Here is a 288,358-nt window from a genome sequence, read left to right as displayed (position 1 = left end):
CAAACTGGCCGGGGCTTGCTGCTTACAAAAAGCTTGGGGTGGGCTTTCTTTTGGTGGGTGCTTCAGGGTATGTAGAGAAACAAAGTCCAGGCAAACAAGATGGCAGTTGATGGACCAAAACTGCCCAGGGTGAAGTTCCCGTACCCATGGGGGATGGGGGATGACCAATGAAAGGCCATACCGAAGAGGCACTCCCATGGCAGGTGCTCTCTGGCCTAACACACAGCCCCTCTTTCTCTGCTTCCTAGTGTTGACCAAAAAAAAAAAAAAAAAAAAAAAAACCTAATTCTATAGAGAATTCTATAAGTTTATTTGAGTAAAACTCATGACATATGCTGGAGAACAGTATGTCTAGTGCTCCAGAGAATAATGGTTTTGCGGCTTCTTTTAGGCATTTGGAATTAAAAAGGAATATAAGAAAGACTACATGAAGGTGATATAAAACACAGTGGGGAGTAAATTACAGGATGAATTGATTAATAAGAGCATGTACTCTTCTGGGGGTGGTTTTGCTTATTTCAAAAGTTTGTTAAACTAGAAGCAGAGAAAGAATGGATTGGGCTTTAAGTGTCCATCAGTAGATGAATGGATTAAAAAAGCTGTGGTATTCTAGGAATATACCCTAAGAAGCCTGAAACACCAATCAGAAAGAATATATGTACCCCCATGTTCATAGCAGCACTATTTACAATAGATAACATTTGGAAACAACCCAAGTGTCCATCAGTAGATGAGTGGATTAAAAAGCTGTGGTACATGTCACAATGGAATACTATGCAGCTGTAAGAAAGAAAGATCTCTTATCCTTTGAGATGGCATGAAAGGATTTGGAGAGTATTATGCTAAGCAAAACAAGCCAAGCAGAGAAAGACAAATATCACATGATCTCACTTATTTGTGGACTATAATGAACTAAACAAACTGCTGAACAAAATTAACCCAGATACATATAGGTGGGGTACAGACTGACAAGCCTCAGAGGAGGCGGGGTTTGTAGGGGAAGAGATAAACCACAGAACTTACATGCATGTATGCATGACCAATGAACGCAGACAACAAAGCTGGGGATGGAGCTGGGGGGAAGGGGAGGATAGTGTCAATGGGGGAAAAAATGAGAAACATCTGTAACAAAAACAAATTGATAAATAAATAAAAATGTTAAATGCCAAAGGAAAAAATAATAATAAAATAGCACTTTAAAAAAAAAAAAAAAGCTGTGGTACATATACACAATGGAGTACTATGCAGCTGTAAGAAAGAAAGATCTCTTATCCTTTAAGATGACATGGAGGGACCTGGAAAGTATTATCCTAAGCGAAACAAGCCAAGCAGAAAAAGACAAATACCACATGATCTCACTTATTTGTGGAATATAATGAACATAACAGTATGAGAAACAGGGTAGACTCAGAGACATGGAAGTAGGGTACACACTGACAATCCTCAGAAGAGGGGGGCGGTGGAGATAAACCACAGAACTTATATGCATGTACGCATAACAAATAGACATGGACAACAAAGCTGGGATCAGGGCAGGGAGTGATGAGAAGGAGGGTGTCAATGGGTGAAAAAGGAGAAACATCTGTAACAACAATAAATTAATAAAAAATAAAGAAAGAATGGCTTGGGCTTGTTTAAGGCAAAGATAAACCTTTTTATTATGCTCTGGCAAGTTTTGCTCCATGGTTAGAGCATCAGCCTGTAGACCAAAGGGTCTTGGGTTTGATTCCCAGTCAAGGGAATGTACCTGGCCTGCAAGTTCAATCCCTGGCCCTGGTCACAATCATGTGGAGGCAGCCAATTGATGTGTCTCTCTCATATTGATGTTTCTCTCTCTCGCTCCCTTCCCTCTACTCTATCTAAGAATTAATAAAAAAATATTCTCGGGTGAGGATTAACACAAAAAAAAGTTATATTTCTGCAATGTAACTACCCACCATGACCTGCCCACTTAGGAATATATGATCAGATCACTCTGTGAGGTTACTTTCCATAACTTCCCCCCTTTTTTTGATCCACACTCATCCTTCTTTCTTACTTCTTGATGGCTTTGTTGCCAGTGGAAGTGGGGTCCTTGCAATGCTATGAAGAAAAGCATTTTTGGAGACCCACAAGGTAGGATGAGGTCTGGTTAGGTAAGTTTTATTTGGGTAAAAATAGAAGGCTTTCCCCAGGTTCCAAATGTCTCATCTCCAAGCATCCTGTCTGCATCTTGTCTTCATCAAGCCTAAACAAAAACCAGTATCCAAAAGTTTTGAGCCATTGGTGCAGCATTGGTAGTCTCAGTTCTGTCCAGGTAGTATAGCACTGTTTTTGGCTGCCATCCATTGCTATGCTACTATACCCAGGCTCCCACTTGGAGCCTGCATTTGGAGTTTATGTGACTGCTGGCTGTGCTCCTGCTAGAGCTACATGGTTGCTATGGAGAGAAAATGTGCCAACAAATGGAGTAAGTGCATTTTACTGGAACAGAGAGAGAGCTTTTTTGTTAAACTGAGATTATATTATTTTGGGTTTGGGAAGGACCAGGCCCTTCTTTAAATTAACCAATCAAGCCTGGCTGGTGTGTCTCAGTGGATTGAGTGTTGTCCCATGGACTGAGAGGTCCCAGTTCAATTCCAGGTCAGGGCATATGCCCAGGTTTTGGGCTCCATCCCCAGTAGAGGGTGTGCAAGAGGCAGCTGATGAGTTTCTCTCTCACATCAATGTTTATATCTCTCTCTCCCTTCCTCATATTTTCAAAAATAAATTAATGAATTGAATAGCATAAACTAACCAATCAACTTTTCAAGATTTTATGACTTGTGCTGGGTCCACCCCCTCACCAATCTATTTCCTAGATCTTTGGTAGTTGCATCTCTTATTCAGCCCAATCCTTTTCCCAGGCTAGCCAGACACAACTCTAGGGTCATCACCTTGCTTTTGTTGCGAATATGCTTATCCCTCCCTTTATTGTTCTATCCCTCCCTCCAGTAATCTGTGGGGAATGGACCAGTGGTTCCCTGGGAAGAGAGTGAAACTGTAACTTCTTAGGGAAGCAAGCAGGCTTATGCTCTCTGATTTATTATGCTTAATAATGTCTGGTTCCCCTTGCCCTCTTCCTTTATTAATATTTAGCTACCTACATTAACAGCTTTACATTGTTCTCTATTTACAATTCATCTAAATTCCTAGTGTTTCCTCTCTATTTTATCACCATTCCTACCTAATCTTCCTATCCATTTATATTCTAAGCTCTACTCACCATCTTGACTAAATCTTAAAAATGTATGCATTTCTTCATCACTTTGATTTCTGTGTGTAAGACAAGCAAGATGCTTTTTATTCCAAGATAAAAGACAAGAAACAAAAAAAAGTCTACAAAACACATAGATATACTTAGTAAATTATAGTTTTTAAAATTATTTATACATGCATACACTGACTTCACAAGATAATAAGAAAATCTTTAAGAAACTAAACAAATAATACGTTGAAAACTAAGAAGAGAGCTCTGGCCGGTTTGGCTCAGCGGTTAGAGCATCGGCCTGCGGTCCAGAGAGACCTGGGTTCAGTTCCCGCTAAGGGCATGTACCTCGGTTGCAGTTTGTCCCCGGCCCTGGTTGGGTCATGTGGGTGGCAACCACTCGATATGTCCCTTTCACATCGATGCTTCTCTCTCTCTCTCCCTTCCACTCTATCTGAACTAAATATCGAAAAAAAATGTCCTCGGGTGAGGATAAAAAAATAAATAAATAAGAAGAGAAATAGAAACTAACACTTGGGCTTACCAGAACATTACTATGATTTGGTTTCCAAGGGCTATGGCTACAGTAGCCACATAGGTAAGAGGTTAAAGTCTTGAGACCACCCACAAAAAGATGCAAGGTAGATATGAGACTTTCTACTACACTTTGGGTGAACGTAGACCAGGAAAAAATTCATCCAAGGGGGGGGCAAATTTTTACCATCCAAAATGGTTTTTTTGGATATTGATTTTAAGTTGGTTATTAAGAAACAAAACACTTAGAATTTTTGACACTTTTTCTTTCCTGCCAAAGGAAAGTCAGATAGAAAGGGCTACTTCAGAGAAAAGAAAATCTTAGCATATTTACTTTAGAATTTTCAGTTTAGCCTAATTTGAATTAAGTATGGTAGTCAGAAAGCTTCCATGGAAACACCTGTTCTGGCCCAGCCAGTGTGGCTCAGTGGTTGAGTGTCGACCCATGCACCAAGAGGTAGCCAGTTCAATTCCAGGTCAGGGCACATGCCCAGGTTATGGGCCAAATCTTCAGTGGGGGTCATGCAGGAGGTTGCCAATCGATGTTCTCTCTCATCGACTTCCGGTCAAGATGGCGGCGTAGGTAAATGCGGTATCGCGTCCTCCCACAACCACATCAAAGTTACAACTAAACTACAGAACAAGCATTATTCAAAACCGCCTGAAATCAAGCTGAATGGAAGTCCTACAACTACGGAATTAAAAAAGCAGCTACATCCAGACTGGTAGGAGGGGCGGCGGTGCGAGGGGCAGCGGCGGTGCAAGGGCGGCGCAACGGGCTGGTCCCACACTCACGTGTGGCGGATAAAAATCAGGAGGCTCCCGCAGCTGGGAAGGTCCTTCCTGAGGACTGAGGGGGTCCCCATCTCACACCAGGTACCCCGCTCAGGGTTCCAGTGCCAGGAAGAGAAGTCCCCATAACTTCTGGCTGGAAAAACCAGCGGAAACTGAGGCTCAGGGAAGATGAAGTGGCTGGAGCCCCAGGCGGTTCCTTAAAGGGCCCGCGCACGAATTGATCGGACTCTTTCCCTCTAAGCTTGGAGGGGAGGCAGCTCAGGGGCACCAGAGACATACAGGGAAGAACTGAGCTGTTTGGCACTGGAGCGAGGGCTGGAGAGGGGGCTTTCTCAGGGACAAACGTGCTGTAAGAGGCCTTTGTTCCTTTGGTGAGCCCTTCCCGGGGGCGGCAGACAGTCTCCATATCTGGGACTCCAGCAACGTGGCTCACACTGGTAGCCCTGCCCTGCTGACTTCCTGAGGCCCCACCCCACCCCACCCAACTTTCAAGCCCACCCAAGCTGTTGCCACTTGCTTAACCATAGGATTGGCCGGTCTTGGATCCTGCTTCAGGTTTTTCCTAAATTCTTTCAAACAAGCAGCATCTGGTTTCAGCAAGCCCCATACCTCTCATTAAGTAATACACTGAAACAAACACAGGGAGGCAGCCAAAATGAGGAGACAAAGAAACAAGTCCCAAATGAAAGAACAGAACAAAACCCCAAGAAAAGAACTAAGCGAAAGGGAGATGAGCAACCTAACAGATACTGAGTTCAAAATACTGCTTATAAGGATGCTCAATGAACGTAGTGAGAACCTCAGTGAACTTAGGGAGGGCCTCAAGAGCATAAAAAAGGACCAGTTAGAAATCATGGATACACAGTTAGAATTGAAGGAGGCATTAACTGAAACAAAGAATAATTTACACAGCTTCAATAATAGAGTATGTAAATCCAAGGAGCAAACCATCGATTTGGAATATAAGGAAGCAAAAAATCCCCAATCAGAACAGCAAAAAGAAAAAAGAATCCAAAAAAAAATGAGGATAGTGTAAGGAGCCTCTGGGACAACTTCAAGCGTGCCAACATTCGCATCTTGGGGGTGCCAGAAGGAGAAGAGCGAGAACAAGAAATCGAAAACCTGTTTGAAACAATAATGTCAGAAAACTTTCCTAACTTGGTGAAGGAAACAGACATACAAGTCCAGGAAGCACAGAGAGTCCCAAACAAGATGAACCCCAAGAGGCCCACACCAAGACACATCATCATCAAAATGCAAAAGGTTCAAGACAAAGACAGAATCTTAAAAGCAGCAAGAGAAAGGCAGCTAGTTACTTACAAGGGAGTTCCCATTAGGCTGTCAGCTGATTTCTCAAAAGAAACTTTGCAGGCCAGAAGGGAGTGGCAAGAAATATTTAGAGTGATGAAAACCAAGAACCTACAACTAAAATTACTCTATCCTGCAAAGCTGTCATTTAGAATCGATGGCCATATAAAAACTTTCCCATACAAGAAAAAGTTGGAGGAGTTCATCACTACCAAACCGTTATTATATGAAATGATGAAGGGTCTTTTTGAAGAAAAAGATAAAATGTATGAACAAACAAAATGGCAATGAATACATATCTATCAACAATGGAATCTACAAACAAAGTGAACAGGTAGAACAGAAACATTCTCATAGATACAGAGAACATTTTGTTGGTTGCCAGTTGGGAGGGGGGTTGGGGGAATGGGTGAAAAAGGTGAAGGGATTAAGAAGCACAAATTCATTGCTAGACTGACAAACCTCAAAGGGAAAGGGGTTGGGGGGGGGAGAGAAATAAACCAGAGAACTTATATGCATGACCAATGGACACAGACAATAGTGTGGGAAAAGGTGGGAGGGGGGCGGGAGTGGGGAGGAGGGGGTCATTGGGGGGAAAATGTGGAACATCTGTAATACATTTTACATCCAACAATAAAGATTTGAAAAAATTTTAAAAATAAAAGGCTAGCACAAACAAAAAAATTCTCTCTCATCAATATTTCTATCTTTCTCTCCCTCTCCCTTCCTCTCTCTCTAAAATCAATAAGACAAAAAAAAGAGAATAAACACCTGTTCTGCTGGATTTTCTCCTCTGTCCCATTGTTTGTGGGATGCCTAGCATGCATTAGTTCTTAAAGTGTTTCACTCTTTCTTGTATACTTGTGAATTACCTATTTCAGCCTTGAAATCCCAGATCTATCCCCTTCGCACAATTTCTCCTTTGTCAAAAATGGCATATAAACCTCAACCTCTCAATGCCTCTTATTATTGCACACCAATATATACACATATAATAAACTCTGTACATTTTCTCCTATAAATATGCCTGTGCTAACTTTATTATTAGCCCAGATAGAACACAGAAGAACTTAGAAGGTTGGGGGGGACATATATATATATATAAAAAAATTGTGTGGTTATCTTACATTCTGGTTAGAACTTTTTAAATTATTCTCATAAAAATTCTTAATAACAGCTTTGCCCTCACATGAGTTTGACATTAAAAGACACTATTTAATTTGGAATGTCCATTCCAAGAAATTAATGTGAAAAAGTAGTTTCAGGAGGGGAGAAATGAATGGGTGAAGTACAGACAACATTTATAACAGTGAAAATAGTCTGTATAATATTATAATAATAGATATATGTCATTATACATTTTTCCTCATAGTGGCCACCCTCAAGAGAAAAGAGTTTTAACTATCTTATAATTCTATTTCCACCTTGCTTTCTCCTATCTTCAAGTAATCTTCCTTTTGTTCACATCTTAATTTCAAATGCATAAAAAATACCTGTAAAACTGTTATTATTGGAAACATTCAAGTCTTGCTCCCTGACATATGCTGTCAGTTTGGCTCAAAAAAAAAATCCCACAAAAATTATCTACAGGTGAGGGATTCCAAAATGGCAGCAGAGTGAATGGAAGCTACACAGACCACCTCCCAGGACCAAACTAAAATTACAAATAAAATAAAGACAAATCATCAGGAAAAAGCAACAGAAAAGCAGCTGGAAAGGACCTATATAACCAGAGATCAAAAAAGGACACTAAATAAAGCCTGGTAGGAACTTTGAAGGTGTGAGAGGGTGGGCTGGGAGCCCACAAACAGCAGCTGTTTTATCTGTGAACAGCTCCCTCAGGGTTAACATCCCAAGCTGTCTCCACAGTGCAGAGGGCCTGGGCAGAGCACTAAATTAGCTACAGCCACTCACCTTGGAAGGTGGACTGGACTAGAACTGTTTGGAGACTTGGAAGCTTGGAGCTGGGAGGGCTATGGGAGTTTTTTGCCGAATCACTCCCTCACAGGACAGTAGCCATATTACACCAAGAGCCCCTTCCAAGAGCCCCAGGGAGAAGCAACAGCTCCTCCCTCAGGAATTTAACACCACTGGGCCAGGCCAGAGAAATGCAAACTGAGGCTCATTAACAGCCAGCAAACATCTGCCCCAACCTCTGAAAATCCTCTTATCACTGAACACCTGAGGGATTTTCTCCGTCAGTTGAGGGCTACAACCCAAGGCTCATCAAGTAACCAAAACTAATAGCTTCCAGGCAAAAAGCTAGAGGATGACTAAACCTTTCCTGGGCTTGCAAATGTACCCAGGAAAGTGAGATTTGACAGTGGTGTTTAACATGGGCCCTCCCATACTCATCCAAACCCAGCAAAGAAAGCCACAATCAGTGGAACACCAACTCCCACAGGGAAAATTTGACAGGCTCCAAAACTCACTGAAACAGCCAAAATGGTGAAACAAAGAAACAAATCCCAAATGAAAGAACAAGAAAATTCTACCAAAGAAGAGATAAATGAAATGCAGTTAAGCAAGTCATCAGAGGTAGAGTTCAGAATGATGATAATAAGGACAAACAACAGTAAGAGTAAAGAGCTCAACAGCATAAGTAAAGATAGAAAAACATTGACAATCAACCAATTGAAAATGAAAAACCACCAAGCAGAAATGAATGACATAGCAGAAAAAAGAACATATTGAAAGGAATAGCCAGCAGAGTAGAGGAAGCTGAGGACCAGATCAGTGAATTAGAAGACAGGGTAGAAAAAATCACCCAATCAGAAAACCAAAAAGAAAGAAACAATTAAAAAACAGGAAGTTAGATTAGGCACCTGTGAGAAAATATGAAACATAACAACATTTGCATCATAGAAGTTACAGAAAAAGAAGAAAATGAGCAAGGGTTAGAGAATATATTTGAAGAAATGGTGACAGAAAAGTTTCCTAACTTGGTGAAGAAAAAGTCACACTAGTTCAAGAAGCACAGAGAGCCCCAAGTAAGAAGAATCCAAACAGGCCCACACCAAGACACATAATAATTAAAATGCCAAAAATTAAAGACCAAGAGAGAATCCTAAAGGCAGCAAGAGATAAGCAACAGGTTACCTACAAAGGAACCCCCATAAAGCCATTAGCTGACTTCTCAACAAAAATACTACAGGTTAGAAGGAAACAGCATGAAGTGATCAAAGAAATAAAAAAACAACGATCTGAATCCAAGACTATTCTATCCAGCAAGGCTATCATACAAAATAGAAGGTGAAATAAAGAGGTTCACAGACAAAAAAAAAATATATTATCACTAAACCAGCACTGCAAGAAATGTTCAAAGGACTGTTGTAATTAGTAGAAAAAATAGAAAGAAAAATATAATCACAATAAACAAAAATGGCAATAAATAAGTACATATCAATAATAACCTTAAATGTAAAAAGATTGAATGCGCTGATCAAAAGACACAGAGTATTTGTTTGGATAAGAAAGCATGACTCATATATATATTGTTTACAAGAGACCCACCTCACAACAAAACACTCACATAGGTTAAAAGTGAAGGGATGAAAAAATAATCTTCCAAGCAAATAGAAAGAAAAAAATGCTGGGGTAGCAATACTCATATCCATTAAAATAAACTTCAAAATAAAGGTCATAACTTGAGACAAAGACCACTACATAATATTGAAAGGATCTATCCAACAAGAAGCTATAACCTTGATAAACATATATGTACCCAATATAGGAGCACCAAAATATATTTTAAAACTTCTGGAGGACTTCAAAGGAGAAATCGACAGCAATACAATCATAGCAGGAGAATTCAACACCCCACTAACATCACTGGATAGATCCTCTAGACAAAAAAATCAACAAGGAAGCAGAGACTCTAAATAATGCACTAGATCAAATGTATTTAATAGATATCTACAAAGAATTACACTCCAAAACTGCAGAATTCACATTCTTCTCCAGTGGACATGGGACATTCACAAAGATAGACCATATGTTAGGACAACACGAAGTCTCTAAAAGTTCAAGAAGATTGAAATAATATTAAGCATCTTCTCAGATCACAATGGCATGAAACTAGAAATCAATTACAACGAAAACATTCAAACACAGGTCCGGACTGCTTCACAGGGGAGTTTTACTGAACATTCCAAGAAGATATAACACCCATTCTCCTCAAACTATTCTAAAAAGTCCAAGAAGATAGAAGTCTTCCAAACTCATTGTATGAGGAGAGCATAATCCTAATTCCAAAACTGAATAAAGACACTACAAAGAAAGAAAACTACAGGCTAATATCCCTGATGAACACAAATGCCAAAATCCTTAACAAAATACTAGCAAATTGAATCCAGCAATACATCAAAAAAAATTACTCATCATGACCAAGTGAGAGTCATCCCAGGGATGCAAGGATTGTACAACATTCACAAATCAATAAATGTGATACAATACATAAACAAAATTAAAGATAAAAACCATATAATCTTATCAATAGATGCAGAAAAAGCATTAGACAAAACCCAGAACCCATTTCTGATGAAAAAGCTCATCAATGTGGGAATAAAGAAATTATATCTTGACATAGTAAAGGCTATATATGAAAAACATATAGCCAACATCATATTCAATGGGTAAAAACTAAAAGCATTTCCCTTAAAAACAGGAACAAGACAGGAATGCCCACTTTTGCCACACTTATTTAACATAGTACTGGAAGTCTTAGCCACATGAAGAAAAAATAAAAGGGATTCAAACTGAAAAAGAGGAAGTAAAACTGTCACTATTTACAGATGATATCATGTTGTACATAGAAAACTCTAAAGACTCCATCAAAAATTGACTAGATTTAAAAAACAAATTTGGCAAAGTAGCAGCCTACAAGGTTAATGTCAATAAATTGACAGCATTCTTATACACCAATAATGAACTCACAGAAAAAGAAACTAAACAAAAAAAATCCCATTTACCATTGCAGCAAAAAAATTAAGATACCTAGGAAAAACTTAACCAAAGAAGTAAAAGACCTCTTCCCAGAAAACTACAGGACATTGAAAAAGAATGTAGAGAAAAATATTAAAAAGTGGAAGCATATACCCTGTTCATGAATTTGAAGAATTAACATCATTGAAATGTCCAAACTACCCAAAGCAATCTATAGATTCAATGCAATCCCCATCAAAATATCAATGAAATACTCCACAGAACTAGAGCAAATACTTCAAAAGTTCGTATGGAACAAAAAAGACCCCAAATAGCCACAGCAATCTTGAAAGAGAAAAACAAAGTAGGCAGGATCACAATACCAGATATCAGATTGTACTACAAAGCTACTGTAATCAAAACAGCCTGGTACTGGCACAAGAACAGGCATATAGACCAGTGGAATAGAACAGAGGACACAGAAATGGACCCAAGACATTATGCTCAATTAATATTTGACAAAGAGGGCAAGAGCATACAATGGAGTAAAGACAGCCTCTTTAACAAATGGTGCTGGGAAAATTGGAGAGCTACATGCAAAAAAATGAAACTAGACCATCAACTTACACCATACACAAAAATAAACTCAAAATGGATAAAAGACTTAAATGTGACCTGTGAATCCATAAAAATCCTAGAAGAAAATGTAGGCAACAAAATTTCAGACATTATACGCAGCAGATTTTTCACTGATATATCACCTAAGGCAATAGCACCAAAAGAGAAAATGAACACATGGGACTACATCACACTAAAAAGCTTCTGCACAGCAAAAGAAACAACCACCAAAATGGAAAGGCAACCCACTTTGTGGGAGAGCATAATTGCCAATGATACATCAGATAATGGGTTAATTTCCAAGATATATAGAGTACTCATAAAACTCAACAAAAAGATGACAAAGAACCCAATTAAAAAATGGGCAAAGGAGCTGAATAGACACCTCTCCAAACAGGACATACAAATGGCTAAGAGACATATAAAGAAATGCTCAATATCTCTAATCATCAGAGAGATGCAAATTAAAACAACATTGAGGTATCACCTCACACTTATCAGAAGGGCCACCATCAACAAATCATCAAACAAGTGTTGGCAAGGGTGTGGAGAAAAGGGGACTCTAGTACACTATTGGTGGGAATGCAGACTGGTGCAGCCACTATGGAAAACAATATGGTGTTACCTCAAAAAATTAAAAATAGAACTTCTATTTGACCCAGTGATCCCACTTCTAGGAATATACCCTAAGAAGCCTGAAAAACCAATCAGAAAGAATATATGTACCCCCATGTTCATAGCAGCACTATTTACAATAGCTAACATCTGGAAACAGCCCAAGTGTCCATCAGTAGATGAATGGATAAAAAAAGTTTGGTACATATACACAATGGAGTACTATGCAGCTTTAAGAAAGAAAGATCTCTTATCCTTAGAGATGACATGGAGGGATCTGGAAAGTATTATCTTAAGCACAAGCCAGGCAGAAAGACAAATACCACATGATCTCACTTATTTGTGGAATATAATGAACATAACAGTCTGAGGAATAGGGTAGACCCAGAGACATGGAAGTAGGGTACAGACTGAAAACCCTCAGAAGAGGGGGTAGTGGGGAGAGGGAAGAGATAAACCACAGAACTTATATGCATGTACACATAACCAAAGGACATGGACAACAAAGCTGGGGATGCAGTGGGGTGCTGGGGAGGAGGGTGTCAATGGGGTAAAAAAGGAGAAACATCTGTAACAAAAATAAAATTTTAAAAAATAAATAAATTTTCAAAAAAACTGAAAGCATTTCCCTTAAGAACAGGAACAAGACAGGAATGCCCACTTTTGCCACACTTATTTAACATAGTACTGGAAGTCTTAGCCACATGAAGAAAAAATAAAAGGGATTCAAACTGAAAAGGAGGAAGTGAAACTGTAACTATTTACAGATGACATCATATTGTACATAGAAAACTCTAAAGACTCCATCAAAAATTGACTAGATTTAAAAAACAAATTTGACAAAGTAGCAGCATACAAGGTTAATGTCAATAAATTGACAGCATTCTTATATACCAATAATGAACTCACAGAAAAAGAAACTAAACAAAAAAATCCCATTAACCATTGCAGCAAAAAAATTAAGATACCTAGGAAAAAACTTAACCAAAGAAGTAAAGGACCTCTTCCCAGAAAACTACAGGTCATTGAAAAAGGATATAGAGAAAGATATAAAAAAGTGGAAGCATATACCTTGTTCATGAATTGGAAAAATTAACATCATTAAAATGTCCATACTACTCAAAGCAATCTATAGATTCACTGCAATCCCCATCAAAATACCAATGACATATTTCACAGAACTAGGACAAATACTCCAAAAGTGTATGTGGAACCAAGAAAAGACCCCCAAATAGCCACAGCAATCTTGAAAAAGAAAAACAAAGTAGGAGGTATCACAATACCGAATATCAAATTATACTACAAAGCCATTGTAATCAAAACAGCCTGGTACAGGTATACAAACAGGCATATAGCTCAATGGAACAGAACAGAAAACCCAGAAACTGACTCAAATCATTATGCACAATTAATATTTGACAAAGGTGGCAAGAGCATACAATAAAGTAAAGACAACCACTTTTTGTGTGTGTGTGTGTGTGGTACGTGCCCCTACAGGAACCGAACCCAGGACTCTCTGGTCCACAGGCCAACACTCAACTGCTGAACCAAACTGGCCAGGGTAAGACAAACTCTTTAATAAATAGTATTGGGAAAATTGGACAGCTCCATGCAAAAAAAAAAATGAAACTAGACCACCAATTTACACATATGCAAGAATAAACTCAAAATGGATAAAAGACTTGAATGTGACTCATGAATCCATAAAAATCCTAGAAGAAAATGTAGGCGACAAAATTTCAGACATCATAGACAGCAGAATTTTCACTGATGCAATACCTAAGGCCAGATACATAAAGGAAAAAATGAACACATGGAATTACATCAAACTAAAAAGCTTCTGCACAGCAAAAGAAATAATCATCAAAATGGAAAGGGAACCCACTATATGGGACAGCATAATTGCCAATGATACATCGAATAAGGAGTTAATTTCCCAACTATATAGATACCCATTCAACTCAACAAAAGGAAGACAAGAAACTCAATTAAAAAATGGGCAGAGGAGATGAATAGACACCTCTCCAAACAGGACAAATAAATGACCAAGAGACATATGAAGAAATGTTCGACATCACTAATCATCAGAGAGATACTAATTAAAACAACGAGGTATCACCTCACACCTGTCAGAAGGGCCGCCACCAACAAATCATCAAACAACAAGTGTTGGTGAGGGTGTGGAGAAAAGGGAACTCTAGTACACTGCTGGTGGGAATGCAGACTGGTGCAGCCACTATGGAAAACACTATGGTGTTACCTCAAAAAATTTAAAATTGAACTGCCATTTGACTCAGTAACGTACTTCTAGGAATATACCCTAAGAAGCCTGAAGTGCCAATCAGAAAGAATATATGCACCCCTATGTTCATAGCAGCACTATGTACAATTGCTAAGATCTGGAAACAGCCCAAGTGTTCATCAGTAAATGAGTAAATAAAAAAGCAGTGGTACATATACACAATGGAGTACTATGCAGCTATAAGAAAGCAAGATCTCCTATCCTTTGAGACAACATGGAGGGACCTGGAGAGTATTACCCTAAGCAAAACAAGCCAATCAGAGAAAGACAAATATCACATAATCTCACTTATTTGTGGAATATAATGAACAAAATAAGTTGATGAACAAAATGGACCCAGACACATAAAGGTAGGGTACAGACTGACAAACCTCAAAAGAAGGGATCTGGGGGAGAGAAGAGATAAACCACAGAACTTATATGCATTTATGCATAACCATAGACATAGATAACAAGGCTGGGGGCAGGATTGGGAGGAGGGTATCAATGTGGGGAAAAGGAAAAACATCTGTAACAAAAATAAACTAATAAAAAATAAATTTAAAAAACAAGAATTAAAAATGTATGTTTATACAAACACTTGTACATTCATGTTCACAGTAGTGTTATTCATAAATAAATAAATAAAATGTCCATACTAGGGCCACTCAGCAGAATTCGAGGCAGGCAGAGGTATCTGACTATTACACCCCAAAGAGAGTCAGATGGACACTTTATTATCTGGAAGAACTTTTCACAGAGAACAGGACAGAAGCTGGAAAGTGTGGCCCAGGTAAAAGGATTGGTCCTATGCACCTTGAGCGCTGGGGAGGTGCCCCTTTCACCACCTGCTAAACAGCTGGCTCTGCCCCACTTTTCTGCAACCCAAAGCAAGGGGGAACAGCTCTGATCTGGAAATCTATACCTGTGTTGCTGGGTCTGGTGGCACTGGAAACTCAGACATTTGGCCAAATCAGAGCCTGGATAAAGGACCCACTCAACAGGAGCTGGCAACACTGAAAGATTGGAGTGCCAAGCAGGGCTGATTTTAAAAATGTTTTATCATCTCCTGCTTGGAGTGGCAGCAAGGAGGAGCCACCAAGCTAGGCAGAGCTGAGTCATTCATTGGAAGGATAGGAAGTGCCCACCCCTCCTCCTACAAGATATGGGAAACACCTCCAAAGTGAGTCTGTTTAAACCATCTTGACTAGGACACAGACAGATACCCCTATGGAGCCCAGTTCCATGGGGGAAGGAGGAGAAGTTCAGAACAGGGGCATTCAAGATGCAAAACCCAGGGCTGACCCAGCCTCTGGGCTATGGAGGCCCTGTCAATCAAACTACTTGGGGCTCCATACTGCTCTGCTTTAGTCAGGTTGCCCAGGCCCAGGCAGGGACAGCAACTCCATTGGCTTGCACCAGAGAACCTCCCAGGAGGCCTGGAACTGAACCGACAAGGGGCAAGATTAAACAACATTGGAGCAAAAAATTCCAGCAAACTCCACAAATAGCAAATCCAAAGGACTTTTTGTTTCCTCCTTTTTTTTTTTTTTCATATCTCTTATTTCTCTGTTTTGTTGTTGTTGTTAGAATGTCTTTATTAAATTTTATTTTTCTCTCTTTGCTTTTATTCTATTATTTTTTCTTATTTTTACTTTTATTTTTAATTTATTTTATTATGTTATTTTCTCTTTTGTTTTCCCATTTTACTTTTCCTATTCTATATTTTATTATATTTATTATTATTAATTTTTTAAATTATTTTTATTTCATTTATTTTTTTTTGTTACAGATGTTTCTCCTTTTTCCCCCATTGACACCCTTCTCCCCCACCCGCCCCGCCCTGTCCCCAGCTTAGTTGTCCATGTTCATTCTTCATGCACATATGCATATAAGTTCTGTGGTTTATTCCTCCCCCTCCACCCTCTCTTCTGGGGATTGTCAGTCTGTACCCTACTTCCACGCCTCTGGGACTACCCTGTTCTTCAGACTGTTATGTTGATTATATTCTACAAATAAGTGAGATCATATGATACTTGTCTTTCTCTGCTGGCTTGTTTTGCTTAGGATAATACTTTCTAGGTCCCTCCATGTCGTCTCAAAGGATAAGAGATCTTTCTTTCTTATAGCTGCATAGTACTCCATTGTGTATATGTACCACTGCTTTTTTATCCGTTCATCTAATGATGGACATTTGGGCTGTTTCCAGATCTTAGCTATTGTAAATAGTGCTGCTATGAACATGGGGGTACATATATTCATTCTGATTGGTGCTTCAGGCTTCTTAGCGTATATTCCTAGAAGTGGAATTACTAGATCAAATGGCAATTCAATTATTTATTTTTTGAGGAAACACCATAGTGTTTTCCATAGTGGCAGCACCAGTCTGCATTCCTACCAGCAGTGTACTAGAGTCCCCTTTTCTCCACACCCTCACCAACACTTGTTTGATGATTTGTTGATGGCGGCCCTCTGACAGGTGTGAGGTGATACCTCATTGTTGTTTTAATTTGCATCTCTCTGATGATTAGTGATGTTGAGCATTTCTTCATATGTCTCTTGGCCATTTGTATATCCTGCTTGAAGAGACGTCTATTTAGTTCCTCTGCCCACTTTTTTAATTGGGTTCTTTGTCTTCCTTTTGTTGAGCTGTATGAGTAGTCTATATATTTTGGAAATTAACCCCTTATCTGATGTATCATTGGCAATTATGCTCTCCCACAAAGTGGGTTGCCTTTACATTTTGGTGGTTGTTTCTTTTGCTGTGCAGAAACTTTTTAGTGTGATGTAGTCCCATGTGTTCATTTTCTCTTTTGTTTCTGTTGCCTTAGGTGATGTATCAGTGAACATTCTGCTGCATGTGATGTCTGAAATTTTGTTGCCTACATTTTATTCTAGAATTTTTATGGATTCATGTGTCACATTTAAGTCTTTTATCTATTCTGAGTTTATTCTTGTGTATGGTGTAAGTTGATGATCTAGTTTTAATTTTTTTTTTTTTTTTTGCATGTAGCTGTCCAATTTTTCCAACACCATTTATTAAAGAGGCTGTCTTTACTCCATTGTGTGCTCTTGCCTCCTTTTTCAAATATTAATTGAGCATAATGTCTTGGGTCCATTTCTGGGTTCTCTGTTCTATTCCACTGGTCTATATGCTGTTCTTGTGCCAGTACCAGGCTGTTTTGATTACAGTAGCTTTGTAGTATAACCTGATATCCGTATTGTGATCTTGCCTACTTTGTTTATCTTTTTCAAGATTGCTGTGGCTATTTGGGGTCTTTTTTGGTTCCATATGAACTTTTGAAGTATTTGCTCTAGTTCTGTGGAGTATTTCATTGATATTTTGATGGGGATTGCATTGAATCTATAGATTGCTTTGGGTAGTATGGACATTTTAATGATGTTAATTCTTCCAATTCATGAAAAAGGTATATGCTTCCCCCTTTTTATATTTTCCTCTATTTCTTTCTCTTTTTTTTGTGTGGTATGTGCCCCTAGCAAGAACCGAACCCAGGACTCTCTGGTCCGCAGGGTGACGCTCAACCGCTGAGCCAAACTAGCCAGGGCTCTATTTCTTTTTTCAATGTCCTGTAATTTTCTGCAAATAGGTCCTTTACTTCTTTGGTTAAGTTTATTCCTAGGCATCTTAATTTTTTTTGCTGTGATGGTAAATGAAATTGTTTTCTTAGTTTCTCTTTCTGTGAGTTCATCATTGGTGTATAAGAATGCTGTGGAGTTTTTGACATTAATTTTGTATCCTGCTATTTGCCAAATTTATTAAGTCTAGTAGATTTTTGATAGAGTTTTCAGGGTTTTCTATGTATAAAATCATGTCATCTGCAAATAATGACAGTTTCACTTTCTCCTTTCCAATTTGGATCCCTTTTATTTTTTCTTCCCGTCTGATTGATGTGGCTAAGACTTCCAGTACTATGTTAAATAGGAGTGGTGAGAGTGGGCATCCCTGTCTTGTTCCTGTTCTTAAGGGAAATGCTTTAAGTTTTTGCCTATTGAGTATGATGTTGGCTGTAGGTCTTTCATATATGGCCTTTATTATGTCGAGATATGATCCCTCTATTCCTACATTGCGGAGCATTTTTATCAGAAGTGGGTGCTGGATTTTGTCAAATGCTTTTTCAGCGTCTATTGATATGATCATGTGTTCTTTATTCTTCATTTTGTTTTATGTGGTGTATCACATTTATTGATTTGCGAATATTGTACCAGCCTTGCATCCCTGGGATGAATCCCACTTGGTCATGGTGAATAATTTTTTTGATGTATTGCTGGATGTGATTTGCTAGTATTTTATTCAGGATTTTGACATCTATGTTCATCAGGGATATTGGCCTGTAGTTTTTTTTCCTTGTAGTGTCTTTTTCTGATTTGGAAATTAGAATTATGCTGTTCTCTTAATACAAGTTTGGAAGTCTTCCTTCTTTTTTAATTTTTTGAAATAGTTTGAGGAGAATGAGTATTATTTCTTCTTTGAATGTTTGGTAAAACTCCCCCGTGAAGCTGTCTGAGCCTGGGCTTTTGTTTGCTGGGAGAGTCTTGATTACATCTTCAATTTCCTTTGTTGTTATTGGTCTGTTCAAGTTTTTTATCTCTTCCCGGTTCAGTTTTGGGAGACTGTGTTTCTAGAAATTTGTCCATTTCACGTAGATTGTTGAATTTTTGCCATATAATTGTTCATAATATTTTTTAACAATCCTTTGCGTTTCTGTGGTGTCAGTTATTATTTCTCCTCTTTCGCTTCTGATTTTGTGTATTTGGGTTCTTTCTCTTTGTTTTCTTGGTGAGTCTATGGTCCCTTAATCTTGTTTATCTTTTCAAAGAACCAAGTCTTTGTTTCACTGATCCTTTGAATTGTTTTTTTGGTCTCCGTGTCATTTATTTCTGCTCTGATATTTACTATTTCCTTCCTTCTACTTGCTCTGGGGTTTTCTTTTTGTTTGCATTCTAGTTCTTTAAGTTGTGACATTAGAGAGTCCATTAGAAATTTTTCTTGTTTCTTGAGGTAGGTCTGTAGTGCTATGAACTTCCCTCTCGGAACTGCTTTCACTGCATCCCATAGATTTTGTGTCGTTGTGTGTTCATTTTCATTGATGTCCAGGAAGTTTCTAATTTCTTCCTTGATCTCCATGGTAACCCATCATTGTTCAATAACATGCTATTTAGCCTCCATGTGTTCAAATGTCTTTGTATGTTCTTGTTGCAATTGATTTCTACTTTCATGCCATTGTGATCTGAGAAGATGCTTGATATGATTTCAATCTTCTTGAACTTATAGAGACTTAGTTTGTGCCCTAACATGTGGTCTATCTTTGAGAATGTCCCATGTGCACTTGAGAAGAATGTGAATTCTGTAGTTTTGGGGTGTAATCCATTTGATCTAGCGCTTCATTTAGAGTCTGTGTTTCCTTGTTAATTTTTTGTCCAGATGATCTATCCAGTGATGTCAGCGGGGTGTTGAGTCCCCTGCTATGATTGTATTGCTGTCGATTACTCCTCTGAAGTCCTCTATAAGTTTTTTAATATATTTTGGTGCTTCTATATTGTGTGCATATATGTTTACCAAGGTTATATCTTCCTGTTGGATAGATCCTTTCAGTATTATGTAGTGGCCTTCTTTGACTCTACTTATGGCCTTCATTTTGAAATCTATTTTATCAGATATGAGTATTGCCACCCCAGCTTTCTTTCCTTTCCATTTGCTTGAAAGATTTTTTTCCATCCCTTCACTTTCAACCTATGTGAGTGTTTTGTTGTGAGGTGGGTCTCTTGTAAACAACATATGTGTGAGTCATACTTTCTTATCCAGTCAGCTACTCTGTGTCTTTTTATCGAAGCATTCAAACCATTTACATTTAAGATGATTATTGATATGTACTTATTGATTGCCATTTTTGTTTAGTGTGGTTATATTTTTCTTCCTGTTTCTTCTACTAATTACAGCAGCCTTTTTAGCATAGTGCTAGTATATTATCTTAGCCTTTTTTTTTTTTTTTTTTTTGGTCTGGGAAGCTATTTATTTGACGTTCTATTTTTAATAATAGCCTTGATGGATAGAGTAGTCTTGGATTCAGATCCTTGTTTTTCATGACCTTGATTACTTCATGCCATTCCCTTCTGGCCTGTAGTGTTTCTGTTGAGAAGTCAGATGATAACATTATGAGGGTTGCTTTGTAGGGAACCTGTTGCTTATCTTTTGCTGTCTTTAGGACTCTCTCTCTGTCTTTAATTTTTGGCATTTTAATTATGATGTGTCTTGGTGTGGGCCTGTTTGGGTTTTTCTTACTTCGGGCTCTCTGTGCTTCTTGAACTTGAATGCCTTCCTTTTTCACCAAGTTAGGAAAGTTTTCTGTCACTATTTCTTTAAATATATTCTCTAACCATTGCCCATTTTCTTCTTCTTTGGGGACTCCTATGATGTGAATGTTATTACATTTCCAGTTGTCCCACAGTTCTCTTAAGCTATCTTCCTGTTTTTTAATTGTTTTTTTTCCTTTTGGTTTTCTGATTGGTTGATTTTTTTTCTGTCTTCTAATTCACTGTTCCAGTCCTCAGCTTCCTCTACTTTGCTGGTTAGTCCTTCCAATGTGTTCTTTATTTCTGCTATGTCATTCTTCATTTCCACTTGGTTGGCTTTTAATGTTTTTATATCTTTACTCATGATGCTGATGTCCTTACTTATGCTGTTGAGCTTCCTCAAGACTATGGCTCTGAACTCTACCTCTGATAATCTTCTTGACTGCATTTCATTTATCTCATCTTCGATAGAGTTCTCTTGTTCTTTCATTTGGGATTTGTTTCTTTGTTTCACCATTTTGGCTATTTCAGTGGGTTTTGGAGCCTGCCAAATTTTACTTGTGGGTGTTGGTGTTCTGCTGTTTGTGGCTCCCTCTACTGGGTTTGGATGAACGTGGGTGGGCCCATGTTAAACACTACTGTCAAGTCTTACTTTCCTTGGTAGATTTGCAAGCCCAGGAAAGTTTGTTTTTTGCCTGGAGGGTATAAGTTTCAGTTACTCAGGGCCTTGGAATGTAGCCCTAGTGTTCTGCATAAGAGGATTTCCAGAGGGTGGGACAGATGCTGGTGTTAATGAGCCTCAATTTGCATTTCTTTGCCCCACCTAAAAGGGGCTGAATCTCTGAGAGAGGGGCTGCTGGTTTTCCCCACAACTCTGGGAAGGAGTAAGCTGGCCACAGCCCTTTGTGGCTGCAACTCAGCAAAAACTCTGAGTGTCCTCCAACTCTCAGGTGTCCCCACAGAGTTCCAGTCCAGTCTGCCCTCCCTCTGCCGGAGCCTCAGGTGAGTGGCTATAGCCAATCCAGTGCTCTGTTCCAGCCCTCTGCACTGTGGAGCAGGCTTAGCCTTTTATCCCTGAGGGCACTGCTGACAGCTAAGATTGCTGCTCTCCGTGGGCTCCCAGCCCACCACCTTCTCATGCCTCCACAGATCCTACCAATGTCCCTGGTTTTATGGTCCTGTCCCGCTGCTTTCCTGTTGCTTTTTTCTGATGATTTGTCTTTATTTTAGTTGTAATTCCTGTTTGATTGTGGCAGATCATCTGTGCAGCTTCCATTCACTCCGTCACCATTTTTGTATTCCCAGTTTATCCTTTATTGACTGTCTAGTTTGAATCTTTGTTCTTTTTAGTGGATGGGAAGGTCCATCCTGTGCCTTCTTCTATTTTTATTTCTTTTTTGTACTTATTCTGTTTGCTGTCTCTTCCTTCTTTTCTTTCCTATTCTTTTTTTCAGTTCATTTTTTTTTCCTACTCATTATTTTGGTCTGGTGTCTTTTAGTATTCAGTTTTAAGTCTTATTTTGTTATCATTTATGTTTTTGTTGGTGGTGAGTTTTTAGTGTGTTGTTTTGGGATTGGTCTGTTTTGTATTGTTCTATCACCACCAATATAACAGTTGGCATGACATGATTATGTTTAAGCTTTACAATCAGTAAGCCTGAGGACTGAGCCCACACACAAAAGAAACAGCAGCAATGAAGTACCAAATACAATAGGAAGGCCCACATAACTCACACAAAAAAAACATTCCTAGAGCACCCAACTCAGAAAATCAAGGAGACTATACAACTGGGTCCCACAAGAAGGCCACCCCACCAAGACTGGGAGGCATACCAATCTTATCCAATACACACACACAAAAAAAAAAAAAGAAACAGAAAAAAAATGAGCAATCAAAGAAACAGGCCCCAAATGAAAGAAGAGGTGGAATCTCCAGAAAAATAGCTAAATAATATGGAAGTAGGCAATTTAGCAGAAATAGTGTATAGAGTAATGAATCTTAGAATGCTCAACAGCATTTTAAAAAAGAAAAAAAGAAACCATGAAAACAACCAATGGGAAATGAAGGACATACCTGAAATAAAGTGTACACTGAAGGATTTAACAACAGGTTATAAGAAGCAGACGACTGAATCAGAAAATTAGAAGACAAGGTAGAAAAAAAATCACTCAATCAGAGCAGCATAAAAAATAAATACTTTAAAAGCATGAGAACAGTTTGAGGGAATTTTGGGACAATGCGAAACAAAACAACATCTGCATCACAAGGTATCAAAGAGAGAAGAAAGGAATACAGAACCTGTTTGAGAAAATAATGACAGAAAACTTCCCTAACCTGGTTAAGGAAAAAGTCACACAACTTCGGGAAGCACAAAAAGTCCCAATCAAGATGAACCCAAAGAGACCCACACCAAGACATCATAATTAAAATGTTAATTGTTACAGACAAAGACAGAGTTCTCTTAAGGGCAGCAAGAGAGCGACAGTCAATTAACTACAAGGGAACTCACATAAGGCTGTCAGTTGATTTGTCAACAGAAACACTACAGCACAGAAGGGAATTGCATGAAGTATTGAAAGTAATAAAAAGCAAGAAAATGAGAGACTTCCACTCAGGATGGTGGCATAGGTAAACATGGTACTCGCCTTCTCCCACAACCACATCAAAATTACAACTAAACTACAGAAAAACCATCATTCAGAACTGCCTGACATTTAACTGAACAGAAGTCCTACAACTACAAAATTAAAGAAGCTACATTGAGACCACTAGGAGAGGAGGAGGCATGAATAGGCTGGTCCCATACCCACGTATGACAGATAACAACCAGGATGATACCTCAGCTGTGAAAGCCTTCTCTGAAGAGTGAGGGGTCCCCATCTCACACCAGGCTCCCAGTTCAGGGTTCCAGTGCCAAGAAGAGAAGTCCTCATGACTTCTGGCTATAAAAACCAGAGGCAACTGAGGCTGAGGGAGGCTGAGGCCTCTGGAGTCCCAGGCTGTTCCTCTTAAAGGGCCCATAAACAGACTTACTTGGACTTGCTCTTTCTGGGCTTCAGTGTTGGGGTGGCAGCTTGAAAGTCACTAGAGAACTCAATATGGAGAAGAACTGAATTGTTTGGCATTTGGGTGAGAGCTGGAGGGGCAGCTTTCCTCTGACAGAGTTGCTGTGAGAGGCTATTGTTCCTTTGGTGAGCCCTTCCCTGGGACAGCAGATGGCCGCCACATCTGGGACTTCAGAAACCTGGCTCAAACTGTTTGCCCCACCCTGGTTATTCCCTGAGGCCCTTCCCCATCCAACCTTTGGATCCACCCAAAATGTTTCCAGTGGCTTTACCATAGAATTGGCCTGTCTTGAATCCTGCTTCAGATTTTCCTAAAATCTTCAAACAAGCAGCATCTGGTCTCAGCAAGCCCCATACCTCTCACTAAGTGGCCACAAGCCTGGCACTAGAAGCAGCCAGCCTTGGTTCAAAACTTGGCTTTTCCTGGGCACCTCAAAGTCCAGCACAAGAGAAGCCATTTGAAGATCACTTTGTAGCTTATGCTGAATGGCCCCGGGTAGAACACAGGCAGAGGCTGACCTTGCCCCAGAACAAGCACACCCAGTGGACAGCTTCAGACCATATCAAAGCACCACTACCCAACCACCTCCACAAGTGACACACTCAACAAGTGGACTCAGTGGGTACCAGAGCCCTGCTGAAGTAAGTCTTCATCTGTGTAGTGGAAATAGAGAAAAATATTAAAAAGTGGAAGCATATACCTTGTTCATGGATTGGAAGAATTAACATCCATGAACTCCTCCAAGCGAATCAGAGGCCAGTGGTCAGTGGGCAGCCAGTCCTTGCAGCTGATCAGCCTAAGTAAATCCCTCCCATTGATGGGCCAACAGCAATCACACTCAATTACAAGAAAAGGGTGTACAGTCCACACTAGGGGTGCACCTCAAGGGCCTAGCTGGGGTGATCAGGGAGGTTGTGCCACTGGACTCTACAGGACACCTACAACAGTAGGCCAACCTACAAAGCCTAGGAGACATAGCAACTCTACCTAATACACAGAAACAAATACAGGAAAGCAGCCAAAATGAGAATACAAAGAAATATGTCCCAAGTGAAAGAACAGAACAAAATTACAGGAAAAGAACTAAACAAAATGGAGATAAGCAATCAATCAGATGCAGAATTCAAAACACTGGTTATAAGGGTACTCAAGGAACATAGTGAGACCTTCAAAGAACTTAAGGAGAACTTAGTGAGAACATCAACAACATAAAAAAGAACCAGTCAGAAATGAAGAATGCACTAACTGAAATAAAGAATAATTTACAGAGAATCAATAGTAAAGTAGGTGAAGCCAAGAAGCAAACTATTGTATTGGAATATAAGAAAGCAAAAAACACCCAATCAGAACAGCAAAATGAAAAAATAATCCAAAAATATGAGGATAGTGTAAGGAGCCTCTGGGACAACTTCAAGCATACCATCATTCATGTCATGGGGGTGTCAAAAGGAGAAGAGAGAGAGCAAGAAATTGAAAACCTATTTGAAAAAACAATGACAGAAAACTTCCCTAACTTGGTGAAGGAAACAGACATATCAGTCCAGGAAGCACAGAGAGTCCCAACCAAGGAGAACTCAAAGAGGTCCACACCAAGACACATACATCATCATCAAAATGCCAAAGGTTAAAGACAAAGACAGAATCTTAAAAGAAGCAAGAAAAAAGCAGTTACCTACAAAGGTGCTTCCATAAGACTGTCAATCAATTTGTCAAAAGAAACTTTGCAGGCCAGAAAGGAGTGGCAAGATGATGAAAATCAATGACCTACAACCAAGATTACTCTATCCTGCAAAGCTATCATTTAGAATTAATAGACATATAAAGAGTTTTCCAGACAAGAAAAAGCTAAAGGAGTTCATCACCACCAAACCAATATTATATGTTGAACAGTCTTCTTGAAGGAGAAAAGAACAAAAATATGAACAATAAAATAGTAATACATATCTATCAACAATGGAATCTACAAACAAAATGAGCAAGCAGAACAGAAACAGACTCATCGATACAGAGAACTTTTTGTTGCTTTCCAGTTGGGAGAGTGCAGGGGAGATGGGTGAAGAAATGAAGGAATTAAGGAGTACAAACTGTTTGTCAGACTGATGAACCTCAGAGAAAAGGGGGGAGGGAGGGCAGGAAGAGATAAACCAAATAACTTTTATGCATATATGCATAACCAATGGACACAAACAATAGTGTGGGGAAGGCAGGAGGGGATTTGGATTGGGGAGGAGGGGGTCAATGGGGGGAAAAAGGAGTGACATCTGTAATACATTCAAAATAAAAATAAGTTTAAAAAATAAATAAATAAACTGAAATGAACACTACTCTCTCCAGCAAGGCTAGCATTCAAAATTGAAGGTGAAATAAAGAGCTTCCAAGACAAAAAAAAAAAAAAGCTAAATGTGTTTATTACCACCAAAATAGCATTGTGAGAAATGTTAAAGGGACTGCTATAGTGAGAAAGAGAAAAAAAATAGAGAGAGAGCCCTGGCCGGTTTTGCTCAGTGGTTAGAGCGTTGGCCTGCGGTCTGGAGAGACCCGGGTTCAGTTCCCGCTAAGGGCACGTACCTTGGTTGCAGTTTGTCCCTGGCCCTGGTTGGGTCATGCAGGTGGCAGCCACTCGATGTGTCCCTTTAACGTCAATGTTTCTCTCTCTCTCTTTTCCACTCCCTCCCACTCTGTCTGAACAAAAAATGGAAAAATGTCCTCAGGTGAGGATAAAAAATAATAATAAAATAAAAATAGAGAGAGAGAGAACATAGGCATAAAGAATAAAATTGTACTGAATAACTATCTATCAATAATTACCTTAAATGTAAAGAAATTAAATGCTCCAATCAAAAGACATGGGGTAGCTGAATGGATAAAAAAAGTATGACCCATATATGTGTTGTCTACAAGAGACCCAGCTCAGAACAAAAGATTCACACAAGATGAAAGTGATGGAATATAAAAATATATATATTCCAAGAAAATGGAAATTTTAAAAAGCTGGGGTGACAATACTCATATCTGACAAAATAGACTTCAAAATAAAGGCCATAAAAAGAGACAATAAAGGCCACTTCATAATACTAAAATAATTGATTCAAAAAAGGATTTAATCCTGGTAAACATATATGAACCAAATACAGGAGCACCTAAATATTGGAGGAATTTAAGGGAGGTAGACAGCAATACAATCTTAGTAGGGGACTTTAACATCCCACTGACATCACTGGGTAGATTTTCCAGACAAAAATTAACAAGGAAACAGTGATCCTAAATGACACAATAGATCTGATGGATTTAATTGATATTTACAGAACATTTTAACCCAAAGATGTGGAATACAAATTCTTCTAAAGTCAATATGGAACATTCTCAAAGATAGAGCACATATTAGGACACAAAATATATCTTAACAAAGTTGAGATTAAAACCATATTAAGCATCTTCTCCAATCACAATGGCATAAAACTATAAATCAACTACAATAAAAAAAATGCAAAAACATACAAACACTTGGAGGCTAAATAGCACGTTATTAAATAATAAATTGGTTACTAATGAAATTTTTTAAAATCAAAAACTTTTCACCAATTTTATTCAACATAGTACTAGAAGTCCTAGCCACAGCAATCGAAACAAAACGAAACGAAAAGAAAAGAGGAAGGGAGGGAGGGAGGAAAAAAAGGCAAGAGAAACAAAGGAAAAAATAAACAAATGAGACTACATTAAATGAAAAAACTTCTGCAAAGCAAAAGAAACCAGCATCAAAATGAAAAGGAAACCCAATGTATGGGACAAAATATTCGCTAATGATACAGCTGATAATGGGTTTATTTCCAAAATATATAAAGAACTCATAAACTTAACAAAAGGAAGAAAAACAACCCAATTTAAAAATAGGCAAAGGACCTGAATAGATATTTCTCCAAAGAGGACATACAGATTGCCAATACACATATGAAAAAATGTTCATTACTAATCATCAGAAAGATGCAAATTAAAACTACAATGAGGTATCACCTCACACCTGCCAGAATGGCTACCCTCAATAAATCAATAAGTGCTGGCAAGGGGGAGAAAAGGAAACCCTAGCATTAACAGACAGAAGAGGGTTTCATCTTTCCTGGTAGCTAGTGAGAATGGAATTTTTGCGATATCCCAAGAAAATAATTTTCTGACATTCACATGGAAAAATGAATGATTTTTATTTGCATTTAATTAAATGACTGAGTTTCCAAAGTCTCATTTCTCTTAGTCCAGTCATAGAAGAAGTATAGCTGGGGCTTCAATAGAGCTAAAATCAGAACCAGTGTCCAGTTTTCTTTCCATGTTGAAACCAAGTTCAGTCCAGCATCAGGCTAACTTAGCTTCTATTTCTCACTGTGGTCTATTAGTCTGTTGTGTGTGTGAGGTCCTCATGGCCAAGAGCCATACAGGAAAATGCAAAGAAGCAGGAGCAAAAGAGACACACAAGCCAAGAGTCATGAGCCAAGAGAGAGAATTCTTTGTTTAGGAGATTATGTACCACCAAATTATCACTTTCTGTGGCCATGCCCATACTGGCCAATAATCATTATTCCCAGGTGTAACTGACAGGCAAGTACCTTCCCTATGTCACTCCAACTTTATTGGGCATGTGCCTATCTTCCCTTTGTCCAGTCCCCTTTCCCCAGTGTTTTGCAGGGAATGGACCAGTGATTCCCTGGGGAGTGCAAAGTTACTGTTTTCTGGTGAGGTTACCCAAATGGCATGCCTATAATGCCTCACTCCCCCCCTTTGCTCCTTTCCTATTATTAATAACTAGCTAATTACAACAATATCAATTCCCCTCTTTGAGAGAGAATGAACCTCTTTGTAACCTTACAAAGGATAAATGGACAAAAGTCTCCATCTTCTTGTAACTGCTTCAGGTTGTCAATGGGCATAGACTTGCCTATACCAAGGCTCAGAAGTTCTCTTCTATCTGATAAATGGAGCAGCAAAAGGGAAGGGGAGTCTTAATGCAGGGAAGGAGTTTGTAAAATCCAGGTCCGTCTGGTGTCCCTAGGAGGTGACATAGGTGATATCCAGGAAGATGGCATGTTAGACAAGCTGGCATCCTTGTTGTATTCTAGAAATGACAAACTTGACAAGAAAGTTGAAAGGCTAAATTCAAAAGTGAGGAGATTTATAGCAATTAAAGGTCTGGTGAGAGTTAAAAACCCATGTGCCAAAGGAATGATTAATTTTATAGTGTCTCAGGCTAGGTTGGAAGAGTGGCTTCCACGGAGGCAGGTATGTTGCACTAGTCTGAAACCCTTCTGTCCACCACCCTTAACTCAATGAAGCCAAGGGAAATATTCTAGTATTTCCCACTTGAGAAACTGTGGGCCTTTTCTGTCTGAATCATTTGGGCAGAAAAGGGAAAGAAATTTCAAGGGAAGCCAATAGAATGTTCTGTACTTCATTGAATCTACCATAAATCCAAACTTTTGAGTTTAATTTCAGGAGATGGTGATGCAGATGGCTTCTAAAGTGAGACCTGTATTGAGTGAACAAGCAATCGGGAAAATAAGGACCCGGGAGTACTTTCTATGAAAATAGAATCACACAAAACACAAAGGTTAATGCACAGCAAATCATAAACCAGTTGAGAAGACTTCCAGATGCCAGGTTTTTGCTGGAATGAAATCAAGCAGTGACAGTCTGATGGATTGTCTGTAGTTACAATATCTCTAGTGATGTCATCAGGTGCTGAGTTCTGGTTGGCATCCAGATATACCCTTAAAAACAAAACTTTAAAGACAGTTAACTGCACTGGAGTCCAATATTTATAATTAAACTTTGTGATTTTTCCACTGAACATAATATTTCTCCCTAAGATTACCCTCATGTTCCAAAAGATTGCATCAAGTTCCATTTTAGTTTGGCTATTTGCATAATACAAAAAGAATAGTAACTGATCAAGTAGATCACACAGGCTCTTTCAAATAGTCTTTCCTAGAATTTTCACAAGGAATCTTTAGATTGAGCTTTAGTGAGCAGTCAGCCCCCTGAGGATAGAGAAGCCAGAGTTGCCATCAGGCTTTGCCTGCAATACCTGTAGGTTTGGGTCAAATCCTCAAGGACCTGAGGTCACCAAAGATGTCTTGAGGTTCCTTCCTTGCCACCTTTCAGGAAAGCAACCTTCATTTCTTACCTAGAAAGACTGCCATGAACCACATGACCAAGCAGGGTATCAGGTCATTCCTGCAATGGGCTTTTGATTGGCTTTGGAAAGTCCATCTCAATTCCTTGAGGATTTCTGGTGACATCCAGAATCCAGGCACGTCTCTCTTAGATCTGGCATTCCAGTCAAAGTCTTAGTTAATAGACCACACAATTTGAAACTGGTTTCATTGAATTTATGCAAAGAAATATATTGCCATGACTCACTCATTCAGAACTGCCAAATTCTGGAGGGATCAGGTAAGGAGATAAAGCTAAAAGTAAATAATTAGCACCTTCAAGATATGCAGCCCAGCTAGTGTGGCTCAGGAGTTGAGCATCAACCCATGCATCAAACCCATGCCAGTTTGATCCCCAGTCAGGGGACCTTCCCAGGTTGTGGGCCAGATCCCCAGTGGAGGTGTGCAGGAGGCAGCCAACTGATGTGCTCTCTCATCGATATTTCTGTCTCTCTCTCTTCCTCTCCCTTCCTCTCTCTCTAAAATGAATAAAGAAAAAAAAAATATGCAAACATATTTCATAACTTTAAAAGACATACTTTCCTAGAGACAGGCATTATATAGCAAAACACAGTGATTTAGCAAATAACAGGTAAACAGAGTTCAACAAATTGGCTCAGATAACGTATGCTTGGATAAGATCTATGTCTCAGAATCTGCATTCTAGCAGGTGGCTCAGATAAGAGTTCTTTGAGACCAGGTTTTAGCATTTTAGAGGCAGACAGTCTTTTCTTTGTAAAACTCAGAATAAAATTCCTTGCCAGAGTAGGCATTCACAAGGCACTGTGAATAGAGACTGTACTACTTACTGACTTTGAAGAGAAAAACCTGAAAAAAACAACAAAAAAAAACCTTTCATCCTCTGGATTAGAGGAAGATTTGACAGCTGAGGGAGGGGCATAAATTTCTTCTATGCTCCCTAGCCTCCTGTCACAGACCAGAATTCAGAGTGGCCTGTGACCCCTTGCTGGTCACTAAGCATGGTTATTAGATTATTTATTCTTTGAAAATTCCCTCATACAAACACACTGCAGTGACTCCAATAAGATCATTTAGAGTAGACTTGGGAAAGAAAAAATTTCCCAATTGACAGTTCAAAAATATATATCTTAATTAATCAAAAATATATCTTAATTATATCTTAATTAATTACAAAAGAAATTATAGGCAGCAAAATCCTAGACATCTCACATAGCAGAATTTTCACAGATACATCTCCTAGGGCAAGAAAAACAAAGGAAAAAATAAACAATTGGGACTACATCAAACTAAAAAGCTTCTTCACAGCAAAAGAAACCAGCATCAAAATGTAAGGGGAACCCACTGTATGGAAGAACATACTTTCCAATGATATACTGGATAAGGGGATAATTTCCAAAATATATAAAGAACTCATACAGCTCAACAAAAGGAAGACAAACGATCCAATTTAAAAAAATAGGCAAAGGGCCTAAATAGACAATTCTCCAAAGAGGACATACAAATGGCTAAGAGACATATGAAAAAGTGTTCAAGGTCACTAATCATCAGAGAGATGGAAATTAAAACTAGAATGAGGTATCATCTCACACCTGCCAGAATAGCTACCATCAGTAAATCAACAAACAAGTGCTGGTGAGAATGTGGAGAAAGGGGAGCCCTAGTACACTGCTGGTGGGAATATAGAATGGTGCTGCCACTATGAAAAACGGTATAGAGTTTCCTCAAAAAATTAAAAATGGAATTGCCATTTGAATCAGTGATCCTTTCTGGGACTATATTCTAAAAATCCAGAAACACCCATCAGAAAGAATATATGCACCTCTATGTTCATAGCAGCACTATTTACAATAGCTAAAATCTGGAAACAGCCCAAGTGCCCATCAGTAGATAAGTGGATAAAAAAGGCTGTGGTACATTTACACAATGGAATACTATGAGTTGTTTTAAAAAAAAGATGGGGGTGGCGGTGGTCTCTTATCCTTTGAGACAGCATGGAGGGACCTGGAGATAATTATGCTATGTGAAATAAGCCAGTCAGAGAAAGACAAATAGCACATGACCTCATTTATATGTGGGCTCTAAAGAACAAAATAAACTGATGAACAAAATAGGTCCAGCGGCATGGAAGCATGGCATAGACTGATGGAACTCAGAGGGAATGGGGGCGGAGGGACAGGAAGACATTAACCAAAGAACTTATATGCATATATACATAGCCCATGGACACAGACAATAGTGTGGTGAAGGCCTGGGGGAGTGGGTACCATCATACAGGATCCTACTTCTCACCACATATTAATGGGTCGTTCTTGAGATTAACTTCTCAAACCTCAGATTCCTAACACCACTAAACAGGCAGCAAATAAATTAAGTCAATTTGGGCTGCATGGCATTCCATAATTCTGGAGCATGGAGCATGGAGCATGAAAGATTTGCAAGTGATTCTAGTACAAGCAATGTGCACAAATGCTGAGAGAATGCAGAGCTCTGGAATGAGAAGATTAATAGACGTTTCTCACATAAAGGTGAAGGTCAAGCATGGCGAATTCTATTTCTAAATCCCCTATCAACGTGGTTGTCAGAGTGAGAAAGCAAGAAACAGCTTGGGCCAGAACAAGGAGAAAAAGGAGATTGAGAGTGGGAAGAAGAGCGTGGAACAGAGGGAAATGGCAAATGGCAAAAAAAACTTTGGAATGAGCTGGAGGGAAAGGGGGAATGAGCAGAGGAGCCACGGGAAGCCTGAGGCCATCCTGCACTGTTGCTTACCTGTATGTCTGTCCTCACTGATTGGGCCCCCAGTGTCTGGATGGTTTGGGGCTAGTGTAAATGGTTTGAGTAAAGTGGCGGAGAAAAAAACCTAAGACTAATTGAAGCCAGCTGGGAAGAATAAAGAAAGGTCTGTAAGTGACAAGGGGTTTCATACAACGGGGAATCTAAGGCATGGAACAAAACGAAGGTCTTTGAAAGCGAGACACAAAGAGCGAGGTCTCACCCGAAACAGAAATAGCAAAACAAAGCCACACCCACGCAGCTGCTTCACACCCCATTCTCCTCTGCAAGCAACTTCTCCGCGCCGTCTGGGACCGACTGGCCCCAAGCTTGGTCTCCAAGGCTGGACCGCAGACGCGGAACCACAACACCCACAGTGCCCCGGGAGCAGGCAGAGGCACCGCCCATCTCCACTAGCCAATGAGCTTCGCCAATTCCCTCTGTCCGGGGAAGGCCTCGGAGGGTGGGAGCTTCCGATCCGGGACTCATTTCAGTTTGCCATCGGGACTCCAGAGGTGTGGTTCTCACTGCGAGATGCTGAGGCAGCCGTCCCGCTGCTGAGGACCGGATCTTCACAGCATAGGTTCTACTAACGAAAGGTGGACTGGTTAGGCGGATGGAGAGCCAACCCACCGCAGTCAGCCCTTTTCCTCTGCTTTTGCGTGGCCGGACCTGTGGCGCGTGCGCACTGCCCTTCCCCGCCCCCTCCGGTGGGCCTGGGACTGTGCGTGTAAATGCACTTCCCCTCCTTTGGGGTGGGCTCGCATCCAGCACTTTCCCACATTTTTCAGGTGGGCCTCTGACGTGGGACACGTGCCCACCTTGAGAAGGACCCAGTCAGCTGGTCACCGGGCTCTAGTCTACATTGCTACGTTCAAGGCATTGTATTTTGGGTAATGTTCTTTTAGCAAACAGCTGTGGGAGGTTGGGCAAGTCACAAGCATCAGGAGCTGGGTCTCCCCCTCTGTGAAAATGGGATGACCCCTGGGGTGCAGCCTGCCTCCTCAAGCTGTTGGGAACTGAAACGGTACTGCTGATACCCACAGGGGGGCAGCAGCCTTTCTCAGCACCGACACCCGGACACCCAAAAGGCTGACCTGAGCATTGGACCAGCACCTACTGAGCTGGGAGCGGGAAGTGGAAACAGGACAGCATTTCTGGGGTCAGCTGGAAAGAACAGCTTTTTTGGCCTTTTCCTCTATCAGCAATTCCTGGTAGTTCTCTTCCTGAATATCTTCCAGTCTGACCACTTTTCTCCATTCCTGCTGCCATTTGCAGGTCATCATCTCTTGTTTAAGTGGTTTCCGTCTCTAGTCTCCATCTCACCCACCCCCTTAGATAATTCTAAAATGCAACTTTGATTATTAAATTATATGGCTTCCCCTTGCCCCCCAGAAAGGCTTCTACCACGTGGCCTCTTCCCACTCCTCCTACCTTCTCTCACTCTGTATTCCAGCCATCTTCAAATACTATCAGTTCCTTTACCACACCAGCCCACCTCTTACCTCAAGGGCTTTTTACAGATGGGAACAACTTAGTGCACATTCTAAACTCTGCTCAACACAGTCTAGACATGGTTTCAACCGGCGTCTTCCACTATACCAGTCAGCTCTCCCTTTCTATGTCTGACAGATTCCGTGGCTTCCTGTTCATTTAGTTATTAAAAGTGTAGACTGGTGTCAGCTGCAGGTCACTGGCATCAATTAAACACCAACAGGAATCCCCAGTTTGGGGTGTGATGAAAAAGGAAACTTCTTTCCGTGCGAACTGTGACACAGCACATGGAAATAGCATGGCTGTGGAACATCCCAGTTGTGATACAGCACACCTGTGAAAATAGCACTGCGGTTAGGAGGCCCAGGGGCCAGGTGCTCCTGGGGCCAGGCTACTTCTCCAGCTAGACAGATTCGCTCTGCTCTTTATTGGTCTGTTCTGCTCTTCTCCATGCTAGTCTAGTCAGCTCTGGAGAGACATCTTCAGTGTTATATCTTCGGTATTTTAGTTCTAGTCAGGGAAATGCAGTCTTCAGTCTATAGTGGGAAAGGAAAGTGCCTTTTAGAGCTAGAAGGGAGCTGACTTATATAGACTGAAGTCTCTGCCCACATTGGTCCCTGATTGGTCTATCCTCAGTAAGAACTCCAAATCCTTGCAGCTTGATTGGTCCAAAAGACACTGTCCTAATTGGTCAGAGTGGAGCTGCTCTGATTTGTCAGTGAAGAAGCTGATAACTGCACAACTTCAGTTGAATGGAGAAAGCCTCCGACGTATTGGTTAAAATAGGATTCCAGGAACTGTTTAATAAGGGCTGGCTCAGATGGCAGAAACATGGTATAGGCAGGTAGTTCAGTGCAGGCTTTTCCCTGATGTGCAGTTTACATGAGAGGTCCCTATGTAGAAATAGCTGCTAGATTCTGGTTTTTTTGTTTCTGGTGTTAGATTTTTTTTTTTTTTTTTATTCTAATTTGAGCTTAGTTAAGCCACCAGGAGCCCAACTTGGTAGGTATCTTTCTCAGGGTCCACACTAGTATAGTCCACTTTAACACTTCAATCTCACATCATTTTAAGGTCCTCCCTTCCCCTCAGCACCAGCCAGGCTTCAGCAGTGGAACTTTGGGAAACTGGTGCATTCTGTCCTTTCATAGAAAGAACTCACTCTTTCCCTAATTTAAACTACTTCTTGTGTTGGGACCTGGAGGAAGGATTGAGGAGGATGGAGGAAGATGGGCAAAAACTCCTTTCACTAACTGGTCATGTCATTGCAGTTCTGTTGGTTGTGTGCCTCTCAGGCTAGGACCAACTGGTCATGGATACCTTCTGTTTTGAAGGTGCCCAAATGTTAGCTTGTAGGGGCACCTGGGTTAGTGTCCTTGGAGCTCTCCCATTGCTGTCCTTGGATAGAAACTCTGCTCCAGCTTAACTACTTCAGCAAGCCCTTAGGTCCTTCCCTTGGCAGTTTATCTAGGCTCCCCTGATTGCAGTTTTCTTTTCATCTTTATTGAGAGTATTAAAGATGTTTGCATTTTTTATCCTCCATTGCCTCCCTCTACCTGGTTCCCACTCCTCCTCAGGCCTTAATGACCCTATTGTCTGTGTCCATGGGCAATGCATATATGCATATAACTTCTTTGGTTAATCTCTTCCCACCCTCTTCCCACTGACATTTGTCAGTCTGTTCCATGTCTCCATGCTTCTGGTTCTATTTTATTCACCAATTTGTTTTGCTCATTAGGTTCCATATATGTGAGATCATGTGATATTTGTCTTTGTCTGACTGGCTTATTTCACTTAGCACAATCATCTTCAGGTCCTTCCATGCTGTTTCAAAGGGTAAGATAACCTTCCTTTTTACAGCTGCATAGTATTCCATTGGGTAAATATATCATAGTATTTTATCTACTGATCTAGTGATGGGTACTTGGGCTATTTCCAGATCTTAGCTATTGTAAATAATGCAGCTATGAACATAGGGGTGCATATATTCTTTCTGGTTGGTGTTTTAGGATTCTTAGGATATATTCCTAGAAATAGAATCACTGGGTCAAATGGCAGTTCCATTTTTAATTTTTTGAGGAAACTCCACAATGTTTTTCTTAGTGGCTGCACCATTCTGCATTCCCACTATCAATGTACTAAGGTTCCTTTTTCTCCACATCCTCACAGCACTTGTCTGTTGATTAACTGATGGTAGCCCAATCTGGCAGGTGTGAGGTGTTTTAATTTGCATCTCTCTGATGATTGTTGACTTTGAGCATTTTTTCATATCTCCCTTGGCCACCTGTATGTCCTCTTTGGAGAAGTCTCTATTCAGGCCCTTTGCCCATTTTTTAATTAGGTTGTTTGTCTCTCTTTTGTTGAGTTGTATGAGTATGTCATATATTTTGGAAATTAACCCCTTATCCAGTGTATCACTGGAAAATGTGTTCTCCCATACAATGTGTTCCCTTTGCATTTTGATGCTGGTTTTTTTTGCTGTGCTGAAGCTTTTTGGTTTGATGTAGTCTCATTTGTTTCTTTCTTTTTTTTTCTTCATTTCTCCTGCCTAGGTGAAGGATTGATGAAAATTCTGCCGCCTGTGTTTTCATCTAGGTCTTTTTATGGTTTCACCACTTACTTAAGTCTTTTATCCATTTTGAATTTCTTCTTGTGTATGGTGTACATTGGTGGTCTACTTTCATTTTTTTTTGCATGTACCTGTCCAATTTTCCCAACACCATTTATTGAAGAGACTGTCTTCACTCTACTTCGTGTGCTCTTGCCAAAAATTAATTGAACGCGGTGTCTTGGATTCATTTCTAGGTTCTCTGTTCTGTTCCATTGATCTATATGCCTGTTCTTCTGCCAGTACCAGGCTGTTTTGATTATAGTGGCTTTGTAGTGTAACTTGATATCCAGTATTGTGATCCCTCCAACTTTGTTTTTCTTTCTCAAGATTGCTGTGACTATTCAGGGTCTTTTTTTGGTTCCATATCAACTTTTGGAGTATTTATACTAAAGCTGTGAAATATGCCATTGGTATTTTAATAGGAATTACATTGAAGCTATAGATTGCTTTGGGTAGTATGGACATTTTAATGATGTTAATTCTTCCAATTCATAAACATGGTATATGCTTCCACTTTTTTATATCTTCCTCTCTCTCTCTTTTTTCAATGTCCTGTAGCTTTCTGAGTATAGGTCTTTTACTTCCTTGGTTAAATTTATTCCTAATAATCTTAATTGTTTTGTTGCAATGGTAAATGGGATCAGTTCTTTTAGTTTCTCTTTTTAATAGTTCATTATTGGTATATAAAAATGCCATCAATTTCTAGGTGTTAATTTTGTATACTGCTACATTGCCAAATTCATTTATTAAATCTAATAGTTTTTTGGTGAAGTCTTTAGGGTTTTCCATGTACAATATCATGTCATCTGCAAATAATAGCAGTTTTACTTCCTCCTTTCCAATTTGGATGCCTTATTAAAAATATAAAGTGTTACTCAGTGTGGCTCAGTGGTTGAGTGTTGACCCATGCACCAAGAGGTCAGCAGTTCAATTCCCAGTCAGGGCACATGCCCAGGTTGTGGGCCCAATCCCCAGTGGGGGGCATGCAGGAGGTGGAGGTGGCCAATCAATGTTCTCTCTCATCGATGTTTCTATCTCTCTCTCTCTCTAAAATATATATATATATTATACACACACACACACACACACATATATATATTTCAAAATGAAAGTAAAAAACATAAAAGAGTATTGAAGGGGCATCTTCACAGGGTAGCAGTTTCTGGACTGGAACCTTCCATTCAGACCCTAGCCTCACCTTTAAGTAACATCATAAAGCCCCAGAAGTCCCACCTAGCACCCAGCAGTTTTGTCTCAGGACTATGTTTTCATTGGAAACAGTTGTTCAACCTTGCTGAACAAAGTTCTCTGCCTGGTTGTTTGGGCAGTCTGCTTACACCACATATCTCAGTTCTCTTTGAGAAACATGTCTTCCCCACAACTTCCAGCCTGCCTATGGGACAAGGGTACACTCATCACTGCCATATCTGATCCTGCTTACTATAAAAGTTCTCTTCTTTACACTCCTGGTGATTCTGGTCACTGGACTCATTCTGGTCTGTAAGGTAACCAAAGACAAAGGCAACAAGAACAGAGAGCAAGACCCAAGAGGGGAACAAACACTACTGGCATGAAAGTTTACAGTTCTTTTTTTTTTTTATCCTCACCCGAGGACATTTTTTTCATTTTTTGCTCAGATAGAATGGGAGGGAGAGAGGAAGAGAGCGAGAGAGAAACATCGATGTGAAAGGTACACATCGAGTGGCTGCCACCCGCACGACCCAACCAGGGGTGGGGACAAACTTCAACCGTGATATATGCCCTTAGTGGGAACCGAACCCGGGTCTCTCTGGACCGCAGGCCGACACTCTAACCGCGGAGCCAAACCGGCCAGGGCGAAAGTTTACAGTTCTTGGTGGAGACACATTGAGGTGAAGACCTGGAGACCCAAGAGGGAGGGCCATCTTGGAGCCATCTTAGAGCCTAGAGTCTGGGAAGGAAGAGCAGCTTTAGCCACCAATTCCCCCAATGCCAGGTGCTTCCCCAAGGCCTCGTTTGTCTTCTCAAGCACCTCCTCCAGGACCATTCACACTCATCCTGCTGTTCTTTGACTTGTCCAGGCTCCTTGAGTTTGAATGTCTTTTCTCTGTGGGTCTTCTACAGTGAAATTAAGACTTGATTTCTGCTTTAAAAGAGGAAAGGAACAAACACATGGAGGATTAAAAATTGATTACAAAGCTCAAATATTTTTTTAATTAGGCATGTGTTGACTCTGGGATGTTGAAATTATTAGGAGCTCACATTATCTCAAACCATAACAAAGCTATATTAAAAGGTCAGTTTCAGAAGATTCTGGAAATGGAACAGCTCAACTATTCTGAATTCTAGGTTATAAAAAAAAAAAATCTCCTTCCTGTTGAGCATTACATCTCCAAAAATGATTTAAAGTGCCAACTTTGTAGGTTGGCAAATTTTTTTAATGTATTCTAAAATCATAAATATTTTATTTTTTCTGAGTTTGTAACAAGTTAGCTAGCTCCCTTTTGCAATAAAATTCAAATTAAAGAAGACAATGGTTTGAAAATTCATACTCTCTTCCAGTGAGGTTTGGGTTACCCTAAGGAGCATTTGACCATTTGCCTGGAAGAAGTTAATTTTTTCCTAGGAGAAAAACCTCTATAACCAACCCCATTGTTAACTCTTCCTCCTAGAAACATCCTATCAGGTGTCCCTTTGTATCCCTCCCACCCCATGCACTTACTCTGGAGTCTCAGGCCAAGAGCCCCTACCTCAAAACATTTCCCATGGTTTAGAATCGGACAGTGTTCAGCCTCTCTGAGAATAAGCTCCCCAACCCCAGCCCCAGTATAGGGCTGTGTACTCTGCATTTCAACACAGGGGTCTTTCATTCTACTTTAACCCATAGAGACTGGGAGTTTGGTCACTTGGTGCTGAGGAGAGAGCAGGGTTGCTACCAGACTCAGAGGGAAGCTATCTCCCCTTCACCTGTGCCTGGTGGTGGTGGTGTTTGTGTTTATGGTTGACCAGCTTCAGCAGAGACAGATCACAGGTGCCTGGCAATGGGACTGACAGCCTCAGGGCCAAAGAAGATGCATTCCTCTCTCCTCTGGCGATGCGGACCCCCTTTCTCCAAGAATGGCAGGCTAGCATTTCTCTTGAGCTGGCTATGACACCCCTTCTCAGTCCAGTATACCTGCTTGAAAAGTAGGCAGTGGGGTGAGGTGGAGTGGGGAACAGTGGTGTATTGACATGAGTGAGTGTGGTTTCATAGCATCTTTTTTTGTTGAGTTCCACAAAAGACCTGTGTATGCCTCAGAGTTGGCTGAAAGATCCTGGGAACTTCTAACACTCTCCAGATCTCCAGATCTTTCTCTCCTATCCTGCAAGTGCCTCTATTCATCCAACGTGTTTACTGAGCTCTTGCTATGTAGCAGGCTCTGTCCTTGGTGCTGGAGACACTAGAGAAAGGGGCCCATCTTCTCTCTCCTAGAACCTATATAGCATAGTGAGAGATAGATGTTAAATAACATCACAAAAATGAATGCAGAAAAGGGCTCTGAAAAAAAAAATTGGCTTTATTAGTGTATGTATACCGACCTAGACTGAAGAAGACTTACCTGGGGAAGTCATGCTTGAGCTGAGAGTTGAGGATCTAGTAGAAGTTAAACAGGTGAGGGTTGGGGACAGAAGGGCCGGCATTCTAGACTGAGATTAGTATGTGCAGAGGCTTGTAATGAAAGGAATTTGTAGTATTAATGGGATAGAAAGACGGTGGTCCTGGAGCACAGAACATGAGTCCAAGAGTGGAATAACATGAAGCTGCAGACATAGGTGGGACCGGATCTCACAGACCCTGGTGGACAAGACTAATTGGAGAGGTGATGGAGGTGGGGTGGGGGCAGTCTCCAAGGTGCCTCTCAGCTAGGGCAATCCTTTGTTTAACAGCTATGTGCATGTGTTCTAAGACTCTGGGCCTGCTGGTTCCATGCTTCCCAGGGACACTTAAGTCACTCCTATTTTCTTTTATTCTGCAGGATCTCCCCACTCCCCGGACTCCTCACACACCCCAAATCTACATTTTATCCTTATTTGGAACTTACTGATGAAGCAGCCAGACTGCATTGTTAGCTTATGGCCACCTGATGGTAGCAGAGGGTCAGCAAACTTAGTCCCTGTCGTGACTGCAAGGCAAAGGAATTCTTCACTCCCCTACACTCTTGAGAGCTGGATAGTTCATCCATAAAGGGCTATAATTGTGTTATCCAGAATAATGAGAATCTCATCCAGAAGATCTCCTGGGCTAGAAATTTCATAATTTTTAAAGTATGTACTTTATCAATCATATGCTGGCTCTTAACATACAGCATCTCTATTCTAAGTACCCTATGAAAAAAAAACTATTCCTCCTACAGTTGGGAAGTTGAGGCTTAAAGGCTCAGAGAGAGACTGAGTATCTGCCCAAAGTCTCACAGCAGAGCCAGCTTATCTCTTCCCCTCCATGTACCTACGGCATTTGTTGTGGGATGACACATCCCTTGCTTTGAGACAGCTCTTCTTTCCCTATCAGACATCTCTTCACTCTAAATGTCACTAGCATGAGTCTGTGTTCTCTCGTGACTGGGGTGACTCTGTTGCCTCCTCCTCTGGCTTCTCCCGGCATCTTCAGAGAGATATGTCTACAGCTCCAAGTCCTGCACCTCTATCCAACCAACCAGTACCAATCACCATAATCCACCCCGTGTGTAATGGAGACCAGAGGAAGAAGGCAGAGAAAGGGGATGATAGTGCTCCCCCCTTCTGGGGGCTTCTGGCTCAGATGTGGCTGAGGGTTTTCCTTGGGCCAATAACAATGCCAGGTTGTTTCTGGAAAAGGTCAAGGATGAAGGATATTTTGAAGCATGAGGGGCCCCTCTGGGCTGCATTAATTTGGGAGGGCTTCCTGAAGCAGGTGAGATGTTAGAAACCGACAGCCTAGATTTAGGACTGAAGTGAGCATGTCTAAGGCATGACAAGGGACAGTGAGCCAGCCACAGGATGCATGGAGGGGAACAGCGAGAAATCAGGCTAAGAAAGGAGCACCAGCCAGTGGTAAAGGGCCTTGAGTGCCAGACCATGGTGTTCTATTTCAACAAAGAAGAACCAGGGGAGGTTTTTGACAAGGGGAGTAAGACGTGAATAAACATTCAAAGTTAATATGGCACAGTCAGTGTGTAAGAGAAATGGGAGTAGGGAGAGACTAGTCAAGAAGAGCAGTTGAAGTGCTAGTCGAATAACAAAACTTTCCTAAATTCCTGGTACTTTTCTGTTCCAGTGTCTTTGCCTATTCTATCTTCCTCCTGAAATACCCTTTTATAAATATTTCTCTGCTCAATAGTTATTTAAGGGTGTATGTGAGGAGGAAAGAAAAGTGGAATTTAGAGGCGTCCATCCTCAGGACTTGGTCGGAAAGCAGGCAGTAGGAATGGGGACCTGTGCCCATTCCCATTCTCCTGGCCCAAGGGCAGAGTGCTGTTGAAATGGGTATGCCACGAGTTGGGGGTGAGGTGGGACACTTTACTTTCTCTCTCTTTTTTTTAAATCCTCACCCAAGGACATTTTTCCATTTTTTTTGTTCAGATAGAGCGAGAAGGAGGGAGAGAGAGAGAGAGAGAGAGAGAGAGAGAGAAACATCGATGTGAAAGGGACACATCGAGTGGCTGCCACCCACACAACCCAACCAGGGCTGGGACAAACTGCAACCGAGGTACATGCCCTTAGCGGGAACCGAACCTGGGTCTCTCTGGACCACAGGCCAACGCTCTAACCGCTGAGCCAAACCGGCCAGGGCTGGGACACTTTACTTTCTTTTTTAACTCCTTCATTTTAGAGAGAGTGAGGAAGGGAGAGAGAGAGAGACAGAGACAGAGACAGAGAGGAACATCAATTTGTTCCTTATTTATGCAGTCATTGGTTGATACCTGTATGTGTCCTGACCAGGGAATCAAACCCACAACCTTGGCGTATCAAGATGACGCTCTAACCAACTGAGCTACTCCGCTAGGGTGGGACACTTCTTTTTTTGACAGCTGTCTTCTCAAGAGGATATGAGAACAGGAGAAGACCCCCTTCGTCTTTTTCCATTCCTTTAGATGCTCTAACTGCTCCAGCCTCCTGAAACTCAAACATCACGGGTTCCCTAAGCCGGCAGCAGCCAAAGAACAGGCTGCCCAGAGCTGCCACCATCCAGACAGAATCATCAAGTGAGAGCCAAAAGGGCCTTCGACCACCCAGAATTCCACTCTCGTCTCACAGGACGGAGGCCCCTGCTGCCCGGCAAAGGTAAGCGAGGGAGGTGTTGAGTGTGGAACAGTGTTCAAGGACGGACCGTGAGGTCGGACAGGCCTGGCGTGGAAACCCAGCTTCTCCACTTCACACTGGCTGTGCACCCACGGGCAACTTGTGTAAGCCAGTGGTTCTCAAAGCACGGTCCTGGGACCCCGGGCGCCTTCAGGTGACCCGTGAGGTTGAAACTCTTTGCATAAAAACACACTAAGATTTTATTTTCTTTTGCACTCTCATTCTGTCATGAGTGTACAATGGAGTTTTTGAGAGGCTGTATTATGTCTTCTAATTAAGCCAGCGCTAAAGAGATTTGAAAAATATAAAATCAATGCCATATTTTCTCTCTAGAAGTGCTATTTACATTAACACATGATACTACATTATTGTTATTTTTATGTGAATTAATAAGTACTTTTTAAAGTTTAATGTTACCCAGGCCAGTTTGGCTCAGTGGTTAGAGTGCTGGCCCGTGGACCCGAGAGTCCTGGGTTCGGTTTCTGCTAAGGGCACGTACCTCGGTTGCAGTTTGTCCTCCGTCCCAATTGGGGTCGTGTGGGTGGCAACCACTCGATGTGTCTCTTACATCGATGTTTCTTTCTCTCTCTTCCTCTCTCCCTCCCACTCTATCTGAAGATAAATGCAAAAATGTCCTCGGATGAGGATAAAAATAAAAAAATAAATAAAGTTTAATGTTAATTTCTATATGGTAAATATATGTGTTTACATTTAACCCACATAAACAAAAGCCCGTTGGGTACTCCATGTAATTTTTAAGAGTGTAAAAGGACAATGGAACTTAAAAGTTTGAGAACCACCGATTTAAACTATGTCTCCATTTCCTTATCTGCAAAATGGTCACAATACTTATCTCACAGGATAGTTGGAGACTTTAAAAAGGTACCTCAGATAAGATGTAAAATCCTGCTTGTGGTTTCACAGTAAGTTAGTGACTGAGTTCATTAAGATCAGGTTTTGTGTTTCTTGACCCAGCAGCTCTTTCCAACATTACCTCAGGGCTGTTCTTGGCTTTCTCTGGGGGCTGGGACAGCTGAGTCTGAGGTCTGGGGAATAAAGCATTGCACTGTATGAAAATGCTTTGCTGCTCAAAGTAGGGAAAGGAGGGACATAATAAATAAATATATATATAAAGTATTAAAAAATAAAACATCATTTAATCTAAAAAAAGAAAAGAAAATGCTTTGTTGCTGGAAGCCAATGTCTGTGTGCACCACGTCCCCATCTGTGCCTGGGCAGATCCCTATGATACAGTCACCATATGCTGAGTAACAATCCTACTAAATTACCAGGTGCCACTTCTAAGATGCCTGTTGATAACAGGTGAGAGCCCAGAAATATGTGTGCACCTGTAGTTTACCTCTCCGGCCACCTCAGGACAGCAGAGAGGGTTCGGGACAAATAATAATATTATTAATAGTAATAAGTTTGTGGCGCTTCCAGAACAGGTAAAGTCACTTCAGATGAAGTCTCCCTGAGCCTCTGTTTTAGGTGATGTAACATTTCCCAACCACAAGTAAGGGCACAGGCATGATAAACCAAGAATCAGGAAATCACTCCTGGAGTCCATTACCAGTTTTCCTTCAAGTAAGCAGGATTTCAATATTATAGTACTTCCCCGGGTCCTTTTCATCACAGCTGCTTCACCCCACCAAAAGGTCGGTCTCAACTCTAATGAAAATAAACTGGAAGGGGTCAGAGGATGACCCCTGGACCCACATCACCACTAATTCTCTGTACAGTGGAACCTGGATTCTGAAACTTAATTCATTCGGAAAGGCTGTTCAAGATGCAATTTTTTAGAAACCTGAATCATTTTTTCCCATTAGAAATAATGCAAATAGAGTTGATCTGTTCCGGATCTCCCAAAGGATCCCCTCTTTTAACCTTTCTTATATACAGTACATGTCTGATGTACTGTTTCATCTATGAACAAACACTTCTTTTCTTGAATGTGTTGAACCAGCCCCGACCAGCCCTGAACGAATCAGTTTCAGCAGTGTTCCGGGGATGTCCTTCAGGAAGTCAGCATGCGGCACCTTGGCTTGTCACAGGCCACTGCTCCGAAATGCTGCCCCAGCTGAGTGCTTTTCTTCCTTTATCCAGATCAACAGCAGTTTTTCTGCCTCTTCGATGGCCTGCGATCATTATTTCCTTCACACCCTTAGCAATATTAGAACTCTTTTTAAAAAAAAAATGTTTTTTATTAATCTTTTAGAGAGAGAGAGAGATAGAAACATCAATCAGATGCCTCCTGCACGCCCCCTACTGGGGCTCGAGCCTGAAACCTGGGCATGTGCCCTGACCGGGAATCGAACCAGGACCTCTCAGTCCATGGGACATGCTCAGTCCACTGAGCCACACTGGCTGGGTGACATTAGCACTCTTGATGGACTATTTATGTTTTAAAATTGTGCTAATTGTCCTTTTGTCAGCAGCAAAAACAAAATAACACACATAAACACTCAAGCGGGGTTTAGAGGTAAACTGACTGGCCTTCTCTCCTTTGTTTGTGGCCTAAGAGTGTTTTCGTCTTGCTGATGTATCGGCATGAAAGGGTTTGAGGTTGAGAACCAAAATCTGGTTCAACAACTGAGACAGACATTCATTCCATGAACAACTCGATTGTTCGAGGTGGGTGACATTCTAAAACCAAGGTTTGACTGTCTAAGTGAGCTCAGCTTCCTCTTCTGTAAAGTGGGGAAGATATCCATCTCATAGGATTGAGAGGATCGAAGGGGAGAGAGAGAGAGAGAGAGAGAGAGAGAGAGAGAGAGAGAGAGAGAGAGAGAGAGAAAGGTCATTTGTGAAGTCTGTGGTGCTATAAGTCCTTTAAGAATCTAATACATTAGGCAGGAAAAGCCAAAGTAGGTTAACCCTTATACACATATCTTCATTAGTCTCATTAACGTATACCGGAAAATATGTATGTCTGGCTTGGGTCAGAAATGAGCAGTGATCGAACAAGATCAAGTTCCTTGGTGTTTGTGGGTCTCCAGATTTAATTAAAGCTCAATCCAAATAAGATGACTATAGAAGAGAACCATACAAATGTGCCCTGGGGAAAAAAGTGTGCTTTTCTGTTAGTACTAATGAACACCTATATAACATTTTAGAGCTTAAAAAGCCATTTTTCCCACATCACCCCCTGATTCCTCCTAAGAACGGGTAAGACTCCTTTATGAGTCTTCTTTAACAGTTCAGAAAACGGGCTCAAAGGAGTGAAGGCCACTGCTCAAGGTCTCAAAGCAAGTCAGGGGTACAGAGGCCCTGAGTCTCAGGCTTGCATTCTTTCAGCTATGTGACTGCAGAAGACTAGGACAGTGACGAATTTCCTGCCCATCAACTCCCAGGGACATCACAGGGCAGCTCCATTGCCAAAGGCTTTGCATGGCCATTCACCCAGCCTGCTGAAGGAGAGCCTGGAGGGCTTCTGGACCCCCTGCCTCATACCCGGTAAATGCCAGCAGCTTTTTCTTGTCCCACCCGAATGGCATGGCGAGAACCAGCCTCCCTCTTCAGCTTGAAGGGGCTGCCACCATTTCTCCAAGCCTGGCTGCCTCCTCCCACCCAGACAAACCCTCCCAGGCAAAGTGTGTTTCCTCACGAATGTGCAGCAGGGAGCCACACAGCCACCACGGGGGCTAAGAGCACAGCACAGTGCGAGGGGTGGAGGAGCAGAGCTCAACGGGAGAGGCTGTATTCACCTCAACCACCAAGGGCAGGTGAAATGCTCACACCGTGAGGTGGAAACAACCTAGGACCAGAATCAGGGGCCTTGAAGAGTTTGAGCTTACTTCTGCTTATTTCTTAGAACTCTCAGGCAGGTCACTTAACTGCCTCATTTGTTTAAAAAAAAAAAAAAAAAAAAAATCCTTGATATGTATTCCAGAAAGTCCTGGGCAGACCCAAGCAAACAGAAAGCCCGTGTACTGTCAAACCTATTCTCTCTGAAGGACAGCTTTATTCTACTGCCCCAGTTGTCACCTCTAAATAGCACTTTTTAATTCATATTAACATTTTTTAGCGAATTTCTTCTACTCTTAACCTGGGATTCGTGGATAGATTTGGGGGGGGGGGGGTCTGAGAACTGTGAATTAGCATTTCTCTCTTACAAGCCCCAACAGCAATACCTGTGCTTTTGTCACTAATAGAAATCAAGATGCTTTCATATTCTATTAGTTTCTGCAGGTCTACTGAAATATCATTTACAGTCGTCCTAACTGTGTGACAGGGGACAAGTCAACTTCCCTGTCTTCGAGTCCTCTTCTCTACAGTGAGGAGTAAAACACCCATTCAGTGGCGTTTTATTGAGAGGATCAATGAAAAGAGTCTGTGAAAAACTTAGCATGGCACCTAGAGCCACCGGCTGCATCTTTTTCTTTTTTTAAAAAATATGTTTTTATTGATTTTTTTTAGAGAGAGAGATAGAAACAACGATGAGAGAGAGAAACATCGATCGTCTGCCTCCTGCACGCACCCTACTGGGGATCGAGCTCACAACCTGGACATGTGCTCTGACCAGGAATCGAATCAGGACCTCTCAGTCCATGGAACAATGTTCCATCCACTGAGCCACACCAGCCAGGCCCACTGGCTATATCTTAAAAAGTAACTGGCGTCACTATCATAGGACATTGCATTTGTAGTTGCATTGCAGTCTATTTTCGAAATCACAGGCAACACCCAGACCTCTTTCCCGCTGCCAATTCCTCTCATCAGAAATGGCCAAGAAAAGAAAAAAAAATTTTTTAATAAAAATAAATGACCAAGAAATTTGTTTTTATTTCTTTCTCAGCCTCCATGATTTCATGGAGGCCAAAATGGACCTCCCCACTCCTCCCCAGCGAGGACCTCGGCTGGCAAGGGAGAGCACCAGTGTCAGGGCCAAAGGAGAGGAGGGGGTGGCTGACAGGGCAGCCCCGGGCTCGCCTGAGCAGAGCTGTTCTTCCCCGAGCTGAGCCTGCCGGGGGCGGAGGGCAAGATCGTGCCATCTGTAGCTCTGTGCGCATGTGTGTAATTTATTTTCTTGCATGGCTCGGGGGAGGTGTCTGGGGTTTCACAAGCTGTACCTGACAGATAATTACATAAAGATAAATTGGGCAACCTCCAGATTCTGTGTAAGGAGAAGAGGGGGAGGGTGGAAGGCTGCGGGGTGCAGAACATCTGGAGGGGGAGGAATTGGGCAAGGCTGACCCATTACTCATCTACAAGCTGGGGTGGACAATGGAGCCAGGAAGAAGTGGGGTGGGCTCTGGGTGAAGCGTGCTTTTCTGGACTGGGCACTGGCTCTCTTAAAAGATGACAGATGCAGAGAGTCAGTGCCCTGCGCGTGCCTGGTCCATACCCAGTTGCTCTATGAGAGGGCAGAAGCCAGACCTCCAGGGACTGCGCTGACCAGACACAGAATTTTCTACTATGCCCCCTGGAGAAGCTGCCCAGAGCCCCCAGCAGCCCCAACTGGCACCCTGGTTCTGATCTGGGAGCTGATGGGAATTCCAATTTCTCAAGGGGGTTCCTCCTCATCTCCCAGATTCCTGACCCCACTCTCTCCACTCCCACTATCTTCTCCTTTTTCCTTCCCCTTCCAATAAAAAGGTTTTCTATTGCATAACAAGATATTTTTAATGTTCCCAGGAGAAAACGTGGAAGACATATAGCCTACGAACCTCCTGCACATTTTTTTCAATTAAAATGGTAGCAATTTCACTGTAATCTTGAATGTATAATTACTTTATGTTGGCCAGAATGGAGGCTAATAAAAATAAACCAAACTATAGATATATTAAGCTTTTTTAAAAATAAAAATAAAAACACAGACTGCCTAAGCCCAGGGATTCTAAGACTTTAGTATTATTTTCCCCCCTTTATTTAATAGGCAATACTAGTCTCAAAAATCTTTCTCTTCATCAGATGTTTGATCCCCTTGCAACATTTTGGGTCTCTGAGCTTGAACATGGAGTTTTACTCCATCAATAACATGACTGTCTTGTTGTAGTGCATTCTGAAGTTCCTCTGAAGAAGAAAATTGAATCCAACTCGTACCTCTGTGAAAGCCAGTCTCCTTGTCAAAAGGTACAGTGCACTTTCGTACACGGCCAAACTGTGAAAAGTGTTCTCTCAGCTCACGGTCCAGGGAATTTTTCTGACAAAAGCAACAGGCCGGCCAGCATTTGCCCGCAGAGCCATAGCGAAGACTTTAGTATTAAATCCTCCCAAAGCTGAACACGAGCCTCCATCCCTCATCAATAAAATGGAAAACATATTGTCTTCCACAGAGAGTGATCACTTGGTGCTAGGTATACTGCCTCATTGAGTTATGCATTCCCAGATCTTTACTGAGAACCAATAGGATGTCTGCCACTGGATGTGACATAGTTCGGTCCATATCATCAAAGAAAAGAGCAGAATGTGTACAGGTCTGTGGGGCAACTCACTGAGGCAGCGGCGATGGACGTCCTCCACTGAGGAGTCAGTGAGGTGACTTTGAGATCAGTGGTTCTCTCTTGGGCCGTGTTCTTTAGCACAGAGTTTCACTCCTTGGTCCCTCAAAACAGACTGCTACCGGCCACCCTCTCTCACTATGTCTATATAGTGCACCTCAGCCTCTTCTCTGAACACACAGGTGAGATTAGTCCCTGCCCCTTCATCTTGGTTCCCAGAGCCCCAGAGCCCCATACACTGACTTTTATCTCACAGTGAAATTACCTGTAACTGTATCTGCTTCCCTACCACAAGGGCTGGCACCACCACTTTCTTCCCCAGCCACAGGCCCCACAGAAGAGGTTTACACCATTATTGAGCTGAATAGGCCTCTCCTTCCTGGATCAATCTCTGTCTGGCTCTGTCATTCTGCTTTTTCTCCCTCCTCCATTCTCCTTCTCCGTTTGGCTTCTGCTCACCCTCCTCTCTCTTTATCTGCAGGGACTCCTCCCTTCTCCTTTGTTCTCTTTCATAAGAACTGTAACTGAGGAAGGTTTTCTCCTCCTTGCCAAGCCCATTTATTCTCCTCTGCCACACAGCCTAGGTGGCTCTGTTTGTATCACACCTCTCCCTGTGGTTCTCTGTCTTCATTTGACTCCTCCTCTTTCCTCTGAGATTTCACTGAGCTCTGGCAGGTGCTCCTACATCCCGTACAGCTTAAGCTGCAACTCTGTTCCTGCATAGAACCCCACCATATTTTCCCATCCAGGCATACGTCAGTCCACACCCACATCCCCACCCCCTACACAGACTTGACTGTGCACACACGAGCCCCCACACAAACATTCACACACCAGGGATCCTCCAGCCTTTCAGTGAGGAGCACTTTCTTTTCCTGAGAAGGAGCAGGTGATACCTTGAGCATTAACCCACAAGTTTTTTGGAAGAAGTGTTCCTTCCCACACTATTGGAAAATTTAGCAAACCTTGGGGGACAGGATCCTTAGTTGATAGCAGGCTTGGAGGAAATTCAGTAAGGAAGGTTCAGGTCCCCCACAACAGAGCTCCTCTTCACACTCCAAGCCATATGTCCTTGCATCTCCTGGAACACAGTCCCTGCTGAAGTCCTGAACTGGACCCTCTTCCTTCCAGCCTGCTTGGCCTTCCTTCTAGTTCCTTGCTCCCTGAGAGCCTTTCAACCTCCTGTATACTAAGATGCCCTGCAACTCTCGACTTCAACCCCCACCCCCTTTGCTCTCTAACCATCCCAGTCTCCACATGCTCTTCTTGTGGCTACACTCCCAGCCCAGCCCCTCTTCCCCTGCTCCTTCATCACTACCTGCCCCACATCGCTCTCTCCCCAGCCTACTTTACCACTCTCTTCCACTCCTTCAGATTACAACTGGGCTCCCCTTGTACAGGGAAACTTCCTGAATCGATGAGCACACAGGACACTGCCCTGCCTAGTAAATTCTGGGTTACTCTCTACTCTTAACACAAAGACATAGATTAACATAGTTTATAGGGCCTCAGAGTTCATCCAACACAACCTCCTCATTTTACACAAGAGAACTGAGACTGGAGAGAGGAGGTAAGTTACCAAGAGCACACAAGAGAATATGAATGTAACCAAAACACAGGTTCAGCCGCCTGCCTCAATGAAAGCCAAACTTGCAAGACAGGTGCTGGTGCAAAATAAAAAAAGGTTTATTCAGGTACTGTGACCTGGGAGAAGGATAGACTCCCATTTCAAAGACCATCCCCTGCCCTGGCCGGTTTGGTTCAGCGGTTAGAGCGTTGGCCTGCGGTCCTGAGAGACCCGGGTTCGGTTCCCGCTAAGGGCACGTACCTCAGTTGCAGTTTGTCCCCGGCCCTGGCTGGTTGTGCGGGTGGCAGCCACTCGATGTGTCCCTTTCACATCGATGTTTCTCTCTCGCTCTCCCTTCCTCTCTCTCCCTCCCACTCTACCTGAACAAAAAATGGAAAAATGTCCTCGGGTGAGGATAAAAAAATAAAAAAAATAAAAAATAAAAAACAAAGACCATCCCCTCCTCCTGCTCAAGCCAGCAGTTCTTGTAGGGATAGGGAAGGGAGGGTTTTTTTTTTTTTTTATCCAACTATCTTGCTAGCTTTTTGCATACTCATGCCCTTTCCATTCATCTTTCTAGCTTTTGACACACTCAGTGTGCCACCAGATGCCCATGCTCTGACTGACTGTCTATGGTAACATGAATAGAATGCATTTACTCTTTGCACAGTGCTCATGAAGATGTCTTCATGGACACAAGTTTCACTGCCTGACATGATGGCAATGGTGAGGGTGTGAGAGTATGAGAGCTGGGAACAACTCTGCATGGGGACCACAGGGACTGGCAACTTTGTGGGGGAAGACCAAACTTTCCTCTTCCTCCAAGTTCTAATAATCAAATAGACATGAGACAGATTAACAAGAAAAAAAATAAACAAATTTAATACATACATATGTATGAGAACCTTGCATAAATGAGAGTCAGAGACCCCCACATGCAGGAGAGGTTCAGAGATAGAAAGTATGATTGAGGTTCATAAGACTTCCCGAGCTAAGGATGAGGAAATGCACATTGGGGGCTTTGAAGGGTCCTTGTAGGATGATAAGAAACACAGACATTTAGTAAATGGAAGTTTGCCCTGGCCTACAAATAGGTCAAAAGAAGTTATCTCTGATAATAGATTATTATAGGCAAGGCCCCTAATTCAAGTTTTTCTAAGAAGTTAGAGAGAGGGGAAGAACTTTCTCTTGAGCCTTTAGCTAAAATTGCCTTTCCCTCAGAGTAATCTGCATACCCCTGGGGCACATCTTGAGGATCTATTTCCAAACCCCCACAGATTCCAGCTTCTTTCTTAGCCATCTGGAGGGACCTTACAGCTGAGGAAGTGGTCAACTGGCAGATACAGTCACCCTTCACCCGGAAAGATAGATGCTTATTCTTGGGATCAGTCTCAAATGTTATCACCTGGAGATGGTGGTAGGGGTGCTGTGAGCACAGGGACAAAAGTCAGAGAATAGATAATGAGGAAGCTAGAGGGAAAAAAGAGAGACAGGGGTGACATAAAATGAGAAGGGAATGAGTCAAGTGTTCCTGGAAGGCTGAGTTCCAAAGAGAGAGCTGACTGAGTAGTTCCTGTGTCTCTCCTGCACTCTCCCCTGGCCCCAGCACACAGAGGAGGGTGATGGGGCAGGAGAGAAAGAGGGAGAGTGTGGGAAACACTAAGACTCAATTATTATAAAGCAGAAAGACAGAGGTAATTGGGAAAAATAGAGGAAGACACATGAAGCACAGGGCAGCAGAGAGCAAGGCTGGAGAAATGGAGGAGCCAGCCTCTGCCCTGTGCTGCCTCGGGCTCCAGAAGTGCCTTGCCTGCCCTCCCAAATCTGTGCTTGCACCTGGACTGCCACCCTGCCCTGGCAGCCATCACGGAGAACAAGCTGCCTCTCCTCTGAGATGGGTTTCCAGGGTGAAAGGTAAATTACCTGCCTGGTGCATAATAAACCAGGCATGCAGAGCCTCACAGAGAGGGCTGAGGCCACCCCAGGCAAAAGCAACCCAGCTTGGCCACCTGCTGGCAGTGCTGGTGGGACAGGCCCGTGAGCCAGGACAAGTGGAATAGGGAAACCGAGACAGACAGCTGAACACACTGGCAGAGCAGTTTACTGCAGATACAGAAGGTCACCTCCCCAGAGATAACATCTAGGCCTCAGTTATATTTCAGCTCCAGACCCAGAAACACCAGGACCAGCTGCAGTGACTGATGACACCCTGCCCTGACGCTAACCAATCAGTAAAGACCATGACCCTAAAGGAGCACGCCTAGAAAACTGATTAATATTCTGCTGAAACCCTCCCCTGAGACCTCCCCTAAGATTCCCACCTGCAAGAGACGTAAAAGTATCAAGACAAAGGACCCAGCACACACTCTCCCTCTGGGGAGCAGCCCCCTGACATTCTCTCCCCCTCTTCTTTCTTCTCTTCCGTCCCCCACAGGTTTCCATCTCCTAAACTCTAAACTACAAAAGGCTTACAACTAGGGAAGCAATGGGCAGTGGTAGTTCATCCCAGCTAATCCCTGAATCTGTCCCAAGGCACCCTTTTCTCTGACTTCCCAGAGAGCTAAAGCAGACCAGCCTGGGCTCTCCTGTAGCTTCTCCTATGCTAAGCCCTTTCCTATTTTAGTGTCCCTAGCTTTAATAAACATTCCCTCATAGTCACCTGGACTTGTGTTGTGAAATTTTTTTTGCACATAATAAAGAACCCACATACTACCAGCTGGCCCTAGGCAGGCTACTCAGGGCCAAGACTACTGGTACCCGACTCCTGCAGCCCCTGCCCAGAGTGTGGATGGCCACACTAGGGAGGACAGAAGTCTAAGAAGTTCAAAAACACTTTAAGCAGCGGGTTGCTCCCTAATGCCCATCCCTGCACCCAGTCCACAGACAAGTTTGTGACTGTTGGCTTATCCCAGGAAAACCACCCTAAGCGCTTGATGCCTATGTTGCTAAACTCAGAGGGTTCTCCAACTGGGGTGTTCTATTCAAGAATGAGACTGTGGCCACTGCAAGGTAGTTTTATTTACTTGCTGCAAGTAAAGGAGATGGGATTCACATCAAGCTGAATTCTGTTTGCAGAGCTGTTTCCCCAGGGGAGGCTTAAGCATTGTTTATATACACTATTTGGTCATTACACCATGACTTCTTCTTTGCAGGTGGCTACACTTAACTAGTTAAGTTCCTATCAAGCTCATTCTGTTTACAGCTACATCTGAAAAAAATACTGTGCTACCTTTTAACATTTATCAAGAGTAGCATTTAGTAAGAACTGCCCAGACCTTAAGACCCTTGTCCTATCTAACACCTTGGCTGGGCCAGCTACCTCTCTACCTGGAATGCCTTTCTTCCCTGTGAAAAGTAGGCCCTTACTCATCCTTCTAGTTCCTCCTCACAGGTTACACTCTCTTTGCTGTGAACTCTCAACAGTTGCAAGTATTGGCTTTTTCTTCCTGCTATGGCAGCAGCGATGTGTTCAGATTCCTAGTATTCAGTGATTCTATCACGATATAGTTATTTGCATACAGGTCTATCCCTGCTATTGGACTGCACATTTCTAAAGGACAGAAATCATAAATTACTTATTTCTATACCCTGGAGACTTTGCACAGTGTCCAGTACTGACTCACTGAATAAGTGAGTTTAGAAGATGAAACTAGAAGTCAGGAACACCAATCCATGTCAGGTTCTTTTTCCCCACTCACTACTGGCTTTCTGTATTCCTATACTCCCCTACCTGAGATTCTATATAGGGGTAAGAGGTTATAACATACAGAGTGAGGCAAAAGTAGGTTTATAGTTGTAAGTATGTGAAACATAAAGTTTATTCTTATTTATTAACTATTGTATTATTTTCCATACCAACAACTGTAAACCTACTTTTGCCCCATATGTTGGACAATACCTCCTCCGGAGAGAATAGCCAGAATTGTGTAGGAAGAGGACACTGAGGCAGGAAAGGGGCCTACTGAGCCCAGTCTCTGCCTGCAGACAGCTGCCATCTCATGAGAAAACCATGAAAATAAACAATGATAACCCAGTATACAAGTGCACAGAAAGAGAAAAACCACAGCTTTTCCTTTGATGCGCCTTCAGTCACAAATTTGTGACTCTGGGTGGAGGGATGGGGGTATTTAGGAGAATCCCCTAATCCAGACAGGGGCAGGAGGTGGGAAAATCTCCAGGAAGGAGGCAAAGCCCTGTATAGGTTGTGTAGGATGACCAAGAGCTAGCTAGAGAAAGGTAAAAAGAAGGATGGACAGTGTTTGAAGAAGAGAACCACCCATTCCAAACAGGCAAAATATGGCACAGGAATCCTCAATTTGGGGTGCGATGAAGAAGGAAAATGTATTTGGTGCAAAACAGCTTGATTGTGAAACAGCAGGGCTGTGGGGCACCCCTAGGTCCAGTCCCTCTCCAGCTAGACAGCTCTGCTGTGCTCTGGTCTGTTCGGTTCTGTGCCACTGTTCTCTGGCCTTAGCTTATCTGCTCCACTCTGCTCCTACACTCTGCTTCAGTGTCTCAGCTCAGCCAGAGAACCAGAATCCTCAGACTTCAGTGGAAAGGATAAGTGCCCTCAGAGAAGCCAAGGAAAGCTGGCTTATATAGTCATAAATCCCATCTCTGTTTCCTGATTGGTCCATCCTCATGCAAATGAGGACTCCAAAGCCTGGCAGTTTGATTGGCCCAAGCGGCACTTTCCTGACTGGTCAGTGATTACGCTAGCTGCTCAGCTCCAGCTGAATGTGGAAAGCCTCAGTCCCACTGGTTGAAACAGGATTCCAGGGAACTCCTCTATAAGGCCTGACCCATGGGGCAGAAACATAAAGGCAGGCAGGCAGTTCAGTGCAGGCCTCTCCCTGAAGTGCAGTTTGTATAAAAGCCCCTGTGCAGAAATGGCTGCTAGTATCTACTAACAAGGGCTCCTGGTGGCCAACTGGGCTCAACTTAAAAACAAACAAATTTAAAAAACCCACAAAGAAACAGAGCCTAGCAGCCATGTCTACGCAGCCGCCTTAGGGTGCGGCTGAAGAGAGGGCTTGGTTCATGGAATCCCTCAACCACCTTGTTAGTGGGCTTAATTTTGCCCCAGCCTTGACAGGGAGCCATGAAATGATTTCAGGGATGAGAGTATCACGTCACACTTGCATTTTAGAAGAATCATTTCTGCAACAGAGTCAAGTGTGGATTAGAGAGGGTAGGATGAAGACAGAAAGATCAGAGGGGAGGCTCTCCTAGTAATCCAGACAGGAAGTGAGGAAAGCCTGTGCCCAAGCAGGCTGGATGGAAACGCAGAGGAGCAGCGGCGGGAACGCGAGCCCGAGGCAAAACCAGCAGGTCCTGGGGACTGGGTGCGAGGTGTGGGGAAGGCACGAGAGACAAGCCTCTCTCCAAAGGTTTTAGATTAAGCACCTAGGTGTGTTGGGGTGGCGGGAAGAGCCCCAGGTGTTAGACCAGTGGGGTGAGACCAGGCCTGGGTTCAGGCCTTGGTACTTGAGTTCTGGCTGGGAAAGACTTCAGAGTCAGGACTCCAACTATATGACAATGTTTATTTAGAAAATCAGAGGTAGAAGAAGTAATTTGTAGAAGAAATGGGCTTAGGAAACAAGTTATAGAGATAAAGGAAGGGCCCTTGGAGCTTGGGAGTAAGGAAGGTAAAGGTAAGGCACCTGGGGGAGTGGGGAGGGGACAGCGGAGGGGAGGGGAAAGGGGAGGGAAGGGAAGGGGAAGGCATGGGTGTGCTCCTGGGAGGGGGAGCAGGATGGGTCCTCCATCCTAAGGGTTTTAAGGCTGGAGAGTTTAGGGGAGGTCCCAGGGGAAAATCTCAATAGAATATTCAACAGCTTTCCAGGTGTGTTCTTTCAGGGTCTAGGTCTCCACTGGTTGATTGGTCAGCATCAGGACAGGGGGTCATTAGTCACTGCAGCTGGTCCTGAGGTCAGCCTGTAGTTCCACCCTGGTGACTTCTGCACCTGGCCCCTCGTCCTCGCTCTGCTTGTATCTGCTTGTTATAAGAGCAGAGCGAGGACGAGGGGCCAGATAGCCCCAGATGCCTAGCAAGGGCCAAAACTAGGAAAACAAGAACCTCTCCCCCAGGGTAACCTTTCCTCCCTAGCATATTGCTGGTTACACAGTTTGAATCCCCTGGCTTTTCATATTGCTAGTCATGCAGTATAGATACCCTGACCTTTCCCTCCCTAAAGATAACATCTAGGCCTCCATGTATTTTAGCTCCAGGCCCAGAAAAGCAGCAAAACCAGATAAGTGATGCCCTGGCTTCCTCGGGACCAGCTGCACTGACTAATGACCCCCTGCCCTGGCACTGACCAGTCAGTGGAGACCACAACCCCGAAAGACCATACTTGGAAAGCTGATGAATATTCTATTAAGACCCTCCCCTGAGACCTCCCCTAAGCTTCCCACCTGAAATTGAGAGAAATATACCCTCAACATGAAGGACCCAGTGCTTGCTCTCCACCAGGGGAGCACACCCGTGCCATTCCCTTCCTCCTTCTTCCCTCTAAGGGACCCCACAAGACTAGCAACCAGGGGAGCAATGGGCAGTGGCAGCTAGTCCTGGGCTAGCCCCCTGAACCTGTCTCAAGGCCCCCTTTTCTCTGACTTCCCAGTGAGCCAGAGCAGCCCCAGTAAGCTCTCCCGTTGCTTCTTCTACATTCTTCCTGTTTCGCTGTCCTTAGTGAAAGCCAATAAATTCTAGCTTGCTTTTTTACACTTTGTCTCTTGATTGAAATCTTTCCTTCAAGAAGACAAAAACCCAGGTCTCATCACCTTGCCAGTAACATAACTGCCTACCACAGGTGAGAGGTGACCCCATCCAAGGAAGAAAAGGTGGGTTTTGTAGGTAGAGCATGTTGCATTTGAGGTGCTGGGGGAATATAAACAAATGCAATCTGTAGCTCAGAAGGAAGCTGTGCTGGAGATAGAGGTTTGAGAGTCATCAGCATGACTTTGGTGGCTTACAGACAAAACAGTGGATGAAGTTGTCCTTAAAAGTGCAGGCAGAGGGAGAAGGTCCAGGAAAACACACTGGAGAATAGCTACATTTTAAACAAAATATAGAGGAAGGAGGGGCCCACTTCTGCTGAGACTGAGTGGTCAGAGAGGTGGGGAAATCCAAGATAACAACGCAAAACAAAAGGAAGAGTGTCAGGACTGGTCAAAGGGGGATAAAAGGGGGCCACATACTGAATTTGACAAGCTCAGGGGAGGCCTGCGTGGTGGCCTTGCAGACTCAGAGACCTAAAGTCACCACATAGGATGGTCTGAAATTTAAACGTTTAAACTAAAAGTTCATGGCCAGTAGCCACATCCTAAGGCAGTATTTTTCATCTTAGTTAAGCCTGTCGATTGTCTTTTTGAATCTAGGATAACATGCCTGATAAACATGCCTCTGCAAAAAAAAAAGTAATTTCTCTTTTCTTCCTGGGTCCCTCAGAGCACAGGCACCATACCAGAATGGAGACCACAAATCCTCTCATCATTGTTATCACGTTAATTGTTGACTGTCAACTGTCCTGTACCCAGCTGTGTAAAGAAGGTATGTGTCTATCATTTTGCCTTTTATTCAGTCCCGGAGGTTCCCCCACTTTGCTTTCTCCCGCCTCCCTAATCTATCACCAGTGGATTTTTTATGTAACCCACTTGTCTTCTATTTTGATTGTAATGTATAAAGCAGAGTGCAGAACTGTCATTTTCTGGAGCATTTTCCCAATTCTTTGAGGTTTTGTTTTCCAGCAATTGTCGTCAGTTTGGCTCAAATAAACTCATAAAAATTCTCTACAGGTTCAAACATTTCTTAGGTTGACAGTCATTAGTGTTAAATGCTGCAGAAAAGTCAAGGAAGTGTCAGGAAAGACTTTGGAAGGGACACACACACAAAAATTACATGTCCTATCTAACTTGCCCATCAAGGTTATCTCTGCCTTGGTCTGTCAGCTGTTTTACAATCCTGTAAATTATAAAAAACTGATAATGAAAATGATTCTGGTCCATAGAAATGCAAATCAGTTGTCTGTGGTGGAGTGCAATTGATAAGCGCCCACAAACCAGTTTTACATTTATTTGTAAATTCACTGCAGAATTCCTGGTTGGCCTATGTCAGCATAGTATTCTGAATTTTTCTTTGAGCCAGTTAAAACATTGTACTAGATCACTCATTAATTAAAGGATTAAACACCAATTTTGACACATGTTCACTTTATATTTGTATGAAAGTCATTTAACTTTTGTTTAAAAAATGATTCTGTTAGCTCTTAACTTCCATATTACTGCCCTAAGCCTCTCATTCCAAGAAACCAAAACGCATCACTCTTATCGTTTAACCTTTCCCTAAGCCTCTCATTCCAGAAAACTAAAACCCATCACTCCAGTCAGGAGGAACGAAAGGATGGAACCACCCTAACCCACCCAAAATTGCAAAAGGTCGCTTGACAAGAAAAACAAGTTTCAGGAGACCCCGACCAGTCCCCGACCAATCAAAAACTCGGAAGACCCCCAGGCCTGACCAATCAAAGATAACCACGTCTCCTCGGCTAACCCACCACCCCCCAGCCCTGAGTTTAAAAATCCCTAGTCTGTACAAGCCGGTTGCTACTCTCTCCTTAGAGGTAGTCCGGCAGGCTGATTCCCAATAAACCTGCACTTCTGGAGACTCTGCACCGCCTCGTTCCTCCTCGTTCTTACAGGTTCTATAACAGAAGAAAATAATTGTGAAGTGACCGTTGGATTTGCCAGCTGGAGCAAGATTGGTTTGGGAGGTCTGGGAGGAGCAGGAGATCGACTGGAGTGTGCTCGGGTGGGGAGTGGTCCAACGGAAGCAGAGACTGAATTTAAAGATATTTTGCTGTGAATGGAAGGAGAGGTTGGGTGTTAGCTGATGGCACCACACTGTGGAAAGAAGGAAGTATTTCTTTTACAGCTTGTGCCACAATTCCCACAATGCCTGTTTACACCCTCAATACCTTGGTAAGCTGCACTGGGTGCATGGGGGGAGAGGAGGCAAGAAGGGGGTGCTATGAGACAACAAAGAAAGGATGATGGGTGGAGGGCTTCCCTGAGGGGGTAACTGCTCACTGACTCTTTTATTTATTTATTTTTTATTTTAGAGACAGATTGAGATTGCTTGCCTCCCAAACGTGCCCTGACGGAATTGAACCCACCACCTTTTGGGGTACAGGATGACGCTCCAACCCACTGACCCACACTTGCCTGAGCTGATTGGGTGTAACAAGTGTTTTCTATGATTTCGGAGGCCCAGAGAAGTCATATGTGTACTGAGCCGATGCCAGTGTGAAGGAAACAAGCTGTGGCAGAACAGCCTTACACTCAAAAACCTAGATCCTTGCTCTGGCCACTGCTTTGCCACAGACATTATGAATACAGAAGCCATGTGATCTGAAGGAAAATTGCTGCAGGACATTTGAAAGTGTACTCTCCTAAAAATCCAGGTTGCTTAGTTTCCACCAGTTTGGCATCTCTGAAACACATCGGTATCATGGATCCCAGTGGTCCAATCCCCTGCCTTTTGAAATGCCATTCTGGTCATAGAAGGTCTCTGATTTTTGATGGATAAAAACGTGGATGTGCTTTCCTGCCTTCTGGGAGCTTCAGCGTTATTGACAGACCGCAGATCCCTGAAGCAGACCGGCACAACCAGCCCATGGGCCTGAACTCAACACCTGGCTTTTCTCCTCGATTTACCAGATGCCCAATGTTTCTTAAGGCTCTTTTACCTTGATGGAGATTTTAAATCCAAGGGGAACCTGTGCCTAGCACTTGGGGGGCTTTGTCTCCCCATAAGAAAGGGACAGTTCTTCAGCGATGAGGTCTGTCTCTTCCTGCCTTCTTGAGGGGCTACCCTTTCAAAGGGAGATCTGAGACTCCAACTTCTTTTTGTGGCATGTAGCCAAGACCAAAAGGCCAAGTAGTTTAGAATTTGTTTTAATAAGTGAACAGACTGTTAATGGCCCTTTAGGTTATTGGAAGGAGAGATCTGGAGTCCTGGAGACTCTGAGGCCAGAAGCTTCTTGGGTTTATTTACTCAACTTTTCTCTGAGCTGGTTCATTGGCTGTTGGGGGGAGAATAGTGAGATTCTTTTTAAGGTCCAGCTCCAATGGCCCACCCATCCTTTTGAACGTTGCATGTAATCACATTTATGAAAGTGCCTGGCACATCCTTAGCTTGTTCCCTATCCTAAGCAGCTCCCAAACTTCAGGTGCTTTCATTGAAGGAAAGGGTCTAGCATTTTCCTCCATGTTAGAATATCACAGAGGGCAAGGTCAGAGAGCTAGAGTGGAGAGTGACAAAGGATGGAGAGAAGGTAGGCAAGGGCCAGGTAAAGCAAGGCCTGTAGAAAATGAGAGTGAATTTTTTTTTTTTTTTTTTTTTTATCCTCACCCGAGGATATTTTTCCATTTTTTGTTCAGATAGAGTGGGAGGGGGGAGGGGGTAAGAGAGAGAGAGAGAGAAACATCAACGTGAAAGGGACACATCGAGTCGCTGCCACCCGCATGACCAACCAGGGCCGGGGACAAACGGCAACCGAGGTACGGGTCCTTATCGGGAACCGAACCCGGGTCTCTCTGGACGGCAGGCCAACGCTCTAACCGCTGAGCAAACCAGCCAGGGTGAGAGTAAATTTTATTTTTATTTTTTATCCTCAACTGAGAACATGCTTAAAGGGAGAAAGAGAGAAACACGATGTGCTCTAACGAGGGATCGAACCCCAAAACCCAGGTATGTACCCTGACCAGGAATCGAACCAGCAACTTTTCATTGCACAGGACAATGCTCAACCAACTGAGCCACTCCGGCCAGGCAAGAGTAGATTTTTTTTTAATTGGAATAGGAAGTCATAAGGTCTACAGCAAAGGAATGATGTGATGCCATTTACATTTTTGAAGGATTACTTTTGTTGCATTATTTTAGTTTAAGTCCAGCTAACGAAGTAGTAGTATTATTTCCATTTTCTGAATAAGAAAACTGGTAACTTGTCCAGGATCACATGGCTAATAAATAGAGTTTGGACTAGAACTCATATCTTCTGATTTTCAACCCAGAGAGAAAAACAGATCTAAATCTTGAAAGCCAGCTCTGGGTCACTGTGATGCTAGCCATGCTATTAAACATTTTAAAGAAGGCCTACCACACAGAGCATGCCAAGTCTGGGGACACACAAAGCACCTAGGTTGTGGTGCTGGCCTGGCCATAGCCAAGCTTCTGGACCTGGGAACCCCTCTTATTCTATCTCCTAGGGATTGATGTCTGAGAATCTGGCACCACCTCCCATTGCACTGGAGGAAGTGGCTCTTGGAGCCATTGGGAGGTTAAGGGGATACCACTTCCTCTTGGGGAAGAGCCTGAAGAGTATCTGCAGTTACTGACGGTTAGGAGGTGAAGGAGCACAGAGAACTGTGGACCCTGAGAAAGAAGATGCCTACTAAAAAGGAATTCTAGCCCTGGCCGGTTTGGCTCAGCGGTTAGAGCGTCGGCTTGCGGTCCTGAGAGACTCGGGTTCGGTTCCCGCTAAGGGCCTGTACCTCGGTTGCAGTTTGTTCCCAGCCCTGGTCACTCGATGTGTTCCTTTCACGTTGATGTTTCTCTCTCTCTCTCTCTCTGTTCCTCTCTCTCCCTCCCACTCTACCTGAACAAAAAATGGAAAAAATGTCCTCGGGTGAGGATAAAAATAAAATAAAATAAAAAGGAATTCTAGTGGCTTAACTGGGCTCAATTTTTAAAAAAACAGAACAGCCTAGCTGGCGTGGCTCACTGGTTGAGTGCTGACCCATGCACCAAGAGGTCACCGGTTCAATTCCTGGTCAGGGCACATGCCCAGGTTGTGGGCCAAATTCCAGTGGGGGGCACACAGGGGACAGCCACTCTATGGTCTCAGTCATCAATGTTTCGATCTCTCCCTCTCCCTTCCTCTCTCTAAAAATCAGTAAAGAAAAAATATTTAAAAATAAATAAATAAAACAAAACAGAGCCTGCCAGCCATTTCTACACAGGGGTCTCTCACGCAAACTGCACTTCGTGGAGAAGCCCGCACTGAACCGTCTGCTCTGCACTGAACTGTCTGCCCGCACTGTGTGTCTGCCATCTGAGTCAGCTCTTTTTAAGAGAGTTCCTGGAGTCCTGTTTTAAGGAATAAGACTGAAGCTTTTCCCATCCAATTAGAGTTCTGCAGCTATAGCCCCATTAGCTTCTTCACTAACCAATTAGAGCCGCTTTATTCTGACCAATCAGGAAAGTGCCTTTTGGGCCAATCAAACTGAGGATTTGGAGTCCTCATTTGCATGGTGACCAATCAGGGTTGAGGGTGGGGGCTTCTGTCTATATAAGCCAGCTCCCCGATTCCCTGGCTGAGCTGAGATACCAGAGATGTGTTGCGGAGCCGAGTGGAGCAGACCAGCACAGGCCAGAGCGGACTGCACAGAGCGGACTGCACAGAGCAGTGCAGCTGAGCTGTCTACCCTGAGAGGCCCCTGCCCCCAGGGCCTCCCCACAGCTAAGCTGTATACTAACTGAGCTGATGAGTTTTCTCCTTCACTGCACCCCAAATCTGGGTTTCTGTTGTAATAACCATGGGTCGGCAGAACCTTAGTGGAGCGAGATGGGGAATTCTCCCTCAGACCAGCGGAAAATGCTGCCATGTCCTCCCAGTTGTTGAAAATTCACTCAGAAGGTAGAGTGAGCAAGGTGAGGATCAGTCAGGAAACCATATCATAAAATAAGTGGTTTGAAGACTCAGAAATATTTCACTCAGAAGAGACATAACATCGTGCCAACTATGCTTCGATATCAAAAGGACCACTTGGGGAAGGCCCCTCCCCCCACTACTCCGACAGTATTGCCCTGAAGGTAGAATTATAGCCATTGGGTGAAAATTGCAAGGAGACAGATTTATATTCAATAGAAGAAACATATTCTAATTAATCCTGCCAAATAATAGAAAAGCCTGTTTTCTAAAGTGGTAATAACAAATTAATAATATGGCATGTTTATATCTATTAGGTTGAACCATATACAATTTCTGATACTCAACCACTTCTGACCTACAAAAACGGCAATTTCACATAGCTTGACTTACTACATTTCCCCATTCCAGAATTATTTCCAGAGTTCTTTTCTTTTGATTTTTTTTAGAGATGTGTATTCAACACCATGATCAGATGATGAGTCAACAGCATGGGTGCTAAAAAAACAAATCTACATTGAAACACTTTGTTGGAATGTTTTACACTTTCCATAGAACAGAAATGAAAATAACCGGTGGTACAATTAGTCACAAATACAGCCCCCGAGGTTTTTCCGTTCACAGGAGTACCGTCAGGAACTCGTCTTCTCTGCAAGCAGCTAGGCCCTGGCGGACTCACTCGGCTGCTGCGACCTGTGGCTGCCCTGGCCCTTCGCTGGCTCTCCTGTCCTGCTCAGCTTTGCTCCCTGGCAGCGGTCAGAGCCTCTGCCACTGCCATAGCTACTGCTGGAGGGGCCACCGCCACCTTGGTTTCGTGGTTTGGCCAAGTACCGGCCTCCACCGCCCTAGGGCCAGAGCTTCTGCCTCCAACGTTTCCTCCTTCCCTGGGTCCAAAAGGTGACGATCGATTGTTGTAATTGCCCAAATCATTGTAGCTTCCACCGCCTCCAAAACCGCTTCCGTCATTGCCAGATCCATGGCCGCCACCCCCACGCCACCACGTCCACCCCCCACGCCTGCCACCTCCGAAGTTTCCTCCATGGCCACAGCGGTCGTTCCCACCAAACCACCTCCACGACCAACACGGGTGTCCAGAACCACTTTGGATGGCTGAAGCCATGTCTCGCTGCGACAGGGCTTCCCTTGCTTCAGTCGTGGCCGTTCACAGCACTGCCTGGTACTTCTGACAGTCTTGTCTCCAGAGTCACGGTCGTCAACGGTTACGAAAGCCAGGCCTGCCTTCTTGCCTCTGCCTCGGTCAGTCGTCATTTCAGTCCCTTCATTTTCCCCAGGCTTCAAAATAATCTTGTAGGTGATGTTCTTCAGCGTCTTAATAGCACCAGCAGAAGCCTTTTCCCAGTTAAGTGGCACCAGGTCTTTGAGAATCCCCTCCTGAGAAGCCCCCTCTGGTTCCACAGCTCTTCCGTCCGCCCCGTGGCCCTGCACGCGTGGCGGCATCCAGCCCCTCCACAGGGCATCGGGACAGACCCAGAAGCCTCGGAGCACTGGGTGTTTGATCTCCCATCGCCACAGTCTGCGAGTGTCCCCACTGTTCAGAATGGCTCCTGAGACTCATAGTTGTTTCGAAGCTTAAACCTCCCATGAAGGGCTTCACAGCTGTCCTGGCTCTTTGGGAGACTGTCTTAGACGTGATGACTGCTGGAGGGGGACTCCAATGATGCCTACTTGGCAGTGTCCACCACCGAAAAGGAGTCCTAAAGTTCTTTTAATGGCCTACAGGTCCTCACAGGACATGTTCCACCCCACCTCTTTAACAGGCTTTCCTGTCACCTCAGGGTTTTTGCAGCTTCTATTCTCTCTGCCTAGAATACTTTCCCCAAGCTTCCCTGCCCGCCTATTTTAGAGGCTTTCTCTAACCACCCAATGTAAAACAGCACACCTCCTCCTCCTACCATCCCTCCTCGTCTACCTTACCTGCCCTGTGCGTCTCCATAGCTCTGACCTCTATCTGACATACTTTATTTGTTTATTGTTTCTCCCACTGTTGGCAGCAAAAATGGTACCAGGTGTTAGACTGGTGGAGTCAGACTAGACCTGGGTTCGGCAACCTTGGTACTTGAGTTCTGGCTAGGAAAGAATTCAGAGCCAAGACTCAAACCATAAGAAAGTTTATTTAGAAAGTCACGGAGGTAGAAGAAGTGAGCTGTAGAAGAAATGGGCTCCGGAAACAAGTGACAGCAAAAGAAGGGCCCTTGGAGCTTAGGAGAGAGAGGGGCAAGGAAACCATGCCTGGGGGGAAGGGCACAGGGGTGCTCCTTAGAGAGAGCTGTGCTGGGTCCTCTGTCTTTTTTTTTTTTTTTTATCCTCACCCGAGGACATTTTTCCATTTTTTGTTCAGGTAGAGTGGGAGGGAGAGAGAGGAACAGAGGGAGAGAGAGAAACATCGATGTGAAAGAAACACATCGAGTGGTTGCCACCCACACAACCGACCAGGGCCGGGGACAAACTGCAACCGAGGTACATGCCCTTAGCGGGAACCAAACCCAGGTCTCTCAGGACCGCAGGCCAACGCTCTGACCGCTGAGCCAAACCGGCCAGGGCTGGGTCCTCTGTCTTGAAGATATTTATCTGGAGGTCTCAGGGGAGGATCCCAATAGAATATCCATCAGCGTTCAGGTTTCTCCTTTCAGGGTTGTGGTCTCTACTGATTGGTAGGCACCAGGGCAGGGGGTCATCAGTCAGTGCAGCTGGCCCTGTCTGCCTTGGCATCGCTGTCTGGTTTTGCTGCTTTTCTAGGCCTGGAGCTGAAACACAACTGAATGATGTTATCTCTAGAAATTAATGCTTAAAGGCTATTCTTGGGCCCCTTGTTTGTTCCCCCTCTAAGGGGGTCTAACCTGCATGGCTTGGAACATGCCAAGCATCCAGGGCTTTCTGCCCTAGTGACCTTCTGTACCTGGCCCATCCTCCTTGCTCTGCTCTTGCCTGTCTAGCTGCCTGTCAACCACCACTGTAGAATGAGTGCCATGAGAGCCGGGACTTTGTGTTGTTTTCTGCTGTAACCCACGGTTTGGAATAACACCAGACACATGGTAAATGTTCAATAAATATTTTTTGCATGAATGAAGAAATGATTTCTATAAATAATGAAATTGAGTCCCAGAGAGGTCAAATCACTTTCCCAAAGGCACAGAGATGGTGCCTGAAGAAGCTGGAGAGAAGCCCAAACATTCAGGTCCCAAAGTCCAGACTCCACAAAAAGTCACCCTGCTTTCCCGTCCCCTGGCGATCTTGACGCAGTGCCTGTTTGTCTCTGAGGCAGAAGAGGGGATGCTACACTGGGTCCACAGTTGGGCCAATGGCCCCAGAGGTACCTTCCCTTTTTGAGGTGTTATTATATTTTAAGCATCTATTTCAGTGAGGGCTCTGAGAAGACAAGGTTTCGGTCATCCCTCAGGCTTCAGCATGACTGGGGTGCCAGACCAGGAGTATTGACATGATATTGTTGAAAAAGAAGTCCCAACCAGTGTCCCGGGAGAAGAAACATTAATCTGAGCTTCAAAATATGAAATATTCCCGTTTGCAAATGAATGCAGAATGTGTTTGCATAGCGACCACGAAGAGAGCAGTATTATGTGGAAGGGAAAAAAAGGCAAAGCTCCTGGGTTCAATACTGGGAGTTGATGGCTCTGCTCTCCCCAGGAGATAGCCTCTGTGTAGCTAATTACAATGAGTAAAGGAAATGGGAAAATGAGTGGCGATGAAGTGATCTTTCTTCTCCCCCAGAATCTAGCTTTGCAAAGAGCTGGTCTTTTGGTTTTAGAACCTGGGTGGGGGCTGACAAGATGGGCACATTCTCCTAATACCAGGTCACTGCTAGAGCAGCCAGGATATAGTGGGTGTGTGCAGGGGTGAGGGTATGTTTGTGGCAGTGAGTTGTGTGGTGTGGGGTGCTGCAAAGAGTGGGGATGGGGTGGGATTGGGGTGATACAAAGTGTTAGTAGACCAAATTAATCAACTCACATTTGAATAGCATTTGGCAGTTTACAAAGGCCATATGTATAGCTCATCTCGAGTGCTCACAGCATTCGACAGATATGAAAAAGCTCAGAAAGGTGTACTGACCTGCCCTGCATCACCGAGTTCCATGAGGCACTGATGAGGTTTTAACCAGATTCCATGCCCTTTTCATAACCCCTGGACAACTGTTGACATCCCTCATGATGTTTCTAAGAAAAGGGGCAGAGGAGAAGGGGGCAAGTACCTACTGCCCCTCTTTCTCCGGCCTAACAAAAGCTAATATGCACTGAGTACTCCTGCGCTAGAAATCTGCTAAGCACTTTACGTGGCGTAGGAACGATCGTTAGTCCATTTCACAGAGGAGACAAGTGAGATGCAGAGAGGTAACGTAACTTACCTAAGGTTGGGTAGGAGCCAATGGTGAAGCTCTGTATTAATCAGGATCTATTATGTTGCAATAACAAGCAACTCCAACATTTCAGTATTTTCACAAAACAAAGATTCATTTCTTTCTCCAACCACATGTTCATCATGGGTTGGCAGAGGGTCTCTGCTTCATTCAGTCACTCAGGAATCCAGGCAGAGAGGGACTCTACCATTATGAAGCTGCGCCATCTGGAATAAATGAGCTCCTGTTGCTATGGTGAGGATCGGGAAGGTCTCACACTAGCAATTAAATGCTTTGGTCTGGAAGTAACATGTTACGTCTGTTTACAGTACATTGGCCAAAACTAGTCAGGTAGGCCTTGCCAAGGGACTCAGAGAGAACCCAATATTAGTAAGTACCGGTGATATCTATCAGCTTGGCTATACCACTCCATCAAGCATGTAACTCCTAGGTTCAATTGCCTTTATGCATTGCATTCCTGGGTGTGTTTTCTTTCTTTTCTCTCCTTCCATCCCTGCATTCCTCCAGCACATATTGAGCAACTACATGCTAGACACTCTGTTAGATGATGAGGATACTAAAATTAATGATACATGCTATCTTGCCTTTAAGTGCCCTCATTTTAAGGAGAAAGTGCTAATGTGTCATACACAAAACCCTGCTTTGCAGTCAAAGCAGACAGTTATAAATGAGGTCAGGAACACACAGCTCACCTGTCCTGGGATTTCCCGGGAGGAAGAGACAGTGAGTAAAGAATGAATCAGGCAGGGCTTCCTGGAGAAGATGGCCTTTGAGTAAGGTAAGTCAAGTTTGGGAATGAAAAGGTAAAAGGACATGGGCATTCCAGGCTGAGAAAAGAGCTTGGCCAAAACCACAGAGGGGCAGAAAAGCACAAGGGTGTACGCCAAACAAGGTGCGATTCCGTCTGATTGTGTTGAAATGTCGGGTAGGTGAAAGGGAAGGTTGAACGATGAGATCCTTGGGAATGAATGCTTCTTGGGGAGTTTGAACCCTCACACTTTGCTGAGAAAGTGCAGACAGGGGCATGTTTGTGCCTAGGGCAAGAGCTCCTGTGGTGAGGCAGACTAAGTCACAAGGGAGCGGCTTTTAAAACTGCAAAGAATGGTGATGAAGGGGCTGTTGGCGTCATTACTTCTGTTCAGTCTAGGGCCGCATACGGGAGGGGCCTGGGCCCAGGAAGAGGCCTAATATAGGGTACCAGCTCCTGTGGCCTGTCTTGCACCTAGAGAAGAGAGGGGGTCTGGGTCCTTGGAGCCTCGTGTGGTGCCCTACATAACTTGTCCCAAAGTGCCTGCTGGCCCTGTCCTGAGCTCTGGGGATGCGGCAAGGAATAAAATGCATCCCAAGTGGACACAGCACAGGAGGCATCCTATCTAACACTACCTGGCTTAACAGAATTCACCTGGGCCTGCATGTTGGCACAACCTTGCATATTCTCCTGTTTGTTTCCCCCACTCTATTCTGTTTGCTTTTGGATTCCAACCATCACACCATGTTTTACCTGTGCCATTTCAACTTACCAGGCTACAGCCTCAAGATTCACTCTGCACCTGGGCCTCTTTCCCATCCAGGTTGGACTTGCCTTGGGCTACTCACAGGCTCATGGTCCTGGACACGGGCTCCAAACTGCAGCCCGCCCTGCTCCCTGTCCGTCCCTCAGTGGTAGCTCTGAGTTATGAAACCCAACCTTCTTAGAAATGGGTTGCATCTAAAGTATTTTTTCAGCTCTTACATCTGTATCTCTCTCTCTGACTGTGTTCTATGTCCTGTGTGTACAAGAAGGCTACTGTGGCCCAGCTGGTGTGGCTCAATGGATTGAGCCAGGACTGAGAGGTCCTGGTTAGATTCCTGGTCAGGGCGCATGCCCGGGTTGTAGGGGGCGTGCAGGAGGCAGCCGATACATGTTTCTCTCTCACATCGCTGTTTCTATCTCTCTCTCCCGTCCTCTCTCTCTAAAAAATCAATAAAATATAGATTTTTAAATAAAAGGCTACTGTGGAACATTTTAGTTTGGTTAGTTAACTGTTTGGGAAAAACAATAAACCCTTGTATCTCGCTAATGATTTATAGCTTTTAAAAACATTATCTGAAAACAACATTTTTTTTCAATTATCCTCAAAAACTGTGAAATAAGCAAAGAGAAATCCTTGCAATCTCTATCAAAATAGGAGAATTCAGAATTTCTCAGCAGTGTGTACACTGGTTTTTTTGTTATTTTGTTTCACTATAAGTTCAAAGGTTGAGACCTGGTAACTTGGCTTTTTATCCAAACCACTGCATTTAAAAAAATGAACCCAACCCTGTTCCCACCCCTACTCCCAAATCCTTTGGAATTTGGATCTCAGATTCAGTCTCCCCTTTTCTGATCCCCATAATCAGACTTGGCATAAAACATTTGGATGCTGTGTTCCCAAAGCACGGAGGCTTGAGCGGTCTCCCTGAACTGCCACACTTGGCCTCGGGGTTCTGCAATCGTCACAAAACACTAAGTAAAACATGCTTGTCCCACGGCCTGAAGGTGACACCAAGTACAGTGTCTGCAATCTCAACCCCCAAATCTCCTATCTTTTCCCCAAATTTGGACCATTATACCCCAAACCTGGCAAGCTTTTAAGTCACTATGCATTAATAACACAAAACATGGTACTTTTAAGAACATTTATATTTATATATATAAAAATTAAATATATATAATATATAGTGTGTTTGAGACTAAAAATATAGTACATAATATTTTAAAAAAAGGAAAATGAAAAAAAGGCAGAATAGGAAAAGTTGTGAAGGACACAGATACACATTGCTAAAAATCTACGATGGTTTGTCCTAACAAAAATATTTTTCTCTCTTCCCTTAATTATCATCATGGATCCATTTTTTTTTTTTTTTACTGGGGTTTGGGTGGAGAAAATTCTTTTGGGGCCAGAAATGAAGGTTATAATCCCAAGAATAGTTAGGGTAGAGAATGTGACCGGAAGGAGCCCTGGTTCTCTCTGTGAGACTGGAAGCAGCCGCGTCTTCGGGGTCACTGTTGCTAACGAGAGTGTGCAGAGAGTTGGACTGTTGGCAATGTGGCTGCTCTCTTCGCGGAGTTGGGGGCATTCACAGGCGAGCATCTCCAGAAGCTGACAGAAGAGCCCATGGCCCAACACTTGACAAGACCACTGGTTGGGGCCATCAGAACCCCAGGAGCAGGGGGACAAGAGGCTGGTAAGAATGAGTGCTAGTTATATGCAAATGGAGTTATTATTTTTAAGGACAGGTTTGTACCAGAACTACCCAGTAAGCACAGCAAATATTTCTCCAGGAACAGGTCCTGGAGCTCCCTCACAGTGATGCAAGAAAATGGGATTCTGCCCTTCCCTCTGTCTCCCAAGTCACCTATCTTTCTGTCCCCTCCACCAGCCCAGAGGTGAAATGTCAGGACCAAGATTATAATGTGTGGCCTTTCAGAAAGAGGCTGGCCTCCAGGACAGGAGAGAAAATGGGGGGCGGTGTTGGATAGGGGGAGGCAGAGAGAAGGGCATGGGATATTTAGATACTAGTTTTATAGCCTCTTCACAAAAATAAATGCCTTTCCAATGACATCCCTGGGTCTGCACACTTCAGCGATCCATTGTCATTTCCGTGCCGGTCCCACCACACCAGGCTCCCCACGAGTGCCTTTTGAGTGAGTCCCTCAACATGCAGCGCGGCCTGCAGAGGCACAGGGCAATAAGCTGGCTCAGCGCACACAGCGCTACGCTGGCAGAGACGCCAGGGATTCTGAGGCTGGGGTGGCCCTTGGTAGTGTAGCAGCGGGGACAGATTTTCCCCACAGCAAAGAGAGGCAGGGATTGAGCCCGTTCAGTCTAACTGGGGTCTTGGCTTTAACATAATTTTCTTCAAACCCTATACTGACAGACCACCTGACTCCATGTTCAGGAGCCCAGGCCTTGCAGCTCCTGACAGTGTCAGCTGGGTAATGAGGGCAGATTCCAGGGCAGGGCGCTCCATCCTGTAGAGCAGAAAGGCTGCTCTCAGAGTAATGAGGGAAGCAGCCACTGCTGGAGTAAGAGACACAGTGCCTGGGGACAGTGTGGTCAAAGTAACCATTTCAGCCCAAGCAAGACATTTGTGAGGAAAATAGCACCGCCCCCATCCCTGGCCACTTCACTTTCTGACAAAGTTTTTGCTTAACGCAAACTATGTGGTTGGGCTTGGAGGGGTCCAGGATTTAGGATGCCGGCTAGGCCCTTCTCAAAGAGGCAATGGCTCACCCAGAATCATAAGAACCTCTTCAAGATCCAATTTGTCAGAACTGCTGGACCCACATGCCCTTCCTACGGGCGCCTTCACAGCGGCATCAGCTAACTCACGCCTTGCTCTGTGGCTCGAGGCACCTTGGCCTGCAGGCTTCCCCTTGTAAGTGGTCACTGGCCAGGAAAATGCTCCCGAGGATGGGGTGGCAGGTGGCTACTCCCATTTATCACCATGGAAGTTGCCTGAAACCTGGATACACAGTAGAGTCACCATGCCCTGCCTTGGCCAGAGACAGAGACACCCTTGCAAAACTGTCAAAATTCTGTGTGGGGAGTAGTATAGTTAGCCAATGGTCAAAGGCGAACCCCACATTAATTTTACTGACGTTTACAGTATGCTTGTTGTTGCTGTTTGGGGTCAAAGGGTTCCTTAGTGGGAATTCATTCACAATGCTTCTAACAAGATAATGAAGCCAGTGGTGAAAGCATTTTTCAAGGGAACCTTTCAACTCCTCCATCCCTTAGCTTACTGTTTGCAAGTCCTCGCCAGGGATGGCCATGCTGTTCCAGCTCACCAAATGAATTGAGAAATAGCAGAATAATTCTAGGTCTGTGCAACCCTTCTCCCTCGTCTTACAGGCCAGAAAATCGGAGGCAATGAAGAGTTTAGGCCACGGTCACTCAGCAAATGACAACTGTAGAATGGGGTCCCAGGTCTCCTGACTCCTAGCCCCTTCAACAAAACAAGACAATTAAAGGTGGCCACCAAGGTGACCACATCAAGTACTGAGGCACCATACTGGACGACTCCAGCTTTAGACAAAAAGTTCTATGTTCAAGGGCACCTTCCACTCCCCCAGATAAGTGGTTCCACTTGGTCTAACAGGGAGGTCCCAATTCAGATTCTGATTGGACCCGAGCATCAGTTGTAGTGAACAGAGGTGGCCTTGGTGGCTGATGTCTTTCTGTGCCCTGCACAGCATCACTTGATACCCGGGAAGCCCCAGTTAAGGTGTTAAAAAACAGAGAAGAGTGAAGTAGCTCTGTATTGGGCCTCAGAAAACTAATGGTCCCTGCAATGTCCACTGAGTTACCTAGTGACCTGGGGCCCTCCCTCTCCGCCACTTCAACAGAATGGACCCAACACTTAAACCAAAAAAGGGAGAAATAAGAGAATCTGACCAAACCCGCAATACAAAAATGAGTTTGGGAATATTCCTGTTTAACTGGATTACCCGTGGCTTCTGGTTTCTGTGAAAATAATCCAAATATGCATAAATTTGTCCAGAGGAACCACATCCTTAGCAGGCCTTCTCACTGAGCTCACATAAAAGGATTGCACAGGGAGGGGGTCAACCTCCAGGGGTGGATCTGGGTAAGAACCTGGATCGTGTTTCAAAGGGTGGGTCCATGGGGCTCTAGTCCCTTCTGGAGGAGAGGTAGCTGTGAGGTCAGAACTGGAGCTACTTTCGTCCTGGGCATAAGCTAACCCTTACCAGTGTAGGGGATGGCGAGGAATGCCACCCCACAGACCCCTCTGAAAGGGTACTGACGGCCCATGCTGATGAGCATGTACTCACTGAAGCACACGTGACTAGTGAATGGTGACTGTAAGAAAGGGCAATGCGCATTCTGGGCATTCCAGGGGAGGCACCCCAGACCACGCTTCTGGGGGAGGGGAGGACAGCGCTGGTTCTCTTTGGTTAGCCGGCGGTGGCTGAGAAGAGCCACGTGGACTGTGTGTATCAGCATGGGCCACCGTACCCACTCTGCCCTTCCTCACCAGGCCCCCTGACCCATCTGTCCCCTAAACTCTGCAACACCTGACATCATGTCTGGGGCATGGAATACCCACCACCTGCAGAGCCTCCCACACAGGGCCGGCCAACACAAGCTCAAGGCACTGCAAAAAGGAGGAAAATGATTGATCCAAAAGAATAAAATAAAATAAAAGACACTTAAGCAAAACCTGTGTAAAGAGCACATCTCCCATGCCCCCTGGAAGGTGGCCTCTAATGAGCTGTGGGCTTGGGGTAGTACAGGGTGTCTGAGAGCTAGGGCCCCTTCCTACACCTGTCAGCCCATCCGCAAGACAGGTCTCACCACCTGAATGTTTAAAAATGGATTCAAAGTGCTTGGAGATTGAAAGAGTAATAGAAGGTGTTAGGAATCTGTTGGAGAAGAACAGGTGCCCCATTTCCTTTCCATCGGTACTTATATTTGGGTGGGGGGATCCCTACAGCTTTATTACTTTTTTTCCAAGTGAGATTTTTATTTATTTCTTTTTTCTTTCAAAAATAGCCTCTAGCTACCCCTGCCCTCTCACCCACAACTCCCCGGAGCAGGCTCAAGAGTTCACACCAGGAAGTGGGGCAGACTGGGAAGAGAAAGGGGCTTGGGGGGTTCCCCTCATGTGGGTTCTGGAGACTGCTAGGTGAGTCAGGACAGGCTTCCTGACCTTTCCTCTTCCACCGTGACCTTCTGACCTATCTGGCTAGCCCAGCAGCAAAGGAAAGCGGGCAGCACGACCGGGACACCTGGCTCCTCTGCAGACTGACAGAGAAGTGTCCACAGGGGGCAGCCAGGATGACTGGCATTTTCATCTCAGCGGAATGGGGGCTGGATCTGAACTCAGTGCCAGGGCTTTTCTCGTCTAGATAACATAAATCCAAGGACCCTTCTTCAGTCCTGAGGAAGGAGAGAGACACCAGGGTACAACTGCAGATGACAGGACTGGCCGGGCCACCCTGTCTCCACCTGTATGCGCCAGAGCCGCTCACCCCCGTACTTCATGTCCCCGCGGCCACGGCCTACTCATCCCCAGTGAACCCCCATCCACGTACGGGAGCCCAGAGGGGTGGGATAGAAAGGGAACAGCCATCACTTTCCCCACCCGGTGCTGGGGGCCAGGCCCCGTGTGGGTCTGCAGACACACAGCCTCCCGAAGAAGAGGGAAGGGCAGGCCCGGGAAGCTGGGGCACGCACAGAGCACCATCCTCGGGTGGGTGTTTCCGGGAGACCTATTCCCCACCTGCCATGGCAGAGGAGGAAGGTTGGTTGGAGACAGGAGCAACGAGCAATGCCCCTGAATATCAGGGAACAGCTTCTCCTCTGCCCCGCAGAGATGCCCCGGCCCGGCGCCGGCCCTACACGTGCGTCTGCATGCGCTGCTGGAACCGCTGGCCGTAGTCCGAGTGCTGCGACGTGTAGGAGAACCGAGTGGCGGTGGCGTACTTGCCGATGGGGTCGTAGGCCTCGAATGGGGTCCGCTCCAGGCCAGAGGGCGGGGCTTGGGGGTAACCAAGTCGGTAGGTGGGATACCCTGCTGCCCCGGGGAAGGGATGGGAACTGAACTTCTCATAGTTCTCGTAGGACAGCTGGCTGGCTGTGTCGGTGCCCGCTGGGGTGGCTGGACCAGGGGCCGTGGGCTCAGGGCCGTAGTCGGAGGCCGGGGCGCGGCTGTAGGTGTTGAGCTGGGCGTAGCCGCTGGAGTGGGAGAGGCGGGAAGAGGGGCGGCCATCGAAGCGGGCAGGACCAGGGGCACGGTAGTCAGCATAGAGCACTGCCCTGGAAGAGGGGCGGTCTTCGTGGGCACGCACGTTGTAGTAGCCATTGGTGGGGTCCTGGGGCAATGGGAGAAGAGGATGGAGGAGGGAGCTCCCTCTGATGTGTGCGGGGCTCAAACCTCACCAGGGCCTCAGGGGGTCCTCTGGCTCTGCCTGGTGTTCCCAGCCAGTACCTCTCCACCTCCTTTGTTCCTTCAAGACATCTCCCAACCTTCCGTCCCCAACCTGCCCTCTCCATCCTCAAGCCCGGAACCCCGACCCTTTCCCCGTTTCCCACCTTCATTTCATACTCCTCCCGGGTGTCGATGGTGTCGCAGCGCAGGTCCTGCTTCAGGTCCACGTCATCCTTGAAGGACTGCAGAGCAGCAGGAGTAGGCATTAGGAGTCCTGTTCTCACCCCCTCCAACCCCATTCCCATACCCTGAGACCGGCTACTGATGAGAGGGTCTGGGGTCACGTATCCTCTCCCAGCAAAGACTTTGAGGTGTGGTGGAAGAGGCCAGAGACCTGTGTTCTAAGCACCAATTTTGTCACTAACAACGGTATGACCTTGGGTGTGGCATTGCCCCTCTCTGGGATCCAGCGATGAGGCAGCTAGATGTGACAATTCTAGGGGCTTCTAATTCTGACACTCGACAGGGAAAGGGTGGGACAAAGGAAGCCAATCGGGGGCCGCCTGCCTATACTCTGCTGGAGGAAAACAGCCTGGGAGTGTGTGAGAGTATGTGTGCACATGCAGGTGAGCACGTGTGAACGTGTAGCGTGTGCATGCGTGTGGCAGGACCAAGGTAAGCTGATTGAGGGAGGAGAGAGTGACAGAGGTTATCAGAGAACCGAGGTGGGGCCAGGCCCAAAAGTGTGCAGAGGGGAGTGGGCCAGGGAACCCCAGGACTCTTACTGAGTAGATGGCTTTCATGACTCGGGTCGCTGTGGAGACACTGGCGGTGTCGTCCTCCCGGTCAGAATGCATTGTGAGTGGCTCACGGTTCACTGTTTCCACCTTGATGTCCAGTTTCCTTAGGGTCACGTCCTTACGACCTGAGACAAGGGGGTGGGGGCAGCTTGGATGCTTTCTCCAGCCTCCGCAGTCTGTTTCTGGACCTACCTTGACTGGGAAGGACAACTGCCACACCCCTGTCCCCTCTGAGGCCCTTCCTGCTGGAGGCCCTGGAAACAGCAAGGGAAGGCTGTGGCCCGCGGGGCGCATACTCACTGCCTTTGCGACGCCGGTACAGGAAGAACACCAAGGCGATGAAGAAGAAGGTGAGCAGGATGCCCGCACCGATGGTGGCTCCAGCGATGATGCCCACGGGTAACACCTCTTCAGATGAGAGGAAAGGAGGAGGTAAGGATGGAGCCTCCCTGGGGCCTGAGCCCAGGGCTGGCTGGAGACAGGCTAGCTACAGGGCCACACGCTCCAATGGCCTCCCTGGATTATGTTCGGGGTTGGTTTAAGTCAAGGTGGGATTTTAGAGGAAGGTCTGCATTGGGTTTGGGTTTGGGTTTGGGCCCGAGTTTAAGCTTGATCAGAGTGGAGGGCGTGGTGATGTCTCATCCTAGCTGCTGGGGCATCACCCAGACCCTGGCTGGCCTTTATGGTTCGTCTGTCCCTCTCCCATAGCCCACCTTCCTATGAGGCTCCTTCCTGGGCTCTTGTTTGAGGTCAGCTGTCTCCACACGCTTCAATCTGCCACGTGTTCGGACCTCTTTTACCACCCACAGCACCGTGACGGTCCCATCTACACCTACCTACCCAGAAGTCCAACAAGGTTCCCCTTGCTCCCCAGGGCTGAGAAGGGCCTGGGACTCCTGCCTCCTGCTTCCTCTTCTCTCCTGGCAGTGCCGGATGGCTGTGTGTGTAAATGCCCCTCCCCTGCAGAGGCCCGGCCTGCTGGGCTGTGCCTTACTCTCTGCTCTCTTCTCCCACAATGCTTCCTTGCTGGACCCGCAGCTAAGACAGAACCGATGGGTCCCCAGCTATTTCCCCCCATCTCCCATGTCACATGGCTAGTTCAAAAAAAAATAAAAGCTTTTTCCCTCTTCAGACTTGGAAAACGTCAAAGGTAATGCCTTTTGTGGTCATACTAGAAGTGCCTTAGGGGAGGGAACATGTGTCTCCTATCAGACTAAGGATTCTTGAAGAGGTGGGGAGCCAGAACTTACTAGGCACCTATTCTAGGCCAGGTGGTTGGTTTTTTAGAACTATGTTTTTATTGATTTTTTAGACAGAGAAGGGAGAAAGAGATAGAAACATCGATGTGAGAGAGAAGCATCGATTGGCTGCCTCCTGCATGCCCCCTCCTGAGGATGAAGCCTGCAACCCGGGCATGTGTCCCAACCAGGAACTGAACCGGGACCTCTCAGTCCATGGGATGACACTCAATCCACTGAGTCACACCGGCTGGACTACGCCAGGTGTTTCATAAATATTCTCTCATGGAACCCTCATTCCCACCCAGTGAGGGAGGCAGTGGTATTCCCTTTCACAGATCACTTGACATTTCTCCAGCTGAAGTCATTTGCTGCCACTGTGTAAGTTCCTCCACTAAACCAACACTCCTGAGCAGGGACCACGCTCACACTGGTCCCTACAGACCCTAGCGCAGGGCCTGGCATATAGCAGATGCACTATAAATGTTTCTAAAAGTACATGGATGGTCCGGCCGATGTGACTCAGTGGTTGAGCAGTGACCCATACACCAAGAGGTCACTGGTTCAATTCCCAGTCAGGGCACATGCCCAGGTTGTGGACCTGATCCCCAGTGGGGGGCATGCAGGAGGCGGCCAGTTGATGTTCTCTTTCATCAATGTTTCTAACTTTCTCTCCCTCTCACTTCCTCTCTCTCTCTAAAAAAATCAATAAAGGAAAAAGAAAATTAAAAAATATATAAAAATAACAGTACGTGGATTTCCCCAGCTGAGCAACAAGGCCAGGTTCTAGTGGTGGGCCCCAGACAGAGTTCTCTCCCTCTGAGCCGGCTTTGGGAGAGAAGAGGGAGCAGACTCCCGAGGCTGTCCTGCGCCCTGGCTACCAGCAAGCATGCTGACACCTTGCTCTTCCAGCTGGATGATGGCCGTGCCCGGCCCGAAGCTGTTCCAGGCAGTGCAGTTATAGTGGGTCTGAAAGTCGGCCTCCATGACATTGTTGATGGTGAGTGTAGACAGCACCCCGCTGCCTGAGTTGGTCCTCTCCACTGTATAGCGTTCCAGGGTCCCCACCTCCAAGAAGTTCTCCTTCCATGCCCATGCCTGCGATAGGGAGGGCAGGAGCGGGTAAGAAAGGGGCAGGTGGCAAGAACATCTGACCCATCCTCAGGCATTCTTACCTCATGTGCTCTGTGTACCGCTAAGCCCAACCCAAAATCCCCTGAACAAACCGAAGTCCCCTGTCACACCTACTGCCTCACACCTTGGCACTGAACCTCCAGTCTGAGAGAAGCAGTTCCCAAACAGGACTGAGATATACGCCAGAGACATTCAGATACATCTAGGGACATTCTTTAAAATGCCGATTCTTGGGACTTAGCTCCTAAATAGGAATTGCTCTCTCTCTTTTTTAAATCCTCACGCGAGGATATGTTTATTGATTTTTAAAGAGGGAGGAAGGAAAGGAGAGAGGGAGAGAGAAACATGGATGGGAGAGAGAAACATCGATCGGTTGCCTCCTATATGTGCCCCTACCAGGGATCTAACCTGCAACCCAGGTATGTGCCCTGACTGGGAATCAAACCCACAAACTTTTGATGTACGGTCGATGCTCCAACTGAGCTACCTGGCAAGGGCAGAATCTCTTGTTATAATGCTCCCATGCAATGTGGGTGCAATTGATCCCATGAACTAACATTTGGGAACCCCTGATGTTATAGAAGTCCTGGGTGGGGTCCCTTCCTCTCTCTGGGCCTTTGTTCCTGCAGCGTGAAGTGCAAGGACCCGACTAGACAATCATCCAGGTTTCTTCCTCATAAGTCAGTCTTCAATCTCACCTTTAGCTAACCCAGAGCTGGCCCCACACGAACTTGCCCGGCTGGCTCTGGGGACCCAGCCACAGGCCCTGCAGAGGGGTGTCCCAGGCTCTTTCACCCTCACCTCCCGGAGTGCAGTCCCCTTTTGTGCCCCCTCCCTCTAAGCAGAGCATGAGGGCGGGGGATCAGCCATCCCGGCTCTGCAAGCAACGCCCGGGGAGCGGGCCACTCCCTGTTCGGGCAGCCGTGATAATGAAGTGTCCCTGGGCAGCCCTGGAGTCAGCCAAATGGTTATTAAATGTGATGAGGGGTTTGACGGTTAATGGTCATGGAAGGAATTAATGGCTCATGGTGTGGGGAGAGGAGAGCGGAGGGAGAGGAGCGGTGAGGGAGCTGGTGGAGAGGAAGGGGGGATGGGGGGGCACTGATGGGGCAGGGCTGAGAGGGAGGGAAGAGGAGGGGGCCAGGAAAAGATCAGGAGGGAAGGAAGGAGATGAGGGAGAAGACAGAGCAGGAGTGGTAGCCGAGGGAACTAGCAGTGAAGCCAGTGAGGGGCTCCCTGACCGTCCATCTCTGCTGTTTCTGTGGGTCGTCACAGCAGGATCCCTGCCCCCATTTTATGGATGATACTGAGGTTCAAAACACTATCTAGTTTGCTCAGGGTCACACAAGGGAGAGAGATGGTGGCATCAGAGCAAGGAGAGGGACAGAGAGACGTAAAGTTGGAGGACTGGAAGTAGAGACAATTAGGCGCCTAGAGAAAACAGGAGCCCGAGCTGGAATAGAGAGGCAGGTGGCTGGCTGTCCTCACACCCTAGGCCAGTCCCAGCACTCACGATGCGGTCTGGGGGCGGCGTGCTCCCGATGAAACACTCCACCTTGCCACCGTCACCCCTCACAGCATACTGCACTGCCTCGCTGGAGATAATGGGGGGCCCTGCAAGCAGAAGATGCAGCCAAGGTCGGTTAAAACCTACAGCGCCTGCCCACCCGGGCCCAGCCACGCTCAGGCCACTCACCATTCACATAGAGCGGCACCTCCCGCTCAGCCACTCCAATGCGAGGCACGATGGCCCGGCAGGTGTAGGTGCCGGCATCTGCCTGGGTCACCGACTTCAACAGCAGCTGGTTGCTGTTACTCAGGACCTGGGCAGAGAGAGCAGCCTCGGGTGGGGAGCCAGGAGGCCTGGGCCCCTAGATCCGTGTGGGCCCCGCATTGGACGTATTGGAAAGAAAGCAGGAAGGGCCACAAGTGAATTCCCTGAAGGGAAATAGGGTTCTGAGTCTGCCTGGTCCCTCCCCTGACTCTACACAGGTTGGCATTTAAACACACCGTCTCTGCACGAGTGGGCAGAGACGAGCGGGCCAGAGGGCAGACGAGCCACAGAGCAGGGTCTCCTCAGAGGGTCTGTTCTAGTGAACATTTCACCCCGAAATCCCTCCTCCTGCCCAGATCGTTTAATGCAGGTCTCTAGTGCTGTAGCATTCAACCTTTTCTTCTCTAGTGACCCATCCCGGCCCCCTCCTTCCTATGTAGCGTCCATTCTCCCCATCTCTTGCCACCCCAGCACCCCCATTCAGGCCCTCCTCCTTCCTCCCACATACAGGTCAGCATGTCCCTCCTGCTGCCACTGAACCAGCCAGTTGTTCTTCGAGGAGGGCAAGGGTTGATCGCAAACACTGTCCTTCTCTAAATCCCAAGACCTTAGAAATATCCCAGGTTCAACTTGAGAAATAATGCTGCACCTCCCTTGACTTCTCCCTCACGGGTGGCCGGGACAGGCAGCAAGCATCTTACCATGTTTGAGTCCTTTTTGGTCCAGGTGAGAGTGAGGGGGGGGTTCCCAACCCAGACACAGGTGAGAGTCACATCAGAGCCAATGTCCGTCGTCGTAGGTTTAGGGTCAACTACAATCCGGGGGGCAACTGAGGCAGAAGGGAGCAGCTCGTTAGGGTCTCAGTGCCATCAGGGTCCGCTCTAGTCGGCCTTCTGTTCTTTCTCCTGCCCTGCTACCTCCCCGCGTCTATCCTCCATCTCCTCGGCTTCATGGAGCCTCCCCAAGGTCCTTTATAGGCCCCTGCCCCTACGGCCCCTCCCTGCCCTCTGTCCCTGCCCCCGTATTCGCAGTTACTCACAGTGGACATTTACTAAAGTGCTGACATTGGTGCTGCCCACTTTGTTGAAAACCTCACAGGACACAGGCTCCGTGAAGAAGGAATAATCAACATTTGTCTCATAGCGACTTTCATGGGCATCTTCAATCGAGAAGCCTCCCTTGGCCCATCTGGGGAAGGAGGCAGCACAAGGGGGTTAGGGCTTGGAGCCCTCTCACCACATCCAGTGACAATGCCCTCCCCAGCACCCTCCCCACGGCGCTCCCAGACCCTGCTCCTCACACCTGTAGCCCAGGATCTCGGGGTTGGCTGTGGCCAGGCACGTAAAGACAACACGCTCACCCTCCTGCACCGTCTGTGGCTCGATGGACAGGGTCACCGTAGGAGGGTCTGCAAAGCAGGAGACAGGAAGTCAGGGTCCTTTCTGTGCCTCGGGTTTCTTTCTCGCTAGCACAGACACCCAGACACCACCGCTGTGCAGTGATCTGGGAATTTGAATTTGCAGTGTACCAGCTCAGATAAATAAGCCCATCCTCCCCATCTTTACCCCACGAAACCTCTAGGGGGCCATCTAGAGTGATGATCAGGGATGATACCAAAGGGACAAATTAATCAATGGGTGTAAAGGCCAACGGTGGCCACTAGGTGCCAGTGTGGGTTCCCTTGGCTCACTAACAGGGATGGGGGTGGGGCATCTCTCCAACTGCAGCCCAGGATCCCACCCCAACCAGAGCAGAGGTAATTTATTGAGCACATACCAGCCAGCATACTCCATGTTAGACGCTCTTACACTATACCTCATTTCATGCTCACAGTCCTGAGAAGCAGGTACAGGCCCACAATCCCTTATCTGAAACCCTTGAAACTGTGTGTTTCAGAATTTGGAATTTTTCAAATCTTAGAAGGGTTATAGTGTGCGTGGACTGTTTACTATGCGAGACTTCTAGCAGGGTCTGGGCAACACCCCGTAGTAACATACATTAATACCTCTGCAGTAAAACGTAGGACTATTCAGATTATTCGGTTAAATAAAAGAGTACAAAGAGCCTTGGTTCTGGTTTTGCCACCAAATCACTGTTATCTGGGAATTTGGGATCAGGAATTGTAGACCTGGATTTTATTTTCTGCAGGTATACAGAATTGGAAACTGAGGCTCAGAGAGACCTAATAATTGCCCAAGGCCACACTCTGGTTTAGACTGGGAGACTGCTGTACTGATTACTGATGCCTCTTCACCAGCCCTCCGTGCCCAGTGGGTCAAAGCAGGGAATCTTCACAGGATGAAGAAACTGAGCCTCTGTCCTGGGGCCCTGGAGGGTTATTCTGTGCTTCTCCACAGGTACCCACATTCCCTTCCCCACCCCACCCCTCCAGCCTGCTCTCCCCCTGGGCCCTGCTCACGGTGCACGTCAAGCTCAATGGAAGTCTCCTTGCCACTTGGGATGGCCTCGTTCATGCTACGGCAGGTGAAGACACGCCCTATGTCCAGGTCTGTGGGGTTAATGAGCAACTGGCTGATGGTGGTCTCCCTCTTCCCATCCTTCAGCAGTTCCTAGGGTGGGACGAGGGTGGAAGACAAGGTCAGTCTAAAAGCTCCCTCCTCTGCTCTCACGATGACTGGACTCAGAGCTGGGGTACCTAAAGCTCAGCCCTCGCCCCCAGACCCACCCTCTTCCCCAGGTTTGGTTTGGTTTTTAATAGTAGACTTTAATTTTTAGAAAAGTTTTAAGTTTACAAAGAAAATGTAAAGATAATACAGAGAATGCCATGTGCCTTCCTCCCCCACCCCACAGTTTCCCTGTTATTAACATGATATAATAGTGTAATACACGTGTTAAAACCAATATTGACACATTATTACTTAGTTTACAGAATTTTAAACTAAGTTCTATGTGCTACAGAATTTTCCCCATGGTTTTGAGCCTGATTCCTAGAATTCTTTGAGTCCAGCTTAAGCCCCTTCTATTCTGCAGTCTCCTTGGCCATCTCGGCCCTCCGGGCTCTCTCCCAGCCTGAACTTGTGCCCCTCACAGGCAATCTGTCCTGCACACTGCTCTGGGCACAGTCTGCCTTGCCTCTTAGGCACTACGCCTGGGTTCTTCTGAGTTGGGTCTCTCCTGCTAGACCATACACTCCTTGAGGGCAGGGAATGGGCTCACAGGCTCTAAGGCTCATACTGGCTCAGTGGATCAAAGGAACCCTGGGGCTGGTTTCCTTGTTGCACACTAAGGCATACCATACTATTAGCCAAAGAGAGGAAGGGAGCAACAGATAGGAACATCGATGTGCGAGAGAAACATCTATCGGCTGCTTCCTGCACACCCCCCACTGGGGATCGAGCCCAAAACCCAGGGATGTGCCCTGACGGGGAATTGAACTGAGACCTCTCAGTCCACGGAATGATGCTCAACCCCCTGAGCCACACTGGCCAGGCCAAAGTAAGGCCCCACTTTGACAGCAATACACACGTCTCCTGGGCCAAAACAGTACCAGCCCAATGAAATAACAGTGGCTCCCTTGAGCTGCTTTATATTAATGAATATTAAAGGGTGGGGTGGATGACAAATGGCCATTAACAAATCAGCTTGTTGGGTTGCCAAAATATTTTAAAACATGCAGTTCTGAAAGAGAAAAATAACAGCGTTCTTGGTAGTGAAAACATTAAGCACCACCGAGGCCAAATTCTCATTTGTCAAATGGTGAAACTAAGGCCGAAAAGAAGTGAACTGTCCAAGGTGTCGAGGGCAGAGCTCATCCAGGTTTGCCCTGGAGCGTTCTCATAGGCGCACAGGTGAGTGTCTGTCTCCCCACGTGGGAAGTGTGTACTGCAGCACCTAGCAAAGGGCGGGATATACAGATGTCTGCCCACCGCTGGCGGAAGGAACTCCAAACAGATCACCGTTTGCCTTGCCAGGTGATCCTGGGCAAATGGCTTGATGTTTCTCTGCCACAGGCTCTTCTATGAAATGTACACAATGATCCCTGCCTCCTCGGCCTCTTAGCCAGCCAGAGGATGAGGGAAGGAGGGCGAGATGCTCAGTAGGCAGAGCACGGTCTGACCTAGGTACAAAACCCCAGCCCTGCTGCATGCCAGCTATGTGACCGGGGGCAAGTCACGCAACCTCTCTGCCCATCAGTTTCCTTGTTGTGAGTTGGAAATAACACCTAACTTATGACACTGTCCACAAAAAGTTTAGCATACACAATTCCTGACACACATTAGGTGTTTCATCAACATAGCTATTATTACTATTGTTCTTGGTCTCTGCTCAGCTACTGAGTGGCATTATGGACCTGGAAAGTCATTTCTCTTCTCTGAGCCTCTATTTTCCCAATTGTATAACAAGAGGGTTGGTCCAGACGCCCTTTAAGGCCCCTTCTCACATCTGCACCCCCAAGTCAGACTCATAGAGGACAGGAAAGATGACCTGGGACGAGCCCCAAGAGGAGGTGGCGGAGCATGCAGTATCTCACCGTGCTGGCCACAGCACCCTCCTGCTGAGTCCCGTCCCGGAACCAGATGATAGTAGCAGCAGGCTTGGCATTAAAGGCTCGGCATGTGAGGTTGTGGGGGGTGCCTGCTTGCAGCAGAAGTACAGGGCCTCCATCAATCTTGGTGTCCTCTGGGGGGACTATGGTAGAGAGCAAAGCAAAGTCAGTCCAGGGTGCCATGTGGCCAGCACTGCCCGGATGACTGAAACCGCTGACCCGGAGGCATCCCTCTCTTGGAATGTTCACCCCTGGAGGAGGCAGTGCCACCCTGACCCCCTAAAGTGAAGTCACTGCATCTGTGCCTTCCTGGGGGCTTCACCCAAGGCCCTCCGCTCACACAGGTTTCTTGCCCTCCTTCAGCTTTTCTTTTACAGCCTGTACCGTGTTCTGGTACTGCATCCCTGGCCATTGCTCAAGGCTACGTACAGGTGAAGGGACTGGCCTCGAATGAGGAAGGGGCTGGGCTAGCTCCAGGTTTGAGTTCAGCGCATACCTTGGGGGCCTGGCACAGAAGGCTGGCTACCTCCACAGAGCTTCTTCCATCCATTCCCTCCGATCTGCTCCTCTGCCCTGCAGTAGCCAGACAAGCGAGTCTCCCACAGCTGTCCCCCTACCCCATGGACTCCGACTCCAGTCCCTGCTGGCAGGCTATTTTCTCCATAGCACAGCTAAGACCGTACCACTTCCTTGCTCAAGCACCTTCAATGGCTACCAACTACTCTGGGCACGAGGTCCAAGCACCTCAGCCTACTGTCCAGGGCTCCTCGGGCCAAGTCCTGCACTTTCACACGTACTCCTCTTTGCTTTTGCTCTTCTTTCCTTCACAGCTCTGCTGAGGTGCTGCCCCCCCTTATTTTCACCCTCACTGCTGCACAGGGCTTTCCATGTCAGGTCCCCCTTGCCCCCCAACCACCACCTCGGCGGTCCTGGCCAGTCCCTCAGAGCCCCTCGCGCCACGTGCCTTGTGTCTGGGTTACTTATGATGATTATCCACCCCAGCCAAAATCATTATTCCTGGAAACGCAGGGACCCTGTTCACTAATAGTACAGTCTCCAGCGCCCAGAACTTGCCTGAAGTAGGCTCTTGCTAAGTGCTTAAGAAAGTGAAATGCAGATGTCTGACCCTAGGAAATGGGGGCACCTGCTCCGCCCCACCCCCAGTTCTCTGAATGCTCCGTGCACCAGACTCCAAGTTCCCCGAGGGCAGGCACTGCTTCTTGTGTTATCTCAAAGCGCCAGTGTCCAGCCCAGAGCTCGGTGGCTAGCAGATCCTCGGGGATATTAGCTGCATTACTGAATGAATGATTAATAAGATACAGACAAACTTTGATTATAAGCTCTCTGGTCCACCTACTGTTCCCTGGGCCAGAAATAAAAAGGGGTTTGCTTGTTTGCTGGGACTCAGAGGGGGAAGTCTTCTCCGAGGAAACCCTTCAGAGTGGAGCGGGGAGGCCCACAGCCCCGTGGTGGGTGGGCTGCCGGAGGTCTGTGACAGGATGGTCCCCAGGCTGCAGTTTCCAGTGGGAAGGGGTTGCTCGCAGCCTGTTCTAGTGTTCTGCTCAACTCACATGTGCGAGGGAAAAGCATGCAATTCAGGACCAGGCTGCCCTGGTTGTAAATCCTGGCACCTTTATTTACCTGTCTTATGATCTTGGGTGAGTCCCTCAGGTCACGGGGTCTTAGTTTCTTCAACAGAGACATGCCAGTGCCTGCCTAGGGGACTGCATGAAGGTCAGGGGCAGCCTTGGATATGGACTATAAGGTGCAGGACACAGGTGACGTGTGGAATGTGTTCATTTTACTGCTCAGACAAGAGCCAGCATTTCCTCCAACTCCTGGCTAGCAAATCGTCCCTTGAATGCCCGGGTTCTCCTCTTTGCTCTCTGGTGTGCCTGGTCCCAGGGCCAGATGGGTGCAGGTTTGGAAATGGGGTGGGAAGAAAAGTGGAAAAACCTACATAAAGAGCTGACACTCAGGGTCTCCTGATCCACCTGGGACCCCCCGAGGTCACGCCCTGCTGCTGCGCTTCTATGGGTGTGGGACGGGAGGCGAGGCGTACCATGTCCAGACACGAGGAGTCCCTCCTGTGAGGAGGCTTCCCTCCCCGGGTAACCTTTGCCACCTCTGCCACTAGCCCACCTGTCTCTTCGATTCTGGGACACAGAAATAGGTTGTTGAAGTACCTGCTCAGCCATTAGTGAGACAGCATGTGTTCACGTGTATGTTTAGGAACACATTTTTATGATTTGTGACAAATTTGCATATCATTGCAGACATGTCTGAGGCCTCAGTTTCCTTGTTTATAAAATTCCCATAAGAACACTGACATCTATTCCCTGGGGTTGTTACTGTGAAGGATGTGAAGGCAGCTGTTAACTATAGTGTCATCGACAATATCTCTGCCACCTATTGGATGCTCACCGGCTGTCAGTCAAAGTGCCTCGTGTATGTGATGTCACTTAATCCTCACCACCAAATATATTTCATCAATCCTTTCATGGTAAATACCATGAATCCCAATTTACGGAGGCTCGCGGAGGTTAAGCAAACGTGCTCCGAGTCAGGAGAATGAGTTAAATGGCAGGGCTGGGAGGTGGACCAGGCCCGCTGACCCTGGGCCATGCTCATCACAGCTGCACTCGAATTGTTATCACTGTGAATAATGATGGAGCTGCAAGTCTACAGATTTATATTGTGTCTGGGTCTGTCTGTGTCTGTGTCTGTGTCTGGATCTGGGTCGGTCTGGGTCTGGGTCTGGGTCTGGGTCTCTGTGTGTGTGTGTGTGTGTGTGCGTGTGTGTGTCTGTCTGGGTCTGCCTGGATCTGTGTCTGGGTCGTTCTGGGTCTGGGTCTGGGTCTGGGTCTGGGTCTGTGTGTGTGTGTGTGTGTGTGTGTGTGTCTGGGTCTGCCTGGGTCTGTGTCTGGGTCGTTCTGTGTCTGTGTCTGTGTCTGTGTCTGGGTTGGTCTGGGTCTGGGTCGTTCTGGGTCGTTCTGGGTCTGAGGGGTGTGCAAGGCAGCTTCTCGTAGTCTTGCTGTGGGAAGAATACAAGGCCATTCTGTGAAGAGGTCTAGCCTGGCGTGGGGTTTGGAGGGGAGAACACTGAGGGGCATGACTGCTGATGGGGTAGTGGATGAGGCCGGCTATGTGCAGGGAGCTGTTACCAAGCACTGACACAGCCCACTCGTGACCCTGCCCTGCCCAGTGTCTGGGCCCCCATGCCACCGTGAGAAAAACTGCACATATGCAGGGAAGCAGGGAAGGCCAGGAGGAATGTCCTGCCTTCTTATTGCCTCTTTGAGACAGCAGTTGGCAAGTAATCTGAAAATTTAAGAGAGACAAAGGGGGAAAAGCAGCAGTCTGACTAACCTTTCATCTCTTTTATTCTTGGGGCCTTCTCTTGCTCCCCTTAACTGCCCAAATCACCCAGATAGGCCACCAAGGTCCACGCCCTCAACACCAGTCAAGCCTCCAAACAAGCCAGTCAGCTCCCCCAGGCATGTGGCTCTCCCTCACTGGCTTGCAGGCCGTTTAACAAGTTACTCTTCAATGCAGGGTTCCTATTTACAGTCTCCTCTTCCAGGGAGCCTTCCTTCATTGAGCCAAGCCACTGGATACCTTATCAGCCCTGTCCCTGCCTTATCTAGGGGCTTGGTTGGCCTTTCTTCAGTTCTCTGTATTTCTCTCTGTGCTTGGGTGTGAAGGGGAAGGGAAGAGGGTGAGGGCCTTCTCATCAGGACGGGAATTCTCCCGGGCACCTGTTCTGGCTCCCAAAACAGAGGAGTGAGAAAGGGAAGAAGAAGAGAGAAGGTTTCCTAAGACTCCCATGGTTCCCTTCGAGTGCCTGGTCCAGCATGGGGCTCACACACTCCAACAAGGGATGGAAGATGATGTCTTATCTTCCTTCTCATGCCCACTCCTGGCGGTCAACTAGCGCTTGCTCCCTAACCTCGGTCCTGCTCCCTGCGGAGTCTTCCCACGCCGACCTCACCAGAGAGGAACAGCGAGTCATCCACCAGCCTTAAGTCCTAGTCCTTCACGGCCTTTACATCTAACATTAGCGGTGGGGCTCCTCCCGTCCTCGCTTATTCTGACACCTCACATTTGCCCAGCCCTTCACAGTTTACAACTCTTTGCACAGACAGCAGCAGAGGGGCCATTGCTAAGAAAAGGCTGGCATCATTATGCCATGTTACTGATAAGAAAACTAATGTCCAGAGGTCATGACCTCTTCAGACTCATGGTACGAAAATGGCCCAGGTCTCCTGGTCCCCGTCCAGGACTCCTCCTGCCACACTCCAAGTGTCTGTCGGACCCTCCCTACCAACCCCTGTAAAAAAATCTCCTTGTGTTCAAACTCGCTCATCTCGTTACCCTGTTCCTTCCTCCCACCCCTCCCGGGGGCTTCCCCACTTGAACACATTCTGCTCAGGGGAGGAAGAGAGGGAGGAGAGGGAGGGGCAGATCAAACAGGCAGGAGAAAAGAAAGGGACAGAATCGGTAACAAAAAGAAAGACAGAGGGCCGCAGGCAGACAGAGTCAAGCAGGGACAGAAGCACCGAGAAGCCGAGGCCCACGAGAGCCCCGAGCTTGAGGGGAACAGAGGCTGATGGAGCCAGAGGTCCTGCGAGAGCCAGACACGTTCTCGTGCTGTGTGTGGAAGAGAGTCCCCCCACTGTGAAAATGGCCCTGGGGTTACCAGAGAGGAGCGTCCTCCGGTGCCGGTCGGGTGGCACTGACAGACATTACCTCCTCCGGGACCCATCCAGGTGCAGGCAGGACCCCTCCCCAGCCCTCAGCCCTCAGCCCACTCCTCCAGCCCTGCTCCCTGGTCCCTCAGGAGGCTTCCAGGTGAACCGAGAGGAGGAAAGGCAGCAGAGAAGGGGAAGTGCTCAGTGAGGCTGAGAAGGAGCAAAGGGGGCAGTTTGTGGGGCTCCAGGACAGCAGAGCGGGAGAGAATGGGAGAAGCTCCTCACCGGCAGGCCTGCCTGCCAGGAGAGACCAGGGAGACGAGGTTCGAGGCTCCGTCATCCCAACACTCCTCTGCTCACACAGCCTTACACCCGAAGGCAGAGCCCAGCCCCTGAACACCTCGGCACAGGACACCAGACCTCACACCCCCGCTATGTTCCTCCAGTGGCTGCCCACAGCCCCATTTTGCTGTCTTAAATCTGGACCTGGCTTCAAAAAAACGCAAAAGAAGGAGTTGCGGAGGAAAAGCTAGGGAGATAGAGGGGCAGTGGGGACAGGCATGAGGCCGGAAACAGAAAGGGAGAAGTGAAAGGTGAAAGAGGTATAACTGGAGAAGGGGAGGGACGGACAGGATTCCAAGAGAAAGACAGGAGGTGTGGGCTGAGGGCCCCGAGGGACACTGGGGCTATTACTGAGCACGGTGAGTTTCGCCCGCCGGGAGCGCAGGGCGGCCTCGGTGGCCTGACATTCATAAGAGGCATCGTCAGAGAGCTCGGCGTCTGTGATCTCCAGGTTGTACTGCCCGGCGTCTGCAGAGCCCACGACCCGGTACCGCGGCCAGGCTGCAGGAACAGAAAGGGGGAGCCCAGCGTGAGCCCCATCCAACCTGGGAGCCAGCAAGAATGACCGGGCATACCCTCTGCCCACTTCTCATCCCCACGTCAGGGTCTACATCCCATTCCAGGCCAACACTCCACCCTTTGCCCTTTCCTGGGAACCCATCTCCGTTGATGAGGATGAGGTCCCAGATGCGGACAGTGTGAAGCCATCACCTCCCACAGTGAGGCTGAGAGGCACAAAGCCAAGGAGGAGGGTACAGGGTGGAGACAGGAGGTGGGGTGGGGTGGGGGAGCAGATGTGGGGGGTGAGCAGGAGCAGATGAAATCTCCGAAGCAGTTTGCAGAACACTGTCTCTCACAATAGAGGAAAGAGAGAAAAGATAAAGGTGACAGCAGAGAGAAAGAAGAGGAAGAGGGAGACGCATGGGTACTAGGACACACAGGACACTGCGGCACAGACTTGAGCTCGCTGGGGCCAGAGGAAAGTCCAAGGAAGGCCAAGGTCTTACTTCCAAGGGAGGATGGATGAGGCAGGGTCCTGCCAGCTCCCTGAAGGAGCCCCTGCACCAGATTCCTGTTCCCCGAAGAAGCTGCGGCGGGGGTGCCTCAAAGACCCCGGCCTTCTGCAGGGTCTCCTTGCTCCTGCCCGCCCCGTCCTGTTCCCAGCATCAGCTCCCTCCCATCACCTCCCTCTGTCCAGAGCTACTGATCCTTCTCACTCCATATCTATTGATATCTCTCTCTCTCTCCCCCAATTTCTTTCCCTTTCTGTCATCAATAGATCCACTGGATCTGTCTCTTTCCTTTATACAGATTGTTTTATATAGACAAATTTCCCCCACCTGTGTTAATACATGATGCCCACAGCAAATAATCTCAACTCCTTGGACAACAAAAAGAATAAAAACATACAGTCCCTCTCATACTTGTATCATTACACTGCTTTACAGTGAACGGTGCGTTTTCACAGAGTATATTCTCTCCTTCGGTTCCAAACTCACACAGGCACTTATAAAGTACACAGGTCTGTGACTATTATACTACTTTCCACGGTGGGAAACCAAGGCCCAGAGCAGTGAAGTGACTCTCCTAAGGTCACCCAGCTGGTAGGTGACAGGAGCAAGACCAGCACCAGGAGTCCTGACTCCTGATCTACGCTGCTAGGCAGCCTCTCCCAAAGCAGCTGTACTGGCTTTGGCCTTCAGGAGGTTGGATTTGGTTGGTTGATTTATTTATTTATTACCGACTCGTTACATTTGCCTCCGCGCTGGCTCCAGGGTGCTTAATAAAAGCTTGTTGAATAAATAAATAAGTGCTCAGGCTAATATTAAAATGAGTTTTTGGCCTCTGGGCAGACACTGCCTGGGCGGGGGCAGTAGAGGGGCTGGAACAAAGCCAGTCTGGCATGAAAGTTCCCTGTCTCTCTCCTGCTCTGCAGGGGACTCTCTCCCAGCACCTCCTGCTTCACCTCTTTCTGCCTGAAGCATCTCTCCTGGTGTCTGTCCGTCTGTCTGAAGCTCTTTCACATAAAGATCTCTTGGTTTCCTTTGATCTCCCAGGTTTCTGGCTGCCTTCCTTGAGCCAGGCCACAGGAAGAAACAAAGAATTGCAGGGTTTGGAAGACAGTGGAGACACAGCTCAGGAGGAGGAGAAGAAAGCCGGACCCACACGCACAGGAGAAGAGCCTGGAGCACAGAAGAGGGATTCTGAGTCCAGGAGTCTATTTTGAGGGATGGGGGGGGGGGGGATCCAAAGATGGGAGAGTCTGGATGCTGGGCTAGCTGGGTGGCCCCACTCACCTTTGAGTCCCTGGCCCATGCCTAGAGCCAGCCCGTCCTTGGTCCATTGCACGATCCCTGAGTAGTTGAGCAGCACGCAGGGGAGCACGGCCCGCTGTCCCGCCACCACAGTCTGGTCGGCTGGCTCCTGGCTGAAGCGAGTCTGGGTCCCTGGCAAAGCCAAAGCCGGTGCTGGGTCAGGAGATGCATGAGGAGAGGTGCTCCACCAAGAGCCAACCATTCCCAGGCTCCTGCTCCACCCTGCATCAGGCTGGAGAGATGAAGCCTGGGCAGGTGGACCTCCAGTCGCTGCCCCACTCCAGCCCCAACACCTTCCCTGCAAGATCTCACATGCTCACCCGTGATTCCCTTCCCCCTCCATGGTCCACAGGAATGGTTTCAGCAACCATAGGAAGTGGAACAATATGATGTGAAGGCCCCAGAGTCCGGGCTAGTGAAACCCTCTCATTTTGCAGATGAAGACACTGAGGGCCAGGAAGGTGAGTAACTTACCCAAGGACACCCAGTGAATGAGGGCAGAGTTGGACATTTGAACCCAAGCTCCATCCTCCAGGTCCTGGGCTCTTCCTCTACCCCTGCCCCTTCCCCTTCACACCCGTGTCAGTTCGCTTCAGCACGGGATCCAAAGTGCTGAATAAAGGCTTACTGAATTAATAAATAAAGAAGTACTCAGACTGATAGTAAAATGTTTTTGACCTCAGCAGACACTGCCGGGGCAGGGGCAGGAGAGAGACCGGAGCCAGTCAGGTGTAAAGCACATTCCTCTCTCTCCGGACGTCGTAACAAATGCTGCCGGTAGTGATGCAGCCCCCCAATCCTGAGACACAAATGTACCACTGGACCCCTATTTGGATATGCTTTGCATGAGCCAATGTGAGGTAACACACAGGTGCAACTATGAATGTGCCCAACGAATGCATAAGGGCCACTGCTATGGGGCAGATGTGTCCACGTGTGTATAAGCTGCCTACATGGCTGTGACCCTACTTCATGGCACACTTGCCCTGTGTATTCAGCCCCGGCTCCCACGCAGGGGGCGCACCAGTGCACAGAAGGACACCCTGCACACACTTGGCCTCCTGCTCTGTGGGAGCTACACACGGCTGCCTGGCTGGCAGCTCGGCCAAGAGCATTTGATTAGAGAACTGCAGAGTAATTGCCTTTAATTGTGGAGCCTAAATGAAGCAGGGAATTGGATGGCGGTTTCTTCTCCCCAACAGCTTCCACCCACCCACTCCAGCCAGCCTGCTCAGCGCAGTGGCGGGCAGGCCTGCACAAGGTGTATGGCTCCGGGAGGGGGGCCCCAGCTTCCTGGGCAGGGTTGTGGGGAAGAGGCCAGGAGATGGAGGGGCTGTGGGGCAGCACAAGGAGAGGGCTGGGGTATCCTGCCATGTCCCCAATTTATCACACTGCTGTAACCAAAATTATTTGTCCCCAGAACTCAGGGAACCCCTTCCCTTTCTTTCCCTCTCTAGCTCCCAAGTCTTTGCAGAGACCACCACCCCAAATCCAACTGTTGCCAGACTAAGCTTTCCAAAATTCCTCTGCTTCTCCATTACTGTGTGTAAGTGAGCAAACGAAACCTGTCCCTCCCCATTCCAAGACCTTGCTCTAAGTTATCGGAGATAAGACTCTAGTCTCATCCCCCCTTCTTTTTCCCCTCTCCAGCTTCATTTCTCCCCTTCTTTCCAGACCTGCTCTGCATGACTCTCTCCCAGGAAGTCCTCCCAGACTGGTTCCTTAGCTCCTCGGGCAAACACAGCTTGTCCCATCACCAGCCCTGCTGTGACAGGGAATCCACGGGGTCTCCCATCCCAAGCTATCAGAGGGCCTGTGCCCACACTTCTGTTCATCACAGGGTAGAGGGCAGCAGGTGGATGGGGCGTTTGCCCTATCTGTTCCACCGAATGAGGATCTCTGCTCGAGGCCAGGATCCATGCACGACATCTCTTTCCTCTGAATTTCCCTGCACATTTGACAGCCGCATTGGTTGCTGCACATACAGGGACCAAGAAGTGGAGGCCGGGCCAGGAGTGGACTGATGGCCAGCATATGATTTAATACACAGAAGAAGCCTCTTTGGGTTAAGCATGCAAATCTAGCTCTTTGGGTCTGCAGGGGATCAGGAAGTTAGACATGGGCTCCTCCCCCACACTCAGTGAGCAGCTCCCCAACTCCGCTGACCTGACAGTCTGCCAAAGGATAGGCTCACCCATATTTCCAGGGGAGGGGGTGGGTCAGGTGAGCAGCTAGCATTATTAATTCAGGCATTGTCCTCATTATTATTCAAATTTATTCATATCATTGCACATTTTTCTAGTGCGGCTTCATGCTGCAAACTCTCCATCCTCCCAGTTCTCCTTCCCACAGCACCCAGAGCCCAAGCCAACGGCTTGGGAATGGGGTGGCCTGTGAGCCTTGGTTCAAAGATGGGATTTATATTCACAGCTTTCCTGTAGGGGGCTTGGGCACCCTGGTTTGCTCAAGTCCAGAGGACAGTGAGAGGCTGGCTTCTTGTCCACTGAAGCAAGGAGGCAGCTGACCCCGCGGTGGGACAGAGCTCTTCGGGTCAGAGTCAGAGACGCAGATCTTGCCAGAGGGAGGAGAGGTGTGACCTTGGGCCTGTCACTCCCCTGTCTGGCCTCCGTTGGCTCACCTGTACAATGACAAGTCTGGACTAAGAACTGCAAAGGTCCTTGTTAAGAGCACAAGTTTAGGAGACAGACAGGTGTGGCTAGCGCCTCTACCACTTCCTGACTGTGTGAACTTGGCCCAGTCACTTACTCTATAAACCCCACTTCCCTTATTGGTAAAGTGAGGGGTGCAAATGCTTGAAGGGGGTGAAGCTGATGACATGCCAGGTGCATGTCACCATTCCCTTGCATGTGTTCACTCTATGACCCTTCTCTTTCCTGGGCAGTTAGGTAAGTAGAGGGGCTGCCAGAAACTGAACCGTGACATGACAGAGAAGGTATCTGCCCTCCTGGGGATTTTGAAGTAAAATACCCTCCTCATTTAGGCCTGGCTGAAGCAATGTAGTCTGGAGACAGGAGAATGGAGGCAATGATCCTGAGAGAGAGCCCAGAGAGGAAGAGAAAGGAAGGGTCTAGGAAAGTTAGTTCAGTGGAAAGGCAGCCTAGACCCTGAGCCTGCAAATGTCACAGGCAGTATTTCCCAGCCCAAAACGGCCCCTGAGCCAGGGTCCAGGGGCCTACCGACTGGCCTGTCTTGGTTCGTGATGAGGAGAAAGCCCCAAACCTGCCATTACCAAGTCCCATTCTCTCTACTCTGCACACGCCATGCCTCTGTCACCGCTTATGACCTTGGTCAGGCCGTGCCCCATGGGACTCTGCTCTCTCCCCCTCCTTTGGGATCAAATCGTTAAACCCCCCCCCCCCCATTCCCAAGACTGGCCTTCATGCCCTCAGAGCGCTTCGTGCTCACCTCTCACCTCAGGTGCAGAAGGCCCAGAGGCACTGCTCACCCCGTCCCTGCCCTGGGGGAACTCTCTGCTTCTGGCCCGTGTCACTCAGAGCTCGGCCCAACACCTAGCTCAGGGCCTGGCGGCCAGCCACGCGGCAGGTGTTCTGAGTAAGTCTGTTGATTGACAGAGTGAGAGTGAGCAAATGCCTGAGTAAACCGTCCAGCCTGTGAAAGCAGGAAAGAAGGCAGCGGCCCTGCCCCAGGTCAGACTCCAGCAGAGGCAGACGCAGGGCGGGAGAGCCCGGGGACAGGGCAGGGCTCTTCGTGCGGTGAAGGAGACGCGGTGAAGGAGACACAGTGCTAGTGCAGGGCTCAGGGTCAGTCCTGGGAGGCTCCCTGGAGGAGGGAGCAGAGTTGGGCCAGGTGGAGGAAACAGAACTCTGGAAGCTTCTGAAGCACTGATGGGGAGGGCCTGAGAAAACATGGGGATCGCCGAGGAAGCGAGCCATGACAGGTGCAGGCATCGGACAGGACTCGCAGGGAAGGGCAGAGATGTCCTGGTGGCATTACAACCAAAAGGGACATGCTGGGTGTGTCTTTGAGGGTCAGGAAGGAACCAAGAACCAGTACCAGTGTTCTGACAAGGAAACACACAATCCAATATCCCACACCTGACCTCCACCATCCCTGACACGGAGCAGGGCCTGCACAGGAACCAGGGGTAGTTCCAACTCTTTCCTCTGCCCACACCCCACTTCCAGACAATAAAACCAGCTCCAAACAGAAAGCAGAGGAATACCTGGCTGTGGGGTGGGGATGTGGGGCCCCAGGATCCAGGTGGGAGGGAAGCCAGGAGGGGCCTGACCACAGACAGAACAGGAAGCAGTGTCAAATAGATGACCTGGCCTGCCTGGCAGCCCCAGTCAAAGGCCAAGGCAAATCGGCATGTGTTTCTGAAATAATCCCCGCTGCCCGGCTGGTGTGGTTCAATGGTGAGTGCTGACCCATACACCAAGAGGTCGCCAGTTCAATTCCCGGTCAGGGCACATGCCCAGGTTGTGGGCCTATTCCTTGGTGAGGGGCATGCAGGAGGCAGCCAGTCAATGTTCTCTCTCATCGATGTTTCTATCTCTCTCTCCCTCTCCCTTCGTCTCTCTGAAATCAATAAAGGAAAAAAAAAAATTTTTTTAATAAATAATAAATACATAAAATAATTCCCGCCTGCTTCAATACCACTCCCTTCTTGCCTTTAGATGCCACACCGATGTGGTGAGCTCCTAGGCAGCCACTGTGAAGAAGCAGAACAAACCTGCTGTACACAGGTGCGTGCACGCGCACACACACACACGGTACACAGACCTAGCAGGAGGCGCAGAGGATGCTGAGAAATCCAGACTGGGACAGGCAGAGGGAGAGCAGGAGAAATGAGGCTGAAGAAAAAGCAAGAAAGGAAGAGGTCTTGGCTAGAAAGGCCAGGAAAGGCCCCCGCCTTGGAGTCATGGAGACCCAGGGCAGGGAGCTGCGTGGTGAGTGTGGGCCTCTGTGGGAGCCAGGGCCCATCTCCTGCTCTTTCTCTCGGAGTGTCTCGGTTCAGACATGTGACCTTGGACTGGGGGTGGGGAGGAGGGGTCTCAGACTCCAGGTACCCTACCCCACCCAAGGTGTTGCCACCAGGACAGAAGATTCCAAGGAGGCTCAGCCAGGGTTTGCACGCAGGTGAGAGCTGAACAGCTGGGAAGGGTAAGGGGAGAACAGAGAAACCCTGGGGAGAAATTAGGAGCTCTTGGTGGGGAGCTCTGTGCTTCCCCCAACTTCCACCAGCTTCCCCTCAGCCCCTCTCCCAGACTTCCTTCCTTCGGGTTAACTCCTCCACCCCACCTCACTCTAACTCAAAGCTTCTCTGGTTCCAACTTGGAGTCGTTCTGTCCCCTATTCTTCCTCCGCATTGTTTGGGCTTCGGGTTGTAGCACTTACCACAGCCTGCCTTGGATTAAGAGTTCCTCCTGTGTGTGTTTCTGTCTCCCCCGCTCCCCTAGAGAACAAAGACGCTTTGATTTACCTTTCTTGTCCCTTCAATCCCAGCGATGTTCCTGAATAACAATAATAACTCCCAATTATAAGACGTCGACTGTGTGCCAGGCACCAAGGAAGATGCTTACGACATCACTGCTAATGTTAAAAGCCACCAGCAGGGGTTCATATCCCCCTTTCGTAGAAAACAGAAATGGTCTCAGGGTGTTTAAGGTACAAACATTAAGTGGGAGAGATGGAAATGAACTCAGGTTCTTAGGTTGCGCAGACAGTCCCTGCTCTTGGCACTGTGCCAGGCTAAGGAACACCCAAGCAGATCCTCCTGAATAAACTGGACTCCCGGCCCCCACCCAAGAGAAGTTCTGGTGCCCCTAAGCTCTGAGCCCATCTACCACTTCTGATCTCCACTTTATACCTCAGATTCTAGCTCAACCCTGTTTACCTCCTGGGAGGACAGTACTCCTCAGGTCTGGGGCTGGCCAGTGTCCAGTGGCCACGCAGGACTTGCCCTACATGGTGCTACCAACACAGGGGAGAGAAGTCTTGATGTGAATACCCCTGAATGAAGGGATAGTGGTTCCCAAGGCCGGAACAACCATCAACAGCATCCAGAGAGGTCTCAGTGATTCGTGAAGTGCCAACCTTTAAGTCACTGACACTAGTTCACTTCATGTACCCACCAGCCCAGTGAGGCCCATTATTATTCCTAATGAGAGCTAAGGCTCAGAGAGATCAGCACCTTCCTGCCAATCACACAGCTGGTCAGTACTGAAGACAGTAAGCAAAGCAAGGGACCAGAACATCTGCTCCACCTGGAACGTCATTACACTAGTCTGGCGACTGCTGTCTCCACCTCTTACCACCTCCTGGGATCTCCTAGCTCAGACTCTGCCATTGTCCAAACCGTCCCCTGGGCCTCTCCATCTCCCCTGATACTGTCCCCTCACCCAGACACTGCTTCTCTAGCACCATCCCACCTCTCCTTCTCAATCCTGATCGTCCTGGGGTGACGCTCCTTCCAGCTTCCATCCTTGGCACAGCACCGGGGTCCAGAGTTAGGCCGGGAGAGGCCACCTGTCTCAGTCTCTGTGTGCGAACACATCTCCTGTCCCCTCTGGGCCTATCCCTGGGGCTGGGACCAGGCTGCCCTACAAAGGCCTGGTGAACACAGAGGGGTTGAATCCCATTTTTGACCGAGACCCATTAAGTGACCTCGAAATCTATCAGAGAGGTTGAAAATGCTTAGATTCTCAGACATGTACGGTGCACCTCTTGTGAGCACACGTGTACCATAACATACAAGCACACATCTTTGCTGTCATGTGTGTGCATGGGCACACAGACACACATACCCCTTCTGCACCTTTGCATTCAAGTGTGTTTCTGCACCCCACAGGCACCTGTCTGTGCCCATGTCATGCACCCAGAGCCCTGCCTCCCAGGTCTGCCAGGAACCAGAGAGGAAGTGGGGCCAAGCACAGGAGAAGCTAAGGAAGCCAGACTGCAGGAGGGGGGAGGATGGAGGCCAGGCCCTGTCTCCCCAGATTTATCAAATGAGTAGCAATGAACCCCCTGGGCTGAAAGAGTCCCCACTCGCTTCACTCTAGATAGCTGCCGGTTCAAAGATACGCCTTTGATTCCCACCGACAGCTTCAGATGGAACTAGATCTCTCCACACTCCGTTCCTTCTCCCACTCTTTGCTCTCCCCTCTCCCCCAATCCCCAGTTTTCCCCCCTCCAATCCCAGCCATTCCTGCCCTGTTCTCTGAAAACTACAATAGCCAGAGAGGGCCCCTCCCACTGGATCCTCACACCAAGAAAAGAGGGTTGCAATTATCTGAGCAGGGCCAGCAAGAGAAAAGGAGAGAAGAGAGGTTTGCACTTTTGATAGAAGGGCAGAGGAGAAGGGGGAAGAGAGAGAGGGAGGGTGAGGAGGGAGGGCTGGCTAGCAGGGCACCATGACGACCGACAGGAGAGAAGCTCTGGCCCATGGAGGCAGACAGACAGAAGAGCAGGCTCAGTTTCCTTTAGAACAGATGCTCCCAGGAGGGAAGCACCAGGCCTGCCCAGCTGACCGGGCACCGCAGTCTGTTGATTTTGCCTTATACAGAGCCCAGCCCAGAATGTGAAAATGTTAAACGTGGTGTGACTTCATCTCTCAAAGACAAGTTTCCAAATAGGTGCAGGTTATCATCACCCCCGCTCTCCGTCCACCAGTATTTATGTTATCAAGGTCCTTTGCCTTCATTTCCCAATTGGACGTGAAAATGACTCCGTGAGGAGTCGGGACTTCGAGTGCCTCGGCTCAGCTGACCCGCCGACCTTCACCACCGTCCCACATTGGGTCCCTTCTCATCCCAGGAAGCTGAACTCACAGGCAGAAGAACCCGTTTCTCCTCCCTCCCAAATGTTACAGAATAGTAAGAAGCTAGAAAAATTCCAGGACAAGCCAAATAGGGAAACTGAGACAGACCGTTAAACAACAGTTTGCAGCCACCTAGTAAATCCTACCTTTCCTAAACCAGGGACACTTAAAAGTAAATGGTTTGCATTTCTCCTCCTCAACCAGAGGGTAAATAGCTTATTCACCCTACTCAGGGAGACAGACCGTACAAATCTAATTAGTGCCATTTGCCAACCACACCCAAGGGCAGACAAATTAAGAGAATAAATCTCATTTTGGTACAGTGGCATAAAGCTGATGAATACTCTATTGATCCTCCCCTGAGACCTCCCCTAAACACCCAGCCCTGAAAATGAAGGTCCCAGGGAGCTCTCCTTCCCAGGAGCATGCTTCCCGTCTCCCCCCGCGGCCATGCATCTCCCACATTCCATCGCACCCCACGAAACTGCAACCAAGGGAGCAATGGGCAGTGGCAGCTTGTCCTGGGCTAACCCCTTGAACCTGCCTCCAAGGCCCCCTTTCCTGTGACTTCCCCGTGAGCCAAGGCCGCCCTTGCTTGCTTTTTTACACTTTGTCACTTGATTGAAATCTTTCCTTCGAGAAGACAAGAACCAAGGTCTTATCATCATCTCACTGTAACATCCCCACAACCTGCTTGGCCAAGCCCCCCCGATGTCTACCCCCAAGGCTGAGGTGTGGTAGGGACAGCAGAAGGGGACTCTCCCAGGGACCAGATGGGATTTTACACGTGACCACAATCTGGCCTGGTTTTCTTGCATTTTAGCAGACACAGGGGCCAGCCACAGGGCCTGGCTAGTATTCACAGTGACAGGGCATGTGAGCCTATTGGTCTCAGCCAGGAGATTAGTCGCCAAAAGAGGCAGAAACAGAACCCTTAAAGAGACAAGGGGAACTGGCCCATACCGCCTGCCAGGGACAGAGTACCCTGGGTGGAAGCCAGGAGGTGTGGCCTTACTGGTCCTGGCTCTGCCACCACCCAGCTGAGTGATTGTGGGGAGGTCACTAACTGCTCTGGCTCTTACTTTCCTTAGACTCTAAAGAGAACGAGCTGAGTTACTTGGCCCCCGAGGGCCTTCCAGCTGTAATGTCCGAAGATGCTGCTCAGCTCCTGCTCCCCCAGGATCTCAGCCAAACCTTGCTGACACGCCTGAGGACCAAGCTCTGCACCCCATCCCTCTCGGACTGGGAGGAAAAGCTGGGGTGTCTGGGGCCACCCTGGCACTGCCTCCCAGAGGGGTGTCGGGGAGGTCTGTGGGGCTGTGGCAGAGGGCGGCTGAGGACTCAGAGGAGGTATCCAGCCTTGGAAAAGAAAGGCCATTCTTGTTTCCCCTGGGAGGAAAGCCACATCAGAGTTCCTGACATCCCCTTCCTCCAGGTCCATGGTGAGAAAAGGAGGACAGAGAGCAAGCAGTCCTGGGTCTCTGAAGTGACCTGCCAGCCCAGGCCCACTCACAGGACTGTGAGCTCCCGAGTTATAAAGGACTGGAAGGTGCTGCTGAAAACACTGTCCCCCTCCCCCGACTCCATTCGGACCTCCAGCCCCCTCTAGCCTGCACTTGGGCTAGACCTGATCTGGCAGCTCTAGGTAAACGGGCTCTGGCAGGGGACCCTGAGATGTTTTATGGAAAGAACAATGGCACGGTGAGCTCACGCGATGTTGGTATATAGCAGGTATGACAGGAGGGAGCAGAGAGCGGGAGGCAGGGATGGTGGATGGTTCTGCTGAAAAACTGAATTTCATTCTGGTTTCAGTGGGCAGGCAAAGGGCGGTGCAGGAGAGAGGAGGCAGGTGGCTGGCAGGGACTTGAGCTCAGATAGGAAACAGGATAAGAGGAAAGACAGAAAGAGGGAAGGAGAAGAGAGAAGACTAGCTAAGACAGTCACGGAGCCAGAGGAGGCTGGAAGAGACAGAGTAAGGCACCAGAAGCAAGGGTGGGAGGCAGGAGAGGGAGGAGATGACCTGCCTGCCCTCCTTCCCCCAACCTAAACAAGCAAACAGAGGAGGGGCCCAAATGCCAGTGGTCCCCAAGTCCATAGAGTGGGGGAAAAAAGAAACAGACCCAGGACAATGAAAGAGACAAAATGAGAACACCACAGAGAAGGGGCGGGGAGACAGTCACAGACAGAAAATAGACAGCAACACAGATCAGGAGCAGGTCGGCGGCAGAGGAGTGAGAAGGTGGTTCTGAGAGACCAGGTAGGAAGGAGAGAGGAGCTAAGGAGACACTGGTGTGAAAGAGACAGAATAAGATACAGAGACCAGAAAGGGAAAGAGAAGAAAATTAAATTACAAAGAGAATCTGAAGGTTGGAGCTGGTAAGGGCCTCGATCATCAATCCAGCACATTTATTTTGAAGAAACTGAGGGTCAACAAACAGGAGAGATCGTTGAGGTAGGCACATCTCCAAATTTCTGGTGGCATCTGAGCCAGCCTCCCAATTACAGAGGGCTTCCTTCTCCAGGGCCAGGGCGCACCCCAAACCTGCTCATCCTGTGTTGATGGTGGGGCTACGATGGGGGGTAAGGAATGTACCTGGAAACCCTTCTTCATGAAAAGAAGGGAGCTAAAAAGAGGCACTTAGAGAAAAATTATGGAGGAGAAGCCTGGGAAGATAGATACAAAAAAAAAGTAATAAAACCATCTGGACGAGAAAAATGAGAAGGACAGAGGAAAGAAATTGGAGCCGGCTGGAGGGTGGCGGGTGCAGCAGAGGCCTGGGGGCTGTGCAGGCAGATGGGAGGGGAGGTCTGGAGCATTTAGGTCAAAGAAATGGAGTGAAATCCTTGAGAAATGGAAGGGATTTTCGAAAGGATTAGCCAAGGGGAGGGAGGGAGAGAGAAGAGCTGGGTTGTGGCTGAGGTGATTCCAAAGGGAACGGAGGGCAGGGCCCTTGTCTCTGCCCCACACAGACTGTCCTAAGTAACTGCTACCACCAGCCTCCCTCCCCGGAGAGCTGGCTCATCTTTGGCCCAGGTCGCAGGGTGTCCCCCAGCAGGGAAATCAGTGAATCGTCCCCTCCTCTGCCACCCTGCCTTTCCAGGGCAAACAAAAGTCTGTCCTGGGGCCTAATTCCATTCCGCCTCCCACAGCCCTCAGGCAGATGGCACAAGGTCTCTGCAGAGGGGTTCAGGTTCTGCTCTGAAAGCCACCCTCTGGTTGTTTAACAGTCTCAGTTACCACTACTAGGAATGTGGCTTCAGAGGACAATCTGACAGTAGCCAGAATGGTCCTCCTGAGTCCCTTCAACAGGCTCGGTGCCCAGGAAGAAATGCAGGCTGGTCCCCAGACCCTCTCCAACGAGGCCCCCCAGCGCTTTTAGAAACAGTTCCAGAGCAACACAGTCCTGACTCTGAGAAATCCAGAAAAGTGAGGGGGGGCAACATTTTCTCCTTTACCTTGACACCAAAGCTACCGGAAGGAATTTCTGGTCTTCTGATACCAGACAGCTCTGAAAGACACTTCTCTATTTCTACATTGAATGAGCTTTATTATATTTCTCCACCCCTCCCAGCCCCTTCCCTCAGAATTAGAGATAATAGTCATAACAGCAGCTCCAGGTGTTAGATCTTAATCTCCTTCCAGAAGCAGGAACCCTTCGTCACAGATAAGTGCAGACCCCCCCGGCCCTGGCAAGGACTGTCTGACCCTATGGGCCAGGTGAGCAACGAAGGCAGACAGGCATGGGTGCGGAGGAAAGCTCTCTAAATTGGCACTGGCTCTCCCCAGGGCCTCGGAGGAGGCTGACTCGGCAGATATGCGGCAAGCCTGTAACACAGGTGTATCCTTAGGCCCCATTACGGAGCCTTCATTACAAGCCCCCAGGATAGACATGAATGACAGTGGCTCCCAGGGCAGCAGGTTTTTTTATTCGTGTAAGAACTTTCTAATAGCACATGGCAGCGAGCTCCCATCACTCGAGGTGTTTAAGACAAGAGTAGGTGACCACCTGATAGCAATGTTCCAGAGGGTTCGGAGTAATATTTAAGATCCCTTTCAATTCTGGCACTTTAAAAAATTCTATTCAGGCCCTGGCCGGTTTGGCTCAGCGGTTAGAGCATCGGCCTGTGGTCCGGAAAGACCCGGGTTCAGTTCCCGCTAAGGGCACATACCTCGGTTGCAGTTTGTCCCCGGCCCTGGTTGGTTGTGCGGGTGGCAGCCACTCGATGTGTCCCTTTCACATCGATGTTTCCCTCTCTCTCTCTTCCTCTCTCTCCCTCCCACTCTACCTAAACAAAAAATGGAAAAATGTCCTTGGGTGAGGATGATAAAAAAAAAAAAATTCGCCCTGGCCGGTTTGGCTCAGCGGTTAGAGCATTGGCCTGCGGTCCGGAGAGACCTGGGTTCGGTTCCCGCTAAGGGCATGTACCTCGGTTGCAGTTTGTCCCCGGCCCTGGTTGGTCGTGCGGGTGGCAGCCACTCGATGTGTCCCTTTCACATCGATGTTTCTCTCTCTCTCTCTCTCTCTGCCTCCTGCTCTATCTGAACAGAGAATGAAAGTGTCCTCGGGTGAGGATAAAAAAAAAAAAAAAAAAAATTCTATTCAGCCCTGGCCGGTTTGACTCAGCGATTAGAGCGTCAGCCCTCGGACCAAAGGGTCACAGGTTTGATTCCAGTCAAGGGCATGTACCTGGGTTGCAGAGTCGATCCCGGGTCACAGTCCGGGTCGTGCAGGAGGCAACCAATTGATGTGTTTCTCTCACATCTATGTTTCTCTCTCTCTCTACCTCCCTCCCTCCCTTCTACTCTCTCTAAAACTCACTGGAAAAATACTCTCCGGTGAGGATTAACAAAAATAAAAAATTCTTTTCACATACCTCATGTTTTCTTCTTACTTTGATAAACACCTAACAAATAATCAGTTTGTATCAGCCCTACAGAGGTGGACTAAAATGAGTTTAAAAGAAGGAATTCTGAACAGAACACCTGCAGGGAAAATGATCTAGGATGGAAATCAAAGAAAACTTCTGTCCCGTGGCAATTAATCAGGAAACATCAATGAGCTAGCAATGGGACCCGAACACAATCATGTCTTATTTAGACCTGCAGTTTTGTTTTTTTGGTTTTGTGGGGGGTTTTTTTGGTTGTTTTTTTATCCTCACCCGAGGACATTTTTCCATTTTTTGTTCAGATAGAGTGGGAAGGAGAGAGAGAGGAAGAGAGAGAGAGAAACATCAACGTGAAAGGGGCACATCGAGTGGCTGCCACCCGCACGACCCAACCAGGGCCAGGGACAAACTGCAACCGAGGTACATGCCCTTAGCGGGAACCGAACCCAGGTCTCTCTGGACCGCAGGCCAACACTAACCGCTGAGCCAAACCGGCCAGGGCATGTAGTTTTGTTTGTTTGTTTCTGGTTTTTTTTTTGTTTTTTTTTTTACGAGGGGAGTTTATTTACTTTTGAATCCTCATCAGAGGATATTTTTCCACTGATTTCTTCTTCTTCTTCTTTTTTAAGATAGAATGGGAGGGAAGGAGGCAGAAAGAGAGAAACATTGATGGAGAGAGACACATCAACTGGTTGCCTCCAGCATGACCCTGACCCTGGGCAGGGGATCAAACATGCAACCTAGGTACAGGCCTCTAAGCGGGAATTGAACCTGCAACCTTTCAATCTGAGCCAAAACCAGCCAGGACTAGACCTGCAGTTTAGTCTGTAGCTACACTGTATTTTATCCTGGCTCCTTTTTCACGTGACTATATTATAAACTCCTTGAGGCAACAGAGGTATCTTAGTTGTGCATCTTCCAAATTTACTAGTACAAAAGTACTTTGCACATAACAGGTACTATCATCTGATTATCTAAATTAATAATCAATGGATAACATGGACAACAAAGCTGGGGACAGGGCAGGGAGGGAGAGGGAGGGGGGAATCAGTGGGGGGAAAAGGAGAAACATCTGTAACAAAAATTAATAAAAAATAAAATATAAAAAAATAATAATAATCAATGGATAAAGAACCTGCACTCAGAAAAAGTTAACTTAATTCAATATCCATTCATTCATGTCACAAACATTTTTGGTGTCTACTATATACCAGGCACCATCCTGGGCTCTGGGCTGCAAAGTGAACAGGGCAAACGCAGTGCTGCCATCACGCAGCTCACAGTCTAGTCCACATACTCAAGTACTCAGACAGTACAGCACAACGAGTACTATGACAGAGCGATACAGAGGAACGCGCCCTTGGTCAATGAGTCAAGTGCATTATTCACGTGTCTGGCTTCCATACTGGTCTTCTCTTGAGCTGAGACCCTATGTTAGCTCTGGGCCCTTTCTAAAGTCACATAGGTTGGACATCAGAGGCCTTGCTGGGCACACAGTAGATATTCAATAAATAGATATTTACTTACTAAAATTGCATTGAGCCTTGAAGATGAGAAGGATTTCAACAGCCAGAGAACTGGGGGGAGAGCATTCCAAAGGAAACAGCATGAGCCAAGACATGGAGACATAAAAGACCCGTGAGCAGTTGGACGTGGCTGGAATTCAGGCACATAAAAAAGTCGGACCCAACGTCATATCGCTTTAGAATCAGAAGGAATAAGGCAGCTATTTGATGGTGTGAGTGTGATTCTGTGTGTGTGTGTTTTGTGGTGTGTGTGTATGGTGTGGTACATGTGTCCTTGTTTGAATTCATGCGTCTAGTGAGCTGGTGTGTGTTACTGCATGTCTGCCTACTGTAGTCACCAAAAGAGAGAATGGGGCCCTTCTGCCTAGAGCTAAGACACTCGAGGCTTTTCTAATTAATCTCCATTAAAAAGATTTCCCACAAAGGCGCTTCTAAAGGCCCCAAGTTAGGGTCATCTGGATCAATTCTGCGTAAAGTAAAAGCAGCTCCGACCAGCTGCTGAATTGATCCATCTAACTTGGTTCATTTTACACATGCAAGGGGCATGGAATGTTAATTTGCTGCAGGGAGCAGAGGGAGCCTAGAAGTGGAGGCTCTGTAATTAACAGCTATGGGAGTGGTCTCAATAGGCAGTGGCTAACACAAGGGCGAAGGACCCAGAGGCAGTCCTTCAGGGTTGATGACACTGGATCTGGAGGCTAGGACTGGGGACTTGGGTCTCTCTTTCCGCTGCGGATATCTCCTGTTCTGCCAGAGGGATTGTAAAGAAGGTATTGATTTTCCTCTCATCCCATTCAAGCCAGCTACTCTGACCTGTGGCCTCATCAGCATCTCACACCTGCCCTTTGCAACCTTTCTACTCACCAAAAATTTTGCTGATCTGGGGAGCCCAACTTTGCTTACTTGTCTCTTTGTCTTGTGTCTGGTGTCAGCCGCAGGACCGCCCGGAGGTCAGAGGAGAAGCCAGGAGCACTTCACTGATGAAGATGCTCACGAAAGCTTCACAAAAGGACTGCATAAAGAGATGCTTGAGCCCTGGCTGGTTTGGCTCAGCCGTTAGAGCGTCGGCCTGTGGACCAGAGAGTGCCAGGCGTGGTCCCCATTAAGGGCACGTACCTCGGTTACAGTTCGTCCTCGGCCCCAGTTGGGGTTGTGCGGGTGGCAGCCAGTCCATGTGTCTCTCTCACATTGATGTTTCTCTCTCTCTGCCTCCCTCTCTCCCTCCCCCTCCATCCGAAGATAAATGCAAAACTGTCCTCGGGTGAGGATTAAAAAAAAAGAGAGATGCTTGATGAGGCCCCTGCAAAGAGGAAACAGACCTGCAGGTATAGAAGAACCCTTGGAGAAAGCAGCCTGCCTCTTTCTTCACATCCTCTCTGCTTCTCTGATGTTTTCTGCGCCTTTTCAATCTCTCTGTGTTAACCCTTCTCTGCACCCCCAATGAAATGGGGAGGGGTCTCTCCTCCCTTCACCACCCTGGTCTTTTCAGTAACCTACTGATTTCTCATTTGGCTGCCCAGCTTATGGGGAGAGGCTCCCTTTGATTGCTTGTGACACCAATCTCAAAACAAATTTAGCACCTCGTTTCCTGGAGTAGCCAATATTCCTCCTCGATTACCTCCCTGTGAGGGGGACAGGGCGCCATGCAATCCAACGAGCAGCTTAGGTTCTTCCCCCCGCTACCAGGGTCAATCAAGCTCACAGCCCTCAGAAGGATCGATGGAGTGGGGTGGAAGGAGGTTCTCATGGGAGCACATGAGGGCTCCGTGAGCAAGAAAAAGGCAGAGGAGGGGACAGGGGGACAAAGAGGACAGTGGGGAACAAAAAGAAGCCTCTGGACACCGGGCTCTCAACAAGTTTATGTGCAGATTCTCAAAAACGGAAGGTGGGGAGGGGAGCAGTTTGACCTTTGCTCAGATAATTCTGGAACTTCCTTCCCAAGCTACTCCTGAAATCATGGTTTTTCATTCAGCCGCCCCCTAAACAGTGGGCATGGGGCTAATGGAGGAAGAAGAGGGTGACCTTGGAATCATGCTATTTCACACTGGAATGAAACAGGGAAGGAAGAGACACATCCCTACTCCATGCCCCCATGCTAACATTCCTCTACACCTGGTGTCTTTTCCTAACAAAATTACCTGCTCCCAGCTGGGAGGCCAGAAGAGGCAGCTGTCCTCTGAGGGCTCTGCCCCACATCACATGACTGAGGAGGGAAGGTGAACAGAAATGTCTCCAGCCCAAGAGGCCATGAGTTGGAGGGATGGGGTTGGAGGTTCTCTGAAGGAAGATGATGGAGGAGGAAGGGCAGACAGAAAGAAGAGCCAAAGGGGACTTCCAAGGGACTCTGGAAAGTGGATCAAAGGAGGAGAGACAGGGTGATAAGAAAGTATTGCTTTAGGGCAAAAGGGAAAATGAGGGGAGGTCAGAGAACCCTGAGAACTCCACTGGAGACAGAAGGGCCCCAAGTGTGTAAAAGATGGAGTGTGAAAGTCTGGGGCGAGGAGGCCAGGGGTGCCAGGAAAGGAGGGGGGGTGGGTACACGGGGTTCATGGGCAGTGACTAGGGACAGAGATGGAGAAGAAGGAGCGAGGCTCAGCGACTCCCAGAACTTGAGCCTTGAGAGAGGGCAGGCGTCATCAGGCCCACCCCCTTGACATGCAGAATTTGGACTCCCACCAGAAAGGGGAAAGGAGGAGGAAAGGGGAGAGAGTGATAGATACTAGGAGGGTGGCAGATGGCTGCTGTCACTACATGGATTCCAGGGAGTCCAGGAAGCCCGAGAGCAGAGGCAAGCTTGGGCGAGCAGTGACGGAAGAGGGTTTCAGAGCAGAGCCTGGGAAGAAGGGGTTTACACAGAAGCCTCGCGCCAACCTGCTCAGGTCTGCGTAATCTGCCCCCATTCCAACTTCCACCGTAACCCAACCCAGCCTCAACCCCCAACCCAACCCCCACAATTATTCTCACCCCCATTTCTAGCTAGAACATGGGCTTCTTCACCTCTCAAATGCCCTCCGTGCCTGGTCAGCAGAAGTGACCAATAGATGTTGATTTTTAAAAAATGAGCACACACGCCAAACCTTAACCCCTATCTTTAACAGTCACCCCTGCTTCAAGCCTGACCCCTCCTGCCTACCCCAATGCCCATACTGGTCACTGGTCAATCTCAAGCTCCGGCTCTGTCTAGATCCCCACCCAAATCCTGAAGGCCAATGTCCCTAACGACAATTTCACTTCACTAACTCTAAGCTCAGTATTTTCTGTCCCCATACCTCTGGATAGATGGTTACAATTCTGGGTAAACAAAGGTAGAGACAAACAGAAGCTATCAGTTCGACCTGGAGGCCAAGTCAAGATGGGAATGGAGGCCTCGGAATTCTCAGGCTAATTATGGATGAATATTCTTGTCTTTAACCCAGAGCTTTTGGCCCCAGGAGCTGGGTCCTAGAAAGTGGAGCCTCACAAGGCTATGAGGTTCAGGACAAAAAGAACCTGATGCTTGAGACACCAGGAAAAGCAAGTGAGATCTGAAGAGACATGTTTGAGCAGAGAGAAATGCGACAGTAAGTGAACAGACCCCACGCCAGGAGGCAGAGCCTGAACTTCTACCACTCACAGCTGTGACTCTGGGGTCCCTTGCTCAGACCCAGGGCACAGGAACCCTTCCCAGGGCGCCCATGGGAAACCCACAGCGGGGAGGCGCTGTGAGAGACTCTGCCTATTTGCCACGTGATGCGGAAGCAGGCCTCTCCCTCTGTGCCCTGCCCCTTGAATTCCAAGGAGCGGAGCTCCACCTCTCGGAACCTGTGGCTAAGGCTCCTGTTCCGTTCTTGCTACAGCTGAATCTGATTACTGGGATGTGTGATGGATGAGCTGGGTTTGGACCCCAGCTCAGGGAATGGAATGATGGAGTAGGTCCGTTCCTCTTTCCACACGGGATGAAGCATGGGGTCCCAGATGTCATCTGGAACGTGCTCACCTCAGCCATGTCTCCCTAAGCAAGATCCCTGGGAGATTGTAAAGCCCTCTCCAACCTTTCCTGATATAAAGACCCTGAAGCATCGAAGCACCTGCACAGGCTTCCTGAGTTCTGCTGAGACCAGGAACTCAGGCGTGAGAACCCCAGCCCTGGGTGAGACCCCTTGCCTCTGCCCAGCTGTCTCATCTGCAGGAGCCTCTTTGAGAAGGGGTGCGGAAGGCCTGCCTCTGCTGGGTGAGGGGCCTCCGGGCATGTTTCAGTGACAGCCATGGGCCTTGAGAGCCTGGGGCAGGGCAGAGAGAAAGGAGGGAGAAAGACGGAATAATAATGAAGGATTTTTAATAACTCGTCAGCTATGGTGTCAGCTGAACAGCAGCGGCAGCACACCCCGTCGGGAAAACTTGTGAGGAATTGTCTTCCTAGGAGTCAGGAGGGCTGAGGGCAAGGGGAAGCTGTGGGTTAGCATCCAGCTGGTGGTGCAGACAGAACTACAGAGCCCCAGACCTGGCCCTCTGGGAGCTTCCACTCTGGGCCAGACCCACAGCCACAGACACGGCTGAAGACAGGAGCAATGAATCTAAGAAGACATTACAGAGCACAGGCAAGCCACCCTCCGGGAAAACACATCCTCCAACTTGCTCTGTGAAATCAATCATCTGGAAGGCAATTACATGCTTATCAAAGGGCTTCTTTTCTTTACCTAATAATTCACCAAGGAATTGTTTGAAGTAGGAGTGTCATCAAAGAATGTTACAGAAAGCCCTGGTGACCACATTTTCAATGGCCTAATTTTTCAGATGAGGACACTGAGGTCCAGAGATGCTGCAAACACAGCTGGGCTCCTAGAAGCTAGAAATCCAGGTCTCCTAAAAAGGAATCTTTTACGGAAATAGAATGACCACATACTTTTCAGGGGGCTGACTGCTGCAAAGAGGCCAGTACCCCGGTTCTCCAGTGTGTCAAGAGCAGCTGTTCTTTGGGAAAACTCAGGGCAACCCATCGTAATGAAACGTCTTCTCTCTTCATCGGGTCGCTCCAGGAGGGCTTTCTGGAAGCAGCGGCTTTAGAGGTAGGCTGGGAAATGGAGACATTTCCTGCGTCTTTGGAGTGATAGGTGGAAAACGGCTCAATGGCATGGATCGAGGGGAATAGTCTAGGTCTGTGAGAAGCCCTGGAAAGGAATGAAAAAACGGGGTCCTTCTAATACCCATGTGGGAAAGGCACAGAGGCCACGATGGGAGGGCTGAGAAAGGTTTCAGGTCTGGGAAGGTCAAAGAATCTACAGGCTTAGCGGGTCTGAGCAGACCACCAGGTCCACAGAAACAAGCTGGCTGGGTCCCCCTCGAAGGTCCGGCAGCCTGCAGAGAGCCTCCAACATCCCCACACACCCAAAACAGAGCAGAGAGGAAAGTGTCACCCCTCAGTTGCCTCCACGTTAGGCCACAGTGCTGGGGGAGGGGACTCACCTCTATCACTTCCCAGAGCCCCAAGGGCAGCGGCACTCTGCCTCCCGGCCCTGGCACTGACCTGGGGTGTGATGAGCAAAAGTGTAGGGGCCTTTCTAGAAGCGGCAGAAGGAGAAATGCAGGTCAGGAAGCGGGGGTGAGGGAGAAGAGAGGAGGTACCTCCACACCCTGGCAGAAGGCCAAGACTGAAGGGTCCCTCCCTGTTTCAGCAAGAGGAACGAGGGCAGCTGGGATCAGGCGCATGTTCCGGAGAAAATGTCCGGAAAGAAACCGGTCGCCAGCCCCGCAGCCCCGTCCAGCTGCGGCCCGCTTGCCCAGCAAGCCGCTCTGGAAGATGGAAAGGGCTATCCAAACGCGATGCATTATTAACACTTTGGAAATCATATCTCACAGCCACTCAGCTGGAGCTGGGAAAGGCATTCTTCCTTCTGCTCTCTGGAGCCCAATGTGACAGTCGTGACATGTGACCAGGGGCCACGGAAGGGCGGTTGAGGGGGGAGGTCGTGGGCACCCACCGGGGGCAGGTCCTGGGTGCTCCTCCTCCACCTGTGGTCTTGAATCAAACACTTAAGCCCTGCCCAGGCAAGGCAGCCAAGCTGATCCCTGCCTTCCCCACTCCCCCCATGGGGATCAAACCTCCAGGAGCCCCTGACAGAGGCAGAGAGAGCTTCGACCCAGCCTTTTACCGGTAGGCCACTGTGGCCGCACCTCCCGGGGTGCAGCACCTCCCCTGCCCTGGTGAGGAGCCATTACGGAGGACAGAGGACGCTCAAACCTGAGGAGAGACACAGGGCAGAACATCTAGACGGACGATGGGCCCTACGTCACTGCGACAGGATGTCACAGAAGGGGAGCTACAGAGCAGGCTGTGGAGGGTGCAGTGAGGAAGGAGCTGAGAACGAGTGTCCTGGGTGGGCTCAGTGGCTCTGAGCAGGCCCAGAGGTGAAAAGGGGAATGGTGTTGACAGATAGCAACTGGCTTGACCCAATGGGGCTGGAAGGAGAGGGCTGGGCAGGACAGGGAGTGGGGCGTATACCTCGGGCAGAAGGGAGGAAGCAGGCTCGGAGCTGCATCCTGTCCTCACTGGAGAACCACCAGTCATGGAACAGGGAGGGAGGGGAGAGGGGAGGGAGAGTCTTGGCTGCAAAGACAGTGCCTGCTCAATGGCAAGGAAAAAGTCCTCGTGTGGTGGACGTGGAAGAGGGAAAGCTGCCCAAGTCACGGCCATGCCCCTCCCAAGACCCAGCCCTGGTCTCCTGAGGTGCTGGGCTCCTGTCTGCATGCTCCATCCTCCATCGGCAGTGCAAGCAGCTTGCAATTAGGCAGAGGGAACAGATGAACTCATTTTCAATTAAAACCTTAACTAAGGGGCACACAGATGCAAATGGGGGTAGCCTTGATTCTTTTCTAAGCCAGCCTTCAACATCCGCAGTACCTAGGAGATGCAAGGAGGGTGCCCAGGCAACTCTGGTGTCATATAAATTCTGCTCATAATTACATGCCTTTCAACACCACGAGATGCCAATAATGCATCTGCAAGGTACACAAATTAACAACATGTTGGCATTCCCAAGAAGGTGCTTGGACAGGACACAGGGAGGGGGTTGCTGTGTCTGCCTATGAGGTTGGGGGTGTTCAGACTGCTGACGCATACTCCTCCTCAGTTTCTCAGCAAACATCGTGCCATTCAGGTCTGGACCTACCAGCGCAACTCTCTGAGACCCCCAGCTCCGGAAGCAAGGAGAGTGGGGCTGTGGAGCTAAGGAATAACTGTGTTGGTGATGACGGCAAATGTCAGGATACAGGAGCTGAGGAGAGGCTCCCTCTGCTTCCTGAGTCTGGTCTCTTTCCTGACTCCCACCTTATTCAGGAGGACCAACAACAGGCTAGGTAACCCTGGGCTGCTTCCTTCTCATTCATTCAGAGGGGAAGCAGGTGTCCGTGCAAAGTTTTTGGAGCTTAGATTCAATAAGGTGCCAGCTTCCCCTCTCGGAGCCCCAGTTTCAAAGGTGAGACAGGAATAGTGGATGGCTCAAGGGGGGGCAGCAAGAAAGCACAAAGCCTCTCTGAGGATGCTTAGGAAAGTGAGTGCCCCCATCACACCCCACCTCTGCCCATAGCTAATGCAGTAAACTGGTCATGGTGGGAACTTCACCTTTCCTACCTGTTGTTTCAATGTTCCCCAGTATAGGCCTCTGTGTAGGAGATAGTTGATAAAATAAATATTTACTGAATTAAACAGAATGGAGGAAGATAGAGGATGAGGGATTCTAACAGCATTTTGGTGGGGGAAGATTTCAGCAGACAGAGTAACAAAAAACATCTGCTAGGAATCATAAGAACTGGGTTTGAACTCCAGCCATTTACTACTGGGGAGACCATGGCTGAGCCAGCACCTCTTCTCAGGCCCTGGTTTCCTCGTCTGCAACGCACATGCTGGACAGACCTGGAAGATGCCTCCGACTCTGGAGGAGTCACAGAGAGTGGGTGCTGAGAACCATTCTGAGAAAATGCCATGATGAGTTTCTGGCAGAAACCTGGGTTGGTCGCCAGCCCGTTCCTGAGGACTCAGCAAGCTGTTTGGGATCATCGGGAATTAAATAATAGTAATAATGATGCTTCCATTAACATCCACAGGCAACTTGTTGGCAAAAAATCTTGGCGCCGCCGCCATCATGCCCAGGAAGAAAGGCTGAAGGGATGCCAAAGGAGAGAAAGCCAAGGTGAGCGACAAAACACAGAGATTTGCCGGGTTATCTGCTAGATCTGTTCCTCCAAAGCCAGAGCCCAAGCCTAAAAAGTCCCCCGGAAAGAAGAGAAGGTACCTACAGGGAGAAAGGAGGAAAGCTGATGCTGGAATTACCCTGCAGAAAAGGAAGATGCTGAAACAGACCAGCCACAGAAAGCCGAGGGTGCGGCAGATAGCAAGCGAACTGTCTGCATTTTTGAAAACCATGTACTTCTGGTGACCATGCACTTGAAATACTATTTTTAATCAAGTTCTATAGAAATGCAGAATTTTCTTTTACTTTTTTTTTTTAAGCTATGTTGTCAGCACACAGAACACTAAATTGTTGTTTTTCTGGGAAGGACATATATCACTAACAATGTCTCCAAAGCTGGATTAATATGGGGGGAAAAAAACACCTTCCCTTCTGGTTTTGAGACACTTCCTCTTGGTTCCTCGGAGGAGGGATCTCTTCAGGTTGACCCCCATTAGCCACCTTGGCACAAATACTTTGTGGTGTGGAAAAACTAAAATTGGTTTCCATGTCCTTTTCTCTCTCTCTCCACATTAGACATAGACATAACTCCCTTAAGGCCAGAGACCTGTTGGGCAGACCCAGAAAAAGTGGTCACCCGTTTGTTGGGCAACTTGGACTTTCCCGTGTCACTATGGAGATGGCATCCCTCAAAAAAGCTGTTCCTTTTTTAGACTGTGGACCTAGAGATCAATAATTCTGCCATTTTGATCTCACGTCCTGAAAGTCCAGGTAAGCTCGTTCACAACGTGCTTAACGTGCAGTGCCAAGGCCCACGCTAAACTTTTCTGGCATAAAATAAAGGCCTCATCGGTCTACAGTAGCTTTATGACTTTGGTAGTCCATTGAAGAAGGGAGCTTGAAAGTTGTTCTGCAATTTTAATGATTGTCTGCCCATGTCCTGCCTGAAACACCATGATTGCTCATGAAGAGTGTCTTTAATAAAGCCAGATACAGTTTGGCTTGTGGGGGGAGCTTGTTTATACCTTCTGTGGCCGAGTTTCTGTCAAGCTGAAGCCCGCTGCCTCCCATCTCGCTCGCCTCAGCTCCAACCCATTTCCACCACTTTCTTGATACAACTGCCACCTGGGATTCCAGCAAAAACTGGAGAAACTCTGGAACCTGAACAGCAAGAAAGTGCAAAGTTCAATTCTATTCTGTTCTAATCAGGAAACAAGTATTGGGGATCTACTCTGTGACAGAGTTTATGCTAAGCACGAGGCTTGGGCCCATCGTCAGCTGCGGTGTTTAGGGAAGAAATGATTAATTCCAACGGAGGGAAAAGAGGAGCCACCAAATATCGGAGAGGTCTGTGCAAGGGACACAGTCAAGCCTTGAACCACCAAATATGAAAGTAGAGAGATCCTAAGCACAAAGAACAATACAGACAAAGGAAGGGAAGGGCTGGGTTTGTTTGTTTTTAATTTTTTTTTAAGTTTTAATCCGCACCGGAGGATATGTTTTTATTGATTTTAGAGAGTGAGAAAAAGAGAGAGAGTGAGAAAAACATTGATATGAAAGAGGAACACTGATTGGTTGCCTCCCACATGCACCCTGACCGGGAATAAAACCCACAACCTTTTGGTGTACGGGATGACACTACAACCAACAGAGCCACCCAGCCAAGGCTGGAAGGGCAGGGTTTTAAGTGATGACCCTCTGGTGCACTTGCAAGCTACATGTGCCTAGCAGTGATAAGGTACTGCATTTTTATTGCTTATGGGACAGAAGAAAGGATAGGTAGACTGGAATCAGAGTGCGGCAGGTCTTGAATGCTGATCATTATCCAAACACTCAAAACGTTATGTGCATTTACCCCACTGTGTGGCGGGTACTATACTGGGGGCTGGAGACGGAAGTAGGATCCCCTACGTCTCCTCTCAAGGAATGTACAAGGGTGTACAGACCCAACCACAGAATGCAACATGGGGCTATAGGAGCCATGATAAAAGTAAGAAAGGGATATAATGGACCCAGAGAAAGAAATGGTCAGTTTGGCCTGGGGTGGAGGTTGGTAGTCAGGAAGGCTTCATAGAGGGGACATCACTTAGACTAAGATTTGAACATGGAAGATGTTCACTAAGCAGGTAAGAGGAGTACTGAGGTGGGGGTGAATAAGTTCCTCCAGGCACAGTATAAATGTGAGCAATGTGAGGCTCAGAAGCATGGATTTTGATGGACTATGGCATCTGCAGGTGGTTCTGAATGACTTGAAAGGGAATAGAAATGGGGTAAGAGAGGTAAGCTGGGGCCAGATTATATAGAGTTGTAAATGCTGGATCAAGACTTTGAATTTTATCAATTAGATAGAATGCTCTGTCAGGCACTGGGGGAGGGCGGGCACAGTAGGGGAGCTACAGCACTGCTCCTGGAGAGAAACGATAAGGACATAAAACTAAGACAGCGGATAAAGAGAAATGGAATAGATATGAAATATGTGAAGGAGGTAGAATCAACAGGAGTTAATAGTTGGGAGAATATGGAAGCTAAGGGAAAGGGGAACATTTTCAGTGTGGGTCACCAGTGAGTGGTCCACGGCAATTATGGGAATCCTGGCGAAGCGTGGTGTGTGGTGCGTACGACCTGGCCACCAGCCAAGGTCATTCATTCTAAGGAGTGTGGACTTTATCCCGTAGATAATGGGGAGCCACTAATAGGTAGATTTTCAAAATGTTACTCTCGCCCCCATCCCAGAGAAAGAGTGAGCAAGAGAGAAGTCTGAGTTAAGGGAAGGGAGAGTGGGAGAAAGAAGAGAGTTGGGGTATATGTCCCTCCAAGGAGGAGATAACCATAGGTCAAGTGCAGTGATAGTCACTCTGGTGTTGGTATTGTTGTGACTATGTGTTGGTTCTAGGTAATGTTGATAGTTGTGAGGATTCAATGATATACACGTAGTAAACACTTTAAAATATTAGCTGTTGTCTCATTGCTATTATTTCATGAACGTCAACCCTGTCATGTGTTGGGTGACCATGATCCATTAATAATAACAACAACAACAACTTATCATTTGTGATTGTACAAGACGAAAGATAGAAAGAGGAGCTGGGAGTCGGGGTTCTCCCGCCTCCGTCTGCTTCAGGAAACGCCATGGAAGGAGAGGAAGCCCTTCTAGGCAGAGGAACAACGTGAGCTCCAGCACCGGAATAGCTGAGGGTCCTCTCGCCAACGCTAAAGGCTGGGGAGGGGCCTTCGTTCTTCTGACCAATGGTAGGCAGATGTTCCTTCTCCCCCAATAAAGTTTATGCTAAAGCAGGAGAAAGGGAAGGGTAGACATGAAGGACCTTCTGCTCTCCAGTTTTCAAGAATCAAGAAAAGATTTGGAAATGTTTGGACAGTGAGACCAGTATCGAATGGACAGCAGCTATCTGACTGCACTCTTGAGAAACATAAAATGATTAGAACTGGAAGAAACCCACATGAAATGCTCTAATCCAGATGAAAAACCTGAGGCCCGGAAAGAAGAAGTGAGTTCCCTAAAGTCACAGAGCTAGTCAGAAGCAAAACCAGAAGCATAACTTGGTCTGTCTGGACCCCTCCTCAGGTGCCACCTCTACACCCACCCCACCCCAGTTCCCTGTCACCATAAAGGTCCCTGATCAGAGAACATTCTGTGCTACAGTGCTGAGTGGCCTCTCAGAATTAAGTGAGTCCTGAGTTTCTGTTAGCCTCCATGTCCTCCATCTGATTTCCCTGAGTCCCTGCAGAACCCTGGATGGAGGGGATGGGGGTTGATCCTCTGTTCTTGCCAGGGGGTTGCTGGGGTGGGGCAGTGCTGCAGCCTGAGGTAAAGTACACATCAGAGGTGTAGCAGTCCCTGGAACGCAAGCATCCCTGTCCAAGTGTTCTAGAGACTCCAACTGTGCAGCGCACATACGTGTGCACACACATACACACACCCCCCTCTGCCCCAACCCTCACCTCCAGACACTGAGTTTTGGCCTTAATCTGAAAAACTGCCAAGTCCTTGGTCTTCACCCAAGGGATTTCCAAGAATTGTTCGCCAACACTTGAGACCAGCTCAGTCCATAAAAGCTCTGACTGACTCTGGCCCTGGCTCACAAGCCTTCTATGATCCGGGCATCTTTAGTCTCATTTCCTTAGTCTTTCTACCCACCAAACCTGCTCCTTCCCCATCCTCATTTAAACTGGGCTCTCACCCCAGACACTTTCGTCTGTCTTGTCAACATCCCTCCTAAATGTCCCCATTTTGCCCATCCCTCTCCATGTGGACTCCCTTGGTTGAAGTTAGTCATCGCTCCCCTGGGCTATTGCAATAACTTCCTAATTACTTCCCCTGCCTCCAGTTTGAGTCTCTTAAATCCATTCTGCACACAGTTGCTGGAATGATCTTTCTAAAACACAAATCTAACATCATCACCTTGTGAAAAACCCTTTAATGGCTCCCCAGTTACTTCAGATGAAGTTCAAATGAGGTTAGGTCCTGCCCAACCTAGCTGCAATTCGCTTCTTTAGTATCATCTCCTGCTCTCTTCAGTGTGCACTGTACCTTCTAGAAATCCCGAGTGTCAGACATACCTGCACACTCCAAGCTGCTTCCTACCTTTGCACTCAGCCGCGGCATGCTCCCCTCTCCCACCATTTGGCTCACTTCTCTTCATCCTTCAAGACACAGTCCAGGCTTAGTGCTCCCAGGAGCCTTCTTTAAAACCCCAGCCTTAAAGGACAGATGCTATGGGTTGTTTGTTTGTTTTTTTTAGTTTTTTTTTTTCTTTGTTGATTTTAGAGAGAGAGGAGAAGGGAGAGGGAGAGAGATAAAAACACTGGTGAGACTGAATATCGATTGGCTGCGTCCTGCATGCACCCCACTGGTGATTTGGCCCACTACCTGGGCATGTGTCCTGACCAGGAATCGAACTGGCAACTTGTTGGTGCGTGGATCGATGCTCAACCACACCAGCCAGACTTTCACTTCTTCCTTAAAAGTACGCTCTCCTCCTGGGAAATAAGACTGTTCATTCTTCCTCAAAGATATTAAATGCTTTGCACTCTCTTAGTCAATACCATACTATTTCCTACCCTTTTTTTTTTTGAAATTGCAATTCCTCCTCCAGCTTGGGTCAAAGACTGTGCCTCCTCACCTGTGGCATCATGCAGCACACGTTTGTACTGTAACCGAAGCCCAGCTGCAGTTGTTAAGGGCCTGCACTGAACTGCCGACTTGTGTGTTTTATGTTCTACATTACTTTTGCATGTGCGCAAGGGTGTGTGTTCCCTTCTCCTTTCTTAGGCGTTTCACTTCACTTCCCTGTGTTCCAATTTGCACGTCTCTGAGATCTCTTCCTGCTTTGATGTTCTGTGATTCTGCAGCTGTGAGTTCCCTGAGGACAGGAACTCGACTTCGCCCTAGCTCCCGCACACCAGAGGCTCCGACGATCATGCTGGAAGAACCGAACTCCTTTCCTAGAACTTTTCTCTCCTCCTTTTCCCTCTGAAGGGAGGCAGTCGAGCACAGTGGCTAAACATTTTGCCTCGGTAGCCAGTTCTGCTTCTCAGCCTGGGGCGATGTGCTTTACTTCTCTGTGCCTCAGTTTCCTCATTTGTAAAATGAAGATAACATAGTATTTACTTCCTTACGGAGAGTAAGCCAGAGGTAAGTTTTCATATTATTATCCTATTCTTCTTCCTTCCATATTTCTTATTTATAGTTTTTGGATATTCCACCCCGTTTAATTTTTTTGGTCTCGTCAACCTCAGAGGAGCCCAGGGACTACTGATCCACGAAGCCTGGGGAACCCTAGTTCTAAGCCAATCTTGGAGTGTAGAGATCTGGAAATAAGAGAATATGAAGCAAGGTCAAGAAAAAGGGGTGCGTTGGGGCCAGAGGGGAGGAACAGGAGAGAAAGTCCCAGGCAGAGGGCAGGAAACTGTCTGGCTTACAGATTAAAGTGTGGGGAAAACTGGGAAAAGCTCCAAGAAATCAGGGGAGGGGCACAGGCTATGAAACATTTCACAAGAGACCCAAACCTTGGCCCCAAAGCACTGTGGATATGGGTCAGAGCAGCTTTAATCAGTGTAGCTGAGAGCTCAGCAGCTCTGCGAAGGGTGTGTACATAGGACTGGGCTCATGGACCCAATACTGGCCTGTCTTTATAATAATTATGTGACCTTAGGCAAGGCTCACTGCTCTGAGCCTCAGTTAACCCAACTATAAAACAGATCTTGGCAGGGCTGTTGCGAGGATTAAATGTGCTCTGTAAATGATAAAGCACCACCCATCTCTCAGCTATCGTTTTATTAAGGCTGTAACTATATGGCCTAGTCATCCAGAAAATGTACCTGATAACTGAGGTTCAAGTAACTTTTAAGCCTCCTTTCTTTAGGCCAAATAGGTTCTCAGTTATCAAAAGGTAGAATATCGTCAGTAGACATTTATGGCTCCCTTGCCTAGCCTGACCTTTCCCTGAACCCCATTCCCTGTCCTATGCCCCTCCCCAGTCACACACAGCAGGCCCTTGTCAGCTCTTTCCACTGTATTACAATTGTCTGCCTGTGTAGCTGTCCTCCACCAGCCAGAAGGAACCGAGTCTTCATCATGACTTTAGCTGGTGCTGGTTACATAGTAGCATTCAACGTTAATTTCTTGAATGAATAAAATAAATGGATGCACAAAGTTCTTATTCAGGCTGCTCTACAATCTTCCTCTTTGGAGCTTCTAACTATTGGACCTAGCTTTTCTTTCTGGAGTTACATAAAATGAATCTAATCCTCTTCCATAGGACAGTATTTTAAGCATGTGAGAACAGTTATGACATTACCCCAGAGTCTCTTCTTCTCATGACCAAGCATCCCTAGTTTCTTAAACCACTATCTCCTTTCCACCAGTATCCACAAACAAATAGGCTGCATTTTCTGCCCTTTTAAAAAACCTCTTGATCCCATATCCAGCTCCTGCCCCATTTCTTTGCTCCCCTTTATAGCAAGACTACTTAAGAGTAGTTTGTATAATTCTCCCATTCTCTCATTAATTCACACTAGAACTTTCTGGTCAAGGTCGTAAGTTACCTCCAAATTACTAAATCCAACAGTAATCCTCATCCTAGCCTTTATCTTCCTTGATGTATCAGCAGATTTGTGTCCACTGGTCACTGCCTCCCTGGGTACGCAGGACCCATGCTCCCCTGGGTCTCCTACACTCCTGCCCATTCACAGTCTCCTTTGCTCGTTCCTCCTCGTCTTCCTGTTGGAGTGACCCAAGGTCCCAGGGTCCTGTCCTTTGCTCTCTTCTCTCTCCATTCACTCCTTCAGTGAATTCATCCAGTTATGTGGTTTTAAATACCATCTCTATTTCCAGCAGAGGCGCCCAGTTCAGATTTTTCCCTCAATGTTTAATCACATCTGTCAAACTGCTTATTTAACATCTCCACTTGGCATCTCATACTAATATATCCAAAACTGAGCTCCTGATCTTCCTTCCTGAAACCTGGTCCTCTCAGTAAATGACAACTGCATTTCTCCAGATCCTCAAGACAAAACTTCAGGGTCATTCTCCTCTCGTCTCTTTCTCCCTCACCCTGCGTCCATCCAGCAGTAAGTACCACTAGCTCTGATTGCAAAATAATTCCAGAGATGGACCTGTGGATGAAAAAGGGGTGCTGGAATAAATCATAAATTCCTAACTGGGCAGGTCATGGCGGACAGTCATGTTCCAGGCTTATAACTTCTTTAGTAAAAAGATTTTAAGCAAGCCCTGTCCACTGTTCTAATTTTTATTATTATTATTATTAATTGAATTTATTGGGATTACATCGGTTTGCAAAACCATACAAGTTTCGAGTGTACAACTTACTATAATGTCATCTGCACACTGCATCATGCATCCATCTCCTCAAGCAAAATCTCTTTCTGTCCCTATTTATCCCCCCTTTGCCCACCGCCACCCAACCCCTGCCCCCTTCCCTCTGGCCATCACCATGCTGTTGTCTGTGTCCATGGGTTATGCATATATGTTCTTTGGCTAATCCCTTCACCTTCCTTCATCCAGTTCCTCCCTCCCTTCTGAAAGCTGTCAGTCTGTTCCATATATCCATGCCTCTGTTTTGATTTTGTTTGTCAGTTTATTTTGTTCATTAGATTCCACATATAAGTGAGATCATATGGTACTTGCCTTTCTCTGACTGGCTTATTTCATTTAGCATCATACTCTCCAGGTCCATCCATGCTGTCAAAAAAGGTAAAATTTCCTTTTTTTTTTTTTTTATGGCCATGTAGTAGTCCATTGTCTAAATGTACTACAGCTGTTTTATCCACTCATCTACTGATGGGCACTTGGGCTGTTTCCAGATCTTGGCTTATGTGAGTAGTGTTGCAATGAATGTAGGGGTGCATATAGTCTTTTAAATTAGTGTTTCGGGTTTCTTAGGTATATTCCCAGAAGTGGGATCGCCGTGTCAAAAGGCAGTTCCATTTTTAATTTTTTGAGGAAACCTCACTGTTTTCCACAGTAGCTGCACTAATCTGCATTTGCATCAACAGTGCATGAGGTTTCCCTTTTCTCCACATCCTTGCCAGCACTTGTTTGTTGATTTACTGATGATAGCCATTCTGACAGATATGAGGTGATATCTCATTGTGGTTTCAATTTGCATCTCTCTGATGATTAGTGATACTGAGCATTTTTTCAGGTCTACTGGCCATCTGTATATCCTCTTTGGAGAAGTGTCTATTTAGGTCCTTTGCCCATTTTAAAATTATTTATGTATTTATTGGTTTTAGAGAGAAAAGGGAAGGGAGAGAGAAAGAGAGAAACATTGATTTATTGTCCCATTTATTTATGCATTCATTGGTTGATTTTTGTATGTGCCCTGACCAGGGATCAAACCCACAACCGTGGTGTACTGGGACAATGCTCTAACCAACCAAGCGACTCCTTTGCCCATTTTTAATTGGATTGTTTGTCTTCCTGATGTTGAGTTGTACAAATTCTTTATATATTTTAGAAATTAACCCCTTATCAGACATATTTTTGGCAAATGTGTTCTCCCATTCAGTGGGTTCCATTTTCATTTTGTTGGCTTCTTTTGCTGTGCAAAAACTTTTTAGTTTAATGTAGTCCCATTTATTTATTTTTTCCCTTTGTTTCCCTTGCCCAAGGAGATATGTCGGCAAAATACTGCTTCGAGGAATGTCTGAGATTTTACTATGTTTTTTTAAAATATTGATTTAAGAGAGAGAGAAAAAAAAACATCGATGTGAGAGAGAAACACTGATCCATTGCCTCCAGTACACACCCCGACCGAGGAACAAACCAGCAACCTGGGCATTTGCCCTGACCAGGAATTGAACCAGTGATCTTTCAGTGCACAGGACAAGGTTCAACCAACTGAGCCACACTAGCCAAGGTTACTATGTTTTCTTCTATGATTTTTATGGTTTCACAACTTGCATTAAAATCTTTTATCCTACGTTGGTGGTCTAGTTTCATTTTTTTTGCATACCCTTGTTCAATTTTCCCAACACCATTTATTACTACATTGTATACTCTTGCCTCCTTTGTCAAATATTAATTGAACATAAAGCCATGGGTTCATTTCTGGGCTCTCTGTTCTATTCCATTTATCTGTATGCCTGTTCTTACACCAGTACCAGGCTGTTTTGATTACAATAGCTTTGTAGTATTGTTACTGGTACAATAAACTTGCTGTTATTTAACAGAAAAGGAATGAGGGGGAAATTAGCTAATTTAATACTCCAGGTCTATTCCCCACGTGGGGAAAGGGTCTGGACAAAGGCAGTTTAGACGCATGCCCAGTAATGGGAGGTGCCTACCTGTCCATCACACCTGGAAGTGAGTCAGTGCCCTAGACAAAGAAAATCTCTCTCTCTCTCTCTCTCTCTCTCTCTCTCTCTCTCTCTCTCTCTCCACTGGAGCCAGACTCACTGCTTGCGGGGCTCCCATGCTTCGCACCCACCATGTGGTCCGCATCCATGTGGGACCCATGCAATAGATGAATGAATTGAATCTGGACCACTCCTTAGAGACTCTGCTGCACCATAGAACAGACATTCTGTACTTTCGCTTTATTTCCGACCTTGCTAAACCCGCAACTGCCCCTGTTCCAGGACTGGACTGAGGGACATGGGCTTTTACAACCCCAGAAATGTAATTCCACACCAATATAAAGCATCCTTTCTCCCATGCGAGTCTTAGAAAATTCATTCTCTAAAGATGTCGTAAGAACCTTCTGCCCATGAATGCCAAAGGACCTGGCCCCCTCTTCCCTCCTGTAACAGTGCAGTTTGAAAGCCAGTCTTGTAATCTCTCCAACTTTGCTATTCTTTCTCAAGATTGCTGAGGCTAGTGCACCTGGGTTAACATAACTCTGAAATGCCAAAAGTAATGCCCCTCAAAAAGAAATGATAAACTAGCAAACAAAACCCTTGAGTGCATAGCTACATTCAAGAGAGCATATATATTATCTTGCTCAGCCAGTGTGGCTCAATGGATTAAGCATGGTCCCATGGTCTGGGAGGTCCCGGTTTGATTCCGTCAGGGCACATGCCCAGGTTGCAGGCTCTATCCCCAGTAGGGGGCATGCAGGAGGCAGCCGGTTGATGCTTCTCTCTCACATGGATGTTTCTATCTCTCTCTCTCTTCCTCTCTCTAGAAAATCAATACAAAACATATTAAAGAGGACATATGTTCTTAACTAATCTGTAATGTAATCCAATCTCTGCCTTGCTTTCTCCCATCTTCAAGTAATCTTCCTTACATCCCCTCCTTAATTCAAAATGCACACATGAAACTGCACTATTATTCTCTGGAGCATCTGAAATCTTGCTCCCTGGCATATGTCACCAACTCTGGCTCAAATAAACTCTTACAAAAAGTCTCTACAGGTTTGAATGTTTCTTATGTTGACAACCACGTTACAGGGCTTCTACTGGCACCATGGTTGCCCATGCCATCATCCGTGTCTGGATTACTGCAGTAACTGCCCAATAGGTCTCCCTGCTTCTAGCCTTTCCTCACGTAGTCTATTCTTCTTCTTCTTTATTGATTTGGGAGAGAGATGAAAATATTGGTGAGAGAGAACATCAGTTGGCCTCCTCCTCCATGCCCCCCTCTGAGGATCGGGCCCACAACTTGGGCATGTGCCCTGACCAGGAATCAAACCAGCGACCTCTTGGTGCATGGGTAGACACTCAACCACTGGGCCACACCAGCCAGCAACAAAGTCTATTCTTAAAACAACTGCCACAGAGGCTCTGTTAAAAACAGAAATTACATTAAATCCAAATCTTTGTGTTTGCTTCAGAGTCTTTGTCTGGTCTTTGTCCTGGAACCGAGGTTTTTAAACCCTTGGAATTTCCCAAATTTTAAGAGTGTCTTTGTTATTCATTGTGGCCCCTGGGATCAAATCTGGGTTTATGCAAATGAAGTGACTCTGGAAGGAAGCTAGTCCTGCTGGAAATACCAAGGAATTAGAGGGTTGGGGTTTTGGGTCACTGACATCAGCCTGAGCTGCTGAATTCCAGGAAAAGGAAAAAAACTGAAAGTGAGTTCAATCACAAGGCCAGTGATTCAATAATGAAACCCCAATAAAATCTCTGGACACTGAGGGGGAAGTCCCTGGTTGGTGGGAGAGGGGAGGCTTGGTTCCACAGGTAGGGGACATGAAATCTTCACACCTGAGACACTCTCAGACCTCGCCCTATGTAGGTCTTTGTTTGGTTGGTCCTGAATCTTATCCTTTATAATAAAATTATAACTAAGTATGGCACTTTCCTGTAAGTTGTTTTATCAAATTATCAAGCCTGAGAGGTCCATGATGAAAAACCTTGAGTTTGTAGCCAGTTGGTCAGAAGTGTGGGTGGCCTGGGGACTCCCAAACATGCAGCTGGTGACTGCAGTCAGGGCAGTCTTGTTGGGAGTGTGTCCTTAGACCTGCGGAGTCTGCACGCATTAGTATCGGAATCGTATCACAGTGTTATAGCCCCTCCTGATTTGTGTGCCTGTGCACACAAACACACACACACACACACATACTCACACCTTATTTCTATTACTTGTTCCCTTGCTCACTTTACTACATTCCTACTTGATTTTCCTCAAACACACCAGGCACACTCCAACCTCGAGACCTTTGTGTCTTCTGTTCCTTCTGCTTGAAATGCTTTTCCCCCTTAATATGTCTGCTTTCTGACATTCTTTAGATCTTTTTTTCTCTCTGATCACCTTCTGAGTAAGTTCTTCCCTAATCACACTACTTAAAACTGCACCATTGCTCTACCACATTTCGGATTCCCTTTCAGTTGCTTTATTATTCTCCATCACATAGCAACATCCAACGTACCCTGTGTTTTACTATTAATTTATTTATTGTCTCTGTCTCAGGAGGCTTATAAGGTCCATGAGGGTAAGAACACTTTCCCCTCTACTTTCTTCACTGCTGTATCCTCAGCACTGAGACTTTAAAAACACTGAATGAATAAACAAACGTCATGATGCCTAGAAGCTTTACCACTGTCCTCCTCTAGGGAAGGACAGTGTGCTCACTTCCCATTACCATGGGATCCCGGAAGGATGGACGCTCTTCAGGCATGGGCCTCGCAGTGAGTGCAGAGGACCCCCCTTTCTTTGGAGACAGGCAGAGGTGAACCGACATCTGCCACTTTTTATAGCTGCCTTTTACATAATGCTTCCTATATAGGGCCCTTATCAGGCCATGCAGACATTGCTTGTTTTCAAAAAGGCAGGATCCCTATCCACCTTGCTCACTTCTGTTTATCTACCATGTAACACGATCCCTAGCATTGAGCTGGCATTGACTTCACGTCTGCTAAATGAATGAATGAATGTCCAAGACGTTAAGCTTGTTATTGTATGTGGATCATCTCACTGAATCAACAACACCTATCATCACAATCCATATTAGTAACCCCATTTCACAGATGGACATGTGGAAGCTGAGAGAAATAAAATAAGCTGCCTAATGTCATAGAGATAGTGATTCATAGCACTCAGATGAAAATATAGGATTAAACAATAAGTCTTTGGGCATCCAAGAGCCCAATTCTAACCTCAGTGCTGTACTGTCTCAATGGTCATGTAAACATGGACAAGGGAAGAAACCCTCTGAGCCTCACTTTCTTCATGGGTAAAATATGACTGCAAAGATCAGATGAACTACAGTATGCAAAGTGCTGGGCCACACTAAATGCGGCAGCTATTAGCAATAGCTATGATTGTAAAGGGCTGCAAAGATGCATTAGCTTTTTTGTGATCTACACCATGGTTCTCTGCTCACCTTAAGTTAGCAGTCGGCACCCTCCCTCCTCTGCAAGGGAATACATGGTGTTCACACAGAAACAACCACCAGCCCATAGGCACAGGCTGCAGGAGCCCCAGTCCCTCTCAGCACCCCCACAGCCGGACTTGGTAGGAGTGCAGGTGGGGAGGAGAGCAGGTGAGGAGGCCTCAACCAACACTGCAGCTCATAGTCTCTTCCACGGCCTCCTCAGTGCCTCTCCAGAAGGCACATTTTCTGCTCTGTTTCCTCCTCTCCCCATAAGCAGGGACCCAGGAAAGGCCCTGAAACTAATATAACCAGGCAGCCAGGCCAGGGGAAGGGGATAAAGAGAAACGACAATGACTAGGGAGAAAAGGTGTTTATTTGGGGGAGCCTGACTTCCCAAAGCTGTACCCCAAGCTCCCCTGAACAGTCAATGTTCCCAGACTTGATTCCCTGAAAGGGAGCAGCCAGGCAGAAAGACAAAGGCCATATCTGACCCAGGCTGGGGTGGATGCCACAGGCTGGGGGATGGGAGGAGTCCAGAAGGGGCCAAACAAAGGGTAGAGGTAAACATGAGCAGGAATGGGGGGAGGGGTGGCCTGGAGTGAAGTGGTTTTTTGTTTGTTTGCTATTTTCTTAATTTACAGAGAGAGGAAGATAGATAGATAGATAGATAGATAGATAGATAGATAGATAGATAGATAGATGATAGATAGAGATGAGAGAGAGAGAGAGAGAGAGAGAGAGAGATTTGTTGTTCCACTTATTTATGCATTCATTGGCTGATTCTTGCATATGCCCTGACCAGGGATTGAACCCACAACCTTGGTGTATTGGGAAGATGCTCTAACCAACTGAGCTACCCGGCCAGAGGAGATGAGAGGCCAGCTGGTCAAAGGTATCTTGCACTGCTTCTTTTTTAACATTAACTTTTACTTTTTTTTTTAATCCTCACCCAAGGATATGCACCACCATCAGGGATCAAACTTGAAACCTAGGTCTGTGTCCTGAATGTGAATCGAACCCACAACCTTTCAGTGTAAGGGAGGAGGCTCCAATCAACTAAGGCACTCGGCCCAGGGCTACCTTTCTTATTTTTAAGGAGCTGTCCATCCACTCCCTTTTCCAATGCAGATGTCAAGGCCCACCCGGCAGGCAGCGGCTCCCTGTCTCCACAGTCCGCCACCTCACAGCAGGTGTCAGATACTAGCCTGCTGTACAACCTGTCTGTGCATCATTTTCTCACCTGCAAAAGTGGAGAGAACTGTAGCTACCTCAGGTGGCGGTGAAGATGAATGAGGCAATGGGCACAGAACAGTGTCTGGTACTTAGGCAGCACTCAGAGAACATTAGCCATTGTTAGGCGGCATGGCAGATTATCGAGTGCTTTATTTCCAGTCTCACCTCATCTCCTAATAACCCTGTGAGGGAGGGACTAGCATCCATATTACTGTGGGGGTCAGAACAAAACCACCCCAAGGTTTACTTCTATGGTATGCAAATTGTTTTGAGCTAAAAGCAATGTTAGCCTCAGGATCAAGAGAAACAAACGTCTGCCCCTCCCTTTAAAAACCTAGAAGAACTTGAATTAGGGGCCTTGCCATAATCAGAGTGTCAGTGATAACCTCCTGACCTATCTGTAGGGCAGGGCAAATTTCTATTTACTAAACATCTGTTCTTCTTGTCATACTGCAATAATACTTTGAAGCCCCAAGGCACCTTAACTCATCCCTAGCTCAGAATGTCTTATATCCCTCAATCCTCCTTTCTATCTCTGACCCTCTTGTGCATGTGGGGTTCCCATACCTACATATATACGCAGTACATGTGGTTATTTTCTCTTGTTCATCTGCCTTCGTGTCTGTCTGATTATTAGACCCACCAGAAGAACCTGGAGGGCAGAGGAAAGTTTGCTCCTCCCCCACACTGCACATATCACCCTGGAGGCTCAGGTAACAACGAATAGGCGATAGCATAACCAAGGATGCAAGTGCTTCTGGGCCCATGTTAGAGATTCCTTCTGAATCTAGTTGCCTCCTAATGTCACCAGAAGTGGTTGAAAGACACAAAGGTCACCCACCCCATGCCCTTATCTGGACCCCCTTACCTGCATGTTCCCCTGGAAACCTTGTGCGGTTACCAATTCTCTCATACGCCCCACTGTCCCCCCAACACGCATACACTCTTGTCCTGGGGAAGGATCATACCACCACCTGTGTGCTCAGGCTGGGCCTGCTTCTGGTCTGGTTTTCTCTCGCCCCACACCCACCCCTGACATTGCTGGTTCCGGGTGTGCTGGGCCTTGCAGCAAGTTCTCCGAGCTTCTGTGAAGGCTCTGAACTTTCTTACCTCCTCCCCCAGAAAGTTCTGGAACAGATCAACTACCTAACTTCCTCCCACCTCCAGCTCACGAAACACCATTCCCTTCCACTCCAACCACGCCAACCTGCGGCCCACAATGGTGGCAGCTGAAATCCCAAATCAGCCTAGGGCTTTACAATGTACAAACAGCATTTTCACCCATTGTCCCATCTGCAAAGGACAGGGTAAACTTGCTCACCATCAGGCAATTCTATTAGGAGATAGTGAAGGGGAGACTGAAATCTGGTTCTTCCGGGACAGGATGAATTTCAGAAATCTGGATAGCCCAAGGCAAGTGAAAGGAATCCATCCCCTCCTTCAGGGGTAGGTTCTAAGGATAAGAAGTGAGTCTCAGCCAGCAGAAGAGCCCAAAGCCCCAGGGCCTGCCCAAGGTGTATATCCCCCAGCAGAGACCCCTTAGCCTTCTGGCCACTGTCACCATTCCTTGCTCCTTATATTGGAGCCTTGGCACCTTCCGGAGAACTTCCAGACTGTTCCTCACAGGGTCCAGACCCCTTCCTCTTCTGAAACCCCATATCCCATCAGTGGTCCATTCCACTCCTGAACACTTTGCTAAGTGAAATGCCTCCTGTTCTCAACGGTCACTCCTTTGGTCCTAACCTGTACTCTCTCCTAGACAGTTTCAATACCAGGACCACCTCCTGTCGCTGTGGGTGAGCGGCATCCCGGGAGCTGGGCCATGCGTGCACAGCTGGGCAGGTGCATGGGAGGTCTTGGCAGGACCTGTGCTTCCCTCTAACACAACTCTCATCCCAGCGAACTGTATCCTCCATTTATCTGGCTCCCTCGAGGGGCCTATTTAACTCACCTGTGCAAGCCAATGTGCAGTAGGGTGCCTGCCACAGACAGCTGCTCAGCAAACCTGTTGAATGACTGCCTACAGCCTCTCCGGCCCCCTCCCAACGCACCCCCTCCCCCCTAGTCAACTCCTACTTCCACAGTGCTCCCCAGAGTTATCTTCCTGAAACAAAACTGAATCACATCACTTACTGTTTTAAAACCTCCATTATGTCCCTGCTGTTTACAATAAAACTCAAAACTTATTTTTTTACACTCTTATTTTAGATTTTTCTCTGGAGTAAAAGAGGCTCTTCATTGTTTACAAGGTTATTTCTGAGTTGCAAAAACTCCTTGCTTTTCCCCTGGTTTCCGCCATTTGATCTTGGTGACCTCAATCAGCCAGACAGAAAGCATGAGGACCCTTTTTCCCTGCATCTGCAATGGATAAAATTAAAAATCTTTAGCTGGACACCCAAGGCTCTTCATAGACAGATCCCTAACCTCCTCCCCGCCCAATCTCATGCCACCCACCCCACAGCACACACTCTTGCCCTCTCTCTCTGAATAGGTCAGGCCTTTTCTGTAGCACTGGGGATTCAGGAAATACCTGTTCCCACGTTCTACAAAGTTCTTCCTCTCCATCTCCACTCGGACAAGGCTCTGTGTGCTGTAAGATCAAGCTCCACCTCCAGCTCCACTGTGAAGCCCTAACTTCCCCCGGTGAAGCGAACTCCTTTTATATTCTTTCAGAAAGCCGAGAAGAGGGACCCATACTTACAGGGTGCCGGCTCCGTATTACCTCGTTTGATTCACCCTCACAACATTGTTAGAACATAGACATCATCATTCTGCCAAGCGTGGGCTCAAGTAGGTCACAAAACTGATCAAAGCCAGAGTCAGAATTTGAATCCTGGTCTGCTCTGACGTCCCTGCTCCTTCCTGTTTGACCACTGCCTCTCACCTCTGTGATGGGGCCTCTTTGCTAAGCTTTATGGCATTTATTGGTCTTCATGTCTGTTTCCCTGTTGGACATACAGTTAGAGGCTGGTTCTTACATGTATCTATATTCCCAGAGGCCAAGCCCAGGAATGAGCTCATAGAAGGCCCCCGATAAATGTAGCTCACTGAGCAGACAAACGAGTGAACGAAGGGATGAACGAGAGTGACATCACTCCTTCAGGCATGAGCAGCAATGAAGGAACTGTCCAGAGAGACAAAACACAAGGGAGACTCAGCCTCACGCTCTGAGCAGGAGAAGCCCTTATGCACCAACTGTCTCCTCTCTTTGGAGCTCTGCTTATAAGCAAATCAACAGCCCTCAAGGAGACAGAATGGTTGCCAAAAAACAAAACATCAAACACATCAAAACAAACCAAACAAACATGACAACAACACCCAGAGGTGACAAGCGCAGCTCCCTATAAAGAGGGAGAGAGACGCATCTTTGCCTCCTGGGACCTCCCTCTGAGACCGACACACCAACACGGGTAGTGACATCCAAGCCACTTGGAAAGGAGGCCTAGACCTAGAAAATCAACACGTGGGCAAGACTGTGTTTGCATCATCGACCCATTAGCAGATGTGGAGGAATGGGGAGGCACAGCTCCTCAAGACAGGGGCTCAGAACAGTCGGAGCGGTTGGAGGAAACCCAGCCTGATGGATTGGTGTGGGGCACGCAGCGGGACATTCTCGGCACAGGCAACGTGAGGGCACGCTCATCTGGCCTCGCTGCCAAGCTCCTGTACCCAACTCGGCCCTCGTTGTTCTCGTGTCCTCCAGCCTGCTGCTAATTGTTCTCTCCGCTGGCCAACTGGTGGGAATGAGGGGCTATAAAGGAAGTAAACAGCACATGCCGTGGGTCCAGAAATTTTACTGTGGGCAATTTGATCCAGAAAAATGAAACAGGGACTAAGCTGCAGGGTCAGGAAAGGGAAGTCTATTTCCAACTGATTTTCCCTTTTAGCGTTGAGTAGCCAAGGCTCCTCTTCACTGGACAGTTCTATCGCAAGCAAAATACAGGCATTGTCAGCAAAGTCCAGGTGTTTATGATGCAAGACCAGGCAGGCTGGGCCTGGGGACAGGTGGTGACAGAATGGCAGAGCCTCAGAGCTGGAAGGGACAATGGAGGTCATTTTGTCCAACTTCCTTCTCATTCAGAAGTCCCAGATCCAGCGTGCCCGGCATGTGGTCATCCAGGCTCTGCCTGAACCCTCCAGGGTAGTGAAGCTTTACTACCTCATGAAGCAGCAGCGCGCCCCCCACCCTGCTTTTTAATGATAATCTTCTTGTCCTCTACCCACTCCCACCAGCACTAACCAGCTCTCTCTGCCTATATCAGAGCAGAGTCTCGTTTGCCTCATAATAATAATTAACTTTTATTTTTCTTGTTGACACTGTTACAAATGTCCCCATTCCCCCCCTACTTTGCCTGCCTCCACCCAGCCCCCGCCCCCCTTCTCTCTGGCCATCACCATGCTGTTGTCTGTGTCTATGGGTTATGCACACATGTTTTTAGATAATCCCTTCACCATTTTTCATCCAGCCCTCCCCTCTGGAAGCTGTCAGTCTGTTCCATGTATCCATGCCTCTGTTTTGATTTTGTTCGTCAGTTTATTTTGTTCATTAGATTCCACATATAAGTGAGATCATATGGTATTTGTCTTTCTCTGACTGGCTTATTTCACTTAGCATAATACTCTCCATCCAGTTCATCCACATTGTCACCAATGGTAAGATTCCTTCCTTTTTATGGCTGAGTACTATTCCATTGTGTAAATGTACAACTTTCTGATGGGCTCATCTATGGATGGGCATTTGGGCTGTTTCCACATCTTGGCTATTGTAAATAACGCAAAGCAGCCTGGACAGCTCTGGCTATTAAGAAGCATTTTTCTCTCTCTAATGTCCACATTCTTTCATCCCAGCTAGGGCTTCTGGAGCCAATCAACAGTTATTGAGGACCTACAACTATTCCAGATTCTGAAATTACAGCCATGAACAAAACAAAGTCCCTTGAAGTGCTTCTATCTACTTTCTATCCCCATGACTCAAGATTTTTCCTGCCCCCCTAGTCCCTACTCATGTACAGTCTGCAGTTTGTGAAATCTCTGAGGGCTAAGATCAGTTTCTCCTACTATACACCAAGAAGCATGTCTTGTAAGAGGAAGAGAAAGCGTTAAAGGAACAGTCTTTTCTGTGTCACCCTGCATGATTTTCAACATCATAACATGTATTCTTAGCTGATACGTTCTTGTTGATATACTCACTGTCCTCTACCCATGCCCACCGCCACTAACCAGCTCACTTTGGCAATGCCACAGATCACTGCTGATCACCAGGGCCTAGAACAATGCCTGGCACTTGTACAGACCTCAACCCTTTAGGCATCATCACCTGCCTAAGAAAGGAAAAGCTGGCCTTCCTCCCCTGTCAGGGCAGCAGGTCTGAGGGCTGCCTCCCAGGAACAGTTGTGGGCACAGAGCTAGGCCACTACGCAACCAGAGCCACTGAGCAGCTGGCATGGTCTTGCCTGGTGTCTAGCTGACACAGATCCTGAGGCCATTTCCCGGTGAGGAAACAAAAGTGAGTCCCCCCAGGCGTATCCCATGGCCTGTGGGAATCTGCTCTGGGTCTGAGCAGAGAAGTGGGGAGAAGAGCGGATAGGCCCTTGCTCTGGAGACCATGTTTCTAGGACACGTGGGCCAACAAACCCCAAAGTAAAGCCACGAGATCCCAGGTTCAGTGTACAGGTGTACAGGAGCAACCGGAGTCCTGTGACCTTACTCAAAGAATGGATCCTGGAAGAGGGGGCTCGCAAATAAGATGGAAAAGGAGAGGGGAGTTTGATAGCTCACATTATCAAATACTATTTACATATTGAACAATGAAGTATGCCGGCCACTCTGCAAACCACTTTATAGACACCAATTCATGTAAGGCTCACAGTACCCTAAGAAGTAGATATGATGAACGCCTTTTACAAATAGAGAAACAGAAACTTAGATTAAGTAACTTGTCTGAGGTCTAGGCTAGTCACTGGCAGCATCAGGATCTGAACCCAGGTTTCAAGGACTCCCCATGGCATCAGGGGTCATCATGGCCCCCTCTGGGATTTCTCTGATATAGGAAGCCAACCCTCAAGGGCAGCACTGAGACTATCTAGCCTAAGAACCATCAAAGTCCAAAGCTCACATTAGTTCACTACAGACCTGCCAAGGCCCTTCAGACACAGACCACAGCCATGACACCCAGCCCACCGGCCTTCACAGCCCTCACCACCAGAGGCCTCCCTGTTGTTTAACTGCTCTCATGGGGCTGCTTTCCCACTGTTTCTTCTCTAGCCAGACTGCTCTCTACCCCAATTGCCTTCTCCCCCCCTTTCAATCCTCAGACCAGGGCACATGAAAGCCGTCATAAGGCCTTAGCATCACCCAGCCCAATCCCCTCACTCTACAGTGGAGGACATCAGCCCCAGCAGGCTGACCAAGGTCCCACCAGCCTCTGTGGTCAGTGGAATGTGTGTCTCCTCTATGAAACCACTTTCCTCACATGGGCTGTACCTTTTCTGGGAGAACTCACACCATCTTTTGCTCCATCTAGGCCTGGAGAGGTCTAGAAGCCCACTCTGAGTGCCTTTTCTGTCCCCGTTGTTAGGGGCTAGATTTCGTGTCCCCTCCAAATGTCATATGCTGAAGCCCTAACCCCTAGTACCTCAGAATGTGTCTCTATTTGAAAATAGGGCCTTTAAAGAGGTAATGGAGTTAAATGAGGTCATTAAGGTGGGCTCTAGGCCAATCTGACCGGTGTCCCCATGAGAAGAGGAAATGTGGACATGCAAAAGAGATGCCAAGGGTGTGTCCAGGGAAGAAAGACCACATGAGGACATAGAGAGGAGCAGCCCTTTGCAAGCCAAGCGGAGAAGCTAATCCTGCCAACACTTCGATCTTGGATATCCAGCTTCCACAGCTATGAGAAACCCAGTCTCTGGTATTTTATTACGGCAGTCCTCGCAAACAAATACACCCTTTTGCCATTTGTAAACACAAGTTACCCAGCGGACTGCCTTCTGCTATCCGAGCAGGAAGCATGTCCCATGATGCCCTTGCCTGTAAAGGAGAGGTGCATTTTCCATCTCAGCATGGCTCCCTAAAACACCTGAACTGTCCGCCACTGCCCCAAACACCCCCAGCTGATACTACACAGTATGCATCTCAGTAAATCAAACAGGAAAATAAATCAGGAACAATGGTTTATCAATGAATGATTAAATAAAAGTTTTGAAAATGCACGCTCTGATTCTGTACTCCAGGGGACGCCATTTGTACTGTAGTCTATGCCCCTCGTCTTGCGTGTCAAGGCCCAAGCTTCCTTCTATATCAAAGAACAAACAAGCCACAATACTTATAGATTATCCCAGTATCCCTTGGTTTTAATTGTTGCTTTTAGGGAAGTATCTTTCCACACCTTGGCTCTCCACATTTGTTGAGAATTGTGGGCTGACAGTACACTCTGTCTACATATAAATCTATCCCTGGAAACATCTATCCCCTTGGCTCTGTGTAGTTCTGTAGGACTCTAGATTTCCGGGACTTTAGGGGTGATAAAATGTCTTTTTTTTTAATATGTTTTCACTGATTTTTTTAGAGAGAGAGGAAGGGGGAGAGAGATAGAAACATCAATGTGAGAGAGAAAATTCAACCGGCTGCCTCCGGCACACTCCCCACTGGGGATCGAGCCTGCAACCCGGGCGTGTACCCTGACCAGGAATCAAACTGCAACCTCTTGGTGGACAACACTCAATCCACTGAGCCACACTGGCCGGGCTAAAATGTCTTTTTAAGGGGCAAAGACATGTTCCTCCCAAGTTATTGGCAGTACTGCTACTAGAATACAAGTCACCCAAACACCCAGTTACTGCCCCTCAGTCTCCCTCCAGCAGGGACATGGCCTGTGTGCTTCATCAGAGTGCTTCTCTGAGGCCCTGAGAGACTATGGACTGGTAAAAAGTGCTGGACCCTGAGGTCAGAAAGGTCTTGGTTTGAATCCCAGCTCCATCATCACCTATCTGGGCCTTAATACCTCATAAGAAAATAGGGCTAATAATTCTTATTTAACAGGGCTCCAAGAGAATTAAACGAAATGGGTCAACAGTAAGTAGAATATCTAGGAGAGCATCTAGTGCAGAGTAGTCTTTACATATTAATTCTCCTCCCCACCCCCTCCCCGATTATCCATCTTCTTCCATATCTACCTTCACAGTGAGGGTCAGGTTCTTCTGTCTCCCTCCTGACCCCTTGCCCCTCCACTGATGGGTGGAAAATGCCAGGGATGGGGCAGAGGGTGGCTCCTACCAGATCCTGCTTCAATTCCCAGATTCCAAGATGCAATAGGTACCAAAAGAGGTGGAGAAGGATAGAAGCAAAACAAAACAATGACAAAAATAAATACAAACACACACACACAGTTCAACATTAATGTTTGTTAGATAGAAAATATAGAGAGAATCTAAATTTTGGCTTTCCCCAGCATGTTTCAATTTCTTTTTTCTTTTTTTATAATTTTTCTTGATTGATTTTAGAGAGAGAGGAAAGGAGAGGGAGAGATAGAAATATCAATGAGAGAGAATATCAATTGGCTGTCTCCTGCATGCCCCTCACTGGGGACTGGGCCCACAACCTGGGCATGTGCCCTGACCAGGAATTGAACCGGTGACCTCTTGGTGCATGGGTCGACACTCAACCACTGAGCCACACCATCCAGGTGCATGTTTCAATTTCTTTAATGAACAAGGAATATTCATTTATATCTGATGGGATGAGAAACAAATGTGTGATCTGCAGCAATAACTGAGTAGCCCTGTATTGTTTTTAAATGTTTATTCTAGCTCCCCAACTTGTGGATCATCAATAAGGGTCTTCTATCATCCCTCAAGCCCCACTAACTGGGTAAATGACAATGGGACTAACATAGAATTTGCAAAAAAATAATAATCCTTTCTATTTGATGACAGCTTTATAATTCACAAGTCATTTTCATATTCATTTTACATCACAAACCTCAACCCTGGGAAGCTGAATCTCAGAAAGGTTCGGAGACTTCCCTAAGGTCTTACAGCTAGTAAGAAGGGACTATGAACTTGAATCCACATCCCCGACTCCTAATACATGCGCTCACTCTTTGCATGAAATCACAAAGGTGGAACATAACATCATGTACCTGTGGCTTATACACATGGGCACACACACCTGGTAATGAGATAGCAGAAATTTGACAACTCCCTCCTACTTGGGGCACTCCTTGGGATCCCATTAGAACCTGGGTTTCGGGGATAAGATTAACGTATGCCAAGTACTTGAACATAAAATAAAATGGAAATTGTAAGAGGAGAATCTGTGGGAAACAGAGGCACCTAGAATCAAAGAGAAGAAGGATAAAGAAAAACTTCATATTCTATCTCTAAAGTGTTAGCTCCACCATGTCAAGTGGCCATTTGTCAGGGTCCGAACAAGAGGAAACGGACTGCAGGATTCGAGACCAGAGTCAAACAACCTCCTGATTGGGGTGGGGGTGGGAATAAGCAATAAAATGAGCTGCAAAGTAAGGAAGAGAAGGTACTGTGGAGTAATGACACCAGCACTCTGGGGATCTCTAAGAGAGGGAAGGTGGCCACCCATGCTTTCTGTAGAGGCATCATAGGGATAGCTGTACAGGTATTCTCAAAAGAAAGCAGAGATTCCCTATCCCAGATTGGGGAGGATTTATAAGGAGACTGGGGACCAGTAAAAGGGCACTTTTGGGGGGGGGGGGGTCTTTACTCTCCGGGCAGACTGGAGTTAAAGAAAGGCAAATGTCTTTTCAGACATGCTTCCTTTTCCACCATCTATCCGCTGCATCCCATTCCTAAGGAAAAGTTTAAAATTCTGCCTTCTATACCCTTATGACTCCAACTAATCCCAGAGACAATGAGATGAACTCCCAAGTCCCTTACAATTTGTCACACATCAAATCCAGCTTCATACATTCACCGGGGTACTTATCATGTGCCGGGCACTGAGGTGCCAGGGGAAAGTCAGTCCTGCCCCCCACCCACACCAACCTCATCTCCCTGCTCCAGGTCGAGTCTACATTTCTGCTTTGGCCACAAAGACCCAGTCTCTACCTCAGCCTCTCTAGCATCTGCAGACCTCTGCAAGGGACTTCCTTCCCATGGCAAGTAAAATCCCTGCCCTCGAATTTTCTTTCCTGCCCTAGTTCCAAAGCAGACTCCAGGCCTCTGGCTCCCATCACATACCAAATGTGTAATACTAGTTTTGCCCTATCTTGTTCTCATGTGTTTATTTTTAAAAGACTTTTCGGCCTCCTGTAATCTCTGCCCCCATCAAATGGGAGCCCTCAAAATGGGACTCTTTTCCCTCTGGTTTTTCCCACCCTGCCCACAGGGGGCGATCAGTACCAGGAATTCAATGCCAGGACACAAAGTGTTTCCAGATGTCGCCCAGCCATTAGATCAACAAATACTTATTGCGTACCTATTGAATACCCATGGGACTCAGCTATTATATACCTTATTTTCTGATGGGACAACTAATGGCTTTAAAAGATTCACTGACTCATTCACAATGAAAGACGGTGACTAACAAAAAGGGTCACTATTGAGGTCTTCTGACTAGGTATAGTCTATCTCTTTTTTTAAATAATTTTTAAAAAATTTTTTTCCTTAATTGATTTTAGAGAGACAGAAAGGGAGAGGGAGAAAGATAGAAACATCGATGAGAGAGAACATCCACCGGCCGCCTCCTGCATGCCCCCCACTGGGGATTGAGCCCACAACCTGGGCATGTGTCCTGACTGGAAATCGAACTGGCAACCTCTTGGCGCATGGGTTGACGCTCAACCACTGAGTCACACCAGCCGGACATAGGTATAGTCTCTTTTCCCAAGCCAAAAAGACCAGGATACCTTGGAATTACCAAAGTTCAGGCCAGTGTCTGGGACAAGAATGGAATCCTAACTCTCTAAGCCTCATGGACAGGAGTGTGTGTGTGTGTGTGTGTGTGTGTGTGTGTGTTACAGAGAAGAAAAACAGGAATAAAGAGAAATAAATGAGAAGACAAAGGAGGCGGGAGGACAAAGGTATCTGACATCAAAGAAGCAGTGGTAGAACCAAAAGGAATCTTTCTGCTTATTCTTCTATATCAGGGAGACAACCTACCGTTTGTTTTCCATTACTGCCTTCAATTCCCTTTCGTTCAGGGGACCTGAAGCACAGAGCTGGCTTGTTGATTAGACTGAGTTTAATTCACTTGTGTAATATCCCTGTACAGAACGATGTCTAATTAACGCTTTTGTTGGGGGGAATAAAACCTCCCATAATCATTAATGAATGGGGGAAGGACAGGGATGCTCTCCCAGGCAGCAGCTTAGATTCTACCAAGCTGTTTGCAGCTAAGACATATCTTAATAATAGGAGTATCACTCACTTTGGACCAGGACAAGCAGATGGAGCTGAGATTTGATGGTGGGATGCTTAACGCTACCTGACTCAGCATTCACACCTATGACTGGGGACCTGAATTCTGGGTGCCAGATCCAGACAGGGTGCATGGCTAGATAGCTTCCATCAAGTAGGAGAGTCTTTCTACAAGCCACTGGATGAAATCCCATGTATGAAGCATGAGTTTACTTTCTGGTTTCCTCACTCCCTCCAAGCTTTGCAGGGAGAAATAATATCTTAGACGTATTAATAATTTCAGTTTGCAAAATGAATTTATACATGTTAATAGACAACTATTTGGGGACAGAGACTCTAATCCCATCTAATAGGTGAGGGAATTGAGGAGCTTGTTCAAGATAAGACCTGCCACGGACACGAGTGGAACCCAGATCTTCTGACTCCAGAACCCGGCTTCTTGCGGATCAGGCTCTGTTGGCAGCTCAGTAGGCATGTGCCATCGCTCTCCAGAGCAAAAACCCTGCTGAAGATAGAAAGAAGGCACTAGGGTGGTTTGGGCTTCTAGTGGTAGAGAAACCATATAAAATTATATGTGAGAATCTGAATGGCATGAGAAGGTCGGGGGGAGGCGGTCAAGAGCTTTCATTCAATTTTTGTAAGAATCGATGGCTTCAAAATCACAAGATGCAGTAACGTGGAGTCCATCTCTGACCATGCTGTCTACTGTGAAATGGAGAATACAAGCTGGGTTATCATTATGGGGACCTGGGTTCTAATCTTACCATTTTTATCTGGGTGAGCTTAGGTAAATTGTTTAACCTCTCTGGGTTTCTGTTTCCATTCCTGAAAAAGAGAGATATTAAACCTTGTCCTGCCTACTACACAGAGATTGTGTGAGACCAACAGACGAGGAGAAGAGAAATGGTGGCTAGAAGGCAACAATGGGAGAGAGGGTTCACTGTTTACCCTATCGCACTGTTTGACTTTTGCACCATGTGCGATGCCTACTAAAAATAGAAAATTAAAAATTTAACAAAAATGCATTAAGTCAGTAGATTACCGGAAGCTTTATACACACAGTCTCACTTGATTCTCTCCAAAGCCCTGCAAGGTAAAGATAATTTCCCCAGTTGCACAAGAGGCAACTGAGGTTTGGCAAACTTGGTTACGTTGCCCAATGTTATGAATGTGACTAAACATTAGCAGGTCTAGGATTAAAATTCTTATTTCTCTGATTTCAGAGTTGCTACTTGGATCGCCCTCTCTCTCTCCCTCTCTGATATTACAGGTGTTCATTCCATCTCATTAAAGCTTGGTATTAAGAGATAAACTTGATATTTGATATAATTGGAGGATGGTACATTTTACTATATTGCTACAGGAGGGCTAAAAGTTGCCCCATCATCATCTAAATGTAGGATCCCATAACGAGTTGCCTGATTGTGCACTGGAAGCCTGAAGCGTGCACACACACACACACACACACACACACTCAGACTTTTGTTATAGCAAGAAGAGAATTAGGATGGGTATCAAAATGCCCCCCCCCTCCCGCCCCAGTGGTGTGGCACTGTGGAGATCTGCCCAGGCAGCTTGGCAAGAGTTATTCATTCTGTCCCTCCCCTAAAACACACGTACCCTTGCCTTGCACAGTCTTGTAAATACTTAGCTGTTGATTCATGTTAGGTTATTGTTTCCATTCTGCTGCCTACATGCCCGGCACAGGCTTATCCATGTCAGTGCCTTGGCTTAGGTTACAGCCCCTGGAAGGCAGGGGCAGGGCCATATGTATCTCTTCACATTTCATCCATATTGAGCCAGACACAAGTATGTGCTTAATAAAGATTTGAGCAGATGACCACAGAGCTAAAGGTCATTTATTCCAACTAAAAGAGAAATGAAGCCTCTAGGTAGAGTAATTTTTACCAGACAGTGCTGTGCAGTGCAGTATGTATGAACACCTAGGGAAAGAGCAAGAGCTGCATCCTGGCTCCCCCTGGCTCCCCCTGGCTCCCCCTGGCTCCCCCTGGCTCCCCCTGGCTCCCCCTGGCTCCCCCTGGCTCCTTCTGCCTCTCCCTGCCTCCCCCTGGCTCCCCCTCGCTTCCCCTGGCTCCTCCTGGCTCTCCCTGGCTCTACCCAGTGGCAGAGCAAGAGAATTATCCTCTCTCAGGATCAGTTTGTCTACCTATAAAATGGAAATAACAATACCTACTTCACAGGACTGTAGTGAAGATTAAACAAAGAGACGGTGAAATGCTTAGCAAACTGAAAAGTGCTCTACATCTGTTACTTAGAAAGAGAGGGAGAAGCATAAGTGAAAAGGTGCCAAAGCATCCCATGGCTTATCAGGAGGAAAAATGCCTCCTGTGCCTGGCTTAAGGCCTGGCACAGCATCAGCAAGTGGAATGAGTACTCCGAAGATCCGTGCAAAAGCTGGCTGCGCAACGAAAGGTCGCCCATGTTTGGGAACAGCTAAGGAGAAAAAACAAATAGTCCAAACTCTCCCTAAACTTCATTTAAGTTGCAGCCCATCTCTAGCCATTCTGGATGGGACGCAGCTACACATTCCCTAACATTAGGTGGGTTTGTTCAAGTCATAAACCAACTAGTACAAATGGCCATGGAGCCAGCACACTGTGAGGACCCAGGCGCGGAGGAGACTGAGCAGCAGACAAGGCAGACAAAGTCACGATTCCTGCAGGAGTGCTGAGGCTGGTTGCGCAGGAGCTGAAGGTCAAGGATTGGCAGTGGAGTGCATTCCAGGTAGTGACAGTGGCATGCTCCAAGCCTGGAGGCAACAGTGAGCAGGACTTACTTTAGAGACTTGACAGCAGTTGAGGGCGGGATGGTGGAGGAGGGGTTGGACTGGGGAGTAAGGAGAAACAGCACCAGCAGAAGCAGTATGGAGTGCAGCGGGGAGGGAGGACTGCTGGTCCTTTATGAAGTGGTCTCTGTGGATTATCGTTCCTTCCCTGATGGTGCCCTGTCCTATCCTTAAGACTGAACTGCTATTAATTCTCCATGATGGCCAAGCTTCCCAGGGCACCCCACAGACAAGTGATTTGTCCTTCTTTGAGCTTCCGGGCTGTGCTACTCACATGGCAGTTTGTCATCTACTGCCTTGCTCTGAGATGACGCAGACACGGTGGACCTGCTGTGAGCCAAGTTCTTTTAGCTTATCTAACCCTCCCCATAGCCCTGTGCTCAGTGGCATTATCCCCATTTCAGAAAGAGACCTTGGAGTGGAGCAGGTAGCAGCGTGGTCTCCAGGCCAGGCTTTTTGATGGCAGCCCAGCTGCCCTGCCACACCTTAGCTGTCAGGCTTCGGACAACTGACTTAACTTCTCTGTGCCTCAGAGTCCTCTTCTGTAATCTGGGGGTGATGAGCTATCAATCTCACAGGATCACGGTGAGGACCGAATGCAGTGACATCACTTAGAACGGTGCCCGGCACGGGGTTCGTGCAGAGGGAAGCGGGTGCTTGGAAATCTGCCCGATACCTAAGAAGCAATGCAGCTGGGATTGCGACCAAGTGTGTCTGACTTCAAAGCCATGCTCTTCCCACCTCTCCCGTGTCTCCCTCCTTCAGATTCCCCAAGTATACTGTCTCCCATTTCTAACAAGTCCCATCAGGTTACAAACTGCTCGTGGGACAGTGGTGGCCTCCCATTCACCCCTCTGTCCTCGTGGCACCTACAGAGTGTTCGAGCCGTTCTGAGCCAAGATAAGTAAGTCTAGGGCGTTAGTATATTCAAGTCAACTTCTACGCTACCCAGCAGAGCAGGAGCAGGGAGGGAGCTTGAGCAGCCAGAGGCTGGAGGTTCACCTGCCCCTGGTTTGCTTTCCATGCTTTTGAGATTTAAAGGTGAAGCATGAGTACCAGACAGTACTGGACTGAGGAAAGGCCCCAGGGAAGGGCTGGGGACAGGAAACCCCAGCCTGTAGCTCCTTCCTGTCCTTCCCCCTTCTCTCAAGGCCTTTGGGTCTCGTATGACTTCCCAAGAGGACAGCAGGGCCAGTGTGCTAAGTGAAATAGGTGTGTGCCCTACCACCACCCCACTCCAGGCTGGCAGTGTGCCCACCACCAGTCTAAGGGAGGCCTGGTTGATCCAGGAAATGGGCCCCCCTGCCATCCTGTCAGCGCGGCACTCCTACCTGCCCCTCGCCCTGTGCCCCCTGCCATTCTGCTCGGTGAGAGCATTTCTTCAGCCCTCCTGACCTCCTGCCCAGGAGGAAGGAGGCATAATTAGCTGCGCTTCCCCTGGAGAGTGGGAGAGGAGAGCGGCTCATTAAACCATCCAAGCGTGCCTCTTCTTCAGCTCCCTCCCTGGGTTCAGCTGGGTTTGCCTGCCCTCTCCTCTGTCTCTCCTTTGCTCCCATTTCCCTCTCCTGGTCCTCTTGCCCTGCTGGTTTATCCTCCTCTTCCCTGCTTCTGTCTCTGGTTATTTCCCCCCTGGCCGTTCCCTCCAGGCGCCCAAGATCCCCTCTGCTGTCATCCCTCCCTCTTCTCTGCTTCCTGTCTCGGCCGCCTGCTCCGGGCCACCTGTCCTTCTCCCTGCAGCATCCTTGGCCTCGTTGCTGCCTCCAAACCCTTAGTTCCTTGCTTCTCTCTCTCTTTTGCTCCACCTCTTTCTTCTGCTTTTTTGCATTTTATTTTCCAGCTCCTGCTTCTTAGTCCCTTGTCCCGATTTCTCTCTTTCTACTTTCCTTCCTGTGTTCCCTTCATTCAGGTCCTAGCCTTCTTTTCTCTCCCCTCTCCCCCCTCGGTGCTTGGACCACACTGAAAGAAATGTGTGTTTTCAGGGATCTGTATATATTCCACCCTTTCCCAGTGGGGGGAGAAAGTGGGGGGAAACTCAGGGGAGGGCACATCTGACTTTTTTCAGCCTAAGCGCCCATCTCTCTTCAAAATCCTCTCGTTCGTTCCAAACATGAGACCCAGTGACAGTGAACAGCTTATGGAACCACAGCCAGAGAGGAAAACAATGTGATGACACCTTCTCCAGATTGGAGGCTGAGCTCTGTGTAGGAGTTACCGTGGGTCCTTAGTGACAGGGTGTCTGCCGGCCACACCTGGACTGCCCACAGCTGTTGCTGAGGGAATCTGAAGGGAGGACCTCTTTTTAAATCTGGTTTCCTCAACTTAGGGCAAGCATTTCCAAACTTTGAGAAATTACTGACTTGGTTTTGCCACACTACCCTTTATCCTTCTAAAAATGCAGCTGGTGGTAAGCTGCCTCCAATTCTGAGGTCAGAGCAATCCTGCCAAGCTGGGGGCGGGGTGGGTGGGACACTTGCCTTAGGGAAACCATCCAAACATCTGGATTCCCTCTGCCAGGTCTGTTTCAAGTTCCCCACCCTAAAGCATTGTGCCTTCAGGTATGATCTTCCACAACTGGCTCCAAAGGCCTTCCCACACTCATGCTCCAGGCAGACCCATTCCTATACTGCTTGCTCACAATCTCTGTGCAGAACCCTGTCTCCATTCCCTCCCTCCCTCCACTCCTTCCCACTTCTATTTTTCCCAGATGATACTGCCTAACAGAGACGCCTGTCCCAGAACAATAACTTAATGTTTCCTTCCCGTTTTTTAAACACTGAAATTGCACTTCTTCCAGAAAGCCTTCCTAGACTGATCCCATGTTAAAGATGGAAGAGAACTGAGAAATTGTTTAGAGTTCGGACACTGAGTGCCAGAGTAGTTCACTGATTTCCCTGATGCGCATAGAATATTTTTTTGAAAAAAATTTTTCTTTATTGATTTTAGAGAGGAGGAAAGAGGAAGAGAGAGACAGACATATCGATGAGAGAAAACATCGACTGGCCGCCTCCTGCATGCCCCGCACTGGGGATTTGGCCCACAACCTGGGCTTGTGCCCAGACCGGGAATCAAACCAGCGACCTCTTGGTGCAAGAGTCGACACTCAACCACTGAGCCACACCGGCCAGGCTGGGATCAGACACCCAGGTCTCCTAACTCCTCCTCTTGTGCTCCTTCCGTCTGGCCCTAGGGTGCCTTCCCTGAGCAGGGAGCATGGCGGGCAGGTCTGGTGGGCAGGGGATTTCCATAACTATGTTGTTTGTTCTCTCTCCTCAAACACCTTTCCCTGTCGTCAGTGCCTTTGCTGCGTCTGAGACGGGTGCTATGTTGGTCTTCAATAAAAATGTACTGAACTGTGTGCTCCTGGAAGGCAAGGAACCACGTTGTATCTGCCTTTGTGTCCTGGGCACGGAACAATGCCTGGCAATAAATGCGCGCCGGACTGAAACCACCTGAAATGGAAACATACTACTGGCCGTCTAAAACTGGTGGCCTTGCCATCAGAAGGAGGATGATAGGGGTTTTGTAGACAGGATGAGAGAGCATAGCCCCATCAATCTGGGTCCAGCTCTCTCCTGCCACTCCCTGCCACTCACAAGGGCACCAGGTGATGAAGTGATTGCCAAGGCGCACACCTCACACTTTTTGCCCATGAAGGTCAAAAGAGAAAGGTATGGCCTTCCAGGCCAGAACTCTGCAATTGCTTGGCCCACACCATGGCTGCAGGTGAAACCTATGGAGAGGAGACAGTAGGGGACAGGACTCCAGAAAGAATTTCACAAGGTACCTGTGGACGCTGACATCATCTAGGGTGGTCACTTCTGGCTCCTCCTTGCTCCTCCTGGACCAAATCCTAGGTGTTTCCTCATTTGCATGTGTATGTGCAGGTAAGAGCCCACGGGAATAAGAAGCAAGTTGGAAACAAGGCCTAAGCACTTGAGCAGAAGGCCAGCATGTGCCCTGACACTATTCAAAGGAATACATGTGTTGACGGGCAAGAGAGGAGCCTGGTGGAACAGCACCTGACCCTCTCCCTCCCTTCAGGTGAAGTTACTGTGCAGTCTGTGCAAGAGGCTGTGTGGGGAGTTTAAATCTGGGCAAATCCTGACTTTTGACTGTAGGGGGCAGCACATCTATAGTAGAGATCCTGAACGTGTTAGGTCACTCTATATCCAGGGGACCCCCTCAGGCACCAAATGCAAATTAAATAGTGAAATTGGGGTCAATGACTATGAGTAGTACTGGCTGCAGCAGGGAGAGCACAGGGATAGGAATCAGGAATCAGCTGGTCGGAATCAGCTGTGTGGCCACTGGGCAGGTCCCATGCCTCACCTGCTCCTGTTTCCTAATACACGGAACAGATCAACTCTACGGTCCCTTCCAGAACTGATGCCCCAGAACAGAGCAAGTGTTTAGCACATGTTAAGTGAGTGAATAGATCTAATTCCAAGACTCCTTTTCTCCAGATATTTAGAATGTTTTCCACACCACTCATATCCCACTGGTCTCATTTAGATCACGGCCCCTTCAGCATCCTGCGTGCATTTTGTCCTTCCCTCATTTCATAAGCCCAGAAACCTGAACGTAGTCTCTCAAACTTCATTCTGTTGGTCCACTTTTCAACAACACACAATCGCTCTCTACTGGGAACCCAGGTGTGTAATAAGGTTTTAATAGCTGCCCACCAAGACCCAACCCCCAAGAGTACCCACCCACACACCTGGAGTGGATTTCTTTCTGCCCTGGCAAACCATGCCATGTCTCCTCCTTCTAAGCCCTGCTCCAGACTTATCCCTTTAAGGAAGTCTGGTCAAATTAGCAACATCCATAACCACACTCAATTATATTCACCCGAAGTTATATCTATACATCACGGTAAATATAAGCACACCTTAAAAATGAACCTGAGGGACTAAGGAAACCCTTCCATAAAAGCCACCAGAGCTGTCACAACCACACAAGCTCTGGGGCCCTCTCAGCCACCCTCAGGTTAAGGGAGGAAGGTTAAAAACATAGTTTTATATATAAATTTAAAAAGCTACAGCTAAAACGAGCCTCTGCTTTTACTTAGCCCAACTTCCCCGTGTCAGGGGTGACTGGGGACCAGAGAGATCAAGCCCCTTGCTCAGAGTCACAGAGCTCCCTTGGTCGTCAGGAAGGAAACTGGGATGTGGATTAATACCTCCCAGACTGCGACCCGTTCACCGGCTGACTGAAGAAGCGAACCGGGAGTCATTTCCACATCATGCCGCCAGCTGAATTCTTTCTTGGTGGAGAATCTGCATTCAAGTGCAATAAAAGACCCGTTCTGGTCACCCCGAAAAGAGTTCTCATAACAAAAGGGGACACACAGGTCTGAAGAATGGAAAAGCTTTTATCATCCCAAGAAAGAATGTAACAGCCCTAGGATGAAGTCCAGAATATAGCTTTTTTTAAACTGTAAATTTTTGAGGTTTTGGTGGAGACACTTCCTTGATTGCAACCCACACTGGCCATTTTTAGGTTGCTGCTGAGGGTGGGACCACCAGCAGTATGTGCTCTGTGTAACAGGTACAGCAGCAGGGCTTCTTCTCCAACCCAGCCCGTCCAGCTGCCCTTAGGCAGTCCCATCATCCACCACGATGAAAACAGTCCCACCTCAGTTACCCACACCACTGAGGAAGAGCCGAGGGAGAGATCATGCAAAAGCCCTTCCCTTCTAGCTTTGGAAAGCATGATCATGAATTTTTAGCAGTGTCTAATAATGTTCTACTGAAGATATTATTAAAAACGTGTCTGCGTTCTCTGAACACATATTAAGTGATAGTATAGCGAGCAGATGTGGTTAGCTGGAAAAGGAACCAGACTTCGAATCAAACATTCATTCTGGGAACCCACCACGTAGACACAGCACACTGAAATAGCTGAAACCGTCATGCAACAAGCAGTGTGTGTGTGTGCAGACTTACTGTGTGGCAGGAACTCTGCCACCGGCTGGGGAGAAGAGGTAAGAGAAGGAAGTTAGTTACACATTTGAGTAAGATGTATCCCGTCCTCCAGGAGTGTTACCGGCTCAGGTAACGGCTTACTATGATTGAGGCAAAAAATAAATATGTTGAAATTCAAGCAATTTTCTTTCCAAGTCAGAAGGAAACAATGTTTTATTCTTTGTAGGGAGTGAAGAAGACTACCTTAAGAGAGAGACATTTGAAAGTGCATCTTGAAGGCAAATCCAGATTTCCAACGGCAAAGAAAGGGTAGAAGAGGTCCTCTAGGCTGAGGGGCTGGAGGTGAGAAAATGAAGGGGCCCGTCAGGTAACAGGCAGGGGACCATGGGACAGCATCTGCTTTCACTTCCCCGCCCAGTGTACTGGGAGGAGGGCTGACGGGCTTCCTTCCCCCCCGACAGCAAAGGAAACACGGTGAACCCCAAGACCCCGTCTGATGTGCTCCCTGGTTGGCCACCGTTTATTTTAACAAGACAGTTCTTGCTCGGGTTCTCCTCAAGCAAGTTCCTTTCCACTGGTTAGTCTTCAGAGCTTTAAAAAAAAAAAAAAAAAAAAAAATCACCCTGGGAAATGTCCCTTTTCCAGTCCACAGCAATCTGTTTGCAACCTCAACCTGACTCCACGAAGGGCCAATTTTTCTGGGATTCCCAGACCTGGGACTTTCTTTACTGTGGAGTGTTATCTGGGGGGCCTTTCTCTTAGCCATCGGCCCCTCTCAACTCTTCTGGTTTGCTGCTGCTTTAAAACGGCAAGGGGAAAAAAGATGGAAAGGAGGCAGCCCTCTGTGCTTCTCTGCCTTGCTCTGTGGTTAAGCTCAGCAATGATCCTACAAGCCTGGAATTTGAGGAATTTCCTGCCCCGTGCTCCCTGGAAGAGCTGAGAGAGACCTAGCAATTAGGCCTGGAGTTTCCACTCCTGCCTCCCTCCACCCAAGTCAAGTGCCCTGAGTGAACAGCTTGCTCTCAGAGGGGCCATGTGGAGCTCAGCCTGGGATGTGCCTGTGGCCTTAAAATGACATAGGAGTATCACCCCACGAAAGTCACCCCCACCATCACCCCATCCTCACTCCCTTTCCAACCTCCCAAAGTGCATCTGTCAAAATATTCCACATCCTTGCCTCGGCCCATCGTAGGCTGTGAAAATAAGAATACAGGACATACATAAAGTTAATTCCTTCCAGAATCCATCGTGTTCTTCTGCAATTATCTCAGGATAGCTCGGTAGTTGTTTTGTTTTGTTTTGTTTTGTTTTTTCCGTTCTCCCCCGACTCCTCTCATCCCCCCGCCCAAGGCACACTATGCCTTGTCTCTTTACTCCTCCCCCCTTTGATCTGTTCCTCTCTCTGCCCTTTTGTCCCTCTTTTCCATTTTGCTTACATATTCATTATGTACTGACTTGTTCGATGTGTGCCCTTGCCTGGTGTCTGTTTGCAGGTTTAGGGTCTTAGATCTGCTCCCTGCTGGCATGTCTGTCTCTGGGACTTCTAGAGGGCAGGAGTGGAAGCCCTGGGCTTCCATGTCTTTGGTTCGAGCCAGAGACATGGGGACAGGAATAGGAGAGACACCTCCTAAGTCATTAGAATGAAGCTTGTATAACTTCTTTTCTGCAGCAGCCAGAACAGCAGAAGTAAATTATCTTCCTAACTATGTTTTGTTCAGCCTAACATTAAAATTTGTTCATATTCTCTTATCACACATCAACTGATGGCTGGATACCAGGTGCTGGGCAAAAGCAGCCTGGTTTTAAATGCTTTCCACAGATAATTCTCAAGGCAGCTCATCTACCACCGTGAGCACAGCTTCCTGGGGAGGTAGGCACTGATAGGGGTCGAATGAGTGACGCGTCCCTGTCTCCTCTTTGTCCTTGCTAAACTGTGTTCCAGTATTCCCTTCTCCAGGTGTCCAGCTTGGGTTCCTTCCTCGTCTTGGTTGTTCCATTGTTGACACCCCTTCAACAATGCCCCATGTTCCTCTGTGTCCCCTCTTCCTCGACTCAGAGAACATTTCTGAATTTTTTCCTTCCCAAAGTCTAGAGAATGTATGACCAGTTGGAGCCTTGTTCCTCCACCTCCCATCTCTGTCCACGTAACACATACCCTCATACCCAATCCTGCTCCACTCCCAGGTCAGCACCCTCTCATCCCATCCTGATTTCTCTTTTTTTTTTTTTTACCCTTACCCAAGGACATTTTTCCATTTTTTGTTCAGATAGAGTAGGAGGGAGAGACAGGAAGAGAGAGAGAGAGAGAGAAACATTGATGTGAAAGGGACACATCAACTGGTTGCCACCCAAACAACCAACCAGGGCCGGGGACAAACTGCAACCAAGGTACATGCCCTTAGCGGAAACTGAACCCAGGTCTCTCCGGACCGCAGGCTGATGCTCTAATCGCTGAGCCAAACCAGCCAGGGCCCCATTCTGATTTCATGGCAACACTACCAAGTGACCTCCCACCTGCCCACAGGTCTCTCCTACAGTTTCACCAGCTCCGCCATCACCAGCCATGTTAGAACAGTTCCCACGACTCTCCCATCACACCTCAATTCTGCCAACTACTGTGGATGACAAGGGCCATGTGCTAACCTGACAAGCTCAGGGAAGGCCTGAGTAGTGGCCTTGCAAATCCAGAGACCTAAAGTAACCACACAGGATGGCCTGAAATTAAAACTGTTTAACTAAAAGCAGTTTATGGCAGGTAGTCATGTCCTAGGCCAGCATCTTCCCTAACAAAGGTCAATCTTTACTTTAACTGAGTCTGTTGATTGTCTTTTTGCATCTACAATAACATATCTTTATTTTAATATTTTTTTAATCTCCCCCGAGGACATTTTTACATTTATCTTCAGACAGAGTGGGAAGGAGAGAGAGAGAGAGAGAGAGACATCCCCTGGTTGCCACCCACACGACCCCAACCAGGACCAGGGACGGACTGCAACTGAAGTATGTGCCCTTGGCTGGAATCGAACCCAGGACTCTTTGATTTGCGGGCCGATGCTCTAACCGCTGAGCCAAACTGGCCAGGGCCAATAACCTATCTTTAAAATGTCAAAGAAATGTTCCTTCTTCTGGACCCCTCAGAGCACAAGCTCCGCTGTGCAGAGACCACCGATCCCCTCGTCGTCATGGAGTCCACTGCTGACTGTTCACTATCCTGTGCCCACCTGCGTACAAGATGGATGTGTCTATCATTTCACTTTCCATCCAATCCCGGAGGTTTCCCCGCTTTGCTTCTCCCACCTCCCTAATCTAGCACCAATGGATTTCATGTAATTCACTTGCGTCTTCTCTTTTGATTGTAATGTACAAAATAAGGTACAAAACTGCCATTCTCTGGAGCATTATCTCAGTCTCTTGAGATTTTGCTTCCCAGCTATTGTTGATAGTTTTGGTTCAAATAAACTCACAAAATTCTTCCCAGGTTTGAATGTTTCCTACGTCAACACTACTCCCTTCTTGTTCTTTCTCTTGGAAAGTAAGAAGGTCAGGACCAGTGGTGCAGCACTCTGACTGGGGCCTGAGGTTTCCGGACCTAGGCTTTCTTTTTTTATTTTTTATTTTTTTCTGTATTGATTTTAGAGAGAGAGGAGGAAGGAAGAGGGAGAGGGAGTTAGAAACACTGATGAGAGAGAACATCGACAGGCTGCCTCCTACATGCCCCCACTGCGGAGTTGGCCCACAACCTGGGCATGTGTTCTGACCGGGAATCGAACTGGCCACCTCTTGGTGCATGGGTCAACGCTCAACCACTGAGCCACACCGGCCGGGCAGGGCCTAGGCTTTCTTTGTAATTATCCTTACTCTAACTCTTAACAATTCTGACCCAGGGTAAAATTAAAATGATAGTTTCCTGCTTCCCTTTCCTTCCCACCCTCAATTCTTCTCAGCATAGTCTAAAAGCCTCAAAAGGACAAGACTCGGGTTAAAAAGGGAATCAAAGCTATTCTAAGCCCAGCCCCTGTGGCTCAGTGGATTGAGTGTCATCCCATGGACTGAGAGGTCCCAGTTCGATTCCAGGTCAGGACACATGCCCGGGATTGTGGACTCGATCCCCAGTAGGGGGCGTGCAGGAGGCAGCAGATGGAGGTGTTTCTATCTCTCCCTTCCTCTCTCTATGAAAACAATCAATAAAAACATATTTAAAAAAAAAAAAAAAAAAAAAGCTATTCTAATACTTCAGTGAGAATGCGCACTATCTCCAGATTTTCTTCAGCTCTCAAGATATTTGCCTTTTGAGGTTGAGAATTGTTATTTGCTAGTTCCCTCCTCCTCTCTCTTCACATTCCCTTCAAACAAAGCTTTTCTGTCAGGTTTTTGACCCTGATCAAGATTTTTAACTGGAATCTTACCCCCCCCTCCTTCCTCTCCAATTCTGAAGGACCTTTTGTCTTCCAAGCAAAAGAACTGAGAGATTGAGAGGGCTGGGTTTTTTCCCTCTTGTAAGTAACTGGGGAAGAGTTATTATTTTTTTTTAAACAAAGGATAAAAGACAGAGAAATAAAACCCCACACAATATGGAGCTACTTTCTTTCTCGATAATTTATTTTAATAGAAACAAAGAGAAAGACATTGAAAATGTGGAAGGAAGAGGACCTTGAAAGAGAGGGAGGGGTAAGAGAGAAAACAAGGGAGGGCTGGAGAGAAGGACCTTGAGGACGCGCGAGAGAAGTTAGAGAAAACGGGTCCTGAGAAACACTCAGCCAGGCAAAGCGGGGAAGTAGAAAAATGACTGAGCACTAGGAAAGACGCCCATTACCTGGGCCGTTCATCCACCGAACAGTTTGTCCTGGTCATAGTAAGTGCTCAATAAATGTGGGGTTGAACAACACAAGACTGCCACAGGTTGCTGTCGTCCTCCCCTCAGGACCAAATGAAAGGTTGGTTGGACATGAATAGACCAGAAAAAAAGAACTCAGGGCCAACCTAAACTAATCAAGGCCAGGATGTGCAGGGCTCACAAACAGAGGTCACATTTTGCCAATCTCTTCTTGTCCTACCATGTTACTCTCCCCGGGTTTGGTTCTCCTCTCCTCTGGCTAGGCACACCACCACCGGCTCTCAGTTACTGGCACACGGATTTCTCACTGTGGGTAGTATCCAAGGAAAAATCCTAATCTCAGGCAGGTTGATTCCCTTTGCCACCCAGAACTTTTCAGTCGTCAGTCTTGGTGTGAGCAAGGAATTAGAAATTCATTCAAATAACAGTCCAAGTCAATTCTAATAAGCAAGGCAAATCTAATTACCATCATCATTATCATGATGCGTTCTGAAGTTAAGAAAAGATTAAATCGGTGACTGGGCTTTATCCATGGGGTAGGGGGATCTCCTGGGTTCACTGGGAGTTAACTATTTACAGATGCCCTCAAATCTGGAGACAAAGAGCTTCCCACAGCTCTGGCTGGTGTGGCTCAGTTGGTTGGAGCACTATGTCATTCACCAGTGGGTGTCAGGTTCAATCCCCAGTTGGGGCCCCTGCCGGGGGGGGGGGGCGGGTGCTGATTGATATTTCTCTTTCTCTCTTCCCCTCTCTCTGGAAAAACAAAAAACAAAACCTTACCACAGCTTCCAGTGCACCTTTTTTTTTAATTCCTCACCTGAGGATATTTTTCTACTTATCATCAGACAGAGTGGGAGGAAGGGAGAGAGAGAGACAGAGAGAAACATTGACATGATAGAGCCACATCGACTGGTTGCCTCCCACACAACCCGACCAGAGCCAGGGACAAACTGCAACCAAGTGCCCTTGACCAAAATTGAACCCGAGACTCATTGGTCCGCAGAACAACGCTCTAACTGCTGAGCCAAACCGGCCAGGGCACTTCCAGTCCATCTTTACATCACCTCTGAAAGGAAGATTAGAGGCATTTTATATTATTTGCTACTTAAAATAGCTGACACTTAGTAGCTGCTTGCTTACCATTTACGGTGCATTATGCTACGTGTTTTACATGTCCTAACTCATTTAATTAATGTATTTGTTCCATATAAGACTTGAGGCAGGGTACACAGACACATTCTGTCAAGGATATAAACAAATTAAGAAAAGACAATAGACCTTGGGAGGGGATGGTGGTGATTAGACACGCAGGGAAAAAGAATAAGGACAGGAGAAATATATTGAGGTCGGGGTAAAGTAACACACAAAATATATGCCACAAGATCCTAATTATCTTATCAGAGATCAATTTCAAGGGCAGCCTTGAGCTTCCAAGCAGCCAGAGCAAAGAGGAAAGAATCAAAGTTGGTAACACGATTTACAGTGTCCATAAAATGCAAACAAACCAGTGTCTGAGTAAAAGCACCACTACAGAACTTCCTCCCGTGGATCCTCATTAAAGGACACTGTGATGTGCACTGGGCCACATCTCTGCCATAAACACAATTAGGAGTTTCACAGGGCTGCTCCTTAGAACATTCCTCCGTGTGAGCTGGTGGCACAGTGCCAAGCACTCTGCTCAGTAAAAGCAATTATTTGAGGGACCATTCAGTCTCCGTTCGCCACTGTCTGATGGTCTGGCTTAGTCTAAGGATCAAGTTGAGAGTATTTGGAGGAATGGGCTGGAGGTGGCTGATAACAGTGGGAGGGAAAGCTGCAGGGAGCAAACAGGACTCCTGCGACTTAGCAATTTGGGGCTATAGTTCAGAGCTGCACCCCGCGATGAGAGGTAGAAAAGAACATCACAGCCTTCTCTGGTTGTCACAATTTCTTGGGAGGCATCTGAAGTTAGGGGAGGCAGAACTCAAAAGATGATTTCCCTGAGGAGATGGGGCAGGGGCCAGCCAGCTGTTATGACGTCTGGGGTCAGAGTGAGATGACTGAGCGAGACTCATTTTAAAAATAAAAAAGTACTTTGGCATTTAGAAAAAGAATTCTGCAGTGTATACCTAACCCGAATATATCCATTTAGCATTGGGCCATCTCGAGGCTTGGGAAGATTGAGCCTCCTGGAAAATCCCTAAGGAGCATTAAAAGAGGAATTAAAGGTAGGATTAAACACAGTGAAGTAGCCCCAGCAAAGCTCCCAGACTATAAAGTACCTCCCCTTCTGAAGGAAGAACCCAGTACCCTGGCTTTTCAGAGAGCTGGAGGGCGACATTCAAGGCAGAGGTCAGCCTGTCAGTGAGTGACATCTGAAACTTTAAGCCCGGAAATCATCCAAAGGAAGAAAATCCACAACTTAATTGCCCATCGAGTAATTAATTCAGAGTCCAGAAGTTCTTCCGTTTATCTGACCAAAGCCATTTTTGTTGTTTTCCCTACAAAGACTATTTTTCCCAGTGGTTCGGGAGAGAAGGCTTTTCCAGCCTTGGTCTGGGGATTCTGGGACTGGAGTGAGAAGGGCAGTCCTTGGTGAAGGGAAGCAGAGCGGAGGGAGGGCTGGGGCTCCCTGGCTGCTGCTTTGAAATCTTCCTGGGGAGTGAGGGCAAGTGAAGGGTGGGGATGAGAGGCAGAGCAGGCTGGAATCTCAGGCCAAGTCCCCTGACAATGGGCAGGGGTCTGGAACCTGCAGCCTGTTAATCATCTCTCAATGGTTTTTGTTCCTGGCTTTAAACATTTACCCCTACTGGGTTTTCATGGCTTCACAAGCTATCTCCTTTTCTTTGCCGTTGCCATGGCAACGACTCCAGGCATACAACTGCTCTCTGATTTTTAAATAAAAGTTGAGGTTTCTCTCTCTCTCTTCCTTCCCCCCTCCCTCCTTTTCTCTCAGGGATAAATGAGGTTTCTCTCTCATCCCTTCTTTCCCTTCACCTTCCTCTTTGCCTGGCCCTCCCCCTACCCAGCTCTGTTTCCTTATCATGCCATTATTCTCTCATTTCCTTCTTCCACCTGCCTCCTCTCTAAACCCTCTCCCTCATCTTTGGGCTTCCAAGCTGGCCCTAATCCCCTGGTTGCCATGACAGCAAGAGCAGGCCCCAGAGGAAGGGGGATGGGGGCAGAGGCCAAAGGATAAGGGCACGTCTGGGGAAGGTGGGGGATCTGCCAGCAGTCTCAGGAGAGCTGTCCTCATATTTGGGGGGACCACCACCTACCTCTATGGGCATCAATTCCTTAGTAGATCCTTATCTCACCAACACCCCACACCCAGAAAGGACTTTTTGATCTGTGCAACTGAGAGTGGGGGCAGGGAGGCAGGGAAGTCCGTGGAGGAGCAGTGGCTTCCCAAACTGATGAAAGAGGTGTGTGTTGGTGGGGGACAAGGCAGGGTTGAGGTGGAACTTCCTGTCCTACTGTCTGCTTCGGGGCAGTGACTCACTTGCCCTCCTGAATCTTGGTTTTCATACGTAACTTTCAGGGGTTGAATTAGATCTTCGATTTTCAAATCTCTACGGTGCCCTAGGCGACCTGAGAGGTCTCCTTGGCAGCCACAGCTGGTGGGGGTGGGGCGCGAAGGTGTGAGGTGACAAGTGGGTGCAGGAGACATCCCAGACCCCGAACAATCCTGTTGTCTGGCACCACAGGGGTTGTATCTGCTTACAGCAGAGATGTGGTATCTTCCAGAAATCCTTATCACAGACTTCGGATGTTTCCAGAGGAAGTCTGGGCCTCCGTCCACCCACCCCCAGTGGATGGTTCACCTGCCTGCTTCTTCCCTAGCCCCCGCCTTGGACAGAGAGGTAAGTAATGGTTTAGGTGGAAACCTAATCTTGTTTGCCATGGGCTGGAAGACAAAATATTTTACTTTCTGCTCAACAACATAAACTCCCTTAATTTTATGAGATATGGCCAAGGTTAAATATTTGGGTTAAGGGAGAAATGGACAGCAATGTGGCATTTTCGGAAATGATAGAGATTGGGAGTTGGAAGACTTGATTTCTAAGTCTAGCTCTTCCTCTGGTTAGCTCAGCAGTTCTCGTTTGAGGTGATTTCATTCCAGGGGATATTTGGAAACGTCCAGAGACCTTTTTATTGTCACACCTGTGGGTTTGGGGTGGGGTGTTACCAGCTTCTAGTGAGTAAGGCCAGGGATGGCACTAAACATTCTCCAGTTCACAGAACAGCCCCCACAACAAAGGGCCCCCTTATCCATCTCGAGCAAATCCTTATCCCCTTCGGAGCCTCCATTTCCTTGTCTGGAGATTAAGTACCTTATACCCACTCATTCATTTGACACACATTTTCTGTGTCTGTGCCAGGCACTGTTCTAGGCACAGGGCATAGGGGTGAGTGGGTAAATACAAGACCAAGACAGAGAAGGGTTTTGCCCCCAAGGACTTTCCATTAACTTATATTCACAACTCCAAATGAACTTGTACAGGGACCCACAGAAAGTCAGGAAGCTAAAATCTGAACCCAGGTCTACAAAACCAGGACTTTTGTTGTTGTTACTCTTCCCCACAGAATGTTAGGGTTCATTAGCAATACGAGCCAACATACATTGCTTGGTGAAAGCATCTCACATACCTTGCCAAGCCTTCTACACAGACGATTTAGTGTGATCGCGATCACCACCCTATGAAGCGGATGCTGCTTTATCCAGAAGCTGCAGAGCACATGTGGGGCTTCGGGTATATCTGGTAAGCTCCTTCCTTACCTGAGAGTTGAATGAACTGAAGCCCTGAACAGACACATGACTTGCCCAAGAAGAAACAGCCCAAGAAGAGTCAAGATGAAAATCCGTCATCGGACTCCCAGTCTAGGATCAACTCTAATACGCCCTCAAGGCTCTCAATGTTTGTGATGTTATGGGGGGCAGGGGGTGGGATGTGCACTCTAAGAAACAAGTCCAAATGCCTAAGAATCAAAGTTTGAGGAAAGAGGGGTGGAGAGAGGGAAAAACAGAAATAGAAAATTCAAACTTGGGTGGGGTGGAGGCCAGGGGGAGGAAGCTCAGAACCAGAAAAAGAGGAGGCTTTTACATGTCTTCCCTTGCCCCCTGCTTCTCCAGGCTAACCCCCGGTTCTGCTTCCCTCCTGATCGGGCCACTCATCAGGTCACCTCAGGCTGACATGTCCGGATTCCCCCATCACCTTGAAGCCCACCCTGGCCCTGGCCGGGAGGCTCTGTTGGTTGGAGCGTCGTCCCCTTTTGGTTGCGGTTTCAATGTCCAGTGGGGGCATGTACAAGAGGCAACTGATCCATGTTTCTCTCTCACATGGATGTTTCTCTGTCTCTCTCCCCACTTCCTCTCTCAAATCAGTAAAAAAACAAACCAAAAAACATATCCTTGGGTGAGAATTAAACAAACAAAAGCAATAAAAAACACCCTGTCCCCCAGGCTAGGGAAAGTGAAGAGAGCCCAGGATCCCGCCACCTCCACACCAGTGACCAGGGGCTGCTCCTGCTACTTTTCCTGACAACCAGCATCACCACTGAGGAAGGGGGCATGAAGACTGCCCATGTCCCCCATCCTAAAGTCCTTGAGACCATCCCAAAGTTCCCAACATAGAACACAGCAGAGTAGGCACCCGGGACCTGCCAAGCTCCGTCCCAGCCCCCAGTTCCTCTGGAGTCTTGCAGGTTCAGCTCAGCTCTTCAAATCTATTTTAACAGGAGGAAAACAGGCCCAGAAGCTCCTCTGAGACCCTGACCCTCTCGGAGAAGGTCCAGGCAAGACTTATGAAAGAGGCTGGGGTTTGTTGTTTGTAACTTTTGTTGTGTTTTTAACAAAACATAATCCAGGGCCTTGGGGAACTTGCAATCTGGTAGAAAACTGAAAGGTCAGTGCTTTAAAACTGAGTGTAAACTGAGCCTGTGAAATGAGATAAAGGGGAGGGTAAGTCAGGAAGGGCCCTTGGGGGTGGTAACCCTCCTGAGCATCAGGGGCGGGAGGCGGACGGCACAGATGGAGAAGAGTGAGAAGCCCACAGACAGACCGAGATTCCTGAGCACTGGCTTCTAGTGGATGGCTCTGGTTTTCATTTCTCCCCCTCCCCCACCGCTCTGCTCGGGTAGGCCTCCGAGATGATTAAAACCAAAAGAATTTTAAATGTCTGGAATTCACTTTTCACCACTGATGCCATTTGCCTATTTTCTCTTTCCCCTCTCTCCAGATAATGTCTCCTCTTGAGAGAGCCGTGTGCTTCGGTCCTCTCTTCTGGGCCAGTGTGCTCCGAGATCATTCCCAGCTCTCACCAGTTCACTTTGTTTTCCTTTTGGAAAGAAGGGAGGGGGTTGGGTGTCTCAGGAAAATGGGAGGGAAGAGAGGAGGGTGGAGGAGGCTTGATCTCACTGGTGAAATTTCCCAGAAAAAGAAAGAAGAAATAGCTTTCAGGGAAAGAAATCTGCCAAATGTTTACATTCCCACAAGACTCTGCAAAACCTTTTCCTAAACCGAAGCTAAAGTTCAGGGTAAAGCTAGAGCATGTTTCTTCAGGGAGAGACTCTTATCAACACACACCCACACCCCTGGTCCAGGATCCCCCACCTTCCTCGAACAGTCCAGACCGTTCCCGAGACAGTGGGCTATTTGTGTGTGTAAGACTCCGGCCCTCCTTACCCCAAGTCCAGACCAGATCTGAAAATGTATAAAACGTTTGCTTCCAGCCTGGTTCCTGAGCAAATGAGGCTTATCCTGGGGCACCTCTGCTCTAACCCTCTGAAATCAATACCTCCAGCCGTGGCACGCAAACCCAATCCGAGAAATCCAGGGCCTCGTTCCGGAAGAACTAGTCCCCTTTGTGAGCTCCCACAGGATGGCAACGAGTTGGAAAACGAATCTTCTCGCTCGATGTCAAGAAAACAGGCCCAGGTCACTGTATAAGGTCACTCCGTTAGACGCACAATCGGGGCTCGAATCGTGCCTAGACTCACACCACAGTGCTCTTTCTGTTTGCCTCCTGGATCCAGATGTTCCTGTTGTGATGCCCAGGAACCCTGAAGGTGAGCCTGAAGGTGCAAGCCAGGTGCCGTGACACGTTTAACCTTTGGCACGTGGGCTTGGCTGCAGGTGCAGTGGGCAGTCCGAGGCCTGGAGGTCAGTGATGGGAATACCAACCCTGCCTGGAGCTGGTTGCCAATAAGCTGGACACTGGAAGCAGCCCTGGCTAGAACAGACGACTCATCTGCAGAAAGGAAACGGAGCGGAGAGGTGGAGAGGCGGAGGCCACCAAGGCTTTGCTCAACAGCACCCACCAGGAGTGCAGGGTAGACACTCGACGCCCTCCTTTGCTGAGGAAGTTGAACTAAAGTGCCCTCCCTCTCTCACCAACTTTTTAAAAGTTAACTTATTTTATGTGGTTTCTCCTGGGTCAGGTGAGATGCCTTCATGTACGGTGGTAATAACAATAGCTACAGTGGTAGTAACAGCTACTATTCCTTTAGAACCTGTCAAACGCCAGGGACTCTGTTTTACATAGTATCTGCAGTCTTCTCAAGATTTCCGTTTACCAATGAAGAAACCAATACTCAGGTCACATAACAATTTCAAGGTTTTACAGCTAGTTAATGGCAAAAAAGTAGTCGGATCCAACTTATTTCATTCTAAAGACCAAGCACATTGGGTTAGGGTATTCAAGAAAATTCAATCTAGAAAGGGGAAAATATAAATGTTCCCCACCCTCCATCACCTCCTGGGGGACTGGCAGGGGCCCAGGCTGCAGACACGATGATAACAGACACAGGAGTCCATGCTACAGCTTCAGTTCTAATCCAGCTTGTATCTAACTCTCTGGGTAACCTAATGTCCCTTGAGCCTGTGACATCCATCGCCAGGACACATGTCCTCTGTCCTGCCTGGGAGGGAAGCCCAAGTAAAGCCTCAAGCCCTGTGGTAATGGCAGGACAGGCAGTCGGTGGGTCCACGGGGGAGGGCCTCCCTCCCTGTTTGTACCTCATCTCTTTGAGCCCCACCTTTTCTCATCTCTGAAATGGGGACGATGAGCAGGTGTGGAAAACGTGGTGTAGCGCCTGCTGACTAGGTGTGAATAACCCTTAAGGCTTTCCCTCTCCATTCGACCACATTCCTAAGAGACCCTTTCCTCATCACTTCTACAGGCTTAAGACCCAGAGTGAGTGTCTCAATCTGCTCAAAACAGAAAAGTTCCCAAGCCAAGCCCTGGGTCGTAACTGGATGGTGGCCCTGCCCTTCCTTTCCGTGTCACCCCAGCCTGTCTCATGTCCCAGCACGTGGTTAAATGAACTTCACTTTGGAACCATCCCCTGCTGAAGCCCACCCCGTAGGCCAAGGGGTCTGGCGATGCGGCTCAGGCGGCGCCAGTGCTGGGGGGCCAGGAGCGTGGCCTCCCCCCTGCCCCTCGCAGAGGCTCCTCGGGCCTGCTGGGCAGACTAGGGTTCTGCTTACCACTCCATGTGTCTCCCTGGCTGCTGCCCAGATGTCCCTTTCTTCTCCGCCTTTGGTCTCACCCACCCACTGCCCGCTGCCTCCACCTTCCCTCAGCATTTCTCTTCCTACTCTGCCACCCCCCCACCTCCGCTTCCTCCCCACTCCGCACCCCCTGCCAGCTTGGAACAGGAGGTTATGAAAATGAGCTTTGTATCCAGGAGACTGTAATTATCTGCTAAGTGTGAAAGCCAGAGTGATTAATTAAGAGATAATAAAAAGAAAAGGAGAGTGAGGTGGGGGCTCCCGGCTTTGCTTTGATGATGGAACCTGAGGTGAGCCAGGCAATTAGGGGAATCTTTATCGAGAGTTAGCTATAATCCACAAATTATCAAGCACCAAATGCTTCGGGAGCAGAGCACATTTCACTCCTGCAAGTGACAGACGAGCAGCAGGAGGAAGAGGGCCTGGGGAGCATCCAGCTGCGGGGCAGAGAGCAGCCAGGGGCCCTGGGCCGCGTGGCTCTGCTGGTGGACGGCGGCCCGCGCGTGCCGCAGACTGTGCGGGGCCAGGCCTCTGCAGTGCGTCCAGGACCCGGGCCACAGCTATGCACATGCAGGCTGCCCCACAGGCAGGCCCGCGGGGGAGCCAAGTTGTAACGGCCTCACTATCTTCTCCAGGAGGACAGGAGACCCAGGTTCCTCTCTCTCCCCAGACACTCCAGCTCCTCTTTTGGAGGAATTTGCATTCGGCTTCATCCTCAAAGGAGCAGGAGCTGCTTTAACGCCATTCCTGTCCCGAGGTGCACACCTGCCTGTGCACGTGGCGGGTATGTCACACGGCCAGCTGGATGTGAATGCTGCTGGGGCTACAACCTGACAAGAGGACACTGAAGCTTAGCAACCAGAGCCTCGTGCTCACACAGCCCCAGCTGGCCAGACCTCTTCCCGGCCCCTCCTCTGCTTCCACCAAGTCCTCCGACAGGGCGGCCTCTTCTACCGTCTATCTCAATGGCTCCTGCCCTATCTGTCCTTCCCACCCCGCTCCATGGTTCCTGCTTGCCTTTCCCAAGACCTTCCTTAACGGATCCACCAGCTCCAGAACCTTTCCCCCTTCAGTCAGCCCATCTTGGAATGTGTTCAGACCCTGAGGAAGACGGGGAAACCTATCTTCCCTATTATAATTAGCTGTCCCACAGAAGAAACCAAATCTCTTCCCTGAAGGTCGAGTTTAGAACTAAGAGCCTGCACTTCCCTCCTACGACCAGCACCCCAGGAAGATGCCCCGCTCCTTCATCAGATCAGGAGGTCTCCAAAGGCAGACGTCCCATTTCAGAAATCCCCTCCCCTCCACTCTGCCTACACAGACATCACTTGGGATCCACCCAGTCCACCCAGGCAAGGCTGGCTGAGGGCCTTCCTGTGTGATTCCAAAAGGAAAATATTCCTGCTCTGAAGCTCGACGAGGTCCTGACTGCGGGCAGGCCTACTTCTGCCATCTCCCCTCCATGTCGCACTCTTCTACAGATACGGGGTCCAGCAGCAGATGGCAGGCCCTCTCTCAGCCCAGTCCCCGTGAAGGGAGGAAGAGGGTCATCAGCTAGAGAAGATGTGAAGGGCACCAGAGCCCTCCAGGCCCCAGCTGCTCGGAGTGGCTGAGAAGGAGAAACTAGATAAGTAAGGGCGTGGTGGCTCAGCCAGGTTCCGGGGAACACTGTCCTTCTGGCCCTGCAGGGAGCTGGGAGGACAGCCGTGGTGGTGTGCTGGAACACAAATCTGACTCTGAAGAGACAAACTAAACTGCTCTAGGTTACCTGGAGCCTCAGAGGCAGTCTTGGCTATGACCTTTCTGGGTTTGCTTCTCTATCATAAGGAACTTTGCCTTGAAGTGAGAGAAAATGAATCTACTGGGGGAAATATTTATCCAGACATTGAGTATACCAGGGACTTACTCAGTTAGTCCCCAGTAAGATAGGGTGTGTGTGTGTGGGTGTGTGTGTGTGTGTGTGTGTGTGTGTTTCATGCAGGAGAAGGACACAAAGAACTTCCTGCTTGCCAGGGATTATTAAATATAAAAGTGAGCAGAGAGAGCTAATAAAATTGCTTTCTCTTCAGAAAAAGGACAAACACTGATGTGTCGAGGTTGATTCAAATTAGTCTTACCTAAAGGAGATACTTTGAGTGTCCAAAGATGCTGAGATTCTTAAAGAATCATCTCTCCATTTTTATTCCTGACCCGTTTCTAGGTCTTAGGAAGCCTAAACTGATTGATCCCACCGACTTCTTGATTTACTCTGAAAGCTCTCAGGAGTTTTGCATAAGGCCACATTTGCACTTGCAGATCGAGGAATGTGTGTCTGTTTTCTGGGGGCCAGGAGAGGATGAAGGACAATTAATGGGAGACCCTGTTTCCCCTAGTGGACAGAATCCCTAGATGTAAGGAGCAAGCTTCCCCTACTGAATCAGAATTCTGAAGGTTGAAGTCCCCTTTGTTTCCTGGCCTGTGAATCTTCTCAACAGCCTGGAGCTCTGCACACAGACAGAGAAGGGAGGGACAGAGTGCGTTAGCTCATCACATTGGCTGGACAACCATTAACTCTATGAGTGTGAGAAACTGACCTGTCCAGAGTAGTCCTTCATTGTTCCCCCCAAATCATGCTTCCAGGTAAGCCTACGAACCACCTTCCTTCCCAAATCACACAATTTCCTCATGACCCAAATTTCAAGCCAAAGCCCTGGCTAGCAGCCCTGTGAAAAATGTCTTCCCCCAAATCTATACCAAATTGAGAGCTAGATTATGAGGACATTTTCCATTAAAAAAAAAAAAAATTCGAGTGTAAATGACCAACTAGCTCAGGCATGGAGGAGTTTCTACCAACATACTGGCTGGTTGCTGTTCAACTTCACAGTTGTCAGCTATTGGCATGAACGCACAGTTGGTGCAGTGGTTGGAGGAGGCCGAGAGCTTGTGAGGCAGCAGGGAGGAGGCCGGGCAGGTCAATCTTGGGGTCAGAGATGGGCACACTGGCAGGCAGTACCTGTTCCTGTCCTCCAAACATACAGATGCTCCTGAAGCAATGACCCACCTCAGCTCCGTTATACAACTAAGCTCCTGAAAAGTGAATTCTGTTAAATGAATCCTATCCGTTCTTGCTCCTCATTAAAACGTGAAAGATCTATTTCCCTAGAGGAAAGCATCCTCTAACATTTCAAAGCATGGTCCCAGGACCAGCAGCATCCGCATCCTGTGGGATTTCAGTGCCAATGCAGAAACTCCACTGGCCTCCTGATTCAGACTCTGCGTGTGAACAAGATCCCCGGGTGTCTCATAAGCAGGTTGAAGTTGGAGACTCACTGTTCTAACACAGTGGGTTGAAACCTTCTGGAGAGAGAGGGCTAAAATGATGGTCATGCTTACTGTGCACAGCCTAGGACTGCTTTCCCAGGACTGAAGGTAGAGGTAAGTGGTTGCTGTCACTCCATTTCACAAGTGAGGAAATGAAGGCTCACAAAGGTGAAGAGGCCACTCAATCTGCCGAGCCAGGACTCAGACCCAATTCTACACAAAGGTGCTTTCCATTATACTGTGCTGCCGTCTCAGAGCTCTGCATGCCAGAGACCTTAAATTCAGGGATAACACATCACCGGTCACTTCCCTTGAGACAGTTAGCAGAGGCTTATCTGTATTGGGACTATTATTTGTTCTTCACTGTCCTATTGTCTGCCTACCTCAGATCTACTTTGGACTTTGAGCTGTGAAAAAAAAAGGCACTATGCAAAATTAATAACTATGACTTACTGAGTATCTATTGTGTTACAGGTAGTTTCTTAATATAGATTCCTTCCTTCAGTCCTCACAGCAACTCTCTGGGGTAGGTATTACTGCCTCCATTTTATAGATGAGGAAACTGAGGATCCAGCTAAGTGATTTGGTCATGATTGCAGTGCATTTAATTTCTTTTCCTTCCTTCCTTCCTTCCTTCCTTCCTTCCTTCCTTCCTTCCTTCCTTCCTTCCTTCCTTCCTTCCTTCCTCTTTTCCAAAGCCAGATTTTCCTAATTATATCCAGCTCAAACTGACATTAAAATGAGTTTAGATTCTCACTTCACCCACTGCCTGGCAAGGGGAGCCTTCCCAGATGTGTGTACTAGTGACAGATACATTATCAGTGTAGGATCAAACATCATCCACATAGTCGCTGACTTGGGGGTAGAGCTGAAGAGTAGACAGCACTTGGCCTGGCAGCCCCAACCAGCATGTGTGTGGGAGAGGTAGGCAAAGACATGGGTCCCCCCACCCCATCCCACAGTGAGGTCAAGCTGGAGGTTTCCACGGAGGCTGGGAGTGAGGCATAGAGCAGCAAGTCACATGCTGAGGGTTTGGGATTAGACCCCAGGAGTCCTGCTGTCCAGAGGAAAGTCCTTCTGGATGACTAGGGAATCAAGATGAAGACACCCTACCCTCTCGGGGCTTCACCCCCCCCCCCCCCAGCTTGCTTATCCCTGGCTTTCTGCTCCTTTGAATATACCTTCTCCCTTCCCATTGCCTCTCTCTCTCTCTGCCCCCATCTACCCATCTCAGTCCCTTGCCTTTAATAATCTCCCAGCTGGGAAATAATGGGAAGAAGCAGTTAAAAGCACCTCATGTCTTCACAACATTGGGTAATGAAGCAAGCAGGGCCCCAAGGCTGATATGGGGAAACTTCAGGAAGGAGGAGAGAGAAGAAACTCAGCTAAACTGATTATAAGGAAAACGTTAATTAGAAATTAACTCAGTTGAGTGGGAGTGGAGACAGGGTGGGGGTGGGGAGAACAGCTGGACACAAGAGGTGGGAGATTTCGAAAGCGTGCTTTATATAAACTGCCTTTGTTCCTGGAAATCATAATCCTTGGGAGAAACCACGTCTTCCGATTTCTCCACTCCTTCCATCCCGAGCAGGGCACAAGCAGGGATTGTCCAGAGGCTCCAGCCTCAGCCCCAGAGTCTCGCTTCTGTGCAGGTCCACTCCTCCTGCCTGGCTCCCTCCTCCACTCCTCTCCTCCTCTCCCTCTGTCCTGGACAGTCAGACTTCAGCATTTTTCACATACTCTCTCTCAGCCTTTATCTTACAGCATTGCCAATATGTGTTTATGCATCCATCTCCCACACCCAACTGAGAGTGCTCACGGGAAGGGACTAAATTCACTTACCTTTTTATCCTGGTGCCTAGGTGAGTGCCAGGCCCAGACATAAAAAAAAGAAAGAAAAGAAAAGAAAGAAAAGAAAGAAAGAAAGAAAAGAAAGAAAGAAAGAAAGGAAGAGAAGAGAAGAGAGAAGAGAAGAGAAGAGAAGAGAAGAGAAGAGAAGAGAAGAGAAGAGAAGAGAAGAGAAGAGAAGAGAAGAGAAGAGAAGAAGGAAGAGAAGAGGAAGGAAGGAAGGAAACACTTTCTTAGTTGAGCACAGGCTTTTTACCCTCGGCAGGAACCCTCTTCAAAGGTTTCCATTTGAAAAACCAGAGTTCACTTCCTTGCAGAGGTTTTAAGTCTCTAGTCTCAACTCGGCAAATGAACAGACACCTATGGCCAGTGACCAGAGGAAACAGCCCAGGCCTGACCCTGCAGGGACTGGCCCTTTGACTAAAGTGCAGATCTAGCCTAGTCTCCAGGGAGCAAATGACAAAGACCTCAGGTATCTACCAGGCTGCAGGGCTCTCCTCTAGGTTATCTCCACTGAACTCTGCCTCCAGGCATCTTTATCTATACCTGAGGATTTCTCAGAGCAAAAGAGATTTTCTCATCATTCCAAAGCCTCCTCAACTCAGGTCACAGATCTGAAACTTCCCCAGGAGGAACTGATATTTCTCTGAGGTTTTCTGCTCACACCCTGATTGTCTGTCTACTTCACTTTTTTCTTTTCTTTTTTAATTGAAGGGGTTGAATATCTCTGCAGCAGCTCCAGCAGATGAGGAGTTTAGGGGGAGGGATGGGTTAGGGAATCCTTCTGGTTTTTAACACATTCTTTGCTCATCAACCCCTGGCTCTCTTCTTACAGGACAGTCTCGGGACTGGTTTTTCAAGGCCTTCGCAGGTCTGGCCCCCGTCTACTGTCTGGATCACCCCGTTTATTTCTACCCAATCCAAATCCTCAGCTGCACCAGCCTCCATGCACCCTGCACGTCCGGGCAGCCACACCACGGCAAGAGAAGTTCAATCACTCTGGCAATACTTTCCATTTTCCTGCCACACCCACACCTGTCCATCCTTAGATCCCTTCCTCCATGGAGCTTTCCTGGTCTGTCCAATCCGCAGCAAACTGCCCTTCCTGAACTCTCCAGCTCTGACCTCGTACACTGCATCCGGGCACCAACCATCTTGGCGTAGGCACAGCTTAGCTTTTCGGGCAGAAGGAACTATATGATGTCATTTTTTAGAGTTCCCCATAAAGCCTACCGATATGTTTTATGCACGGTAATATACATTTGCTGATTTGGAAAAAGATAATAATAATTCTCCCCATTTTATGGAAGATGAAACTAAGGTCTACCGAAGTTCAGTAATGGGCACCTAAATCAGGAAGTGAGGCCCGTAAGGGCAGGGGGTATTTTGTTTGTTTAGCAATACCAGAGCCTGGCACATAATAAGCACACAACACATTTCTGCTGAATGGAGTAACCAAGTCCTTACTCCCCCACACATCTTCATGTTGCCTCAGAAGGAAATAAGGGGCACAGAAGAGAAGCACCAAACGTCCCAGTCGGGAAGACGAATCTATGATTCCTAACCTGGCCTGGGGTGGCCAGCCCTGTGGTCACAGAGCACCAGAGACTCAGAGTCCTGCTGCCCCTTCCCTGCTTCAAAACCCAGGCCCACTGCCTTCTGGGAGATTCTCCCATCACCTTTCCAGAGTCAGGCTACAGCATTATCTCCCAGGAAACTAACAAAATTTGCTAGGGAGTGTTAAAGATTTCCACCCCTGGCTTGAAGACCCTTAATCCTGAGGAGGCTGGCTGGCTGCAAGGCCCATTTGTTTCAATACAATCCCGATTTTGTTAAATGGGCCCTAGAAGGGCAGAGAGGAATGAGGCTTCAGCCCCTGCAGACTACAGAGCTTAATAAAAGTCGCTGGAGAGAGGGAGACCATGGAAGGAGGGAAAAACTGGGATCTTGGCGAGAGCTGATGAAGGGAGAATGAGAGGGAAAAAGAAAAAAAAAACAAGCTAGAGCAGCGTTTATCCTAGGTGGTCTAAGAACTACATCAGGTGCACATTGTCTGTGAATCAGGGGTGGGAAGGTGTAAGAACTGGGCTTCAGGGTGGAAAGGGAGCAGAGTCAGAGAATGGGGAACCCAATGGGTCTGACTTTCTTAACCCTGCAATGTGTGCATCTATCAGAGGGGATACAGAACATGCAAGATGAGACAAAAAAGCGATGCCTTTGAAAAGTAATGATGGCTGCCATAACTAGAAGCCAAGTGGTCCACAGAAATGTGGCAGGGTGCACAGCAGTGCTCTCATGAATGGAGGGACTGGGGTCAAGATTGAGGTATTTGTCCACAGATGTTCGGGTGGGAAATAGCTGCGTGTGCAAATGTATGTGAGGGCATGTGTGAATCTATGCACCCACGTGTGGGCATACACACTGGACACAGACTACGCCTGCAGACTTGCATGCAGAAGTGATGTAGAAGACATGGACATGCCAGTCTTCACGGGCTTCCTTCCGAGAATCATCCTCTTTGCTCCACTCCGACTTCCCTGCTTGGGTTCTAGTCCTGGCTCTGTCACTTATTAGCTCTATCATTTTGGACTTAATGTCTTTGGGTCTCTCTTTGTCCACCTATAAAATGGAGATAATTCCAGCCTTTGACAGGTTATTGTCAGTATTAAATTAGCCACTGACTCATGCAAAACAAAAGCAGTCTCTCCACAAACATGAGTGACTTTCTCCCTGACTTGGAATGAGCCCATTCTCCTTCCTGATTCCTGAGACTGCCTCTTCTTGGCTTCACAATTCCGGATCAAGGACACGGCTGCCCCTTTCTTTCTCCTTCACTGCTGACCACCCGCCCACACACTTCTAGTCCTCTCCAGGTCAAGGCATCCTCCAGGAGACTGCCCAGTAAAGTGGCCTGGAGACCCCAGGAAGGGACCAGATAGATGGAGAAGGGAACAGTTTTTTCTGCTCTGGAGCCGTGGAGAAGGATTTCCCCACCCTCCGCTGGAAAGAGCCCCCAGATACTGGTATTAGAGCAATTAAGGAATTTGTCCCCTAGCCCCTCCCTTCAGTCCAACTTCCACCTCTTAGCAAGTCATTTAACTTCTTTAGGTCTGTTTCCTCATCTAGCAAATGCAGAAATAATAACTAATCTGCCTACATCCTGGGATGGCCTATTAAATAAACCAGTACCTGCGAAAAAGTTGCTAAAATTTAGGAAAGCACTTTACAAAGTTAAAAAACTCGAAAGAGGTCTGAGTTACGACAAACCTCCCTCTTCCGACAGACAAGGGCAATATGTACCACTCTCTACCTCCACTGTACAAAACACATAATTATCAAAGCGAGGCACAGAGATGGATGCAGGCGAGGTGTCCTGGGCTGCGTGGAGGGGAAGACGCGGAGGGAGGCAGCAGGAGAAGCCTCTCTGGCACTGAAGGGAAGGGGGAAGGAAGGCCTCTGCCCTGCACAGCAGCCTCTGCTCCATGGGAGACACTGCCCTGTCCGCAGTGGAGGTTGCCTGGCTGAGTTTGGATTTTTAATGAGACAGAGTTTAAATCTGGCTCTACCACCCCAGGTGTGGCCTTGAGCAGGTTAATTAAACTGAGCTTTTGTTTCCTCATCCATAAAATGGGACTAGTATTAACTCCTTAAAAAGAAAAAGGAATAGGAAAAGCACACAGTAGGAATTCAATAAAAAGTCATTTTGATGCTTTGGTAAGGAGCTCACTTCCTATGATCACTTTGTGTGTGTGTGTGTGGGGGGGGGCGGTATGTGCCCCTAGAGGGAACTGAACCCAGGACTCTCTGATCCGCAGGCTGACGCTCAACCGCTAAGCCAAACTGGCCAGGGCCCTGTGATCACTTTTCACCACCACAGGCCAGAGCAGGGCCTCCCATAGCCGAGTGGAACAGGCCTTCCAACACCCAGCCTCCCTGTCTGCCAGGGACTGGGCTGCTTTGGAAGCTGACTGTCCTGGGATTGCCCCCAGGTCCCGCTCAGTGCTTCACCTCTGTGGGATTCTGTCCTAGCCTAGCATCATCCATTCCTGCCGGCATGTGGGACCCCTGGCAAAAGGGAGGGGTGCAGGCTTTGAGTCAGCTGGTTCCCACAACTGCCAGCAAAACACTTAACCTGCCTAAACCTCAATTTCTCATCCATGAAATGGAGATCATTATAAAGCTGATCTCAGGGGGTCACTGTATAGATTAAATTAGATAATGCATATAAAGTAGTTAGCACAGGGCTCACTAAATGATCCCTGTTATTTCCAGACTCCTGAGGCCAGTGGTATTGCCACCTGGGGCTAGTGTCCCTCCTCATTTCTCACAAGACCCTTGGTTCCTTCTCACTAGAATGCCGAACTCCCACTTGGCTCTCTCCCCAGTTCCCATGCCCAGACCTGGACTGAGTTCTCCAACCAGGTGGAGTCTGGGTCAGTTTCCCTCCTGGGTCTGCCTGCCACAACCCAGTTCTCTCCACCAGAGACCCAAGAAGAGGCGCTGGAGCCCAGGACCAAGAATCTGGGCAGCTAGAGCAAGAAAACAGAAAAGAAGCATCAAACAAAAGAACTAGAAAAGAGGCCCAGACAACTCAATGGTGTTTCCATGTATGCTGAGCCACAGAGCCATAGCATTACTGAGCACCTCTCTCTGTGCCACACACTGTTCCATGCAGTTTACGTGGATTCACATATTTAATTGCCATGGAAACCCTATGAGGTGTTATTTCTATCCTCACTTTACAGGTGAGCAGACTGATGCACAGAGAAGGCACATACATTGTTTAAGCTGACAACCACTAAGTGGCCAAGGGTTGGGGGGTTAACCAGGGAGCTGTGATGTCATCACCATTTAATACTGCGGTCTAACATTGTAGCACTCATCAAATCAATCAATCGGATACTTGATAGAACACTTACCATGTGCATAGCACTGTGTCAGAAACTGAAAAAGCAATAAAGAAATGAAGACCTGGTCTGCAAAGATATAAAGAGGGCCTAGAGAAGCTTCCATCAGAGTACTTGGTTCTCAAGTCAAGGGGACCCACATGGCAGCTTTCCTGGTGCCCACACAACCAGAAAACCAAGGCAGAGCAAGACAACTAACCATGCAGAAGGTGGAAAAGCCTAGAGGCCTCCCTGTCCTCCTGATCCAGGGCTGTGGCCAGAGGTAACCCCAGGCACTGAGTACCTAGTTTATACCCTCCCCTTAGATCTCAGTGAGTGGAATGTGGAATCCAATTGAAGTCAAGGAGGGAAGTCTGAAGACTTGACTTCTGCCTCTGTCTCCCTGCCTTTTCTTCACCCTCAAGCCTGCTCTGCGCTAAGCAGGCAGAAGTGGGACATCTGAAATGTGTATGTCTGAGTGTAGCATGGGAGAGGAGACTCAGCTCCCAACTACTCTTCTTTCCAGATTCATGTTCTCTGCCAGAATGTAGCTGTGTTCAGGGAGTTGAATACTATGTATTTTGGATGCCTCAGGCCTCTTGCCTTTACTCCTCACCCCCCTCCCAGTTGGTGGCAGGGATGCCCAGGGGACCTCTGGGAGCGGAAGGGACAGATTTTTCTCCTCCCCCCACCCCCACCCCCCACTCTGGAGGCAGCTCCCACCTCAAGCCAGCCTGTCATCCCACATTGCTCTGATTAGCTATAATCTTTCTTTTTCAATTTCTCCTCTTCAAGACTGGGAGCGAGAAAATCTCCCAGAAAATGATTAAATATTTCAATTTTCAGCACAATCAGTCTGAGGAGCTGACGCATGATGGAAATAGGGGTAAGGATAATGGTTTTCATTTAGATAAGATACAGAAAATTATTTAGTGAAAAAATGAAGATTGATGAAGCCCACTGACATTCTTTAAAATGTGATTCTTATTTCTCCGCCTAGGCTGACTCTCCCCTTCCCTCTCCTCTCTGCTGTCCTCAGTTCAACTGCTTCCTCCTGCTACCTTCTCCCCACATCCTACCACCCTCCCTCCACCCCCTGGCAATCCCGGGTTCCTCTCTCACTGCCTCAGTCCCTGAGCCAGAGCACCTTCTTTCTAAAGATGAGGCTAACAAGAGGAGGTCCTAAAGCCTCCCTGCTGCCCCATCTTCCCAGATACTCACTCTTTCTGTCCCTGCCTTCACCCCAGTCCTTGCTCAGCTTCCCAGAACACTCAGTAGTGAGTGATTTCCTCTCCCCTCTGGTCTATTTTCTCCCTTTCTTTTCTTTGGCATTCCCCTGTCCTCCACCACCCCACCACCCCACCCCCAATACTTTTGCACACTTTCATCAGGTCTTGCTTTCACCCCTGTTGGAAGCAAGGACTTAGGAGCTCAGCTAACCCCTAACCCCTCCCCCCTTTCCAAAGGCAGAAAGGCAGGCAACACACTTCTCTCTGACCATTTTTCTCCCGATTCAATCCACATGTCTCTCCTGTTTCCTAACTGCAGCTTTGTTTCTTGAAACTCATTCGTATCCATGTTGCTGACATGTAAGGGCTGCAGAGAAAGGGGCAGATAAGCTTGCCCCCAACACATACCAATACTGACCCAGCTGCCCCCACCCCCATTTCTTCCTCCCTAGCAACCTGGCTGAACAAAATCAGAACTTAAGTCATCTTTCCAACTTTCTGCCAAGTGGCTGGCTTGGCCAGCCAACCCCAGGACCAGGCCTCCGTTCTCCCCCAGCACCAATTCCTACTACCATGAATGTGTGTGTGTGTGTGTGTGTGTGTAAGGGGGAGCATGGGTTCTCGATGGGGAAAGACTGATCAAGACCCACCCCCATCCACTCAGCTTTTGGAGCTTGGGAGGGGCCCCCCCAAGGAGAAGGGGTCCAGAATAACAGTCCACCTTTAAACACATACTTACAAACCAGGGAAGGGAACAGAGCAGGGCATGACAATGATTGAGTGTTCTAGCCAAGCTGACTTCCCTCTTCTCAGATTCCCCCCACCCCAAAAGAGACCACCACCTCCTCCATTTTGTAGTCTGCACATCTCCATAGGTGTCTGACTATACGAAGGTCTGTTCAAGTTGCTTTGTTTGCTGGAGGGCTGGTATCTATGGAAGGTTTTCAGTGTGAGTGAGTGTGTGTTGTGTCCTTGTAATTGCCTGCCTGCAGACGTGTACTGTGTCTCTGAGTTTTGTTGTGTCTGGGTACATGAATGTGCAAGCATGTGCCAATATGGAGAGGAATCTGTCTTCCTCAGATGTGTCAGGGTCTTTGTGTATATGTGTCTGTCTCAGTGTGGGGGATGCTTTGTGGGTACGTCTGCCTCAGTAGGCGAGTAGTCTGTTTCGGTGTCTGTGACTGTTTTTTGGTGTTTGTGTGTCAATTTCCATCAGCTCCATTTTGGGGGTGGGGGCTAGCCCAGCAGCATTAAATCTTCTGTGGAGTCAGACCCACAAGGCGAGAGTCCACTCCCACAGGCTGCTGGGTCCTGACTGGAGTCGGGCGCTTTATTTTCCCTTCCCTCCGCCCTCCCCCCATGAGGATCCACTAACCTCATTTCTTTCAACCTCTCCCTCATCTCCCAGCCTCTCCCCTGACAGTTCCAAATAAGCTCACGACATCAACACTTTCCTGACCCAAAGTGGGGTGTTACCTGCCCCCTCCAAAACGCGCCCCCTCCACATCCAGCTGGCCTGAAACTGCCTTTGGGACTCCACTCCCCATCCGAGCCTCCAGCGGGCGGGAGCCCTGGGGCACCCCTCCCTCCCTCCGAAACGGGCAGCCCCAGGCAGTCTGGAGCCGGGGCTCGGACTCGGTCCCCCGAGAGGCTAGGCTGGAGTAGGGGGATTCCCTTAGCAACACCTTCCCGAGCCGGGGTCCCCAGCTTTCCGCGCACCTCCCACCCCACCCCCGAATCCGAAATCGCACCCTTTCCAGCCCTGCCCGCAGGCAGGACCGGGCGCCCGGACTCCCGGCCTCGGAGGGTGGAGAGGTGGGTAGGCTGCCAGAGGCTCAGGAAAAGACTTCGAGCGTTCGGGTCTCTTTCTCCTCCGCTCCCTCGCGCACCGGAGGAGCAACTTGGTCAAATCAGCGGAAAACTCATTCTCTTCAGCCCCGGCTCCTCCGTGCCCGCGCCCCCAGGGCTCCGCGCCGGGACCCAGCCCTCGCCTCATGGCGTCGGGACCCCGGGGACCCGCGCGGGCCGCCGGCCCCCCGTTACTCCCCAGTGGGGGCGCGCCCCCCAGCTCCGGGGTGGGAGCCGAGTCCCGGGCGGGCTGCAGCCCTTACCTTGGGAGAAAGTATCCGAGAGAGTGAGGATCCAGATGAGGAGGCTCAGCATGCTGTCCGCCCGCCGTGTGCCCGCCCGCGGCTGGGCCCGGAGTTGGCGAGGGAGCGAGAGGAGCGGGCTGGGGGGAGGAGCCCGGGCCGCCCCCGCCCGCGCCCGCCCCTGCACACACGCGCACACGCACACACTCGTGCGCACAAACTCACTTCCCTTCCCTCCGCTCTCTTTATCTCTCTTTCCTCCCGGTCCGGTTCTCCGCGCTCCCTCGCCCCCTCTCTCTCCTCCCGCTCTCCCCTTTATTATTTCTCGTCGCAAGCTTTATCTCTCTGGGTCTCTTTCATCTCTGCTCTCCCTTTCCCGACCCTTCCCCTCTTTCCCTCTCTCCCTCCCTCCCCCTGACGTCTACTCGTCCTCCACAGCCCGCCTGCTCCTCCTCCCCCGCCCCACGCGAGCACACTCACACCCCTCGGTGGAACGTAGATGGAAAGAGAGCAGAGAGAAGGGGCTCGAAGGCAAAGGGGGTAACGAGCGTGACAATCGCAGGCTCCGGGACGGGGACGACTGGACACTTGCCCACCCGTGCCTCCCTCCCATTTATATTCCCAGTCTCGGTCCCGGGCTACTGAACTGGGCAGGGGATTAGGGAGGCGGGGCATGGACTAAGGACAAGCCTCTAGTCCAGTGGAGGACCGTGATGTTGGGAAGAGTGTGTGAGTGCATCTGTGTGTTTGGGTGTGTGTTAGTGTGGGGGGGAGAGGAGGGTTGGGCAGAAGGTGGTTCATGGAGTCAAAAAGCATAAAATCCCTTTCTTGTGTTTTGTTTTCCTTGTTAATCCCACCCACAGAATCTAACCCCTAGGTTTCCCAAACTGGGAATTTTGAATTCACTAATGAATGATTGAGGAGGATCCATTCATCTCCCCAGAGCTGCAGAAGCTGCTTCCTGGGTCCGCCTGGAGCCCCAGAGAGGACGTCTCCCCCAGCACACAGCGAAGCCCGGCTGAGTGTTGGTTTGGAGTCCTCCGCTAGCCCTTGCTGGGGGGAGAGGTGCCGTTGACTCCTTCCTTCATCCAAGGCATTTACCCAACCAGAAAGAGGAAAAGTAGCCAGCTGCAGCTTTGCAGGGCCAAGAGGGGGCAGCCACAGGAGGATCTCTGAGTAGGAATCCTCTGTGCTTGGGATCTAGGTACTGGGAAGAGAGAGTCTCCTCCTTAGGAGCCCAGCTTGGCAACCAGCTCCTCTTCTAACGCCTGACCAGACGCTTCTGCTCACAGGGCTGCTGGGGATGCCAGGACGTCTGGGTCCTAGGATGTGAGTTGGGGGCGGGGGAGGGGGACAGGAATTGCACAACTTTGCAGTACTCTGTTGGTTTAGAGAGGCCTCCACTTGTTTCCTCGCAGATTCTAGGTCTCCTGGGTCCCTAACACTACCCGCCAAGATTACTCCATTTTGGCCCGCGAGGCCGCGCGTGGCTCTATGATGCCCTCTGCTGGAGTGAGGCGGCCACACTCCTCTTCTAAGGATGAATGGTCCAGGCACATCCACACACAACTGGAGGATACAGAAACACAGGCAGAAAAACACACAAGCTCATATTCAGAAGCATATGATGCGCAGACCCAGAGAATCTGTCATATGTTCAAAAACGCATATGCACGGTCAAGCACAGAGTTTAAAAATATAGAGCCATACCTGGCCCAAAGAAATAGGAATATAATCACAAATACATACAGTCACACACCAATATGCATATCCTTAAGTGATTTTCATTTACTTATCATGCAGCCCACAAATATGTGCCTGCTTATGTTTCAGTCACAATTCTAGGCCTTGGAGATATAACAATAAAAAAAAATATTGAGAAAGTCCTTCCCTCATAATGTTTCATTCTGTAGATGAAGACACAGTAGAAAAATATAAAATATATCACATTATAGTAAAAGCCATGAGACAAATAAATAAAGAATGACAAATGAATATGAAGTGGGAGGGAGGGAGAAATTTCTCTTACAGGTAGTCACAGAAAGTTGTTCTGCTAAAGTAACATTTGAGCAGATATCTGAAGGAATTGGGGATTCATGGATTCAGGCTTCTGAGGGGAGAATGTAGCAGGTAGGTGGTAACAGCAAGTGCAAAGGCCCTGAGGTAGTGGAGTATCAGTGAAACAGTCTTTTCTGTTTTTTTGTTTTGTGTTGTTGTTGTTGTTGTTGATCCTCACCTCAGGATATTTTCCCATTAATTTTTAGATAGAGTGAAAGAGAGGGAGGGGGGGAGAGAGAGAGACATCAGTGTGAGAGATACACATTAATTAGTTGCCTCCTGTATGACTCGACCGACTCGACCGGAGCCAGGGGTTGAACCTGGGGTCAAACCTGCCCTTCACTGAGAATCAAACCTGTGACCCTTTGGTCCACAGGCAGATGCTCAAACTGCTGAGCCAAACCGGTCAGGGTAAGACAGTCTTTTCTTCTTTTCACTCTACATGAAGGTTCATGAAAGGGAGGCCCATGGTGATAGTGATTAAGGAAAATGTAAGAAAAAGTTCAGAAGCTAAAAGAATATTCTTAGATACCCCAATTCCTTCAGGTATCTGCCCAAACGTTACTTCCTTCCCACTTTCCAGCTTCGGGTTTGATGGTTATTCTCAGTGTAAGGAGGGACTAGGTGATCAGAGCTTTTGCTTCTTAGGCTTTTTTTTTTCCTTGCCTCCAAACCCTAGCAACAGAGGAACTAAATTTCTCCAGATCCTTTGCAGCCAAAGCAGTAATCTCACCTCTCTCTCCCAGTCCCTTAACTTTCTGTCCATCCTCACTTTAATCTCAAATCCTTAGCAGCTCAGTTCATAGTGTGAGCCCTGAGAAAAAAGACAACTATTAAGAAGAGCTTCTGGTGGCTAACTGGACTCAAATTTTCAAAAACTGTCCAGCAGCCTTTTCTACACCAGGACCTCTCACTCAATCTACACTTCAGAGAGAAGCCTACACTGCACTACCTGCCTCTGCACAGAACTGCCTACCTGCACTGCTTCTGCCATTTGAGCCAGTCCTTATAAGGGAGTTCCTGGAATCCTATTTCAAACAATAGCTGCACAGCTCCTACCAACCAGAGAAGCTCTATTCTGACCAATCAGGACAGTAACTTTTGGACCAATCAAACTGTGAGCAGTTGAGTCTTCATTTGCATGAGGGCAGACCAATCAGGGAAGAGGGGTGGAGACTTCTGTCTATATAAGTCAGCTCCCCTGTGGCTGTGGGAGAATACTTTCCATTTCCATCCAAGACTGAACCTTGTGTATTTCCCTGGCTGAAGCAGACCAGTGCAGTACAAGGCAGGCTAGCCCAGGGTAGAGCTGTCTAGCTGGAGAGGGGCCTGGCCCTGGGGTGCCTCACAGCCATGCTGTTTTCACGGCTGTGCTGGGTCACAATTGAGCTGTTTGGTACGGAATATGGTTTCCTTCTTCACTGCACCCAAATTGGGGATTCCTGTTGGTGTTGAATCCAATAGTAAACCACTGATTGAAAACAGCCAACACACTTCTCCAGAATGTCCTTTACATAAGCCACTCAAATACCAGTTCCCGGAGCTTAAGACCCTAACTCCAGCTAGTGGTCCTCAATACCAGCTGTGTATTAGAATCTCCTGATAGGCTTTAAAACACCAGTGCCTTGGCATCACTCCCAAAGATTAATTGTTCTAGAGTGAAGCACCAAGCATGACTATTTTTAACCCCCCACTCCTAGGTAATTCTAATGGGTGGCCAGGGTGGAGAATCACTGAGCTAAGAAAATCCCTGCTTTCTAGGCATTGTTTGCACACCACAGGGGGCTTGCCCTCTTCCTTCCACCAGCAGTTCTGCTTATTGCCAATCCTGCAACCCCTCCCCTCCCTCAAGGGAGAACTCCAATGAAGCTCCTTCAAAATTTGCTTTATTCTCGTCTTTCTCACACCAATGTTCACAATTCTGTCTAATTGGATTAGCCGGATCTGCTGGAGTCTGATCACATAACTCTCGTCAAACTGGGAGCATCCTGGGGCTGAGCTATACAGATGCTCCCAAATGCAAAGTCTGCTATCAGACTAGACATACTTCCCCAGGAGAGGATATCTGCCTCCCCTTTCAAACTTGGGGCTCCTTGGGGACCAGGGCTATACTCCCTCAGTCTGGAGCTCCCTGAGGGCAGGGAAGAATCTGGGTACTCCCTCCCCATCAGAGAGGCAGCAGGGTGATTGCCAAGTACATGGGCCCTGAAACCAGCCTGAGGGGATTCTAATCCAGCTTCTGCCCCTTACTTTCTGTGTGACCTTGGGCAGTTTATTTACCTAACCTCTCTAGTCTTTGGTTATTTCCTCTGAAAAGAGGGATGATAGTAGTTCTTACTTTATGTAGTGGTCGTGAAGATTAAGTGGGTCAATGTTTATACTGCTCCTAGAACAAGGTTGGGTGCGGTGGAAGTAGCAGATGATGGCTGTGATTACTCTCGGTCTGGGATCTCCCCAAAGCTGGGGCCTCCCAGATCTTCCTCTTGCGGACTTCATCTTCACCCCCCTGGACAGGGCCCTGCCCAGACAGAAGCATACAGACCTGGAGGCAGAGGGAGTAATCCCTAAGGATGCTACTTCACTCCGACAAAAGGAGAGAAGCAGCCAGAGGTTATATATGGAGTTAAGAGAAATATTAATAATATTTTTTGAACAAAAAAGCAAAAAGGTCAAGAGGTCAGAGAGTAAGCAGTTAGGCAATTTATGACCATCAGCAGGAGAAGCCACCCTGAGAGATGGACATGAATTATTTGTCTCAATGAGGGCTAAAAACAGCAGAACGGTTCTATAAATTGTCCTATTTCCCCCTAGAGAGGGCAGAAAATTACATTTCTGCTTCTTACCAGGAAAAGGCCAAGATACTGATTTTCAGCCTGGAAAATAATCCTGACCAAAACAGAAGCCCTGAGTCCCCAAGGGTGAGGGACTGCCAGAGGTCACCATGTCTCTCTCCGTGCTGCAGAGACTGGGACCAGAGCAGTGAGAGATGCGCCCCTTTTCGGAAGTTCCCAGCAAAGAAGCTTTCTCACATTTCTTTTCCACTCTTGTGTCTTATTCTTTTTTTTTTTTTTTTTTTTATCCTCATCCGAGGACATGTTTTTGCATTTATCGTCAGATAGAGTGGGAGGGAGAGAGGGAGGAAGAGAGAGAGAGAAACACCGATGTGAGAGAGACACATCAACTGGTTGCCACCCACACGACCCCAACTGAGGTCAGGGCAAACTGCAACTGAGCTACGTGCCCTCAGCAGGAACCGAACCTGGGATTCTGGGGCCTGGAGGGCGACGCTCTAACCGCTGAGCTCAACCAGCCAGGGCTCCACTTTTGTGTCTTAAAGCCTAGATGGTAGCACCAAGTCCTCCCAGAGCTTAGACCTTGGGCTCTCCTGCTGTATACCAATCCATTTTTTCTTTTTCCTTGCGAGGCCCAGTTTTTGAGATGTATAAGAATAAGACCAGAGACAGGACAGCCTTAATGGCAATGGGGAGAGACTCAGCTCTGCACTGCAAGGGGAGGGGATGGGGGCAGGAAAAAAGTAGTAGCAGTTGAAGCACCCTGACCACTCCTTAGTGGTCCCTTAGGGGAAGGTGGACCAAGGAGGTTAGGCTCCTTGATGGGGCATGGGTGTCAGAGGATATCTGAGGGATCAGTGCTGCAATGGAAGCAGAATGACTAAGACTAGACCTTAGATGGGACTGTCTACGAACAGGAGTGTCCAAAATATTAGGTCGAGATTTGGATAAGTTGAGGCTTCTCTGAGGCACAGGCCTAGAAAAGATGACCTTGCCCAAGACAGGCTTTCAGAGTGTGTTACATGAGCCGGCCTGGCCTGTGAGCAACCGTATCCATTTCTTACATCCATTTTCAGCCTTTCCAGACAAAAGCAATTTCTGCCTCCTAGCTGCAACTTGGTAGACAATTTGTGCTAAATGGACCAGTTATCTTTTATTAGGTTTAATGAGGATTTTATTGCCTAAGCTCACAGGAATTGGAAGAGTCCTGCTTCAGAGGAGCAGCCCAGTTGAAGAGGCCAGCTCAGAGAGAGAGAGGAGGGTTAAAGTTCAGGGGCCCTGGGCAGGGCCACTGAGGTGGGGAGTGGGTGTGTGGAGGAGGGGAGAATGAAGAATACACTTAATTCAGAAAAAATGGAGAAAGTAATGTGAACTAATGACTCAAACATCAAACTTTGGAAGTAGATAAGCCCTCTGACAACGTGAAGTCCATTCACCCTCGAGGTGGTGAAATGATCTGTCAAAGGTCACAAAGCAAGTTAGAGTCAGAAAGGACTGGGAGCAGACCCAGGCTTCTTGCCTCTTAGATCAGGATTTGCCATATTGCACTAACTCCAACTTCCCCACTCCTGCGCCCCAAGCTTGTTCCAAATGCTTTTATCAGCCAAGGCCCTCTTGTGTCCAGACATATCTGACCATTACATTGCTCTGGTCTCCTGCAGGTATCAGAAAATCAGAGAATCAAGTGAGCAGAGGTGAGGGTGCTAAAGAGAAGAGGGGGTCTCTTATTTCCCTTTGGCCCTTGGTTTTAGTTTCCCTGGATCCTACTCCCAAGGACACAGTCTTCCGATCTTAGCATTCCCCAGTGCTTCCTCAAAGACCTAGAAACATCTGTCATTAGACTCCATCATTTGTATTAAGACTAACTTACAGGGTTATGGTTTATGTTTGCATCCAAGCTACAGATGAGATTAAGTTGCCAGCTAAGATTATGGCCTAAAGTTGTATTAAAGTCACTAAACTGCCAGGCCGGTGTGGCTCAGTCAATCCATGCACCAAGAGGTTGCCGATTCAATTCCCTGTCAGGGCACATGCCCAGGTTGTGGGCCCGATCCCCAGTGGGGGGCATGCAGGAGGTGACCAGTCAATGTTCTCTCTCATTGATGTTTCTATCTCTCTTTCCTTCTCCCTTCCTCCCTCTAAAAAAATCAATAAAGAAAAAAAATTTTTTTTAAAGTCACTAAACTTCATGGTAGGATTAAGAGTGATGATGAATAAGGTGCATATGAATACAAGGGTTAGGCCTATTTGACCCTCATTATAAGAGGAGCTGTTAATGTAGAGTGTAATTCTTAGCAATGTCACTCAAACCCTTATAACCCCAACAGAGGCTTGCTAAGGAGTTGGGTTATGATTAATTAATTAATTAATTAGTTTATTTGACCATTCATTTTACAAACACAGATTAAAAGCTTACTCTGTGCCAGGCACTAGGCTAAGCACTTGGAATACAGAGATGAATGAAGCACACCCCCTTATTCTCCAGGAGTCCATAGTCTAGTGGGACAGACCAACAGATCATTACAACTGAGTTAGAAGGTACAAAGATAGAAAAATGGCCATTTTTTTTTCCTTTATTGATTTTAGAGAGAGAGGAATTAGAGCTCAAATTGAGGCTTTGCAAATAGACCCAGGGGAGAGCAAATTCAGGGGACAAAGTTGCCCCCAAGGGGGGAAAAATATATAAAAACCTATCTACTCCTTCAGTGGTCTCCTTCAAGTATGGTACCTCCAGGGAGTAGGATGATGGTTTCCAGGGGGTGGGAGAAGGGGAAGGGGAAAGGAGGTGGTATTAATAAAAAAAAATTCAAAGTTTCAGTTATACAAGATGAGTGTGTCCTAGAGATCTACTGTACAGTATACATAGTACCTATAGTTAACAATTCTGTATTGTATACTTAAAAATATGCAGAGAGTAGGTCTTATGTTAAGTGTTCTTATCACAAAATAAAATAATAATAAAGGGGCAGGAGAAAACTTTGAGGTGATGGATACATTTGTGGCATAGATTGTGCTGAGGGTTTATTTCATGGATGTATGCTTATCTCCAAACTCATCAATTTGTATGCATTAAATATGTACAGCTTTTTGTTGGTCAATCAGACCTTAATAATGTGGTTGGGGAAAAAAAAAAATGGCACTAGCCTCCACTCTGTTGCTCAAACCGGAGACCAGCCAGTCTGTACTTGACTGCTCTCTCTTCTTCCCCACTCACACCCACTCAGTCTCCAGTTCCCGTTGGTCTTTGCTTCCAAGGTAGTGGTCTACATCCTTTCATCTCCACTGTCTACATCCTATGTCCTCTCCTGCCGTGACCACCAGCAATAGCCTATGGGTATCTGCTCATGTCTCTTCCTCTGTTCTGTTGATTGCAGCCCCAAATTTGACCACCTCACTCCCTAACTCAAAATTCACTGGGTTGAAGGTGTCTTGCCTCCCAGCCTCAGTGCTTCCCACTATCCCTTTTGCCCCTCATACTCCAGCTCTATAGGCTTCTCTGAGTTTTTGGAACTGGCCATATACCTCTCATTATTATTATTGGAGCCCCCCATTGCTATTCCCTTGCCTGCAATGTTCTCTTGCACCCATGGGCCCCACCTCCACCCTAGGCTAAGTCCTAGTGATCCTCAGACCTCACACTGAATGGTCACTTCTTTATGGAAGCCTCTCTAATTCCTCCAAACAGGTTAGCTCACCTTGTTCGTGCCCTCAAGCACTCTCTATTCTGCTGGCAACATTAATCACACTTGTAATTAGGTGTTCGGTGTCTGGTGTCTGTTTCCCCTGTCGAATGGTAAGCCCTATACAACTGGAGACTGTGGCAGTACTGGTCTGTGCTGTCACGCCAGTGCCTGGCATACAGTAGCAACTTAAGACTGAAAAAAAAGAGAGATTTTCTCTATTCTGAATTCTACTAATAGTTTCCTGTAGCAGAAAGGAGGTTGAATTCCATTTTACAGAGTCAGTGGGCTAGCAATTAAACTACAAGAGGAGCTTCCCCACTCATAGTCATTTGGTAAGTTCCAAAAAATCATCTTTCCAAGGCACGGGAAGAAGAGCAGAAATGGCATGATTGTGTGTGGGGGGAGATATTTATTACCCCAAATGTGCAAAAAAAAAAACCACACAATCCCAAAGAACAGTGAACAAAGCTATAAATATAGCCCAGCTTCAGGTGACATCACCTGAGCACAGTGTGATGATGTATGGCCAAGTCACATGGCCCTAAAGTGTATTTATAATGGTGTAACTCACTAGTACTTATTGCTGCCTGCCAGCCCCCCTCATTCCTCTGTTTGATGGTGGCCACATCCCCTCTTCTTCTGATGAAACAGAATGACAGGGCCAGGCCCCTACTCGGATGCTCTGAAGAAGGAAGTTTTCTCTCCACAAATCTCCATTAGAAACCTGCTGTAGTTCCCCATCTCCTAGTGCATTAGGAACACTTAAGCCGGGCATTGAAGACATCCAGAGAAAGTTGTTTACTCTCTGGCCTTAAGTTACCTTTGGGCTTCAGGGACAGCTTCATTGCATTCCAGCTTTATTCACATATACCACATGGTCCCTTATCTCCAGCCTATTAGTCTTTCCACAAATAGACCCTGGGTGTTTATTCCCTTGTCCCTTTGCTCGTGCTTTTCCCTCCATGCGATGTTTTTTGCTTTGTTTTTACCATAAATCTCCAGTCAAACCTCCTCATTCAAGGCCCAGGTCAGATGCAACATTTTCACTAAACTGCCTAATGAGATGATGCACCTTTGCCACCAACTCTCCACTCTCCACTCCTGAGGCCACCTGTTTACTTACAGGCATGTGCACAGATGTGTCTTGTCTGCTTCTCAAACTGAGAGCACCTTTCCCACACATTAGTTCCTCCCTCTGGGTCTGCTCCGGACCTGCCACATGGAAGAAGATTAGTGAGTGTTTTCTTCAATCAAATATCTGTCCCTTCTGTGAACTCTTCTTCCTTGAGCATCTACACATGTCCAGCACAGCTGGAAACCATCCTGGCATTATTTTCCATCTTCACAAGACAAGGTGGGGGTCAACATCTCCGCTTCTGTGAAGGGAAATTGAAGCAGAGAGGCATTAAGTAGTTTGCCCAAAGGCACACTGCAAGTAAATGTGACTATAGGATTCTTACCTAGTATGTCAAACTCGACCATGTTTCTTCTATTCCTGGAGACCTTGGGCTTGTGTGTTCTATGGCCTGGTTTCCATCTAATATTCTGGGATTTGCATCTCTTGTCAAAGGCACTGCACACAGCCAGCCGATAGATAGCCTGTCTTCACAGCTGGCTCCAGTGTGTATCACTTAGGTGCTGTGGTTATCAAAGTAGAGTTTCCTGAGGAGGTTTATCAGAGAATCACTGCTACGAAAGAAGAAGCACCAGGCTTCTGTCTGTGTTCTATGGGCCTTGCCCTCTCTTGTCTCATTTACGTGGGAAAAGAAATCTCAGCGCGCCCTGGCTGGTTTGGTTCAGCGGTTAGAGCGTTGGCCCTCGGACCAATGAGTTGCGGGTTCAATTCCGGTCAAGGGCATGTACCTCGGTTGCAGTTCGTCCCCGGCCCTGGTCAGGTCATGCGGGAGGCAACCAGTCAATGTGGCTCTATCACATCGATGTTTCTCTCTGTTTCTCTCTGTCTCTCTCTCTCTCTCCCTCCCTCCCTCCCACTCTATTTGATAATAAATAAAAAAGTATCCTCTGGTGAGGAATAAAAAAAAAAGAAAAGAAAGCTCAGAGCCAGCAGGAAGACTGTGAGATCTACTCACCTGGCAGTTGCCCACTCCTCACAATCCATGCTGGCTCTCCTTCCCGTTCTCCCCTCCTCTGCTTCTGGACCTTCCTGGGTGATTTACTGCCACCTCTATTTAGTTTAAATGGAAAGAGCAGCAAAGGTGGATTGAGAGTCTCCTTCTCACAAACAAACCATCACATGCTTACCCCAAGGTTGGTGGGGGTAGACGGTTGGTGCGGTTCAGCTCGACTGGGACCTGAGTCATGGTCTCCTGCAAGCAGAGGTTGGGAAATGGGGGCAGATGGTGGTGGGGGAAGCAAGCCGGAGTCAATCAATAAAATTATTTGTCTTTCCAATTCAACCCCAGCCAAGTCACCAGTGCGTGGGGTTTGTTGGTTGGTTGGTTGGTTTTTCTCCCTCTGCGGACCCCACCCGGCTCCTCTCCAAACCAATATGTGTGGTTTAAAGCACTGAATAAAATCCAAAATATTTCCCAAGTGACTTTTGTTGAAAAATTGCTATTGATATGAATAATTCTTATCTCTCTATTATTTCTCAGAATTGAAAATTGACTAAAAATGATGCTGTAATACTATAGGCCCCCGCCCCCCACCTTCCCACATAGGCCACATGCCACCCCAACATTGGCTAAAGAACCCAGCACATCTATTCCCCAGGCAAAGTGTGAATTGAAGGAAGTTTGCCTTTTGTGATAGGTCTCCCTTTTTTGAATCTTTATTCCACAACCCATCTGAGTTTATGTGAAAATGAGAAGGATTCCATCTCCTGTATATTTTATTTTATTTTTAATTCTCACTTGAGGATATTTTTCTAAACATTGACAATGATTGGTTGCCTCCCACACAACCCCGACCAGGACAGGGGACGAACCACAACTGAGGTACGTGCACTTGACTGGAATCGAACCTGGGATTTGTCGATCCACGGGCCAAGGCTCTACGCTGAGCCAAACTGGCCAGGGCCCTGCCCATGTATTTTAAAGAGAGCTAGCAATGGAGCAATGCTTTAACAAAAGGAACAAATTATTAACAATGCAATTACAGACACCTTTATACTTAGAATGACCTCCTAAAGCCTCTGAAATTATACCTAGCCCAAGAGTCCACAACCAGAGATAGACTTAACCGTGAAGTTAAGGAAGCGCAGTTGCTAAGAGCCCTTCTAAGGCCCTGGGTGGCACCCTGCCAGTATATTCACAGTGGTTCTGCAAAAGAGATGCGAGAGTAAGATATTGTAAGCACAATTGATGAAGACTGTTGTTTCTTTCATCAGGATTTCCCCTCTATCCCACCTCCTCCCATGTCAGATAGTAGAGAAGCCATAGGCATTTCAGGGGTCTGGATAAGTGGAAATTGAGTTGAGAGTTTATTTAGGTTGGATTAAAAGATTGTGTAATGTGGGTCAAAATCACTTGCGTGTATGGCTATGCTACCTCTCCTGGTGTAAAAATAGCCTCCAAGAATGCTCTTCTAGCCACCAAACTGACTTGTGCAGCATCACAACATGTAAGAAGTAGAACCAGAGGGTCATGGTGGTAATGGAGATGATATCATTGTAATTTAACCTAGTTACGAATAACTGCAAAGGAACAAAGAGGAGGCCAAATTTTAGTTATTCATTTGTGCAGCTCTGCCAGCAAGCTGCAGTTTAATACTCCCTAAGGAAGCTACCCTTCTCACTGGGGGAAGGGACTGGACAGGGGAAGAACTGACGCATGCCCAGTAAAGCCTGGATGAAATAGGGAAGGTCCTTGCCTGTCAGTCACACCTGGAAACAGGTCATTGGCCAAAGTAGGTGTGGCCACTACAAGTATGCTAAGATTTAAGATTTTTTTTTTTTGCATTTATCATCAGATAGAGCTGGAGGGAGAAAGGGAGAAAGAGAGAGAGAGAAACATCAATGTGAGAGAGACACATCGAGTGGCTGCCACCCACACAACCCCAACCAGGGCTGGGGACAAACTGCAACCAAGGTACATGCCCTTAGCGAGAACCAAACCCAGGACTTTCTGGTCTGCGGGCCGACGCACTAACCGCTGAGCCAAATCGGCCAGGGCAAGATTTAAGATTCTTAATCTCTTAACAAAGGAGTTCTCTCTCTTGGCTCCCTTGGTCCCCCCTCTTGCTCTCTTGTGCACTTGACTTCTGGCCTGCAGAGCCTCACACTCCTACATTCACCCATATGCCACGGCCACGTGTACCCCACACACAGGGGACTAACGGACTGCAACTAGCCTAATGCTCTACCAGACTCACCTCCACCATGTAAAGGAAACTTGGAGCTCTGGCTTTGTTTCTAGTTCTACTGACTCCCCTGCTGCACATCTTCCAGGACTAGATTAAGGGAAATGGAACTTTGCAACCTGAGGTATGTAATTCCACAAACATGAAACTTTCTACCACATCTCATCCTCCTGTGAGAGCCTGCAGAAATCTTATTCCAGCAGCACCCCAAGAACCCCACTCCCACTAGCAATAAAGAAAGACCATCCATGCATTTGTCTGATAACAGAAGCAGGGTTCAAGATATATGAAGCCAGAAGTTAGTTCATAGAAAATTCTATGTTACCAGGTGTGTAACATAGCACATAGTTTAGTTCTCATTGATACTTTGTCAAAATGAAAATTTTTTCCTGTCAGGAATGTGTCTAATGATGTAGTGTATATAAGTTATGGATATACCATACAAAAATGTTTTTCATGTATTATTTACTTATTGATCGATTTTAGAGAGAGAAAGGAGAGGGAGACAGAGAAAGAGAGAACATTGATTTTTCCACTTATTTATGCACTCATTGGTTGCTTCTTGTATGTGCCCTGACTGGAAATCAAACCCACAACCTTAGTATATCGGGATAACATTCTAACCAACTGAGATACCTAGCCAGGGCTCTCATGTATTTTTGTATGAAATTATTAGATAAAAATTATTCTGGCATTAAAAAAGTAATTGTAACACAAAACTTAGATTATTCCCAAAGAGATATTACATTAAAAGGAAGAGATAGATTCTAATAAGCTTTTGAATTGTTTAAAATCCAATTAGCCCTGACCGGTTTGGCTCCACGGTTAGAGTTTCGGCCCGCAGACCAAAGAGTCACGGGTTCGATTCTGGTCAAGGGCATGTGCCTGAGTTGCAGTTTGGTCCCCGGTCCTGGTTGGGGTCGTGCAAGAGGCAACCAATCAATGTGTCTCTCTCACATCGATGTTTCTCTCTATCTCTCCCTACCACTCTGTCTGAAAATAAATGGAAAAATATCCTCGGGTGAGGATTAAAAATCCAATTAATGAAGAGGAATAACTCCATTGGAAAAGTTTTAAATTTTTTGGTGATTTGATAAAAATAACAAACTCTTTTTTGAAAATTTAATTTAATTTTTTCATCACTGAGGAAGGTAGAGGGGGAGAGAGATAGAAACATTGATAATGAAAGAAACATCGATTGGCTGCCTCCTGCACACCCATACTGAGGATAAAGCCTGCAACCCGGGGCATGTGCCCTGACCAGGAATCAAACCTCCTGTTGCACAGGGCAATGCTCAACCCCTGAGCCACACCAGCTGGACTAAAGTCTACTCTTTTTTTTTTTTAATTTATTTATTTTTGTTACAGATATTTCTCCCTTTTCCCCCATTGACACCCTCCTCCCGTTCCCACCTCCTCCCCACCCCCAGCATTGTTGTCTATGTCCATTGGTTATGCTTATATGCATAAGTTCTTTGGTTTATCTCTTTCTTCCCTCTCACTTCCTCCTCTGAAGTTTGTCATTCTGAACCCTACTTCTATGTCTCTGAGTATATTTTGTTCATTACCTTATTTTGTTCATTATATTCCACAAATAAGTGTGATCATGTGATACTGTCTTTCTCTGTAAAGTCTACTCTTTTTTTTTTTTTTTTATCCTCATCCGAGGATATTTTTCCATTTTTTGTACAGATAGAGTGGGAGGGAGAGAGAGGAAGGGAGAGAGAGAGAGAAACATCGACGTGAAGGGACACATCGAGTGGCTGCCACCGCACGACCAACCAGGGCCAGGGACAAACTGCAACCGAGGTACGTGCCCTTAGCGGGAACCGAACCTGGGTCTCTCTGTACCGCAGGCTGATGCTCTAACCGCTGAGCCAAACTGGCCAGGGCTGTAAAGTCTACTCTTAATAGGCCACTACAATAAAGACAAACTGGTCAATAATGATTAGTATTCTTTATAATGTCAACATAAGGAATGTCCAAATCTGTAAGAATATTTATGACTTTATTTGAGCCAGCAAACAAAATCTCAACAGATTGAGAAAGTGCTCCAAAGAATGGCAGTTTTGCACCCTATTTTATGCATTACAATAAAAAAAGGAGGTGTAAGGGGATACTTGAAATTCATTGGTGACAGATAAGGGAGGCTGGAGAAAGCAGAGCGGAGTGGGGGCTGGGAGGATCTCTGGGACTGGATAAAAAGTAAGAGGAATAGAACCTCTGTTCTCGAACTTAATTCGTTCTGGAAAGCTGTTCGAGAAGCGATTTGTTCAAAAACCGAATTATTTTTTCCCATTAGAAATGACGTAAATTGAATTAATCCTATCCAGACCCCCAAATGATTCCCTGTTTTAACCTTTCTTCTATACTGTATATGTCTAAATGTACTGTTTAATCTCAAATAAACACTTACTTTCTTAAATGTATTGAACTACCCCTACTAGCCTTAAACAAATCTTTCATATATCATTGCCTCTGAAATGCTGTCACTGGCTAACTGCGGCTAAGGGCTTTCCATTTATCCAAATCAACAACAACTTTTCCACTTATTCAATTGCCTGTGATTGTTGTTTTGTGAGCACTTTCACACCCTTAGCAACGTTAGCACTCTTTTATATATACACACACACACACACACACGCACGCACACACATACACACACATATATATTTGTTGTTGAAGACATTTTTTCCACTGATTTTTAGAAAGAGCGGAAGTGAAGGATGGAGGGCAACAGAGAGAGAGAGAGAAACATCCATGTGAGAGAGACACATGGATTGGTTGCCTCCCTCACACACCCTGACAGGGGCCCGGATGAACCTGCAACCCAGGTACATGCCCTTTACTGGGAATTGAACCTGAGACCCCTTGGTGTGAGGACTGACGCTCTAACCAATGGCAACACTGACCAGGGCAGCACATTTGATTGCCTTCTTTATGTTTTAAAATTGTGTTAATCGTCGATTTCATCAGCAACAAAAGCATTCATTGTTACCCGAGAGACGCTTTTTGTCATGCTGAGGTATCAGCATGAAAGGGTTGTCAGGTCCTGGTAAACCATTTTGTTCCACAACCTAGACATTTTTTTTTTTTTTTTTTACTGAACAACTCGGTCGAGAACCAAATTGTTCGAGATGGGAGTCGTTTGAAGAACTGAGGTTTGACTGTACTTTTACTTTTTACCTAGGTGGGTATAGGATACTTAGCAGTCAACAATCAACACAATAACAATAACAATGAGGGGATTTGTGGTCTCAGCTCTGGTACAGTGAGGGGTCAGAAAAAAAAGGAAATTACCCTGACATTCCAAAGGTATGTTATCGTCGTTGCAAAAAGACAACAGACAGGCCCAGTTAAGTAAAGATTGATCTTTGTCAGGGAAGATACCAGCCTAGGACATGACTACCCACCATAAACTGCTTTTAGTTAAAACATTTTCATTTCAGACCATCCTATGTGGTGACTATAGGTCTCTGAGTTGGTAAGTCTGCCATGCAGGCCTCCCCTGAGCTTGTCAGGTTAGCTTGTGGCCCTTTTCCCACCCACACAGTACAAAAGCTATTTCCTGTCTCTCTTTCTGCTGATTTAAGTCCTGTTTCCCTCTCCCTCCCTGACTCCAGAAGGAAGAACGAAGTTCCCGGACACCACCTTGCCTTACGTTCGGAGTTCAGTGACTTGATGGAAGACACGCAGCTGGCAAATGGCAGAAACAGGATTAGAACTCCAGCTGCCAGGTCTTCCTTTCCCTCCCACAACACCAAACACCAGGCCTTTTCCCGGTTACTCCCAGGAAGGCAGAGTGTGGTCCCAGGGTGTGGGGGACATTTGGCAGACGGGACTCTTGGCAGATGTGACCCAAAGACAGCCTGGGAGGGAGGCAAGGGAAGGAAAGAGGGACCAGGCTCCAGCCTCTGGAGGAGATGCCTTCGGACCTTCAGCATCTCCAGGATCACTAGCAGTGACCAGCCTCACCCCACCCCCACCCCAGTCCCTGCCCCATTTAATTAGCTGGAAAATAAACTGGATCACAGATGCCCGGGGTAAGGGGAGGACTCAAGCCCAGCTGCCGCTGGGTGGAGAGCAGAGGGCACAGAGTGAGGAGGTGGGAGGAGACCAGTTTGCTGAGGCCACAGGAAATCCCTGGCTGCCCAGCTCCCAGACCACAGCTCCCTCCCCAACAGCCAGGCCACCCCCTACTGTGCTGTCTATTGCACCCAGGAGCCCTATAGCCTGAGAACTTCCTGGAGAAAGGTGGGAATTTTTCCTCCTAGAATCACTCCAGCAAGATCTGTGGGCACACTAGGCCCTCAGATGGTGGGGAGGGGTGGGCACAGCTCTGCTCCCTTCTAGGAGCCAAACCTACTTCCACAGAAATGAGGGACACAGAATGTGGGCCTCCGGAGGAGGGCTGGCCCAGGCGGAAATGGAATTTTAAGAGACTGTCAACGTAAGAAGCATCCAAACTCGTAGAGAATTTTTGTGAGTTTATTTGAGCCAAACTGTCGACAATAGTCAGGAAACAAAAATCTCAACGAATTGAGAAAATGCTCCAGAGAATGCTAAGTTTTGCACCCTATTTTATACATTACAATCAAAGGAGGAGACATAAGGGGGTTACATGAAATCCGCTGGTGATAGATTAGCCAGGCAGGAGAAAGCAAAGTGGGGTAACCTCTGAGATTGGATAAAGAGCGAAAGCTAGATACACTTCTTTTACATAGGATAGTTAACAGTCAACAATGAGCTCAGTAACAACGGAGGGGTTTTGTGGTGCCCATGCTTTGAGGGGTCCAGAAAAAGGAAATTACTTTGACATTCCGGAGGTATGTTATGGTAGATGCAGAAAGACAACAGCCGGGCTTAAGGTGAAAAGTGAACTTTTTCAGGAAAGATTTCTAGTCTAGGACATGACTACCCACAATAAACAGGTTTTAGTTCAAAAGTTTTCACTTCAGATCATCTCTGTGGTTATTTTAGGTCTCTGAGTTTGTGAGGTCATCATGCAGGCCTCCCCTGAGCTTGCCAGGGCCCTTCTTGTCCATAGAGAGAAAGGAGTTTTGCTGCCTTCTGCCCCCAACAATCCTCGCCTCCCTCCACACTGTTCCCATTTCCTCTCTTCAGTGCTCTTCTTCTCCTGTTCTTCCAGGATCCCCCAAAGAAGCTGTGCCTTCCTTAGTGTCATGTTGTCTACCCTCTCCCCTCCCCCCAATCTCCCCCCACAGCCCCCCTACCCTGCCCTTCTACCTACCCCCTGCTCTGCTTCTTTCCTGGGCTCACTCCTTCCCAAAGCTGTCCTTGCCCTCCAGTCCCCGCCTGTGTTAGTTTGCTAGGCCTGTCGTACCCAATTCTACAGACTGGCTGGGTGGCTCCAACAACAGAAATTTATTTTTGTGCAGTTCTGGAAGTCCAAGATCAATCTGTCAGCAAGATTAGTTTCTTTGAGGGCCTGTCTTTGGCTTGAAAATGGCTGTCCTTTTCCTGTAGCTTCCCGTGGTCTTCCTCTGTATATATATATGCCTGTGTCCTAATTTCTCGTTTTATAAGAAAACAAGTCAGATTGGATTAGGGCCCACCCTAACAATCTCAGTTTTACTTAATTCCCTCTTTAAGATACTGTTTCCAAATACAGTCACATACTGAAGTCCTGAGGTTAAGACTTCAACATATAAATTATGGGGGAACGCAATCCAGCCCATAACACCTTCCATATTCAGACCAGTCAGCCACCAAATCCTACAGATAACAAGGTGCCCTGGACTGGACACTGTGGATCAACCTCTAGCCCCACAAATACATCCTAACACCTCCCTCCTATCTCCTCACATTCAGGACCTCTCAGAAGTGCCTGGTCACAAAGGCCCATCTTACCTGGCAAATAGCATGGTATCCCTAGCATGCAGGGATATCACCCTCCTGGTCACAAAATTAAATCTGGCCTCTAGCTACTTTCCCTGCAGTTTGGGGGCTGCCTGTTGCCGAATCATAGTTCTTCAGTGCCTTTTGTCCTTTAGGAATCTGTTCCCCATAAAATATTCCAGTTACATTAAATAATGTGTTTTGAATAGGTTGAAAGGTTCAAAAAATAATATAAGAAGAAATATATCAAGAAGTCTCATTCTCACTGATACCATTGTAATTAGTTAGTTATTAATAAGAGGAAAGGAACAAAAGGAAGGTCAAATATTAAAGGCATGTCATTTGGGCAGCTTCACCAGGAAGCTCTTGGGCTTCAACTTGGGCTCTTGTTGCACTTACCTCGACTTGTGGGGCTCTTTTGCTCCTGCTACCTTGCATTCAACCCTATGGCCCATGGCCATGCAGACCCGACACACAACTGACTAATAGACTGCAGTGGGGAAACACAAGATAAGCTAGCCTGACACTGGACTGAACCTGTCTCCAAAATGGAAAGGAAATTCTAGACACTGGTTCTACTTTTAGCTCTACTGAAGCCCTAGCTACACTTCACATTCCCCGGGGAACCACGGGTCTACTTCCCACAGATCGCTGGGGGAAGGAACTGGACAGAGAGGAGAATAAATTCATGTTCTGTAAAGTTGGGGTGACATCAGGAAGGTATTTGCCTGTCAGTCACACCTGGGAACAGGTCATTGGCCAGAATCTCTTTGGCCAATACAAGCACAGGAAGATTTGGAATACTTAATTCCCTAAACAGAGAAATGTGCTCTCTTGGGCTCTTGTGCTTGTGTGCTCTTGGTTCATTTCTCAGATTGCAGTTGACTCCTGACTTGTGGGGCTCTTTCGCTCCTGCTTCCTGGCATTCACCCACATGGTCCACATCATGTGGATCCCCCCACACAGTGGACTAATGGACTGTAACTAGGTTGATGCTGAACTGGACCTGGCTGCAACTTGGAAAGGAAACTCTGAACACTGGCTTTGTTTTAGCTTTATTGAAACCCCAGTTATACTTCTTCCATCACTAGAAAGAGACTTTGGGAACACAAAGATGTAATTCCATGCAAATAAAAATCACTCATCCTCCTGTGTGAGTCTTAAGCTACTATAAGGACCACACTCCCAGCACCCAATGGGAAAGTGGATACCCCAACTTCCCCAATAAAACCAGCATCTTCATTCACCCTGTTTCTTTCCACATTCCACTCCTTACAGGAAACTTGATTATGAACTTTTGCTGTATCTTTGCAAGACTTCTACCAGCCCATACAAATGCATGTGTTTATATTCTCTTTTTCTTAAACAAAAGGTAGTATATTTGATACCACTGTACTTAGGTCATTATTAATAATAGGAAAGAAATAAAGGAAAGCCAAATATTATAGGCATGTCATTTGGGCAGCTTCACCAGGAAGCTGCAATTTCACAATCCCCAGGGAACCACATAGGGAAGATAGGTGCCTGCTCAGTTAAATTGGGGTAACATAGGGAAGGTACTTGGCTATCAATCACACCTGGGGACAGAGATGGTTGGCCAGAATGGGCATGGCCACTGCAAGTGCACAAACATTTGGGAATACATAATACCCTAAACAAAGAGTTTGCTCTCTTGGGCTCTTGTTGCACTTACCTCGACTTGTGGGGCTCTTTTGCTCCTGCTACCTTGCATTCAACCCTATGGCCCATGGCCATGCAGACCCGACACACAACTGACTAATAGACTGCAGTGGGGAAACACAAGATAAGCTAGCCTGACGCTGGACTGAACCTGTCTCCAAAATGGAAAGGAAATTCTAGACACTGGTTCTACTTTTAGCTCTACTGAAGCCCTAGCTACACTTCTATGACTGGACTAAGATAAATGGGACTTTGGAAACCCAGGGGTGTAATTCCACAGAACTAAAACTTTCTACTTACCATATCCTCCTATTATCAGAGAAAATGTGTGGATGGTCTTTCTCCACTGCGAATGGGAGTGGGGTTCTTGGGGTGCCACTGGAATAAGCATTTTTGAGGCCCCCACAGGAGGATGAGATGTGGTAGAATTACGTGTATGGAATTACACCCCTTGGTTTGCGAAGTCCCATTTCCCTTAGTCCAGTCCTAGTAGATGCACAACTGGGGATTCAGCAGAGCTAGAAGCGGAGCCAGTGTCCACAGTTTCTGTTTCATGGTGGAGCTGGGTCTGGTACAGCATTAGGCTGTACCATCAGTCTATTGTGTGGGGTCCACATGGCTGTGGGCCATATGGGCAAATGCAGAAGCATGAGAGCGTGCCTCCTGTAACAAGAGTCCCAAGAGAGGGAACTAAGAGAGCCAAGAGAGGGAACTCCATTGTTTAGGAGATTAAATATATTTCAAAGCTTTCGGCACTTGCAGTGGCCATGCCAACTCTGGCCAATGACCTGTTTCCAGGTGTGACTGACAGGCAAGTACCTAACTAATTTTACCCAGACTTTACTGGGAATGTGTCTGTTGTCCCCCTGTTCAGTCCCTGGGAAGTGTTAAACTGCAGCTTCCTGGCAAAGCTACACAAATGACATGCCTATAAAATTTGGCCTTCCCTTCGGTCCTTTCCAGTTATTCATAACTAGGTTAGTTACAATGGTATCACTCCCATGTGAGTCTCAGAAAATTTCTTTTCCTGTGATATCTCAAGAACTCCACTCCCAGCAATAATCAGGGGAGACAAGGCCCTCTCCTGTTCTGTAACAAAGTCATCCTTTGCTTTTTCCACTTAATATATATAGGAGATTTACCCTTTAGCTATACAGATGGTTTCCCTTTTTTCTTTCATAGCTGCATGGTTTTATTTAACAAATCCCCTCTAAAGGGACACTTGGGTTATTTCCAATGCCTTTTCTCTTGAGAGCAATACCTTGAAAATCTTAATCAGCTAAGGTTTCCTGATACCTGGGAAATGTAAGGGCCTGGAGGAAAGGCAGGAGGGTGGGCAGAAAGGATCCAAAGGTAGCAGAAGATAATAGTCTCTAACCTTGGGATGTTTCAAACTAATGGGAGCTGTGGCTGTTATGCTTCATGGAGCCTTCTATATGGAAGCTTACACTAGAAAAATTTCTTTGATGCTACTTTGCTGGTTCAAGACCTCTTAGATTAGTGATGTCCCTGAGAGAGAGGCTATGATTAGATAGAAACCTAATAGGTCATTTCCCTTCCGGCCCACCTCGCATTAGTCATCTATTGCTGTATAACAAACTACTATAACTTTAGCAGTTTTAAGCAACACACACTTATTTGCTCACAGTTCTTTAGGTCACAAGCTTGAGTGAAAGAAAGTCATGGAAGTCAGAATGTGGTAATAGAGGGAGGTAGGCAATAACTAGCCCAGGGCTCTAGAGCCTGTGATGTGTGGGGAAAGGGGAAGTAATCTGGGAAGTCTGCAAGTATGTGGCATGCAGACTCTGAATGGGTTGTCTGTCCAGTTTCTTATGGTTATAGGGCTAAAGCCCTTACCTCCTAGAAGCCAACCCTCTCTGTAGGCCATTCACAATATGAGTATTTGTTTCTTCAAGGCTAGTAGGTGATAGCTTCTGCTGTAGGAAGGGTACCGGTGGCTAAGGGTCTTGAATCCTGATCTTGTCAAGGAGTTGTAGACCAAAGGGGAAGACCAGAAGGTCAACCAGCTGATTAAGAAGTAGGGCATGAAGCAGTAGATGCTGATTGCCAAGCACCTGAAGAACCAGCTGGGGAAGTAATGCCATGAGCGCTGGCACAACCACCTCAACTCAAAGGTGAAAATGTCGTGCTGGGCAGAGGAGAAGGACTGCATCAGCTGTGACACCCACAAGGTTCCAGGCACCCACTGGGCTGAGATGGACGGACAATGCTGTGAAGAATCACTAGAGTTCTACTATCAAAAGGAAGGTAAACATGGGAGGCTTCCTGAGTGAGTCTGAAAACTGCAAGCTCCCAATGTACTTGCTGTTGGAGCTAGAGAACAGGCAGCCACAAGAGTGGCCACCCCTCAGAAGGCCAGGGAAGTCATGTAACCAACTGGCCCCTGGCAGTTTCTTCCATGAAAAAAGAGGATAGCAATGAGGAGGAGGCCACATCAGCTGCCCCTGCTAAGAAATGGGAAGCTGTCCCTGCAGAGCTGGACAGAGTGTGCACACCAGAGCCCTTACACAACATCCCCAAGTGTGAAGACCAGGAGATTGCTTGCCAGAAACTAGCCTACCTTATAAGCGGGTGGTGAAGGTTACAAACCTTCTGATCTCAGCCATGGGGTCGAAAGCCCTGGACTTGATTGAGTCAGACCCCAGTGCTTTGTGTGATCTGAATAAATTGGACCTCCTTGAGGATCCGTTTGCAGAGAACAGCATCAACAGCAGCTCAGCACACAGTCTCAGCCATCACAGGAACAGCAGGTGCTACTGCCCTGCTGGCCTGCTGCCCTAGAGCCCAGCATGACTGAGTACCATCTGGACGGCCACACCATCTTGGACTTGAGCTGGGCAGCCAGGGCAGGCTGATCTCATTCTCCCCGGCACTGAAGTGGAGGGCTTGGGCATTGGCACGCTGCCCTCTGTGCTTAGGCAGCAGAAGAAGAGGCATATTGCACTGTCCCCGTCACAGAGAATAATGCCAACCTGTCCTTCCTGGGCTCCTGCAACAGCCTCACCCCCAAGAGCACACCCATCAAGACCCTACCTTTCTCTCCCAGATTTTGAATTTCTGGAACAAAGAGGATGCTCTGGAGCTAAAGAGCTCCTCACTGACGTCCACCCAGTTGTGAGCCAGATGGTGGTAGTCACCACTCCCCTACGTGGAGAGAAGATGCTTCTGCATAAGAAACACACTGCATTTGTAACCCCAGATCAGAAGTACTTAATGGACAATACTCTCCACATACTGAGACCCCTTTCAAGAATACCCTGGAGAAGTAAGGCCCTAAAGCCCCTGCCCCAGGCCCTTCACCTGGAAGAAGACTTGAAAGAGATACTGTGCTACAAGGTTGGCATCGAGCAAATCATCGAGAATGAAGTAGATTTAAGAAGCAGCCCTGGCCGGTTTGGCTCAGCGTCGGCCTGCGGTCCAGAGAGACCTGGGTTCGGTTCCCACTAAGGGCACGTACCTCAATTGAAGTTTGTCCCCGGCCCTGGTTGGATCGTGCAGGTGGCAACCACTCGATGTATCCCTTTTGCATCGATGTTTCTCTCTCTCTCTCTTCCTCCCACTGTATCTGAACAAAAAATGGAAAAATATCCTCGGGTGAGGATAAAAAGAAAGAAGCAGAAGAGGAAGGTTGGGCTGTGGTGGAGCTCCATCAAGAAAGTCTGAAAGTCCGTCTCCCTTGACATGGTAGATGAGGTTGGGAAGCTGATGATGCCCATGCTGCCCAAGACTCTGTTCTTGGTGACACATGTCCCATCAAGCTCCTCTAGCCTCTCCCTGCCAGGCATCAAAGACAACAGCCTGCTCAGCAAGGGCTTCCTGCAGGCCAAGTCCAAAAAGCTGATGACTGCCCAGCAGCCCTGAAGCCACTTTCCAGCACCTGCTCTCATGACCACACCTGCCCTCATGTCCACACCTGGAAGATGGAGGATGGTGGCCTGCAGCGTGGGGAGGAGAGGGAGACCAGGGACTAGCTCTTTATGCAGGCGAAAGCCGGGCAGCTCCTGGGCCACTTGAAGCCCAGCCGCATGTCTCAGATCCTCACCTTATCCCGAGGGGCTTGGCAGTCATGAGCCTATTCTCATGTCTACAGGAGCTGAGGGACCGAGGTTTGTCTATGAATCACACTCAGGTGACTACCTGCAGGACACCTTCTGCTGCCAGCCCCTCCCCAGATTGCTCAGGGCCACCACTGTCTGGTCTCTGAGCGTGGCTGCAACTGCGACAGTTTCTGAACAAAGTTCCACCCTTGGGCCTGCCTTGCCCTCTTCCTGGGGCCACAGAGAGTCCCAGGAGCTGCTTCCAAGCTCTGTTCAGAACAGGGCACATGGCCAGTGTATTTCTCCCTCACTCTGTTGGTATATTTTCTTAGAAGAATAAAATCGCCTTTGTCCTTTAAAAAAAAAAACCATAGTGGCTAGAATCAGGGAAGTAACCTGTGTTACAATGAGGATATTAAACAGCAGACTGGTGGTGTAGAGAGTTCACTGGCTGTGGTGGTCCAAGTCCGGCTGCACACAGACATAGGAGTAGATTGCAGCACCCCAGGCTCCAATTCCACCTCCTCCAAGAAGCCTTCCTGGAGAGCTTACATGGGTCTCTCCCCACCTGGAACAATGACTGTGCCTCATAATAGCAGCAGATGTACCAGAAACAAGAGCAATTTAAATAGTTACCCATATATTACTTAATGAATTAACGAAGGAGAGTTTATATTATTTCTATTTTATGGATGAGGAAACCAAGGAAACATTCAGAGTATAGAAGCAGCAGTGAGGGGCCTTGAACCCAGATTGTCAGAATCCCAATGACATGTTATTGCTACTACAGCAAATTGCCTCTTTGCTTGTTTTGCATCTAAAGCTTTTCCTTAATATTCATTGTTTAATATAAATCTACATTTTGTCTCCTGACCTGTACACAGTGCCTGCATTTAAATGTGAGCTAATTAAGAATATGGTCCTTGAGGAATCCTGTAACATATCTTCTTCAATTCCAACGAATGAAATGATGAAACACTCATTCTATCTTCATAACCTTTCCGAGAACCCAGCATAGTACAGAGTGAAAAACAGGCATTGAATAAATATTTGTGAAATTTAAATGGCTGATGAGAAGCAAAGAGAAGTCAAGACTGTGTGTAGATAAAGACCTTATATACATATATGTATAACCAATGGACACAGACAACAGTGTGGTGAAGGCAGGAGGGAGCGGACAGGAGCTGGGAAGAGGGTGTCAATGGAGGACATCTGTAATACTTTCAACAATAAAGATAAATTATAAAAAAATAAAAAGCCTGCGTGTAAAGATTCTGGAAGGGAGGTGTAGCTGAAAGCTAGGCAGGGCCTGTGGGGATGAAGTAGCGGGACAAAGAGCTACCCACCAACAGTACCCAGCCTGAGCAGACTTGGCAGCCAAGTTGAGTCTAAGTAGCACTTTCCCGCTAAAACGCTCTGTGGGGAGGTGTAATGTGTCTCCATTTAAAATTAATTTTTCAGAATTGGAAGCCCCACTCTAACAGCCAGTGCTCCCTCGGTGGCTTCTGGCAGAATTGGAAAGCCATAACTTTGGAGAGAAACACAATAAACCAGAAATTTCCTCCCATGTGAGTAAGAAACTGCCTCTCTCCTTCTGAAGAGAACATTTTTTCCCCCAGAACTTTGCTCATCAAGTAACTGGGTTTCAAGTTCTTTTTTCTATTTGTTTGTAAACTACTTTCCAGTCCATGTCTGGTCTCTCTGATAGGTTGGACAGGCAGTGTACTTAAACAGAACACAAAGTAATTTCTCTTTGGCTCAGGACTGTTTTCTGTGTTTACATGTGAATGAAGCAGCATCTGATACTTTGAAAATTTGCAGCTATGAGGATTTGTTCACTTCACTTAATGCTTACTGAGTGTCCAGGTGCTAGGGTTACAAATATTCATTCATTCATTCATTCAACCAAGATTTATCGAATGCCTACTATGTGCTAAGTACTATATTAGCCATTGGAGAAGCAGCAGTGATAAAAGCAACTTCTGCCTTTATGAAGGGTAAATAGACAGTATTATAAATAAGTGATATAATAGATATAATGTTAGACAACAGTAAGTACTAAGAAGATAAATAAAGCAGAAAGAGGAATAGGAAATGTTAGGAGAGGGGATTTGGTTGCCAGGAAAAGATTCACCAAAAAGGTGATATTAATAAAAATTTGAAGGAGATGAGGGCAGTAGGCATGCACCAATCTGAAGAAAGCAGTCTAGAGAGGGTAGAGAAAGCACAAAGGCTGTAAGGTGGGAACGTTTCTGCTGTGTTTGAGGAATGAAGAGGAGAGTATAACCTGAGCCGAGAAGGTGAGGAGAACAGTGAAAGATCTGAAAGTCAGAGGTCAGAAAGGCAAACGGGGCCTTAGTGATCATTGCAGACACGGAGCTTTTAATCTCAACAAGATGGGCTGCTGATGGAAGGTTTCAGCAGAGCAATGATGACGATATGGCCTGACATATCTCAACAGGAACATTTTGGCTGCCATGGGAAATAGACAGAAGCAGGGAGATTAGGGGGAGGCGGCTCAACAATCAGGTAAGAGGAACTTGGACCAGGGCGAGAGCCGTGAGAATGGCGTGAAGGCGATGGATGCTGGATGTATTTTAAATGTAGGATGGATATGATTCAATGAAAGATTAGATGTGTGAGGGAAACAGCAGAGTCCAAGATGAATCTCGGGATTATGGCCTGAGTGGCTGGGAAAATGAGGTACTGTCATTCACAGAGAGAGAAGAGAGTCCAGAAGGAACAGTTCTTGGCAGGTGAGCTTGGACGACATGAGGGAAAATTAGGAGCTCGGTCTTGGACATGTTAAGTTTGAAGTGTGTATTAGACACCCAAGTGAAGATAGCGGGTAAATAGCTGGATAACGGAATCTAGAATTCAGTACAGAATGCTGTGAGCAGGAGATATAAATTTGTGAGTCATTAGCATATAGATGGTATTTAAAGCTATGAGACTGGATGAAATCACCTAGCACATGAGTGTAGATAAGAAAAGATTCAGAGATTGAAATTGGGGACGCTCCAATGTTTAGAGGTCAGGGAGATGAGACGGAACCAGCAAAGGAGACTTTGAAGGAGAGTCCAAAGGTACACAAGCGGGTGTGGTGTCCTGGAAGCTAAGGGAAGGGAGAATTTCTAGGAAGAATGAGTGGTCAACCGTGTCAAAGGCCAAGATGAGATGGAAGGTCAAGATGAGAACTGACATGAAGAAATCCTGTGTGTCCTCGACATAAACCTCCTTGGTAGAGTAATGGGGGTTGAGCCCTGGCTAAAGTGGATTCAAGAAAGAATATCAGGAAAAACATTAAAAAATAAAAATAAAACATTTGCCCGGCTAGCTTGGCTCAGTAGATTGAGTGTCGTCCCATGGACTGGGAGGTCCCAGTTTGATTCCCAGTCAAGGCACATGCCCGGGTTTGGGGCTCAGTCCTCAGTAGGGGGCATGTAGGAGGCAGCTGATCAATGTTTCTCTCTCACATGAATGTTTCTGTCTCTCCCCCCCCCTCTCTCTAAAAAAAATAAATAAAAACAGACTTCTGGTCAAGATGGCAGCATAGTCGCCTCCTTCCACAACCACGTCAAAATTACAACTAAACTACAGGACAAACATCCTTCAGAACTGCCTGAAATTGAGCTGAATGGAAGTCCTACAACAATGAAATTAAAGAAGAAACCACATCGAGACTGGTAGGAGAGGCGGAGGAGTGGAGGGGCTTGTCCCACACCCACATGTGGCGAATAAAAATCAGGAGGGATACCTCACCTGTGAAGGTCCTCCCTGAGGAACAGGGGTCCCCATCCCACACCATGTGCCCAGCTCAGGGTTCCAGTGCTCGGAAGAGGAAGAGAAGTCCCCATAACTTCTGGCTCTAAAAACCAGCGGGAACTGAGGCTGAGGCTGCTGAAGCTTCAGGCAGTTTCTCTTAATGGGCGTACCTATGGACTTACTCAGATTAACTCCCTCTGAGCTCCAGCGAGGAGGGGGGGCAGCGTGAAAGGCACCAGAGACATACTGGGAAAAACTGAGTTGTTTGGCATCAGGGTGAGGGCTGGAGAAACACCTTTCTCCTGGACAGACGTGCTGGCGGAGGCTGTTGTTAATTTGGGCAGCCCTCCCCCAACAAGGCCAGGGGCCTGGGCACCATATCTGGGACTCCAGCAATCTGGCTCACGCTGTTTGCTGCCCTGGTGATTCCCTGAGACCCTGCCCCACCCAACTTCTGGGCCCACCCAAGCTGTTTCCAGTGGCTTTACCATAGGATTCGCCTGTTTTGGCTCCTGCTTCAGATTTTCCTAAATTCTCTCAAACAAGCAGCATCTAGCCACAGCAAGCCCCACACCTTTCACTAAGCGGCCCCAGGCCTGGGACTAGAAGCAGCCAACCTTGGTTCGCAGCTTGGCTTTCCCTGGGCACCCCCAAGCCCAGCACAAGAAGCAGCCATTAGCAGATTGCTTTGTAGCTTATGCCTGGTGGCCCCGGGTAGAACACAGGCAGTTGCTGACCTTGCCCTAGAGCCAGTACACCCAGTGAACAGCTTTAGAACATGTCAAAGCACCACCACCCAACCACCTCCACAAGTGACACACTCAAGGAATGGACTCAGTGGGTACCAGAGCCCTGATGAAGTAAGTCTTGCTCTGTGTGGTGGGCCCCTGCACAGTTAATCATCCAAGATTCAGAGGTCAGTGGTTAGTGGGCACAGCCAGTCCTTGCAGCTGATCAGCCTGAGTAAAACCCTCTCATTGATGTGCCAACAGAAGTCAAGACTCAATTACAAAAGAAGGGTGTAAGTCCATACAAGGGGTGCACCTTGAGGGCCCAGCTCAGTGACCAGGAAGGCTGTGCCACTGGACCCTGCAGGACACCTACTACAACAGGCCACTCTAGGAAGCCTAAGAGACATAGCAACTCAACCTAATACATAGAAACAAACGTAGGGAGGCAGCCAAAATGAGGAGACAAAGAAACATGTCCCAAATGAAAGAACAGAACAAAACTCCAGGAAAAGAACTAAAGGAAAGGGAGATAAGCAATATAACAGATGCAGAGTTCAAAACACTGCTTATAAGGACACTCAATGAACTTCAAGGAGAACACTCAAGTGAGAATTTCAAGGAACTGTGTGAGAATGTCAAGAAACTTAGTAAAGACCTTAAGAGCATAAAAAAGTAGTAGTCAGAAATGAAGATGCACTAACTGAAATAAAGAATAATTTACAAGGAATCAATAGTAGAATAGGTGAAGCCAAGAAGCAAGCCATCAATTTGGAATATAAGGAAACAAACAAACAAACACCCAATCAGAACAGCAAAAAGAAAAAAGACTCCAAAAAAAATAAAAATAATATAAGGAGCCTGTTGGACAACTTCAAGCTTACCAACATTCGCATGATGGGGGTGCCAGAAGGAGAAGAGAGAGGGCAAGAAATTGAAAACCTATTTCAAAAAAATAATGACAGCACTGGCCGGTTTGGCTCAGTGGTTAGAGTGTCAGCCTGCGGTCCAGAGAGACCCGGGTTCGGTTCCCACTAAGGGCACGTACCTCGGTTGCAGTTTGTCCTCGGCCCTGGTTGGTTGTGCGGGTGGCAGCCACTTGATGTGTCTCTTTCATGTCAATGTTTCTCTCTCTCTCTCTCTCTCTCTCTCTCTCTCTCTCTCTTCCTTTCTCTCCCTCCCACTCTATCTGAACAAAAAATGGAAAAAAAATGCCCTTGAGTGAGGATAAAAAAATAAAAATAAAATAATGACGGAGAACTTCCTTAATTTGGTGAAGGACATAGACATACAAGTCCAGGAAGCACAGAGAGTCCCAAACAAGATGAACCCAAAGAGGTCCAAACCAAGACACATCATCATCAAAATGCAAAAGGTTCAAGACAAAGAGAGAATCTTGAAAGCAGCAAGAGAAAAGCAGTTGGTTACCTACAATGGAGCTCCCATAAGGCTGTCAATCAATTTCTCAAAAGAAACTTTGCAGGCCAGAAGAAAGTGGCAAGAAATATTTAAAGTGATGGAAAGCAAGGACCTACAACCAAGATTACTCTATCCTGCAAAGCTATCATTTAGAATTGATGGCCATATAGAGTTTCCCAGACAAGAAAAAGCTAAAGGAGTTCATCACCACCAAACCAATATTATATGAAATGTTGATGGGTCTTCTAGAAGAAGAAGAAGAAGAAGAAGAAGAAGAAGAAGAAGAAGAAGAAGAAGAAGAAGAAGAAGAAGGAGAGGAAGAAGAAGAAGGAGAAGAAAAATATGAACAATAACATGGCAATGAATACATATCTATCAACAACTGAATCTATAAACAAAATGAGCAAGTAGAACTGAAACATACTTATAGATACAGAGAACTTTTTGTTGGTTGCCAGATGGGGCAGGTGTGAAAAAGATGAAGGGATTAAGAAGTACAAATTGGCTGTTAGACTGAGGAACCTCAAAGGGAAGGGGGGAGGTGGGGCAGGAAGAGAGAAACCAAAGAACTTATATGCATATATGCAAAACCAATAGACAGACAATAGTGTGGGGAAGGCAGGAAGCGGGTGGGAGTGGGGACAAGGAGGTGGGGGGGGAGGACATCTGTAATACATTCAACAATAAAGATAAGTTTAAAAAGAAAAAAAAATCAATAAAAACATTTAAATAAATAAATAAATAAAACATTTATTTAGCCCATGAATCTGTAGATTGGCTATTTGTGCTGGGCTCAGCTGGATAATTGTTTTGATCAGTGAATATAGACAATGGTAGAGAAATTATGTTGTAAAGAGAAGGAAAAGAATGAGGGGCAACTGGGAGGGGGTCAACTTTTTTTCTTTAAGATTGGAGAAATAAAGATAAATATAGTATGGTCTGTCCTCAAATTCCTTTAAACCTAGGAAAGGGGACAGACACATAAGCAGCAGTCATAAAGATGTTCACCTTAAGATGTTCACTGGGTTCTAAAGCAATACACTCTAGAAAAATGTAGAAACTCTAACTTAATTTGGGAAAATAATACTTTGAAAAGTACTAAGTCACATCTTGATTTCTATTCAGGGGAAGATAGAAGAGAATGGTATTTCAGACAGAAAGAAAAATATAAGTCAAATCATGAAGGCCCAAACAGCTTTTTGTGTGTAGAAATCACAAAGAGCTCAGCATTTCTGTTCTAGAACTGAATTTCCTGGGCATGGCTCCCAACTCTGCAAGATTTGTGACCTTGGGAAAATTATGAAACCACTCTGTGAATTGTTTTTCTCAACCATAAATTGAGGATATAATAGAATCTGTCTTATAAGGTCACCATGAGGTCAACATATTAATATGTGAAGTGCTTGTATCTGGCATAGAGTAGATGCCCAATAAATGCTAGACCTTCTAATTACTGGTGAGACAATGAGGCAGAAATTGATGGGATATAAATAAGGTTGAAGATATAGTTAGCCAGACATAGAAGGACTTGTAAATCCTACTAAGGATTTGACTTCATTCTGGGGACTGGGAGCCATTACAGGATTTTAGGTCAAGGAACAACATGATTTGATAAGTGTTATAAGAGTTTCACTATGACCCATAGTATTTAAATAAAGAAATCTAAAACACAATTTGAAAAGATTATGCACTCCTATATTCATTGCAGGATTATTTACAATAGCCACAACATAGAAGCAACCTAAGTGTCCACTGATAGATGATGAATGGATGAAGAGGATATGGTACATATATACAATGGAATATTACTCAGCCATAAAAATGAAATCTTGCCATTTGCAACAACATGGGTGGATCTAGAAGGTATTATGCTAAGTGAAATAAGTCAGATAGAGACAAATATATGATTTCACTTATATGTGGAATCTAAAAAACAAAATAAATGAACAAACAAAACAAATTCATAGATACTCAGAACACACTGATGGTTGTCAAATGGGAGAAAGTTTGAAGGACCGGGTGAAAATGCTGAAGGGATTAAGAAGCACAAATTGGCAGTTACAAAATGGTCACAGGGATTTAAAGTACAGCCTAAGGATTATAGTTATTAATATTCTAACAACTATGCATAGTATCAGGTGGGTACTAGACTTATTGGGGTAATAACTTTGTACAATATATAAATATCTAATACTATGTTGTACACCTGAAACTAATATAATATTATATATCAACTGTAATTAGAAAATAAATACATTATAAAAATAAGGTTTCTTATGGCCACTTATGGAAGATGGTTGTTTGTAGGGGGAAAAGATTGAAGGCCTGATTGTATATTCTGCTCAACCCTCATCAGTGTGGGTCAGTTTCTTCCTTGATCCTCATTTTGTTCATCTGGGAAGTAGAGTTTAAAAAGCACATCCAAAGGGTTGCTGTGAGAAGTAAATTAAATAATAGAATGAAAGTGTCTAACCTTGTGCATGACACATAGTAGAAATGCAACAAATATTTGATTTGGTTTATTTATTTTTTTAAATATGTTTTTATTGACTTTTTAGAGAGAGAGATAGAAACATCTATGTGAGAGAGAAGCATCGATGGACTGCCTCCCGCACGCCCCCCACTGGGATTGAGCCCGCAACCCCGGCATGTGCCCTGACGGGGAAGCGAGCTTGGACTTCTCAGTCCATAAGATGACGCTCAATCCACTGAGCCACTCTGGCCAGGCATTTCGGTTTGACTTTAATAAGAGACTTATTACATGGAGGAGCAAAAAGCTTGTCCGTTTCCCATCCTTACGCTCTGACTCCAGGCCCAGATTTCCCTAGCTTCTGGAAACATGAGAGAGGCACAGAGACTGACCTCTGAACCATAGTCTGTTCTCATTCTCTCTTGTCCCACTCTCTTCACCTCTGTGAGTATTCAGACCCTGATTGCCCCTAAAGTGCCTGCCATGTCCAAGGCTAGGACCATGTCTACAAAGCTGGAATGTGGGTAAGGAAAACTTCTGATGTCATAGCCTTTCCTTTATCTGCTATGTATCATCAGAGAGCTGTTGTTCATCTATTGACCCTTAACATATTTAACACCTTTTGCGTTACGTGATCATTTCACAACATCTATGTCTTATCTCTCCTAATATTTAGCACATTTCCAGAAGGCACAAACTGCACAGGAGATATCTCTGGGTCCCCACCTCTCCCTGTATAGCCCCTTGCTCAGTTCCCAGCTATGGAATGAACTGACTGAAGTTTACTGATGCTCATGCAGTGGGGAAAACCTGCCACGCTGTGAATAAGTGTGAGTTCGTTCAACAATGAAAGATGGGAAATCGTATCTTCTTTTTTAGAGTGGAGCATAAAGCTTCCAGCCACCTTGGGCTTGCTCAGGCAGAGCAGGCAGGGCCGTGACCTGTGGGCCTAGAATTGTACCCTTGATAATCCAAACAATGATCAGCTCATTAAGCCTCATGGTTCCCCTGAAAGTTGATGAAAGAAACAAGGAGCCTCAGTGATTAACAACCGTTCAGGGCTCTCCTCCTAACAATGGATTTGTGCCTCTACGCATCTGATTGAAACGTTCACAGAAAACAAGCCAATTTACATAATCTTCTTCCTCTCGTGCCCTTGGCACACATTTTGTGCTGTTGTGAGAACCACAGGAACAGATGTGTCTCTGGCCTCTGGGACAGCTGAGGAAGCCCAAAGGAGCTTCAAGGCTTGAGGGTGATGGCAGCTGGAGGGGAAAGTCAAAGGCATGGGCATGGAAGGGGAATTCAAGAGATTATCTCCCTCAGCTCTCGGGTTTTAGATGGTATTGTTGCTCCAGACAGGCATTGATCTAGGTACCTGAGACCTGGAGTGGGTGGGTGCACAAGGCAAACGCTGAACACCTGTGTACACAGGACAGCGATGGAGGCAGAGCTGCTCAGGCCTGCTGCACCGCTGTCATCCCATCTGCTCTGGCTGGAGGTGGTGCTGGTGGTGGTGATGAGCTGACCCTGGGAGAATGACGTCATCCCAGAACAAGATCACCTGTGAAGGTCAGTGTGGCTGTATATGTTGTGCATGTGTGCTTGTGGGTGTGACCCAGTCTTCAGTATTTAGCTTCTATGATACTACGGCTAGTATTACTGCTACTGCTGCGACTGATAATCAAAAGGATAGCAACAGCTAACCAAACTACTGAGCACTTAGCAGGTGCCAGGCACAGTAGTAAGTGTATGACACAGGTGGTCTCATTTAATTATATTTATTATGATTACCCCCATTTCATAGCTGGAGAAATGAAAAGATATATGTTTAGTAATCTTTCATGGCTGCATAGTTAGTAAGTAAGAGTCAGAGTTTGCACTTGAGGTAAGAATTAGGGTTGTTCAACCCTTGTTTGTTTGGCTCAGCGGTTAGAGTGTCAGCCTGTGGACCAGAGGGTCCTGGGTTCGGTTCCCGCTAAGGGCATGTACCTTGGTTGCAGTTTGTACTCCCCCCCACTCTATCCGAAGATAAATGCAAAATGTCCTTAGGCGAGGATGAAAAAAAAAGAATTAGGGCTGTTCCTCTCTCTCTCTCTCTCTCTCTCTCTCTCTCTCTCTCTCTCTTCTCTCTCTCTCCAGACTGTCTCAGTGGAACTCAAGCACAGCTATATAACTTTCTCTGGCCAATGTAATGGGCATGGAAGTGTCACTTTTGACCAGCAGCTCTAGGATGCAGGATCCTGGGGAAGGATGATAGTGAAGTAGAGTAGAGCCCTCACCTGAGATTCAATGAGCCTTTGTGGTGTGTAAGCCATTGTGATTCTCAGGCTGAACATTATCAAAGCGACACAGCCAAGCCCATTTAGACTGAGTCGGAGCCAGGCCTCTCTAGCAGAGCAAATACTCTTCAACTTCACACTTTGGTGTCTTCCCCAGTTACTCCAGCTGAGTTAGCTATTTCCCCAAGGGGCTCAAATAACACTCAAGAGTGGCATTGATCACAATGTATGTAAATTTTTTTTCTTCATTATTGGAGTGAGCTCACAGGGGCATACTTCTCTGTTTTTGGCTTCCCAGCATTTAGCACAGAGCCTGGGACATAGGAAGTGCTAAAAGCTTGCTTACTGAGCGAATGTAGGGAAAGGACCCTGGGTACCACAGCTTCCCTGCAGGACAAATCTCCAAATGGTCAAGAAGGCCAGTCCACCTCTAACCTCACTTTCTTGTAAGGTGACAAAGGAGGGTAAACGGTTTCCAGGAATCTCATCCCTGGGGACTGTGGCAGGTGACCTGGCAAATGGGGAGTCTACCCAGCTGGCTAGCAGAATTCATCCCATCCTTTCCAGACCGCAGCAATAAACCAGCAGGTGTGAAAAATTTACCCCAGAGAGTGATCTGGCAATGGCATGAATGAGTAATTTACAAAGCCCATTAAGATGGTTCAGAATTACTTACTTAGGGGAACTTTTTGAAAGACCTGGGACTTAATCATTTATCCCTCCCAATACTTATCCAGGGTCATTAGTAAATAATTCACTATTATTCACTCTGGGGTAGCTTATGGTTCTGTGAGTTATGATATCACACGAGTACACAGACAGAGTACTGGAGTGTGAAGGCTGGGGAGGGAGAGCTGAGCATCATGGACTCGGATCCAGGCTGGGCTTCCTGGATGCGGGCGGAAGACATCCAGGCCCCAGCAGGAAGGGTCTTCTCCTCAAAGTCAGATCGATGTTACATATGGTGTGGAGGCTTTCAGTCCATGGTCTCAACTTTGTGGAGGCAATAAAAGGAAGAACCAAGTGTGCAGAGACTGGTCTAAAAATGATACGTCTTATCACCAGGCAGAGTGGGGATGGCCTTCAGCTTAGTAGCTCTCTAGGGCCTCCTGGGAAAATCCAAATGCCCCCATCTGATGTTCAAGATCCTCTGAAACTGTCCCCAGGTCCTTTCCAGTCTTCTCACTCATTATTCCCCTTCTTATCTCAGCGCTAGCCATTGGAACCCTCCCCCAATCAAGACACCTTTTATCCTTTCCCATGCATTTGCTCACAGAATTCCTCTTGCCTGCATCCCCTTCTATTCTCTTGTCTAACTGCTACTTTTCATTCAGTTTTCAACTCAAAGCCCACCTCCCACATGAAGCTTTTTCAAACTCCCTGAGCCATGCTTTTTCTCCCTATGAAGTTCTTGAAACCTACAAAGTAGCAGGCATTAAGTACCTTACACAGGTCATTGACTGGTCTGCCTCCCCAGCTAGACCAGGTGTTCCCTCAAGGTCAGGACTCAACCTCACTGAGCATGAACCTCGCTATAGCTTTCCCAGAGCCTTCCCTCTGGGGAGTAAAACAAAACAAAACTAGGCTGTTGTGTGTGTGTGTGTGTGTTTATATTTTTATTGATTTGGAGAGAGAGAGAGGGAGACAAATGTCCATGTGAGAGCAAAACATCGATCGGCTGCTTCTTGCACACCCCTCACTGGTGATGGAGCCCCCAACCCAGGCATGTGCCCTGACAAGCATTTGGTGCACGGGACGACACCCAACCAACTGAGCCACCCCAGCCAGGGCTGGTCTGTTGTTGATGATGATAACAATAAGGATGATAATGAAGATAGTTGTGATTTTCACTTCTTCAGCATCCCACCTCCTTCCCACATCTTCTCCAGTCCCTCAAAAGAGTAATGTGGCCAAGTTTGTGAGGTTCTCTGAGATTCTAACTGGCACCCATTCCCTCATCCCCTCTCCCATTTGTTTTCAGTCATCAGTTTGTTTTCCATACCTATGAGTTGGTTTCTGTTTTGTTTTCTTATTTTGTTTTTTAGGTTCCAAATATAAGTGAAATCATATGGTTTTGTCTTTCTCTGTTTGACTTGTTTCACTTGGTATAATAGTGATCCATGTTGTCACAAATGGCAAGATTTTATTGTTTTTTAAGGCAGAGTAACATTCCATTGTATATATGTACCACTACTTATTTATCCATTTTTCTATTGATGAACACTTTGGTTGCTTCCATATCTTGGCTAATATAAATAATGCTGCAATAAACAAAGGGGTGCATATATATTTTGAATTAGTGTTTTAGATTTCTTTGTATAAATACCCAGAGGTGGAATTGCTGGATAATATGGTAGTTCTATTTTTAATTTTTTAAGGAACCTCCCTACTGTTTTCCATAGTGGCTGCACCAATTCCCAATCCCACCAAAAGTACACTGAGGGATCCTCTTTCTCCACATTCTCAGAAACACTTGTTGTTTGTTGACTTACTAGTAATAGCCATTCTGACAGGTGAGAGGTGATATCTCACTGCAATTTTGATTTGCATTTCCTTGATGTTGAACATTTTTTCAAATGTTTATTGGCCATCTGTATATCCTCTATGGGGAAATGTCTATTCAGGCCCTTTGCCCAGTTTTAGATCAGATTTAGTGTTAATTTGTATGAGTTCCTGATGTATTTTGGATGTTCATTCATTATTGGATGCATCATTGGAGAATATCTACTCCCATTTGGTAGGTTGTCTTTTCATTTCATTGATAGTTTCCTTTGCTATACAAAACCTTTTTAGTTTGATTTAGTTCCATTTGTTTATTTTTTCTTTTGTTTCCCTTGTCCCAGAAGACATCCAAAAAATGTTACTAAGAGCAAAGTCACAGAGTACTACCTATGTTTTCTTCTCGGAGCATTATGGTTACAGGTCTTACATTTAAGTCCTATCCACTTTGGGTTTATTCTTGCATATGGTGTAAGAAAATGGTCTAGTTTCATTTTTTTTTTTTTTTTGCATGTATCTGTCCAGTTTTCCAATACCATTTATTGGAGAGACTGTCTTTACCCCAATGCATATTCTTGCCTCCTTTGTCATAGATTAATTGACCTTATAGGCAAGGGTTAATTTCTGGGCTCTCTATTCTATTCCATTGATCTATGTGTCTGTGTTTATGCCAGTACCATAAGCTTGTAGTGTAGGATTTTTTTTTTATCCTCACCCAAGGACATTTTTTTTTTTTGTTCAGAGAGAGAAACATCGACGTGAAAGGGACACATTGAGTGGTTGCCACCCACACGACCCAACCAGGGCCGGGGACAAACTGCAACCGAGGTACGTGCCCTTAGCGGGAACCGAACCCAGGTCTCTCTGGACCGCAGGCCGACGCTCTAACCGCTGAGCCAAACCGACCAGGGCTGTAGTATAGTTTGATACCTCTGACTTTGTTCTTCTTTCTCAAGATTGCTTTGGCTATTTGGTGTCTTTTGTGGTTTCATATAAATTTTAGAATATTTGTTCTAATTCTGCGTAAAAATATCATTGGTATTTTGAAGAGGATTGCATTGAATCTGGGATTGTTTTAAGTAGTATAGACAGTTTAATGCTGCTAACTCTATTCACAAACACAGTATATGCTTCCATTTATTTGTTTCTTCAATTTCTTTCTTCAGTGTCTAAAGTTTTCCAAATACAGGTCTTGTACCTCTTTGGTTAAATTTATTCTTAGGTATTTTATTCTTTTTGATGCAATTGTAAATGGGGTTATCTTCTTAATTTCTCTTTCTGATAATTTGACTTATAAACATACAACTAATTTCTAAACAATTATTTTGTATCCTGCTACTTTACTGAATTCATTTATTATTCAAATAGGTTTTTGGTGGAATCTTTAGGGTCCTCTCTATATAGGATTATGTCATCTGAAAATAATGACAGTTTTACTTCTTCCTTTCCAATTAGGATACGTTTTATTTCTTTGTCTTGTCTGATTTCTGTGGCTGGGACTTCCAGTGCTATGTTAAATAAAATGCAGTGAAAGCGGACTTCCTTATCTTGTTCCTGATCTAATGAAAAAGGCTTCAACTTTTCACCATTGAGTGGGATGTTAGCTGTGGGTTTGTCATATGTGGCCTTTATTATGTTGTGGTATGTTTCCTCTATTCCCATTTTACTGAGAGTTTGTTTGTTTTTTATCATAAATGAATTCTGAATTTTGTCAAGTGTTCTTTCTACATCTATTGATTTGAACATAGTTTTTTTTATCCTTCATTTTGCTTATGTGGCGTATCATGTTAGTGGATTTTTAGATATTGAACCAACCTTAATCCCAGGAATAAATCTCACTTGATTATGGTGTATGATTTTTTTTAAAGATATTGCTGAACTATGTTGGTTAATATTTTATTGATTTTTTGGGGGGGTCATCTATGTTCATCTAGGATATTGACATATACTTTATTTTTTTGTAGTGTCTTTGTCTGATTTCAGTATCAGGTAATACTGACCTCATATAATGAGCTTGGGAGCTTTTATTTTCAGGGAAAATACTTGATATGATTTTCATCTTCTTACATTTATTGAGACTTGTTTTGTGCCCTAATATGTAGTATATCCCATTTGGTAGAATATCTGATTCTATGTGAACTGAAAAATAATGTATATTCTGCTGTTTTGGTGTGAATAGTTAAAAAAAAAAAGTCTATTAAGCTCACCTGGTCTAATGTGTATTTTAAGGCCACTATTCTTTATTGATTTTCTGTTTGGATGATCTCTCTCAATGTCAATAAATATTGACATTCCCTATGATTATTGTAGAACTATTGGTATCTTTTTTTATGTCTGTCAATGTTTGCCTTAAATGTTTAGATGCTCCAACAGTGGGTACATAGATGTTTACAAGAGTTTTATCCTCTCGTTGGATCAATCCCTTTATCACTATGTAATGTCCTTCTTTGTATTTATTATAGCCTTTGTTTTAAAGTGTATTTTGTCTGATATAAGTATTGCTACACCAGCTGTTTTTTATTTTAATTTACACAGTATCTGATTTTTATTCATTTACTTGTAGTCTGTGTGTGTGTCTTTTGATCTGAAATGTATCTCTTGTAGGCAGCATATATATATGGGTCTTGTATTTTTTTATTCATCCATCCATCCATATCTTTTAATTGGAACACTTAGTATACTCACATTTAAAATAGTTATTGATAGGTATGTCATTATTGCCATTTTATTAATTATTTTCTAATTTTTTATACTTATTCTCTATTTCTTTCTCATTCGCTTACTATCTTTTCCTGTATGTTGATGACTTTCTATAGTGTTACATTTGAATTCCTTTCTTTTATATCTCATGTATTGTTGGTGTGTGGTTACCATGTGCTTCATATATACCAAGCTATGTGTATAGTAATCTAATTTAAGTTTCTGGTTGCTGAAGTGCAAACACATTCTAAAATCACTAGTTTTTACTCACTCCTCCATGTTATTATATTTTACCTCTTTTATGTGTATATTTGTGTGTATCCCTTAATTTATTGTTGTAATTACATATAATCTTCTTACTTTTGCCTTTAAACCTATGTACTAGCTTTATAGTTGGTTGATCCACTGCTTTTACTGCCTGCATTTGTCAATGAGACTTTTTTCTTTCTCATATGATCTTATTTTTGTTTTTGTTTTTTAATCTTTTCTACTTAAAGAATTCCCTTTAACATTCATTGTAATGCTGAACTCCTTTAGCTTTTTCTTTTCTGAGAAGCTCTTTATATCTTTTGACTCTAAATGATAACCTTGCTGAGTAGAGTAATCTTGGTTGTAGGTTTTACCTTTTATCACTTTAAATATTTTATGCCATTCCCTTCTAGCCTGCAAAGTTTCTGTTAAAAAATCAGCTAACCATAATGGAAGCTCTATTATATGTAACTAACTGCTCTTCTTTTGCTACTTTTAAGATTCTCTCTTTGTCTTTAACTTTTGGCATTTTAATTATGTGTCTTAGTGTGGACCTCTTTGGGTTCTTCTTGTTGGGGACTCTATGTACTTCCTGGACTTATATGTCTATTTTCTTCACTAGGTTAGCAAAGTTTAAAGTCATTATTTCTTTTCTTTATTGATTTGAGAGAGAGGAAGAGGGAGAGATAGAAACATTGATGAGAAAGGACACTGATTGGCCACCTCCTGCATGCCCCGCACCTGCATGCCCCCCACTGGGGTCTTGGCCCACAACCTGGACATGTGCCCTGATCAGAAATACAACTGGCAAACTCTTGGTACATGGGTAAATGCTCAACCACTGAGCCACATGGACCAGGCAAAAGTCATTATTTCTTCAAATAGGTTTTTAAATCCTCTTCTCTCTCTTGTCTCCTTTTTGATGTTGTCCCAGAGTTCTCTTCAACTATCCTCTTTTTTAAATTTACTTTTCTTTTTGCTATTTTGATTGGATGTTTTCCACTACCTTTCTCCCAGATCACTTATTCAGTTCTCTGATTCATCTAATCTGCTCTTGATTCCTTGTTGTGTATTCTTCACTTCAGTTATTGCATTCTTTAGTTTTGATTGGTTCTTTTTACATTTTTTTGAAATATCTTTGTTAACATTCTCACTGAGCTTACCTATTCTTTTTCCAAGTTCATTAGGCATCCTTATAACCAGTGTATTGCACTTTTTACCTGGTAGATTGCTTTTCTCCATTTTTTTAAAAAATTTTTATTTCTCTTTCTGGAGTTTTGTCCTATTCTTTCATTTGTGACATGTTTCTTTGTCTCTTAATTTGGGCTGATTCTGTGTTTGTGTGTATGTATTAGGTAGGTCTACTACATCTCCCAGTCTTGAAAGAATGGTGTTATGTAGAAGATGTCCTGTAGAGCCCTGTGTTGCTGTCTCTCTGGTCACCTGAGCCAGGGGCTCCAACCATTTCCCCTCTGTGGATTGTGTGCGCCCTTCTGTTGTAATTTAGTCTCATTTGATGATGTCATGTCAGTTAGTAGAATTGGCCCTCAGGCTGACTAGCTATGAGGGCTGTCATGACTATAATGGACAAGCTATTGTGTGGGGGCTGACCCAACATAGCAGAAGTCTCAGTCATATGCCCTTAATGAAGAGCCTTCCCATGCCACACTTATCCCATCCATAACCTTCCAGCAAGACCCTATAGATTTCAAACATCTCTTCCAGTGTCTTGGCCTTAAGGAATTTGCCTCTATTTCTTGATGTTGATGCCATCTAAATAAAGGCTCTCTTCTTTGTATCAATACCAATTCTTGCTCAGGTAGAAAACAAAGACTTAAGCAAGATGATTTTCCCTATTTCTAGATTTCCAATAGGAAGAGAGAAAAAAAAAAAGATAATTTACCATCTCCCACCTTCTGCTTAATGCCTCTTGCCCACCAGGAAGTCCTTTCTAGTGTTTAGTTTCACATAGTCCCACTGTGGTGTTCAAGAAGAAAGCACAGTATATTAAGCAGCTATCTTCTAGAGAATAAAAAACTGGTCGTGCCTGAGATAATTAGGGAGATAATAAAGAACAGAAGTACAGTCATTCCTAAATACAGGGTTCTCTCTTCTCCCTGGGCCTTAAGGACTTTTAAACAGGCCTGTAGTTATTTCCTAGAGTGAAGAGTCATATGGTTTGTTATTATACTGATTTTTTTTAAAAAACTTATCTTTATTGTTGAAAGTATTACAGATGTTGCCCCGTTTTCCCTCCATTGATCCCTTCCTCCCTGCTCCCGCCCCCCTCCTGCCTTCCCCACACTTTGCCTGTGTCCATTGGTTATACATATATGCATGTAAATTCTTTGGTTTATCTCTTCCCACTCCCTCAACCCCCTTCTCTTTGAGATTCATCAGTCAAACAACAAATTTGTACTTCTTAACCCCTTCACATTTTCCACCCATCCCCCCAACCCCCTCCCATCTAGGAACCATCAAAAAGTTCTCTGTATCTATGAGTCTGTTTCTGTTCTGTTTATTCATTTTGTTTGTAGATTTAGTTGTTGATAGATATGTATTTATTGCCATTTTATTGATCATATTATTGATCTTCTTCTTCAAGACCTGTCAACATTTCATATATACTAGTTTGGTGGTGATGAACTCCTTTAGGTTTTTCTTGTCTGGGAAACTCTTTACATGTGCATTGATTGTAAATGATAGCTTTGCAGAATAGAGTAATCTTGGTTGTAGGTTCTTGCTTTTCATCACTTTGAATATTTCTTGCCACTCCCTTCTGGCCTGCGGTTTCTTTTGAAAAATCAGCTAACAGTCTTCATGGGAGCTCCCTTGTAGGTAACTAACTGCTTTTCTCTTGCTGCTGTTAAGATTCTCTCTTTAGTCCTGGGTTCGGTTCCTGCTAAGGGCACGTACCTCGGTTGCAGTTTGTCCTCGGCCCTGGTTGGGTCATGTGGGTGGCAACCACTCGATGTGTTCTTTTCACATCGATGTTTCTCTCTCTCTCCCTCCCACTCTATCTGAACAAAATATTGAAAAATGTCCTCAGGTGAGGACAAAAAAAAAAAAAAAAGATTCTCTCTTTATCTTTAACCTTTTGAATTTTGATCATGATGTGTCTTAATGTAGGCCTCTATGGATTCATCTTGTTTGGAACTCTCTGTTCTTCCTGGACTTGTATGTCTGTTTCCTTCACCAAGGTAGCAAAGTTTTCTGTCATTATTTTTACAAATAGGTTTTCAATTTCTTGCTCTCCCTCTTCTCCTCTGGCGCCCTCATAATGCAAATGTTGGCACACTTGAAGTTATCCGAGAGGCTCCTTACACTATCCTCATTTTTTTTTTTTTTATTCCTTTTTCTTTTTGCTAATCTGATTGGGTGTTTTTTGCTTCCTTCTATTCCAAATTGATGGTTTTCTTCTTGGCTTCACCTACTCTACTATTGATTCCCTGTAAATTATTATTTCAGTTAGTGCATCCTTAATTTCAGACTGGTCCTTTTTTATGCTCTTAAGGTCCTCAGTAGTTCCTTGAGCATCCTTATCAGCAGTGTTTTGAACTCTGCATTTGTTAGATTACTTATCTCCATTTTCTTTTGTTCTTTTCCTGGAGTAATTTTCTGTTCTTTCATTTGGGACATGTTTCTTTGTCTCCTCATTTTGGCTGCCTTCCTACATTTGTTTCTGTGTATTAGTTTGAGTTGCTATGTCTCTTAGGCTTCCTAGGGTGGCCTGTTGTAGTAGGTGTCCTGCAGGGTCCAGTGGCACAGCCTCCCTGATTATCCCAGCTGGACCCTCAAGATGCACTCCTCATGTAGACTGTACACACTTCTGTTGTAATTGAATCTTGACTTCTGTTGGCACATCAATGGAAGAAATTTACTCAGGCTGATCAGCTGCAAGGACTGGCTGTGCCCACTGATCACTGACCTCTGATTACCTTGGAGGATCAGCTGTGCAGGGGCAAGACTTACTTCATCAGGGCTCTGGTACCCACTGAGTCCACTCCGTGAGTGCACCAGTTGTGGAGGTGGCTCGCTGGTGGTGCTTCAATGTGTCTGAAGCTGTCTACTGGGTGTGCTAGCTCTGAGGCAAGGTCAGCCACTGCCTGTATTCTACCCAGGGCCACCAGGCATGAGCTACAAAGCAATCTGCAATGGCTGCTTTTTGTGCTGGGCTTGGGGGTGCCCAGGGAAAGCCAAGCTGTGAACCAAGGCTGGCTGCTTCTAGTCCCAGGCCTGGGGCCGCTTAGTGAGAGGTGTAGGGCTTGCGGAGGCCAGATGCTGCTTGTTTGAGAGAACTTAGGAAAATCTGAAACAAGAGCCAAGACAGGCCAATCCTATGGTAAAGCCACTGGAGACAGCTTGGGTGGGCCTGAAAAGTGGGTGGGGCAGGGCTTCAGGGAATCACTAGGGTGGGGCAAACAGTGTGAGCCTGGTTGCTGGAGTCCCAGATATGGAGGCCATCTTACGGCTCCGTGGGGCGAAGGGTTTGACAAAGAATCAATGGCCTCTGCTATTAAGTCTATCCAGGAGAAAGCTGCCCCACCAGCTCTCTCCCTGATGGCAAACAACTCAGCCCTTCCCTGTATGTCTTTGGCACCTTTCAAGTTGCTTCCCCTACACTGGCGCCTGGAGGGAGCGAGCCTGAGTAAGTCGGTGTGCAGGCCCTTTAAGAGGAACTGCCTGGGGCTCCAGCAGCCTTGTTATAACCCAGTAATTCTCCATCTGCTAGAAGAAGGAACCTCTCCTGGGTTCCTTGAACCCGAGTTGTTTTTGCAAAAATTCTTGAAGAGGAAGGTATGCATCAGCCATGACCACAAGGGTATTGACCATGAGCTTAACTAATCAGGAGGTGCCAGACGGGGCAATGAGACATTCAAGGCTAGGATCTAATAAATGTTAAGAAATATAAAATAAACAACTTGTACAGCTACTAACTGCTGATATCTGCTTCTGTACACGTAGCTTGCTTGCTCTGCTAAACTCTTGAGTAACCCCTGTCCTATATAAGCAACCCGCCCCCTCAGCTCGGAGCTGCAGTTTTCCTCTGTGTAGGTTGGCTGCAGTCCCTGTGCAGGTAATAAAGCTCCTAATATTCAAAATTATTTGGTGTCTGAGTGAGGTTGACTCTCCTGGGTTACAACAGCCTCAGCCTCAGTTCCCGCTGATTTTTCCAGCCTGAAGTTATGGGGACTTCTCTTCCTGGCACTGGAACCCTGAGCTGGAGGTCTTGGTGTGAGACGGGGACCCCTTGCTCCTCAGGGAGGACCTTCACAGCCGAGGTATCCCCCTGATTTTTATCTGCCACACGTGGGTGTGGGACCAGCCTGTCTGCTCCTCTGCCCCTCCTACCAGTCTCAATGTGGCTGCTTCTTTGATTTTGTAGTTGTAGGACTTCCATTCAGTTTGATTTCAGGCGGTCCTGAGTAATGGTTGTTCTGTAGTTTTGATGTGTTTGTGGGAGGAGGCGAGTACCGCGTTTACCTACGCTGCCATCTTGACTAAAGTTTCCTAGTATACTCGTTTTTATGTGATTCCCTTAACAACCATGTCAAGTTGGTATTCTTTTTGCCTTCTGTTTATGGATTTAGTTGTGTCCCCCCCAAAATATATATATTGGAATCCAAACCCACAATTTAACTTTATTTGAAAATAGGGCCTTTTAAGAGGTAATTAAGGTTAAATGATGTTATAAAGGTGGATCCTAATGCAATGGGACTCATGTTCTCATAAGAAAAGGGAGAGACACTAGAGATCTCTTTCTTCTTCCCTTCACTCCACACGTGTGTACAGAGGACATATGGGGACAAAGCAAAAAGGCACAGTCTGTAAAACCAGGAGGAGAGGTCTCAATAGAAACTCGCTTTGATGGACCTAGGACTTCCAGCCTCCAGGACTGTGAGAAAATAAATGGCTGCTGTTTAAGCCACTCAGTCTGTGGTGTTCTGTTTTGGCAGACTGAGTAGACTATTACAATTTCCTATTACAGGTGAGAGGATTAAGGCTTGGAGAAGTGGAATGGCTGGCCTAACCTCACCCACAGAGTAGATGACAGAGTGAAGGCCTGGAATTAGAATTGAATCCCACAGAATGTACTGTTGACTCCATTCTGGGAATATACTGAGCCAAGGCCTTGCATCTGCATACAGTCTCTTCTGATCCTCCTGCTGTGGGTTCTGGTCCCAGCTTCTTCTTTTTCTCTGTGCTCCCTGCTTCAAACCCATCTTACACTTTCCATTGCTTCTCCTTCCTCCTTCACATAGCCTTTGGAGTTCATGCCTCTGGCTCATACATGATTTTGTGGTGCAGTGCTCTCATCCGCTGACCAGAGCCACCAGCCAACCCAGCTGTCAGGGTAGTATATTTTGTGATTGTTGTTGTTGTTGTTTATCTTTTATTGTAAGAACACTTAACACGAGATCTACCCAGTTACATAATACAGTATTGTTTACTGTAAGAACAGTGTCACACAGCAGATCTCTAGAATTCATTTATTATGCATAACTAAAACTTTATTACTTTGTATCTGTTACTCCCAGATCAGATTCACCTCTCCCTCCTAACTCTAGTCTCTCCACTCTCTCCTGCAGGCAGGTAAAATGACAGGTTCCTGGCCAAAAATGAAAACAAACAAAAAAAGGCAGACACAGAGAATTGTCCTTTGGGGTCTGAGGAGAAAACTGATTGCGAAAGGAAAAAGATGATTGATTTCCTAGGGTTAAAGTGCTTGCAGAGTGTCAAGAGAGCTCCTCTAAGTTTAGGCCAGGAAGCTAGGAGGAAATCTAAGTTGTGTGCATGATGCCTCTTGGCTCTGAGCCCAAACAGAACTGGAGGCCTCCCTGTGTGTCCCAAGGAGGTAAGGCAACAGGTACCTCTGGAGAGCCTGGAGGAAGAAGCTATTAGGAACAACATATTGTCCCTTTCTTCCAGGAAATGAGGTAATTCTTTTTTTTTTTTTTTTTTTGTGGTACGTGACCCTAGCAGGAACCAAACCCAGGACTCTCTGGTCCACAGGCCGACGCTCAATCACTGAGCCAAACTGGCCAGGGCAGGAATGAGGTAATTCTTGTTGGCTGGTTTCTGTTAGGCACTCTTACATTGTGACCTGTGCAATAAATAATCCCACTCTCATTAAAAAGATGAGGAAATTGAGCCTCAAAGAGACTGATCAACTCACAGATGAATGTGAATGATTGATATAAAACTTCGTTTCTTATAGTGTGGCTGTTGTGCCTGAAATGCAGTTCAGTGGTACCTGAAGGTTCTTTGACTCTGTAGTTACCAAGCGCTGGGAAAACACTGTCATCTAGAAAGTGGAAACAATGCAGTTGTACTTATCTCATAGGACTATTTTGAAAGTTAAGTGAAATAACAGGTAACACCATTAGTCCCAGTGTTCAACTTACAGTCACCTCTCAATAAATGTTTCTTGAATCTGAAACCATGAAAAGTAGAGGGCTCATTTATTGCCCTTCATTTCTTGTGACTATTAACTTATAGTAACGTTAATTCTCTGGTAGCCACTCACCACCAAGAAGCACAACACCAGATGACTAAAGCCTCTACACCTGCCCAGGCATTCCAGAAGATGGGAGGTGGTCTTGCTCCCTCTAATTTTGCTCTAGGGACCTTCGCAAATGCAGGCATCACCTCATTCTCCTAAGTTTATCAGCATTCACAGAAGTTACGTCTTGTGAAGGAGACTGAAGCAGGTCCTAATTTCGAGTCCCAGGAAGTCACGTGCTTTCAAACAGGAGGAGATATTTTTGTTTCCTGGGAAGGACAACACATTAACTTCAATTTGCAACATGACTAAAGGACGCTGAATTTATTAATATTTATTTATTTTTTGTTATTGATTTTTAGAGAGAGAGGAAGGGAGAGAGAGAGAAACATTTATGAGGGAGAACATTGATTGGCCGCCTCTAGTGTGTCCCTCACTGGGGATCGGGCCCACAACCTGGACATGTGCCCTGACCGGGAATCAAACCGGTGACCCCTTGGCACATGGGTCGACGTTCAACCATTGAGCCACACCGGCCGGGCTAAAGGATGCTGAATTTAGAGTCAGGAATCTGGATTGTGGTCTAGGCTTTGTCACTACCTGTGTTATCTTGGGAAAACCTTTCTTTCTTAGGTCATTGCATTTTCATCATTGAACTGGGGGAATCTGTAAGTAGGGTGACCAGCTATTCTTGTTTACTCAAGACTCAAGGAGTTCTAGGGTGTGGTACTTTTAGTGCTAAAACCAGCAAAGTTCTGGGCAAACAGGGACAAGTTGGTCAACCTCTCTTTAAGCCTCATCTCAAATACTCCATGTTTTAATCACTGGCCTACCTGATTTTTCCCATTGGAAATGCTTTCGTTTACAAGAAATGGAATACCCAACTAACACTGGGTTTCACTATAGGAGCGTTTATTGTTTATGGACAAGCAGTCTGGGAACAGGCAGTCTTTGTGCTGATATGTCATCTCAGTGTATGATTGAGGACCTGAGCTCCTCTGTCATCTTTAGCATCTGAGCTTTTCATCTTCATGACTGTTACTCTGAGGCCACAAGATAGCAACTGTAAATATTACATAACTGTTCAAGGTAGAAAGAAAGAAAAGGAGTGCACCAACTGCTCATGATACTTTTAGCAGGAAAGCATAAGGTTTTCCAGAAAATCCCTAACAGATGTTTCTCTGACTTCTAGATGCATTAAAAAAAAAAAAAAGCTTTCCAGCCTCTAAAAGGGAGGCAATAAGGAAGAATCCACAGAGTGTGTCACCCTGATTAACATGTATTCCCCAGTTTTGTTTTCGTAAGAGCAGAGATGAGGTGCCAGTAACTTGATACGGGGGGAGGAAGAGCCTTAAGTTTTCCTTGGAGGTGAGACAGAAATGGGTACACTATGAAGACCATGGACACCATGAAGCTAAGGGCCCTGAGGTTAGAAGTGCTGATGAGCAATGCAGTCTGGCCCTGCTATGCTCAAAGCTCAGAAGTATACCTAGGGGGAGATTACTCAGCTAGAACATCAGGGCATATTCCCTTTTTCCCTCCTTCTCCCTAGAGGAACTTCCGAGTGCCCAGACTTAAGCAGCATATAGATGTTTCTGAGTCCTAATAAGTGACACTGCTGTCCCTCTACCCAGGAGCTCAGTCACTTCTTGACTCAATCGAAGCAGCGACTTGGGTTCTTCCCATTCCTGAACAACTGTGCCTGCGGGATCTCAATGAATCGTCACTTTCTCTTCTTTCTAATAAGCGCAGCTGTCATTTGTTGAGGGTCCATTTGAGCCTGAGACTACACAAGGCTCTTTACATAGGTCGTCTCATTTCATCCTGGGGAAGAGATGTGTTACAATTCCCGACTTAAAGACAAGGAAATAGAGTTGAACAATAGCAGAGATGTGGTTCCAATCCAGGTTAGTTGGACTCCAGTGGCCTTCGCTTTCTTCTTGTAACAGTCTAACTTGTGGGTGATTTTCCCAGACTCGGTGCAGTATCTGGCATACTGTGGGCACTCCGTGTACGTGTAGAAGAGCTCTACCACTTCATCTCCTCTTCCTGATTTTTAAGGACCTCACGTTTTTGTGAGAAAAGACTATAGTCTCAACATCCTTCAGGATAAAGCCTGGCATATAGCAATACATATTTGTGGTGTGAGTATTCCGTTAAGATCTAGTGTCTTCTGGCTAACTTGTATTTCCATTGATAGAGAAAATGCGTCCGTCAACATTCAGGTCTGTCACTCGGTCACTTTCAGAGAGTATTTTACTTAATTCTTTATTTTTAGAAATGACAGACTGAGAGCAGGAGAGATGAAATGATATGCCCAAAGCTCGCACAGCTATGTTAGAAAGCGCCTTTCGTCTGCTCTTCCTCAAGAAGCAGATGCAGCCAGATCAAACACTCCTTTCCTGAGTGAAGACAGAGATAACAACTAAATCTGGACATTTTCAGGTCAGATTTCAGCACATCTTAGTGGATTCTGGTTTACCGTTGGACTCCGCCTCACTGTGAGATGAGGTTTAGTGCTGCTGTGAAAAAATTTAACTTTCCTTTGGAATAAAACATCGGTTTGAATCTTGGTTTCACAAGTAACTATCTTGAGAATCTCTGGCCAGTTGTTTCACATCTCTGAGTCTCAGTTTCTTCTCCCTACAGTGGAAATAATGAGTTCTCATCTTGTATGATCGCTGTGAGAAGTAAATGAGGGGCTCCCTATAGAGAGTTCTAGCACATAGTGAACACAAAACACAGAGTGAGCACTTAATAAGTTATCACTTTTTTCTTTATTGATTTTAGAGAGAGAGGAAGGGAGAGGGAGAGAGAGAGAGAGAGAAACATCGATGACAGACAACATTGATTGGCCACCTCCTGCATGCTCCTCACTGGGAATTGAGCCCCCAACCTGGGATGTGCCCTGACTGGGCATCGAACTGGTGACCTCTTGGTGCACGGGTCAACATTCAATCACTGAGCCACACCTGTCTGGCAAGTTATCATTATTATAGTGACTGTTACTATCAGTGTTAGACAGTGGCTTGCTGAAGTAGAATATTCAACTTTGTGACTTTCCAACATTTTCCTCATCCTCGCTCTGGAGAAGCCCAACAAAGGTCATTGTTGTCTGAGATCTGGGTTTCACTGTCCCTCTGCTCTTCCGACACCCGTCTTCCTGCCCGTGCCCTCCCAACCCTCCTAGAATCTTCCGCTTAGCTCAAATGAGCACCTTGTTGGGGTCCGAAGGTGGCCTGCTGGAATGCCCTGATATTTCACTCTGGAAACGGGTGACTCTGCATTGCTTCGAGACACAGGCTGGCCTTCCAATCAGCTGGAGATGAATCGAGCCCGGAGATAAACTGCCAGGGAAGGGATGCTGGCCACTGCCTCCCACGTGGTGCTTTGCTGGTGTGCGGGAGCCAGATTCAGTCGATGGCTAAATAGCCAGGGAGTTGGTGAGCCAGTCATTAAACCATTAGCAGTTTGACATAAACGGTGGTTAGAGTGTTTACACCATGGAATTTGTCAAACAACACAAATCAGGACATATTTTCTCCTGCAGCCTCTGGTTGACCAGCACATCGCTGAACACATCCTTCTCCTCCTGAAACTCATGAGCTGAGGGGGACACTGCAGGACTCTGGGCTTCACATTTCAGTTATCACACCCACACTTTTTACAAAATTAATTTTTTAAATTATAAGAGTAATTCAAGCTTGTTACGAAACATTTGAATAACACAGAACAAGTAAAAACTGAAAAGTCAATGTCTTACTCCATGAACCCCTTCTAGTTGCAGAGATATCCATTTTTATTTTATTCTGTGTGTCTCAAGAGCTCTCTTGTGGCTGTAAAAATAGTACACACACACATATATGCACATATATTTATATACATATATACACACATATGTATATTGGTTTATTAAATGGGCTGAACTTGAGGCAAGAAACTGCTTCATTTTTCTCTCACCGTGCTACTGTTCTCCATTATGTTATATAATATCTCTCTGCCTTGCTTCTGAAGATGGGCTTGAGCAGACACAATAGCTTTCTGGTTATTTCCAGGCATTGATGAGATAGTCTAGTCCAGTTCACATCCAGGTCAAAGCTTGTCTTATTCCCTAGTCAGAGGCTTGAATAGTGGCTCAGAAACCTGCACTGGAAAAGGGGTCATTCATTCTCCTGTCTCCTCCTCTTCCTAGGGACAGGGGAAGATGGAAGAGGTTATTTTTATCTAGCGGCTGCTCTTTGTAGTTCTCTCTTGGCTGATGTGGTCGACCTACCCGTCCTATGGTACGGCTGCAAGCGCTGGGGAGGTCCAGCATAGGAGGCCCCAGCTCTGCTCAGCTTCCTGCTGTCTTATGTCTTGTGACTCTCACTAGAATCCTGCTCCTACAGGTGAATTCCATACCTCTTGCTGGTGGAGTCCTTTCACCCCAGCAGGCAGCCTTCTTGGGTGGGAGCTCATCAAAATGGCTCTAGTATGGCTACTTTCTATAGCATCCTCTAGGCGCATAGAAACTCTCAGGAAACATCCTTGCCACACTGAATGGCAGAAGAGCTCACCCCACCACTTAACCGTCTCTCTTTGCTCTCCACCATGTCTAGCTCCAGCCAGTAGTAAGTAAGCAGCAGTCATTTGCACAGAACTCGCCACCTTCTGTGGCACGCTTAGGTAAACCCTATGTATGAGCTGCTAGAGTTCATTACGTGTTCAGCTGGGAAGTGAGTAGCCACTCTCCCTTTCCTGTAGATATCTCTGATCTTTGTTCATTCTTCTCTTGGAACTTTTGTCTGTTGGCTTTTTCTGGAAGAAGGGGGAGGAAAGCATCGCAGGACCCTACTCATATAAGTAAGCTCGAGTTCCTTTAAGGTTTCAGTCTTCTCTTCTATAGAGGGGGGAGGGCAAGTGGGTGAAGGCTGTAGGACAGTTTTGTCATCATTTTGGAATGTCAGAAAGTTGTTTGGTACTTCCCTTCAGAATGTAAGGGGCTTTATTATCTACTGTTTTCAGCTTTGGGGCCTGAAATGTAATTTAGGCAGTCTGTATATGTAATTTTATTAAACAAGTGAGATTAATCTATACGTATTGTTCTACTATTTGCTTTTCTTGCTAAGCAAAATACTGTATCTTGGGTATATTTCTTTGCCATTACATTTTTTTTAAATGCATTTTACTTTTCCTCATACATTTCTCTCTTTTTCTCTTGTATATATGAGCATTTCATAAAATCATAAAAACAGGACTTTTATTTTTTAAAAACCTTTATTTTATCTTACTTTTTATACATTTTTGTTGATTTTTAGAGAAGGAGAAAGGGAGAGGGAAAGAGAGAGAGAAACATCAATGTGAGAGAAAAACATCGATCAGTTGCCTATGGTATGCACCCTAGGCATCGACTGCACCCTTACTGGGGATCAAACTCAAAACCTGGGTATATGCCCTGACAGGGAATCAAGCCAGCAACCTTTTGGTGCATGGGATAACACTCAATCAACTGAGCCACATTGGCCAGAGCTAAAACAGGACTTTTAGAACAGTCTAGTATAGCGAAGTTCCTTTTCTTCTCCTCTTTCTCCTCCTCCTTCTCCTTCTCCTTCTTCTTTAAGGTTTTGTATTTCTGCCCAGCTGGTATGACCCGGTGAATAGAACATTGTCCCATGGACTGAGGTCCTGGTTCAATTCCCAGTCAAGGCACATGCTGGGGTTGTGGGCTCGATCCCCAGTAGGGAGCATGCAGGAGGCAGCTGATCTATGTTTCTCTCTCATATCAATGTTTCTCTCTCTCTTCCTTCCTCTCTCTCTAAAAAAAATCAAGAAAAATGTATTGAAAGGGTTTTTGCATTTTCTTATTGTTATTGAGCATCTTAAGAGAGGTTGGGGAACTTAAATGTGTCTGGTTTCATTTAAGCAGTGGGATAAACCTTTTTACCCCAAGCGCCTTAAACCTTTAGGAACCACTTAATATTTTATTGTATTGATGTGTGGTAATATATTTAATTATGTCCCTGTTGGTGAACATTGAACTGCTTCCAGTTCTTCCCCTATTATAGAAAATGTTACATGAACATCTATCTTATATTGTTTTACATTAATTAATTGGTTTTGAGTAGGCAAAACATCATAAAATTGGGCCTGTTCCCTTAGAACACTTTTCCAGAAAACTCTTTTGTAGCCAGAGGCAGAGAAAGGCTGGAATCAAGAGACCCGTGTTCCTGGAAAGGACCCTTGAGTGATGTTGACTTAGTTAACTTTTCTTTCTAGCAAGAATTCTGCTGGAGTGGTATGCGGCTCTGAATCCAGGCCATGGTCTATTGACTTGAGGCCCAAATGAGGCATCGAGCATCCAGTGCCTGGTATTCAGCAGGTGCTCAATACGTGTCTGTTTACCTTGAAGCATGCTGACCATCCTTGTGTAATGGCAGGCAGCCCAGGGACAGCTGTGCACAAAACTAAACCTCAGGTCAACTTCACTGTACCTTGTAAATCAGTCTCTGAGTTAGGTCTTCCAGCTTAATAACCTGGCACAGTCATGGGGCGCCATGAAGAACCCTTAGCTCAGAGTGTGAACCCTTAGATCACAGAGGAAGAGGTAGCCACGAAAGAGAGCAGAATATCACCTTTTGAACCAATCTCTAAACGGAATCATATTTAAGGAAATAGCAGTCTGATAGAAAAAATACCATTGAAAGTATTTCAAATGTTTTAAACTCTTCTCTCCTCTTTCTTTTCCTCAAACTCTCCTTCTGCTTGAGTCCACTGGGCTCTCCTGTACACTTTTCTGTCCTCCTAGGCGTCTCCCTACTGTGGCGTTAACCCTTGCTGAACACACACACACACACACACACACACACACACACACACACACCCCTCCGGACCTGTGACCATTTTCTACTGCACCCTATTCCCTGGGAAGTATAATCCACTCTGCTCACACACACTATTACAGCTTTCCTCACAACCATCAGCACCTTTGGTAATTCCAGGGAATAAAAATGTCCATTGCTTTACTCAATGAAGTGTAAATAAACGCACCTTCCCCTAACTTCCATATATTTTCACCTTAACATTTTCCTCAGCCACTCTCATTGGACCTGTACTCCAAATCTTGATACACAGGAATCAGAGACACGTGCAAGGCAATGGTTTTGAGCATATTAAGTCTAGCACTGTTGCCATGGAAAAGTTAATTAGTATCTCTCTCCTAGGATGAACAGCACCCAAGTCTCTGGGTTGTCTATAGCAATCTCTCTCTCTCTCTCTCTCTCTCTCTCTCTCTCTCTCTCTCTCTCTCACTGCCTCTTGATTCCTTTTTTTTTAAATGATATTAAAAAATTTATGAAAGTTAAATCAACTAAAATAAATGACATGAATATCATTTGTCATTATTCTTGTCCTTAGAATCTCAGCAGGGTCTGGATGGTGAGGAGAACTCTCTAATCCTCTCCCAGTGGTGACTTCACCACAACTTTCTTTCCCCTTGGGAAAGAGAGAAAACTGTTATCATTGCCACACGCTGGCTGCAGTGCACTGGAGCAGGGGTATTGGAATAGGTGGTGGCCTGGGAGCCATCTCAGGCTGGGTGGGCTCCTGTGACAGCAAGAAAGACATGCTATTCACTGAGACAGTAAGTGAGATTGGGAGAGAAGCTAGTAAGAAAAGATGTTCAGAGAGAGAAACTTGGAATAATCAGCAGTCAGAAAACCATGGTGAGGGCAACAGGGTGATGTCATTGATATGAGACCTTTCGACATGGACCCAGTGGGGGGAGAGGAACAGGAAGAGGCAGAGATGGCCAAGGGGGCTCTTAGTTGGGGAAGCAGACAGGCAACTGAACACAGTGCTAAAGGGCTCTGGGCACTCAGGAACTCAGTTCTCCATCTAACTTGGCCTTAAATTGAGTCTGCAGCAGGAGGGCAAATATCCAGAGGGCTCGGGACGAGACTGGTGGAATTTCTCCTAGCTCCTGCTGCAACGCTGAAGTGAGCAACGCAGCAAGAGCTCACCCATGCTTACTCTGAAAAACTGGGATGATGGGGAAGGAGGCTCCGCCAGCATAGAAAAGAACAAAATCAGCCCTTCCTCTTAGCCACAGGGGAACTAGAGCCGGACTACCTGATGCTGGAAGATTCGCACTTGGTTTCTTGTCTGTTGGAGTGGCATTTATTCCATAAATGTATAAAATGTATCCAGTGCCATCCATGTGGTAGCACTTTCCTAGCGCTGGGAATACAGAAGAGATGATGAAGAGACTGTTGTGTGGAGAGTGAGGTCTGAAATGCACTTTTTGGTTAGAGACCCAGGTCTGGCACTTCCTGTGTGCTCCTGGGCAATATACTTAATCTCTCTGGGCTGCTTTGTCTTTTCTAAGGTGACAAAGATGATAACAGCACTGACTCGGAGTTAATTCTGAGAGTTAAGTAAATTAATGCAAATAGAGTGCTTCCAATGCTTCCTGACACAGGCAAACTCCCATTAAATGCCGGCTGTTTTTCTTGTTCTCATGAAGTTCACCCTCTAGTGAGTCTGTCAACAAATCATTGTTTACCTGCTATATTTCAGGCATTCTGTCAGGTGCTGAGGATAATGTGGTGACGATTGTGGTAGTACCTGTACAGAGCTTACAAACTAAATGGTAAAAAGAAAAAAAAAAGGACATGGAATGAAATAGTTGGAAGTATTCTAAATGCTAGAAAAAAGTGTGGAATATTATAGGAGCTGGTGCTGGCTGTACTCCCTCCAGGTGCAGTGAGCTTGGGTAAGTTCCTGCATTTCTCTGACCCTCAGTTCTTTCAAATAGAGAGGAAGGGATAAGAATTGATCAGGGATTCTTTTATTTATTTATTTATTTATTTATTTATTTATTTATTTATTTATTTATTTATTTTTATCCTCACCTGAGGACATTTTTCCATTTTTTGTTCAGACAGAGCGGGAGGGAGAGAGAGGAAGAGAGAGAGAGAGAGAAACATCGACGTGAAAGGGACACATCGAGTGGCCGACGCTCCAACCGCTGAGCCAAACCGGCCAGAGCTCTTTTATTTTTTTAATATGCCGAAAGTTCTGGGTTTTTTCCATCAGGTGTACATCTTTATCATATGACATTTGTATGTTCTATTGTGTGCCCACCACTCCCATCCTCACTGGTAACCACCATTCTGTTGATCGTATCTATGAGCTTGTTTTTTGTTGTTTTTTTTGTTCACTTATTGTCTTGTTTTATAATCCCACATATGAATGAAATCATACAGTTCTCGATCTTTTCCAGCTGACTATTTTACTTAGCATAATACTCTCAAGATCCATTCATGTTCTTGTAAATGGCAGTATTTAATGTTTTTATGGCTGAGTATTCCATCGCGTATGAAGAACTTAGTGTTTTTATTTAAAATTTTTATTGTCGACTCTCTTGCAGGTGTCCCCCCATCCTCCCCACCTTTGCTCCCTCCACCCAGCCCCCACCCCCACCCCCACTACCTCAACCCTCACCATACTGTTGTTTGTGTCCATGGGCTATGCATATATGTCCTTTAGCTAATCCCTTCACCTTCCTTTATCCAGTTCCCCAATCCCAACTCATCTGACATCTGTCAGTCTGTTCCATATATCCATACCACTGGTTCTATTTTGTTCATCAGTTTATTTTGTTCATTAGATTTCACATATTAGGGAGATCATATGGTATTTATCTTTCCCTGACTGGCTTATTTTTATTACATCTATGCTGTTGCAAAGGTAGGAGGTTTGTTTGTTTTTTACAGCTGTGTAGTATTCCATTGTGTAAATGTACCATTGCATCTTTATCCACTCATTTTTGATGGGCCCTTGGGCCATTTCCAGATCTTAGCTATTGTAAAAAACACAGCTATGAACATAGGAGTGCATATGTTATTTCTGATTGGTGTTTCAGAATTCTTAGGATGTATACACAGAAATGGGATCACTGGGTCAAAAGGCAGTTTTATTTTTAATTTTTTGAGGAAATTTCATACTGTTTTCTACAGTGGCTGCGGCAGTCTGCATTCCCACCAACAGTGCCCTTGGGTTGCCTTTTCTCCACATCCTCGCCAGTACTTCTTATTAGTTGATTTATTGATAGTAGCACTTCTGACAGGTGTGAGGTGATACCTCATTGTAGTTTTAATTTGAATCTCTCTGATGATTAGTGATCTTAAGCATTTTTTCATGTCTATTGGTCATTTGCATATCCTCTTAGGAGAGGTGTCTATTTAGGTCCATTGCCCATTTTTAAAATGGGATCATTTGATTTTTTGTTGTTTTTGAGTTCTATGCGGTTTTTTTGTTTGTTTGTTTTTTAACACATTTTGAATATTAACCTTTTATTGGAGGTTTGCTTGCAAATATCTTCTCCCATTTGTTTGGTTACCTTTTTGTTTTGTTGATGGTTTCTTTGGCTGTGCAGAACTTTTTTGTTTGGTAGAGTTTTATTTATTTATTTTTGTTTTTACTTCCTTTGCCCTTAGTTAAATTCATAAAACACTCTAAGGTCCATAAGTTTAGTACATATGTTATCTCTATGTATTATTTCAGATCTTATATTTGGTCTTTTATTTCAGAACTTATATTTAGGTCTTTTATTTATTTTGAGTTAATATTTTTGTTTATGGTGACAAATAGCACTCTAGTTTCATTCTTTTGAATTATATTTTTTCTAATTATTTTCTTTTCTCAAGTGTGTGTTTTCGGCTCCTTTGTAAAAAAAAAAAAAATGGTTGCCCATATATATGAGTTATTTCTGGGCTCTTAATTCTGTTCCATTGGTCTGTGTGTCTTTTTTTCTGCCAATACCATGCTCTTTTGAAGTCAGGGAGTGTAATACTCCTACCTCCCCACCCACTGGATTGCTTTGGCTATTCAGGGTCTTTTATGGTTCCATACACATCTGAATTCTTTTTGCTCTATTTTTTTTTTAATCCTCACCCGAGGATATTTTTCTGTTTATCTTCAGGTAGAGAGAAAGGGAGAGAGAGAGAAACATCAACATGAGAGGGACACATTGACTGGTTCCCTCCGCATGACCTTAACCAGCCAGGGCCAGGGATGAACTGCAACCAAAGTAGTGCCCTTGGCCGGAATCAAACCTGAGACTAATTGGTCCGTGGGCCAATTCTCTACTACTGAGCCAAACTGGCTCTATTTTTTTTTTTTAATGTCATTGGTATTTGGATGGGGATTGCATTAAATCTGTACATTCCTTTGAAAAATATGACCATTGTAACGATGTTGATTCTCCTGATCCATGAACATGGAATATCTTTTTTATTTTTTCTGTGTCTTCTTCAATTTCTTTTAATAATGTATTGCAGTTTTAAGTACAGGTTCTTCACATCCTTTGTTAAGTTTATTTCTAGGTATTTTATTCTTTTTGATGCAATTATAAAAGAAATTGTATTTTTATTTCTTCTTCTGAAATTTCATTGTTATCTTGTAACTTTTCCTCCTTCATTTATTATTTTATTTGAGTCTTTTTTCACATTTTTAGTGACTCTAAAATTTTCACATTTTTAATATCTTAAAAATATTAATAAACTTTGTCAATTTTATTAATATTTTTAAGGAACCAACACTTTGTTGCATTAATTGGTTAGTCTTCTTTAATTTTTCTCTATTTTATTATTTTCTTCCTTTTACTGACTTTTGGCTTTACAGTGATACCTCGGTTCTCGAACGCCTCGGTTTTCGACCAAATCAGGATTCGAGAAACTTTTGTCTCGGAATCCGAACAAATATTTGGAACTCGAACTTCCGAGTTGAGCCGAATGGCGTTCATTCGGCCCAGCGCGCCTTGCTTGCGTCATCAGTGTGAGTGCAGAGAGAGAGTCACGCTTTGTGGAGTCCGCTTTCCTATTGGGTTTCATTGCTTCGGTTCTCGAACAATTCGGTTCTCGACCGTCCTCCTGGAACGAATTATGTTCGAGAACCGAGGTATCACTGTATTTGTTCTTCTTTTTCTAGTTTTTTTAACATAAAACATTAGGTTCATTATTTGAGATTTTTTATTTCTTGAGATAGGCCTGTGATGATATATATCTTTCTCTTATTACTGATTTTGCTGTATCCTAAAAGTTTTTATATGTCACATTCTCATTTGTCTCTGAGTCTGTATCTTTTGATATCCTCTTCTATTTTGACCTAGTTGTTGTTTAGTAGTGTGTTGCTTAATCATCACATATTTGTGGGGTTTGCCACTGTCTTTTTGCTGTTGATTTCCAATTTCAGAGCATTTTTGTTGGAGAATATGCTTGGTATGATTTCAATCTTTTTAAATTTGTTGGAACTAGTTTGGTCTATCCCTTTTTTCTTTTTAATATTTTTTCTTTACTGATTTTAGAGGGAGAGGGAGAGAGAGAAACATCAATGAGAGAAAACATCAATTGGCCACCTCCTGCATGCCCCCTACTGGGGATGGGGCCCACAACCTGGGCATATGCCCTGACCAGCAACCTCTTGGTGCATGGGTCGATGCTCAACCACTGAGCCACAATGGCCGGGCTGGTCTATCTTTGAGATTGTTCCATGTGTACTAGAGAAAAGTGTATAACCTGGTGTACTGGGACAAAAGGCTCTGTAAAAACCAATTATGTTCATTTGATCTAATGTGTCTTAAGGCCAGTATTTCCTTTTTTTATCCTCACCCGAGGACATTTCCCACTTTTTTGTTCAGATAGAGTGGGAGGGAGAGAAAGGAAGAGAGAGAGAGAGAGAAACATCGATGTGAAAGGGACACATTAAGCGGCTGCCACCCGCACGACCAACCAGGGCTGGGGACAAACTGCAACCAAGGTACGCACCCTTAGCGGGAACCGAACCCGGGTCTCTCTGGACCGCAGGACAATGCTCTAAACGCTGATCCGAACCAGCCAGGGCAAGGTCAGTATTTTCTTATTGATTTTCTGTTAGGATGATTTATCCATAGCTGTCAATGTGGTGTTTAGGTCCCCTACTATGATTGTGTTTTTGTCAGTTTTTCCCTTTAGTTCTGTTAGTAGTTGCTTTATATATTTTGATGCTTCCAGATTGGGTGCATATATATCAGTAAGTGTTATGTCTTTTTGATGTAGTGTTCCATTTATCCTTATAAAATGTTCATCTTTGTCTCTTCTTACCCTTTTAGCTTAAAATCTATTTTGTCAGATATAAGTATGGGAACACCACTTTTTTCTGAATGCCATTTGCTTGAAGTATCATTTTCCACCCCTTCACTTTGACTCTATATTTGTCCTTGCAGCTGATATGTGTCTCCCGAAAACAGCATATATTCGAGTGTGTGGGAGTAGGGGATGGAGGGGGGTTAATCTATCCCACTACTCTGTGCCTGTAAATAAATGAGTTTAATATATGTCCATTTAAGGTGATTATTCATATATAAGGTTTGTCTATAGTCATTTTATCTTTTGTTTGCTGATAGCTCTGAGTCTACATTGTTTCTTTTTCCTTGTGTTTTTGTTTGTTATTTTAGTTTGGTGGTATTCTATGATTTTTGGCTTTCTTTCCTCTTTTTCTTGTTCCAGATGTTTGTGTGGTTACTATTAGGTTTATGTAAAAGAAAGTTTTATATACACAGTAGTCCTTTTCTTTCTGGTTGTATCTTAATTTCCCTGTGCATATTTAGATTGTACTCCCTACCCTTTTATGTTTTTGTTGCCATATATTTTCCATTTTTATGTTATGAGTTCATTTTCCAATTGTAATAGCTATTGTCATTTTCTTTTCTTAAATGTCATTTATCTCTTTTAACCTTTATGTAGTATTTAAGTGTGTAATGCCTTATTCTGAATAGGGGTTTTACTCTCCTATTTTTTCTGTTAGTTATTGTATTTATACATATATATATATATATATATATATATATATATATAGAGAGAGAGAGAGAGAGAGAGAGAGTCTTTGTTTTAGGTAGAATAACTTTACTATTTCCTGTAATGTAGATCTTTAAGTGATAATTTTCCTCCACTTCTGTATGTCTTGAAAAGTCTTTAATTTCTCTTTCATATACAAAGAATAACTTTTTTTGGAGGTGTGTGTGTGTGTGTGTGTGTGTGTATTTGGGCCGGTGATTTCTTTTTCAATAGTCTGAATATTTGATTTCACTCTCTCTTAGCTTGTAGGGTTTAGCTGAAAAACCCAGTGATAATCTAATGAGCTTTTCTTTGGGGGTTACCATCTTTGTTTTCCTGTAAGTCTTGAGAATTCTTTTTCTGTTATTAATTTTTGACAGTTTTAATATAAAGTGCCTTGGAGAAGGCCTTTCTGGATTGAGGTAATTAAGTGTTCTGTTACCTCCTTGGATTCAATGATTTAGCTCTTTCTATAGGTTTGGGATGTTCTCATTGACTATTTGTTTGAAAACGTTCTCTATTCCCTTCTCCCTCCCTTTTCCTTTTGGTATATCCATTATTTTTATATTGCTCTTTCTGATTGAGTCAGATAGTTCTTGTGGAGTTTTGTTTGGTTGTTTGATTATTCTCATCTCTCTTCTTCCATCTGCATCATTTCTAGATTTTTACCTTTTTTTTTTTTATCCTCACCCAAGGACATTTTTTTTCATTTTTTGTTCAGATAGAGCGGGAGGGAGAGAGAGGAAAAGAGAGAAACATCGACATGAAAGGTACACATCGAGTCGCTGCCACCCCCACAACCCAACCAGGGCCGGGGACAAACTGCAACCGAGGTACGTGCCCTTAGCGGGAACCGCACCTGGGTCTCTCCGGACTGCAGGTGTCGCTCTAACCGCTGAGCCAAACCAGCCAGGGCTGAACTCTGCTTTTTAAAAGAGGGTGTTGAGCACTTCTCAGTTTAGCAGGTTGATAAGGAACGGTCTTTCTTTTGTTTTCCACTAGGTGGCACTGAAGTGCAAATTTTTGTTTTCTCTTGCACTGCTGGGGCTGCAGGAATCTCTGCTGGGTGGCTGGAAAATGCCCTGCATTCCAGGGAAGTCGGATATCCCCTCTGTGACCAGGTCACCTTGGTGTCAGGGCACCACCCCCATAGGGGAATGTGGTGAGCAATGGGGTCTGAGCCTGTGAAATCTCAGTATTTCCTTCTGCCTCCTGGCTGCACTATCTGAGGTGTCCCAGGTCCCTTGGATGGGGGTGGGCTTGTGTGTTTGTGGCTTTGTTCTTCCAGTGATGGCAACTGCCAGACCTCAGCTCCCATACTTCTGTATCTCTACCCTGTCTCTGAGACTAGCTGCAGTGAGCACCTGCTGCTCAAGGAGGACTGTTTCTGTTCTCCAGTTCTTAGGGTGGGTGTCCTGTGCTCTGTAACCTGACACTCATTGCTACAGCTTCTGCTGAAGCCCCCTGGGAGCTCTGAGAGGACGAATGGAGGTGACTAGACTGGCTTTGTTTTCCATCGGGTAATGGCGGCTGCTAGACCATAGCTGCTGCCCCTCTGTGTTTTGTTTCTGCCCCTGTCACTAGAGTCAGGAGCAGTATGTGCTTACCACTCAGGCAGAAATGTCGATTCAACCTCTCTGTTCCTTAAGGCTGCCGAGTGTGCATGCTCTAACTTGATTTCTCTCTGTTCCTCAGTCCTGCAGTGAGGTTTCAGTGTGCGGGTCTCTGGTACATATTTGTACGTTGAGCAGAGAATCCTTTGTTGAATTTTAGCTGTCCAACCTTTTGTAACCTCAAGGGAAGAGACCAGGAGGACTTCTCTAGCCACCATGCTGCTGACATCTTCTCTATGTATCTTTTGATTATTTTAAAATATTTTTTGGCCCTGGCTGGTTTGGCTCAGTGGTAGAGCGTCAGCCCGTGGACCAGTGAGTCTCAGGTTCGATTCTGGCCAAGGGCACACACGTGGGTTGTGGTTCATTCCCGGTCCTGATTGAGGTCATGTGGGAGGCAACCAGTCGATGTGTCCCTCTCACGTAGATGTTTCCCTCCCACTCTGTTCTGAAGATAAATGGAAAAATATCCTCAGGTGAGGATTCAAAAAATATATATATTTTTTGACCCAAAAGTTGTTCACTAGCATGTTTTTTAATCCCCACATATATGTGATTTTTCCACCTTTCTTCTTGTAGTTGTTTTCTAGTTTCCTACCATTGTGGTTGGAAAATATACTTGGCATGATTTCAATCTTAAGTTTATTAAAACAAGTTTTGTGTCCCAACATATGGTCTGTCCTTGAGTTTATTCTATGTGCACTTGAGAATAATGTGTGTTCTTTTTTTTGAATGAAAAGTCCTTTTCCTCCACCCTTTTTATGTTTTTGTTGTCACAAATTATCTTTTTTATGTTATGCCTTTATTACCAAATTTCAGTAGTTATAATTACTTTTAATGTTTTTCACCCTTAAATTTTTTTTATATCCTCATCAGAGGATATGTTTTTATTGATTTTTAGAGAGAGAAGAAGAGAGACAGGGAGGGAAAAACATCAATGTGAGAGAGAAACATCAATCGGTTGCCTCCCGTTTACCTCCTGATGGGGATCAAACCTGCAACCTCTTAGGCACGTGCCCTGACTGGGAATCAAACCCACAATGTTCGGTGTGTGAGATGACACTACAACCAACTGAGCCATCCAGCTCGGGCTCCCCCTTAAATCTTCATGATGTCGTTGTTTTTAATTGTGTAAGTGTCATTTTGAGGAGAAGCTCCATGATAGCAGAGTAGGTGAAAGCTGCCCTTACCTCACTCCATGACAGCAAGACCACAACTAAATTATAAAACGATCGGTGTGCCTAGCCATCGGAAGAGTAGTTGAACAGACATCCCATAACTAAGGCCATCAAGAGGAAACAACATTGAGAGTGGTAAGAGGGGCCGAGACACGAAACCGGCTGGCCCTGCACCCAGGTGTGGTGGTTGAGAATCCAGAGGGAAATCTCAGCAGCAGGTCCTCCATGAGTGAGGGGTCTCAGTCCCACACCAGGCCACCCAGCTCAGAGCACCCCTGTCAGAAAGGGAATCCCACATAATATCTGGCTGTGAAAATATCAGAAATGTTGTCTGCCCTGGGAAGATAAAAGGCTGCTTGGAACCCGGGCATCCTCTTACAGGGCCAGTGCACAAACTTCTGCTCCCAGACCTACATCCTGTGCTCTGGCGGAGGGTTGGCGGCTTGTAGGGTGCCAGATTCACACAGGAGAGACTGAGTGGTGTTGCTTTGGGGTGAGAGCTGGAAAAACAGCCTCCAGTGCCCTCTGTTGAGTCCTTCTTCTGCACATCTCATGGGTGCCTTCTTTCTTGGGTTAAGCACTCCCTAGGCTTGGCAGTAGCCTGGCGAGCTACACCCGCCTCACCTCGATGAATCAATGACCCCACTCTAACCAGCTTGCACACATCTCCAAACTCTAGTGGTTGCCAACCTGTGCCTGCATTACAGTTTGTCCTGAAAAACTCTCAAGGAATTCTGGTCAAGCTTGGGAGTAGCTAGAGACATGTGGGGAAAACTGAGTGGTGTGTTTCAGGGAGCGGCGTCAGCTGACAGGCACCACGTTTTCTGTGGAGAACCTTTTCCCCACGTGACGTTAGCTTGGTGAGCTACAGTAGCCCCTAACTGATGACCCCCTGAAGCCCTGCCCTAACCAGATCACATGCGGCCAGAGGCTTTGTCAGAGGCAAAACTCTCAAGGAATTCTGGTCAAGCTTTTGGGGGCCAGAGACACACAGGGAGAAAATACATTGTCTGGCTTCAGGTGAAATTGGTCTCTTTGAAGACGCCACAGGCACCATCTTTCCTGGGTGAAGCCCTCTTCCACACACCCAAATCATTAAGTTTAAAAAAAATTTTTGTTTTTAAATTACGGTTTATATTCAATATTATTTTATATTAGTTTTAGGTGTACAGCATAGTGGTCAGACAATTATATACTTTACAAAGTTACCCCCCACACACACACATATCTCAAGTACCCTTCTGGCACCACACATACTTATTAAAATATTGTTGACGCCCAGCTGGTGCGGCTCCGTGGACTGAGCATCATCCCATGGACTGAGAGGACCTGGTTCAATTGTCAGTCAGGGTACATGTCTGGGGTGCAGGCTCAGTCCCCAGGAGGCAGCTGATCAATATATCTCTCTCACATCAATTTTTCTATCTTTCTCTCCCTTTCTCTCTAAAATATTCAATAAAAAATATTAAAATATTATTGGCTGTATTCCTCAGTCTGTACATCTTCATGACTGTTATGTAGATAACTATTTGTTCTTAATCCCTTCACCTTTTTTAAACAGCCCCCTAAATTTCCTCCTTTTTAGCAACAATCAGTCTGTTCTCTGGATCTATAAATCTGTTTATATTTTGTTTGCATCGTGTTCTTCAGATTCCTCATTTAAGTAAAATTGGAAAGGAGGAAGTAAAACTGTCATTATTCACAGCCGACATGATCTTGTACATAGAAAACCCCAAAGACTCCACCAAAAAATTACTAGAACTAATAATAAATGAGTTAGACAAAGTACAGAATATAAAATTGATATTCAGATATTGATGGCATTTCTGTGCACAGCCAATGAACTACCATAAAGAAAAACTAAGAAAACAATCTCACTTACTATTACAACCAAAAAAATAAGGTACCCATGAATAAATTTAACTGAGGAGGTAAAAGACCTGTACTCAGAAAACTATAAGACATTGAAGAAAGAAATTGAGGAAGATACAAATAAGTGGAAGCATATACCATGTTTATGGACTGGAAAAATTAACATAATTAAAATGTCCATACTACCCAAAGCAATCTATAGATTCAATATAATTCCTATTAAAATACCAATGGCATATTTCACAGATCTAGAACAAACATTCCAAAAATGTATATGGAACCAAAAATGCCCCAAATAGCCCCAGCAATCTTGAGAAAGAAGAACAAAATTGAACATATCACAATACCTAGTAACAAACTATACTACAAGTCCATTGCAATCAAAACAGCATGGCACTGGCATAAGAATAGGCATATAGATCAATGGACTAGAACAGGGAACCCAGAAATGAACCCATACCAACATGTTCAGTTAATATTTGACAAAGGAGACAAGAACATACAATGGAGTAAAGATAGTCTCCTCAATAAATGGTGATGGGAAAATTGGACAGGTACATGCAAAAATGAAACTAGAGTGAACCCATAAAAATCCTATAAGAAAACATAGGCTGTAAAATCTCAGACATCTCTCAGAGCAATATTTTTGCCCATATATCTCCTACAGCAAGTGAAGTAAAGGAAAAAGTAAAGAAATTAGAGTACATCAAACTAAAAAGCTTCTGCACAGCAAAAGAGACCAACAACTAAATGAAAAGGAAACCCACTGTATGGGAGAACATATTCACCAATGATACATGTGATAAGGGTTAACATCTAAAATTTATAAAGAATTTATAAAACTCAACACCAGTAAAATAAACAATCCAATTTAAAAATGGGCAAAGGACCTGAATCAAAACGTCTTTTATTTTATTTTATTTTATTTTATTTTATTTTATTTTTAATCCTCACCCGAGGATATTTTTAAATTTATCTTCAGGTAGAGAGAGAGGGAGAGAAAGGGAGAGAGAGAGAAACATGGACATGAAAGGGACACATCGACTGGTTGCCTTCCGCACGACCCTGACCAGTGCCGGGGATGAACTGCAACCGAGGTACATGCCCTTGGCTGGAATTGAACCAGGGACTCATTGGTCCGCAGGCCAATGCTCTACTGCTGAGCCAAACTGGTGCAGGCTAGAAACTTCTTTAAAGAGGATATACAGATAGCCAATAGACATGAGAAGATGCTCAACATCACTAATCATCAGATAAATGCAAATTAAAACCACAGTAAGGTATCACCTCACACTAGTCAGAATGGCTATCATCAGTAAATGAACAAACGTGTTGGCAAGGATGTGCAGAAAAGGGAACCCTCCTCCACTGTAGGTGGGAATGCAGGTTGGTGCAGCCACTGTGAAAAGCAGTATGGCGTTACCTCAAAAAATTAATGGATCTGCCTTATGATTCAGCCATCCCACTTCTGGGAATATACCCCCCCAAAAAATCCAAACACTAACTTGAAAGAATGTATGCACCCCTATATTCAATGCAGCATTATTTACAATAGCCAAGATTTGGAAGCAGCCCAAATGCTTACCAGGAGATGAGCGGTTAAAAGAAGCTGTGGTACATTTGCCAATAGAATACTACTCATTTGCAAAAAGAAGGAAATCTTACCTTTTGCAGCAGCATGGATGGACCTGGAGAGTATTATGCTAAGTGAAACAAACCACTCAGAGAAAGATATTACCATGTGATTTTACTTATATGTGGAATCTAATGAACCAAGTATGCGATTCTATTTTTTTTTTCTTTCAAATTTTATTTTAGAGATGGAGGAAGTGAGAGAGAAAAAAAAAAAGAGAGAAACATCAATATAAGAGAGATATATCAATTGGTTGTCTTCTGTACATGCCTGACTGGAATCAAACTTGAAACATAGGCAGAGGTCGATGCCCCAACCAACCAAGCCACACCAGCCAGAACTCTAATGGACAAAATAAACTAGCAAACAAAATTGAAGCAGAGTCATGGATGCAGAGAGGAGGGATTTGGGGTCTGAGTGAGAAGGGTGAAGTGTTCAAGAAAAGAAAGACTCATGTACACAGACATTGGGGTGATCGTCAGAGTGAAGGGGTTGGGGGTGAGGTAGAAGAAGGTAAAGGAGGGATAAATGGTGATGGAAGGAGACTGGACTTGGGGTGTGAAACACAATACAATATACAGATGATGTATTGTAGAATTGTAAACCTAAAATTTGTATAATTTTATTAACCAATTTCACTCTAATAGTTAAAGAAAAATAATAATAAATCCGTTTTTCATGTTTTTGAGTTTGGTGTCTGGAGACTGTTTATTTTATTTCTATGCTACCATCTTACCTTGGTTATTCATGGAAGTTGATCTCTTTTTTTCTTCCTACCCATTTGAGAGAGTAAACTTTTATTATTTTGTTTTGCTCTTACCAATTTAGCAAGTTGGTAAGTAGAGTTTTTTCCTGTAGGTGGTGCTATAGCACAGGCTTCTGTGTTCTCTTACCTGCACTACTGGCACTTCGTGATCTTCATGGGGTAGTGTCACTTCAGTCATTGAAAATACCATGTACCTACTGGGGTGGTGGTGCTTCTGTGTTTGGGTCACCTCAATGTCAGGGCAATACCGCTGTTGTGGGGTGATATGGCGGGTAGTGAGGAACTTGTTTGCAGGCATCAAGTCCCGCCTCCATTTTATTAATGTCCTTGATGTGCTGTTTTAGGCATCTCCACGGCCTCTGCTGGACTCCAGCCTGATGGGTTGGAGAAGGGAGGTGGATTCACAAGTCTGTGGTGCTGCCTCTATTAGTAATGGCCACTGCGCTGCTGTGCTGTTTAACACATCTCAGCTTCTGCTACAGTGTTTTGCTGCACTAAGAGGGGCAAATGGAGCCAGCTTCTCAGGTAGGGATGCTGCTTCTGCCCTTATTATCCTCCAGGTCATAGTGGGAGGGTCCCTGCCCTACTTCTCTGACACTATGATGTGGCTAGGGCCACAGTGGTGTCTGCAGCCAGTGATCCTGTCCTTCCACTATCCTGCTTCTCCTACTCTTTCCAATATACCCACCTTCAGATACACCGACGCATGGGCCTCTCAGGCTCGGTTGTGTGTTGAGCAGAAGAACCTTTGATAAATTACAGTTGTTCAACTTGAAAATTGAAGAGGAGATACAAAGGGGCATTCTCACTCTGCCATAATGCTAATGTTTCAAAGTTTTTTGAGGCTGAAACATTACTAAGTTTTACAGGTTTGGAGGGTCGATTACATGATGGAGCACGTGGCTTCTTCCCTTCCTTAAATTTGCACATCAAAACACATTTAAGGTGCTCAGCACAATAAAGGGCATATTGAGTCAGGATCCTCCTTCATGAGAGGGTGGTTTTAGTTTAAAAATGCACAACTATGGAAAGGTTTTCTATACCCATGAAAAGTCTGTCAACATTGTATTGTTAGAGTCAATAAACTGTGTAAGATAATATGTAGTTTACAATACAATAATCTCAAAAGTACACAGTCATTCAAAACATTTATAAATTCACCAATTTTTTGAAGTATCAGAATATTAACAACAGTTACTTGTGTTAGAATTTTGACTGATTTTCGTTTCTATGTTGTATACCATTCTTTTTCTAATGTATTTTATATTGTAATTTAAGAAAATATTTTTAAATACATTTTTTAAAGCGAATTTCTTCCCAGGTTACCTACACATAAAATTAAGTATCTACATTTTCTTTTATTTTGTCTGTTCTATATGCTTACATCTCTCCCAGTTTGGGGACCCATCTTATTTTTTTTATTTATTTATTTATTTATCCTCACCCAAGAATATTTTTTCATTGATTTTTAGACAGAATGCAAGGGAAGTGGGGGGGGGGACAGAGAGAGAGAAACTTCAGTGTGAGAGAGACACATCGATTGGTTGCCTCCCACATGGCACTGGCCAGGGATTGAACCTACAGCCCAGGTACATGCTCTTGACCAGGATCAAACCTGCGACAAGACTGGTTTGCCAGACTCTAACTGCTGAGCCAGACTAGCCAGGGCTCATTTATTTCTTGCTTATTCCATCTCAGGAGCTTCTACATCTGTTCAAGGAGACAGTCCCAGGACACCCAGGCAGTTCTGAAAGAGATCAGCTTCTTTGGGAGTTGAGTTTTGCCCCAAATGCAGGCACAGGCAAAGCTTTGGCTCAGAAAACCAGTTCAGGGTCCCACGGAAGGGACTAGACATCCACAGGTGAAACACCAATGCCCATCTGGCGCAGGTGGGCCAACCAGGCCTGTGAGGCCCCAAAGGAGAAAATCGGAGGCCTGCTGGTTTCCAGCTCCAAACCTTCAAAAAGGCCTGAGCAATAATGCTGTAGAGGAAGGGGGAAAGGTGACAAAGAGGAGGCAGCACAGGAAGGGATTGTCCAGAAAGATTCATGAGGTCTCTGCCAGAGAAGTAAGGCCCAGCAGAAGGCAGAAGGCCAGCACCCTGACCGCTTGTCTCACGGAGACCCTCCCAAACCTGCAGTCTGGAGTAGACTCTTAGTAGTTCTTTCCAGACTTTGTTCTTCACTAAAGATCCTAAGATGTTTTTTAATTCTCACCTGAGGACGTTTTTCATTGATTTCACAGAGTGGTGGGGGCAGAGAAAGAACCATTGACGTGAGAGAGAAATACCAATCAGTTGCCTCCCATATGTGCCCGACCGGGGACTGAACCCACAACCTAGGTATGTGACCTGACAGGGAATTGAACCCACAACCTTTCGATGCATGGAACGACACTCAAACCCACTGAGCCGCACCAGCCAGGGCTTCACAAAAGACCTTTATGAGTAATAAGCATATATTTTTTTCCAGCTCTGCGAGGAAGTTGAGCCAAGTATTATCCCTGACGAAGATAATGAGTTTCAGAGAAGTTTGCTATTTATATGGCTGATAACTGGAGGAGGTGGACCTCAAGCTCTGCTCGGTTGACTCCAAATCCTGGATCCTTTCCTGTGCCCAATGCTGATTTCATGACCCTGAATAAGCCACAGGTGTTTACATATTCCTAAAAATGGGCGTTGACCCAGTAGTTCAAAAGACTCTTCTCCTCGCTGACGTCTCAAGGGCTGTTTTTGTACTCCAGGCCCCTGGGATTGGGTGCTCCGCAGAGCTTGGGGCCAGGGCTGAGGAAGCAGTCACTGGCTTCCAGCCTGTCACCTGCCACAAGCTCTTTAGAGGCTTTGGGATAAGCAGTGGGATTTCTTTGTTTTACCTGCATCCTCAGGAACTGTTTATACAGTTTGCGGCCTGGTTTCCAACATGCCTCCCACCTCTACCCCCGTCCCATTAGCGTTTAGGGAAGAAAAAAGCATTTGGATTTTCCTCACACGGCATTGCTTCCAATTTGGGGGTTTATATTGATGAGTAGATGTTTTTCGGAAAAAGAATTCACAAAAGCCAATGGAATTATAGAACAATTAAACAGGGTGACCTGGATTTAAAAAACATTTTTAATTCCAAATTGTAGTTGACATTTGATATTATTAGTTTCAAGTATACAGCATAGAGGTTAGACAGTTATAAAACTTATGAAGTGATCTCACTAGTAAGTCTAGCACCCAGCTGGCACCATACATCATTATTACAATACTACTGACTGTATTTTCTATACTGTAAATTTATATCACCATGATTATTTTGCAAATGCCAATTTGTACTTCTTAATTCCTTCACCTTGGTCGCTCAGTGACCCAACCCCCTCCCATTTGGCAGCCATCAGTTTGTTCTCTGTATCTATGAGTTTGTTTCTTTTGTGTTTTAGATTCCACATGCAAGCGAAATCATATGGTATATGGGTGAGTTATATTCCATTATATATATGTTTTGCATGTTCTGTATCCAGTCAACTATCGATGGACACTGTTGTAAATAATACTGCAGTGAATATAAGGATGCATATATCTTTTCAAATTATTGTTATGGATTTCTTTGGATAAATACCCAGAAGTGGAATTGCTGGCTCATAAGGTAGTTCTTTTTTAAATGTTTTGAAGAATCTCCGCTCTGTTTTCCAAAGTGGCTGCACAAATTTGTAATCTGCCAACAATGGGTGAGGGTTCCCCTTTGTCCACATTTTTGCCAGCACTTGTTTGTTTATTTATTGATGATTGACAGGTATGATCAATCATCATACCTGATGATCTAACAGGTATGCAGTGATGTCTTATTGTGGTTTTAACTTGCATTTCTCTGATTATTAGTGATATTGAGCATCTTTTCATATGTCTAATGGCCATCTGTATGCCCTGTTTGGGAAATGTCTATTCAGATCCTCTGCCAATTTTTAAACTGTATTGTTTGGTTTTTGTGTATGTTAAATTGTGACTTCTTTATATATTTTAAATATTAACTCCATATTGGATGTATCGTTGGTGAATATCTTCTCCTGTGTAGTTGGTTGTCTTTTCATTTTGTTTATTTATTATTATTATTTTGCTGTGAAAAAGTCTTTAGTTTGACATAGTCTCTTTTTGTTTTGAATCTTTAATCTATTTTGAGTTTAAATCTTTAATCTATTTTGAGTTTATTCTTCTATATAGTATAAGAAGGTGGTCTGGTTTTATTTTTATTTTTTTGCATGTATCTGTCCAGTTTTTCCAAAATTATTTATTGAAGAGACTGAGTTTATCCCATGGCATATTCTTGCCTCATTTGTTATAGATTAACTGACCATGTAGGCATGGGTTTATTTCTGGGCTCTGTTCTGTTCATTGATCTATGTTTTTGTTTTTGTGTCAGTAGCATGCTGTTTTGATTACTATATCCTTGCAATATTATTTGATATCAGGTAACATTATGCCTCCAACTTTGTTCTTTTTTTCTCAAAATTAGTGTACAGTGTGACCTGGATTAAAATCACAAAATTGTGTAATTCTATAGGTTCTTCATTATTTTTCTGACATTATGCTCTAATTCATGGCCATTAAAATATCAATGTCGTGTCTTCTGAGATGGCAGGTATGAGCTAATAATAGAATGTATAGAAGAGTTCTTTATGACCATGGAATAACCTAATATGAACTAATGCTGTTGTCCTGACCACATTATAGTGTGGAATGAGTAAGTGTGTCTGAGGGAGGAAGTGGCAATGATGAGCAGTAAGGTGAATTGGAGGTGACAGCATACAGAAGAGCCTCAGAGCTAAGTTAGCCCATTTCTGTTCCCCAGTCCCTGCCATCACCACCTTCACACACGGCACCTGCATCCTCATCATGCCCACAGTCAAAGGCTTCAACCTGCTCACATTCAGCCAGTGCCTCTTCTGTCCCATTGCACAGGGCTACCTGAATAAACACAGGTTGGTTTTCTTCTGCCACTGGTGGATATAACATGCCTGCAGGTGTATGCTTGGCTGCTCCACAGCCCAGCTCCCGGCACAACACAGCCACATCCTTCATGTCCCAGCCATCATCACACACAGTGCCCCAGTGACCATCCTGTTCCACCTCCACTCGCCCTTCACAGCGGTGACGACCATTCACCAAGCGGACTTTGAATGGGGCCTCTGAAAACAGAAGAGGTCAGAGAGCATGCACAAATGTACTCTTAATTTGAAAAAAGAAAGAAAGAAATGTACTCTTATGGTAGCTCCCCGGGTTCAGAGAAAGTGTTTGACGGTGGTTATGGTGTGTGGTATGGGGTTAGGGGCTTGCTGGAGTAGGGAACCACAAAGTTCTGGCTCTGTCCTACTTCATTATCATCTCTTAGAATCATCCGCTCCCACTCAAAGACACCTGGAAAAGTCTTTGCTTTCTGATAATAAAGAAATATGGGGACATACAGATTCATGGCTTGATGCTCATGAGCTCGAAAAGATCTTAGAAAAAGAAAAGTATAGAACTAGTTCTTTCCTAGAAATGGAGACTGAGATTGAGTTACTCATTTTCCTTTTGAAAACTGCACCTGGCCCTGTAGATCACTTCATTAATCTCAGGTTCACTGTCTTTGCAGAGGTAGAGGGGATGAACGCATTACACAGACCTGTTCATCTCTCATCTCTACCTGTTTGTTTGTTGTTGGTCTGTTTGTTTTGAGCTGGACTCATTTTTTAAAAGACTCTTTTCTCTAGGATCTCTAGCAGAAAGCTGCCATCAGTGGTCAGCTTTGTCTGTCTGAGAATTAAGCTAATGAAGAAATTCAGAGTAAAGAGGGTAGGCAAAGACAGATCTCTTGGATCCAGTCACACATTAAGCCATGTGCATTTCTGACTCTTCTTACCAATTTTACTTATTTTTGGGCCCAAGCCAGTTTGTATTGAATTTCTGTCATTTGTAAACAAAATGATCTACTTACACAGTCAATTACCAAGTTCATGGCAAAACCCCTACAAAAATGTAAACTTAGAATAATTATAGGTAATAATATGAATATGATTCTCAAAAATAATAGATTGAAGTCCCAGTTTGGCTCAGTGGTTGAGCGTCAACCCATGCACCAAGAGGTCGCCGGTTTGATTCCCGTCAGGACACATGCCCAGGTTGTGGGCCCAATCCCCAGTGGGGGGCATGCAGAAGGCAGCCAATTGATGTTTTCTCTCATTGATGTTTCTGTCTCTCTCTCCCTCTCACTTCCTCTCTCTCTAAAAAATCAATAAAGGGCCCTGGCCAGTTTGGCTCAGCGGTTAGAGCGTCGGCCTGCGGTCCTGAGAGACCCGGGTTCGGTTCCCGCTAAGGGCACGTACCTCGGTTGCAGTTTGTCCCCGGCCCTGGTCGGTCGTGCGGGTGGCAGCCACTCGATGTGTTCCTTTCACATTGATGTTTCTCTCTCTCTGTTCCTCTCTCTCCCTCCCACTCTACCTGAACAAAAAATGGAAAAATGTCCTCGGGTGAGGATAAAAAAAAAAACAACAGTCAATAAAGGAAAAATAAAATTAAAAAACAAATAATAGATTGAAAAGATCAAACATATGTAAGAATCTATAGAGACAGGATAAATCAAGCAACTAGCTTAATTTAATAGAAAAATACTGAACTTAGTATATCTTAAACATAAAATTCATATTCTTTTCAAATTACATATATAGCATTTATAAAAATGCTAACTGTGTGTTGTTAGGTTATAAATAAATTTTTACTTCCCCCACAAACCCCCCCTCCTCTGAGGCTTGTCAGCCTGTACCCCACCTCCATGTCTCTGGGTTAATTTTGTTCAGCAGTTTGTTTAGTTCATTATATTCCACAAATAAGTGCGATCATGTGATATTTGTCTTTCTCTGCATGACCAATGAACATAGACAACAAAGCTGGGGATGGGGCGGGAGGGAAGGGGAGGAGGATATCAATGAAAGAAAAATGAGAAACATCTGTAACAAAAACAAATTAATAAATAAAAAATAAAAAATTAAATTTCAGTAAGTTTCCAACAGAATATGCAGGCCATATTTTTTTATAAAGTTTAACCACAAGTATAATAAAAAAAAAAAATCTATAAGAATTTCATAAAATATGCCCGGCCAATGTGGCTTAGTGGTTGAGCATCGACCCATGTACCAAGAGGTTGCTGGTTAAGTTCCCAGTCATGGCACATGCCCAGGGTGTGGGCCAAATCCCAAGAAGGGGGCATGCAGGAGGCAGCCAGTCAATGTTCTCTCATCGATGTTTCTATCTTTCTCTCCCTTCCTATCTGTGTAAACAGTCAATAAAAACATTAAAAAATAAATAAATAAAATAAATGCATTTACTAGAAAACAAAGATGAAAAATTCATATGTGCTTAAGAAATTAAAGAACAACATAAAATAAATGTAAAGCAAAAAGAAAACTTGATGAAGATAACAGAGAAATAAATGGATCAGAAAACCAAAACCAAATATATTTGAATACTAAAACTAACCGTGGCTGTTTAAAAGGGGCAATAAAATAGACAAGTCTCTGGCAAATCTTATTAGTAAATTCTAAGAGATCACACCAAAAATATTAGAAATGTGAAGAGAGCATAATCACAAATATGAAAGCTATTTAAAAATTAGATAATAATACTATGGTGAACATTATGTGACAAATTTGAAAAATCTAGATAAAATGTCCCAATTTTTGAGTGAAAGCATTCAAATTATTTTTTTAAAGGGCTGAAAATTGAAGAAGACTAAGAAAAAAGGATTTGATAATGAAGGTAAAAAATAGCAGGTTCAGAAAGTTGTTTGGACTAGTTTCAATGACTTTTAAGTAGTAAATAACTCCAATATTGTCTTAAACTGCAACAAAGCACAGCGAACATGAAAATCTTCTTAAATAATTCCTATGATGCTAACCTGTCCTTGAAACCAAAACTAGATGAGTATAGCTCAAGAAAAGAAACATAAATAAGGATGCAAAATGATGAAATAAAATATTACCAGGTTGTATGTCTTACTACTTGTGATGACATGATGACTAAGAATTTACAGCAGGAATTCAATAATTACTCCCTATTAGGAAACCTATTAATATACTTCACAATAATAAAATTTTAAAATCTTATAACTATCATGATATATTAACATAGTAGTAAAGAGCAAAGTTTCATGATCCCTGTAGCCCTAGCCTAAAGCTCCATTTTTGTGTGTGACCCATTAGCTGAGTGATCTCAGACAAGTGACTTAGTCTAAATTATATTTATTAGTAAAATGAGAGTTGTTATGGAGATCAAATGAGACAATCCTAGAAAGTTTTGAATTCCAGAATCTGGTTTGTTCATGGATTTTCTACTTTTTCCTTAAGTATTTACAGAGCTTAATTGTATCTCCTAACCCATTGTGAGCTCTGAGTGTGCAAGGATCTTTCTCTATTTTTCTCAGTGGTATCTCCTTCCTCCCTCAGGGGCATATCCATGCCTCTCACCTCACATTCAATGCTAACTTATTCCAGTAAAGTGCTCTTCAAATAGTGTCTATTTCATACATATCTGATGATGTACAGTAAAAGGGAAACAGGAAGGGGAAGTGGTAGACCAGTGATGCTGTTGTCAAAACCAATGCAAAAGAAAGCCTGGGAGAATAGATGGACTCTAGCTGAATTCTGATTCCTTGAGGGATAGGAATATGCAAGGACACACAAGCCACTGCTTGACATAATTGCAACTGGTCCTCTGGAAGAAGACATTGGACACATCTTACCTGTGACGTTGAGTGCCACCACCTCACTGCGCTGGGCCACCAGACCATTGTCGGCCTCACAGAAGTAGTTCCCAGAACGATTTGTAGTCAGAGAGAGGGTGAAGGACACTCCTCCTCCAGAAGACACTGAGATGTTTCCCAGGGAGACATTTTCATGGTAAAACGAGTATAGAACAGGGGGAGATGCTCTCTTGTCTTCACAATGAAGCTCCACTATGTCCCCAATATAGGTGTGGGCCCCAGGAGCACTGATGTTGAGGACAGGCTGTGACACTGGAACTGATAGAAGTAGGAGGGTCCATCACAGAGAGTCTCTTCTGCTGGTATAAACGTCTAACCCACTCTATCCTCACCCAGGTGTTCTCACATTTTCTCTCCAGCCCCATGGATTCTTTCCCGCTGTCATACCTCCCAATCTATGCAGAGATTGTTCCAGAAGGGCTTTGATGACCTCTGGTGAGCAATTCTGGGAAATATGCCTCTGGTCCTGTCATGTTACCTGCCTTGTTTCTCCCATTTTCATCCTTCTTTAGCTCCTCTGCTAATGTTGCTGCTACAACCACCACCACCATCATTGCAATGACAATCCTACCATGTTCTCCACCTCTTCGTGGCCCTGTTCCTTGTCATCCTTGGAAAATCCTTACTGCAACGCAGGAAAACCTACTCCAGTTGGAGATTGTTGGCTAATTAAGAAAGTGCTACTTACTTCTCACGGTGATGTTGACCGCCTCGCTCTGGATGAGGTCATCGTCACTTTTAGCTGTACAGTAGTATCGCCCAGCATGGCTCTCCCCGATAACAAGGATGTCCAGCTCTGATCTCTGGGAACGCTGACTTTTACTTCCCAGGCTCTCCCCTGTGTCCTCTCTATGCCAGGAGAATGTGATCTCCCCTGTGCCTTCAGCCACAGAGCAGACAAGGACCAGCCTGTTTCCTTCAAAGGCCTGCCCTCCCGGGGGCTGGGTCTCCAGGAGCACTCCAGACACAGGGATCCCTGGGTGAACACAAGACGACAAGTGAGGGCAGAGGCCAGCACCACCTGCTGAGCTTTGTGGCAGATGGAGTTGTTGGAATCCACGTTTAGGCAGAGCAGTGTTTTTAGTGGGGAGGAAGCATGCTGGGGGCCCTTAGGCAAGAGCACCCTGTACCTTAATGTTCTAAAAATCGGGCCTCTCACTTTCTACACACTTATTAGCCCACTCTAGTGTCCACAGCCTAAAGTGATCGTGCTCCCTTCTGATCTCCAGATGCACTTGGGACGAAGGAGGGATGGGAAACACTCAGGCTGTGGAGTCCTCACCCAGCTCTGCCACATGATCTTGATAGGTCTGTTAATCTCTCTGATCCTCGGTTTTCTTAACAATAAAGCATGGATAATCGTACCAACTTCATAGAGTTCTTATAAAGAAAGAACAATATACATGTGTAAAGCAACTACTACACTGCAGATATCCAACAATTGGTAGCTATCATACTACTTTCCACTGACGTTTGAGATAGGAAGTGTAACAAGGTGGATAAAGGGCATATACTGGCACTGGAGTGCCTAGGTTCAAACTCCAGCTGTGCTACTTACGTGCTGGGGCCCCTTGGGCAGGTCATTTAACAGCTCTGTGCTTTCAGTGATCTCGTGTATAAATGGGGATAAAGTAGTACCTACTTACAGAGATTATTCACACTTCAGTACTGCACAGGGTTTCTGGGAGCACTAAATATAAAACTGCTCTAAGCAATGCCTTGTACCTGATCAATTTCCATTCGTTTTCTCCTCTCCAGATACTTCTGAGTCTCAGAGGGGTTCTTCTTGAACTGAGGACAGCAACCCAGCCCCAGCTGCTGAGGACAGCAGCCCAGCCCAGCTCCTTGGGAAAAAATGGCCTTTCTGGCTTCCCAGCTCAGCAAAGGTGAGCTCTGTTTTACTTAGTGACAGCTTTTGTCTTTTACACATTCTGCTGGTTTCATGTCTGTAACAAAGGTTTGAATTCATTTTTTCCAGCCCCTGATACTTACTCTGCACTTCTACATGGGATTGAAGACTCCGCCTTGAGACACTGCGGGTGGCTGTCATTGCCTCACACGAGTAATATCCTGAGTCTTCTTTCCATAATGCCGAGATCCCAAACTCTGATGAGCTCCAGCCTGACTTCAGGGCATGGCCATCCCTGAAGAAGGAGTACCGAAGCTGGGTCCTTGACCTATCTGGAGCGAGTCGGGTATCACAAGATAGGGTCACTGAATTCCCCTCCGTGGGCAGCAAGGGTCTGACTGTCAGACGAGGTGCTGGAAACAGCTCTGAAGGGAAGAATTAAGCAGAAACCCCCCAGTCAGTGAGGTGTAGAGTTCCTGTTGAGAAGTGCCTTGTCTTCTCAGCCCCAGTGAGCAGGACACAGAGCCCCAGACTCAAAGACATGCAGTCACCCCAAATTTTGCCTCCCTGGGTGGTCTCCTCTGCCCTCTACCCTGGTCTTCCCACACAAGCCCTACTTTTTCCAACTCTTTTCCAGTTGAATAGTGAGACCCTCACCTTGAACAGTAAGCCGTACAGATGTTGTTTCTTCTGTCGTATCCACAAATAAGAACCATGTCCTATCTGCCTTACAGTAATAGGAGCCGCTGTCACTGGATCTTGCATTTGAAATGGTGTAGCTTGAGGCACTGTGGTAAGTGGCTATCCGATGTCCATTCTTGTAGTACATCAGTCTTTTTATTTTACTATTGTTTTCTCCAGAGCACGCCACAACCACCCGGTCTCCTTCATAGGCATGGCGTGGCATCTCGATGCTTAGCCAATCTGCAAAAGATGCACCAATACTTGTACCAGTGCCGTCCACCCTGTGCCAGCACTCTAACATCTGTTCATAAGGGGAAAGATAGTACACACACATACACAAGAAGCTGGGCAGCCACAGATTCCTTGGAAAAAAGTGGCCTTTCTGGCCTCCCTGCTCAGCAAAGGTGAGCTCTATTTCACTTGGTGACAGCTTTTGTCTTTTACACATTCTGCTGGTTTTATGTCTGTAACAAAGGTTTGAATTCATTTTTTTTTTTTCAGGTGCCAACAATTTTCTGGACTAAATATGGATTTAAAACAAATTGCATTTACATGTCCTTATATCCATTCAAGATAACCTCATGCCCCTGTAACAGTCGTGATTAACTTCCTCTGCATCTCTTATTCCTTAGAGACTCAGCCCAACAGTACAATTCAAAGACCTTCGCTTTGTCATTCTCCCTAAATGAAACAATCTGGGCCACTGAGACAATAGCCCAGGGATCTACAATTTCAATATTTAGAATTTTCTACTTGTATTTTTTTTTTCCAGAGGCTTCTGGGAATCTGCTTGTTTAGGTTATTGCCTCCCCTTGAAAGGTAGTCATCATCAGAGAGCTAATGAGTAAGTTCGATCTGCCCCAGCAGGGGGAAAAAAAACAACAACAAAAAACCTTTAGAATGGAAAGGAGTTGGTAGACTGTTCTTTGAAAGTTGGTGCAGAGGAAAGAAGAGCTGGCCCGGCACCCCTGGGCATTTTGGGGGAAACTTTTTAGATGGTAACTGAGTTAGACATTCAGGTTCTAATATCAATTTGGAATTGTAATATACTGGGTTAGATTTCAGAGAAAACGTTTGTTCTCATAAGAAGCCTAATCTCAGGCATGAATCCTAGACCATACACCCTTAATGTAAGAAAAGGCAGTGTCAGATACGGAGGAACCAAATGGAGAAAGAAAGAAAGCATGAGAGTGTTTATTTAGGCTGCGTGCCGAATTTATTCCTCTAGCCATGAATTTATGGCAGAGAAAAGAAGCACCCACTCTCAGGGTCTTGTCTCAGAACACAGACCATCTTCTGATGACGTCTAGACCGAGTCTTCAAAGTGAAATCCATAGGAGTTGTGGAGAAAACATTTAGAACTTCTGTATTCTATTAAACACTTCTTAACCTTTACATTTTTTGTTTTTGTATATATTTTTAAATATTGTAATATAGGAATCAATATCATATGTTGGAGGTACAGGCTAAAATTTTTGTTCTCTATAGAGCAAAGTGATCAAATAAGTTTAGAAACAATGGCTCTGTATCTTTTAGCCACTTTGAAAGTCACACTATGAGAGTAGGAGGTTTGGATGAATGGCGGGGCGTAAGTATTGTTAAAGAGACAGAAGACAAGCCTTCATGGAGACCCAAAGTTTTATTTCTCTAGATTGAAACTGGGTAAGGTTTTCAGTGGAGAGTATAGAGATAATATCAATTTGATTAAATAAATATTTAAGAAGTAAGATTTATGTGACCAATTTGGCAATAATGACAGGGCTAGAAATAACAGAAGAAATATAATGACTTCTGATTATACTGAGCCTGGAAAAAAGAATTTGATTGTAATACATCTAAGTAAATGGCTTTAACTTTGACATTTTACCTATTCCCTAGAAGAAGGTACAAATGTACATGTACAAATATTTTGCCATAATTTCGAAAAGTTTACAGGATTATATGAGGCTGATCCTGAGACCCTCTAATGTATTAATAATATACTTGCTTAAAATTACATCAGATATCATGCAATTTATATTGTCAGACATAAAAGTATCAAATATGTCTGGCTGGTGTGGCTCAGCGGTTGAGCATCAACCCATGCACCAGGAGGTCACCGGTTCGATTCCCGGTCAGGACACATGCCCAGGAGGTGGCCAATTGATGTTCTCTCTCATCAATGTTTCTGTCTCTCTCCCTCTCCCTTCCTCTCTCTTTCAAATCAATAAAGAAGAAAATTTTTTTTAAAGTATCAGATATATAAGTATTACCTCTCCGCCCTGTAATAGAATAATTGCTTTCTCAAATAAATGATTAATGAAGAAAATATAACTTCCAGTCTAATATAAAACAAAGTTTTTCTCTTTATTTTATTACATTAGAACTTTTTTATTTTATTTATTTTTTTAATCCTCACTCTAGGACAGTTTTTGCATTTATCTTCAGATAGAGCAGGAGGGAGGGGGGAGAGAGAGAGAGAGAGAGAAACATCAATGTGAGAGAAACACATCAAATGGTTGCCACCCACACAACCCCAACCGGGGTGGGGACAAACTGCAACCGAGGTACATGCCCTTAGCGGGAACCAAACCCAGGACTCTCTGGTCCGTAGGCCGATGCTCTAACCACTGACCCAAACCAGTCAGGGCTATTTTATTATTTTTTTGTTGTTGTTAATCTTCACCCAAGGATATTTTTCCATTGATTTTTTTTTTAGATAGAGTGGAAGGGAAGGTGGGAGAGAGAGAGAGAGAGAAAGAGCGAGAGAGAGACATCGATGTGAGAGAGACACATTGATTGGTTGCCTCCCACACAAACCCAATCAAACCTGTAACCCAAGTACGTGTCCTTGACCTGGAATCAAACCGGCAACTCTGTTGTCTGCAGGCCAATACTCTAACTGTTGAGCCATACTGGCCAAGGCAAGAACTTTAATAATAAGTTTTTTTTAAAAAAGAAAAACAATTTATGCATGGGTCGTTTGCAATTCAAGTATAATGTCAAGGGATATTCTTGTTGAATGTAGAACATCTCCTTATTCCTCTGGTTACCTCTCTGTTATAGGAAATGTGTTTTCTGTCATTACCACCATTGTTTCTGGTGAGGGCTTTTGAGTTTCTGTGGCCAGAACAAGGAGAATGTTTTCCCAAGAGCACATTGCATGGTTTGCTTTCTCTTCACAGTTAACTTATTTTCTGTTCCAGGGCCTCATAGTAAAGAGAAAATAACTTATTGCCTTGAGAGGGTCAATGTAGGCAGGTGGCTAAGCAGAGAAGAGTGTGACATTGGAGCATTTGTACCATGACAAGGACTAGGGTAAAGCCCTGGCCTCTCACTCTCTGCTCTCTGGTTCTGGACATGATCCCTGCAACCTTCAGCTGAGAGGCTGGAACAGGCAGTATGTTCCTTGCCTGGAAGAGTACGTATGATTCCCGGAGACCTCAAAGAACAAAGAAAAGAATAACTCACCTGACCGGATGCCGACAGGAACTGTGAGGGAATAGAATCAGAGAGATTAGCACTCGACCAGAATTTGTACATTTTCAGAAAAAGGTGTAAACTCTATAAGTACTTTCTCATTCTCTTTCCCCTTCTTCTCTTCTATATCTTTTCCCCTCTACCCTGATATTTTATTCCCTTCTATCCCCCCTCCCTCATTCCTTTTACTGCTTTTCCTTTCATTTTCCCGTTTTCTTCCCTCACCCACAAACAACGCTCCCACAGAATGCAGTACTCATTTTTTAAGGCCCTAGCAATTTATAAACATAGTTCATCTCCCTTACCAAATGTCTGTGATTTTGCAGGTAAATTCTCAGAAGTTTCATGATTTATTTATTCTTCTTCCACCTTATCTTTTTAGATTTCTTAACATGGATTATTTTATTTGAGAAATAGTGCCTGCCTGGTGGCAACACAGAAGCCAGGACAGGACAGGGAGGAAATAGAGGTGTCCTCTCATACATCATGGATACTGTTTCTCCCTCCTTCTTTATTCCAGATCTAGTTCCATATTTGTATACATCTCCTAGAGTCATATTTATCGGTGAAAGCCACAGTTAGCAGGACTTGAAACCCTCTCTAAAATTTAAGTCTAGACAAGTAAGAGTTCAGACAAAAAGGTAGTATCTTTGAGTGAAAGTGAGTTGAAGCAGAGTAATATCTAAATGGGCTAAAAATCGAGTTTACCTAACAGAACATTTGTTGGATATCTTTTAAAGAAATTTTCTGATTTCCCCAGAGATCAAAGCATTAATCAATGTTAAACAAAGGAAGAAGGCATCAATATTTGGAAAAAAAGATTCATAGTCTTTTTGGTTTTCCTGGGAACCTTGCTCTGCTCAGTAGCCATTTACATAATACTTGTTGATCCTGAGTTAGAGGCCGAGGCCCATTCCTGCTCATCCTAGCAGAGGGCTTTGTGCTCTACAAGAGGTCCTGAAATGCCCAACTCAAATGGTTCTGCTCTGGTTCCACCCAAGTCTTGCTATAGCATTCTACCCACCGAGGACCAGAAGCAGTAGCCACAGCAACATGAGGTTGGAGGTGAGAAGGTCTCCCAGTGACAGTCAGGTGAAGCTCAGGTCCTAGAGCAGAGTCTATCCCCATAGAATGTGAAGCTGGGTTTGGGCACTGTGATGCATTGACAATTTTCTAACAATAGAAAACAGGAAGTAGGAGAGCTCTGTTTGCCAATCAGCATTCTCCCCACCCCTAGTCTCATGGGTGCTGAGAAAGTAAATGTTCTTAATAGAGTTGTTCAGAAGTGTGTATTGATCAGAAATGCTCCTTGAAATGTAAGGTCCCCTTAGAGACACTTTCTTACTTGTTTTGACTGCAGAAAACATTGATTAAGCTCTGGAACTGCTAAAATTTAAATCACTTTCTGTTCTCTTTCACAGGAAATTCCCCTTATACTTAGGATGCATGTTTTATTATGCAATTCCTAATATTGTAACACCATGCCAACACTGCATGGATGCTGTTTTATGGAAATCCACCAAGACCACATGAGGACACAAACAGAAATTTGTTATAAATGATGGTGGGAGTAGTATAATATTAGATGGCATTGTGTATGGTCCAAGGACTCAGGAGGATGAAATTTATTCCCAACCCAAGTCATTCCTGCCCGTGACATGTTCTAGACAGATACATGCAGAATAAAAGAAGCAATAAAACTAATCTATGGTGTTAACTTGGAGGCATTAGCTCCAAACTACTGTACAATGGCCTGGAGGGCCTTAACACACACATTACAGATAAGATATGTCTCCTAATACTTCAAAGTATAAGAATAAATATGGGAAGAGAGCCCTTATACCAAAGTGGAACTAGAATTCACCCTAGTGGTTAAAGGAAGGAACTTGAATGAAAAGAATTCCTTACAAAGATGTGAACAAGGTTAAAGTAACAAACTGAAAATAATGAGCCACCCATCAGCCACAGTGGAAAACTGTTAGAGACCCTAGTGCTGAAGAAGCAAAGGGAAAAAGGATGAAAAAGCCCATTGAAGGGGGGCATCCAAGATTGCAGCAGAGTAGGTGGAAGTTACACTTACCCCCTCCTATGACCAAATTGGAGTTACACTAAAATATAGATCAACCTAAATAATCAACTGAAAACTAGCTGAACAGAAGTCATATAACCAAGGATATAGAGAAGAAGCCACATCAAGACTGGTAGGAAGGTTGGAGATGTGAAAAGGTCTGGACCCACACCCATGGGTGGTGGCAAAATTCTGGAGGGCCATCTCAGCTGCAAATTTTCCACCTGAGGAGTGTGGGGTCTCAACCCCACACTGGGCTTCCCAGCCCAAAGCACCAGAGCCAGCAAGAGGCACCCACATGACATCTGACTGTGAAAATCAGTGGGATTCTGTCTGCCAAGGAGAGGTGAAACTTTGCTAGAGACACAGGTGCCCTCTTAAAGGGCCAACACACAAAATATCATACACAGACACTCACCTTGGGTTCCAGCAAAAGGAGGGAGGAGAAGACTAGAGTTGCATGAAAAAGACTGGAGTTGTAGCTCTGGGGAGAGAGCTAAAGAGACAGCCACCAGGATTCCTGTTCTAAGTCCTCTCCCACACCACTGAGGCCATGTTTCTTGGGTGGAGCACTCCCCTAATTATGGCATCAGCCTGGGAGAATGCAATACCCCCACACTCTGGACTCCCTGTCACCCTACCCTGCAGAGCTCACACCTGGCTGAGGAGTTAGCTGCCTGACTTGGAGTGTGGAGGTTCAGGAAGATTCAGGGGATGTCAATGACTGAGTTGGGTGGCTCTGAAGTGAGGGCCATTCCCCCAACTTTCCCATGAACCTGACTAGTGCCTTCCAATCCAGGAGACCTGCAAGCCAAAATTCTGGGCTCCTGGAGTCCCCATCTCTTGATTACTGTTCTATAAATGTCAATTAAATTCATTGGAAACAGTATGTCATTTAAGGTCTCCTTTTCCTTGTTGATTTTTTGTCTGGATGATCTATCCAATGATGCCCATGGGGTGTTTAAGTCCCCTATTGTGACTGTATTTCTGTCCATATCACCCTTAGACTTCATCAAGAATTTTTAAATATATTTAAGTGCTCCTATATTAGGTTTATATTAGGGTTATATCCTCTTGTTCTATCATTCCATTTAGTTTTATGTAGTAACCTTCTTTGCTTCTTGTTATGGTCTTTGTTTTGAAGTCTGTTTTGTCAGAAATATGTATTTCTACTCCTGCTTTTTTTTTTTATTTTCAATTGCATGGAATATTTTTTCCAATTGACACTTTCAGCCTGTGTCAGTTTTTAGTTCTGAAATGGGTCTCTTGTAGACAACATATATATGGGTCATGTTTTCTTATCCATTCAGCTACACTGTGTCTTTTGATTGGAGCATTTAATCAATTTACATTTAAGGTTATTATTGATATACTTAATGCCATTTTTTTTTACCCCTATGTTCCTTTCTCTATATATTTCTTCTTCTTAAAACAGACCCTTTAGCATTTCCTGCACTGCTGGTTTGGTGGTACTTAACTCCTTTAGCCTTCTTTCTCTGAGAAGCTATTTATTTTGTCTTTTGTTTTAAATGATAATCTTGCTGGATAAAGCAGTCTTGATTACAGGTTCTTGCTTTTCATTATTTTGAATACTTCATGCCAATCCCTTCTGGCCTGAAGTATTTCTGTTGAGAAATCTGCTGACAGCATTATTGGAGTTCCCTTGTAGGTAACTAAATGTCTCTCCTTTGCTGCCTTTAAGATTATCTCTTTGTCTTTAGCCTTGGCCATTTTAATTATGATGTGTCTTGGTGTTGGTCTCTCTGTGTTTCTTGAACTTGTGTAACTTTTCTTTCACCAGGTTAGGAAAGTTTTCTGTGATTATTTCTTCAAACAGGTTTTCTATCCCTTGCTCACTTTCTTCTTCTGGTACCCCTATGATGCAAATGTTTTTACATTTTATTTTGTCCCAGAGTTTCCATAAACTATCCTTGTTCTTTATAAGTCTTTTTGTTGCTCTGTTTGGGTCTTTTTATCGGCTTTGCCTTCCAAATCACTAATTTTATTCTCCAATCCATCCAGCCTACTTTTAATTTCTTCCAGTGTATTCTTTTTTTAATTAACTTATTTATTTTTGTTACAGATATTTCTCCTTTTTCCCCCATTGATTCCTCCCTCCCCCTCCATTCCAGTGTATTCTTGATGTCAGATATGCTATTCTTCATTTTTGACTGGCTCTTATTCAGAATTTCTATTGCTTTTTTCATGTTGTTGTAATTCTTATTAAGTTCCTTGTAGTTCTCACTAAGTTGTCCGAGAATCCTTGTAACCATTATTTTGAACTCTGTCTGAGAAATTGCTTGCTTCCATTTTGTTTAATTCTTTTTCTGGAGATTTTTACTTTTCATTTTGGGGTTGTCTCTTTGTTGCCCCATTTTAGCTGTCTCTTTTTGTTTGTTTCTATGCGTTAGAAAGAACTGCTACGACTCCCAGTCTTCATGGGGTTGCCTTATGTAGTAAGTGTCCTATGGAACACAGTGGTGATGTCTTCTTGATCTCTGGGAGCTGAATGATCTAGGAATGTCCCTTGTGTAGGTTATGTGAACCCTCTTGTTGTAACTGGGAGATGATTGTTGTTGGCCTGTTCATGGGTGGGATCAACTTTAACTCTGCAAAAATGAGTTTAGCAGGATGGGGCCAGCAGGATTTGGGAATACAAATAAATTGGCCCTTTGATTTGGGTGACACGGGCCCTCAGCCCTTGAAAGAGGAGCCAGCTGCTTACCTTCTAGCTCAGCCATGCCCTCCAGAGAACCCAAGGGGCTCCAAAGGGCTCCCACCAGATGTCCCCTTTATTCTGTGAGGATGCACCAGCAGGGATGTGTTGGTGGGGCTTGGAGGAAGAAAAAAAAGGCTGCCCTTTCTGCTTGGGGTGGTGCTGGCCTTTGAGAGGGAATAGCGAGCTGTTTCCCTCCTTCTGTCTCTGCAGTGTATGGCTAGAGGCCCTGGTGGAGTGCTCCAAGGATGTCACATCCAATGTCCAAGCTCTGATTTGCACCTCCTTCCCCCAGCAGATATGAGTTTAGCAGGGTGGGGCCAGCAGGATATGGAAATGCAAGTATAGTCCACCCTTGATTTGGGGTGGTGTGGATCCTCAGGCCTTCGAAGAGGAGGTAGCTTCTCTCCTTATAGCTCCACACCAGAGCTCCTGAAGGGAGGCTTCAAGTGGTCATACCAGATTTCATAGTACTGAGTTGTGACCCCTACCCCCTGCAAGTTTGCACCTGCCAGAAGGTGAAAGTGGGGCTTGGAGAAATAGATCAAGGCTGCCCCCTCCATTTGCATGGTGATGGCTCTTCAGAGAAGAGAGAGCTTGTTGCCCCTTCTGTCTCTGCAGCTCATTGCTAGAGGTGCTGATGCAGGCCTCTGAGTGGGTTGCTCCAAATATCCCAGTTCTGCTTTATACTTCCTTCCCACTGCGGGAGTACCCTTTGCAAGCACTGCCAGCAGATTTGGGAAATGCTAATCCAGGCAGCCCTTTGATGGGTGTTTTGCAAGCCCTGGGCCCTTTAGAAGGAAGCTAGGCATTACCTTCTAGCTCAGCAGTGCCCTGACAGAGCTCCTGAAGGGCAGCTCCAAGGGGGTCGCACCAAATTTCACAGTTCTGAGTTGTGACCCCTTTATCCTGAGAGGCTCCACCTGCTGGATGGTGCAGATTGGGTTTGGAGGATAGATCAAGGCTGCCCCATCTGCTTAAAGTGGTGCTGGCTCTTGGGAGGGGAGAGAGCTTGTTGCCCCCTTCTATCTCTGCAACTCACTGTCAGAGACCCTGATGAAGGTCTCCAAAGGAGGTGGCTCCAAATGTTCCTGCTCTGAATTGCACTTCTTTTCCCCTTTGGGACTGTGTTTTAAAGGCATTGCCCGCAAATTTGGGGAATGCAAATCTAGGCAGCCCTTTATTGGGGGTGGCAGTGGGTCTTCAGCCAGGTAGTTAGCCTCTTGCTTTCTAGCTTGGCAGTACCCCACCAGGGATTCTGAAGGGAGGTATGCAAGTGCATGCCTCCCCTAGCTCCACAGCTGGCTGCTGGCTGAGGCCCTGACCAGGGTGCATTCCATTGGGGATGGCACCTGCCTAAATCATGGGAGTGGGGGAGATTGACGCCTATTCCCAAACACAGTTCAATATTTGTCTGAGACTGTCTGTAGTTTCTCCAGTAAAACAAGCAAACAAAATCACCTCAGGTCCCTTTTGGGTACAGCCAAAAGTCCTTTATGCCAGACTCAAGCTAAGCAAGGTGGAGTCACCAGTATTTGGGGAACAGGGTTAGTGCACGTTCTCCAGCAGGTGCTGTAAGAATAAAAGTACTGGACCCTGGGAGATGGCATCTGAGGGCAATGTGGGATGTTGGCTCAGGACTGGGACCTCAGAAGCCTACCTTCCTGATCTCTGGTGCTATGCCACCCAGATCTTCTCCTTAGGGCTTTCATATGCCCTGAGTCTCCTTCCCTCTACCAGAGCCCCAGGTGAGTGCCTAAGAGCCAAGTCCCTGCATGTTAGCCCGTAGGGAGATCACCTGGGATTCAAGCAGACTCCCTCCTCTTTCCAGTGGATGGAGCCCCCACTTGTTTTTGCTGCCAAATGTTATGCAGGCTCCTCATTCAGGCCTGAGTGTTCTGGGTTGGGGATACTGATGTGGGATTAAGACTCCACTTTCCTCCAGTGGGGATTGCAGCCACAGTCTTTTTCCAGATTCACACTCAGTGCTCGTCATTGCAGGGACCAGCCCTTTGTGCATCTCTGCCCTTCTTACCAGTCTCTGTAGCTTTTTTTTTTTTTAATCCTTGGATATAATACTCCTATTCAGGACCTTTCTGTTGTTAATTCAGGTTAATTGCTCTAAATTTTTGCTGTAACTCCAGTTCAGAAGGAGGTGTGTGTTGCTTTCACCTACTCTTCCACCATCTTTAATTTTTAATTTTTTGAGAAAACTCCATACTGTTTTCCACAGTGGCTGCACTCGCCTGCATTTCCACCAGCAGTGTACTAAAGTACCGTTTCACCACTTTGTTGCCAGCACTTATTGTTTGTTGATTTATTGATGGTAGCCATTCTGGCAAGTGTAAGGTGATACCCTACTGTCATTTTAATTTGTATCTCTCAGATGATTAGTGACCTTGAGCTCTTTTTTATATGTCTCTTGTCGTGTATGTCCTCCTTCAACATTGTCTATTCAGGTCCTTTGCCCATCTTTTAATTAGTTTGTTTGTCTTCCTTTTGTTGAGTTCTATGAGTTTTTAAAATTAACCCCTTATCGCCCTGGCCAGTTTGGCTCAGCGGTTAGATCATTGGCCTGTGGTCTGGAGAGACCCGGGTTCGGTTCCCGCTAAGGGCATGTACCTCGGTTGCAGTTTGTCCCCGGCCCTGGTTGGGTCGTGTGGGTGGCAGCCACTCGATGTGTCCCTTTCACATCGATGTTTCTCTCTCTCTCCCTTCCTCCCACTCTATCTCAACAAAATGTTGAAAAATGTCCTCTGGGGAGGATTAAAAAAATAATAATAAAAAATAAATAAAATTAACCCCTTATCTGATGAATCATTGACAAATATGTTCTCCCATACAGGGGGTTCCCTTTGCATTTTGAGGATGGCTTCTTTTGCTGTGCTGAAGCCTTTTAGGTTGTCCCATTTGTTTGTATTTTCCAGGGTTTCTCTTGCCCTAGGAGATGTATCTGTGAAAATTCTGCTTCATAAGATGTCTAAGATTTTTATGATTTCATGACTTACAATTGTCTTTTATCCATTTAGAGTTTATTCCTCTGATTGGTGTAAGCTGGTGGTCCAGGTTTGGTTTTTTTTTTGTTTTTTTTTGTTGTTGTTTTTTTGCATGTACCTGTCCAATTCTTCCAACATTATTTATTGAAGAGACTGTCTTTACTCCACTGTAAGCTCTTGCCTCCCTTATCAAATATTAATTGAGCATAATGGCTTGGGTCAATTGCTGGGGTCTCTGTTTTGTTCCATAGATCTATATGCCTGTTCTTGTGCCAGTACCAGGCTGTTTTGATTATAATGGCTTTGTAGTATAACTTGATATCCGATATTGTGATCCCTCCAACTTTTTTCTTCTTTCTCAAGATTGTTGCTGTGATTAAGGTCTTTTTTGGTTTTATATAAATTTTTGGCTTATTTGTTCTAAATCTGTGAAATATGCTCTGGTATTTCAATAAGGATTGCATTGAATCTATAGATTGCTTTCAGTAGTATGGACATTTTAATGATGTTATTTCTTCCCATCCATGAACATAGAATATATTTCTACTTGTTTGTATTTTCCTCTATTTTCTTTTTCAGTTTTCTGAGTACAGGTTTTTTACCTCCTTGGTTAAATTTATTACTAGGATTCTTTTTTTTTTGCAATGGTAAAGGGAATTTTTTTAGTTTCCCTTTTGGAGAGATCATTATTGGTGTATAAAAATGCCATTGATATCTGAATGTTAATTTTATATTCTGCTACTTTACCAAATTTATGTATTAACTCTAGTGGGGTTTTTTTTGTTTTGTTTTGTTTTGGTTTGGTTTTGTTTTGTTAATTATGTAGGATCTTTTATGCATAATACCATGTCATTTGTGAATAATGACAGTTTTAATTCCTCCTTTCCAATTTGGATGCCTTTTTTATTTTTCTTTGCTGAATGCTGTGGCTAGCACTTCCAGTACTATGTTGAATAGAGTGGCAGAAGCAGACATCCCTGTCTTGTTCCTGTTCTTAAGGAAGCCTCTGTCCTGCAAATTTTCTTTTGAGAAATCAGCTGACAGTCTTATGGGAACTCCCTTGTAGGTAACTAACTGTTTTTCTCTTGCTGCTTTTAAGATTCTCTCTTTATCTTGAACCTTTTGCATTTTGATGATGATGTGTCTTGGTCTGGGCCTCTTGGGGTTCATCTTGTTTAGGACTCTCTGTGCTTCCTGGACTTGTATGTTGGTTTCCTTCACCAAGTTAGGGAAATTTTTTGCCATTATTGTTTCAAATAGGTTTTCGATTTCTTGTTCTCTCTCTTCTCCTTCTGGCACCCCCAAGATGCGAATGTTGGCATGCTTGAAGTTGTCCCAGACGCTCCTTACACTATCCTTATTTGGGGGGATTCTTTTTTCTTTTTGCTGTTCTGATTGGGTGTTTCTTGCTTCCTTATATTCCAAATCGATGGTTTGCTTCTTGGTTTTACCTTCTCTACTATTGAATCTGTGTAAATTATTCTTTATTTCAGTTAGTGCCTCCTTAATTACTGGCTGGTCCTTTTTTATGCTCTTGAGGCCCTCACTAAGTTCATTGAGCAACCTTATAAGCAGTATTTTGAACTCAGCATCTGTTAGGTTGCTTATCTCCATTTCGCTTAGTTTTTTTCCTGGAGATTTGTTCTGTTCTTTCATTTGAGACCTGTTTCTTTGTCTCCTCATTTTGGCTGCCTCCCTGTGTTTGTTTCTATGTATTACTTAATGAGAAATATGGGACTAGCTGAGACCAGATGCTGCTTATTTGAAAGAATTTAGGAAAAGCTGAAGCAGGATCCAAAACAGGCCAATCCTGTGGTAAAGCAACTGGCAACAGCTTGGGTGGGCCTGAAAGTTGGGTGGGGCGGGGCCTCAGGGAATCACCAGGGCAGGGCAAACAGTGTGAGCCAGGTTGCTGGAGTCCCAGATAATGGCAGCCATCTGCCGCCCCAGGTAAGGGCTCACCAAAGGAACAAAGGCTTCTTACAGCATGTTTGTCCTGGAGAAAGCCCCCTCTCCAGCCCTCTCTCCAGTGCCAAACAGCTCAGTTCTTCCCTGTATGTCTCTGGTGCCCCTCGAGCTGCCTCCCGTCCAAGCCTAGAGGGAGGGAGTCCAAAGGGTCCATGTGCAGGCCCTTTAAGAGGAGCTGCCTGAGGCTCCAGCCGCCTCAGCCTCCCTGAACCTCAGTTCCTGCTGGTTTTTCCAGGCAGAAGTTATGGGGACTTCTCTTTCTGGCACTGGAACCCTGAGCTGGGTGCCTGGTGTGGGATGGCGACCCCTCAGTCCTCAGAGAGGACCTTCCCAGCCAAAGTGTCCTTCTGATTTTTATGCGCCACAGGTGAGTGCCTAAGAGCCAAGTCCCTGCATGTTAGCCCATAGGGAGATCACCTGGGATTCAAGCAGACTCCCTCCTCTTTCCAGTGGATGGAGCCCCCACTTGTTTTTGCTGCCAAATGTTATGCAGGCTCCTCATTCAGGCCTGAGTGTTCTGGGTTGGGGACTGATGTGGGATTAAGACTCCACTTCCCTCCAGTGGGGGTTGCAGCCACAGTCTTTTTCCAGATTCACACTCAGTGCTCGTCATTGCAGGGACCAGCCCTTTGTGCATCTCTGCCCTTCTTACCAGTCTCTGTAGCTTTTTTTTTTCTTTAATCCTTGGATATAATACTCCTATTCAGGATCTTTCTGTTGTTAATTCAGGTTAATTGCTCTAAATTTTTGCTGTAACTCCAGTTCAGAAGGAGGTGTGTGTTGCTTTCACCTACTCTTCCACCATCTTTAATTTTTAATTTTTTGAGAAAACTCCATACTGTTTTCCACAGTGGCTGCACTCGCCTGCATTTCCACCAGCAGTGTACTAAAGTACCGTTTCACCACTTTGTTGCCAGCACTTATTGTTTGTTGATTTATTGATGGTAGCCATTCTGGCAAGTGTAAGGTGATACCCGACTGTCATTTTAATTTGTATCTCTCAGATGATTAGTGACCTTGAGCTCTTTTTTATATGTCTCTTGTCTTGTATGTCCTCCTTCAACATTGTCTATTCAGGTCCTTTGCCCATCTTTTAATTAGATTGTTTGTCTTCCTTTTGTTGAGTTCTATGAGTTTTTAAAATTAACCCCTTATCGCCCTGGCCGGTTTGGCTTAGTGGTTAGATCATCGGCCTGTGGTCTGGAGAGACCAGGGTTCGGTTCCCGCTAAGGGCATGTACCTCGGTTGCAGTTTGTCCCCGGCCCTGGTTGGGTCGTGTGGGTGGCAGCCACTCGATGTGTCCCTTTCACATCGATGTTTCTCTCTCTCTCCCTTCCTCCCACTCTATCTCAACAAAATGTTGAAAAATGTCCTCTGGTGAGGATTAAAAAAATAATAATAATAAAAAAATAAAATTAACCCCTTATCTGATGAATCATTGACAAATATGTTCTCCCATACAGGGGGTTCCCTTTGCATTTTGAGGATGGCTTCTTTTGCTGTGCTGAAGCCTTTTAGGTTGTCCCATTTGTTTGTATTTTCCAGGGTTTCTCTTGCCCTAGGAGATGTATCTGTGAAAATTCTGCTTCATAAGATGTCTAAGATTTTTATGATTTCATGACTTACAATTGTCTTTTATCCATTTAGAGTTTATTCCTCTGATTGGTGTAAGCTGGTGGTCCAGGTTTGGTTTTTTTTTGTTTTTTTTGTTGTTGTTTTTTTGCATGTACCTGTCCAATTCTTCCAACATTATTTATTGAAGAGACTGTCTTTACTCCACTGTAAGCTCTTGCCTCCCTTATCAAATATTAATTGAGCATAATGGCTTGGGTCAATTGCTGGGGTCTCTGTTTTGTTCCATAGATCTATATGCCTGTTCTTGTGCCAGTACCAGGCTGTTTTGATTATAATGGCTTTGTAGTATAACTTGATATCCGATATTGTGATCCCTCCAACTTTTTTCTTCTTTCTCAAGATTGTTGCTGTGATTAAGGTCTTTTTTGGTTTTATATAAATTTTTGGCTTATTTGTTCTAAATCTGTGAAATATGCTCTGGTATTTCAATAAGGATTGCATTGAATCTATAGATTGCTTTCAGTAGTATGGACATTTTAATGATGTTATTTCTTCCCATCCATGAACATAGAATATATTTCTACTTGTTTGTATTTTCCTCTATTTTCTTTTTCAGTTTTCTGAGTACAGGTTTTTTACCTCCTTGGTTAAATTTATTACTAGGATTCTTTTTTTTTTGCAATGGTAAAGGGAATTTTTTTAGTTTCCCTTTTGGAGAGATCATTATTGGTGTATAAAAATGCCATTGATATCTGAATGTTAATTTTATATTCTGCTACTTTACCAAATTTATGTATTAACTCTAGTGGGTTTTTTTTGTTTTGTTTTGTTTTGGTTTGGTTTTGTTTTGTTAATTATGTAGGATCTTTTATGCATAATACCATGTCATTTGTGAATAATGACAGTTTTACTTCCTCCTTTCCAATTTGGATGCCTTTTTTATTTTTCTTTGCTGAATGCTGTGGCTAGCACTTCCAGTACTATGTTGAATAGAGTGGCAGAAGCAGACATCCCTGTCTTGTTCCTGTTCTTAAGGAAGCCTCTGTCCTGCAAATTTTCTTTTGAGAAATCAGCTGACAGTCTTATGGGAACTCCCTTGTAGGTAACTAACTGTTTTTCTCTTGCTGCTTTTAAGATTCTCTCTTTATCTTGAACCTTTTGCATTTTGATGATGATGTGTCTTGGTCTGGGCCTCTTGGGGTTCATCTTGTTTAGGACTCTCTGTGCTTCCTGGACTTGTATGTCGGTTTCCTTCACCAAGTTAGGGAAATTTTTTGCCATTATTGTTTCAAATAGGTTTTCGATTTCTTGTTCTCTCTCTTCTCCTTCTGGCACCCCCAAGATGCGAATGTTGGCATGCTTGAAGTTGTCCCAGAGGCTCCTTACACTATCCTTATTTGGGGGGATTCTTTTTTCTTTTTGCTGTTCTGATTGGGTGTTTCTTGCTTCCTTATATTCCAAATCGATGGTTTGCTTCTTGGTTTTACCTTCTCTACTATTGAATCTGTGTAAATTATTCTTTATTTCAGTTAGTGCCTCCTTAATTACTGGCTGGTCCTTTTTTATGCTCTTGAGGCCCTCACTAAGTTCATTGAGCAACCTTATAAGCAGTATTTTGAACTCAGCATCTGTTAGGTTGCTTATCTCCATTTCGCTTAGTTTTTTTCCTGGAGATTTGTTCTGTTCTTTCATTTGAGACCTGTTTCTTTGTCTCCTCATTTTGGCTGCCTCCCTGTGTTTGTTTCTATGTATTACTTAATGAGAAATATGGGACTAGCTGAGACCAGATGCTGCTTATTTGAAAGAATTTAGGAAAAGCTGAAGCAGGATCCAAAACAGGCCAATCCTGTGGTAAAGCAACTGGCAACAGCTTGGGTGGGCCTGAAAGTTGGGTGGGGCGGGGCCTCAGGGAATCACCAGGGCAGGGCAAACAGTGTGAGCCAGGTTGCTGGAGTCCCAGATAATGGCAGCCATCTGCCGCCCCAGGTAAGGGCTCACCAAAGGAACAAAGGCTTCTTACAGCATGTTTGTCCTGGAGAAAGCCCCCTCTCCAGCCCTCTCTCCAGTGCCAAACAGCTCAGTTCTTCCCTGTATGTCTCTGGTGCCCCTCGAGCTGCCTCCCGTCCAAGCCTAGAGGGAGGGAGTCCAAAGGGTCCATGTGCAGGCCCTTTAAGAGGAGCTGCCTGAGGCTCCAGCCGCCTCAGCCTCCCTGAACCTCAGTTCCTGCTGGTTTTTCCAGGCAGAAGTTATGGGGACTTCTCTTTCTGGCACTGGAACCCTGAGCTGGGTGCCTGGTGTGGGATGGCGACCCCTCAGTCCTCAGAGAGGACCTTCCCAGCCAAAGTGTCCTTCTGATTTTTATGCGCCACAGGTGAGTGCCTAAGAGCCAAGTCCCTGCATGTTAGCCCATAGGGAGATCACCTGGGATTCAAGCAGACTCCCTCCTCTTTCCAGTGGATGGAGCCCCCACTTGTTTTTGCTGCCAAATGTTATGCAGGCTCCTCATTCAGGCCTGAGTGTTCTGGGTTGGGGACTGATGTGGGATTAAGACTCCACTTCCCTCCAGTGGGGGTTGCAGCCACAGTCTTTTTCCAGATTCACACTCAGTGCTCGTCATTGCAGGGACCAGCCCTTTGTGCATCTCTGCCCTTCTTACCAGTCTCTGTAGCTTTTTTTTTTTTTTAATCCTTGGCTATAATACTCCTATTCAGGATCTTTCTGTTGTTAATTCAGGTTAATTGCTCTAAATTTTTGCTGTAACTCCAGTTCAGAAGGAGGTGTGTGTTGCTTTCACCTACTCTTCCACCATCTTTAATTTTTAATTTTTTGAGAAAACTCCATACTGTTTTCCACAGTGGCTGCACTCGCCTGCATTTCCACCAGCAGTGTACTAAAGTACCGTTTCACCACTTTGTTGCCAGCACTTATTGTTTGTTGATTTATTGATGGTAGCCATTCTGGCAGTTTTGAATGATAGTTGTTCTGTAGTTTAGTTGTAACTTTGATGTGGTTGTGGGAGGACACGATACCGCGTTTTAACAATCTAACTTTAAACATAAAGGAACTAGAATAAAATAAACAAGACCCAAAGTGAATAAAAGAAAGGAAATAATAATGATCAGAGAAGCAATAAATAAGACAAACTCTAACAGAAAAAAATACAAAAGGTGAACGAAAGCAAGACTTGGTTCTTTGAAAAGATAAATAAGATAGACAACCCTTTAACCAGACTCATCAAGAAAAAAGAGGACCTAAATTAATAAAATAAGAAATGAAAGAGAAGAAGTAACAACTGACACCACAAAATGCAAAGGATTGTAAGAAAATATTATTAACAACTATATTCCAACAAATTGGACAATCTGGACAAAATAAATTTGTAAAAACATACAAATCCCCAAAACTAAATCAAGAAGAATCAGAAAATCTAAATAAACCAGTTACAACTAATGAAACTGAAGTAGTAATTTTAAAAATAAATAAATAAATAAACTATACAAACCCAAAAACCCTGGACTGAGTGGTTTTACAGGTGAATTTTACCAAACATTCAAAGAACTAACAGTATATTTCTCAAACTATTCCAAAAATATTCAAGAGGAAAATCTCCCAAGCTCATTTTATAAGGCCAGTATTATCCCAATTTCAAAATAAATGAAGACACTACAAAGAATGAAAATTAAAGGCCAGTATCCCTGATGTGTATATATATGCTAAAATCCTCAAAAAACATTAACAAAATGCATCCAACAATACATTAAGAAAATCATGCACTATGATCAAGTTCAATTTATCCCTGGGATGCAAGGTTGGTGCAATACACACAAAACAATTAACTTGATACACCATATAAACAAAATAAAGGATAACAATCACAAGGTGATATCAATAGATGCAGAAAAAGCATTCCATAAAATCTAGTGCCCATTTATGATTTAAAAAGACTCTCAGCAAAGTGGGAATAGAGAAATCATACTTCAACATAATAAAGGCCATACATGACAAACCTACAACCAACATTATACTCAATGGGCAAAAACTGAAAGTGTTTTTCTAAGATGTGGAACAAGACATGGATGTTCACTTTCACCACTCTTATTCAACAGAGTATTGGAAGTCTTGGTCACAGCAATCAGACAAGAAGAACAAATAAAAGACATATAAATTGGACAGAAGGAATTAAAACTGTCATTATTTGCAAATGACATGACACTGCATATAGAGAATCCTAAAGATTCCACCAACAAAATACTAAAACCAATAAAATGAATTCAGTAAAATAGCAGAATACAAAATAAAAATCCAAAAATCAGTTACACTTTAAATTTATTTATTTACTTATTTATATACTTATTTACTTGTGTGTTTATTTTTGTTGTTGTTCAGATAGAGTAGGAGGGAGAGAGAGAAAGAGAGAGGGAGAGAAACATCGATGTGAAAGGGACACATCAAGTGGTTGCCACCCACACAACCCAACCAGGGCCGGGGACAAACTGCAACCAAGGTACGTGCCCTTAGCCGGAACAAACCCGGTTCTCTCTGGACCACAGGCTGATGCTCTAACCGCTGAGCCAAACCGGCCAGGGCTTATGTGTTTATTTTTGTTAATCCTCACCTGAAAATATTTTCCCATTAATTTTTAGGTAGAGTGGAAGGGAGGGAGGGAGAGAGAGAGAGAGGAATATCGATGTGAGAGAGACACATTGACTAGCTGCCTCCTGCATGACCCTGACAGGGGCCAGGGATCAAACCTGCAACCCAAGTATGTGCCCTTGACCAAAAATCAAACCCATGACCCTTTGGTCCATGGACCAACACTCTAACCGCTGAGTCAAACTGGCCAGGGTTCAGTTGCATTTAAAATAATTTTTTTTTCCTTTATTGATTTTTAGAAAGAGAAGAAGGGAGAGGGGAAAAGAGAGATAGAAATGTTGATGAGAAAGAACATTAATGGGCCACCTCCTACATGCCCCCAATTGGGGATTGGGCCCACAACCTGGGCATGTGCCCTGACCAGGAATCAAACCGTTGACATCTTTGGTGCATGGGTCAATGCTCAACCACTGAGCCACACCAGCCAGACTCGGTTGCATTTTTAAATACCATAATGAACTAGCAGAAAGAAAAACTAAAAAACTAATAATAATAAATAAAAAATCCCATTTAAAATTGCATCAAAGAATCTAGGAAAAATTTAATCAAAGATATAAAAGACCTGTACTCAGAAAATTATGATACTGAAGAAAAAAATTGAAGAAGACACATATAAGTGGAAGCATATACTGTGTTCATTGATGGGAAGAATTAACATCATTAAAATGTCCATACTGCCTTGGCTGGTTTGGCTCAGCAGTTAGAGCATCGGCCCGTGGACCAGAGAGACCCAGGTTTGTTTCCCACTAAGGGCATATACCTCGGTTGCAGTTTGTCCCCGGCCCCAGTTGGGGTCATGTGGGTGGCAACCAGTTGATGTGTCTCTCTCACATTGATGTTCTCCCTCTCTCCCTCCTACTGTATCTGAAAACAAATGCAAAATTGTCCTCGGGTGAGGATAAAAAAAAAAAGAGTCTGTGCTACCCAAAATAATCTAGAGAGTCAACACAGTTCCTATCATGAAAGGGCATATTTCACAGAACTAGAAAAAATATTCCAAAAATCTATATGAAACAACAAAGACCCTGAATAACAACCATAATCTTAAGAAAGAAGAACAAAGTTGGAGGAATCATGCTACCTGATACCAAACTATATTACAAGGCCATATTAATTAAAACAGCATGGCACTGGAATAAGAACAGCCATATAGATCAATGGAACAGAATAGAGATCTCAGAAATAAATGGTCAATTAATATTTGACAAATGATAAAAAATCATACAATAGGGTAAAGACTTTCTATTCAATAAATGGTATTGGAAAAATCGAACAGATGCATGCAAAGAAATGAACCCAGACCACCTACTTGCACCATATACAAGAATAAACTCAAAATGGATTAAAGGCTTAAATGTAAGGCTTGAAACCATAAAACATAGGCAGTAAAATCTTAGCTATTTCTCCTAGCAATATTTTTTCTAATATATCTCTTTGGGCAATGGAAACAAAAGAAATTATAAACAAATGAGACTACAGCCCGGTTTGGCTCAGCGGGTAGAGTGTCGGCCTGCGGTCCTGAGAGACCCGGGTTCGGTTCCCGCTAAGGGCACGTACCTCGGTTGCAGTTTGTCCCCGGCCCTGGTCGGTTGTGTGGGTGGCAGCCACTCGATGTGTCCCTTTCACGTCGATGTTTCTCTCTCTCTCTCTCTCTGTTCCTCTCTCTCCCTCCCACTCTACCTGAACAAAAAATGGAAAAATGTCCTCGGGTGAGGATAAAAAAAAACAAAACAAAAAAAACAAATGGGACTACATCAAACTAAAAAGTTTTTTGCACAACAAAGGACACCATCAATAAAATGAAAAAACAACTCACTGAATGGGAGATCATATTTGCCAATGATATATCTAATAAGCAGTTAATACCCAAACTTATAAAGAACTCATGCAACTCAACACCAAAAAACAAACCATTAAAAATGGGCAAAAGATCTGAATAGACACTTCTCCAAAGGGAACAAACATATGGTCAATAGACATTTGATAAGATACTCAATGCCACTAGTCAGAGAAATGCAAATTAAACCACTATGATATATATCTGTGTGAATGGTATCATCAATACATCAACAAACAACAAATGTTGATAAGGTTGTAGAGAAAATGGAACCCTGGTGCACTGTTGGTGGGAATGCAGATTGGTGGAGCCACTGTGGAAAACAGTATAGAGTTTCCTCAAACAATGAAAAATGGAACCGCCTTATGACCTAGCAATTCCACTTCTGGAAATTTATCTGAAGAAACCTGATACACTAATTAAAAAGAAGAAAGAAAGAAAGGAAGGAAGGGAGGGAGGGAGGGAGGGAGGGAGGGAAAGGAAATATATACCTCTATATATATTGCAGCATTATGTACAATAGTCAAAATTTGGAAGCAGCTCAAGTACCCATAAATAGATGAGTGGATAAAAAAAAAAGCTGTGGTATATTTACACAATGTGATACTACTTGGCCATGAAAAAGAAGGAAATTTTACCTTTTGTGACAGCATAGATGGACCTAGAGACTATTATGCTAAGTTTAAAAAGCCAGGCAGGGAAAGACAAATACCATATGATTTCACTTATATGTGGAATCTAATGAACAAAATAAATCAACAAACAAAATAAAAACAGACTCATGAATATAAAGAACAGTCAGTGGGGAAGGGTTTAGGGTGGCTAGGTTAAAAAGATGAAGGAATTAAGAAAAAAATTATATATATATATATATATATATATATATATATATATATATTTATATCCATCCACATAGACACAGACAATATGTCTTACCAGTGGGGAAAGGGTGTGGTAAGAGGTAGAAGAGGGTAAAGTTGGGGAATAAATGATAATGGAAGAAGTCTTCACTTTGGTGAACATACAATACACTATACAGATGATGTATTATAAAATTATACACTTGAAACTTATATAATTTTATTAACAAATGTCATCCCAATATATTCAATAAAATTTTTTTTAAGTTTAGTGAGAATTGGAGCTATGAAGAAGTTTCCAGGTAGAGTTGTATCTGGAAGCATGAAGCTATTGCCAGAAATAAGGTGCCAAAGCCGAGAGGATTGAAGAAAATATCTTGACCTCTCTCTTCCTGCCATCTGATTTCTGTTCATTTTTTTCTATTAATGGACACCAGTTGTAAGCCAGAGAAGCTGGCTGATGCAGTCTGTAGGACTTAGCCTCCCAGGGCACAGAGAAGCATAAAAGGGCAGAGAATGCATCTGGGGTATGGTGGTGGCTGGCTCAAATGGAGAGTAACTAGTATAGTCTTCAATGGGGTAAAAAAAAGGTTATACCAGAATTAGAAGTTTCTTCCTAGAAAAAAATCTTTCTTCATGTTAGAATCTGTCCATCTGCACTGATGCCATCAATGTGTGGGGCACTCAGGTAAGATTAAAAATATTTAGATCAGGTCCAGCCATGTGGCTCAGTGCTTGAGCATCGACCCATGCACCAAGAAGTCACTGGTTCGATTCCCAGTTAGGACACATGCCCAGGTTGTGGGCCCGATCCCCAATGGGGAGCTGCAGGAGGCGGCCAGTTGATGTTCTCTCTCATTGATGTTTCTGTCTCTCTTTCCCTCTCACTTCCTCTCTTTCTAAAAATCAATAAAAGGAAAAAAAATTTTTTAAATAAATAAATAAAAAGAAGCATTAAAAAATACAAATAAAAAATAACTTTGGTATTTTAATGAAGATTGCATTAAATCTGTATGTGGCTTTAGGTTATGTGGTTATTTTAACTATGTCAATTCTTCCAGTCCATAAACATGAAATATCCTTCCATTTCTTTGTGTCTACTTCAATTTCCTTCAAAAATGTCTTACAGTTTTCACAGTATAGGTACTTCGCTTTCTTTGTTAAGTTTATTGCTAGGCATTTTATTCTTTTTGTTGAATCATAAATGGAATTGTTTTCTTATTTCTTTTTCTGATATTTTATTTTTAGTATATAAAAACACAATAGATTCCTATACATTGCTTTCATATCCTGCAACATTACTGTATTATTTTATTTTTTCTAATAGTCTTTTGGTGGAGTCTTTACGATTTTTTTTTATCCTCACCCAAGGACATTTTTGCATTTATCTTCAGACAGAGCAGGAGAAAGAGAGGGAGGAAGAGAGAGAGAAATATCAATGAGAGAGAGACACATTGAGTGGTCACCACCCACATGACCCCAACCAGGGCCAGGAACAAACCACAACTAAGGTATGCACCCTTAGCGGGAAACAAACCTGTGACTCTCTGGTCCACAAGCCAATGCTCTAACTGCTGAGCCAAACCTGCCAGGGCTTTAAGAATTTTTATATATAGAATCATGTCATCTGAAATAAATGGCAATTTTACTTCTTTATTTCCAATTTGGATTTTTTCTTTCTTTCTTAATTGCTATGGCTAGGATTTCCAGTATTATGTTGAATAACAGTGGTGGGAGTGGGCATTTTTGTCTTGTTCCTAGCCTTAGACATAAAAATTATATATTTTTAAAGGTCAGATTTTTGAAGAATATAAGTTTCTTATTAGATAATAAAAGCTGATTCTTCTCTTTGTTAATTACATTAGAATTTCAAGCTATGAGATGATACCTGGTGTACTTTGCCAGTTTATTATTTTTTTTCACTCTTCAAAATGTTTTTATTTTTTTATTTTTTTAAACATCTTTATTGTTGAATTATTATAAATATCCCCGATTTTCCCCTTATTGACCCTCCTCCTCCCTGCTCCCACCCCCTCCCATGCCCATTGGTTATGCATATATACATATAAGTTCTTTGGTTTATCTCTTTCTAAACCCCCTCTTCCCTCTGAGTTTTCTCAATCTAACAACCAATTTTTGCTTCTTAATTCCTTCACCTTTTTTGTTTACTCTCCCAACCCCCCTCCCATTTGGCAACCAAAAAAGTTCTCTATCTATAAGTCTGTTTCTGTCCTGCTTGTTTATTTGGTTTGTAGATTCCATTGTTGACTGATATTTATTTATTGCCATTTTATTGTTCATATTTTTTTATCTTCTTCTTCAAAAGACCCATCAACATTTCATATAATAGTGATTTGGTGGAGATGAACTCCTTTAGCTTTTTCATGTCTGGAAAAGTCTTTATATGTCCATCGATTCTAAACGATAGCTTTGCAGGATAGAGTAATCTTGGTTGTAGGTCCTTGCTTTTTATCACTTTAAATATTTCTTGCCACTCCCTTCTGGCCTGCAAAGTTTCTTTTGAGAAATCAGCTGACAGTCTTATGGGAGCTCCTTTGTAGGTGACTAACTGCTTTTCTCTTGCTGCTTTTAACATTTTTACAGCCAGAATTTATGGAGACTTCTCTTCCTGGCACTGGAACCCTGAGCTGGGAGGCCTGGTGTGGAACAGAGACTCCTCACTCCTCAGGGAGGACCTTCACAGCAGAGGTATCCCCTCCTGATTTTTTATCTGCTACATGTGTGTATGGGACTAGCCTGTTCGCACCTCTGCCCCTCCTACAAGTCTCAATGTGGCTTCTTTAATTTTGTAATTGTAGGAGTTTCATTAAGTTCAATTTCAAGCTGGTCTGAATGATGGTTGTTCTGTAGTTTAGTTATAATTTTGATGTTGTGGGAGGAGGCGAGTACCATGTTGACCTATGCTGCCATCTTGACCAGAAGTCTCCCTTTGCCAGTTTATTATCCAATCAATAGAAAATAGAACTTAGAAGATTTCAGAGGTGTCATGGTTCCTGTTCTCCAGAGCAACCTTTATCTCTTCTAGAGAGGACATCTATCTGGTGAAAACAGAGAGTTTGGAACATCTATTAACCTGCAGAAAAGGCATTCTTCCAACATCCTTCAGCTCCACGAGCATTCTTTTCTCTGTAGAAGTTTCATCTCTCCCAGTTTGGGGCTTTCCAGCTTGGGTGGACAAAGCTTCACCCAAAACAAAAAGAATGAGAAGTGTCAGTGGTATGTACTGACATGTTTCCAGAGAAAGCATGACCTGAAGCATAAGAAAGCTCTTCTCTGTAGCCTTCAGCAAATAGGGCTGGACAGGCAATGGCAACTGACATTGGTACCTAACAGCTTTGTGTCCATAGAACAATAACAGCCAGTGGTTTAGAAGAACGAAGAGAAAAGAAGCTCATGACAATATATATATATACTAGGGGGTAAAGATTCTGAGATAGCATAGGCAGGATTTCTCCAACTTTAAGTCTAGCCACTCTCTGAGAAATTTTGTGAACATCCACCTATTTTTATTTTTATTTTTTATTATTGTTTTTTTTTTTGGTACGTGCCCCTAGCAGGAACCGAACCCGGGACTCTCTGGTCTGCAGGCCAACGCTCAACCACTGAGCCAAACTGGCCAGGGCCATCCACCTATTTTTCTTCATCCCTCCAGTGTAGAGGATATTGCCAGGAGAATGGAAGAGTGACAAAGGTAATAAGTAATTTCCCTTGACAGCAGGCTTTGTTTTAAATCTCTATCATGCCTGCTTGAGCAGAGGGATTGTGAGCTTCAGAAAGCAGATTCAATTAAATATCAAACAAAACTCCTCTCACGCCGTTGGTAACTTTGAGAAGAAAAGTAATCTTTCCCAAGATCTCTAGCAATGCTTCAGGTGGCACTTTCTGTGTGATATGTCCAGTCTCCATTGGTACATTTCCTACAATAGTCTCCTATTCTTTATACAACCTAGGTGACTGTGCTGACATAGATTTTCAAAAATAAATTTTGGAAAGTGGAATCTCAACGGCTATCAAGACTGTGAAGGATTAGCTGGGGGTCTGTGGCCAGTTGGTTATGACCATGATAAACATCTTCTCTTAGTATTCTAAGTCTAGCCATTAGCCTAAAGTAAATATGGGAGAGTCATGATGTACTCAGCAACTATTACAAAGACATACATATAGAACTATCCTAAATTCTCAATGTTTAGATGCCTGTTGCACTAATGAAATTTCTATCTCTTTCCAGAAGAGATAGAAGAAGTACAAGAAGCAGCTATCATGCAGATGTTTCCCAGGAAAATGAGACCATTTTTGAATATTGAGTACTGAAGCCCTGAGCCACCCCCAATAGTAGAAATAGCCAAAGCAAAATTTAAAAATGTAAACTGATATTTATGGCCAACTTTTGTTACCAGGGAAAGAAAATGAAACATGTCAGCAAGTTGCATCTGCCTGGAAACCACCCTCAGTAGTTCTTAAAAAAAACAAAACAAAAAACCCTACCATTTGTGTGGGGAAGTCCCCAATGTGGTATTTCATCATGCAAATCTAGACTCGTGCCAGTCTATGCCCATGTAAAATAAAAGGTCAACTTAAACAAGACAAAAAATTTTCTCCTCAGGACTGGTGAAACTGTGGGCAAATGTGGAAGTCAAGATTTCAGGAGGGTATATATTGTGGTGTTAAAAAACGGGGTTACTGTAATTTTCAATGTTCTCTGTCATTAAAATCTGAGCTGACTTCATAGAAAGGCCTAATTTTAAGGTATTTGGGGACTAAATACTGAGGCTTGCCCAGACCCAGTCTCAATTGTTGTGAGTTTAGAGTACTGTCAGGAGATTTTCAAAGTAAAGAGTTGGTGGTAGAGGCTCAAAAAGCAGACTATGGCCAAAGAGAGTGAGTCAATGACAATCCCCAAGTATCTGAGTGGAACAAACAGGGCCTCTCTAAGTTTAAAAAAAAATTTTTTATTGATTCTAGAGAGAGAAGAAGGGAGAGGGAGAGACAGTAACATGGATGAGAGAGAACATCAATTGGCTGCCTCTTGCATGCCCCCTACTGGGGATCAGGCATACAACCTGGGCATGTGCCCTGACCAAGAATGGAACCAAGGACTCGGTGCATGGGTCGATGCTCAATCACTGAGCCACCTGCCAGGAGAGCCTCTCTAAGTTTTAAATTGTGACTGGCAAAAACGTAAACTAATTAATCAATATGTTATGAAAAATTGTAACACCCATAAAGGACAGCCGATCGATATTTCTCTCTCACATCGATGTTTCTATCTCTCCCTTCTTCTCTCTAAAAGATCAACTAGAATATTTTTTTTAAATATTCCCTCTTTGTCTTTAACTTTTATCATTTTAATTATGATATTTTTGTTGTGAGTCTCTTTAGGTTCATCTTAATTGAAATTCTCTATGCTTCCTGAAATTGTGTGATTTTTTTTAAAAAAACATTTTTTTATTGATTTTTAGAGAGAGAGGAAAGGAGGGAGAGAGATAGAAACATCAGTGAGAGAGAACATCAATTGGCCACCTCCTACATTCCCCCCACTGGGGATTTGGCCCACAACCTGGGCTTGTGCCCTGCGTGGGAATCAAACCGGTGACCTCTTGGTGCGTGGATCTATGCTCAACCACTCAGCCACACTGGCCAGGCTGCAATTGTGCAATTTTATTCTTCACCAACTTAGGGAATATTTCTGCCATTATTTTTTCAAACAGTTTATGTTCTGTTTATGTTTATGAATAGAAACCATTCTCATTCTATTTAATTTTTTTCCTGCTCTGATAAGTTTTTTTCTACCTTGTCTTCTAAATCACTGATTTGATCCTATGCTTTATCCAACCTACTTTTTGTTTCTTCCAGTGTACTCCTATTTTTAAAATATGTTTTTATTTGATTTTTAGAGAGATAGAAACATTGATGTGAGAGAGAAACATTGATTGGCTGCCTCCCGCACCCCCTACTGGGAATTAAGCCCACAACCCAGGAATGTGCCCTGACCAGGAATTGAACTGGGACCTCTCAGTCCATGAGACAACACTCAATCCACTGAGCCACAGCGGCCAGGCTTCCAGTGTATTATTGATGTCAGATATGTTATTCTTTATTTCTGGCTGCTTTTTTTCATGGTTTCTAAGTACGTTTACATGTTCTTACAGTTCTCACTAAGTTCCTTAAGCATCCTTATAACCATTACTTTGAACCCTATGTCTGATAGAGTGCTCTCCTTCATTTCACTTAAATCATTTTCTGGAGAATCCTGTTTTTTCATTTGGGGCCTGTTTCCTTGTCTCCCACTTTGGCTGCCTTTGTGTTTGTTTGTATGTATTAGATAGAACTGCTACAACTCTCAGTCTTGGTGGGATGGCTTTCTGTTGTAGGTGTCTTGTGGGACAGTTGTTCAGTCTTCTTGATCTCCTGAAGTGGGTGTTCTAGGAATGTCCCTTGTGTGGGTTATGTGGGCCCTCCTGTTATAATTGGGTACTGATTGTTGTTGGCTCATTTTTGGATGGTATCAATGCTTAGGCTGGCTGACTATAAGGCTGAACCCAGACCGTGGCAATGTGAACTGCTGTGTAGCAGCAGTCCTGCAACGTTTTGTTGGAAATAGTGGCACCATCTTCCAGATCACCTGAGTTCTGTACTTTAGAAATGTCTATTATGGGTTATGTTCAACCCTTGTTCTAGTTGAGGCCCTTTCATGGATGAAGTTAACCCTTCAGGCTGTGTGATTATAAGGGTAAACTGTGTATTAGATGCTGTGAAGGGGCTGCTTCCCAAGGTGGGGTTTTACCCAGCAGAGTTCAGTGCCTTCTGAAATCCCCTTTTGAGTTTGCCACTTTAGTGGATAGTTGGGTTGGACTTTGGTGTGGTCTGAAGCCCACCACTTGTATTGATTCTGGGTCCATTTGGTGGGATTCAGGTACAGGTTGCTGTCAGACATTGTGTGTAAGTGGCCTTGGGCTTCAATTCTGTAGCTACCATGCCTTTGACTATTTGTGTCTGTGTCTACTAAACCTGAGCATGCATGGAAGGGGCCAATCTGTGTTAAAAAATCAGATTTGGTTCCATGGCACAGGGGAGTGGAGCAGGGCTGGGACTTACAGCTTGACTGGAGCCTGGGTGGAGCTGGGAGTTTCCACTCTGCCCTGCTGTTGCCAGCCATGCAGAGAGATCAAAGTGCTGAGCAGGGCTGATTTTTGGCTTCTTCCTCCTCAGCTTGGTGGTGTGGGGGTGCCAGAGAGCTACTCAGAACTGGTTTTGTGGAACTGTATCTCCTGGGGGTGGGAGTGCTTCTGTGTGGAAGTCAGATGGGCAAGTGCTCATCTCTCTGGCAACATTGCCGGGAAGCAGATGCAAACTCCCCTGCCAGTGAAGCCTGTGAAGCCGCGGGAAGAAGAGGAAGTGCCCACTCTGCCCCGTCCTGAAGTGTCAGGCACCACCTCTAGTGAAGACGGTTTGAATTGCTTCTGCCAAACCCCAGATACCCCAGCTGAGTGCAGTTCTGTGGGAGAAGGGAGAGCAGTACAGGGCGGGGCATTCAAAATGCCAGACTCAACATAGATTCAACCTCTAGACTCTGGAGGCTCCACCCACCTGACTTCTAGGGGCTCTTCCCTGCTGAGAGGTGGCCAAAGGACAGGCTGGGACAGCATCTGAAATTTGCTTGCACCAGAGATCCTCCTGGGAAGCCCAGAACCGGCACACTAGTGGCCAGCTTCAGACAGCATCCAAGCAGAATTTAATAAACTTCAGACTTTTTTCAGTTTTCTTCTCTATTCTCTTTTTCCTTACTGCTTTCCTTTCATATTCATTTTTTTCTTTTTTCTGTTATTCTTTTCCTCTCTTGTATTTTATTATTTTTTTCTCTTCTTATTTTTTGTTGTTGTTGTTGTTCTTGTTGTTGTTGTTGTTGTTTTTCTTTTCCTTTTGGTTTTGTCTTGTTTTGTTCTGTCAGCACCTGTACACGGATTTGCACACCATGGTCAGCAAGCCTGAGGATAGAGCCCATCCATGAACAGGCCTATAGCTATCAAGACCCAATTACAACAGCAGGGCCCACATACCCACAAAAGGGACATTCCTAGAGCACCCAGCTCAGGTTTTCAAGGAGACGGCACAAATAGATCATACAAGGCAAATTCAACATAAGACCACCCCATCAAGATTGTGAGTCATAGAAGTTCTTCTAAGACATGGCAACAAACACAAAGAGGCAGCCAAAGTGCAGAGACAAAGAAACAGGCCCTAAATAAAAGAACAGGAGAAATATCCAGAAAAAGAACTAAATGAAATGGAGGCAAACAATTTATCAAAAATAGAGTTCAAAATAATGGTTATAAAAATCCTCAACAACATGAAAAATGACATAGAAAAAATAAAAATAATAATCAGTCAGTAGTGAAGAATACTACTAAAAATCAAGAATACACTATCTAAAATCAAGAGTACACTGGGGGGGGGGGGGTAGTTTAGATGAAGCAGAGGATTAAATCAGTGAATTAGAACACGAGGTAAAATAAGCACCCAATCAGAGGAGGGAAAAAGAATGGAAAAGAATGAGGATAGTTTAAGAGACTTTGGAATAGCATGAAACATAGCAACATTTGCATTATAGGAGTATTAGAAAGAGAGGCAAGTAAGTAATAGGGATACTGTTTGAAGAAATAATGGCAGAAAATCTTCATAACCTGGTAAAGGAAAATGTCACACAAGTTCAGGAAGCACAGAGTTGCATTCAAGATAAACACAAAGAGACCCACACCAAGACACATCATAATTGAAATGCCAAAGGTTAAAGGAAAACAGAGAATGTTAAAGGCAGCAAGAGAGATACAGTTAGTAACCTACAAAGGAGTTCCAATTAAGCTATCAGCTGTTTTCGCTACAGAAACACTACAGGCCAGAAGGGAATGGCATGAAGTATTCAAAGTAATAAAAAGCAAGGACCTGTATTCAAGTTTACTCGATGCAGTAAGGCTATCAGTTGAAATTTAATGTAATATAAAAAGCTTCCCATTTTTGCCCTGGCTGGTTTGGCTCAGTGGTTGGAGCGTTGGCCTGCAGTCCAGAGAGACCCAAGTTCAGTTCCCACTAGGGGCATGTGCCATGGTTGCAGTTTGTCCCTGGCCCTGGTTGGGTTGTGCGGGTGGCAGCCACTCGATGTGTCCCTTTCACATCAATGTTTCTCTCTCTCTCTCTCTCTCTCTCTCCCTCCCTCCCTCCCTCCCTCCCTCCCACTCTATCTGAACAAAAAATGGAAAAAGGTCCTTGGGTGAGAATTTAAAAAAAAAAAAAGCTTCCCATTTAAAAAAAAAATGTCTAAAGAAGTTTATTACCACCAAACCAGCATTGCAAGAAATGC

The 288,358-nt window shown here is 45.4% G+C and overlaps 2 protein-coding genes and 3 pseudogenes across 2 annotated transcripts; 2 read left to right on the top strand and 3 right to left on the bottom strand.

The window, feature by feature from the left end:
- Positions 1-64,405: 64,405 nt before the first annotated feature.
- LOC118637718 lies at positions 64,406-73,934 on the bottom strand (annotated as a pseudogene).
- A 1,315-nt stretch (positions 73,935-75,249) lies between these two features.
- KIRREL1 (kirre like nephrin family adhesion molecule 1) lies at positions 75,250-176,641 on the bottom strand. The gene is made up of 15 exons (XM_036272784.1): positions 176,590-176,641; positions 92,837-92,986; positions 90,891-91,040; positions 85,492-85,649; positions 83,419-83,569; positions 82,302-82,407; positions 82,039-82,187; positions 81,701-81,828; positions 80,922-81,048; positions 80,739-80,839; positions 78,991-79,189; positions 77,154-77,261; positions 76,839-76,978; positions 76,218-76,295; positions 75,250-75,997 (listed from the first exon to the last, which is right to left on the bottom strand). The coding sequence occupies exons 1-15, from the start codon at positions 176,639-176,641 to the stop codon at positions 75,521-75,523; spliced, it is 2,274 nt and encodes a 757-aa protein (XP_036128677.1). The 3' UTR covers positions 75,250-75,520.
- LOC118637597 lies at positions 115,186-115,505 on the top strand (annotated as a pseudogene).
- Positions 176,642-194,163: 17,522 nt separating the features above from the next.
- LOC118637715 lies at positions 194,164-200,842 on the top strand (annotated as a pseudogene).
- Positions 200,843-250,010: 49,168 nt separating this feature from the next.
- LOC118637614 (Fc receptor-like protein 2) lies at positions 250,011-261,426 on the bottom strand. Its single transcript, XM_036273179.1, has 7 exons — positions 261,334-261,426; positions 260,301-260,321; positions 256,824-257,090; positions 256,310-256,591; positions 255,006-255,293; positions 254,297-254,575; positions 250,011-250,709 (listed from the first exon to the last, which is right to left on the bottom strand). Exons 1-7 carry the CDS (start codon positions 261,362-261,364, stop codon positions 250,351-250,353), a joined length of 1,527 nt encoding a protein of 508 aa, XP_036129072.1. The 5' UTR covers positions 261,365-261,426; the 3' UTR covers positions 250,011-250,350.
- Positions 261,427-288,358: the final 26,932 nt, after the last annotated feature.

Source organism: Molossus molossus, unplaced genomic scaffold (genome assembly GCF_014108415.1).
Source record: "Molossus molossus isolate mMolMol1 unplaced genomic scaffold, mMolMol1.p scaffold_m16_p_20, whole genome shotgun sequence".
Taxonomy (NCBI): Eukaryota; Metazoa; Chordata; class Mammalia; order Chiroptera; family Molossidae; genus Molossus; species Molossus molossus.
Note: the sequence above shows the minus strand (reverse complement) of the source record. Positions and strands in the feature narration are given on the sequence as shown.

Excerpts from the sequence above, each read along its gene's own strand:
- KIRREL1 (XM_036272784.1), bottom strand. The coding sequence starts at position 176,641 with ATGCTGAGCCTCCTCATCTGGATCCTCACTCTCTCGGATACTTTCTCC. Across the intron at positions 91,041-92,836 it reads CATGGGCCAGGGACTCAAAG|CCTGGCCGCGGTACCGGGTC; the intron begins GTGAGTGGGGCC and ends CTGTTCCTGCAG. Across the intron at positions 82,188-82,301 it reads CCCGAGATCCTGGGCTACAG|ATGGGCCAAGGGAGGCTTCT; the intron begins GTGTGAGGAGCA and ends CTCCTTCCCCAG.
- LOC118637614 (XM_036273179.1), bottom strand. The coding sequence starts at position 261,364 with ATGTTGCTGTGGCTACTGCTTCTGGTCCTCG. Across the intron at positions 254,576-255,005 it reads GGTCAACATCACCGTGAGAA|TTCCAGTGTCACAGCCTGTC; the intron begins GTAAGTAGCACT and ends TACTTCTATCAG. Across the intron at positions 250,710-254,296 it reads GGTGGCACTCAACGTCACAG|AGGCCCCATTCAAAGTCCGC; the intron begins GTAAGATGTGTC and ends TTCTGTTTTCAG.